This window comes from Aythya fuligula, chromosome 19, assembly GCF_009819795.1.
Source record: "Aythya fuligula isolate bAytFul2 chromosome 19, bAytFul2.pri, whole genome shotgun sequence".
In the NCBI taxonomy this organism is placed as follows: Eukaryota; Metazoa; Chordata; class Aves; order Anseriformes; family Anatidae; genus Aythya; species Aythya fuligula.
The window spans coordinates 62,003-350,360 of record NC_045577.1 but is presented as its reverse complement, the minus strand read 5'-3'; the positions used below and the strand labels follow the sequence as shown (position 1 = coordinate 350,360).

Sequence of the window (288,358 nt, the reverse complement as noted above, 5' to 3'; positions counted from 1 at the left end):
GTGCACTGAGGGAATTTTAGAGTAACTCAGAGTTCCCAGCCTGGAGAACAAGGGCTCACAGCAGCTGGGAAGAAAAGAGCTGTTAAAACGTTAAGGCTATCCTCTTAAGAAGGGATCTGACTTGGACTGTATGTTTCAGGAGTACGCTGTATAGGTTTGAAGTAAGCACTTTACTTTGTGACCAGTTATTATAAGCTATTAGTACACAGATAATTAGATGTACAGGATTTGAATACTACATCTATCCTTTGCAGTCATCTCCAAAAGAAATTGTCTCTGTTTATGAGTTACAGAAATGGAAAGCAAAGGATGTCAAAGAACAAGCTGTAAAATCTAAATCTAGATCTATGCTGTTTCAAAAAGTAGTAGGAACTTTTTATAGTGTATTCCTCTTTTGTTAGGCAATCAACTGGCAATATTACATATTACATGGCAATATTACATGGAATATTAATAATATCATAATATTATTAATAATTGTCAATAGTTCTGTAATGCAATTTCCTTATAGGACAGCTTTCAGCTATTGGAGTAACATAGGCTTCTTCTTCTAGGTTCAAAATCGAGTGTTTTAAATGCAGAACTGGCAATGGTTGTGGGGTACGAACTGTACTTTAAACTGGTTTAACCGCTTACTGGTTGTGTACAGCAAAGTGACATTTAACAGAGAATGGAAAGGTGTAACTTGAAAGAAGGTGAAGATTTTACATTTGACTGCAGTCATGACTGCCTGCATGAGGTGCACAGAAATGCAGTTGCTTCTCTGGATGAACAGAACTAGGTCATGTACAGCACTGTACATCATCTCTAATGTACAGTTTTAAATAGCAAGAATGAAATACTTTAGGTATTTCAGTAATACTTCAGGTAAGAATGCTTTTCACTAGCTGGCAGACAACCCTGCTGGTGCTACATGCACGTAAGAAGGGCAGCAGGGCATCCTGTGTCTGTATGACCATGCTTGTCAGGCGTCATAAACACTCACTCACCTGCATTTGCAGAGAAGGGGAGCCCTGCAGCCAGAATGCTCTCAGGGGGCTAAACATTTCTCCTGCATACCTTGAATTCACCTTTTTCTAAGATGTGCCCCAGCCCCTCCTCCTCATGAGTGCATCCTTTAATATTATTTATTAGGCAAAATAGCGGGGATAGGTTTAATCAGTGGAGAAGTGGGATGCTGATAGCCCCAGGGCTGACCCAGCTGTGTGATGGTATCTGTACTGCAGGACGATAGCATGGCTGATGAGTTTTTCAGCTTGAATCTCCATAGGCTTCATGTTCATGTGGGGAAGCCCATCTTAGTTCTTAGAGATTTGCTCAGCACAGACCTGCTAGGCGGCTCTGTTGCTTGCACAATGCTTGTTATTTGATTAATTTCTTGGAACATAACATAGTCATGAATACTTCAGAAATCTCCCCAGATGTCCTCCTCTGTGTCTCTTCTACATTAATGTGAACAAAATAGATGGAGTCTGAAGTAAGATATTCCTTATAAATAAAAGATACGGCATGTCAAAGAAGGCAGTGACTTAGCACTTCTATTTGAAAGCAGAGCCACTTTTAAATATAGCAAAGCAGTAATATGTGTATGTGTGTACTGTTAGAGAGAAAAATTGGGGAATGTTGGTCTATGTTACTAAAAACTAGTGCAAAGCACATACAGTATACTGCAACATATTTTTAAATGTATTTGTTTGGGGATGGGCAAGTTCAAAACAACTATTAGTAGAAACCAATAATCCTGCTTATTCCTGTATAAAACAGAGGGAGTAACTTGAAATTTGATCCTTTTTTAAAAATGCACTTTAACTCTAATAAAGCAACATTTCTAAAGTAATGTTTCTTATGTCTGTCACTATGGCAACCTGCTAGGTGCCAGTATGACAGGAAACCTACATTATGAATGCTGCATCCCAAGTGGTTGTATCAGAAGGCTAAGGCAGTATCATATATGCCAAAGAAACAAACACAGTTAAAAAGCTTCTTTTATTGTTTTTAGGCAGTTTGCAAAGATGCTGAGCAGGATTTCTCAGCAAACCAAGAAAACAAACTGAAGACTGTCAACCAGCTAACTCTACACTTAACATTCAGAAAGCCTTTCAGACTATATTGCTTCCTCTAGCTATTCATTACTGTGACACAGAAATGATGGCTATCATTTGTGCTTTGATTACAAATTCTAAGAATTGCTTCTTTCATGTTTGTTCATCAAGCCAGTAAGAAGTTATTAATATAACTTATTAATATTGAAATACTTAATATTAAATAGCAAATAAAGCCAAAACAAATTTTATCTGAGAAGTTCTCTCTTAAATAGTCTTTAATGATTATTAGAGGCACAGCACTGTGATACCACATTCTGCTTTTCCAACATATCTTAAGGGGATACAGCAGAACGAGGAGGTAGTCTCAGGACAGACGTTAGTACACTTTTGTGTAAGCAATCCTAATTTATTGAGAAAGAACCAGTTTTGTTTTGATACTTCTGACCAAAACATGTTTTTCTTTAGAACAGCTACATTAGAAAGTATGATAGTTTATTTCAAGTTGGGAGAGGGAAAGAAAAAAATATTTTCAAAAGAAATGCTTTTTTCTCATGTGATCTTTAAGAATATTTACAAATTAATAAGCGCTTTGCTTTTGTGTTACAGAACTTAAAATCCTTTAAGAAACAAGTTCAGACATTTTGCTGGAAACAAGTGCCCTGACCTGCAAACTAATGCCAGTTCTGTAGTCAGAGTTCTCAGAAGGATAAACATTTCTTGCATACTTATTGACAAGGACCTGCCACTCATACAAGACCTGCTTGGGAACCCACCGAAGCAGATAATGGTCTTTCCATTAACGCCCACAAGGTGAAGATCTGTCTCTTATGCAGGTAACCTTAAATACTCGTCCTGCAATTGCTAACATCACTGCTAAAACTTTTATCAACTTCCACCAGGATTAGGAACAGAGCTGTACCACCCTGCATGCAGAAAGGTCTGCATGTGAGCAGAATAGTGCTTTGGGACCCTGACCCTCTATTCTGTACTAAACCAAGGGTCCCAACCAAAGTTGAATGAATATGAATAGGGTCTGAAGATCCTAAAAAAAGATCTAATCTTTCCTGTAAAAACAACTACCTCTTCCTGGTATAGCTGACTTTTGGAAATAAAATGATTTTTATTTCCCCACCAAGTATCAAAGTATAGTATGTGAAGATATACCATCATGGTTAGAACATGGACTCACCACTTTTTTTTCCTCCAGGAAAATGGAAATATTAAACTGTCTACAGTAAAACAAAACAAAACAAAACCAAAACCAAACAAACATAAAAACATTGTTGGTACTCACCCATGAACTGCCTTCCTGTGAATCAGAGACAGGAAGCATTCCATATCTTTGGTGCAACATCTACCATACATGGATTTCTCCAGTTTCCCAGAGCAGAAAGTGCCATATAATAAATGCATCGTGGAAAAATAGAATGCAATGGTACTAGTACAGACAGGCAAAAAAAAAGGGGGGGGGGGGGCAGCAAAAAAAAAGTCCTAATTCCAAAAGAGTGAACATCATACTTTTTAAATTTCTTCATTACCCAGGAACAGGAGAATTGTTTTGGGTCAGTTTTTTTTCCTTTTCATTTCTTTTTTTTTTTTTTTCTAGTTGTTTGAATCATACTGGACAAGGCTTCTAAACACTGCATCACTTTATTACAAGGACCCATTTAGCTTTCTATCCACTTTGCAATTAGAGAGTAAATGCAATATAATTCGAGAAGAATTACATATTACTTGAGACAGCCTGGTAATTATGCTCAGGATCATTAAATAATTCAAGAGCACCATGAGCATTGCATTTTTCCCCTTGTCATAATGCATACTGCATTAAGCAGGCATTTAATATTTTTTTTTGTTGGCTTGAACTCTAATCAAGAAATCTCCTAAACTTCACCTGAACAAAGAGCTATCATAAGTCTCTTACTCTTCTGCATCACAAAACATCATACTCTTTAGCCAAGCAATCACTTTTTCCACCTGGAAATCCTTGGTCCAATTATCACCTTAAGATGCCTTGTAAGGTTCTCATTACCTCCAAGATGAAAGGCTTGCGAGGGCTACACAGACTGAAAATGCCAGACTGTGAGTTATTTATTTCACCTTAACTCTCCTTATCTACTAGGATCTACAGAAACTATTTTGGCTTTTTCTTCATTTGCTAGTTGGGATCCAAATATGATCTTATTTATAATCATTGTAATACCAAAGTATAAACTATAGTGTCAGCAAAGGTCTGAATCAAGCTCAGCAATGTTATCTTGATCTGACAATGGTGCAAGATCAAACATAGTGTTTTCTCTGCTGAGACTATCAATGGCTATCCAAAGACAACTGAAGGCTTTTTTTTTTTTTTTTTTTTTCCTGTTCAAAGTAAAATTATATCCAGCTAAAATCTGGAATTTGTTAATGAGTTTCAAGTTAAGGAAAAGACTGAATCTCCAACATCTCAGAACTTGTTTCTAGTCTTTGACTTTTACAGGTTATCCATGAAGGGAAATGGCCAACAATATTAATGCTGACTCTCCTAGGTACTGCAACAAACCTCATTGTGCAAAATAATATACATCAACACTCCTCTCAGGTTTTTCAGTGATTTGTGTGTACTTAAGGCTCAAAAGATACAAAGAAAAAGCAAGGGGAAACCTGACATCACTATTTCTACAATGCTGATTGCAAACAGCAATGTTTTTTAAAGTAAGTGTTAGGTGAATCAGGGGAGTTCCAAATTGAATGAGGTGTTGATTGGACTGGCAAATCAGTTTGGTCACCTTTGTGAGTGGCCCAAGCTACCTAAGGCAGAATACTCTTATCAGTTCACATTAAAACAAGATTCCCAATTATAACAACATTTTATGAAGTTTGTGTTTTCAGTTATAAATGAAAGCATATTTGTATCAGTAAGACAACCCTGTAACTACTAAACTTGCAGTTACTTTTTGCTTACAGGAGCTCATCTGAACTTCCCCAACTCATCTAAGTATCCCAATGGTAGCAGCCAGCAGGGAGGATATTTCTGTGACTACCCTATGCTTTGCTTGTCAAAGTAACTGGGGTGCAGTCTACAAGCATGACATAATGAAGAAAAGACAGGTTACTCAAGAACTGCCAGTGAAGCATGTATCTCTGCTATACATAGTCTCTAAGAAGTAGGATATCCAGAAATTTCCATGAATTTACTCACCACGATCATCTTTTCAGCAAAAATGGTGTAGAAGTGTGGACGTACAGGGATATGACCAGGGTAATTACAAGGCAAAACTTCTGGAAGAGAAACACACAGGTTTCCATTTTTGCTTGAATGTAGTTGACTTGGTAGCAATGAAGAAGCAAATTACTTTGCAAAAAATAAACTTCTATCAACAAATAAATTGAAAAGCCTATAAAGAGATAAACAGAAGGAAAGAAAGGCAGGAAAGCTGCTAAAGAATACTTTGTTTCTCCTGAAATAGTGACAATAAAGGCTCTAATTCTATGCTGTATTTCTTGCACCTGAGTTCCTAAACTGATATTCCTGAAAAGTCATAGTAGATCTTTATTTCTTTTCCATACCAAAACTGCAAACCTGTGACGCAAAATAGATCTGCTGCACGTATCTTATTGATCTGGTCTCGAAAGCTTAATTCCTGAAAACAATATTCTATAGAACTCTGATTTCATTATGCATGCTAGTCCTCAGTGATGTCAGGAACAGTGCCTAATAATCACGATGGTGATAGTGTTACTAAGTTTCTTAGTACAGACTTTTTAGGTGATATGTTTATAAAGATTTTGGAACCAGTCAATATGTTACTAAGATCACTAATCTTAATCTTAAATATCCTCACAAGATGGAGCTTGTGAGGAACCCAGACATAGCTTCAGCTGAAGCTGCAAATGTGTTGGAGGGTTCCTCTCCCACACTTAATAGAGTTTACTTTTTTTCTCCAGTCATTAGACACCTGCATAAATAAGACTGCTGTCCAAACCCCAGCCACTATGGAAAGTTAAAAAATGCACCAGTGCAACACAATACTTGAATTTCCAAACTGCTTAAGGCTGATATACATACAGATATATATATATATACGTAAGGCTGACATCAAGCTGCAACAGGGGAGGTTCAGGCTGGATACCAGGAAGAGGTTCTTCACTAAGAGGGTTGCTGCGCACTGGGAAAGGCTCCCCAGGGACATAGTCACAGCACCAAGCCTGTTGGAGTTAAAGAAGTGTTTGGACTGTGCACTTAGTCACATGGTCTGAATTTCTGGGTAGACCTGTGTGGAGCTAGGAGTTGGACTCGATGATCCTGATGGGTCCCTTCCAACTCGGGATATTCTACAATTCTATATAAGGTGGTATCTCCAACTCAAGATACTCAACCCAAACTTGAGCCTTCATTTAACCTTCTTGTTTTAACTATCTCAGAGAAGTCTCCATTGATTTTTTTAATGACAATTTTGGTTAACATAATTTCCTAGGAAGAGGGAGTCTGTGTCTGCATAAGCAGCAGATTTAGCAAACCACTTAGAGATCTTAAACATTTTGGGCTTCATACGGTAACTTCTAGGTTCTTCCAGATATTCAAAGATGTAAAATAAATAAATAAATGAAAATTAAAAATATTTTTTTTTTTTTAATTACAGATTCATAAAAAATGCTGTACAGTTGGATACCTATGTGAAAGGAATAACTCAGGGAATTTGCCATAACCTATCAAAGAAGCAGAAATAAGGAAGACAAAGACATCCTTTTTTTCTCATTCAAGCACTCTTCAGAAATTGAGAAAGAAACATACTTAATATTAATAACTATATATTGTTTTAAGGTTCAGTTACTTGTTTTTATGGCTCTGAGAAACTAACTATGTGAATGCTGGGACTTCAGTCATGCAATTTTCTTTCTGTCATTGCTGAATCAAATGAACCAGTACCCATAAGCTTTATTAACAGCCATCTGTTTGTCACAAGGTTCAAAACCAGAGGGTAGTGCCTGTCCTGTTACCCAGAATAAAAGGCCATGTTGCAGATTCATGTGTTGATTGTATCACTATCTTTACTCCTGGTGGAAACAAAGGAGAAAATGGTTTTGTAGAACAAAACAAGTCCCTGAGCCACTGTACCTACCACTGACACCAGACCCAGCCCTAATCCTTATCTCCTTTCTCCAGAAATGAGGTTAAGCGTAGTAGGTTTTAAGTTTAAGGCTGATACACAGCAAATGTTGAAGTATTATTCACAGCTTCTACTGAAACCCACTTTTAAATTTATACTTGGAGAAAATTTACAGCAATGTTGTTTGGAAATCTTATTCCTATTTTCTGATCAGAGAATACTGTGACTAACACTTCATTGTGCAATGGAGGAGGACAGGAGAGCTGGTCAATTACATTTTAAAGTTTTGAAAGCTCACAAAAGGAAAAAAAAATGGTTTCTAAAAACTGGAATATCATCTTTCGTTTGTGGGTATTCTACAAATATGAGACACCTAATTAAATTAATAAATGATTCAGCATGAATTACACATCCTGTATAGAAAAAAATAAAGTTCATTCACTCAGCCATGACCCTGCCTGATGGTTTTAGCTGTTGTTTTCTCTGTGAAGTGGTATTTCATTAGCCAAAATCAATGAGAAGATATTAGGTGAATTCTTATTATCTGTATGACTAGAGCAATACCATCTGCTTAGATCAAGGAGCAGAAGGTAAGCAAGAAGAACCTCAAAGGTAGGCTAGGAAATTTCAGTGCACAAAGGTAAGGTAGAGATGCAAATAAAACAGAAAAAATAAAATAATTCTCGTACTGAAATTGTATCTAATAATAACAGTGGAGAAATACTGTCCTTTTGCCAATACTACAGAATGGGTAACAAGCTTAGTATAGAATTATTGGACTTTTAATGGATTGCTTTGTGCCCAGGATGCTCATTCTCCTGGATGCAGATTATTAATATTCTAGTTTATTACATAATAGTCACACCTTCTTTACAAGCAGGTCATACTAACCTCACTTTGCTGATCGCTTTTTAAGCCCAGTTGTGGACTTAAACAGATTTTCAGTAAGTTGAATTGATGATGTAAATTACTTTGGAAAGAGCACTGTGAAATAATTGAAGGAGGAGGATATTAGAGTCTGACGGGGGGTTGTCTAAAATTCTTTCACACCTGATGGACATTACCTTACACAATTAAGGGTACAAGATCAGTTCCTAAAGCATATCTGCACTCTGGATTTACAGAGGATGTGTTTTCATTAAAGATGGCTGAGTATTATGATGAAGACAAAGACAGTGAAGGTAAACAAAAAGAAAATACAACCAGTGACTGCTGACTGTATATTTGTCAAAAGGTTTGGCATAAATATGGTGTTCGTGGAGGGTTTCAGCTGTTTTATGTTTCAGCAACAGTTTAAACAATAACATTCATATCGCAGAATTGTGTAGATAATATCTGCAATAAAACTGGGTCTTTTATGTTCAGAAGCAGACAAAGCCAGGAAAGCACATTATAAATGAAGCCAAACCTTTGTATTTCGTTGTGGTGGAGCTCCCTCTAGCTTATGGCATTAACCCTGTATCTGTAAATCATATTTACTTAAACTCACCCCTTCATTTTCTGGATTGGAAAAGCTTCCAATTCTACATTCTTGGAAACATTTATAGCATTTATAATCCATCTGAAATAAATAAATAAATCCTAAACCCTGGCTGCTAGTTGAATGATATTAACGGGTCTGATGCCAATAAATTTCATACTTCTAAAAATAGCAGTATAGGGAAAAATTTTCTGACATCTAGGGATGTTAGTGTCGTCAGCAGCACTCTCTGTCTCTAAAAACTTTACTCTCTTACATTAATATTCAAAAAAATAATGATATGTATTTACCCCATTTGTTTAGAGAATTAGCCATTCCAAAATGGCAATGAGCTAGTTAGGTTGATTCTGCAAGGTAAAATTATTTGCTAAATGAATAATACTGCATCAAATAAGTTAGTCTGAATAATATCATGCTCTCCAAAAATTTTATAAACACCTTAATTTATTGAGAGAAAACAAATAATAAAAAGTTGTAAAGAAGGATCTTAGTCTAATTAAAGATGGAAAAGTAATTACTATGACTTCTCTTGTTCAGAATAAGAATATTAATTTGTTTTGGTTGCAGAATTCATGCAAGTTCCCTCTTTAAGATTCCTGCAATTTTCAAGTCTGTGTTAATGGTTGTCAATGCTAACTGTACCTTTTAAAAAAAAAAAAGAAAAAAAGAAAAGTGGAATGAGTGGTGCACTATGGAAACACTACTTTGCTGAAATGCTAATTTGGGGAGGCTAAAAAGACATTTCTGAAGAACAATATCCAAAATCTGATGTGAAGCTTAAATAACTACTGAAATGATAAGCAGACACAGCTATAGGAGAAGAGTTAATTAAAAATCTCCAAGGCAACTTATATTCCTTTGTCACAAAATAAATGCTATGCTACTGATACTGTACCTGTAAACTGAAGAATCACCAGCTGCTGTAGCTAATCAGAGAATAGAAAAGGATTTACTGGTTATCAATGCCCTAAGTATTCTGCATTTTAAATCCTTTTGGCCACATTTCTTCATAAATTTTACTCCCTAGATTTTCTATTAAACTTAATAACTACTTACCATAAGCTCCTCTGTACACTGAAAAATTAAGTTCACCCATGTTAAAATTAACAAAGAATTAGCTTATTACAGACTTTGAGGAATCTGATTCAATAGGAACAAATATTCAATTCAGGTTGAAGAATGAGAGACAAAAAGAAATACTTTATATATCTTGTTTGAGAAACTAAGCAAGACAAAAAATGAAGCTGTAAACATCTTTAAAGCTGAAATAGTGGCTATTTTATTGCTTTTTTCACCCAGTAAATTAACAAAATTAATTCATTTTTAGAAATTAAATCTACTATTTAGATGTTTTAGAATACAGAAATATCAGAAATTAAGTTTTCTGAAAATTGTCTAATCAGAATGCTAGTTTACCTGCTGTTAGAAGCTAAACTGCACATTGATAAAGAGATAAGGATTTAAAAATGCATTATCTGCTGAAGTTCACTTTATTATTAGATAATTGTAAAGTAATCAGCCACAATTCAAATTACATTTGAATGTATCTTAAAGAGATGAGTGAGTATTGAAGAAGAAAATTTGAATGTAAAAAAGCATATTTAGTTCCCTTGTTTTTCTTTTTAACTGCTACTGCTCTTCTCACAGTGTTTTTGGTTTATGCACTATTTTAGAAAACATATAGTTTAATTAAATTATTTTCCTTAGAGCTTACAATCTTTTCTGGGTAAATGCAGTGTACTTTAAGGTGAGTCATATAGATAGAAGCACAGAATCACAGCTTTGTATTGATGAAAAATTAAAAGAAAGAAGAGCTGTTTAAAATGCCATATATTGCAATATTCAGAACTCAGTTCTTCTGTACTATATGGAGTGAGTGTTCCTGTTTGGAGTAGTAGCATGATAAGAAACTGTGACAAAGCCCCTTGATTTATTGCTCTAATTCTATATTAAGAATTTTTGCTCTTGAATGACTACGTGGCAACATTACACATCTAGTTTCATAGGTTTTTGAAATTAATTTTCCCAGATGCATTTCTATTACATACTGAAATCAAATTCTATTATCTAAGGGGGGGGGGGGGAGGGGGCAAAGCAATGATGACAAGAGAGGAAGAATCTGAACATTTGCTATCACTAATAATTTAGGGGAATTATCTAATTTAGGAGTATTTAGTCTGCATTTGATCTAACAAGATTCGTATTTCTTTCTTGCTTTAAACCTTGCTTTAGCTTTACAAGCTAAACTTAAATCTGAGTGCAGCTATGAAGAGCAGTAAACATAATTATTTTGAAATGTTTGGTATTAAAATAGATATTTTTCTAATGATTTAAAGAATGAAAATTAGTTATTTTAAGGCTTAACATTTTTCATAAAATGTAAGTATCATTATATGCTGAAGTATTTCAAGGAGTCAAAAACAGAATACTAAGTCCAACAAAGATACATGAAATCACACTGGCAACACTATATAGTATGATACTTTGCTTCTACAGAAATACACGACTTTTATATTATCACTAAAATAAGAATGCTTTGCAGTTGATCTGATTAGGGAAAACAAAAAAAAAAAAAACAAAACGACAACAATAACAAAAAAACTGTTTCCTTTGCAGCTTATGCAGAAACAAAACTTTTCTACATATGCTCACATTCAGTTTCAGTTTACTAAACTAGTAATACTAATAAGTTCAGTGAACTAACAGTGGTATGTACATCAGTAAATTAACAAAAATCATGAAAATGACAAATGGAATGTTGCAGCTTAACAGTGGCTTTCATTGGAACAATTTGACACCATTCAAGTGTTTTTTGATTTTTTTTTTCCACTGAATATTCTCAGACTCCATACAACCATTTTTATTTTTTATTTAAAGATTTATCTGTATTTAGGTGTGCAAGTGACTGTATGTACAAAACTGTGAAACATAACTGTGAAAGTCTTCCAAAATTTAAATTTTAAAAGACAAATGTTCTAACATAAACTAACAATACCATTTTAATAATATTTTATGATTGGTAATGATAAGGATTTCTTTTTCGTTTCTATATCCTATTAACACTAAATCTGCAACTTTATGCTTCTTGCTGTGTATTTCATTACTAGAATTATGATGTTCCTGTGACTGAGAAACTTATAGAGAAATGCTCATTTTCTCTTACTTGTTGTATTTATTTCCTATAATTTTTTTGTAACATCTGCAATTAATTTCTGAGCTGTCCATAACACTGAGATATATTCCCAGGAGATGACACAAATCAGGGCAGGATATGGCCTCCGAGGAAAGAGAATGTACATACATACATTCTATCAAGAATATTACTCATGCATCTAATCATATGCAGTAAAACTGTGTATAAACAAGAATGTGGAAACTTGGGTGGAGGGTAGAAAGAAAGAAGTAGCAGAAAAGACAGTCCCAGAGCTCCCTGGGCAAGGTAGGTCTCTGGATTATTAATCACAAATCCTTTTTATATTGTCTGTTGCAAATAAGGGTGCATTGTAACCGGAGAAGGTAATTAGCATGATATTTTCATTAGCACCACAAGTAATTTACCTTAGTATTGAGTTTTTAGATGTTTTGAATTGTTTGCAATAGACAGATAAAGGTAAAGACGTAATGTTTGTAATAGACAGATAAAGCTAGGTAAAGTGGGGTCAGAGGCTGCTTCCTTCAACCCTGGACAACACAGCCAGTAAGAAGACCCTCCTGATCACTGTCCCACAGTGAAGCCTCCTTCCATCTCCTAGCATGGTATCTGGCCTGAGGGTGGAGGACTGTATCTTTTTCTTCTATTCTGGATGCTGTGGTTATCCACACACCCTTTAAATCTCCCTCTGACTCTTGAAATATTCCAAGCCCCTGTTCCCTCCAGCAACACTGAGTTCATGGGTTATTAATATACCTGCTTGAAAGACTTAAAAAAAAAAAAAAAAAAAAAAAGTCTCACCTTTAATTCCACTTGAGTTTAACTTGCTCTTCTGAGAAGAGTAAAATTAGATCTCCCCAAAGAACACAAAGTGAACAGCCCCACTGGTCCCTACCTCTTCTCTTGCCTTCTGCTGCCTCCTCACATCTGCTTAGTCAGGATGAGTAGAAAAGACTTCTATAAGCAAAGCAAAGGATCCTTTTTGGACCTCCACAAATTCACTCCTACAGCTGATACATGCATCTGGAAAAGACAAAATGAGAAGACTCATGCTAACATTTAACTGTGAAGTTCTCATGAATTTTTCTACAGGTCAGAAACAGTGATCGTTATTTAGACCCTACCAGTATCCTGGACCAAACCAAATGGAAACCCTCGGCCTCTGATAGTGTTAAGGCAGGTCCTGTGACAGCTGTCAGACTACTCTACACTCTGCTGGTGGGTTTCTTCATGCTCATTCGTGGTACTTTTTGCATTCCCCTGTTACCTTTGTACCTGAAGATGAGATTCTTTAGAGCAGGGATTTGTCCAGAAAAAATGGATGAAAACAGCAAAAAACACTGTAGGGTGATAGAGCCGATGAGTCTTCCTGTGAATTCCACAGTGAGAAAGACTTGGTATCATGATGCATTACTTGTGGATTGAAGGACAATTCACATTGCAGACTGACAGGAAATATTGGCAGAAACTACTGAGTATTACCTGAAATGCATGACTTACAGGGAAATGCCATCAGTACAGCACAGCACTGCACAGGCACACTGCTGCTGAGTTTGTTTTTTTAAAGTCTAGAACCCATTTGTTTGGTAAATCAGTTCAAGAGTTGTAACAGATCTGTTGGGGAAAACTTGTTCTGCTTTTAAACTGAAAGCATCCTATATGACACAGAGTAACAGGTCTTGTGCTTTAGTCTCAAATATTTTGCTGTGTGTTTTGGAAGTAAGAGATAATTTAATCCTGTGAAGGATTGACCCTTCTGGGTGCAATACATGTAAGCCTACATTTTTTTGTACAGGGAAAAGAATAGTTTTTCATTCTGTGGGGAATTAGAAAAAAAAACTGCCCTGAAAAACAGAAAAACAGACTCAATATCTCATTTTTTTCAGGTATTCCCATCAACTGGATGAAAATCAATTATTGATCCACACTGTTTTGCAACAGGAATAATTTTATTTCTTTGGCTTCTCTAACTCTAGTATACAGTGGGAGTTAAATTGTATGAACAACTGACGTATGATTATTAAGGCTACAGCCTCCTTTATTGTACCTATAGAGAGCAATAAGGTCGCCCCTGAGCCTCCTTTTCTCCAGTCTGAACAAGCCCAGCTCCCTCAGCCACTCCTCATAAGACTTATTCTCCAGACCCCTCACCAGCTTCGTTGCCCTTCTCTGGACTCTCTCAAGCACCTCCATGTCCTTCTTGTAGTGAGGGGCCCAAAACTGAACACAGTACTCAAGGTGCAGCCTCACCAGAGCCAAGTACAGTGGGACAATCACTTCCCTAGACCTGCTGGCCACACTGCTTCTTATACAAGCCAGGATGCTGTTGGCCATCTTGGCCACCTGAGCACACTGCTGGCTCATATTCAGCTGACCATCAAACCAATGCTTCCATGTCCTTCTCTGCCAGGCAGATTTCCAACCACTCATCTCCCAGCCTGTAGCTCTGCTTGGGGTTATTGCGCCCCAGGTGCAGGAGCCGGCACTTGGCCTTTTTGAAGTACTATTTGTACGTGTTTTCAGTTTGCATTAACATGGGTAATAAGATTCTGATTCTTATTCTGATTTTTTTTTTTTTATTCAGACTTTCAGCTGCTGTATTTTAACTTTCAACAGCATTTTGAGTGTTATAATATTCAGGAGAGTATTCCTGAAAGGTAAGTGTCAAAACCACATCCCATGCCTTAACTAAGAGACCTGCTTTTCTGCTACAACCTGCATGAAGATTCATGGAGAAGTTCAGAGTTTAATATATCTTTATATAATCTGCATGCAGCATTAATTCAGCTTTTCTGTGAAAAAGCATTACTATGCCATATGTAGATGTCACACATTTGGCAAAACTAGCAGAACTGTCGCAGATTACATAGTTGATGTCAGTCATAGGTAATGCTTCTGGGACCTCGGGGGAATCTTTGTTCTTGGCTGGGCTCTTGCCCCACTTCATTCTCAGCTGTTTTGCTAACTGAAATATCTTGTATATCAGTTGTCTAAGATGGCTAGACACAAGTTAAATCCTGTTCCCTTCATATACTCAGTGGCCCATCCCATTGTTTCTAAAAGTATGTTGGTCCATTTGTCAAACTATGGTTTGTCACTCCATTTATCCATAAAATTTAGAAAAGTTTATGGTATGACACCAGGTGACAAGACCATAATGCAAGCTGTCAGGCACATCTGGGGCCAGCACAGATGAAACCAGTGAGAAGTTGTCAGGATGAGTAGGGAAGGTAGTCTCAAAAGATTCCTTATTTTCAAGCTCACTTACACCCCAGTCTTAACGGATTGAAGCAGTAATAGGCAGTTCATAGCTGAGCAAGACACTTCTTTAAAAACAATTGCCATAAGGGAAGCAGACTGATTTTTTTTGCATCTTCTGAAATGGGATCTGTTGTCACAAAAAACTGTACTTGAATAAATGAGGAAAAAAAAAAAAAGGTTTAAAATAGGATTGTTCATAGGCGAATGTAACTTTTGAAAATAATTGTTTTACTATATGATTATTATAGGATGTAAAAAAAAAAAAAAAAAAAAAAAAAAAAAGAGATGCAAGATATTCCGTCCTGTAGTCCCATGGGGGCTGAAAATCCCAGCAGATGAAGGCCAATTCCTGAAGTCGACCAGCACAAAGTAACTTGTTTCAACTGTTCCTGGATAATTCTTTTTGAGGGCACAAAAGCAACTTTTCCCTAAGCAGTTAAGAGGCATTTCAGAATGGATTTATGGGGGAATAAGACTGTCTTGTTAAAGGAAATTTGTGTCCATAGGACTATACATTATGTTGTGAATATAAAGTGCATTCTTATACACATTGTTTTTTCCCATATAGTTCAGCAAAATGAAGAGCTAAAGATTGTCCTCAAACTTTGTATGACAGCTCTTCTTTCCCAGAACATCAACAGGCTGGAGAAAGCTATATTCCTTGCTGTTCTCTCTGGTGCTGCCCCAAGTGTAGCAAGCTTACATCAAGGAGTAGCCACCTTATACTAGCTTACCCCAGGAAAGCCCCTGGTGTACCAGTCTGCTGTACACCAAGCAGAGTCACATCACAGCTGCACCCTAGCATTTTCTGTAAAAATGCAACATGATAAGCTGGAATTTACCTGTGACCTAGGAGGGCTATGACAAGCTTCACAACTGTAAACCATTTCACAGAATCACAGAATCACAGAATTTCCTAGGTTGGAAGAGACCTCAAGGTCATCGAGTCCAACCTCCAACCTAACGCTAACAGCCCTCCACTAAACCATATCCCTAAGCTCTACATCTAAACGTCTTTTGAAGACTTCCAGGGATGGTGACTCCACCACTTCCCTGGGCAGCCTGTTCCAGTTTCACAGCAGTACACCCCTAGTGATTCTCTGGACGACTGAAAGGGCAGCACTGGGTAAGTGGAAGCATCTCTCCTTTCATTCCATAAACTCACATGCAATTCTTCATCTGTGGCTTAGGTATGTATGTGATAATTGCTTAACTGAAAGATTACTGCTGGAAATAAGATAGGGACTGTCGTTTTTCTAATGCCATTGATTTTTTTTTTTTTAAATAAATGTGTAGTATCATCTCCTGGATTATTTTTATTTTGTTATTAAATTTGTTATTAAATAACTGAAACACAAATTTATGCTGAAAATTTGGCTTTGGCTTTAGCAGGCCATTTTCTACTCAGTATCAAGGAGGTCACTAACATTTTACTCAGCAAGAATGAACTTTCTAGCATGTGTGCTAATCAAAGTTATTGGTCCATTTTATGCAAACTTATGTTTTGCTTAATAAATTTCCTCATTGCTGTGTGTCAAAGTCTGCTCTATGCCTATGACGTGTCTAAGGTGACAAGGAGTTGAAGTTCTGCTGTATGAGGTTCTATACTGAGCCCTATCATTATATTTTTAACAATATGAATACAAGTGGGGATTTCAGAAATCTAATATTGGGGAAAAAGTGCATGGAAAGTGTTTTTCCCAGTTATATGCAGATTGACTCAAACCTACTGCAAAACAGTGTGATGGTGGAGCCAACCAGAACAGCAGGAAAATTGGCCCTTTGGAAAATGGTGAATTTTAACAAGGGGCCAAGGGGCATAAGGGAGAATGTTCTAGTTTTCATGCAAAATATTCACTATTCAACTGCCTTCAGAGAAATACAGAGAATTTTGAGTGATTTTACATGCAGAAGGACACAAAGCCACAGGGTGCCCAGTCCCACCACTAGCTTGGGGCCACAACACCAGTGACCCAGCACCACTACACATGGCATCTGAGCAGTGGGGAAGGAGTGTCTGCAAAGCATCCCAAGAAACAAAGCCAATGATTGATCCCTAGTCAGCAGTGCCACTGAGAGAACATTTCCATAGGACTGGGGCAGCAAGCTGGGGTATTGTTGGTGCCCAGGTCTCCATTGCAACAGGCTGTGGGCATGTCCTGGGGATAGGACTAACCTGTCCAAAGGGGTTGTGTTTGCTTCAGTGCACCTGTTAGACCAACCTAAAACCTTCTAGGCAGATGTCTTGCTAGTGGGTAGAGTGGTCTAGGGCACATGCAGACAGGTTTCCTGTTGAGATCATATCTTTGGAGGAGTAGCAAGTGGCAAATTAAGACATATACAATGTGCAATCATTTAATGTGGTGTAGTGTAACATGATAGAAGTCTAGGGTAATTGTATATCACATCATGTCAGCCACTTCCAAAATACATCCACAGCTCATATACCTCTTACCAGTTCTTTACCATCTGCAACATTATGGCAGATTTCTCTACTTTCTGAAGCCATACTAGGAAAATTACAGATGCTGTATCTCTTACATATCTGTCAGGAAAAAATAATAATAATAAAGAGCTTTTAAAAATAAAAAACAACTTCTCAAAATGTAATTAAAAATTAATCACTTCAACTTCAAAATTTTGTTTCAAATTGGGGTGAAAGTTTAATACTAGTCACAATATATCCTGGCTGACTATGACATTTTTCTATTAAAAATATCCTTCAGTATAAAGTTAAAAATGACTGTATTGTTATTATAAATAGTATGGTGCTTATTAATGTGTTAATTAATTAGTTTTGATATGTCTTTAAATAATAAATAAGCTGTCACCACACTCTGGATTAAATCACCTAAAAACAAACAAACAAGCAAACAAAAACCAAAACAGTGAAACCCAAGTCAAAAACACAAACACTGAACTGGAAAGATTAGGAAGTTGAGTTCACCTCTCTTTTCCCTAGCAATTCTGTTTAAGCAGGGTGATGAACAGGAAAAGAGACCTTTTAAAGACTCCCATGACCTCTCCGTGCTTTACTGGGAGTTTAACACACTGGAAAAGACAGCTGACCTGAGCTGCAAAGTGTTATAGATTTACAGAAGGATCAGAATTTTCTGAGACATCCTTAAAGTCATACCTCAATGTTAATTTTTAAAGAACAAAGTCAAGAAGAATCAGTACAAATTCAGAGACAGTTTAGTGCAACTGAAGCTGAGATATTGTGATGTGTGATTTAAAGAGCTCATAAAAGCAGACAGTTGGCTTTAGAATCTATGGAAAGCAATAAAACAGTTGAAAATTCTCCCAGTTGCAAGGCCTTTAGATTTCCTTATCTTAAATTCTCTGGTTAAATCCCTGGAGCAAATTGCAAAACACATTATGGGAGTTTTGTCTTTCAGCCTAGGAGCTCCAGGGGCATTTTCCTGGCCCCTCTCTCTGACCCCCTCCGTGCATGGTGACTCCACCATAGGGGAGCTTGTCTTGGCTGCAGTGTCTAGACATTCCCAGCTACTACCCCTCCTGACAGTCTCATGCCAGTGGTAATTTAAAAATTGTTTGGGATAGGCTGTGCCTCATAGACACAGGGAGCCAATAATAACCCCCAGTTCAGTGACCCTGGTCGGAGCATCAAAAAGACAGTAGAGGCAGCCTCAGTTCAGCACTGGGTCAGGAATTGTAACCTCCTCTGACCTTTCTTGTAGATTTAAAATTGTTTTGAGAAAGAGAAGAATAAAAAAGATACGACTCCAGGCAGTTCTGAAAAGTACTGCAGCTTCCTGTACTGTACACACATATATAAGTAACATGTTTAAACAGATGTACCTCTGGCTGACCTGAAAAATTAGGATTTAGATACTTTGTACATTTTTAATGGAGTGCACATTGCTTCTACTTACTTTGAAAACTTTGAAGTGAAAAGGCCATGTATGAAAACATCATGTTCACTGTATTTAATAGCAAAGAGGAAAAAGAAGGGAAGCTAAGATTTTTTTAAAAATGGACAATGACCTAAGTAAAATCAATTAAAATAAATAAACATATCAATCCAAACCAAAACAAACAAAAAAGCAACAACCCACTGCTTTATGTGGATTTTTCAGGTGTATTACAGAAGACACTGTCCGTTGGATAAGCTGTGTATACCACATGAAAAAACTTAATGCCAATATCACTAGACAAATTGCCTCGTAAGAGAAAATGCATGCAATTGGATGCTGGTTGGTGTTCAAAGATTTCCTTTGTGTACACAGTATTTGCAGTCACAACTAATAAAACCAAGTATACTAACACTTTATTTGTGGCTTTGGTTTTTGAATTGCATAATGGTGACTAACATTTTCTTAAAACCTACTTTATAGTGTTTACTTAGCAGAATTTTCATGCACTGTACCTGGAAAGTATGAAATGTACTTTGTGTGTTTCCAAAGGGTTATGAAGTCTCAGGAAGAGTTTTACCAATTTATAGAAGGAGAGTGGAGAGTGTTTCTCCTTTCTGGGTTTTTATATAGGCTGGTATAGATCAGAAACACATTAGCTAGGAGAGGGAAGGGAAGAGTATAAAGTGTCAGGAATTCTCAATGAAACTTAAAAGTACAGTGCAGGCAGATGAACTGCAAACTCCAGAAGAACTATGTACATATTTTAGAGGGCCAAGCTCTGTTTAACAAGACCAAGAAAGTTAATGTTATTGCTGCTTACAAAAGATAAAATAAGTCTCTGTCACACAGCAGTGCTCAACACCGACATGACATGGTAGCACCCTGAGATCTGTGCCATTCCCAGACACAGCATTCCCACTAAGGAGGATTCATGATTGATTAGTTTCTGTAACTCTTCATTGGCCAAGAACAGCTCCATCCTAGAGAGGCACTGGAAACCTCTGTGAGCTGTTGGCCTTGAACTAAACATTTATTGGTAATATATCAGGTGTTGTTGCTATGTCAAAGTTATTACTTAAGACTCTCCTCAAACACAGGCAGCTGTCTCTATACTTTCAGACAGTTGATTCTTTTCCATTTATATTCTAAAACCATCTCCGAAATCTTTAGAGATACACATTTTTTAATTATTAATTAATTAATTAATTAATTTTTATTGAAAGGCTACAGCCTGATCTAATCATAGTGCAGTAGACAGGGGCCATACAGTCACATCTATAATTTCCTAATCCAGTTCTGGCAAGGCTATGCTTTTTCCATCTAAAGTATTATTAGAAGGATATTCCTCCCTGAACAGATTTTATTTAACTAGAGGTATGTTTGTCAGTGTTCTCACTGTGCAAACTACTGGTTTGGAGTTAAGTTCTTTAAAAGACAACTCTTAGGTACATTTCCTGACGACTTCCTATTCCCATAGACTAGGACAAGAGAGGGATTGCAACATTTAATGTCATCTCTGAGTGAGCTGTCACCATCTTTGCTTGCCAGAAGCCACCCATATTGCAAATGCTTCATTATTTTTATTTTTCTTCAGCCTTCTCAGGCAGCAGTATTTATTGTAGAAAAGGAATTGAAAGAAGCAGGCAATTCTGATGTCCTACCTTTCTCAGACTGCAGTCCATGGCATGGCCAGCACTTGCCCAGAAAAGGAACAAGAATCTGAAAAACATCAGTAAAAAGAGGAAAAACAGATTCATAAGACTCCAAATACGAGGGCATAGCACTGTGTGCTCAACCAAGGTTGCAGGGGGCTGGGAAGCAATCATGACTAGCATCTGCAAATGCAAGAAATGTGATTCAGTGTAACAGAGCCAAGCAGGCACTGCTACGCTGGGCCCCTGGCTGAGAGGCACATTCCTGCACAGGATTCATGAGCCTCACTCGTCACTGAAGGTCCCACTCAGGTTTCTCTGGGTTCATATCTCCCATATTATACTGCAAGTTTCCCTCCATGGCTACATACGTAAAAGACTGAAATGAGAATCCAATTAGTCTTTCAAGTTAATAATAATAATAATAATAATAATAATAATAATAATAATAATAGGGGTAGTACTAAGACTAATGATGTCTCTGGTAACTACTGCACTACTGGTGCTAATAATTAGTTGCTGTAATTCTAATATTGTATTAGCAGTGTAAATAACTAAATCAGCATGAGAATATCCCGTAGGAAACCCAGGCAACCAAAACAAAATCACTTCTAAAAGTTAACATCAAATTGATTAATTTTTAAGGCCTGAATTTCTTCTTCCCATGGGGGCTAAAATGGGAGAGAGAGAGGTTAGACCCAACTAGATGCTATTGTGTTTCTATGGCAACATTGTGTTTCAAGTAGCCTCTGCCATTACCAATGACTTGTAAAAATACTAGTCAATGATCGCCAAGAGAAGTAGCAACACATAAATGCAGAAAATCCTCAAATCAAAGAAACACACAGAAATAAGAGATGGAAACAACCTGTTAGATCAACTTGTTCCTTCCCCGAGGCCCTGTGCAGTATTATTAACATTCTCAAGAACCTTGAAAAATCTTAAAAATTCTATCCAGGACACTTGTGAAAACTTATGAAGGGGCGAGCAATTTCTCAAGACGTTATAAAAAAAATCTTCCAAATCCACTTTCAGTAAGTACTGTACTTTTCAGAAAGTACATGCACTGTACTGCATACACTTAAGCATCATGTATTCCAGCATTTGGAAAATGGGATGCATGAGAGAGGTTTCAGGTTATTACTAACCCTAGCACTAGTACCAAAGATAAGACCTCCTTCAGTGTCAGCTATATTCCACTGAATTCTCTCCCCAGGAACAGCTTTCTGTAAAAAGTATTTTGAAGATCCTACATTTGTTGCTGGCTATCCATTTAACCTGGTAGGTTTCCAGATGTCACACTGATGAACTGCAGAATAAACTTTAAAGAGAAAGAAGACATTTTAGATAAGTATTTGTTTTAAAATTATAATTCCATGTCTGTTTTATTATTATTATTATTATTATTATTTATTAAATGTGAAGAAAAGGATTAGGCTATCTCAGAACTTGTAAGTCATGTACTTGTCCTTTGTTTAGCTAGGGTGTAGCACATTCTTAGAGGAAATGAAAGCCATGTCTCATAGCTTCTAACTACCACAGAAGTATTGATGGAAAGTAGAGAAACTATATTAATTTGTAACAGGAAGCATAAGGTGCAAGGTATCAGTTTGAATCTTTATTTTTCAGTACCATTTTACACAAAGATAGGACTGGGGAAAAAGCAAACAAAACAAAACAAAACAAAAACAAACAACCAAACCAAACCAAACCAAACCAACTAACCAAACAAAAAACGGGGTCATGATCTCCACAAGCAGAGATAAACATGAAATTTTATTGCCATAAATCCCATGATAGCACATGGTCTCTGTCACTATGTAACTCACATCCCATATCATAGAATTATAGAATGGCTCACATTGGAAGGTACCCTAAAGATCACTAACTCCAACCTTCCTGCCATAGACAACTAGATCAGGCTGGCCAAGGCCCCATCCAGCCTGGGCTTGAACACCTCCAGGGATGAGGCATCCATAACCTCTCTGAGCAACCTGTTCCAGTGCCTCACTATCCTTACAGTGAAGAATTTCCTCCTAATGTCTGTCTAGTCTAAATCTATCCTCTTTTAGTTTAAGTCCATTCCCCCTTGTCCTATCATTATCTACCCAAGTAAAGAGTCCTTCTCCATCTTTTTTATAAAACTCCTTTAAGTATTGAAAGGCTGCAATGAGGTCACATAGGAGCCTTCCCTTCTCCAGGCTGAACAGCCCCAGCTCTCTCAGCCTTTCTTCATAGTAGAGGTGCTCCAGCCCTCTAATCACCTTTTTAGCCCTCCTCTGGACTCGCTCTAACAGGTCCACATCTTTCTTGTGCTGGGGGCCCCAAACCTGGACATAGTACTCCAGGTGGGGCCTCACAGGGGCATGCATATCCCAGGCCATCAGAATATAACACAGAAGATACAGTTGGTTTCAGAACCCATACAATTTTGTCTCACTCTTGGTACAAGATTCAGGCTTCCCAGCATCTGAGAGAATTCAGCAATGGTAATTAATGGGCTGTTTCTAAGCAACACAGTGTTTAAGTTGGAGGAGATCTCCATAGTTGGACTGCTTTTACAAGAGGTCAAATGTATCTGATGAAATTAAAATTTCCCACTTCATAAGGGGGATGCTTTCTCTGTTCAAAGGTGGTTCTTTCCTCTCCATCTCAACCTACTTTCTTTCTGAGGATGTTTTTTGGCATGGTTCCTCCATGATGTGTGTTTGATGAATAACACCCCAGGTAAACATGAAAACCTTGTGTGATTCTGGAGACTTTTGGTAAACCTGAGAGCTTGCTTGGGTATGTCACAATACTCCAAATCTCTCCCATAGTCATATGAAAAAATTCAAAGTAAAACATGCAAAATGTTCACAATCAACCATGTCTAACAAAGAAAGATAACTTCAGCCATTAAAGTGACTTGTATGTTTTGACCTTCTGGGGCAAATATGAAAATCTGACAAGCTCTTTGCATTGCCTACCATTGCTCTGTATTTCAGGTTCTGTCTGCCATGTATTTGAACAAGATCCAATACGTCCATTGATTACCTTAAAAAGAGAAAGAGAGAGAGTGTGTGTGTGAGAGAGAGAGAAGGATAGGGAGATCAGGGCACTATTTGAAAAGCCAATCAATTATTAAATAATACTGAATAAGAACCAGACCATCGTAGTCAGTGATTTGAAACAGCTGGCAAGAAAAGGATTTCCTTGAATCTACCACAGAGGATTATAATAGGGATTGTATCTGTATAAGAGATCACTGCACTGATTCCATGACAGACTTATATTTTGTCCCATGACCCACAAGCTGCAAGAAAAGAGACAAGAGAAGATGACAAATAGGAAATAAGGGGAAAAAAAAAAAAAAAGAATTAAAAAAACAGCAGCATTTTTTGCTTCTCTTTCAGCTTTATTGTTTTTGCTAGTTGTGACTGTTGTTATAAAAATGCAGTCATCAAATAGCTTTGGTTAGGTAACATGCTGATACGAACTTGGAATTTTATAACAGTATCTGGTGGAGATTACTCTGATAATTTCAGTTTTCTATATTCAGAATTGCCTTGTTACACAGGAAGCCATAGGAAATGCCCTCATCTTGTGGGTGCCAAAGTATCTTAATGTACCGGACTGTGCAAAAGCACACACATTCCAATCTAAGGAAAATTAAAAATAATAAAATAAAATAAAAAATCATTCAAGCAGTATAAGACTGGAGAAATTTACCTATTTTTGTTCTCACTAAGGCAAAGCATTTGAAGGCATGGTGATGGAAGCCTGTGCCCTTTTACCATGAGTGATTTAGACCTAGCAGGCCAAATCCTGCTCTTAGATAAAACTGTGTTGCTCCAGAGTAATTTACTAAAGCCTATGGGATTAATGTATGTTTGCTTAGGTTAAGGGAAGATATGTCTCCTCCATAGGTATTATATGCTGTCTTAATACAGAGCTATGACCCTAAGCACGATTTCATCATTGGCACGTACATATCCTAAATGAGGACTACCTTTACCGTGGCATCAAGTTATTACTGTGCTACACAGTTACCCAGGTAGCCACACTTGCAATGTCTGTAGCTCTATATCTACAGCAGTTGATGTCACTGAACACTTGTGAACTGGCTGCATATTGGCAATATGAGGTAGAAGGAAAACAATGTCTCCTTGCCCCGCTTATCTGCTTCTCCCAGATGCTCTCTGTCTGTGAGAGCTCAGTGACGTGCCAGGACAGTGCAATACTCACTTCTGTTTCCAGTGATCTGCCCCTCATCTGTCACAGTTATACTGTGGTATACGAGGTGCATCCCAATCCCTTCCAGCCCTAGTGGGGCTGGCAAGAGGCCACTCCTACACAGAAAACTGCCAGGAGAATAGCTCTTCTTTAAATATTAATCCAAGCTATTAATTCCATCAACAACTCCTACCTGGAATAATGCTCCAGGAATAATACTCAGCCTCTGACACAGAAGTGCTGGGATCTCTGCAGTTTGCTTTTCTTGAAAACATCTATTGATCACCCTTGGCCTCTCAAGAAAAGAAAATAAGATACCTCATCCCATATTTTTATTTCCATATTTTATCCCATCTTCTGGTCTTTCCAAGTGTAGGACACTGATCAGGTTTATATTCAGGACTGACTCCTCTTCTGGTAAACAAACACGAACTTTGAAGCCAGACCAGACTGGGATCTCATTACCAGGCCAGTTGCATTCCTAGTGGAAACAAGTCTTATTTTATTTATAGATAAGAAATAAAAAAGTAGTATTGCCTATTATCCCAAGGGCATTGTTTACATTAATTTAGCAACTGCTTCCAAGGAGCTACAGAGTTCAAGAGCATTGCTAAACAGTGACAGCCCACCCTGGATTGAGTTACTGACAGAATTACAGCTGACACTAAGAACTGCTTGAAATGTCTTGAGGGGAACTGCAGACAATGGGCTGCATTATTAAGCAGAATAAAGGTGAAGTTACAGGGGATACTTGAGACCAAGAAAGGCAGAGTCAGTGAGTCTGCCACAATCATTGGCTATGGCTATATTATCAGCTAGCAGAGACCCCAGACCCAGACCAAGGAAAGGAGGAGTTAAAAATGAAATTCTAGTAAGCCAATTTGCTGAAACGTCAGCAATTTTTATTCTTTTTTCTCCCAAGATGGAGCCTCACATTGGATCATCAGATATATTCTTTGCATAATTTTTTGTGTTTTTTTTTTTTTTTTTTTTTTTTTTTTTTTCTATCAATACCTTCCTTTTGCATAAAGAAGTTTCCATTGCAAAGAAATTTCCATTCTGAAGCTGAACATCTTTCCCCAAAGCCTGAGTCACTGTAATCTCAAAAATCTTATAGTAGTCCTGTCAAGAGTGAGCTAGCAGAGGGTATAAATTAATGGTCTACTCATTCAAAAATGTAGAAGCTCAAACTTTCTCCTAAGAGTCCTGGAAAGTACATCTGGCTACATGAAGACTTGATCAGTCAGAGTCATGCCCACATAATCTCCATCTCAGCACAGATTCACAGCTGTAAGAACACAAGTCCAAGAACATGTGTGTTATTACGTGTGTGTTCGTACACATGTATGTTATTTCACGTGTGAAATTAAAGCAGAAGCTTTCTAATGAGCAGATAGCCCTATCGAAGTCCGCAGATCTGAAATGATATCATAACAGTTTTACAAATTTCTACTCTTGGAGAAACTTCCATTAGAGTGACAGAGATGACATAGTGGACCAGGTCTAGTAAATATCTATAAATTCGTAGTTAAATGAGTTCAAAGGGTCAAGTTTTTATATGGAAATTCTGCCTGTAATTGATTCTCATTTTGGCTAGTAACTTATTGTCAGTATCTAATTATCAACCTATAGTTAACCCCCACCCACCAATTTAAGCTAACACCAAGCCTTCATGTGTGGCTTGAAACTGGTCTACAGCTTTTTCCATTTGCTGACCATTCTTATGTTCACTTATGTGAGGCATTGAAAAAAGAAATGTTATCAGAAGTGAATAAAGGGATTTATCTTACATGTCCTCTAGGCTTTTGCTCAAGGAGGGAAAAAAAAGACGGAGGAAGACAGGACAGAGAGAATTTCAGGGTACCCAATTATTTAGAAGAAAGATCTGTTAACCAGGATATTAACAGCCTGGCTATCATTAGAAGTGCTGCCATAGGAATTACCTTGTCATATGGACTGCATTTGTAGAAGTAAACATATGAACTATATAATGCATAGTTCTTGGTTCAATTTTCAGTGTAGTCAATGGGTTAGATACGGTTTAAATGTATCTCTGCCCAAATATTTTAACACACATGGACAGTCACAAGAGGCATAGACTTCAAATCACAAAAAGATTGTTTGGACAAGCTTTGGAGCAGCAACACTGTTTTATCAAAATATAAACAAAAAAAGAACTTCTTATACTGCATTTTCAGTTCTGTTTTCAAGAAGCCTCCTTCACACAGAATGAGAATTTGCCTCAGACTACACTATGAGCAGAGACCTCCCCACCATAATCAGGAAGTAGTTAGGGAATGCCTAGCCTTATAGTGATTAAATCACACCCAAGCATCCTCCCTGGGTAGGCACATGAGGAATGTTACCTGGACATTCCCAAAGCATGTCAGAGTTAAAAAGCAGAGGGTGTGAGTATCACAACAGCAGGATGGCAGGCCCATCATGCGGGGGCAGTACCTGGGGTTGGTTGGCAGCTAACAAGGTCTGAGCACTCCTAGGTCAGACAGCATTGAAGCAGGTTTCACTAGTAGGAGTTGATTGTAAGCTTCTTAGATAGGTCTGAGTTCATCGCTGCTCCCACAAACCTGACATGCTTCATTGTGGAGAAGTGCAGGACTGGAGGGCTGCTGACACTTCTTGTACTGAGAAAGGTGGAGGAGCCATTCCAAAGCCATACTTCTGTCTTTCAAGTCCATCTGCCATAAGCACATTCATTCTCCTTTTGAGTTCATGTGCAATGAACAGTTAAACAGCAAAAGCATTTCTAGTAAGGGAGCTCCAAAATACATGGAAGTGAACTTCCATGATCATATGTTATAAGCTTTTGCACCAGATTTCTTAACTTGATCTCTATAAGAAAGAAAATATTAAAGTACCACAGAAACTGTCTGACCACTCCCTGGTAAGCAGCATAGCTTGAATTCCAAGTACTAGTAACCATTAGTGCAAAAGATGGAAAAGCATTTCAGTTATTCTTTAAAAAAAAAAAAAGCACAATACCTTCATGGTATTTCACAGGCAGAAAATTAGAATAAATTTGTCAAATAGCTATTTGCTGCAAATTCTCTAGAGTTTTCATATTAACTAAATTAACTAAACTAAAAAAAATCAGGCACATAATGAAAAAAATAAAAAAGAAGAAGAAATGAAAATGTTTAGTTCAGATTCTGATATCAAAGTTTATTTATCATGGGGATACTTCACAATTTGCGCATTTCAGTGGGTGTGGTGAAATTCCTTTCCAAGACAGGTGTGATATTTTCTTGGCAAGTATTAAGTGAAGGCAGCAATATGTTATCAATAGTGTTGAATGAATCTCTTGTCAGTAATTAGCTATTAAAGCATAAAAGTCTTGTGCTGTGCTAGTGGTAGAGGTTTATTGCATTGTGGGTAGGGACAGTGGTCAGATTTTTCCCATTTCACACATACATGTAGCTCTTCACTAGATATACCAGCACTTGACCATTTTGTGGAGCTCTATATGAAATGTAGTCAGATGAGTTTCTTTTACTGCCCCCATGTCAGGACAGTTCTCAGCCTCCTGAGTAAATCTACAGAGAGCAATAAAGCCCAATTGTCCAACCAAGCTCAGCAATTGTGTCAAAGCACTATCAGGGGGTTCAAAATCATTTTTCACTCAGTGTTCATTATGAGTAGCTATGCTCTACTTTAAAATTCTTCTCTACCGCAAATATACATCAATACTATTCTAGAATTATGAGCAGAAGGCAAAAAATGCCTAAATGATAATTCTGCTGCATACTTCAGCTGGGGCTTGAGATGCAAACATGTGCAAGAATTAGCAACCTGTCAGAAATAAGCACATGTCCTACAGCACCTCTCAGCAGAGAGAGAGAGCAATAGCAGGTAATGTGATCACATTACAAATTACTTCATTTTTTGCTTAACTGACCTCAGAAGGAAGACATTAAAAAGTCTTAAAAGTGCAACTTTTTTCTTTTGCATTAGAGAACATCGCCAAAATAAAATGCAGAGATAGAGCTAAAGATTGAATTCCAGAGGTCAAAATCAGCCTCAGAATCAAATAACAAGCTGAAGGAGGAAACAGCCATTGATGTTGAAGGGCAGCCACCAATGATCTCTCCCCTTCTCTCCTTGTTGCTGGAAGGTAGCAAGTCCTGGTCTATCTGTTATAGCACAGACAACAGCTGCTGAAATGCATAACTCCTGTGCTGCCCCACTACCCCAACCACCAGCCCTCTCTGGAAAAGCTTTTTATTTTCATGTGAGGGGGGTGAAGGAGGGAGGTTAGATGAGAAGGTATATTCTTCTATCTATTTATTTATATACAATTATGTGACAACTTGCTGAGATCAATTTCTCATTTACTGGGATGACCTACCTACTAATTTCATAAGTCTCACTGAAGCGAGTGGAGCTGGCCACTGCAAACCCATGCTGCTATTGTGGGGTAGACTACCCCCTACCATATCAGGGGAAAATCTTCCCAATTTAGCACACATGTTCTGGCAGGACATCTGATCTAAATTAGAATAGGGCTTTGCGGGGTTCCCTTGCTCAGCACTGAATTCCAGTTGTGGTAAGCCACTAACAATGTTACACCTAGTTTCTAATTTGGACGTATTTTACATTTCAATATATTACGTCTGAATGTTGAAAATTGCTACAAGAAGTGAATTTGTTCCTATTCCATCAGTCCACCTGCAGTGCAGTCAGCCTACAGAAAGACAAGATTTGATATAAACTGCCTCTTCTACTGCCAAGGCATATAGAAACAGAAGACATGCTAAGTGGAGGGAAGACATACAGAGGAGAGCTGGCCACAGACACTGGGCCTGTCTCTCCCAACAGTCAGACAAGACCCTTCAATGATGCTTCTTAAAAATAGTTGTTTTTGTTGTTGTTGTTTTTGTCAAAAAGTATCAAAAATTTCTATTTGTTGAGCCTTGTTTTTTCTCTCAAGTTTTTCAACTGCAAGGGAAACTCACCTCGAGTACTGTGTGCAGTTCTGGGCACCACAGTATAAAAAGGACATGAAACTGTAGGAGAGTGTCCAGAGGAGGACTACGAAGATGGTGAAAGGCCTTGAGGGGAAGACGTACAAAGAACGGCTGAAGTCACTGGGCCTGTTCAGCCTGGAGAAGAGGAGGCTGAGGGGAGACCTCATCACAGTCTACAACTTCCTCGTAAGGGGGTGTCGAGAGGCAGGAGACCTTTTCTCCATTAACACCAGTGACAGGACCCACGGGAACGGGGTTAAGCTGAGGCAGGGGAAATTTAGGCTTGACGTCAGGAGGGGGTTCTTCACAGAGAGGGTGGTTGCACACTGGAACAGGCTCCCCAGGGAAGTGGTCACTGTACCGAGCCTGTCTGAATTTAAGAAGAGATTGGACTGTGCACTTAGTCACATGGTCTGAACTTTTGGGTAGACCTGTGCGGTGTCAAGAGTTGGACTTGATGATCCTTAAGGGTCCCTTCCAACTCAGGATATTCTATGACCTTCTATGACCTTCTATAGAAAATATTTAATTTTTAAATATTATTTTCAATGTTTTATAGCACCTGCTTCATTTTTATTTTATTTGCAATTTTTATCATATTTCAGGGCATGGTCTCACTGCCCACCAACACTCCTGAGAACACTGCTGATGTAGGCAGGCAGGTCTTTCCTGCAACCCTAAGGACACAATCAACAGAAACTCTTCTCACTTCCTGCACCTCCAGTCCACCAAGTTCTTAAGTCAAAATCTCTGCAGCTTGTGCTAACCCTTTGAATTGTGAAAGGCTGAAAGCACTGAGGAAGTGCATGGCTTGGCTGATTTATGGTGCAAACTGATTGCTCATATGACTTTGGAAGCATATTCTATGTACCTAGTACATACACTTGGTCTGACAGTCACAGATTAGGTTTTAATAATCAAATACTCATTTACTGCTCCACACAAAGCTCTAGACACAAAGTCTAGGTGAGATACTCAGAGCTTAACTAACATGCACACTCTCAAATTTATCTGCAGGCTGTATGGTCAAAGTGGTACCATCAGCATTCTTCTTTGCAAGCCTCTCCTTCCTGTCCAGGGCACAACAGCAATGTTTCAAGAGATGAAATGAAAGAGAGAATATTTAAATAATAAAACCTTAGCTGCTGAGATTTTACTTGAAAACCATAATGAAATCTGTGTGATCAGTAGCTTTTTTGTATGTCTGCCAATTATTTATGTTGACCTACTAGTAATGGGATATAGAATGCTTTTCATCATCAGAGAACCTGAAGTTATTGGTCAAACTTGAGGCTGTTGGTTCTGTTCATTATTCTCAATTATGCTAATGGAAAAACTGAAATGAAGAAAAGAGGCTGTTGAGTTTGCTGGGATTGCTGGAACCCAGGAGTACCAGTTACCTCCTGGGGAGGGCCCCACTGCTAAAGGTCAGACTGGCACTCCTGGAGTCCAGCTGCTGTCACTGAGCTAGCCAGGGTGTCCCAGATCCACAGATGAAAAGAGGGGGATGCTTCTTTTCTCAAAAAGGTTAAATGCTTAAAAACATTATTGCCCAAATGAAGTCAGTCCTGCAGGAACTTGACACAGCCCACCCCACCTGCCATTTTTCTAAGCTATACAGTGTAGTTTGTTAGGTGAAACAAAAATGGCTAAGTCAGGAAACATTTGCCTTGTTAAAACTTACTGGTTGTAGCCAAAATTATTTCAACTGAGCCAGCTATTTGAGTGCCTTCGTGGAACAGGGACTAAAAGAGTGACCAGGGGGTCAGCAGTTCTGAATTTCATTCCATTGCTCATTGCTAGCAAAGTTTCAGTAGCTGGCCCATTTACCTCATCCCATGAGCTGAGTGTCATGACAAAGCAAACAATGCCAGCCATCTACAGGTGATGTTCAAAAAGGCATCATGTTGAACTTTGTGGGTTGCTTGCAACTACAGAGGTTACATCATAAGCTTGGTTTGGTCTACTGAATAATGTGCATATCCTGTGACCACTGGACAGGGCAGCGGACAATGACATAATGAAAATTAATCAATAGGAAATACAGGTAAAAAAAGACACTATAATGTGTGTCATTCCCATCAGCTGGTTACAAGGCAAGTCATTTTAATAGGATTTAAAAGGCAGTAGGTAAATTGGAAGTACACATAATGATAAATACAAGTACTTAAGCTTAGATGCTGATGCAGAAGAACTTCAGAGTGTAAGATGACTGTCTGGGTCAGAGGAACACCCTCTTGGACTTCAGTTTCTGCAGCTGGCAGAAATTGCAGTGCAAGAGGTTAGTCATGAGACATACATGCTGGACAAGGGCCCTGGTGGGGACAGGCAGCAAACTTAACAGGGTAATGCTTCTTCCAGGTCTGGCAGACAGCACCATAACTGAGTCAAGAAGCTACTCTTCTCTACCAACCCTTTCAACAGCCAAAATCTCATTCATTAGAAGTATGTATATTTAATTTCTTTCCACACTAAAACTTAATTTTCCTCTACAGATACTTAGAGCTGTACTTATTTGCATAAAGACAATTAGGACAGTAGATTCTTTTGTGCATTTTTTTGTTTGTTTTTAAATGAAAGGCAGGGGCACCACCTAATGGTGAATTAGAACCCTTGGCTTTTTCTTTTTGCAGTTGGCTAGGTATTATACCAACTACATGTAGCATATACAAACTACATATAGCATAGACTATCTGATAAAATAGGAAGTAGAGAAAGTTTTACTGTTCAATTGAGATTGAAATGTCAATTATTAACCCTGAACATCAGCAGGTTTGGTTAGGATACTTCATATTACACATAGGCATGCACACCTATGCCCCAACCCCTGCGTATAACTATCTTAAGAAAGAAAATAAGGCAAAGGTGTTTATATGCCTATTGTATGTTACATTAAACTTAATTTCTTGCACTAAACTTAATTTCTAAGTTGCTCTAGTGAAGAAGGAAAAAAAAGGCCCTAATTATAGACCAGGATTTGAAGTGCTACTCCAGCCTCTCTCTCTGCTGAGCAGTATTTCAGCTGGAAACTTGTAAAGGGAACAAATGCAGGTCCTCAGTTAAGTCACGTTAAGAATTTTAAATTAACCTTGAAGTGGGCATTTATCTTGACGAATTTTGTTTTGTTTTGTTGTTGCTTGTTTTGTTTTGTTTTGCACGGGATTTCATGTTCAGCCCAAGGATTTTGCTTTCCAATGGCACTTTGAAAACAAAGAGAAAGGAAACATTAAAGGAAACCTTGCTCAATTAGTTAAATCAGTGCATCTCATCTCCTCTTCAAATGCATAAAACTGAATAAAAGACCATTGGGAAATCAAAAATACACATTCATAAGTCCTGAAGACCCTAAAGGTGTGGAGATTGCATTAGAATGGTGCATTGGGGAACTATAGTATATAGCATATAGTATATTTGGACAGTTGATTACAGTTCACAGTAAGACTGAAGTAACTTTTAGCTGAATATTTGTCACACTGATAAATTCAGCAGGTGAAAACCCTTAACAGCTAAACAGTTTCATTTTTGTACATATACTGGGTTCTGGAATGAGCATGTATCTATCATACAGGGAAAGGAGCAGCCAGCAGAATCCTCACTATAGCACATTCTGGTTAGGCTGTGCAAAAAGGGCAAAGGAATGGCAAATTCAGAAATTTTCTAGCCTGCACATATAATATATGGATCTGGAAAGGAACACAGGTGACTTCATATCTGGGGGAACAGCATGCTAAGGAAAATCTGCACAGTCTGGGCAACATCCACACACTTTCACTGACAGGGCTCACACAGGCAGTGTTGTGCTGAACACACCACAGTGTTATTGTCTGTGCTACAATCCTGTTTAAAATTGCAAAATCCACTGTTAGCTCCACAGTGGAAAGAATGAGAAATTGAGGACAGGAACAAAAATTTAAAAAATAATAATAAAAAAGTACCCTTAACATCCTTAGAAGTTGGCCAAACAAGAAACACCACTGTTGTTACTAATTAGCCAAAGATAAAAAGTAAAAATAAAAATCCATTAATATTGTACTTACCTGAAGGCTGGTACATGTAAAAAAGAACTATAAGAAGTTAAAAAAATAAAAATAAAATCAAACTGCCATGGGGTTGGACAAAAGCAATACTTTAAAAATAAAATTTGGATTTGTTATTTAAATAATACTTTACTTGAAAGCTATTTGTCAGTGAATCAGGCAACTGTTTAATATTTTAATTCAAGTGTAACTATGTTGTTTATATTCTGTCCTATGTTTGTATTACATTATATGTTTTTTAGAATCTACTATAACCATATACTTGAAAAAAAACACAATATCCCAACAATACATGACAGCCATGACAATTTTAATCAGATAAAAAGCTGGTGGAAGGTAGCAGAAGATTTATACTTGCTGTGTTTACCTAAGATTAAAAAAATCATGACAGCTGCATTTCAAACAATGGGTGAACCACATATGTGCATGCAAGCATCTATGATATTTACATTTAGGCTAAGTGAAAATCCAATGTGGAACATCAAGGGAAAATAATCATTTCATTTCAGACAGTGTAATGGCATCAGACACCCCAAAAGAGAGGGAAATACTAGCTTTCAGCCCAGGTTTTGGTAGTTCATAGCAGAGCACCCGTATATGAAGTCACTGAATATCAATGGACAGCATGTCTCTATTACATTACGACAGATTTACATTCTTGCATATTAACTGTATGAATCTCAGAGACAGAAGAAGAGCATTCATCTTAAAGAATGCCTAAGGACTTGTGCACTTTCAAACTCAGTTCAGAACAATTAAGGATGTATGTTTCATTTCATGTTTTCACAGAAAAAAAATAATAAATAAAATTCCTTTTCTAGAGCTGTGAGACTGTCAGATGATGTGGCCAGAATACCTCAAATGCATCATGGAAGGCACCTTAAGTTCAAGCCCAGGTTCTGTTCTGCACTCCCCATGGAGGACAATTAGAGTCTATGAATGAGGTGTCATGAGCCTTGCTGCTTCATAAAACAATTCTGAAAGTCTCTGCCCTTGCAAGGTTTACCCAGGACAGATCCATAATGTTTTACATGTGTTTGACTACTGTTTCACCACTCTATTCTCTCAGCGTTTGCTATGGATTTTTTGTTTTTGTATTTCTTTTCTTGTTGAAATCCAAATTCCCAGATATTACACAAGCCCTGCCATTGAGAAGGGTTTTAAATACATCACCATGGAGAACAGGGTCTTATATCCACATCTTGCTGTCCCGACATACATGTACCTCTCTGCTCCAGAGCAAACATGGCCTTTCTCTCTCCCAAGACTATTCTCAAATTTATAATTCTGTTGCATTCCTCATTTACTCCCAGTTTTCCACCCCCATGCCAGAATGTTTCCAAGACTTTGACAAGAAGCTATCATACATCAGAGGAAGTCTTGTCTGTACATGCGCCTTGATAAATTCATCCTTTGGTTCACTCTGAGCTTATCACTGATACCACTTGTCAGCAGAGACAGACTCTGTAGCCCACTTGCTCTTCTGCTTTTCATCAGCTTGAGGATTCAGGAGTCATATCTGTTACCCAAAAGAAAAGGAATCAGCACAAGAGCTGCTTGTTAGAATTACATGTGTCTGCTTAGTGCCTCATGTTGTGTGTTTCCCAAGCATGCTTGCATCCTCCCTAATTCCAGTTGCTCAGGAAATTGGAAGACAAAAATAGCTGATGATTGAAGTAACCTTCACTCCAAGAGGAGAGGGCATAATATTGTCACATTACCAAGCATTTGTAGCTTTGAAACATTATGCAATGCTTCTGTAATGAGGACAGAGAGACTGGGCAGTCTCCCTAGAGCCAAACACTTACCTGCCCTCTTATAACCTGATGCAGCTAAGTGCAGAGAGAGACCTTTAGAACTTTGTTTCTCCCTCTCTTAGAACAGTAAAGCAGCTATCCTATACACATGCTGAATCACAAGACTCCAGGCTTTAAGACAAAAAATGAAAGTCTCAGTAGCTTCCTTAGAGCTTTATACCAGGCACTGCTTATCCCAGTCCATCATTTTGAGGTAGGAATTAGAATGATGCAGTACACACGCTGCTGGCTGTTAGCATGGCAACATTCTGGGAGCTCTACAAGACAGACTGTCTCAGGCACAAGTAACAGACAGATTAATGTTGTCACCACTGAATTCACTGGCCTGTCATGGAAACCAGAACACACAGTTCTATGGGAACATTGGTTGGGAGTTAAAACGTTCCATTCTGCACTCTATGGACACTTAATTTGGCCCCAAAACACTGAAGCTATAGCTTGTAAAACCATAACCTGTAGCATTAGGGTGATTTTTTTTCTCTTAGTAATTGGCAATTATTATTATTAGTCATAAATACGTATGTGAAATATCTTTGAAGGGATGCAGAATTAAAGATTTAAGGCATATGTAATCTTGATGCTGCCATTACTCTTCAAGGGTATTTTTAATACAGATGTGTGAACATGGGCACACATGCTTACATTGTACTGGTTAGTGGGTGGAACTCCAGCACAAGATGATTAACGGTCTGTAAAAGCCACATGTTTAGGAGAAACATCATTGCTTTGTGTCTAAACAATACTGTGAGGCCACTGGTTCTTGTTTCTTCTTGTTCCTTCAATTAGAACTAGTCAGGCACTGCAGAACTGTGTGTTTCATCATCTTTCTCAATGCATGGCTTACAACAGAATAAACCAGTTAAAAATCTTGCTTTTAGCAAGGTGCAGTCCTCACAGGTGTCAAAGCCCATTTACATTCATAGAGAACTATGTTTTACTTGTGGTTAAGTAGCTGTTCCAGGTCTTAGACAGGATCAGGCAAGCTTCTCTTTCTAAATGCTGTACGAATGCATAGTGAGATCCTGTTCTTGCCCCAAGGAACTTTAAATTGAAAGCAAACTTCTAGACTCCTAAAACTCTTTTAACTACTTTCATATGGAAACTAAACTTGCTTGCACCTTACCATTTTTCAATGCAAACTTACTGATTAGGGTGACATCTCACAGGAACTGTAGTATATCCTGTGTCTCTCTATATCTGAAATGTTAAACTACTAGCATCTTCACTGTATCATCATTTATGCAGGTAAGGGAAGTGCAGGAGCTAATCCAGCCTAATGCCATACACCTCCTCACCTCCCTGGGTAAAGCTGATTTTTTCTGTCACAAACCAGGAGACTTCTTTGTCTCTCTGGCCTGAGCTAACAGCATCCTGAGAAACTCTAGAAGAAGCTGCCTGCCATCACCTGTCTGTGAATAGAAAGTACTTTGTGCTTTGCTTTTGTGGTAGGGCTGACTTGTAATACGCCAAACAGCACAGATCTCCCTGGTCCTTACCAGTCATTCTGTCAGGATCATCAGCTTCTGCACAAATCTCTCTAAACATTTGATCATTTTCTAACAATTTCAGTGGCTCTCTGAAAAGCAATCCCCCCATAAACATCACTTATTTAGCAGGATGTGCTAAGGAAGTGCTTTCATTTTAACTTAGCCTGAAATTCATTACAAATTAATTGTTTTTACTATTAACAGGGTGTAAAATCTGCATGTGACCTGCCTGCACTGCAGCAGCAGGCAACAATCTTCACTGCTGCAATAGTCACTTGAAGTTAGGTCACAACAGGTCAGCAAATAATCTCAAAACCATTGAATAATTTAAAGGGTAATTCAGTGGTCAACAAATGTCAGACCTTTATAATTCTGTAAATCATCTCTCCTAATGATCATTAAATTGCATTAAGCAATGAATTTTACACAGCTTCCCTATTGACTGCCTGTCCTACATATGTATGAATTTGAGGTGGGTAATTGCATATGCTCCAAACATTGTCATGATTTATATGGCAAGGAAGCCAAGATGACTGTTGTCACTTACATTCAAAACAACACGTAACGCTGTTCTACTAAAAGGTAATTCAGTAGGTCACCATCTCATGCACACAGAACCTGACAGTTTGGGGCTGCTCTGTCATTAGGGTTTGTTGGAAAAAAATTGTGTTTCCAAGAGCTTCATTTTTGTTTCTTAATTTGCTTTGAAAAAATGAAGCACCATATAAGCATTAAAATCATATGCTGTGTAAATTACCTAGACTGCACTATCGGTTCTGTTAACTGGTCATTTAATTATGAGCAGAATCTGGTTTTTAGAAGTATATTCATCAAGATACGCTGACACTGCTCTAACTTCTTAACAAGTCTTTAGTGACCATACACAATAGCATGTAGAAGTTTCATTCTTCTTTACATTGCCAATTTAAACATCTGAAGTGATCATGTTCTTTTTCTGTGCATTCTCCCATGTAAAGTCAAGTCTACAACAAGTTATAGCTCAAAGTGAGGGACATTGGGATACAAACAATGAATGGGAAAACCCTGAAAACAGAAAGTCAGTGATACTATTTCCACCTCAAGCACAGAAAAGGTGCTAGCCTTGGTGTCTCCTGTGGCCCTAGGCTAAGCACATTATTTCAGTTTAACAGTCAACAGTTCTGATAGCAAGTTATATCTGATCAAAGTAGACATAACCATCCTATAGTAGATTTCCTCAACCTAGAAATGCCTACTATCTCACTGGGAAACAGCATCACCTTCTGAGTTCCTTTTTTCAACGGCTCATTATAGACTCCACAAAGCATAGCAGACAGTTCTCTATTATTTTTGTAGTGCTAATCTTATGTTCCCATTGCTACTATAGAACAATCTAGAGGAAACTAATATATCCACTTATTTAACCTACAAAACTGATGAGCAGATTATCCAAGGTTACGGTACCTGTTTCAGAGACTAAACATCATTTGGAAATCAAAGGGCAACTATTTATCAGCTGCAATGTGTTTGATTCAAAGCTTTGAGCAGGATTGTATTTCTCATGGATATTTGTGCTAATTTCAAAGGCTAGGCTGACAGACAGTGTCCAAAAAGTATAGAGGGATGAATTTAAAAAGGATACTTTTCTTTCCAGAATTGAAAGTTGTCTTAGTTGTCAGTTGATGGACTGAAAAATACTTCCACATCCTTGAAGGATCAAGGGCTATCAAAACAGACAAAAAGAAGTTCTGCGGTTTAGTGGCATCACAGTTCACGTGGTTCATATTTCTACTAAGCTCACTGTGCTGTTTCACAGACCATGTAGCTTGGGATTGCTTTCAGACACAAAACTATGCACGGAAGTACAGATTTAGATACAACCCAAGATACATCCACAGATCTTTGGTGCTTCTGAACAATGTGTATTGAATCAAACCCACTTATATTAAAGTATTTAGTACATGTTGTCTTTAGAAATTTTCAAAGGCATCTTTGGGAAGTTGTTATCTGGAAAATTTAAGTAATAACTTTAGACCAGAAGGACAGTGTACCATCTGAACAAATAAAGTCTGAATACCATCTTGTAAGGTGAAGGACTATTTCTCTTGTTTCTGCCATAACAGTATCACTGGATTCTGTTATTCTAGCACATGCTGTAAATGAAACATTATTCAGTTTCTTCTTCATTAAAACAATATTTTTGCATTAATGCAGTGTTGGGGAAAAAAGTCTGAGATGACTTTGTGAGTAGCAGAAAGTGTCTTAAATCCTGAAAGAAAACTGCAATTCTTACTTGACAAATTATACCAGCTGAGTTGAAAGTCTTGGTCACTATAGCATACAAAGTAGTTGTAAAATTTGTAGGCCAATCATATGCAGTCACAGGGGGTGTTAGGAACCAGTAAGCATTCATTGTGCTAAAGCACATCAAAGATCCATATCTTTGAATCTGTTATGTGCACAGAACATACTAATGAGCGGTGCTATAACCCTTCAGGCAAACCTTTTGTTCAGACTTTTGTATAACAGATTGAACAGTACTGAGACCTTACAGGGTGCCCTTACCCCTTGTAGTTATGCATTCCCCTGCCTTCTGCTCCTGTGTATTTTTACTGTTTTTTGTTTGTTTGTCATGTAAGAACACAACAGAGGTTTGCAACTTCTTCCTATATGAAACCTCTTCCTATATGCAACCTCTTCCTAGCAGTGCTAGATTCCTGGGAGCAGGGCAGTATGGAAAAGCCTCTCTACCTGCTCCTACACACTGCATCTAGAACTCACAGGGAGACACCACGTAGGCAGTGTCACTATCTGCAAGGTATTCCAGTCTGGTGGAAGCTGAATCCCAGACTCAGCCTGAAACAGTGGAGAAAATAATTGTTCCAAATCAGGACACTCTGACCTTTCTTTCTGTCGCTATGCAGACTAACATCAAGCATGTGCTTCCTGTTCACACATGCTTTACCTCTGCATAGGGACCATGAGAAACACAGAGGAGATCACAGACCAGGCAGGAATAGTCCTATTCCTTTGAGGCCAATTCCCACTGCAGATGAACCTGGGAAGGCAGTGCCTGGAGTGGGCTAAGGGAAAATTCCAAATGCAAGGTGAAGCAGAGACAAATGGTTAAAAGTAACAACACCAATGTCAGTAAGGAGGGTTGCAAAGAGAACTGCTGTCCCACTGCAGCAGTTATGGAAGACTATAGCATGTGCCCTGGGGAGAACTGCAGGTGGGCTAGTACATGTCTACTTGTGGTTCTCACTTTAGGAGATGACTTTTGGACAATGCAATTGTCATACTTTAGATCTGCACTTTGTTCTCCACAGTGGACTGTTGTGCCAGGTAGAGCCACACATGTGCCCTGTACAATGTAAGGACAAAGCAACTGAGAATTGAATTATTCAATATAGAACAAGGAACAGCACTCTTCAAGAAAAAGGTTCTAGAGTTTCTTCACATTACCTGCAGGGTCCCCACTCCATGTTTCCCTGACGATAGTGTCACCCATTCTGACAGAATCCACTGCAATGAATTCTCCCTAGCACTTCTGAAGTGACATCTCTGGAGAACGGCAAAATTGTTCAGATCACTCTAAACCCCCCTTAGTGGTTAGTGCTGTGGGACATTAGTTCTGGATGACTAATTATTTGGTTTAAAAACAGGTGTTTTTTTTTTCTTGGGCTATAAAGACAACATGACCACTTTCTGTACTTTTGACCCCGGGGAAAGAAAAGCCACAGATAATAGAATTAAACCCTCATTCACTTGAGATAATATTTGTGTAAGCTCCCTTAGTAAAATGTCGTGTACACTGCCAAGTCTGCAGGTTATCACTTCCACAGTTTGAGTATTTGGAGACAGGGCTTGGAACTAGGGGGTATTTTGGGGAAAGCACTGAGAATTATAAGGGCTGTAACCATAGAACATTTTTTTTTACTCAGCCCAATGTTTCCTTCAAGACTCAAGCTCAGACAAAATAACAGCTAGGATATTTTTTATTGGCCCAACACAGAAATATTATATAAGGTTTCAAGGCCACACAGAAGATTTGCCCCCTTTTTAGTAAGGTTCTCTATAGACCTTGCAGGGAGAAAAATCAACACTTTCAATTGTGATTCCAGTTGTGCTCCTTTTTCCAGGAATTATTTTAAAATTCTAAGCACCAAGAAGCAAGAGTGCAAGTCCTCCCTATCAACACTCAGAACTTTCTCCTTATAACACTGAAATCTCACCAACAATAATAAATCTTCTTGGCTAAGTGTTAGTTGGAGACGTCATTCCATTCCAGAGAAGAAATGAGCTCTCCCTCCCTTTTCCTGCTGCAGTCCTGTTGTGTTTGGATGCCCATACAGTTTTAGGTAACCAAGATCAGATTCTTCTGTAACTTGGGAGCCAATCCTTCCAATGACTTCTCCCTTCTGCATTATGCATTGTTCTTTAAAACAGCATTGCTATGTAAATTGCAGTATATATTCTGTAAAAAAACACCAGTAAGAGAGAATTTCAAACTCTTTTTGACATAGGTAATACTTTGAGCAAGTTGTGCAGTTTGGTAATACACAGCTTTTTGGTTTGACTTCTCCATAAGGAAATGGGGGTTCAGAAATGTAGCTTTAAAAAGTACAAGCCCATTCTTGAAAAATTCACAACATCATTGGTACTTCTTAACTGCAGAACACGGCTTTAACCTTTTCTATAAAGGCGTTTAAACTGCCAGTTATTATTACACCCACCCTCTATCAAACCTGAACACACTTTTGTTGGATGTACTTGTTCATTTGGTAGATATATCACAGTATAAAGTTGTCTTCCTTAATTCACAGCTCGCCACTTTTTCTGCCCCCTCATACCTTCCCCCGCCTTCCTTTTTTTTTTTTTTTTTTTTTTTTTTGATACCATGTAGGAATTATACAGGCAAACCACACTGTGTCTCCGCATACAAAGCTGGCTTTTGTGTGTAAGGTGTCTTTGGTGTCTTGTTACAAAACAGTCAACAGTGGAAATCAGAATCCCCACATGATGCCACAACTGAGACACAATACATATGCAGGTGGAATTTTAGTAGATATATGAATATATGGATTCTCCTTCATTTGGCATCCCTCTCATGAATCAGTGTCTGACTTGAGCAGTTCCAGGATGTTTGCCTGAAATACTTGTCTAGAACCAGTGAGAAAGTGGAACTGTAAATAAACTCTGGGAATGAAATGGACAACGGCGTGATAAAGAACATTTGGAGAAGGCAAATAAAGAACTTATATTGTTATGACTAAGCTGCAGAATTCTGGGAGTAGAACAACATGAGAAATATTTGAAGTAGTAAGATCCTGAACTAATTCTTCTTAGGCATTTCTGGAGTTTATTATGTTTCTGGTGGTGGTCATTTCACAGACAAAAAGCAGTATGACCTCATAAACAGGACACTGGCTTTGCTGCTCATAGTCAAGTTAAGATCAGAAGCACAACCAATTCAAAAGTGACCTGGAACTAACTTTTATTCATTTCCATGGGCAGCAGGTATTTGTCAGCTAAGATATGCATAGTTAAAGTTCTGGGGCAGTGGTAGCTGGAGCCTTTACTTTCCATTGGTCTACTTGCCATTGTTTCTACCCATTATGGGGACTGTGTACTCTAAAACATTTTTGCAGTGACTTTTTAATATACATGTATGTATAGGTGAACATAACACAGAGATATTTGTTTGGCTTTATCTCAGGAGTCTGGGTAGGTGTTAAGTGGAATTATAGGTTCTGCATCACTTCTATTAATCCAATTTATACTTTGCACATAGCCTAGCAGTGCACCCCAAAATAAACAGTAGGTAAAAGAGTCTCTATAATCTGAAAGGACAGATATACAGTAAATAGACCACAGCAAAGGACATAAGAATGCACCTGTGGTTACTTAGTGTATATTATGCTATACTTATTGTAGTATCAAGAAATACAATAATTCCTCTCTAAGATGAAGACTAAAGATTGTTTGAACAGCAATCTTTATATATATATATATATATATATATATATATAATTCCAACAGCAATTTTAGCATATTATTTTTTAAATTATGTGGTTAGTAAATCCTTTAAAATTCCACATGAAGAGGAATACTCAGCCAAAATCCCAGAGAACAGTTGTAGATAATTTCTAGTTGTTTTACTGCATGATCAGATTTCCAATAATTTCCACTACATGTCTTCTGTTCTCCCCCAAACCCCAACCCAGAAAAGTAAAGGAACGATGGGTCTTCAGTTTTTCTGATATTCTAGATATCTAATATTGAGCAATATGCAGGATCCAGAAAATAATAATAATAATAATAAATCCTACAAGTCTTTTTTCAGCTGTAAAAATGCTACAGAGGATACAAACACTATTTCTTCTCTTTTGCAGGTCACTTATAATAGACAAGCTGCTTGTGATGCATCCCATGCTGGGACCAGCTATAAGCCATGCGTCTGCTGATTTTAGGAATAAAAGAGCTAGTCCATAAAATGTGGAATCAGAGGAGTGGCCTCAGGGGCATATTGGTGCATTACATCTGTGAGATCAGAGTGTTTCACCAAAAGATATATATTGTTACAGGAAAAGGGGCTTCCATTCTTTTTGATTCTGTCATTATTTATTGTTTGCGTTGTTCGTTCTATTATGCTAGATCACACAGCAGGGGTAACTTGAGAGAAGGCCCTGCATCTTGCTCTGGAGCTTACATTGTTTGTCACTGCAAAGGAAACTTTTGCTATTAGAGTAACTCGTGTGCAAAAACATTTAAGCTGTTGCTCATCTAAGATCCTTTGGCCTCCTGTCAAGTGTAAAAAACATTCAGTTTGGGAATAACCTTACACACAGTAATATTTCCCCTGTGTCCCTTTCTCTTTTCCTTCCCATTAGAGAGACATTCAGGAAACAAGGTCTCTGCAAGTAGCACTGTTGTTAACTACTTTAGAAAGTCCTTTTTTACAAAGAAAGAGGATTTCAAATAGTTTTTCTCATAGTAGTTATTATGACCATAATCTGTAATTCATTATTTATACAATTACTTTCCTAACTGGAGAATTATTTAAAGCAAGGTTTAGTCAGCATGAAATAGAAAGACTAAATTGATTTCTTTCTTAATAAGGATCCTTTACAAATGAAAATCACTATTTTTTCAGTGCCAGAAGTGCCACGAGCACATACTTTGCATGGTCAGTATAACTATGATTACAGGAGATGATAACTGCAAGAGACAAAGGAAGATAGGGAATACCAGGATAAGTCCCATTTTAACTCTATATAAGTACTATGTTCAATTGCAAAACATCAGGGAAATCCTGTGTTTACAAAAGAATTGTCCTGCAGTAGGACTCCACTGCTGTGGAGCAAATCAGATGGAGGACTTGGCCCTGTGGCTGTGCACCTGAGGGTCTGTCAGACATGAGATGAACCCACTGGGCAGCTAAGGCAGCAAGAGGATTGTACTTGTGTTTTGATAAAAGTTCAAAAAAATTAATTCAGAATACTTCCATACTTTCCATTCCTTAGTGATTTTCTCTGATGCTCTTTCACCATCTTTGAACTTTGAACCCACTCTTTGAACTTAGATACTGGAATAAAGAATCCAGCCTCAGCTGCAACACCAAACACAGAGAAAATAAAAATTAGCCATTTCCACTCCAGAATTCAGGTTTAATATCTGTCATGTTTGGCATGCTTATGATATTCTGGTTTCCTGAACAAAATTTCAGATGGTACCAAACCAAATGACGTATGAGTATTCTGCCCACATTGGTACTCTACCAACACAGAGCACAGTAACTGCCATGGCAGAGCAGCTAATGCTCCAAATGTATCCTGCTCCAAATGTATCCTGCCCAGCTACAGTCACTACAAATGCTAAGGGGAAATACATATACCAGCCTTCCCCAGAATAAATTCCCATTTCACTTCAACCATCAATTAGGGATTTCCATGTTTTCTCATCAAATAAATAAATAAAATTCTGAGATGGTTGACATTGTTTTTCATAAACAAGGAAATAAGCATTAACAACAACTTTGCCCTTTACCTTCTTATTGACTGCATCTCACCTCAGTTGATGTAGCTATGTAGTCCTGTGACTGATGCCAGGCTCAAGGGTCTGTAAATTATCTGGCATATCCCACTTACTTATCTTTTTCCATGTTAGTATAGTGCTTCCTTGCTTCCACCTTCAGGTACTTCCCTACAGGGCTTATCACAGCTATTCAATCAGTGCTGGGTGCTTCGTCCTTGCTTAGCATTTGAATCAAGTATTTGACATGTAAACTTCCAGGCAAATCTTTGCTAAACTGTTTGATGGAGCAAGACAGGAAGTAGAGGGAGGAATGATGACTAGGACACTGAGTGAGGTTGCCATACACACAACCTAATTTAACCTTAGACCCAAACACAGTTCTAGCTCTCATCCCACTTAATATCAACAAAGCGCAAATAACCATTCCACTCTGCTCAGATATTAATTACTGGAAGTCCACAGACCCTGGGAGGAACTACTAACTAGCTGACATTTATCAGGCTTAATTATTTACTAGATACAATTGAAAACTTTGACATTTATACAGCAAGAGCCAGTGACTACCTGCCTTTCCCATATGATTAGCAGTGAATGGATTTCCTAAGCTTTTTCTTCTGTACAGTTTTCTCCATTGCATAAGCTCATAAGCATCTTGTTCATTAGTTTTGTCGGTTTAAAAATAAATAAATAAATAAATAAGAAACAGCTTGTGTTAATTATTTATTAAACCATCTCATGGGATTTATATCCAGGAGTAGAAATATGTTTCTTTAGATTGAGGTGCCTGTACACATTCCTGTAGTCTGATTTGCAGCTTGCTGCTAAGTGCCATTTAGTCTTCTGCTTGCTCTGTGAATTGGTCTGATACCTACCTTTTCTGAAGCTGGCTCTAATCATCAGGCTGGGCAATATGTTTCTGCTTAATACCTTCACACATACAAGCGGCCTTGTCCAAAAGGCAGAGCAGCACTGAGTGGCAAGCAGAGATGGATTCCGCATGTTGAGGGGTGTCACTTTTACTAGCCAAATCAATGCCACATTTCCCTCCTTATCTTGAAAGCTATGGGAGGACAAATTACATTAGCATGGATCTCTGCTTTGGCTCCTGCCATGCTCCTGCAGAACAGCAGGCTATAGTTTTATGAACCTTTGCCCTTATATGCTGTCAGTCAGCTATTGGAAAGGATATGGCTGGCTTGAACATGCTTAGCTAGAACATGTTTTGGGTGTTTTTTGTGGCTAAAATGTGGAGGTAGTAGCTGCTTGCACATTGTGGAAGCAACTGTGAATCTTACTGCTGGAGTGTAGTCCCTGTTGGTTTCAGGTGGCTGACAGATGAGACCAGTCTCACCTGAAGCTGATAGGACTAGAAATATTAACTCTGTTCTACCTCTTCTATTTTTGGCTCCTCAAAAAATCTACCTATAGTTCAAGTTTGGATTTCTGAATAGGAATTCATAGTTTTTCTCAAAATCAGCAGAAAATACACAGAATAAAGTTACTATAAAACAGCTAAATCTAATATACTGGTTTCTTTTGTTGCAGGAAGACATACTATACAAATTTGTTAGCATTATCTAGAACGTGCATGGACAAGATGATCCTGAGAGTGAACTTGGATTTTCACCATAAGAAACAAAGCAGACAAAGATTGCTCTTGGGGGTTAAATCAGTCAAATAGAGGATATGAAACAAATGGCCTAAACAGTCGGCTATCATAAAGATATGGGGAAGGAAAGTGCTGTTGAATATACTTGCAATTGATCAGTAAAATGAAATGAGAGGTGACCAAATCTGCTAAGGGCACTGAATTTTCCATAACAATAATCTGGAAAGGTTCTTGGTATCACTATAGATATTGTTTTAAAAAAGCCATCCTGATGTTTCTCACAGGTGAAAAAAAAAGCAAGTGGAATATTGGGAAAGGCATAGCAAACAAATGGAATATAATTAATTATACATTCTTGTCTGCAATGGTGTCTGCAGGTTCAGCTTCCCTACCTCAAAAACTTAACACTGAGAGTGAGAGAAAGATGCTGTCCTGAATAAATAACAGATGGGAAGAGCCTTGGTGCAGCTGCAAAGTAGGTTTGCATAGGTGGGAAATAATGGTTACATCTGAGATGAGGCTACTTCTGTCCCTGATAACTTTGTTTAGATCTGTTTTTGAGGCACATAACATGTAATAGTTATGGCTATTCAAACAACAGTTTGCTAGTGGTTCCACTCATTGACTAGTTATTGAGGACATGGTTGGATAGGTAGATGGAATGAAAAAACTAACCAAGACCAGTTGTGAGTTTGACAAATATCTAACAGAATCAACAAGTAAGCAATGACACAGAGCACTCACCCTTTGCTGTGCCAAAGGCATGTCTTGGAGCAGCTGTGTTCCTCCTGTCCTTCCTGCAGAACACCACTGCTCCAGGTATCAGCAAGACATCCTGTCTCACACCCCACCTGCATTCGTTCATTTAAGGGAAGGATGTATACACATTTCATAAGACTATGCAGTCCTGTACGTATGTGCTGCACTACTTAAAGGGTTAACAGTGCAATGTTCTTTTGTAAATGCCTCCTATAGGATAGGGAGGAAACCAAAAATTGGAAGGGATTAGACATTAGAGACTGACCAAATTGTTGCATTTATTAACAGTAATGGGGACTTTATAGCAAAATGTTTATGTGGTCAGAGCTGCACAACTTTGCTAGGGAACAAGTTGCCAGGGAGACAGAACTGATGAGAATGACCAGTACAGCGCAGTACATCCTGTAGCCTACAGTTTTCTGAGGAATAAAAACCTGAAATCACTAGGCATGTGAAACAAAATAGCTGTGAATATGAGATACTTTGTGTGGACTAGTTGTCCTATAAAAATGGAAAAGGAACCATATTTTTTTCTGTTTTATTTCAGTTAATAACTACTTGTGTTTTGTTTATTTTTTTCAGGGGGACAGTGTGCATGACCTATAGATTGGAACCTTTTAAGATTCTCCTGCTCATCTTTGACCATGAGCCAGCAGTGTGCCCTGGTGGCCAAGAAGGCCAATGGGATCCTGGTGTGCATTAAAAGGAGAGTGGCCAGCAGGTCAAGGGAGGTGATCCTCCCCCTCTACTCTGTCCTGGTCAGGCCTCACCTGGAATACTTTGTCCAGTTCTGGGCTCCCTGGTACAAAAAAAGACAGGGATCTCCTGGAAAGAGTCCAGCAGAGGGCAACAAAGATGATACGTGCCTGGAGCATCTTCTCTATGAGGAAAGGCTGAGAGACCTGGGTCTGTTCAGCCTCGAGAAAAGAAGACTGAGAGGGAATCTTATTAATGTTTACAAGTATCTTAGGTGTGGGAGACGGAGGGATTTGGCCAACCTCTTTTCAGTGGTTTGTGGGGACAGGACAAGGGACAATGGCCACAAAATGGATCACAGGAAGTTCCGCACCAACATGCGAAAGAACTTCTTCATGGTAAGGGTGATGGAGCACTGGAACAGGCTGCCCAGGGAGGTTGTGGAGTCTCCTTCTCTGGAGATATTCAAGGACCTTCTGGATGCCTACCTGGGCAAGCTGCTCTAGGGAACTTTCTTTGGCAGTGGAGTCAGACCCAATGATCTCTTGAGGTCCCTTCCAACCCCTACAATTCTGTGATTCTGTGATCTTTCGTGAAAAGCTTTAGGTTGTCCCATTCAGCACTGGCTGGATTATACCATACTAAACGTTTCAACCCAGATAAACCCTGTCCCTTCTACTCCACATTCAAAGTCCTTAGAAGACTGAGGTGTCAGTACAGTTTGTTCCCAAACAAAGAGAGAAAAGAAAGACGTTAGACTGGATTCAGTTATGCCTCTTAAAGCACAGCAAAGCCAGCAATTGTCATTGAAAAAGTAGGTGCCTTACCAAGCTGGTGGTTCTGGAGGCACTGAGCCTGTGGAGTATGGCATCAGGGGAAGCATGATCACCAGCTGTCATTAGTGCACACCTGAAACTGCTGCCCAGAATGCAAACAAGTTGGTGTATACCTTATACCTTCACTGAGTACAGTACAGAAAAAGCATCACATATGCAAGTGGATATGGAGACTATGTAAAATGCCCATTACAGTGCAAATTAGGTAGTTCTGTGCTATGGATCTATTTGGTAAGTACGATGGTTTCTATATAGTAAGTATTGTCAGTGTTACCTACTTTAATTCTTTTGAGCAGTTCTTGGCATCTAAAAATGGAGCTTGTAAATAAGATGCCAAAACAAGCTTCATCTCTGTAAACCCAGATCAAGTGAGTGTATTCAGAAGATTAACAAAGAAAAGTTCTCTGTAGGGATATACTTGGAGAGACCCAAAACACACACTAATTCTGTTTTATTTGTTTGTTCTGACCTTTGTTAAGGTCACACATTTTTACGATGGAGAAGACTGTGAGTAGCAGGTAAAGAGCATAAGTGACCACCATGTTGGACTGACAGTAGTGTCTCTCAGGTCAGGGAACTTTTCACAGGTAAGATCTGTTGATCAAGGGCTTCTTAGCGGTGCCGGACATGAAACCAAACAAAGGCCTATTTGAGTTGGAACAATCAACTAGACACTATACAAGAAGGCCACATGTGCATTAGTAAAATGCTACTGGCACTGAGGACAGCTGGAACAGAGCTATTAATGTCTACATTATTCATCTCAGTCTGCAGAAAGGTTGGCCACATGGCAAGTGTATACTGGGAAAGGTTTCAAACTTGGATTAACTTCCAAACCACGTCTGGGAATTACCTGGAGAATGCTAACCAGCCTAAGTAAAAATTTGACCAAGGATGGATGATGCTAGCACTTGGACATCAGATAAGAATGAATTCCAGCACCCTGAAGTGTTTAAATACTAGTATAAATGTAGCTTGTATAGGGACTTTACATGGCCTGTCATTTCTCTTGGAAACTGGGACTCCACTGCATCAGGCTGCTAAGCACTATCCACCCTCCAGAGGCAGCTGTGCGTACCTCCTGAAAGCATGTACTTACATCATTGACTTTGTTCTCAGCCACAGTGCAGCTGACTATAGTTGTGCTCAGTAATATCTTCCAGGAAGAATCTTTGCCTTCAGTGAGTATGAAAGATGAGTGTGATTCTTGAAGACTATGGGTGTGTTGGGGGGTGGAACTGTTTCAGGTTGAAAACTGATGTTGGAGACTGTGTGTAGAGTTAAAGGTTAAATATAAACTTACATTTTGCAGAACAGCTTCTCCTGCACTAAATTGTCAAATATTGACTTTGGGGTCTTGTGTTTCCCATATTCAATTGATGATCTCATATATTCTACAAAATTAAGATTTTAAAAGCTGGTTTAGGTGGCTGTGATGTCACCAGAAAAATTATAGAAAATCCTAACCCCAAGTCTTGACTGAAATAGCAAGCAGGAAATGGTATCTATTTTTTTCTTTTAAGATGCATTTACCTTAAATGCCAGACAGATAAGAAACATCTGGGATCTTATACTGGATTGGGACTTTTTGTGTTTATTGTATAAGTTTGTAAGCCACATTTGAAGGTACTAGTTTTTCCAAAACAAATATGGATGCCTGAGTATACCACTATAGATTTCACTGAAGCAATTCATTAATAGTCTGAAAAGAAAACACATCAGTCAATGCCTCCTTTAACACAAATGCTACCTAAGACTTGAAGAGTGCATATATATGCTGGATATTAAGTTGGACAGCCAGCAAACTAGTCTGAGAATACAACAATTGCAGCAGGGTAAAATATGGAAAAATAGTCTGTACACCACAGCCTCATTACCTGTAGGGACATATCACATCTTCCAGCCCTGATCCATTCCAAAAATCACTGCTGAAAATGATAAATCCCTTCTGGGATTTAAGTAAAGAAATTAGATGCAGAAAGAGAACTACATCCATTTTGTAATGATGAGTACCAGGTCATTGGTCCTTATATCTTTGTAAAGAAAACCTTCCTGAGATGGTTATTCTCATGAACAGCCAAAACAGACATCCTTTTGACAATATAATTTGAAACTCCAGAAACATAGTTCAGAATCAATCCCCTGTTCACATCACATACAATCTTTATTTACTTGGTTTGTGGGTTGGGAGGGGGGGGGGGGGGCTGTTTTTGCTGTTGTGTTTTTTTCTTAGCTCGAATTTTACAGCACTACAAGAAAAAAACTAACTCAGTATTGATCCTTGAAGGTTAAGAACTTGGTGCACTTAAATTATTCTAACCCAGAGAATTTGAAATTTATAGTCCCTCTTGAACCTTCCTGCCTCACCAGCTTCCTTGGGAGGACCCTGCTGCAGGCTGCACGCCAACTGCAGTAAAATTTAAAGAGGTGAGAGAGAAACTTCCCAGAAAATATAAACATTTCATGGAAATGAAATAAGTCTTCCCTTATAAGAACTCACCTCAGCAAGCTTTAGATAAATGGAAAGGTATTCAGAATTGTAAGTAGATATAAAGTGTGGTGTTTCAGATACATTTGTTTATGAGCAATGCAGAAAAAAGCATTGTCTTAAGACGACAGAGTCACACAACAAAGGGCTGTCAGTCCCCTTCCCCCTCCCTGTCCCAAGGTCAGCCGTGAGCACTTAAAGCACACACTGTAGAGTCAACTGGCTCTGTTTTATGTGTCCCTCTAGAATGGATGGCAGCCACACACACCTTTGCAGGAACAAATCCACTGCTCACTGCAGTCACAACACTTGAACTTATAACATCAATACACCCTGTAAGGGATCTGAAATATTCCCCAAGTTCAGAGATAGGAAATTCAGAATAATAGCAATGAACAAGGCACTGGAAAGTACTTTCCTTCTGTGTCCAAGGTCTCTAGCTGACACAACACAGAAGGCTCACATGACGGAAAAATAACAACAACAGCAGAGAGAAATAAAGTGTGAGCATTAGAAGGGCTGTAAATTCCTCAGCCCCACTAGCTGGGCACTGGCTTTGGAGGTCTACTTGTCTTTCAGCTTCCCGTGACCTACATTTCCTCAGAAATCTCGCTGTATTTGTGGAGGGTCTGGGAAGCTTCTAGGAAAACAACTTGCTGGAAGCAAGAATGGGATTTCAGATGGTACTTTTTGCTTGGGAAGATACTAGAAAATTCAAGGCCAACTGCAGTTCAGAAAACCAAAGGGGTTGATGTACATCTAGTGCTGCTCTTTCTGATCTCTGTCATAAGCTCAGAATCGGCCTTTTAAATGGATGTAAACATGTCTCTTTTGGCTATCCTTCCCACATGGCCAATTGTTCATGCAGCAGTGACTTATGCAAAGATGATGGGAACAGGTGCTAGGCATGTTTCTAACAAATAAAGCAAGGCAATTGTTGTCCTTCAAATGCCAGACAGGAACATCAAATCAGGAAGAAAGAGGGCAGAAGCTCTGAACTGGGAAGACAACCACGAGTTCTGCTGTGGGGCCATTATCACATTCTCCATAGTACTGGGATAATTTCTTAGTGTCTCATCCAAATTCGAATGAAATTATCTGAATTGACTTTGTTTTCAGTTTACTTTGGCTCAAGCCCTTTTTCTCTGTGATCTTTGATTCCTGTTCAGTCAAGCAACACCAGTTTCCCTCTAACTTGTTGTCTCCTCTATTTAGCTGTGCACCACAGGATAAGGGACTGCCTATTATTCCCATGTTTCAACCATCCACGGTCCCTTCATCTCAGCCAGGCCATGAATTCTGCCTTTAGTATGATTGGCTCTAGTACCTTATGACAACTGATTAGACCATGAAACGTACATAAAATGTAACTACATAAAATGCAAAGAAGCAAAAAGTTACAAAACCCAGCATTTCCTCAGGTTATAACTGGCTGGAATGGTTTCTGAGGTTGGATTTTCCTTTCTTAGTTGCTTCTACTGAAATGTAAAAACATGATTTATTTAGAAACATAAATCCATGCATCATTCGTGCATAGGAAATACACTCTCTGATTATTCAGCTCATATTTTTTTCTAGAGGTTCATTTTGTTTCCTTTTTGAATGTTTGTTTCTTACATGCCAGCCAGCCTCAGACAAGTTCTTGCTCAGCCATTGAAAGCTGGACTCGTGTTTACTGATATCAGCAAGAATTTTGAGAAATTTACTTTTAAAGGAGTTTTAAAAGACAATAAGCAGCAAGCTTAAAGAAAAAATGTCAAATCATACATATGGAAAGGAGATAGTGTTACCCCACTCCTCCTGCATGAATGACCCTACGGAAAAACACCACAGACCATAAATCTCCATTTTAGTCTTTTAGCCAAAAGCTATATCTTTCTAGTCAGTTAATAGCATTTTGACGGGGTACAGAGCTGAAAGTGAGGTAAAGGATAATGCAGAAAGATTCAGTAGTTTAGAGACAAAATTCTTCACACCATTGCCTTTGAAATGGGAGTACTGGCAGTGTATGTCTGTACTCTCAGAAGCTCTCTATTGTCCACAATTCTTTTTAGAAGTTTTATGAGTGAAGTTACAGACAAACAAGGATGTCAATGCTTTAGCAAAAAGCAGACCGGGTATGGACAGAGGGTTTTGCAATGCCCCCATGCCCTCCCCTCAGTATCTATTACTATAAAAATTCAGCCTGCAGTCTTTTTGCACTCACACTGATGCCTCTCACCTCCTCCAGCTTTTTTTTTACAGCCCTACCATCAGTCCTCACTATGCCATTAGTTTGCATCCTGGGCCACCTTCAGTTCTGCTACTCCCTGCATGGTGGTGGCACAGCCTACTTCCCTGTGGTGGCACAGACCACACATGCAGGTCTCCAGAAGAGAAAGGCATCCTATTTTCTTACTTTCTTGCCTTGAATAACCTGTGCCAGTGTTGGCACAGTCCAGCCTGAGACCTGTGTTAGATGTCTCACACTCCTCCACCCTGCCAGTGGGACCTTCCCTAAACTAAGGTGCTCTTCACCTCCAGCAGCAGCACAGACAGGTGAGGACACTAGTGTAGGCAGATTAGTACAGGGACACCCAAGCTGCATATCAGGGGTCTGTTAAAGAACAGCATTCTTAGTGCCTGAGCTACCCACACATTCATGGCTGGAGCAGTACTTTCACCCAAAGATACAGTCAGCCTGGTAAAACACACTGTTTCTCTAGGCTTTTAGTCCATGCTCATCAACAACCTTGTGCTTGTTCATTTTCCTCACCTTTCTGCTAATGAGATGGAATAACTAGCTACTTTTGTGGGCCTTGTTGTATACCTAGAGGGGCTTCCTGTGAGCAAAGTGGACCAGACATGTTTGAGTCTCTGACAACATGTTTTAGAGTTTCTGAGAAATCATCACTTACAGATTCTACTGTGAAGGCACTGACAACCCCTGAATCTGAGCACTGAATAAAAGGTGAAAGAAGCCAGGGCTTGCTGTCACTGCCTAATGTATCTGTAGTATCCTGAAGGCATGCATGGAGGAGGCAGAGGGATAGCAGCAATGCTGCAGCTTAACTCTTGTTTGTGACATATTACATCGAGGAGAGAAAGAATTGCCTTGTAGGGAGTATAAATCAGTGAGTGCTTTCAGCTGTTAAAATAAGGTAAAGTTTGCATGAACATAATTATACCCTATGATGCAAATAAAACAAGATATGACAGACAGAGATAGCTGCCACTACTAAACTAATGTTGCAAAATTTAAGTGACTAGCAGTTGGCAGGAAGCTCAAAGGAGATTTTACTCTCTCTGACACTGATATTGTGTCTAAGATATCTCTTTTTAAAACTTTTTGCTGAATTTTATATACTTAAAAAAATAATTATGATTGCCTTGAACAGCATCATTTAAGCCAAATTTATTGATGTGGTACTGTGCAAATTTCATACAGTTCAACAAGGCCAGGTGCAAGGCCCTGCACCTGGGTCAGGGCAACCCCAAACATGAATACAGTCTTGGTGATGAGTAGACAGAGAGCCCTACAGAGAAGGATGTGGATGAAACAGCTTGACACGAGCCAGCAATGCACAGTTGCAGCCCAGGAAGCTGTCTGTATCCTGAGCTACATCAAAAGAAGGGTAGCTAACAGGTCAAAGGAGGTGACCCTCCCTCCCTCTCTATTCTGCTGGAGTACCTGGAGTGCTGCATTCAGCTCTGGGGCGCACAGCATAAGGAAGACATAGACCTGTTAGACTGAGTCCAGAGGAGGGCCACAAAAATGATCAAAGGGCTGGAGCACCTCTCTTACAAAGACGTGCTGAGAGAGTTGGAGTTATTTAGCCTAGAGAAAAGAAGCCTCTGGGAAGACCTTATAGCAGCCTTCCAGTACTTAAAGGGGGGCCTACAGAAAAGATAGGGACGGACTCTGTATCAGGGAGTGCAGTGATAGGACAAGAAATAACAATTTTAACCAAAAGAGGTTTAGATTAGAAATTAGAAAGCAGTTCTTCATGATGAGGTTGGTAAGGCACTCAAACAGGCTGCCCAGAAAAGTCATGGATACCTCCTCCCTGAAAGTGTTTAAGGCCAGGTTGGAGAGGGCATTGAGCAACCTGTTCTACTGGAACGTGTCCCTGCCCATGGCGGGCGTTTTGGAACTAGATGGTCTTTCAACCCCAACCATTCTATGATTCTATAATTTTATGATTCTATGATGATTTTATGGTTTTATGATTGATTTCAAAGTCCCAAATAACTTTCTTCAGTCACCAGAAAATAATGCCATGTTCTTTGTGGTATTTGTTTCTTGGCAGTGATATAACATTTTCATACTACATACATGTATGTATGTATGTTACTCTAAAGTAAGTCTTACCACATATCTCCAACAGCCTACCTCTACATGTCCCATAGACAAATAAATGGAGTTTTTAACATATATACAAACATATACATTCACTCAGTAGCAATGAAGCGTTAAGTTCCCCCTTGTGCTGCAAATGGCTCCACAGTGGCTGTGGTAACCCTGGAATGAGAGGAGCTGTCCTGACTCCCCCCAGCTTTGGATATCCCCAAACCACTATCTTGGGAGATATCTCTGAGAATGTATTCCTTGATTAAAACAGATATTTGCATGTTCTGGTCTTTACAGTCTTTGTCAGCATACATTGCAGCTAACACCAGAAGTAGGACCACACACTTTCAGTGTGATCCAGTAAGGCTGGATGCCCCAGTGGTTGTTAGTGCCTGGTTTCCAGGCAACTCTTTCATTAGTGAGAAACAGTTACATATATATTTTCATGGGGATAACAATAAAATAAAATATAAAATAAAATAAAATAAAATAAAATAAAATAAAATAAAATAAAATAAAATAAAATAAAATAAAATAAAATAAAATAAAATAAAATAAAATAAAATAAAATAAAATAAAATAATTAAAAAGTTCTAAAATAAGGCATTTCAAAATCTGCAGTTTTAAATTCCAAGGTGTCATATAACCTATTTTTTTTCTTTTTTTTTTTTCTTTTTTTTTTCTTTTTTTTTTCTGAATAAACTCCTTTCTTTGTGTGTGTAGAAAAGTAGTGTTCAAATACATGGGCAATTTTCTGTATAAGGTTTACATGCATCATTAACTGATATTCCAACACTATTATTTTTAACGTTAATACAATTTTCCATCTAAATATCAGAAAGCACTTCTTCATTGTTCAGTTGCTGGAGCAATGGCACAGGTTGCCCAGAGTGTTTGTGGAATCTCCCTCCCTGGAGATCTTCAAAAGACACCTGGACATGATCTTGGACAACATCATCTAGGCAGCCCTGCTTAAGGAGTGGGTTGGACCAGATGAGCTCCAGAGGTCCCTTCCAACTTCAACCATTATGTGATTATGTGATTTTATATGCTAGGTAAAGTAGTTGGATTGGCTATATAATACCTAGAATATCTTGTGATGAATTTGCAGGATTTAGATATTCTGCTCCCTTCTTTCTTAGAAGTTATCCAAGTGTTCCCAATTTGACTGCTAAGTTACTCAACAAGTAATCAATCACCATGACTCTTCACAGAGATAACATTCTGAGCAAGCGTAAATTATAATGATGAAGTCTCCAAAGGAGTGTTTAAGCAAAGTAGAATTAGAAGAGGTTACTATCTATGACACTTTCAACTATGTATCCCGTATCACCAGGTCTCTTATAATTTGTTATTTAAATTTATAGCCTCCTGGGGCTACATTTGTCTTATAAGTTGCCAAATTTCTCTTGCCTGACCCCTAAGAATGCTCAGAAATTAGGTTGCCTGATACACATTCTATATTTTTTAACACCAGCTGCTATAATTCTGATAATCACCACTGCCATAGTGGTGGTTTAGTAATCATAATTCAAATAAAAGTTTGCAGTCAAGGCTTGCATTGCTTGTAAACACAGATATTCCATGCCCAGGCCATGCCATCTGCATGCTCAGAGCAACAGAGAAAAAAAAAAAAGAGTATTTTTTGTTCCTGAAGTGCAATCATGGAATCATATAATGGGTCGGAAGGAACCTCAAGGATCTAGTTCCAACACCCATGCCACAGGCAGGGACACCAACCGCTAGATCATGTTGATCAGGGCCTTGTCCAACCTGGTCTCGAAGATCTCCAGGGACGGGGCATCCACAACTTCTCTTGGCAACCTGTTCCAGTGCCTCTCCACCCAATTCTGCATGAAAATTTTCCTTCTACCTTCTAATCTAAATCTCTCCTCTTTTAGTTTAAAACTATCTCCCCTTGTCCTATCATTATCTACCCGAATAAAGAGTACTTCTCCATCTTTTTTATAAGACCTCTTTAAGTGTTGAAAGGCTTCAATGAGGTCACCATGGAGCCTTCTCTTCTGTAGGCTGAACAGCCCCAGCTCTCTCAGCCTTTCTTCACAGGAAAGATGCTCCAACATCATCTTTGTGGCTATCCTCTGGACCCACTCTAATAGCTCCACATACTTCTTATGCTGGGGACTCCACACCTGGACACAGTAGTCCAGGTGGGGTCTCACAATGGCAGAGTAGAGGGGGACAATCACCTCCCTCGACCTGCTGGCCACTCCTCTGTTGACGCAATCCAGGATGCTGTTGGCTCTCTGGCCTGCAAGTGTGCACTGCTGGCTCATGTCAAGCTTTTGTTCACTAGAACCACCAAGTCCTTCTCTACAGGGTTTCTCCCAATGAGTGCTCCTAGTCTGTACTCACGTCTGAGATTGGCCTGGCCCAGGTGCAGCACCCCGCATTTAGACTTGTTGAACCTCATTAGGTTCACGTGGGCCCACTTCTCAAGCTGTCCTGTTCTCTTTGGATGGCATCCTTTCCTTCTATCGTATCAACCACACCACTCAGCTTGGTGTCATCAAGTAGTGGAGTTCTTACTCTTCATCCTGTGACAATGTGTTGTTCTGTGGTGAGTTAATTCATGAAAGCAAATTTCCTTTTGTCACCTGGATGCAGCAGTTCCCCATGGCACTACCATAGATATTTCTGTACAATGTCATGGGCATACTTCTGTTTCAGGTTCTGCTCTAGCAAATTTCTCTGACCAGTCAGAATGGGTCCACAGGGCTACATATGTAATAATGCCTGCACCAAGCTATTCAGATGAGTCACCTCCCAGAGGGGAATTAGACTTGATGCCACTCACAGAAGCAATGTCAGTTTTTGTGCTGACAGGCTACAAAAGCAGGTGGCTATAAATCTCCAATCAGAGACAGACAGAACCACAAATTGGAAAATCCTTCAGAAATCCATTCAAGAAACCACAAGTTTGAAGATCGTGCTCTGTTGCCCTTTGCAGTGTTTAACCCTAAAGCCAAACCACATAAAAATGGTGGCTCAGCCCAAGCTGACCAGTATAGTGGATACAGAGAAGGGCAGGAAGGCTGTCAGCTTGCTTAGGCCAACACACTTGTTTTAAATCTCAGATAAATTAGGGGCTGTGTTATTATTATTTACCTTCCTTATGCTGTCACAGCAAAAGCAAGGGGAGCATTACTATTTGCAAAATAAGGTACATAACGTAAGAGATTGTCATACTTGTCCCTACCATTCTCCTTTATCTCTCACTCACTATTGTAGACCATTTAGTCTTTACCTCCATTGCAATTGTGACAGCCATCTAAATCAGAGCTGCTTCCAGTTTGTCTGAGAAATATTAAGTTTCACCAAGTCATTTGCTGTTCTGAGCATACTGAAGTTTTGCAAACTCTCCACGTTTTCAACCTCACTGAAAGGCTGAATCCAGGAACTTAATATTGGTCAGTGCCAAAGAGCAGGCAGTCTTCAGCATTGTCTGCTAAATGTCCCTCCCCACGCACCAGCACCTATTCTATCCTGTGTGTATATCACAGATCTTCTGAAGGCATTATAAATAAAGTCAGGGTAACAATGACAACAAATAACAGCCTTGGTCAAAGGAAAACAAGACCCAACAGAAGGTACCTACACCATGACAACTGTCAGCTACTTGAACCATTGCTGCTGCCATGGCAAAAGCCGGGCCATTTCTGGGAAGGCCATGTAGCAGCTGTGGTTCACACTGTTCAGTAAAACAATTAATGCAATCAATTAATTTTCCAAGAATATCTTGTCTAATGAATCACTAGACCATTAACCTGAACAATCATAATGTGTATCAGTATCGCTTGAATAATCCCCAAGGGAATAATTAAGAGTGTACCACATAGAGGAATGTGTAATGCATTACTGGATCCTAATACAAGACCACAACTCTCTAGCACATTGTCAGTGATTTAGAAATGAGTCAATAGATGGAAGACAAGGAGGAGGAGAGCATGGCAAGATATGTGGTAACTGATGTTAATACATGCTGTGACTTTAGAGAATTTGTGTGCCTCTTTAAGACAGAAGCAGGAAGAAAGTTAGTTATATTCAATGGTCATCTTCTTTCTGGATATGGGTTTTAGACATCCCTATGTCTAGCCTACTTATTCTTTGTCTGTTGCAGATCCTGGTGTCTAGATATTCCATACTTCAGTCATATTTCATATTTAAATTCCTTTCTAGTTAGCCAGTTAAGTTCCTTCTTTCAACCCAAGCAAAGTTGGGTGAATAACTCACATAAGGGATACTCCAGACAGAAATTATACATCAAAATAGAGGCAAATTTCCCTTCTTCTGTGCAGCACAGATTTCTGACGCTACTCCAGAAGCTTACAATCACCTTTGTACCATTCCCCAAGGCACAAAATACTCATCCTCAATGCAATGTTTTAAAAATTACCTAATATCCTACACTCTCCAGTGCCACAGAAGCTGCAATTAATGGTTTTGGTTGTATAGGGTATCCAGAAGAAACATCACTGACTTCTCCAGAATATGGATATCCATGCATTCCTCCAAAGCATGCTAGCCATGTACAGCACAGACATAAGCCAGTTCACATCATTTGGGCTGGATGCCAGGGTTCTCTTTCCAGCATGGTCCAGCAAATAGAGAGATGGACGTAATATTGTAATAGATATAACAGAATGGTGCCTTTGTCTGGCTCAGTTTCCCATCTTTATGGGATTCATTATTATGAGTATTGATATCCATATAGATCAATGTTAGAGATTAAGCTAAGCACTGTTACACTCCTTATGCCCCCCATGATAAGAGCTGGCAAGCACAATGGGACAGAGATAGTTGCAGTGTGGGAGAAAAGGTTATTTGAAAATTGGAAAGTGTGGATAGTGACTAGCAAAACTGACTGACTAGAGGCAGGTTCCCAATCTAAATAGCAAGTGAGAATTGACAGCAAGGCACTATAAACTGTGATGGACCATATAAAAGAGACAAGTAGAACACATTTAAGACAGTAAAGAGAGACAGTAGAAGGATAAATAGAGAGGACGAATATTTTTTTTCAGATGAAAATTATCTTTGTAATTTGGGCAGGGTAAGGAAGTCTGAAAAAGCAGGCTGCAGTATTGGAGCAGAAAATTATGAGAGCTTTAGAGGCAATTTTTAAACAATGCATCAGGCTGAAACTTATTCAAATGACAAGTGAATTCCTACTATCTTTCCAGATACCTAGAAGTGTGACTGTTAGGGCAGCATCTTGTAACTGCTTTTTACAATACAAGGTAAATGATTTTCTGTTATATTCTTTATATTAATTATGAACCATACGTGAATTGTGCTGATATCACGCCTGTCAAATTCACCAAAACATTCAGCAAACTCAGGGCTACAGCTTGTGTGCAGGGAGAAAACAAACTCAGTACTTGGGGACTGTTCCTGTCTCTCAAATATTCCACGAACTGTACACATCTGCTGTGTTTTCAAATGGTGATAGCAAAGTTCATTGCTGATGAATTTTGATTGGATAACCAGGAACCTGTTAAATAAGCCTTGTTCCACTTCTTTTTCTCTCAATCTCTTCTCAAGATATTTAATTTCAGATCAAATAGATCATCTTGATGCTTGATCTAAAGCTTTAGGGAATCCACCTGTCTCTGATCCTCCTGATCCCCTATAACAAGCAAGATCTTAGAAGTTGCTGTATGTTGATATAAAGCTAAATCTCAGAATGAGTTCAGATCTTAAAGGGCATTTGCCAGTGAATTCATAGAAAGAAGAGCAAGTACTAGTTAAATGCTGAAGGTACATGAAAGGCTCTCCTATCAATGTTAACACCACCCCTCCAAACAAACAAACAAAAAACAGGGAAAGAGAAGAAAATAGTCATTTGTCACCTGCTGAATTTTTATCATAATGTCTGCAGGAAAAGAAATATCCTGCCCTGCTCCATCAGACTTGATCTGCAATTTCTTGACTGCTTATCTCAAGGTCATTAGAAATGTGGAGAAATGCTGCCCTGGAACAAATGAACGCAGCTTTTCCAGCTCCTTGGATTAGAAACCTATGTCTGCTGAAGATGCCTCACTGATGGAGCATTAGAAATCCCAAGGGGAAAAATGTCAACAGTTTTGTACCAGGCAGAAGTCTTGTCAACACTCTAATGAACTATGATTGCAAATGTGAGGGAGGGACAGGGACTGGCAGACCTGCATGCCCATGATACTACTCCTCATAAAAGCCCTTTGGTGGAAAAGCTCCCTTTACACACCTAACACTGTGAAAAGAGATAAATAATCCACAGTTCTATGTCTTTCTTACTGCAGAAAATATTTCAGGTAATGCTGACATTGTAGGAACTTAAAAACAGAGATATATATCCACTGTGAATAACATATTTTTCTTCATAAGGATGAAGGGTACATTAAGTGACCTTTCTTTCCAATAGGATAAGAAATCTAATGTTGGCTTAAGAAACTTAGAAGTTGTTAGTAGTTATATATTACTGGCAACATATTTTACACTAGGCAGCTATGAAGAAAAGTCATAAAAAATGCAATTAAGTGTCTGAACTGTTGTTATTTTGGAAATTAAACCAACACACAGCATCCTTACTGCAGCTTATATTACGTGCTTAATGACTTGTGCACAGTTATTTTCACCAGTTTAACCACGCTTCTTTTCCATAAAAGTCTGCTGTTAATAGATCCTTTGGGAACCTTGAAAATAACAAGATCTGTAATAAAAAAATTAATAACACTGGGAGAAAACTCAAGTTAGGACGGCTTTTTAGAGCACATTAAAGGATCTATTAAAAAAAAATAATAATAAAAAATCAGAGAAAACCCCCAGTGCCCTGTAGCAGTGTAGCAGGTAAATGTGAATGACCATTGTTGAGATTTAAAAGAGGGGAAGGCCAGTCTTCAAGAGAGTATGCATTACTTTACTATGTGCATGATTTTGTGGTTGTTGAGAATATTACTAGACTCTCTGATGTTGTATTAAATAATTTTATTCTCTTGATAAAATTAACCACAATAATAGAGATTGTGGTTAATTAATCAACTTTCAGGATGTCCCATGTCTTGTGTTACATGGGAAAATGGGAGCAGTTAATCACTGTGGTCCCCTATAAACATTATAAATCAGTGACCAAGACAGACTACTCACCTAGCCAGAAGCACTGCTAGCTGTGTTTCCTTTGTATTGCTGTGTATGTTTTAAGACAGACGTTTGCTTGTATAGTGGTCCTTCTGCACTGCAGTGCAAACATCAAGGGCATATTCACACCCAGGATTCATGTCACAGGAGTTCAAAACATTACCACAATGATCTTGTCAAATTACTAGCATCTAAGGATAAACTTGCAAACTGCAGCTTCCCTGCCATGGAATTTGCTTGAGAACTGTCTCACATACTCTCTTACTCATGCTCCACCTTTGTTGCATCCTCATTTGTTCCAATGCAATTGTCTATAAGATTGCATTGTAAAGTGAATCTTTAGAGTGACCTGGGTTGAAAATAACTATCTTTAAAAAATCATCTATAAAACAAACTCACTGTCAGTAAATAGATCTAAATTAAGACTGCAACTGAACTGAGTAATCCCAACCTGTTTCTCAACAGCTATCTAAAAGCTGCAGTGCTGCTTCCACCCTTTTTACCCTGACTCAAGAGCACTGGGGTTATAATAAGGACTAGCAATTTAAGAACTGTAGTATTCAAGAAAAAAAAATAAAAATAACAATAAAGTGAACAGCTTTCTATTTCACATTACTAACAAGCTAAGCTGGCATTTCTTTGGGAGACTATGGTAGCTCTGGAATATTCATAATGCCTTTCTCACAGACTAATAATGCTTAATTCATCTACCTATTTGCTGCTGATTCTAACCTAAGATTTTTGGCTCTTCCTGATAGTGATGGCAGGGTTTGATGTGAGCAAGCTGAATTATTTTGGCTGCAAATAAAAATTCTAATATTTATACAAGGCTGCAATGATCAAATATCCCCAGATGCAGGAGAAAATATAGCCAAAATCCTTGATGGGTCTTCTAGTGTTGGAACTTATGGCTATTCCTGCTGCAGATACTATTGCTGCCATTCTGAAGATTGAAAATGTGAGAGTGTTACAAGAGAGGAGCAAAGTTGGGAAGTATGAGACAATAGGTCTTTCAGTATGCCCAGAGGAAACAGATAAGGAATGGGATGCACTTAGGGAAGTGTTGGAAGCAAAATCCATTGCAGAAATAAATTAGTGGCCACTACAGAACTAGTAATACCATAACTACTTTCCCATCTCTCAACTGTTGTGGGAAACATGAGGAGGCTGTGGAAGTATTATATATAATTCTTATGTTTGAAGAGTGTGAGGATTGTTACCACATCCTCCAATAGCGCTGAAGCTAAACTGTGCTGAAAGCACACGGGATAACCCATGCTGTTGATGGAGCAATGAAGCTGAAGCACCACAAAAATACTCCTGCCTAATACAATGGTGAGAAAGCCCACTTTTCCTAGTGAAAAAGATCCCTCAGTCCCTTCAAAAACATGAAGAAAACTTTATGCAAAGGATGTGTGGCAAGAGAAGCACTTGAGGGCATGCGTGTCTTCCTCTTCCCCAAAACATCAAGTGCCCATCCTGTCTTTCGTTGAATGCTCTGGAATTAAACCGAGGAAAAATCATATTTATGATGGATTTTCTGGCAGCTGTCTGTGGTCAGAGTTTTGAAGCCTTGACAGTCACTGTTTGATCCTTCCCTTAGTATTTTTTTCAGTCCTAGCTTTTTTTTTTTTTTTTCAGTCCAGCATAATTGCCCAAGTGATTTAAAATATTTTTGTGAATTGATCACACCCAAAAAAGGACACAGTCAGAAGTCAGTTTTGTTTGTTCTTGTGTCATACAGACTTTGTCATGTACCACAATCATAAAGGAGCACTTTTGTAAAAGCACGCATGAATTACTTGATATGATGGAAATTACTCTGAAGACAAGTTGTAAAAGCCCATATGTGTGAGAATTCTTTGTATCCTTCTAAACTGCAGGCTTTGGTGTGAAATATATTTTAATAACATATCCTTTGGACAGATGAACAAAGGTTAGTAGACTACAGTATACAATATTTCCATTAGAGTTGCTGTTTTTATTATTTGTTATCCCAGCACCCAAAATATGTCAGGCAAAAAACATGAAACAATGTATTAGCATACAGATTATCTGAGGGATTAAAATTAATGATCACCATACTGATTCTGTTATGCAGGAAACTTTATATGTTCTCAACTTTATGAGAGTAGGCAATCAAAACTGCTTACTAAATACTAGTTGCACATGAGGTGGCCAGAAAAGCATCAGTTTTATAACCATACAGTTCTGGCAAATATTTATATATTTCTGCAGCAGCAGCATCTAAGACCTAAGTCTCTGACATCTGACATCATTTCCCATGGATTCAAAGCAGAATGTTGGTACAAAATTAAAAGATTCAGTTATCATAATTTATTGAAACATTATGTTCCTCACTGTCTCTAAAGAACAATTTGTATGTTTGAGAACTGTCTTACCACATGGAGAAGCTAAATGGTTAACTAGTGAACTGACATCTAGTGCTCTGACAGAGCCAAGAATGTTATTGCAAAGGTCACAGGGTGAGTTGCACAGTCCCCAAATAAAATGAACCAGAAGATTCCATGTACAGAATATTACATTTCTGAGCATACTCTTGACATTTTGTTGTATACATATCATCAATGTTATAAACATCATAACAGTAGTTCCCTTTGAATGCAGTGTTTAAACATATAATGTTCTTATAACTCCCCATTTTCCTTTATATATTCCCTTATAATTCCCCATTTTTTCATGGATTTGAAAACCATACATTTTCAAAGCAATTTGCTCAATAAGAATGAGTAATGAGTCCCTGTAATGTGTAGACAATTACTAACCAACAGAGACAAAGATATCTATACATCTCACATATTTTTATTTAATTCTTCTATCCATCTACACATCTACCTGGCAAAACTGGCAGCAAGAGAAAAGCATTACCTGTGGAAACTACTTTTTAATGATTAGGATGTAAAATGTTTTTTGACCTCTTAATCATATGTAAATAGGAGGAATATCTCTTTATGCTGCAAAGCAAACCCAGCAGGTTGAACCAAGCCAATAGAGAACAGACACAGCTTGGTCTCAAGACCTTGGCTGAGAAGAATGTCTGGCAATGATGGTCACAATCTGCTGCCCCTTTGCCTGCCCTGCACCCTGCTATGTTCCAGAGGTGTCTCAGTCTGTCTAAGAGCAACAGCTGTGCACCCATTAGTAGCCCAGGTACTGAAGTAAAACCAGTGCTTACAGCACAAATACATGGTGACGTGCATTATGTTTTTCCCATGGGTGAAATTAAAATTAATATATTTGTTCCTCCATTTGCAATGCATTGAGTACAGAGTTAATTGTGCGTGTTCTGCTGATATAAGTAATTACCTAAACTATGATAACATAATGACATGACTTAGCAGTTTGTCTTATTTAATACAGATATATAAATACCAGGCTGTCTATAATTTAGCTGCTGAAGACAAGCCTCAAAAATAATCTAATTTCACCCTTATTTTGTGACTTATTCCTGTGCAGTCACAGCCAGCATTCATGACAAAATACATGCACTCCATACGCACTCCATGCATCCAAACTGACCTCTTGCAATGCCAGTTTCTTGCTTAGTGCTTGTAATACCAGAAGCAACATTTTTTAAATAATTCTAAAGATGTAAAAGAAACTGTGAATACTATTTCTTTCAGGTCTTTCAATCCACTAAGCACCTGTTTCAGTGATATCCCGTGACTCTGAATTCCACAAGATAACCAATTGGATAAAAGTGTTTCATGTCCTCAGCTGTATTTGTTCTTACATTATTTTAAAGGGTAAATGTGAAAGCATGATTTTCTGTGCTTTTTTTTGAGTTGTCATTATTATGTTCTCTCTTTTCCATGTCTTCATTTAACAATACAACGTTATTTACAATAAAATCAAACCCTTTTTGTCTTCTGCCTCTGGTCTCGCTGATCTTTGTATTGCTTCACTTTAAGAACAAGCAAAGCTAAGTTTTCTCAAAAAATACATCAGTAGAATACTTGAAAGCCAAATTCATTATAAAATTCATACTTTATCCCAAATAGTGTCCCTTAGGAAGTTCATGTGTATATTTTTTCCAAACTGCCTTTTTAGTTCAGTTGCTCTGCAACAGTTTTTCCAGCAATCTGAAAACATCTTCTGACCAGCAGTGACACTAAAAATCCAACAAGTTATTGGTGGTTTTATGAGTTGCAGTTGAGACATCAATTCAGCTAAGGTGTAAATAAGCCTTCACAGGCTTCATAAAGTCACCTCTAACATCTGCTCTTCTTAATGCAAAATAGTAAGGGGAAGCATCACAGTTATGAGCCTCTGTCACAGAGGTAGGATTGGGGTACTGGCTGGCAATGACTGTCATATGACAAATCCTCTTTTGTTTATGGCAGAGACTACCTTGTCTGAAGAATAAATGCAGCAAGACATGACAGGTCCATTTTCAGTAGAATGCCAAGTGTCAGCTTTAGATTATAACATGACTACTTTTCAGTCTTTTGATAAGGGAGACTAGCTAGAACTAGTTTTTTTACTTTGCTCTGCTGATTTGCTCTGCTAATTTACTCTGCTAATCCTGCCTTTCTTCCCTGGGATACCAAAAATGAATCACTTTAGTTAAACTACATAGGGCAGTCTCCATACAACAGGTATGAGGAAAAAGTGACCAAAATGCCACGTTTTGTCAGAAAGCAATGAGGATTATAGATCTGACTCTTTCACAGTGCAGCCATTTGTTACTGGCATAACCAATTTTTAGCAAAACCATTGTTTTCAAGCTTACTTGTGGTTTCATTATTGCAAAAACATTTCCTACTCAGTAACAGTCTATACAGAAAATTTCTGTTATATAATTAGAACAAGAGCCATTCAGTAGAAAACTGTTTTTCTTACTGCAATGTAGCAGAAATCCTGTTGTTTGTATCTGTAGTTTTGGCCAAGGTGAAATGATGGGTTAAGGAGGATGTATGCCTGTTTCTTCACCACAGTATAACTCATTTTCAATCCACCCTGTGCTAAAATCTGAGGGTGCAGATCCCTTCCAGTGTTTGTACTGGGATCTAGTTCTTCATCATCACTACCTTTTGAATATCTATTGTCAATGCTGACAAATGCACATTTGCCTTCAAACAAGAACTGGAAATATTTCTAGGATTATCCTGAATGTCAGTGTCACTACCCACTCACTTAACAATCACTCAAAGAAATGATATAAAATATCACTTTTTTACATAGATGAATAATAGAGTGTTTGTCAATCACTTCTAGGCTGACTGAGCCCCTTTAACTCTCTGAAACTAGAGTCCTTTTTTTTTTTTTTCCCTAAACCTCCCGAGAAAATGTTGACAAAACAGGCAATTTTCTGTAATTTCTCTGTGAGCTTCTGTCAGCATGAGAGGCAGTCAGAGCCCTCTCATTTCAGATAACACCATTGGGTAACCTTTGACATCCACCCCCTTGCTGACTTCGGAGGCTCCTCTAAGTGTAACAGTTGTGTCTTTCAGGTTGCAGGATGCAGAACCACAATTTGGGCTCTTGTTCACTGAAGGCAGCCTTTGTTTCCCAGCTGACTAAGAAGCTCTTATAAAAGGGATAAGAAATGTAGTTAATAGCTCAAGAGTGGCCTAATCATCGGCTGCTATTACCCCTCCAATATTAGGGAGGATGACAGACCTATCAATAACAGAGCCCCAGGTGAGGTATGGGAGATGATAATGTGATCTTTGGCTTGGTCTTTGCTCTGCAAAGCACAGCACTTATTTGAAAGAGAAGCCAGCATCTGTTTTTTTTCTTCATATTGTGCCAAATATCATTCAGCTGAGCGGCTTTTGTGTTTTTCTGTCTTAAGCCACAGCAATTTGACCAATTTCATTTATAAGCAGAGATGAAAACTTAAGAACTTTCCTATCAGACCATGTAAACTGGAAATACACAGCTTTGTGCTTATGTCCACTCACATGATAGTAAAATGTGGCAAAAATGAAAAAACAGGTGTCCAACTCATCTTGATATATGTGAATGCAGTCACATCTGTACACAGATATGTGCACATCTGTGTCACATACTGTTTTCCAAGTAGTTAGTGTTTCCCTGAATAAACAACATACAAAAGCTAAACATTGAGCAAATGTATCATAGTACCATCTTATGGCTACAACAGACTAAAACATACGCAAAAACTACAGGCTAGGACAACTAGATGTACTCATTACTCCTCACCTCTGGGAAGAAGGCTAAGTTTCACAGTATGAGAGTCTTTTTGTACCATATAATTTCAGAAATTATTATTTGGATCCAGTCTTCATAGAGCCCAGTGGCCAGCATCATCTTGTTTCAGAGGAAGTATTGGAGCTCTACCTTAAGAGATGTCAGAGACATCATTTCTTTCTTATTAAATCACAAGATCTTCGGTACTTAAAAGTATGACTTCCACAAATATTTTTATCAACAATATACATAGAAATATTGCTAAAATACTGATATGAAAATGTTCCCGTGTCACTGAGCTCCATACCCTTGTGTGTTCATAGTGAGTCTTCCTGTTCTACTGTTATGAGGCAAGAAAGCCACGTTCCCATACATATATTTACCTCAATTCTATGCTCCCATCTCATTCTTGGAAAGCCTAGATCACAATGCTGGACTGTCAGTAAGCAAACCTCAAAACAGAGCTCTTACTAATGTTCAGGGTACACTGCACTAAGGCTGAAAATAGGACTGCAGTCTCCACAGTCAGAGTAGGGAAGGCATATTTCAGAATACATTTTCAGGGCTTCCTGGAGAAAGCAGCTTTTATTATGCCGCTTTTCCACTAACTGTTTTTCTCTGGGAGGCTGACAGTCAAAGATCTGCCCTCCTTTCCAGAGGCCATATCCACAAACACTAGCTGTTACAAAGTGCTGTCAGTTAGGGGAGCTCAACTTCTCCTTGACAGGAGGAAAAGGAAGAACATCTTTGTTCCCTCCTTCCAACCCAGGTTATGAGGAGAGGGAGGAAATGTGATTTTAATCCTGGCTGGGACACCCTGTTAAGAAAGACCTGAGAGAAGGATGGGAACAGTGGGAAGGGGGAGGCAAAAGCTAAGTGCTGGTAACAGAATAACCTGATGATTTACCCATCACTCTCCTGGGTGCATTCTCTGCTCTCAGTCTAGAGGGGAAATTAGGACAGGTCCTCATCGCCATAGGCTTAGGTCAAACCCTGAGAAAATCACTGAGTTTTCAGAATGATTGCAACATGCCCGGGGTCTGGAGCGCTAAGCAACTGCTGCTCAAGTAGCTGGTACAGGGACTAATTCATCTTTCTTGATGGCACTGAGAAACCCAGAATGCTAACCACAGAGTCCTTAGCAGGCAGCTGTATGCATCCATTAAGCTACACTGAATGAAGCCTAGTATTTAGAAGAGATCAGGGCTAAAGAGATTTTCTTTATTGTCAAACTATGTTTAGTTTGTTTGTTTTTAATAGGTTTCCATTTAATACTTTTAGTTTGAAATACTAACCTTTAATACAGCCAAAGTGTATGCTGTTTTGAAACAGATCTAGTCTTTTGAGAATGTCTTTGTTTTCTTCAGGTATTTAACTGGGGTTTCATTACTAATGCTAGACTTACAGTAGCTAATGCCAATATAATACTTTCCTGAAATATTACTCAGAACTGCTTAAGCTAATATTTCCAAAGACAGAATTCTTTAAAAAACTAATGGCACAATCTCAAATGGCTTGGAGCCACATACCACAAAGTCTGACACTAAAACTTTTTTCACCCTAGGCAAGTTCTGTATTCATAAACTATTGTAGCAGTTCTTGGATTTACTTCTGCTATAGCAGCTTTTTTCTTAAACATGGCAGTCTGAAAAGCGTAAGAATATGTAATCCTAAAACTCATAAGAGCATGCAGTTACCAGACTGGAATTTAAACCCAAGGAAACGTGAGCCCAGGAAGAAGTAATCCTTTTGACTGCCAGTAGCATGCAAAGGTGAAAGAACAATCTGACTCGAGGCTCTGTGTAGTTTCCTGATTCAGACAATTCAGCAGTTCTCTACAGAGAGACCACTTCATCTAGCTACTGCTGCTTTTGTCCAAAAGCACAGAGAAGAGCAGATTTGATTCAAAAGAAGCAGCCATTGTAGATGTTTAAGCATGCTAACAGGCAGGCTCCTTGCCTGGAGTGTGCAATCACCATGCTCAGTGGGTACTGGAGTACTGTCAGCTGAACATGCTCCGCCTCTAGTTGTCTACACCAGCACTGAAGCAGGGTGTCAAGTGCTGACATTCTTCCTGCTTTAAATCAGGCTGAAATCCTGACAACTCCAGAAAAGCCTGAAGAATGTTCCTGCAGCAACATCTGCTGAACTGCAGCAGCCTGGCTGTCCCAGTCCATTAATGTTGCCCTTGTGAATGACAAGGGGGCTTGCAGTCTTGCCATGTACACAGCATAGGAATATGTAAATAAGGTCTGGAAGAAAGTGCTGGTTTTCCTGAACCAAGGAGAAGCAAGATCGAACCAACTTGTCTGTGCTTTTCACATACTGTCCAATCAACTTGCAACATGACAGCTGCCAGTTTTTGTCTAGCCTAGAATATATGATTGGACCGTTCTTTGTTTGCTAAACTCAATCTGTTTTCCAGGAGTGAGAGAGGTATAATGTTTCTATTGTGCTGTAGTGATGCCGTTAGTTACATTAACTACCTTCCACCCAGAAATGACAATCCAGCCTACCTCCAAATTAGCCTTTTTATTGAACTCAATAAAGGATAAAACACATGACACTAAACTATTTGGTGGCAGCTTTGTTATAAACTCATTACTGGAAAAACAGCAATTGGACAGACCTTTAACCACTGTCATTGATTCCAGCACAGGGAGAGTGATCTATTGAGTTAATCAGTGAAGTTACTGCGGTTAACAGTGTCTGTAAGCTACCTTGCTTAGGACTCAGTCAGACGTCTAGAAAAACCCCATACGTGTAGGCTAGTTATAGTCTAAGTACAAGTGCCCTCACAAAAGCAAAACTACCCCCCACCCCAAACAGAACAGATTTAGAGGCAGTACTTGATATTGCAGGGGAAAAAAAAAAGAAAAAAGAAAAAAAAAAAAAAAAAAGCAGCTATTCCCTGAATGGCTGACCACACTCACCTTGGTCTTCTGCAGCTGTTCAGCCTTACAGATGATTTGCTTGTATCTTGGTCCAGCACCACCAGGAGCCAGACCCATTCTCTTCACTCTTGGGCATACAGCTGATGCCACATTACAGCCCATGAGGCCCAAGAAAACAGCAGATCAATGTAAAGAGGAGGCCCTGTATAAGCAGTTCCCAGCATACACTGCTGTTTATGCAACTCTGTTGAGATGTGGTTTTACAAATAGAGCAGAGGTTTCAGAGGATGCATTTGCATAGATGATTCTTGCAAGACTGACCCTTTTGACCCTTACTGCTTACTAGCATCATGACAAAAGTTTCAGTCCCTGGAACAGTGGTAACTCTCAGGGCTATGTATCTAATGAAAGGTTAACATCACACTTCTCCCCACAATGGCTGGACTTTAAGTTCCATTTGTGTTCCTCTGAATTCCTTTTTCATCAAACTTGCTGAAAGAAAAGAGACAGCATCAGCATTAATACAATGCTCTATTCTAATTCCTGGCCTCATGTCAGAACTTAAGACAGTGAAACACTTAAAATACGGTTTGTTTCACAAGTAAGAATTAATTGAATTTTTGCATGTATCAAGTATCAAGAGACTTAAAGACCCAGCAGCTGATAACAAATTGTTCCTGTAGGAACCTAGTATCAGTTTATCCGTAAATACGTACTACTTGCAGGCCTTTTGCATCAAGCTTTGTGTTGATAATACCAGGATGCCACATGTGATGCCAAATCATTTTTTTAACATTCTTTTTGGCCATGGTATTCCCAGACAAGTGTCTCATCATACATGACAGTGCCGTTTGGAAAACACAACAAAAGAAATTCAGACAGAAAGCTTCTTTTTGTGTAAAGAAGAAATGTCTAAAGCACATTTTTGATATGAGACAGAATTTTCTTTTTTTTCCTCCTCAAAAAATTGCTATAACAACTACCATAACTTAGAACTGAATTTCAGAGGGGTTCCAGGCACACTGACACCCAAGTGCCTTGCATTTGCTACAAGAACAGAGTGGGACAGAAAAGCGTATCTACTCCCAGCTTCTCAGCACAGCCTTTGCTATTCCACAGGTTTGTGTGCCAGTTCCCTCTGCTGCCTGCCAAGAACACAAGTTCTGTCTGTCCTTGCTGACAGAAAGGGAGAGATATATCTTGCCAAAGACACCATCTTTACAACAAAAATGCATAGTTGCCCCAACTGCTGTATTAAAGCTGAGCTAAAATGCTTTTCAATAGAGTTTTTCTTTATGGATTTTCCCTAGGATTTTCCCAGAATTTTGTGAGAATACTCAAATTCCCCCTAGTGAAAATGTTTTGTATGCTATTTACTCAAATGAAAAACTACTATTTCCTGTTAGAACTTTCTGCAGGTTTCTCCCTAGGACAAAATTCACTGTTTTTACATGAAAAGACAGTTAACTTGATCACCAGAGTTACTAGGTTTGTGTTTTACAGAATAACAGTTATTTTGTAAAAGTTTACAGTAATAAATAGCGTTTTTCACAATAATAGTTTTAAAAAGCAAGCAGACAGAAGCAAATGTGAGAACATGTGCATCATCTGTAAAATTTTCTGTAGACCAAAAGCACGTTAACTTTCCTGTAGAGAAATAAATATAACCACAGAATGTTCCTCTAAGAGGCTCTTTGCAAAAGTATGGAAACTAAAGCAAGACAATGAACTAGACCAAAAATTTCCAGGAAGATTTTATCTGATTCATGGCCTAACAAGACAAAATCCAACAATACCATTTTTCTTCCTCTCTGTAGATAAAAATATGTGTGTCAATAGTCTCCTAAATAAGACTAAAAGTTTTCACAGAATTTTTATCACTGTACTGAAATTTCTTAACTATTTGACTCCAAAAGCCACTAATATTGATGCAGGTAGAATAGCAAAAACATACAAGTCTAGAAGCGGTAGCATAGCAGCATTTAATCTCAGCCAAATGAGAAAGTAGAAGTGCATGTGCAAGAGCCCAGCTGTTGAACATGAGCTTCCCCAGTTTATCAAGCTGCACTGCCACACTTGGAGAAACCTGATAAGCACAGCCATACCACAGCCAGCTTGCACAACTGTGGAAGGTCAGCAGTAATTTCATCTCCACAAAGGCAACATTCAAGAGACTGCTACGTTTTTTTTCCAGTACTTTTTTCTGGTTAGATACCAAGAAGCTTATTCAGAATAGCCAGCATTTATGAGAGGGCTTTGTAGACTCGTTCTCTTGTGAGTATCTGAGCTGCCTCAGCTTCCCTGTGGCAGCAGGAGCCCATCACACAAAATGAACCAGTTTTCTGCTTTTCTAAACTTTTCTGGAACCAAACTTTCAGCATCAAAAATTTAGTACAAAAAAGGGAATGCTGGACTCCAAGTACTCCACTAAAAACTATTGATGTTTTCTTCATAACCACTTAATGTGAAATTAAAGGAAGTTGCTGCTCTTGAGCTGCATTTTAGCACTCTTGTTCATCTGCTCTATTTTAATAAGATCATGTGCCAGTTGCCAGGAGAGCGCCTTGAACCACTGAGAGAGAACTGTCTAGCTGCCCTGGCCCCATGCATCTTCTGTGGCTCTAACTGGTTCCTGGGGAAGATAAAAAGTCTGTTGGACCACATTCCAAAATACCAAACAATTGCTGACTTGGTAGTATCTTACAGATGTTTCACTGGTTAAATCAATCTGTTTTGTTGCTATTGTTTTGTTTCAGATTATAGACAACTGATTTGCAAGGCTTCTGTTTATCATATGGAGTAACATCTTCTGCCATGTAAGATCTGTATGATATTTTTTCACCGCAAAATTCAAACTTTAACAGCCTTTACAAACATAATCTGAATAAAAAGATGTCAAGATTATTTTCAGCAACAACATAGTTAGCAACAAATCTATGACTCACAGACAGGTTTTATTGTGACTGAAGGGCTTTTCAGTTTATGGTAGTGAGAAAATCTCACTCCAGTGATATGCCATACTTCATTGGAACTGAGGGACAGATGCTGTCATTTTCTGGTAGTGACAGTAAAAGATAGTCTCTTATTTATATGTCCTGTACTAAGCAGATTTTTTTTTTCCCTTAGCTATCTGTGCCTAATACTGTTTTCTTTGTCTTTAATTTCTTGTATGAATGGTGGCCATCTTCAAACTTACTCCTTTTATGTGCACTGAATTCAAAACCTTCAGTGGAACTATTTTCCTTCTTCACTCCCTGCCCTGAAAATTTGATAATTTAACAGTTTGATTCTGTACATCCTCAGTTACCCAATGATCAAAGTTGCTAGAACTTAGGCCTGATCTGCATCAGGCTTTTAAACTATGAAAAGCATTGGGAACCTCCAGAATGAGAGCAGATAGACTCCCAAATGTTTTTTTCTGATTCTAAACTAAAAAATACACAATGGAAAAATAACTTTTTATTTGTAGGTTTTCCTCAAACTGTTAAACTAGACTTGTCAATGAATGTTGCAGTATTTGGAGGATAGAAGGTCAAATAATTTTTTCATAGAGTTTTATTTCATTCATGAAAGTATGTGACAAGAAACTAATCATGTATTGGTTCGTCATTCTCATGGATATTCAGGAAATGCTGGGAAGACTCAGAGGGCTCCTAAGGTTAGGAACACTGCCAACAGCAGCACTCTATACATCTTGTCAAAAGATTCCTAAGCTTATATGTTTTACTTTTAAATTATATCCTGGTTTTCACGTTTCAGGTTAGTGGCTTTGCTAGAGAAAGTTTGGGGATTTCATGCTTTGATCCTTCATTTATTCTGAAGGAAAGGGGGGAAAAAAAAAAAAAGGAAAAATAAAAAAGGATCTTGTTAAGTGGCCAAGCCTCACTTATTCCCATCATATTAATAGGCCAAGTACCTCCCATTTCAAAGTTAAAGAAAGGAGATACTGATATAAAGTGCACAGAATGAAACCCTGATTTAATATTGGAACAGGCTATAATGTACTTATGAGAAATAATATAAATAGAAAGCTTAAAATACTCACTGTTTAATGCACTGAAATGTGAAATGCATTCAAATATTTATAACCCTCAAACTGCTTTGAAAATACAAATGAGGAGAAAACATACAGACACTGTGTATTCCAAAACTTCTAAATTTTGGTCATTGTATGATTTCAATCATTGATCCCATATCCAGCAAAATTAGATTTACTGTCCTCGCCTCTTATGAAATTACACAGAAGCTGCTGCTTTATTCCTCTCCAGGACAGTAAAAAGCAATAAAATTCTTGCAGATTTCGACAGCAGGCAATTCAATAAAAGGCTATGTATATTTTATAAGTACAATAAAGACAAGTCTATAGCTGAATCATAAATGGGATTTTTGTTTGTTTGTTTGTTTTTTTCTGCAAGTGTCTTTTTTTGAGTCTGTTTTCATCACATTGGTCATCTCAGCATAAAGCTTTCCCTTTTTGGGAAAAAGCAGAATGAAATTTGTACTTTTATAATGTATAATTTAAGTTTTGCTCAAGGGATTTTGCAACATGCATCTATTTAAAATTTAAAGGTGTTGTGTAACTCAATACTTTCTTGCTCTTGGTTAGTGCCATAAAATGGTACGTATAATTTTTTGTTACACTGTAAAGCATACCTGTCTTATCATTGTAGAATTCCCTTTCTTACGAGCAAACAATAAATATTTGATACATACATAATTATTTCTTAGACTTAGATTAATGCTCATATTTTTTAACTCTGCAATAATGTAAGATAACATAGAGATGAATGGATTGGTGCATTTTGAACAATAGTACTATAGTGGATTTAGTGACAGTGCCTGTCTGTTAAAATATATAGTTCTATACTAACATAAAACATAAGCTTAGCAACATGTAAATGAACTGTCCTTTACAATTACAAAGGTATAATTTTTTTCCTCTCATTTGGAGAAAGAAATTTAAAAACTAGGAAGGGGCAGGAATCAGATTAAAGAAAAAATATGCTCCATTTCCAGTCTCTGAGACAATTTCTGCAGCACTGAAAATAAGTTGGAGGTTTATCTGAGCAGGGAGTGTGGCATCAAAACTCAAGTTTCCTGATACACAAAATTTTCTATGCATGTATGTAGTGTCCACAAGTATCAGAGGTTGTTCTTCTGAGTAGTTTCCTAGGTAAGACCTGACTGTACATCAAGGTACTATTGGCATCATATTAGATCAAATGAGGACACAAACTTTCAGGATACCTGATAGAAGATAATCCAAAGTATCTCTGTCACAAAATCAAAATAAGTATGCTTTTGAAAGACACCTCTGTCAGACCATCAAATGTCAAGGAAGAATTCCCTTTCATTTAACTTATTCAAACATTAACTTTCTCTTTATAACCGAAAAAGCATGAAACCCACCACTTTATGAACAAATCATTTAAATGAATCACAGCAGGGACTATAGAAGAGGGAAAAAAGCACTGCTATAAAAACAAAGCACTAAAGACAAGTGAGAAAAAAATATGATCTCTAAGCTCAGAATGATTGATACGAGCAGAAAACAAACAAAAAATAGATCTATGGATTCATCTCAGATTTATGATTCCAAATTGTTGCTGAGTTGAAGCCTGCTCTAAGATATTATCCATATCAGATCTACTTGTTTTTGAGCTCAGCATGTAAGTGCTGAAAGCTTCCTAAAATAATTACAACTTTCCACAAATCTTAATGAGATTTTCTTCTTCTGGCATTGCCATTTTGCTACTTGAAGATGTGTAATATGATGAGAATATACTTCTATAAATTTGTGACTTGGTGGTTAAATGTTTGGTGATGTAAATGTTTTTTATAATGGACATATTAATGAATCTCGCTGGATCTGGATACAGATGTACTGGCAATGACATGATGTACAGGACAGCAGTGATCAAGGCCCAGATCAATACTCTAACTAACTCTAGCTCTAAGTAAAACAGCAACAGTACATGCCCTTTTTATTTTCTATCCTATGACACGAAGAACTGTTGATAATGTCGGACACCTGCACCAAAGGACACAGCTTCAGAGAAGCATAAGATTTTTCCCCATTTGGAATTCAGCCATGGTTCTAAATTCCGTTAGAGAAAGATAGAGGTAACAGGGATTTTTAACTCTAGTACTCTGTCTCAGCAGTGTAAAATAACATCAGTGCAACTGCATGCCAGGACACAATGCCCTAGCTCATAACTCATAGAGTCCAGCTTAGCTCAGCAATTTATGCCAATCAACTAGGAGTTTTAATTCAGATTGCCCTTCTGGGAAAATTATTGGAGGGGCAGGGTGTATTTTTTATTATTAGTTTTAAGAAACACATATAAAGGATTTGATTCTGCAGTGAGAGAATTTAATGAGTATTTCCTTTAAAGAGGTAAGCAGTTGGCAGCAATATTACATAAAAAGAATATTTCAAGCTTTAGAGATCACAAGTATCACTCTACAAAATAATTCCTTTCAAACAGATATAACATTTCCATTTTCCAGTAGCAAAAGGAAATGCCTCACATAATTTTGGGGTATTTTAAAAGAGGGCAAAAGCAAAACTTTCCAACTGTTCAACTCAATGACAAGAGTGGCCAGGTGGTGCCATGTAGTCAAATCTCTGGGAACAACACCAGATATGTTTTCCTGCTGACCTCAGCAGATCATCAGGGGTCCACAAGTGTGACCATTGTGACCATCAGGGTCAGCACATGAGCAGCAACGAGGCAACATCTCCGGAGACTTCCAACAGAAGGAGCAGCCAGCAGCCAAACATACTTTTAAATTAAGTTCATTCTTCTTTAAAAAATAAAAAATAAAAAATAAGAGAGAGAAGCTAATGAGTTAATGAATTACCTGAAGCCTCCATGCAATTGGTATCCAAGGAATAATCAGTCTATAAGTTGAGCCAGATAATTCATATCTTTGTAAGAGAAAGAGGCCAGCTGAGTTGCCAACCAGTATTTTAGTCAGTGTTCTGTGCGTTCATTTAGTAGGCTCTAAAGAAAACAAAGCTATCTACCAAAATCTGCCATAACAAAACCAACCTGGATGGGAAGCTGATATATTGATAAAGCACCCAACTTCTGAAAGAAATGAACAATATTAACACCTCATCCACCAAATATCTAGCAAAATCAGGAGAATGAAAGGAGGCTGAATATGTGCTGTCAAATATGCAAACTACAGTGCCCTTATCTATGAGAAAAGCTCTACTGGGCCTTTTAACACAATTACCTCATAAAATGAAGCTGCATTTTTATGTAATAATTTACAATTCTATTATTCCCATTTTAATGCTGGTTACAACAACTGCTAGGGCCCTTGTCTCTGCTACAAGTAAAATGCAAAGTAAATTTGGACATGATAACAATAGTTAATAAAATTATAGCATTTGATGTGGCATCCACTAAGCTTTTATATTTTTGTCATGGCCACAACAAGATCCCAAACTGAAGCTTCACTATTCACAGGTGTTGGGAAACATGAGGGAGCACCAAAAATGATAATATACTTGCTTATATTCATGAATTTGATCTAAATATTTATAAGCTCAGGAAGAAGTAAAACAGACAAATAATAGTTAATGTTGTTTCTATTTGATTCCTTTGCAAAACAGAAATTTTGATCTAAGATAACTACCTTGGCCCTGCATGTCTGTTCCAGGAGTTGTGTGTTTCATATACATAGACAACCGTGAGAGCAGAACAAGCCACGTAAAGGAAGTCTGAAATCTTTTTTCAGGCCACACTCATGGTTAATCATAACTGGCATTGCAGGTAGAATGCAATTATTTGTCTGAAGAAAATGCAGCAACAGAAGATCAGGAGAAGATAGCAAAAATAGCCGATTGGCAAAGAATCAGGTGGGACATAAGAGAATGCTTTTTTTGTTAATCATATTTAAGATTTTGTATCACATAGGTTTAGAAATAGAGATTAAAAATAAAAAAAAATCCATCCAAAGAAAGTTTAGTATTTTCCAAAGATTAAGAGGGAGAAAAGGAGGGTATGATTTTATATTCTTCACTATGATCTCAGAATTAGATTTCTTTGTTCAGGGCTAGATCACACATGTATCCCATTCTAGCTGACTTCACATAGACAGTGCATAGTCAGAGTTAGTTTCAATGAAAGGATGGGAGAACAGTCTGGCAGATGAATAATCATCAGCACCTGACTAATTTAGTAGAGAAAGTAGTAGGAGCTGTTAAGAATGTCAGTGATGCCCCAGTATGAACCTGGCATTAGGTTCACAGTTCTCCTGAACCGTGTGTTTTGTTGGTGTGGGCTTTCTGCTGCAGAATTATGATGTTATTTTAACCAGAGGATGGAGTTTGTTGAGTCAGATATCCATTGCATTTGTGTTGCTGACTCTTTACAGGAACCTGCTATTTAAAAAATGGTTTATTTTTTCCCTATCAAATGCTTAGCAACGTTACCTAGCTGGCCAAGCAAGGTACAAAGTTCATGGGGCCCCTGGAACTGGCCTACGGCAGTCTAGAGAAACCTTACAAAAGTGTTTTTTGCAGTCAGTTACAGTGGAAAATAGATTACTCTTGTGATAACACTCTGAGGCTGTACCTGAATAGCTTGCTTGCTAGTAAGGAGGAGTTGACTCCTTTACCAGGAGCAAACTGAATACTCCCTCATCTTTTCTGGGGGGGAGGAGAGACACATGACTATATATATTTATGATCTATTTGGGACATCAGCTGAATGAACATACTGTATAAACTTGAAGGTTTTTAAGATTTCTTTATATTTACTTTTTGATTTTAGAGATACCATAAATCCCACATAAATTGGAAGGAGACTGTAAGATTCTCCATGGACCAACCTTCTGTTAGACAAATCCAATGATAATAAAACTTTACATATAATGATAGGATCATGGTGCCTTAGTATTGTTTCTTTAGTGGCTTAAGTACCAAGTTAGGAAAAACATTCATTTAGCTGGTAATGTATATGAACCACTCTTCAGAATTAATGGGATTTAACACTGTATTGGGTTTACGTGACAAGGTTTAGGTAGTGGCAGGGCTGCAAGCATGGCCTCTGAGAGGAGTCCAGCAACTGCCCCAAGTTAGAGAAGGGCCAGTTCCGGACAGATCTGAAAGGGACCTGCTGCTGGCCAGAGCTGAGCCATGAGTGAGATGGGTTGCACCTCTGGGACAGCAGATTCAAGAAAGGGAAAAAACTGCTGTGCAACAGCAGCTGGAAGAGAGGATAGAGCAACTGAGAGAAAGAGAATCCTGCAGACACTGAGGTCAGTGAAGAAGGATGGGAAGAGTGTCACTAGGTGCTGGGACAGAAATTTCCCTGCAGCCCATGGAGAGCTCCATGATGGAGCACGCTGTCTCCCTGCAGCCCCTGGGGTACCACGGTGAAGGAGAGTTCCATGCTGCAGCCGGTGGAGGAGCCCATGGTTGAGCACGCAGATGAGACCTGAGGGAGGCTGTGCTCCATAGAGAGCCCCCATAGGAGTAGACTACAGGCCAGGGCTGCAGCCTGTGGAGAGGAGCCCACACAGGAGCAGGAGATTTGGTGGTAGCTGCTGCCAACGAGAAACAGTGCTGGATCCCACAGTATGGACCCAGTTCTTGAAGAGCTGTAGTCTGTAGGAAGCCCATGGAGGATCAGTTTGGGAAGGACTGCATCCTGTGGGGCAGACCCTACACAGGAGCAGGGGAAGACAGGAGGAAGAAGCAGCGAACTGTTCTGTACTGACCAGAGTCATACCCCATTCCCCTGCACTGCTCAGGGGGAGAAAGTAGGAAAAGGTGGATAAGGGGAAGATGGTTTTAGTTTGATTTTATTTTCTCACTGCTCTAGCCTATTATCAATAGGTAATAAGTTACAGTAATCTCTCCATTCTGGGTCTGCTTTGTCCTTGATAGTAATTGGTGAGTGATCTCACTGTCTTTATCTCAATCCATGAGGTCTTTTCATCATATTTTCTCTCCCTGACCTTTTGAGGAAGGGGAGTGAGAGAGTGGCATGGTGGAGCTGAGCTACCCACCAGTGTTAAACCACCACAAACTCTGATCCAATAACTCCTTTTAAAGCAATTTCTATCACATTAAATTAGACAAGGCTAACTATGAAAGTCTGAAGTATTAAAGATCTTGTATTCACCTGCTGTCTACCTGTGTCTACAATGCAAATTGGAGTGCTAGAAATTTTTCTTCTGCAGCAGCTGCTATACTATGTAATTTTTACTTTTTCAAATTCCATCTGAAAATCTCTTTCCCCAATCAAAATTTTCTTGCACTACTGCTGATCTTGCTCATATATTGTTGAAATTGCTAATGTATTCTGACAATGGCTACAAAAGATAACTTAATAATTATGTGGTATCAAATATTGTCTATTTCCTCATATTTGTAGTAGATTTCTTATTAATGTATGGAGGCAATGGACTGAAAATCCGTGAGTGTGCTGTTTGACTTGAAAATATATGCATAGACCAAATTTTGCTAAATGGATATGATTACCATCTCAAATAACTTTTTTAGGCCCTGTGTAATGGCATGCTCCATCTCTTCCCTTCTGTGTTTTAACATGTTTTCTTGCTCAGCTAAATCAAAGAAAATCTCTATTGTTTTAGCCTGGGTGAAATTTTAAAGAGACATGGGATAAGAATTCCATGGCCTGTGTGTGATCCAAATCTATATGATGCTACTGAAAACTGATCACAGTGGACTGCAGACCTCTAGACCCTAGCTATGCTTCTCTGCTGCTTCATTCAGTCTTAACAATCATTTCAGTAGCAAAAGTTTTGATTTCAGTAGTGTGTGTTTAGTCCATATGAAATATTTCACCAGATTGCTGTATTAAGTTGAAACTAGTTGAAGAAGTCTTTATGACAAATTTAAAAATCTATATATTACCATGTTTTGACTATTAAATAAATATTACAGATTAAAGGATTAAGCATAAATATTGTTTTTAGAAGTTTTATTTGGAGGAAACATCAGTGCTTGCTATATTTACTCTAAGTACTAATATCTATCCTGTTTTAGAGAAATAGAGTAAAAGCAAGCCAAACATAAAAGGTAATTTTGGAATATGGTACTAGAAGCCCTTGTCTCATATAAGTGAGACACACAGATGGACATACAGGAACACCAACAGATGATGAAATACAGTTGATTCTTCTAACAACAAGAAGAAGCAATAAAGTACTACACAAATTATGTCATTATATTATCACAAAACAAGAAATTACATGGAACCTGATATCCAGGCCTGATCTTAGAAGTTAACTTGTACATGCTTAATTTCGGTAATAATAATGTGAAATTAAACAAGCTATAAGCTACTTCAAATTATAGGCTTTATGTGAAGTTACCTGAGATCAGAGGCTTTTTGTTAAAATGTTATGTATTTTCACAGGAAAAACTACAACATATGTTGATACTTCTTTGTAACTATGCTACCTAATTTTAGTTACTTTGAGCATAATGGTCAAATAAGTATTTAATTGTACCTAGTTTATCAATGCTAATCACTAAAAGTTTATACTTGACGATTAATATTCTTAAGACCAAATAAATTTATAGGAAGAAAAATGTTTCACAGTTTGAAGTGTATTTCCCATAGGCAATAAAATAAGTTAACATCACTTTTCTGAAAAAAAATAAATAAATCTACCTTTCTATTGGTAAAGCCAACCTTAACTTCCTCACACAAACATTTCCCTGCAAGTTGCTCTTTTCCTGTAGTGTAGGTATGCTGCATTGAAATGAAACTGAAGACGTACTTTTGATCAACAAGTTTTCCCCAAATAATCTTTTTGTTTGTGTTAGTTGCAGTACTTGCTGTAACTGTGACTTAAATCTTGCCAAACTATCAGACCTATCTTTCCTTCTATGCTTATTAGGGGAAAAGCTTCTTGCAATAGAATAATACATGTAATACCAAAGAAAAATGCTGGATGAAATTAGCCTTTTTCAAATGAAAACTAACCCCAGTAAACAGTAACTATAAAATTAAATGAAATTACATTTTCTGTCATTAAAATTGAAGACTTTTTTGTTCTGCAAAATCATGATGGCTTGCAATTCAACAATATCTCCAGATTCTGGAAAATTACCAGAAACTATGCCTAGCTGCGCTACCTCTGTGAAAGACTCCCTTTACAGTTTGGATACAGAACAGTATGGGTGTGCTGCTGCCCTGGCCTTCAGCACCATCTGCTGGGTAACAAAAAATGGACAAATTCTTCAGCCTTGCTAAGGTCTTTTCTATCTTCTGTGCAGGGAAGCTTCACCTGCCCCACTCAGTCTGAGACCTTTAGATAAAGCATGTGATATCACTTAAACAGCAATGAAAAATGTTGAGATTTATTTATGCCAGAATTAACAGTAAGAGTCTAGAAATAAAACCTCCTGCAAAACCGAACCAATAGAGGTTATATCCTAAATTCCCAGCCTTTCCATCTTTAAGCTACAAAAATGTTACATTCTAAAAGGTACTGAGTAATTGGCAATAAAAATGTCAACAAAGTAAGTTCACGGACACATAGCTTTAAAGATACATATAATCACGATTTTTTTTTTCCTTGAAGACCATTTCATAGAACTGTCAAGTGCTATGTGAGCAGCTAAAAATTAAACTCGACGTTATTTCCAGGTAAACTCAGAAAATCTAAGAAGGACAAAACTAAATATATATATATATATATATATGTATATATATATATATATATATATATATATATATATATACACACACACACACAGTCACTACTTACGCCAGTTATCTCAAAGACTGTGAATTATTTTGCTGGATTTTCACACATAAAGAAGTCTTAGTCATGTTTTCTTTCTAACAAAGTTGAACTGAATGAGAAACTTCTGAAAGAAAAAAAATGGCAATACCTTGCTTAGATCAGCAGTGTCTTGCAGAGAAGAAACAGGTAATTTACTGTTTCCTTAACAACTATAGGAAAAAATGCCATAGCATCTAGCAGTAACAGAGATAACACTTGAACTCCTTTTCTTTTTCTTAGAGCAAGAGCTACAAAGCTTCAGTAGTTTATCTTCCCCAGAAATGCCTAGTAAATAGTTGCCTCTGTGAATTGAGATACTTCCAAAAACTGCATTAAGTTTTTGTTTGCAGGCCTGATGCCTTACAAAAATAGAACTAGCTGTAATTATGAGCTCCCTTAGTATGCTGGCACAGTAACACTATCAAGAACACCACAGGCTTGTTTGGAGAGTTCAAAGTAAGTCTTTGATCTATTTTCAGCCTATGAATTGTTCTTGTGGAATCTCAACTTATTCTGGAAAGTTCATGTATATGCTTGTTGCATGACCAGTTTGACTGTAGACTAATTCTTGTTATGCAGCAGATAAGGTATCTGTCCACAGCATGTGTAAAGCATGAGAGAGCCTTCTAGGACAGCGAAATCAAGTACTGTTCGGCAGGGTACGCTGCCTACTTCCAGATCTTTTTCTGCAGGGCAACCAAGTGGATCACCTCCTGTGTTAAAAGAGCAGCTGAAGACATGATAAACAGTAAATACATCTTATTTTCTCCCCCAAAGGACTCCAAGAATACCCAGTTCCTCCTGGTTTTCTCAGCAGCACTTACATTTCAAGAGACCAGCACTATTTCTCTATTTTTTATTGTTATTTATAGTACTGCCCCCGTCCCTCCCTCCCCCTTTTTTTTGGCCACTGGATTCGAGGCAAACTCAAATTTCAGTAGAAGTTGCAAATCAATTCAGATATCTATCACTACAGTCTTCCTGAGACGTCTCTCACGTTGAGGAGCACAATGACCATCCTCCACTTTCGAAGACAAAATAAATAAATAAATAAATAAATAATCCTCGAAATACACTAAATTGCTGACAGAGCCACCGAGGAAATTCTCGGAGTGCGGGGCCCTTTTCTCAGGCATCGTCATGGCTCTGCTGCCCGCGGGAGGCTCGGGAACGCCGGCGGGCCGAGCACCGGGCACGGCCTAGGAAAAAACGGGGGCGCCCCCGGCCTACTCCAGCGCGGGGGTCAGACCGAGAGGGCTCGCAGCCGTCGCGGCAGCCGCAACCCCGGTCCCGGTCCCGGTCCGAGAGCTCGGCTGCTACCAGCACAGCCTCCAGGGAACCTCAGCGGCACCTCACGGCACCGCTACCGGGACGGCCTCGAGGCGTGGGGGGCGCCGCCCGCCGGCAAAAGTCGCAACCGGCCGCGGCCACGCCCCCCCGCACTCCCTCCCCCGGCAGGAAGCGGAAGGGCCTCCCCGGGCCGCCAGGTGACCGGGATGCGGAAGCTCTTCCCGGGGGAGCGGCGTTTCCGGCGCTGGCTGGGCCGCGGAAGCCGCGTCGGCCGCACCGAGCGCTGCAGCCGGGGCCGGGGCCCGCTATGCGAGAGACGCCGAGGCCCGCAGGTGAGCAGCTGCCCGGGCGCGGAGCGTGGGAAGCCGCGCCGCTGCCGGGCCTGGCTCCGTTGGCCCGCTCTGGGGCCGGGGGGCGGCCGAGGCCTGCGCTCCGCCGCCGTCCCCGCTCCCTTTCCCCGCCGAAAGCTTCCGCGGCCCTTCCCCGCCGGGCGGCGCTCCCCGGAGGACCTCCGAGCCGCGGGAGGCGGTCGGGAGGCGGGTGCTGGGCACTGCCCGGCCCGGCCCCTTTTCTTTCCTAGGCAGAGCCGACTGGCGGGTGGGCCGCCGGCGGTGGCCGTAACGCGTCTGGCGTGGGCTCGCCGGCACGTCTGCCCCTGCTGATATGGCAGCGTTTTGAGGTGCTGTCGTGGCAGAAGTAATAAATTAATTTACTCAGAGCTGTCTTTCTTCTGAAACAGCTATGTACTGGCAATTGTTAAAGTAACTATTTATAAGGAACTAATATGGCCCTGGTGTGTTTTAGTGTTCTGGAGGGACTAGACATGTGCTATTAACTTCAATTAAAATACTTTTTTTTTTTTTTTTTTTTTTTTTGAGTGGAGATAAAGACAATGCAGTAACAGAATGGGTTGTAAAAGGGGGAGTTGAAACCTCTTCGGAGGGAAAGGCCAAAAACATTCTTTAAGGGTATGGCCTCAGTAGCAGAAAATACTTTACTTACACTTTGAAAAGAAAGTTTGCTCCCACCTGCAGTTGTGTATGTGAACAACCATACATTGCTGAAAGACGATAGCTTAGGGTTCTTCCTGATTTTTAAACAGAAATTTTTCTAGGTGTATAGGTATTTCTCCTTTTAAGTTTTGGTTGAGCATATCCCAAAAGCTTATCCATTTTTTGGTATGCGAGTATTGAAAAGCAGACTCTTAAATCTTAGAATGTTATGAAAGAGCTAACATGTCTGCATTTAAAAAAAAAAGTTTTTTTAAAAAAGTAAATATTTATTAATGTTTACTGTGTATCAAATATTGACATATTTTTTCTTTCCACTTTACCAAAAAGAACTTGACATTAACAGTTGAACTGACAGCATAATTTGCAAGTTTTATGCTATTTCTTCACTTAGTACAACTTGGTGACTGTCTCAGCAGGATGTAACTGACCACCCCTGATTTAAATGAGGCAGTGGTTGCAGGAAAGTAGCTCTCTAAACTAATTTCTTGCCTTAAAGCTGAGGATCTCAAGGTAGTTGGTAAACACCTCTTATATTGAACAATTGTTTCAACCAACAAGTAATCTATGAAGATATGAGTATGACTGTATACAGATAGTTACAGTGCTCAGTTACAGAATTTTAGTCACTTAGTTATTTTTAGTCATTTGTCTGCCCTTCTCCTTAGTGGGAGCTTTTTTTTTTTTTTTTTTTTTTTTTTTTTTTTTTTTTTCTTCAATCCTTTCGGTTCCTCCCACTATCCAGTGGGGAGGGATTACTGTAAGGTTTCAAGAAAGGACACTGTGGTAAAAAAAAAAAAAAGTACCTTTTTTATTTTGACTATTTTGCTGTGATTACTTAAGGTTATAAATGGGTTTTGTAAATGAAGAAAGCAGACCAGGAAGAATGACCTATTACAGACGTACATATGAGAGTCATACTGATGCCATATTTCTAATAATAAAACAAACAAAAAAAGCATGATCTTCACCATTCTGTAGAGGATGCTCATTTCAAAATTTGCAAGGAGTTTGGGCCGGTATCTCTTGAAAGGTATTGATGGTTGTCTGACTCTAATGCTCTCTTTTCTATGGCAACCGTGTTCACCTTGATCTAAGATAACAGCGAATGACTGGTTTTAACCTCCGTATGTTGTCATCCTTTTCTATCTTTGAAACTTTAAAGAAGGAATACTGAGGCTTGGGGGGAATGGGATAAAGGTGTCAACTATATGAGCTGGAAAAGATCTGAATGGTCAGGAAAGGATTATGTAATGATGAGCTATTGACTAAATGTTGTTTTACGTAATACATAATCATTCCTGTGTAGTCAGTGTTTTATAAGCATATGCTGTTGTTTTTTCTGCACTTATAAATTTATGCCAATATATCAGCATATAAACACAGTGCGTCTAATGAACAGTTTTCTGTAGGTGGTTATATAACTGCATAGAAAGTACTAAAGAGAGTCTGTACAATAGTACAATAACTATAGAAGTGATTCATAATCGTATCTTCTCAATTCCTTATTTTCATTACACATGAATGTCAGAGTACAATTTGCAATGCAAATTCTGTTTCAATGTTATATTCAGAAAGTGTCTTAAATCCTGTATGTGTGCTATCTGCTAATTTACTAAGTATTCTTTCTCAGGTGTGCAGCTCCATCTGTTAAGTAGCAAAGTGAGAGTTTTATGAGAAACAACTTGACAGAGGAAAACCACTTGCTACTCCACAGCTCTGTTGGAGTTCCATTATGTTCAATTTACACATTGAAAAGTTGCATAAATATAGTTTATTCAGGCTGTTAATGTTGGTCTTTCATTTTTACATTTAATTTTCTGTTATTCCTGATAATAACATGCAAATGCATCTTAAATTCAAATTTCAAATGTAAAGCAGACATTTTAAAGAATTCTAGCACAAAGTTGACATAGTTATTTAAACAGTAATAAGATGTCTGGGTTATGTGGGAATGCAAAAAAAAAACCTGAACTGTTAGCTGAGCTTCTAGTGTATGATTGTTGCATTGTTACATATATACAAGGTGCATACAGTCAAAACTGTACAGCTGAGGTACAGTCAGTCTTTAATGGGGAGATCAATTAGATGATGTTGCCTGTTGAAATGCAATATTTTTCATATGCGGTTTTAAGCATGAACATTCTGGAGTTAATTCTGTTGCTATAATTTCATGAAATACCTGTTCTTGTTATCCTAAATCCATGCTTGAAATGATTAACCTATGTCTACTGGGTGACTCTCTGTAGCTCCTGCTATAGTTGATGAGCCCTTTGGGATGGAAGAACAGCAAAACATGCTGGCATAGTAACGTGTGGCCTCAGTATCTCTTTGAGAAAAGAGAAGGATGAGGTGGAGGGGAACAATAGAAATAAAGCAGTGACATAGGTTCCAGAAAATGTTGGACTGAGTTCCATATAAGTCCGCTTAAGTTATTGCTTTCAATTTCCTTATACACCTTTTTAGAAAGATCAATACCTTACTAAGCAGAATTTATGATCTTTTTTTTTTTTTTCTTTCAGCACAACACTAAATTTGTGATGAAATGGAGTCTGGGTCAAGCTCTTTTCGAGTGGAATTTCCAGATTTTTCTAGCACCATTTTGCAGAAGTTAAATCAGCAGCGCCAGCAAGGACAATTATGTGATGTGTCCATTGTAGTTCAGGGCCATCTCTTCAGAGCCCATAAAGCTGTTCTTGCAGCTAGTTCACCTTACTTTTGTGATCAGGTTCTCCTAAAAAATAGCAGGCGAATTGTGCTGCCTGATGTGATGAATCCAAGAGTATTTGAAAACATTCTTCTGTCTACCTATACAGGTCGACTGGTAATGCCTGCTCCAGAAATTGTTAGTTACTTGACAGCAGCAAGTTTCCTTCAGATGTGGCATGTAGTGGATAAATGCACTGAAGTGCTAGAGGGCAATCCAACAGTTCTCTGTCAGAAGATGAATCATGGCAGTGACCATCAGTCCCCAAGCAGTAGTAGTTACAATGGCCTTACTGAGACCTTTGAGCTCGGCTCCGGAGGACAGACAGAATTCCACAAAGTGCAGGAACTGAGGGATGGTGAAAATGAAGAAGAGAGCTCTAAAGATGAACTGTCGTGTCAGCTGACAGAACATGAGTATCTTCCCAGTAATTCTTCAACAGAACATGATAGACTTAGCACAGGAATGACAAGTCAGGATGGTGAAGAAGGAACTAGTGATAGTGCGGAGTATCAGTATACCAGACCAATGTATAGCAAACCCAGCATCATGTCTCACAAGCGATGGATCCATGTGAAACCAGAAAGATTTGAACAAGACTGTGAGGGTGTTGATAATCCTTATGATGAACACCAAGTTTCTGAATCCGTGAATGCCATTCAGGCAGATCATTCAATCCAGTCTTCAGGTGTTGAAGACTTTCATATAGCTGACAAAAAGATGGAAGCAGAATTTGATGAACAGGCAGATGAAAGTAATTATGATGAACAAGTTGATTTCTACGGCTCTTCTATGGAAGAATTTTCTGGTGAAAGGGCAGATGGAAATTTAAGTGCTCACAGACAGGATCTTATGATAGCAGCAGGCTATGGTGAAGGAATTGAAATGGCTGCAGGAATTAAAGAAGAAACATCCCTCACTGGATTCTCACATGCTGATAAGCTATATCCTTGTCAGTGTGGTAAAAGCTTTACACACAAGAGTCAGAGAGATCGGCATATGAGTATGCACCTTGGTCTTCGACCTTATGGCTGTGGTGTCTGTGGTAAGAAATTCAAAATGAAACACCATCTTGTAGGCCATATGAAAATTCATACGGGCATAAAACCATATGAGTGTAACATCTGTGGGAAAAGATTTATGTGGCGGGACAGTTTTCACCGGCATGTGACCTCTTGTACCAAATCATATCAAGCTTCTAAAGCTGAGCAGAGTACTACTGAGATGAACTGAGACATTAGTGCTTACATTTGTTTAGAAGAGTAATCAAAATAAACTAATTATGCAAATAGTGTCTGGTACTTGCTATTGTGAAATCTAATTTAAAAAAACAAACAAGTTTCAATAATTATGCTGGTATGAGCAGACCAAAGTTTTTATTTTCCACAATATTATTCTAGATGTTCAGCGTGTGATGTAGAAATGGTTAATCACAAAGGTGGTTGCACAATGAGGTCAATAAGGTCTTTAAGATATTGATTATCATCACAGCCGTATTTAGAAGTCCTGTTGTTTTAATAAGTCTTCCAAATGCACAGTAAAACCTAGCCCTAAATTGACCCAAATTCTGCAAATATTTACACGAAGCAGGAATTGAAGTAGCCTTACTGAAAAAGAGAATTACGTAACCATACCAGGCTATGTGGGCTACCTGTTAATAAAACTCCTGTGATTCACATTTTAATTAAAAAATAAAAATGACCTCAAACTGGAGATTGCCAACATACTTAACATGCATCATTAATAGCCTGCATCATTAAATATCACTTATTGTTTTGCTTAATGAAAGGCTGTGTTAAGTGATTTGGCTTTCCTTTATCTGTCTTCCATTCTTTTTCCATCTTCAGTGAAACAAATGATTGTTTAATTTTGTACTAGTTTCTATTTAAAGAGTCTGCAAAGCACTTAAATATAGTTGTGCACCATGTAAACTTAAATCTGTGTTAAATATAATTTAGTTGCCTCCCATAGGGCCTAGTGCTGTATGATGCTTGGCTTGATTTTGGTTGCTACATAATGAGAGCTTTTAAAGCGTGTGTAATAAATATGCCTTGTCAAAACAAACAAAAATAGGTGTAACATTTGGAACTCTCCCTGCGTACTCAAAATGCTAAACCCTAGCTTTATATTCAGATTTTTTGTCTTAACTACAGTAGCAAGTACCAAACTGCATAGCTTCATGAATTGAATTTTTTTTATTGGTACAAAATCTTGTTTGAGAACTTCTATCTAGTTTTAGAACATGCTTTAGGAAAATGATTTAGACATTGATAGGTGTTTTTACTCTTAATTCTTTACTCTTTGAATAGTAAGAACTATAATACAGATTCTTGGTACAGAACTACTGTGACTGGTTACGTGTGATCATAAGCAGCCAGAGCTGTTTACCTCTTCAAATGAAGTTGCTTGTGGGGAAAAATGTAGAAAGTATGGCATTTGGATCTATTAATGGTACTGCAAAACATGGTACCATGCTCATGTCCGAAGTCTGGATTTTCGCTGGGAAAGTGGCACCTCTCATTCATTAGGATGAGGATTTATATCCTGTGCTCTCATTCCTGGAGCTATATAGAGGAGTTTTCGTAGTTTTGAGAGATGCTGCCAGCTCTGCAGGTAGAGTGAATGCATCAATTTTAAATGTGACAGGATTTGGGGTTTGAAAGCTTAGTGCATTTCTATGCAAAAGCAATTAACCCTTCTCTGTAGTTTACTGAAATATAAAAAGGAAAGAGCCTTTAGAGTATATGTAGGCTATAATAGGAAGGAGTGATGTCCAAGTACAGTGCTGGGGGAAATAAATTAACCAGCATCAAAAGCCTTCTAAGTCTGTCTGGCCCCGGTTTATGTATTAGATACTGCAATAGGCAGGATCATGTACTTAAACAGATGACCCTGTAGCAAAAGCACACTAAGGTAATTCTAATTTGGATGCTTTATTGAACTCCCAATTACAAATTGTCTTAAGATACAATCAAACTGTATCCTGAACGTGAATATCTAGTGGCAAGCTGGGGTTTTTACTCAGTGGGCTATAATTACTGTAACTTCTTTTCTGGCATTCTACTTACAAACTTTAATTGTTTAAGAGGCTTCTTAATTCTTAATCTTCTAATGCTTCAGATATTTTTTTCATATGGAATTTTGTTAAAACAGATATTCCCCCAAATATGATGAAACCTTGCTGGCAATGGGCATGAATGGTCAGCACCAAGGAGTTCATATTCTTAGCACTTGATTGAGCTCTATAACATACCATGGTGACCATATATATAACCCTTGTACTCAAGGTAACTAAACAGGGATTTGCTCACTAACACTGTAACCTGCTTAATGTATAGAAGCACTTTGTATTTAAGAAAAAAAAAAAACTTTATAAGTATCTTTTTTAAACTTAGAAACTATATTCCCTTTATGGTTTGTTTCCACACTGCTAACACTGTCTTTTTAATATTAAGAAAATTACAATGCTTGCCTGTTTACATGAGTGTAGAGGAAAAAATTCTTGCACTCACTGGCCCTATTTGTCCATTCTCCAAGGCCTTATTACATACAGGGTGTCATTTCTTCAAGTACTATCATCACATTTGAGGAAGGTATTCTCATACTCATTTTATGAATGATCTTGTATATTACATTGTTCTCAGACCCCTTTCAAATTGTCACTTTAGTATTGCATAAAAAGGTTAAGGGTGCCTCTTCCCATTTAACCATTAAAAAGGCTGTTATGAAGCACCAGGCTGTGAAACATGGTCAAGCAAAAAATCCTATCTGTTAAACCTGGACCATCCTACAGAGCTGCCAGCAAAACCGTTACTTTTACCAGCTTGGAATGACTTTTATACATGACATTTCAAAATTGAAAGTAGCTCCTTTTAGCAGTTAGATTACTTTGAAATAATGCTTTAAAATAAAATGTACTGAGAGAGACACTTTAAAGGTTTTATAACAGGTCCAGTAGATCATATTATAGAACCATATTCCTTTTAGTGATTTAGTATGAATAGTAACTTTTAAATGTTTGCCTGTTACTGTTTTACCCCATATTATGACATCAGCTTGGAATTCCAGCAATTGTTGCTACACTGATTTTTGTAACACTTGGCTTTCTGATGTTGATTTACATGAAACCAACTTATTGAAGGGAAGTACTGATTTATTATGAATCTAATTGAGAGGATTGAGGATTTAAGTGAAACTTGAGTTATTTCTCAAAAAAAAACAAAACCACAACACTTTCTTTTGCTTATCACAGGCAAAACAGTTGACTTTTAATGTTTTTACTGAATTTAATTTATTGCTTTTTCAACAGATTTCTAATCGATTCAGGTATTGAGAAAAAGAAAAATTAACACATTAAAGAAATGCCCTTTCCCCCTTCCTCCTACTTAGCTTCTCTCGAATACCTCTTCTCCCCACAGCTTCCTAGTCTTTCTCTTGTCACTGGGAGTTGCACTAGGTCAGTCTGTTTCAATTCTCTTGCTGAGGTGACAGTTTGCCCAGGAGTTTGGGGGTCATTATACATATGGGCTTGTCTGGCTCTTTTCATTTCTTAGTGAATGTTCTCTGCTGCACTGGGCTTGTCAGTGTCACTGCCCCTGGCATGGTTCCTGCATAGACTGTAGCCTCTTCTGGGATGTGCCTGTTCCAGCTTGGGTCTCCCCCAGTTGTCAGTTTCTTCAGTGGTGTACCTGCTCTGGCCTAGGCCAAAGTCTTTCAGAAGTTCAGAAGTTTATCTCCTCTGGCACGGAGCATGTCCTTCTGAGAGTGGGTCACAATACACGTTCTCAGCATCTCCTCTGTGTGTGTTTCCAAGAGTATCTCCTCAGTTTCTCCTCATGTGTTTTCAGTTGTGTTTCCCCCGAGTGTCTCCTTCCATGTCTCCCCACACCTCTTGATAGAAGCTGCCACTCTTTCTTAGATTTCAGCAGAAGTGGTCCAATGATTGAAGTTTTGGCATGTAACGGGTTGTTTACATCAGTTTCAGTGCTGGCTAGAACCTGTTTTGATGGACGCAGGGCAGTTTGTGACTCTTGCTGTGTGTGTGTCACCCTTGCAGCCCACTGCCACCGAAACTCTGCAATTTACACCCAATACAGCTGTAGACAGTAAACAGAAATGCAGATGCAGCTTCTGCCAAATGCTTAATCATTGCTTGTGGGGTGGATTTGTTCAAGGCAGGAGATGGTTTCTTGTCTATGGGGAGGAGGGAAGCGATCAATGTGTAATATGAATGCATATATATACGGTGAATTTCATTCATTTTCCCTTAAGATTCATCACCATAATGATACCACAACTTTTGTGCATTTTTATGTTGCTCATGTCTTCTGTTGCCTGTAGTAAAGTGAGTATCTTCTGAAAACCAGAATCATTGTATGTACAGGAGACTATTGATATTTTTGGTTACTGTGAAGCCATTCATTATCCTATTGGTGGTAAGAACATTTACTGATAATTCAGTTCACTTTCATTCCATTCCATAACAAAGACGTTGATTACCATGAAATCTATGGCTTAAGATGTCAGTTTAGGTGTATATCTGACATCTTTCTGAGGGAGAAGGTTCTGTTGTGGTTTTGTTGTTGTTCTTTTAAACATTACCTTCACTGTTGCATGCAGCAACTGTCTTTTGTTTTATAAGTGAGCAGGTAGGTTCTAAAGGAAGCTGTTGGTAAAATATTTGGTCTTAGCTTTTTTTTTAAATCTGAGATACTTTTGCAGTTAAGAAACTGTCCCGTATCGAAAGCAAGGAAGGTGATCACAGATTGATATATTGGTTTTCTTATTAAAAAATGAATATTTGACATCTCTGTGCTATTGAATCTGAAAGAATGGAGGCACTTCAGATCTTGTAATTTCACCACTTTTGCGCTGATGCTAGTGAGGTGTCCTGTTTCTGCATTCTGAGAACCTATAGCAGTATATTAAGTATTTTGGTTTAATAGAACCTTTCTCAAAACAACAAATGAAAATGTTTTTTTTGTGTGTGTGTGTTTTGTTTTGTCATTTAAATGCTTAATTAGGTAGCTAGAGTTATTTAGCTATAAGCTGTAAACTGTCAGTGCCCTAGGGGAAGATGCTGGAAACAAAATGGTATATTTTTAATGTGATTAAACTGTAAATTCTAATTTGCTTGAAGCCTGTGTCTGTCGATTGCTGCTCCTTTTTTGTTATTCATGGGATTCCATATTTCTTCCAGAAATGTAACTGTTTATGCAAGTCAAGTGAATCTTCCTTAATGAGCTATAAGTTTTTATTCAAAACAAGTCATTTATAATAGTAAAACTGCATATCTTGATATTTTGTGAGATGTTATGCTTGTATTGCAGAGGTTGGATAGTTTTGTCTATAAATATTGCTGTCTTAATTGTACAGCATGGTTTTAATTTAATTTTACTGTTCAATATTTTCTTCTTATAGAAGAGTCCCATGCCCCTTTTTTGTATAACATGTTTTAATAAATGTTATCTGTCAACTTTGTAAATGTTTTCTTAAGCTTGAATGAAAGGAATGCATGTCTAGTACAGTATTTAATATTTCACTTTTGCCAAAATAAGTGCTCAAACAAAACTTCAATCCAAAATTGTTGATATATAATATAACTTATTAAATATATAAGAAATTTTTTCTAGTAATGTGTCTTCTTGAAATACTGAGAACATGCAGCCTAGCCTTAAGAAAAACCTAAACTAAAGACCAAGATTTAAAATACAAGTGGATGATGATAACGGGGAGTTGGGTCCTGTTCCTTTGGTGCTTAGGTAATTAGTTGTCCATGTGAGTCCCAATTTATCAAACAGGTTTTCTTATAGCTGTGGTTTGTTGTTTCTTTTGCAAAACAGTGATTCCTTAAGTTATAATACATAATGTACAGGCCAATATGAAAATTTTGGAACCACACTTAATAGTAACCAGCAACTGCAAAAACCCTCAAGTAAAACTAGAAGTAGCAACAGATAATGTGTCAGTCTTTTCTTGTCAAAGTATCAAAGAAATTTCACGCTGTGAAAAATGCATTAAAGATTGAATTTATCTTCCTGCGAGGATTCCTCCTCTACCTGTCTAAATATGATTATTCTAACTGATAACTTGCATTTGCCCATCCTCCATCTATTAATTCCTCAGGGAACTGTCAAAGCTGATGCTTCTTACTCAGCAACATAACGCTTGTAATCTAAACAACAGATGAATTCACTTTCTTGTAAAACATTGAGCTGATTCCTGGAGAACTCATTGTTTGTATACCACAGTCCTTCATCTTCAGCAGTTTTACATGGAATATGACACAAGCAAATTCACTCACTATTGCCATTAGTTACTCTTACTGCATGCATATAAGAAGCTGCAAGTATTCCATCTGTTCAGAGTTAGATCATTTGATTTTCTTTAAGTGTATCTGTTAGTTAACTGCTATTTATGCACTGGTCCAGATACTTAGGGTACCTTATCCTATTACCATTCAGCACCTAATTTCTGAAGACTGCCCTCCCCATCTTTTTATAGGGAGAGAAAGACACATCTTGAGGATAAAATGCAATGTCTGACGTTACATAATGTGGATATTGTAGCAGTAGTTACTAGCTTCAGCCCTTCTGTCTTTTAAAAAGTGGTACAGTTCAACAGTGTATCGTTGCCCTATTATATATGCTGCAAGCATGTGCAGGATAGGCTCTGAAAACATCTGCATGCTCTCTAAAGCAATTGGTGTAAATTAAAAGGGTGGTGTAACACAGGTGACCTTAATCCCTAATTTACTGTGCACAGTAAGGGCGGTAGTTCGCAGCTGGGAGGGAGCTCCTCTCATAGAAGCTTGCCTTCAGCCAGGTGCAGGTAGAACGGCCGTGTCATCTGCAATGGGCCCGGCACCCAGTGTTTACAAGAAAAAAGGGGGAGAGGGGAAGAGGAGGAAGAAAAGTTGGTCTCTAAATATGTCGGACCATACGTTTCCGGAAATTACTACGTGTGCTGTAACGCTGTTCGTGGGAATCTGGCGTCTTGTTTTCTCTTCCACGTTCCTCGCTCCTGCTACGTCTCGGAACGCGTGCTCCGAGGCAGGATTTCGGAGGACCGTTCCTTCCCGCTGCTGTCCGCAGGTTGCAGCTGCACCTTAAACTCTTTCATTTCCTCGTGCGGCAGCTCCACGGCGAGGGAGACGCCGAGCTCCGCGGGCGCGCCGCGGCGCCGGGCCCAGCAGCGCAGGGAGGTGCCGAGATGGGGCCCGGCCCCGCCCCGCCCGCGCCCCCCGGCGGCCTCGGGAGGGCTCCGCGCCCGCTGCCGGCGCGCGTCACCAGGAAGCGGAAGCGCCGCCAGCGGAATCGTTTCCGGTGCGAAGAGCTGCGGGAGCGGGCGGGAAGCGGCGGTGGGAGCGGGCAGGGGACGGGCCGGGCACCCGCCATGCGAGACACCCCGACAGTCCCAGGTGAGCCGCGGGCGGGCCGGCCGCCGCAGGGGGGCGTCGGGGCGGCTCGGGGTAGGGGGTCCCGGCGCCCTGACAGGCCCCGCAGGGGCGGCGGCCCGGCGGGGCGGGCGGCCGCGGCGCCGCGAGGGGCTCGGCTCGAGCCTCGGCTCGGGCATGTGCCGCGGGAACCGTCTCGGCCCTGCGGCCGCGGGGCTCCCGGGCGCGAGCCGAGGCGAGCCGAGCCCAGCGGCGGACCGCCCGGGAGCCGCGGCGACGTCTTCGCTGCTGGCGCGGCCGATCCCGGCTCCGTCGGGGTCGCTCCGCTTTCAGCCTCGTCTCGCCGACAGCTGCCCTCGCGTACCCTGAGTCTGTGGCTCTGGCGTGAGTTTGGTTTGCGAGCGGAGAGGCAGGACGCGCGTGTCCTGGCCTTTCGTTAGTGCGAAGGTGGTAGGGTGCAACTGGCGCGGTCAGCTTGGCTGGCTGAAGTTGTTTGAGACCCCAGTACGTTTTAGTGTTGTCCCCAGAAGTTGGTGGACCTTTCAGTTGTTGCTGTTCTGTTTGAGGAACTGGAAGTTCTAGATAAGACTTAGCCTTCGTGAAGGCCCTTCAAATGCTGTGCAGGTGCACAGGGCATACGCAATTAGTTTTCTTTAAAAATAAGTCAGTGGTGAGTTTATTTATTGGAATAAATCTGAACTGCCTCATAAAAGCTGATGTGGGAGTGCCCAGTCACTGGCGGGGAAAAAAATGAAAGTGGTTTAGGTATGTACATGTTACGGAATTATCCGCGTCTAGACTAGGAGGAGCCTGTGCTTCTTTGCCTCGTTAGTGAGAGTTACAAAATGTGTGGTGTATCAGAAGTAATGGAATCAAAGACTGGGAGAATACTATGGGGAAAAAAAAAAGGAGGAAAGTGTACTCTTGAGGGCTACCTTAATCCTACTATAAAAATATCTAGAGAATATAGCTGCTTCATTGCTTAAAATAAATCTTGAAGTCAAATAGTTATAATTTGATAAAGAGTGAGTAGCTTAAAAAAAAAAAAAAAAAGAAAAGAAAAAGGTTGAAAAAAAGTAGGTAGGTTAAAATGCATAATGTTAGCCAATAATTTATGTGATAATACATAACTTCTTATTATAATAGCAGAATGAAAGCTTGCTCTCCCCTCCCACTTATTAAAGGCCTTGCTATGTTCTCAGTTGTTTCCCTGATTATGATAGTGACTTCTCTAAACACATATCTCAAAGTTGTCAGAAATTTAGGAAATAAAATATGTGGGGTATAAATATTCAGGATTAAATAAACAGTACTCTGACGCTTGCATATTATGAAGTTGGTGCACAGAACAAAACTGACCACTACTTGTAAGGTCTTACAGCTTTAAAGCATATGTGTCATAAATGTGCCTTTATTTCACTTAATTGACGCAATAATTCTGCTGGTCTTGGCTATCTGTGTTTTGCCTTCTAATATCTTTTTTTTTTTTTTTTTTTTCCCATCTTTAGAAATACATGCATACCTGCAATTGCTTTTAGAGTAACTTGATTTCTAGGGCCAACATTTGGAGCTTATTTGTGTTCTGGTTTCTTATGGTTGGGTGAACCTTTGTTTATCCATCTCTGGTTTCATATTTGCTATTTTAATCACTTACACACAGGCAAGCAATTTTGAGAGGACAATTTGAGAATAAGGGAGGAAAGTGGTCCTTGGAATTCTGTTTCACAACTGCTCTGGATATTTGCTCAAATAAAATGCTCTTTTTTGTTGTTTGTTTTACTGTGAAATGCAAAATATGCAGTTCTGATAATTGCCTGGCTGCACCATACTGAGAGTTGTGAATAGCGATGTAGTCTTTACAGTGTTAGCATTTGTGTGTTTTATGTGTGTATGTGTATTTATATAAATGAATTGGTTTTAATGTTGATATTAAAATCATCCACTCCTTCAAGTGGTTTCCTCAGGATGGCAAATGTAATTTTCCATTTTTTGTATAAATACCTGTTGCTATGTCTGTGAAGAGCTTCCCAGGAGGATACTCATCCTGTTGTTTTAGTGAGGTCAAAAATAAATCCTTTTCAATTCATGTTAGACAGAAGTCAGATTTAATAAGAATTTTTTTACAAAAAACATTATGGGTCTAAAATATTGCTTATCTATGAAAATGATGGGATTGTGTTCTGTGTCGCTTTAGGATAGGACGTAGGAGTGCTTGCCTGAGGGATGTGAATTTTGTTCCTGTAAATTATTCTGTATTTTAATCCAAAATATGAGTGAAGCAGTCATTTGTCAAAGCTGTTTTACCATAGACTGTTAAAAACTGTGCTGAGCTTAACAAAAGTTTGGGCAAGAAGCTCATGTAAACATAAGCTTGTGTTAGCTGTCATATTGGCAAATTTTTACCTGTTAGAGGCAAATCCAACAGGGTAATCTGTTGAATCGAACTGAAAAGAGTTTGGAGATCATTGTAAATGTAAAAGATGCCATAAATAAAAGCCATTTTATTCTATTGGAGAAGCTACAAACAAAATGGAACAATGCTCCAACAGAAATATTACAGAACTTTCTCTTGTGCTGGATCATCTTTTAGGAACTGCATATCAACTCTTTGTTAAACTTCCATCTGAGTCAGAGAGTCACTCATATATTGTGAGAAAGCAATATTCCATGTTTATGCATAGTGATCTATTTGTGCTCTCCAGTACGTTTTAAGTTTAAATATGTTCAAGTGAGTTTAAAAACAAATATTACAAGTCAAACCGAGCAGAAGTTGTTGTTTCTAGGTGTAGTAACACTTCTAGAATTCAGCTTTGTAATTCTCTTGAAATCAAGAGTTCACAGAGTATAAGTAAAAGTGATTTAGGAAGTGACCTAGTTTAGCATGAGAAGTGCTTGAGAAGTCAGTCCATACTTGTTTAATATTCCATTCAAGGGATGCTTTAAAAGAATATGGATGAAATTTTCACTTTATTTACTCAAGTAGACACTTGCTATTTCACCTCTATTAACAGCATGTAAGTGTTCCACAAAAGACACATTCACTTGAATTCAGTTTAATAGATTCCAAACTGACATTCCTGTAATCTAAGCAATGAAGGAATACAGTATGGCTTTGAAATAAGTTGTTGTTGTAAGTGCATCTTATATTACTGCCTTTGTGCCATAAATTTTTAACAAGGTTTTTAAGACATTACATTTTTGCCACAGTACAATTTCTTTCATCATAGTACTTCTTCCTTCAGTCTTAAAGCCTGTTGCTCATGAAATTCTTTTGGTTTTAGGCAACTTTTGCACAGTAACATCTTGATATATTCCTTCTACCAATCTTCAAGTGGTTCTTTTTCTGCAGTATCAAGTGTAAGCATTCCTTCTAATCATTCTTTTAATTGCTTAAAGGAGTTGTTTGATACTTGTATGACTTAACATATAAGCTGGATGGAGAGCAGTGTCACATCAGATATATTTTCAGTCACCAGGAGGATGTTTCTGACAGCATGTTGTGTAGACCTGGAAATAGCTTGTGTGGATGAGCTGAAAATACACAAGAGCCTATTTTTACTATTTGCCGTGTTTCTGGAAAACCCTTTAATGCAATTGATTTTAAAATCTATATTTAAAAAAATATATATGTTTAATTATCTCACTTGAAAGAAGTATAAAATAACTTAGTCTCCTTCATGATCTTCAAATGCTGCAGAGTTCTCAAGAAAATGGCTGCTTAAATTTAGGAAGAGTTGATATATTAACCCAATATTAACTATTTCCATAATTCTGCTTACGTTGCTGTAAGTATTTTATGGTTCTGCAAGAAAAAGTCTCAGCTGGGAATGAAGCTTTTTTGTATTATTCATTTTTAAATGATGGTTTCTTCCCTGTTTTCAAAGACTGTTTAAAGCAGACTGTCCTAAGGCAATGTTCTAAGAAATGCACTTACACTGACATACCTGATTGCAGTTTTTCTTTGGTACAGCTAGCTTTAATTGTTGTGTCTAGCCTAATCTGAAGACTGTCTAAGGCAAGTGAAAGAAGCAAGAGTAATGAAGATGTTGTCATAAAACTTCCACAGTCACAGATGATTGGGTTACATTCATAGATTAAAAATATTTCTGAATGATGTTTTTGCAAGAAAGTCTTAAGTTCTCAAAGATGGAGTAGTAAATAATACAACAAAATGCAAGGGAGGTATACGCTGATTAATAGAAATAACCATTTCTTTTCTTGCTTGGTCTGTGTTCTGAGCAGTAGTGTATGGTGTATCCATTCTTGGTGTCGCAGGAGCACTTTATTTTTTTAGTCTTAATTTTCCTTATGACCTTCCTAACTTTTATTGCTTTTATACATTTCTGTTTTTCAAGCGCTTCCACAATAGTAATTTTTGTTTGTTTGCTAAGGAACTCATGTTGCTGAGCTAAAGAAAATGCAAAGGATGCTTTGACTTGCACCTTTGCTTGAGTTAAAATGAGCCATAACGTGTATCGTTCACCTGTCTATGAGAACAGCGAAACCATACATCAGCAAGTGAATGAGTTAAACAGGTGCAGATTTAGAAGCAGAACTAATATGATGCTGCAAAACACACAGCTTCATGTTATAGTTATAGATGCTTTCCTGCTGCTACTATATGATGTCAGTAAAATGAAATACCAAATTAGCTTTGTCATCATCTATTCTTGTTTTGTTTTTTTGTTTTTTTCAAGTGTAATGAGAACTTTCATAGAGAAACAGGTATTTTAAGTAAGTTTTTTTTGAAATCTAACAAGAAAGGTTAAATGCATGTCATTCTCATGTTCAGAGGTTACTTCATGAACACTTTTGTTTTTGAAGATAAAGGGCTGGCAATCCACTGCTAGTAATTCATACTATATGTTGGTATAGAGACCCTGATGAATGTAATGCAAACTCAAAGAGAAGTTTATGTAACTGTTTTGAATGTGACTGGATGGATGATCGCCCACAGAAATAGACAGGAGACTCAACATAGCACTGCTGGAACTTAACGTGCAGTTCTGTCCTATGCTTCAAAAATTAGAATCGTAATGTTGGAAAAGACCTCCAAGATCATCTGGTCCAACTGTCCCCCCACCAACAACATTACCTACTAAACCTTGTTCTAAGTATCGCATCCAGCCATTTCTTAAACACCCCCAGGGAGAGTAATTCCATCACCTCTCTGGGCAACCCATTCCAATGCCTAAGTACTTCTTTCTGAGAAGAAATTTCTCCTAACTTCCAACCTGAGAAATTAGAAAGCCTTCATCAAATTTCTTGTACACATATGTATGAAAACTTTAACCTTCTTGAATAAGTGGCTCAAATGGATTAACAGAAGACCTAGTTATAGGCAGGTGCCCAGAGGTGGACTCTAAATTTATAGCACGTTAACCTAACATGGAACTATCCAACAACAGGGTTTGAAAACCTAAAGCAAGACAAAATGCATAACTTCGTAACAATGAGGTTCCCTAACATTACTGTGAGTTGTCTTGGCTCTCACCAGTCCGCCAAATGCTAGGGCTTGTATAATACACATTTTCATTCTGTAGTGGTCTTAACATAGATTGACTCAATTTGTGCTGAAATGTCATGGAAGGTATTGGGCATAACTTCTGACTACTTATTAATTTTTTATTCTTCTCTGCTAATTCTCTAAATATTTGTTATGTGAGTTAAAGTTGTTAATGTCCTGTTGTTTTAAGAAGCAAAGACTGGGTGGTTAAGTGTAGAGAGAATGTTTGTGATTTATTTTTCAGTTTTTGTTTTTATTTATAGCTTGTAGTGGATGTGTCCATAGCTAATTTGCCTCTTAGAGTACTTTTCTGCTTCAGTTTAATGTGAATTTCCTCACCTTAAAACAAAAGAGATTAGTAAGACACTTCAACTTGGAAGAAATCGAGGATTTCTTCTTTGCCAGGCTCATCAGAAATACTTCAAGCATAAATCACATTGTCTCGAGAGAGCTACTGGCTTGCCAGTATTGGTGAATAATCAAGTACTATTATGGTACAGTACCCTGCTGAACAGTAATCTGCTTAACTCTACTGGAATTGGATTCTGGGTCTGCAAGCTTTATTCTGCGTGCAAACATAATAAAACCTTTTTGTGTGGGGGGAATATATTTCAAAGATGATTTTATAGATAATGATATTGGAGATTTATATGAATAACTAAGATCATTCTTCCTCTAATCATTATTCATCAGTAAAACATTGCCAGTGGTGCCTGCCTCTCTGACTTGTAATACCCAGATTTTTCCTCAGGTCTTATCTCCCCAAATCTGTGCAGGAAAGTTGGTGTGCCCTGGTACTAACCCTAGCAAAATTACTACAGTCCTGTTACGGTCCTGCTACTCGCTAACATGGTGTTCATTGTCAAATTCCTTCATCTAGAAATGTTTGAGAGTTTTGCCAAAAGCAAAACAAGGGTTCCCTCCTGTCAGAGACTGCTGCTGTGTAAAATTCATGTTACTTTACACTTTCTACATAAGTTTTCAGGATCCCAGGAAGTATGTGTTTTCAGAGGAAGAAACTGACATTGCAACAAGAGTGTGCTGTATATTCTTTGTTTTTAAGAACAGCAGGATGTCTGCTGCTTTTTGGGCTATACTTGATATTGCTTCCAAAAGGCAATACTGTATATTCCTATGTTTACTACACTGACAAGCAACCTCACAAACCTTTAAATCCGTCATCCTTTCCCTTCCCTACCAGGATTTGTGCTGTTTATTCTTCTGAAAATGGTAATAGTAAAATTCTGTTTCCTAAGAGGAAGTTGAAATGGTTCTCAGAACAAGGCTGTAGAATTGGTTATAGATATACATGCCCATGGGTTTGGGAAGGAGTCCTTGGGGGGTCCCTTCCAACTTGGGAGATTCTATGATTCCATGGAGAGAGTTAGGATTTCTAACAGTTATGATATTAGAGAGTTAGAATTTCTAACAGTTTATGATGTGCAAGTACTGCCGAGTATCCCTTTTCTCTCAGGGACCCCGTCTTCCTGTCTCATGTTTTCCCTAGTATGTGTTTACTGTACCTTTGCAATGTGTGGCCATCTCTTAGGGGGTGTGAATTCATCTGGACATGCCAAGATGCTTTGATCAAAAGAATTAAATTGTGGGCTTAATTCAAAAGAATTAAACAATAAGACATAAAATGCCCATCATCTTTCTACTTAAGGGCTCCTATCCCTAGCCCGTACCTTCTGTCTGTACCAGTGCTTGTGGTGACTGTTTTCCATTTCACTGCATAAAGAGCCCTTAGAGGAGTACAGGGCAAGGAGAAAAGGCCACTGGCTAAATATGACAAACTGTTTCTGTACATTCTAGACATAAAAAGAGGAATAACTTCTGATGGAATTTGGGTGAGGCTTGATCGGGATCTGGTTCCTGAGATCAGAGATCTGTAAAGATGTAGGAATGACAACTTATCACTGCTGGGGACTGGTCTTACAGTTTGTACATAGCCCTCAAAAACCCTTCAAATGAGCAAAGAAAAGTCAGGAATGTTGCAACCTGGTATAGTGCATAAATCCCACAAATCAAAGGTAGTGACCTGTGTGGGGTTAGTAAAGAAACCTCATGCCCTGTCAAACAAAAGTGATTTTGTGAAAAGTGACAAATATGTATCCTTATTGCCGAGAATGCAGTCTTCCCAATGGAGTGGATGCAAGCTAGGAATTTGGACAGTGGTTCTCTGTGCAGCATAGAGGGATGCTTAGAATACCAAGGTTAATCTTCCAGTTTAATTGCTCCACCATTCCCTTGAGGTTTGTTTGTTACGTTTGATTTCTGGTTTATGCCTGACTTGTTTCAGCTTACAAGCACTGAATCATTCTGTAGGTTTATTTGCTGACTGAAAGAACGATCCTGCCAAAGCTATCTTTGTATGGATGGCTCTGATCATATCAATTTTGTTAACCATTTTAATCTTTATTTCCATCATCAGTCAAGTGAAGTACAATTACTGAAGTTTTCTCAGTAATGCTAGTAGAGTCAGGAAGCTGCTGTCTTGTTTCTCTGCTGAAAGGAACTTCCTTTTGTGAAGACACGAACCTTAGTTTTAGGTGACAGCTCCGTTCTTCCTTGTAAATCATTTGTCATATCCCACCTGTTGATTTTGTTTTTAGAGTGCCTAAGTTTTCATAATTGATTTAAAACTGTTCATATGTCCCTATTACAGCATGTAACATAAGACACAATAGAAAAAACATCTGCTAGTATTTGTGATACATTGGACATGCTTCCTGGCATCAGAAGTCAATGGATGATGTTGAGATCTGTTTGTCCATTGGAAAAGCAGGTACGATGGCTATATTATGACTTCTGCATTAATAAGAACAAGAATAACAATGAAATATGAAGAATTCTTGGGTACTTGATTACAGGCCTAGTCTTAGAAGTATAAGATACAGTCTGCTACAGGTACTCTAGGGGGACCAAGTGTGTATTTGCTTTTTAATGATAATATAGGGTGTACCTTCTTTAGATCTTATTTTGAAATGTATACATTTCTCTAAAGCTCTTGGAACATCTTTTCACATTGTATCAAGAAAGTTTTAGTACTAATGGCTTTGGAGTTATGTTGAACTTAATTGGCAAATCATCTTAGTTAAGAAGTCAGTGCAATGTCAGATGAGCTTCAAAGCTGGGGTGGGTTAAGGGGGGGGACAGAAGGCAATAGATGAAAACCACAAAAAGAAACTAAAAAAAATGAAAGTCAATGGTTGGCTCCCACACTTTTCCTTGAAGGAAATGCTACCTTGCATATTGACACTTTCATTGTTATCTCGAAACCTCTGGCACACTGGGTAAACAGTTCAGAATTGAGTCTGCACTTTGATATTTCCTTCAATTAGGATTCCTTGTTTTTTGATGTAAATACTGAATGATTGATTTATTTCTTTAATAAGTATTGAGATTATTTTCTCAAATGGTAAACGTTTGTCTAAACAGAAATGCCATTGATGTCAAATTTATTTCAGAGTTGAATATACTACATATGTAGACCTAAAAAATAAATTTTAAAAATATTTTTTATGTTTGTGTTTGTATGCATATGCATACATGCACAGGCCTGTGGTTTTTCTTCATCACATTTTTCAAACTTCATGAAATACCTTTCAAAAATTATTCTTGGACAATTTAAACATGCAGTTCCCTGCAAGTATCAGTGTAGTCTCTTAAGACCTTTTTTGACCTGCTTAATATTAGGATTCTGTTGGGAGGGTGAGGACTGCAAAGTTTCTTTTAGGATAGATGTAGACTGTCCCAGGGACCCTGTGATGTGTTATAAGCAATTGAATTGTGAATGTTGCAGAGGGATAATTTGATAGCAATGCAAGAGATCAGTAGATCAAGACTCTACCTTTTCTTTTACATAAGTATTTATACCGTTTTGTTGACGCTCACCTTAAACAGATCAATGTGGTAATTTAACTTCAACATGTGTAAGCATTTATTTTTGAAATGGAAAACTCTGTATTCATTCTCAGTTGTAAATCTTCTCACTTTTCTTTCAGATTCCATTTTACATCAGTAGAAATGGACAGCAGCAGTTTCATTCAGTTTGATGTGCCTGAGTACAGCAACACTGTTCTGAGCCAGTTAAACGAACTCCGCTTGCAAGGAAAGCTCTGTGACATAATTGTGCATATTCAGGGTCAGCCATTTCGAGCCCATAAAGCTGTCTTAGCTGCCAGTTCTCCATATTTCCGTGACCATTCAGCATTAAGCACCATGAGTGGCTTATCTATATCAGTTATTAAAAAAGTCCCAATGTTTTTGAACATTGCTTTCATTTGTTACACTGGAAGGATGTCCTTACAACTGAAGGGATGTTGTTAGTTTTCTAACTGCAGCTAGGCTTTCTACAGATGCATGCGTCATTGATAATGCACACAGATACTGGAGAGTATTCATTCAAAGATCAGTGTTGGTGATGTTGACTCTGTCACTGTTGGTGCTGAAGAAAATTCAGAAAATCGCAATGGAGTTAAAGATGGCAGCTATTTTGCCAACCCCATTGAAATATCTCCCCCCTACTGCTCTCAGGTGCGACAGTCAACAGCAAGCAGCGATCTTAGATGGAAACTACTTCAGCAAAACTCTGCGTAGTCGACTGCAAGAAGAAGGGCATTCAGATCGAGGAAGCAGCGGGAGTATTTCTGAATATGAGATTCAGATTGAAGGTGATCATGAGCAAGGAGACCTGATAGTAAGGGAGAGTCAGATTGCAGAGGTGAAAGTTAAAATGGAGAAGTCTGACAGGCCAAGTTGCTCTGATAGCTCTTCCCTTGGTGATGATGGATATCATACTGAAATGGTGGATGGAGAGCAAGTGGTGGCAGTAAACGTTGGCTCCTATGGGTCTGTCTTACAACACGTTTATTCATTTACCCATGCCTCATCACAGGCTGCAGGTATGTCTGAAACTTTTGGAAGCCTGAGCAATTCAAGTCCCTCAAGGTCAATGCTGAGCTGTTTCAGAGGGGGGGCGTGCACGCCAAAAACGGGTATCCACTGGTCATTTACATAGTGATGTTCAGGGCTTGGTGCAAGGGGCTGACAGTGATTCTATGGTGAGTAACGCAGGATATGAAAATAGTCCACGGGAAAGAAATACAAGAGGTCATTGGTATCCATACAATGAGAGGCTGATTTGTATTTACTGTGGGAAGTCTTTCAACCAGAAAGGGAGCCTCGATCGGCACATGCGGTTGCACATGGGAATAACTCCTTTTGTGTGCAAGTTTTGTGGAAAGAAATATACCCGCAAGGACCAACTTGAGTATCATATTCGCGGTCATACAGATGATAAGCCCTTCCGCTGTGAGGTCTGTGGAAAATGTTTTCCTTTCCAGGGTACACTAAACCAGCATTTGCGAAAGAATCACCCTGGAGTAACAGAAGTAAGAAACAGGGTAGAGTCTCCAGACAGAACAGAAGCTTTTGTGGAACAGAAAATAGATAATGATGCTTCGGTTTCTGAAGCTATGGATTCTAGTATGGAAATTCATGCATGTCTAGCACATCCTGATTAAAATATTACATTCTAAGTGCAACACAAACAAGCACATTAATAATGTATTTTTAAAATCGTTTATTCTTTAGTAATCTTCATTACAAGTTAACAGCCTTTAATTTCCTGATCTTCTGGATATCAGTGTGAAATGGTTTCTGGAAAAAGACTACAAAAGTATTATTTCCTTCTGTAGGAGGTTGGGCTGTTTTTTGTTTGTTGTTTGTTTTTCCACTTTTGAAGATTGCTCAAAATATAAAAAAACAGTGTGCTGGGGAATGGATGGGGAGAGTCTGCTAAGGTGTCCCTACTGGTTGATCTGGTAAGACACAAATTCCAATGGAGAAAGATATTAAAATAAGATTGGCAGCTCTGCTGGATACACGTAGAAGCTGTCTCCCTTATTTTATTTCTTAAATCCTGTTGCTGATAAAGAGGGTTACACAGCAGTGGGGAGAGAGAATATTATATATTTGATTCCTTTCATGTGTTCCAATGAATTGTGCTTGTTTTTCCAACTGTTTTTGGTAGTTAGTCTGTTTATATATATAAATTTGCTTTATATTATAGTGAAATGCTTTCACTTTCACTATTCTGGTTGAGTTGAATGTGAAAGTATGTCAAAGGTTTATACCGACGTACTAGTTCTTTTCAACATAGTGTCCTCCTCTCTGCCTAGGATTTAGGACTTCAGACTTGGAGGATGCTTTTGTTTTTGGGATTGGTTTCATCTTATTAACTATTACTTTGTGTGTAAAAATGAGCAAAGTGAATTACCTTGTTTTAATTGCTTTGCTTTATAACATTTGTAAACCACATGCCATAAATCTATTAATTATGGGTTAAGTTGTTAAGGGGTTTTGTATAGTTGTCTAGAACGTAAAAACTGGACAACTTGTGGTGCTGACCTTTATATATATAGATATAGATATATATCTATATATAATCAAAAAAACAAAAGAAAAAAAAACGGAAAACTAATAGCAAACCCAGAAGTAGCATTGTGGTTTAAATGGTTTTTACTACTGGCCTCAGAATCTACCTTCATTTCGTACTGTAGAAGTATACCAGGTAACTAAATTTAACTTTATCACTCTTCACGGTTGGTTGATACTAGCCTGAGAGGTATCTTGTAGTTTGAACTACAGTGTTTCCAAGCAGTGTTTTAACAGGTCTCTTCACAGAGAACTGTTTTCAGGTGCACATTGACTTCCTACTTACAGCTCCAAGTGATATGTCAGCACTTGGAATTTGTACTTTTTTGTATTAAAAAAAAAAAACAAAAAACAAAACACAAATACTCTATGGGAACTTCAAGCAATATGTCTGTTATTTCATGTGCAAGTATTACAGAGTTGCTGTGGCTTCCCTGTTATCTCCAGTGGTTGTTTTCTATATAAAGGAACTACCAACAACTTTAAAAATACTCTAAATATTGTTGTTTCACCAAATGTTTTTTTTTTTTTTACTATGGTGCTAACTTCATCATTTAGGTCAGTATAATATATTAAAATGTGAAACCTAATGGTAACAGTTAAGCAAAATAGAAAAAATAAATATAAATTAAAAAAAAATAAATAAATAAATAAATAAAAAAAACACAAGCAAACAATAGTTTCAGACCTCAAAAACATGAGCTGGCAAACACTACTGTGTAAATTCTACCTGAAGATAAGCAAAATTAAATTAAATCACAAATGCATCTTTAACATACATGCTTTATATAATTGGGCCTTATGCTTTAATTTAGCAATATTGAAAATCCATCTGTGAATATGTTGTCTGAGTCCTGGAATTTAGAAAATATAGTCTCATTTTTAAGTTACAGGAAAGCAAAAAGATAGGTTTGTGCTATCTTGTAATGCTTTTTGGGCTCCTGTGAAGTTGGGGCATATTTGTGTAGTAGCTTTATTGATACACTAGTTCTTAATATTGTGACAGTCTGCAATAGATTTTTATTAATACCAACTTACAGTATAAACCCACCAGACTCCTCTGGAGCAGCTTCAGTTGAATTGAGTACATAATGTGCCTCTTTGTCCTAAAAACTGCCTAAATAAAGAGGTGCAGGGAGGGTGAGATGATTTTCTCTCCTTGAACCTACAGAACTGTTATTTTCAGTAGGGAAATTGTATGTCTGTTTCTATGGGAGGTAGTCTGTATGTTTACCCACTTAAAAACAGGTTGGTGTTTCTGATACTGTTTTTTCTCATGTTTGCTTTAAGTAATTAAATTTTTAAAAAATGTGTTTTGACAAATTAAGTTTGAGACATGTAAAATCCAAGAAATGTACAGTTATTCTTAACCCTTTATCTTGGACCTGTGCTGTGGTGCCTTTGGTGTGACTTTTTTATGGAAGTATGAGTTGAAGATAGCAGGATATGGGTACTAATTTTTATTTCTTGAATTTCTGTGTCACAATCTTAACATTATTTAAATCTTGTTCTTTGGTATTTGTAAATTTAATTGAACTGGTTTGAGTTACCAAAGGAGTGACTTATCCAAAATTGTCTCTGACAAAAGAAGAAAAAAAGAAAAATCACACAAAAACAACAACAAAAATTACTTTGATTGTACAGGTTCAGGTTCAGAACATTGTAACAGGACTGTTAAGGGGCAGGAAGTGATCACTTTTTCTACAAAACCATGGTTCATCAGTTTGCAAGTTTTACTTGCTCCTATTCATGTTGATATGCCATTTACCTTTTCCACTGCTAGCAGTGTTAAGAATTATCAAGCCATAACACAGTACTGTAAAGTTCAGCAGTGCTTCAAAGGATACGTAAAACATCATTTACACTTTCAAAGTGTGTGACTCTGGTAGAAAGCGAACTTCAAACCTGGCAACAGCAAATAAATTGTGCCTTGTCGCATAGTGGTATGCCAGGTTTAACATTGTCATGACACATGAAGCATTATCTAACTGAAGTTCATTTCACAAGTCCACCAAAACAGAGTATGGTGTGTTATTTTAAGCAGATTATGGAAGTACTGTACAGCATCTTGTTTCTGTACAGTTTTAAGTTAGCACAGAATTGTTACACATTTCATTTACAATAAATGCAGAAGTCAATAAAATATGTGAAAAATATTTGACAGCAAAATAAATCATGAAATTATATAGGCTGGTTCATAATTGAGTCTCTTAATCTACCTTTTTATTATAGACAAATGTGAAAACAGTGACAGTGTCCTTTTCTCTAGATGTTTAACCAATTATGACAAACTGTGAAAATAAAGGATTTTATATCTTTGCTAATGTTTGTGGTTTTAAACAGTTAGTTTACTTAATCAGTTATCTTCCATATTATTTTTAAACCTGTAAATACAGTTAGAAAATAGCTTTGTAAATACAGTATATTAGCAGTTCAGTTTGGTCAATAATTCTTCAGGATTGGCTCTGCTTTTTTTAGTGTGAACTCTTTCAATAGCATAAAGGATACTGTCGATTTACTGTTCAGCAGAATATAATGTAGGCCTAAATTGATAGTTTTTAATGCAGTCTTCCCAAGCATAAATTAACATTTTATGCTGAAGCCTTTGGTTTACTTTTAGATAAAACAGTGAGGCCTCATAATATATTTAGTCTGAACTTTAGGAAGAACAGCAGGAATAAAATCAAGGGCTGGGAAAAGATTGAATGAGCTTTACCTTTAAAAATATCTTTGACTTTTTGTATTATTTGACTGTGATTCTTTTAATGACATTTTTCTAAACAGGTTTCAGATGAAACCATTGAAAGGGACTCAAATATGCAACACCTAATCTATTTTCCAAGGGAGTTTTACCCTTGAATGGTGCTTTTTGACTGGTCAGGGTTATTTATTAAATTTTATATTTGAAAGTATTTGGGGAATTGTGTAAATTCTTTATATGAATCTGTTTAGTTCATTAATTGTAAATTTCATAATACTCAGTGATTGAAACGGAAGTTTAGTAAAGTCATTCAAAATGTTCAAAGTTTATAATCTGTATTTTACATATCTTTTAAGAAGTGCCAGAATAGTTGTATTTAATATTTTAGATTTAATGCTCCTTGCACATCCCTGTGGCAGCATTACGTTAGTTATGCAAGTTTACATTAAAAACAAAACAAAAAACAACAACAAACAAACAAAAAAAAAACAGCCCTGGGACATGTTCCTGTATTTATTTCTTCAGGGGATGTGAAGCTAATTATCAGTAACTGAGCAGGTTTGCTTCTAGTTTACCTAAGTAACTCCTGCTATGGCAAATAAAACTAACTGCTGTCTCTCCAATTTACATATGCTATGAATGCAGCCTTTGGACTTGTATTGCAAGCCTCTGGTTGTATATCTGATTAGAGGTAGAGCTCTTGCACGATTTAAAGTGTGTGTTTCTGACTGAAAATTTGTATTTTTAAATAACTTTTATTTGTATGGTTGTTTATCATGATAAATATTTGAACAGTTTGAATGACTTGACGTGGTGTTATTATCTTGCAATATAAACCGGTAACCTCACAACTCCACACTTCATAACCATATGAAGTAAATGAAGCTAGCTAAGCTGATGCTGTAACAATTAACTTGCCATTAAGGATTATTTTGTAGCATGAATTTTAAAATATTTATTCAAATGATATTTTACTCTTGTATTCACTTTGTTTTTAGATTTGTGACATGAATATTTCAGTGCTGCTTTATTTTGTTCTGATGAATTTGTTTCTTGCTTGTAAATTGCTTTTTTTATGGTATAAAGTCAATGGGAATTGCTGTTTGTAAATTAAAATGCTTCTAGAGCAAACCTATGGTGTCAGTGTGTGCAATTAGATATTTAATTAGCAGTGGACTTCAGGAAACGCAGCTACAAAATGTTGTGGTTTAATACTTATATACCTACTAGAAATCAAAAAGCATTTCTACTCTTTAAGTTTCTCTTTTTCACCAGCATCACGTTTAGTTCTGAACAAATGATCATTTCAGTATTGTGCTCCAAAACTGTCCAACCCTCAAAGCAGAACAAGAACAACAGGGGAAAAAAAATGGACTGGCAATCTGCCCAACACCAAGACAGAGGTAAGTCAGTTGGGCAGGGAGGTATATTTCATTTCCAGAGCAGCATTTTGTTATGCCGTATGTAACAGTAGAACTAATACTATTCTCACCAAATGTAGGATACATATCCTAGCCCACGAGCTTGAATTTAACATGAGTATCCAGCAAATACTTAGCTATTTTCAGCTTGCAGGGCCCTAGCTTGTTTCATGGCAGCTGGCTCTTTAAGTGCCTTTGTGACAAGCAACTTCTAGGAGGAGTTAATGCATCCTAAACAAAGTGTATACTGTCACTGATTTGCTGAGATAGACTCATCCTCTATGGGACAAGTAGGATCTTGCAGAAAGGCAGATGATACTATTAAGTTGGTTTAAATTTTACTAGTGTTGTTCACAACTTTCATTGTGTTGAGATGTATGCTAGCAAAGATTTTGTTCTATAATAAACCTGAATGAAATTAAGCAATTTAAACAATCTGGCAGCAAAGGATGTGTTTATATTGTCTTAATGCAGCTGAGGAATCTTGACTGGCTCTGAATTTTGGGGGGGATGTTTTTTTTGGTCTTGTATGTTACAGGCACACCCAGAATGAATAACTATTCTAAAAAAAAAAAAAATATGTTTCATTACTGAAACTCAAGTAATGCAGAGTAGGGTACACAAGACATGACTTCAGAATAGAAGAAACGTAGCATTGCTTTTATGTGAGGGAGGAGAGGAGAGAAACCGAACCTAACGTACTTACTAGCTTTAGTAAAGTCTTACACCCACTTTTTTTTTTTTTTTTAAGATGGTGAATTGTTTCATCTTGTCAAGTAGCCATAGGGAGTTAGAAATAAGTCATGGCAAAGCTGTGTCCACAGAACTTAATGCACCTAACTTATGGAAATGTGATTTTCAGTAAGAATGTGATGTATGTCTTTGCACAATCAGTAACATACATGCATAATGTGTGCAACAGCATCTGGATAGCATGCCCTATAGCACACGTAATACTGTGAATTATAAAAGTAACAATGTAATAAAACCTTTAAATGGCTTTTTTACTTTTTTTTTTTTTTAATGTATTACTTTGAACAGCACCAAATAGTATCATTAGTGAAATGCAAATATGCCAGTATGGGTAGTGATAAGCTACTAGTCCTGATCATTTGTCTCTGAATGTAGTGGAGTTTGGTCAAGGGCATTAGAGAAAGGTGGTGCTTTTATGGAGGTTCATACCTGTAAGTTCACTGTGCAAACAGCTTTTTTTCTAGTTACATAAGAACTATATCTGTAGGAGCTAATAATGCTGAGTGGTCAAAAGAGAGCTCACTTTCTGCCAAACACCATTAAGTTCTGGCATTATGCGTAAAAATAGCATTGGGGAAGATCTTCCATTTAGAGTAACAGAAGACTTACGAGGACGGTATGGAGCTTTGAAACACCATATGCACTGCCATGGCACGATAAATCAGATGGCATAGGTCAGTTTTCTGTGTAAACTAGCTACAGACAAAGGAACCCTTATTTGTTAGCAACACACACAGATGTGGAAATAAGAGAAATTATCATGGTGTATCAGATGACTTTAAGATTTAAAATATCTGTTGGTTTAATAGAATGGTTCTGATAATTTGGGACTTTTAACACTTGGACATTATTCTGTTTTTTCTCTAACTCTCTGTTTTCTAGATAACCTTATGCTGTGTTTTTGTTACATAGGATTTCACCTTCATCTAGTTTTATCTAGGGATACACCATTGACCTTGGGTACTTCAGATTTGTTTGAAGTTGCAAGCCATGACAATAATTACAGTGCCATAGTACAGTATGTATGGTTAAATTTCAACTTAACCTGCTCATTTAGAGTTTGCCCCTAATAACTGGGAGAGTACATTAGGCTACTTAAGCAGAGAGATCAAAAAAAAAAAAAAAAAAGCATAAGACAAAGTAACATGTTTCCAAAGCACTAATTTTGTATAGCTTGAAAAAGGTATGCTCTAAATCAATTTCAACCAATGCTGACAGACAAATGCACACAAAAAAGTACAGTTATTGAAACTACTTAATGCTTCATCGCTTAAATAGCAAACAACTTCTTGATCCAAAATAACCCTGAACCTGCACTATTCAGAACTACTTTGTGCATAGTGTATCATGCTTCCCTAAACTGCCTGCAGTTTCAATAGAATAAATACTGTAATCAGGGACTCGTATTTTGTTTTGTGGGTACCCACCATCTTTTACTCCAAGTTTTATATAAAGATGTTCTTGTAATATAAAGAAGTACAGAATGTTGATTGGCACTGTTGATTAGCACTGCTATGCAACTCTTGCTGGAAGTTACCACTTGTGTAGCAGAGTCACCAGAAGTAAAGATGTGGCCATTCCCATACAAAGCCTTATATGAGGATGGGATAAATAGAAGGTGGTAATATTAAAAATCAACAGTAGAAATTCTGACAGATTCTCTGAAAACCCTCTAAGAGAGAGACAGTTCTGTTACCCTGAATGGAACGTTAACTCTGAAATTAATTATTGACAATTTCAGTGTCAATTCATACTTCTTTGCCCAGTGCAAGTGTTTGATGCATTTTGATGGTTATCAATATTATAATGTTCTGAAATAAGTAAACTTTCCTTGTATTGGCTTGCACATCTGAATTCTGTAACAAGGAAAAAAAGACTCTGAGACTGAATACTTGTTTAAGAGGTCCTGTAAAACCACTTTGAGCAAATCAAGAGAGAGAAGACAAAAATTGCATGAAGAAGTTACATTAAAAAGGCTAAGTAGAAAAATTGGCTTAGTTTTTTTGTTTGTTTGTTTGTTTGTTTTTAAATAAGAATCTGTTCAACTGATCTTTGTTTACATGCAGACACACTCCATTTAAACTTTCATCAATGCAAACTTCCTGAAGAGAGCTTGAGGGAAAGCCAGAATAAGCTATGACCGTGACATTTTAAAGAATTTATTTTCTCGCAGCAATAGTCATGCAGGAAAAATAGATGCCACAGACACTACATTTTGCTACATATATGAAATAGTATATTCCAATTGTATTGTGCATGGATTTAGGAAAAGTTTAAATTAGATATTCAATGCATTAAATTATAGACAAACTTTTCACTAAAACTTTGGGAAATGATATGACTAATGGCAGTCTTTAAAGTGACATTATGCTTCCATGCAGTTTGTTAGCCTTTTCAAAGAACTCAGTACAGTACAGCTCTAAATCTTGTCTATGCATTTTTTCCCACCAGAGGGTGCTGGCTATTTTTTTTAAATACACATGGTATGGAAGAATAATGTAGGGTGCAGTACATAGCAGCAACCTGAAACAGGAACTAAAAAAGTTTTCAGTCTTCACTTATGTTGTCCTCAACACAGGCAGTTGCTGAGTAATTCCATTCTTAGCAGGGCAGCGTTTGTATTCAGGATTTCAGAGAGTGTATTGTAATGCAAAAGACTATTTAGGTAGTGGACTATCACTTTGCAGTAGTTTAAGCACCAGATTGGAAACACTGATGTAATTATTAGGCTAAGAACTAACTACCTTGCAGTTTGTTTTGGTTTGTTTGTTTTCTGAACTCTTGCAGAAATACAAGAAGGAGATTTACTTTTTTTTTTTTTTTTTTTTTTTTTCCTCTTCCTCTCTCTCTCTTCTGTAGAGGACTGTAGCTCACAAACGTTTTGGGAAGTACTTCTTTACTGTGTGGGTGACAGAGCATTGGCACAGGTTGCCTGAAGTGGTTGTGGAATCTCCCTCCTTAGAAATTTTCAAAAGCTGGCCAGAAATTTTAGAGGAAAGTATATGTAGCTTAGTAGTACCTATAGGACAAACTAAGTGAAGAATAGTCAATGCCTATGAAATGACTGGAGATTCATATGAAATAACTCTCCAGCAATTCAAAGGGAGGCAAAAAAAAAAAAAAAGGATAAAAAAAAAAAAAGTAATAAAATAACTTTCTATGAAGTGAATTTGGCTTTGGTTTGCATGTTGGAGTTGTGAGCATCAGTATTCCCAGGGAGATACCAAATTTATGTTTAAAGTTTTTATTATTATTATTATTAGCTTATTCTCAAAATGAATCCATCTGCTTCAGAAATAAAGTTCTTGCATGTGTAACTGGGATGTTTGAAGATCTCTAATGTGTTCTGGATTTAATAGTCTTACACTAGTTGTTCACCTCCTGATAAACAATTATTGAAGACCTTTAGTAACTAGGAGATTGGAAAGACAACAACTTTGCACTATATTCTTCACATAATGCAGTGTCAAAACTTTATCCTAAGTAACCTCATTTAGTTTGCGTTCTCTCATGCTCTGTGAGATGAACTTCAGTCTGATGAACTAGAAACCAATCCTGCATGAACACAACAAGATAGTGAGTTTGAAGGGACATGCAAAGATCAGTCCAAATCCTGGCTCCATTCAGGAGTAACTAAAAATCAGACCCTATGTCTGAGCGTGTTGTCCAAACCCTTGACCTCCACCAGGCTCAGTGCAGTAACCACTTTCCTGAGGATCCTGTTTCAATGCCCAACCACCTCCTTGATGAAGAGTCTTGCCATAATACCCAACCTGAACCTCCCCTGTCCCAGCTTCACGCTGTTTCCTTGAGTCCTGTTGCTGTCACCAGAGAAGAGCTCAGTGCCTGCCCCTCCACTCCCCTCATGAAGAAGCTGCAGGATGCCTTGAGGACTCCCCTCAGGCTCCTCTTCTCTCAGCTGAACAAATCAAGTGACTTCAGCTGCTTCTCATACATCTTGCCCTACAGGCATTTCAGAATCTTTAGTGCCCTCCTTTGGATATTCTTTAACAGTTTTAAGTCCTTATACTGTGATGCCCAAAACTGAACACAGTGCTCAAAGAGCAGAGCAGGGCGATCACTCCCCTCAACTATGTAGTGATGCTGTGCTTGATGCACCCCAGGATGTGTTTGGCCCTTTCGGTTGCCAGGGCACACTGCTGGCTCATGTTAATTGCTGTCAATCAGAAGCCCCAGATTCCTCTCTGCAAGGCTGCTCTCCAGCCTCTCATCCACCAGTCTGTATGTACAGCCAGGGTTGCCCTGTCCCAGGTGCAGAATCCAGCACTTTGTCTTGTTAAATCTTGGTGATTGCCCAGCAATCAAGGTATTTCTGCAAGGCCTGCCTACTCACAAGGGAGTCAACAGTTCCTCAATTTAGTATCATCTGCACACTTAGCATACGTTCAACTCATGTGTCCAGATCGTTTATAAAAATGTTGCAAAGAACCAGACCCAAAATGGAGCCCTGCAGAGCCCCACTTGTGACTGACGTTAACCTCGTTTACTAGAGCCCTTTGAGCCCAACCCCCCAGCCACCTATTGTATCATGTGCTTGTCTAATTGTGTGCTGGACACTTTGTCCAGAAGGATACTGAGAGACGGTGTTAAAAGCTTTGCTAAAACCCTAAAAAATCATACCTACTGGCCTACCTTGGTCAACAAGATGGGTAACCACATTAGAAAAGGAAATTAAGCTTATCAAACAGGACTTTCCCATTGCGAACCCATGTTGGCTCTGACCAATGACTGTGTTGTCTTTCAGGTGTTTTTCAATAACTCTCACAGTAATCTCCATAAATTTACCAGGCACTGAAATGAGACTGTCAGGCCTATAATTGCTAGAGTATTCTTTCTTCTTGAAAACCACGACAACATTTGACAGATTCCATTTTACTGGGACCTCTCCAGATTCTCTGGAGCATTTAAAAATAATTGAGAGAGGTCTCAGGATGACATCAGCCAGCTCTTTGAGAACTCTGAGATGAATCTCATTTGGCCCTGAGCACTTACATGCATCCAACTGGAGCAGCAAATCCTACACAAGTTCCCCATTAGCAGGGAGTTTATAAATTGGTATATAGCTACCAGTCCAAAGAGCAATTTTTTATTTTTTTTTTTACCCACTTAAATACATAATTTGGTAGAAAAGTTCTCTTTCAAACATACCCCGGGAAGCATAAAAAGCCCTATTTGTTTGCCTTGGAAGAACACATTACTGTCCTTTTTCAGGTGTTTCCAGTACTATTTTGCATATGTGCACTCAACGTCTGGCTTGTGACTTCTGAGGTATTCTTTGCTATATTGGGAAAGTTGAGCGCAACAGGTGATGAGTGGATAAAGGTGACAAATTCCTCTTCTCTGAGCAGCGACTGCGCTGTTCTGCCCCCGTGAGCACGGGAAGAGAGGCGAGCCCAGGAACTGAGGGCGCGCAGGCAGCCTTCAGCGGGGACAGCGCGGGCCTTGCAAAGAGCACGGGCTGCGGCACGCTGGGTCCGTGCCGCCGACGGGAGGCCCAGGCACCCTGCCACCCTGACCGCGACCCCGCAGCCCGAGTCGTCCCGGGGCGCTGCGGACCACGCAAAGACCCCGCCGCGGGGGACCAGGCCGGGCCTGGCGGCGCTCCGTACCGCCAGGACCACGGCCCCAGCTGGACGCACCCCGCGGCCGCCAAGGGCAGCGCGGTACCGCGCACCTGCAGCCGGCGGTGGCTCCTGCGCACTGGCTGCTTGCTCGCGCGCGCCCGCCCCACGCAGCGCCGATTGGCTGAGCGCTCCCGTGCGGAGCAGCGGTTGGCCGGCGGGTCTGTCAGTCCGGCGCGCCCCGTCCCCTCCGCTCGGTCCCCCCCCTTGGCCGGCCTGGGCCTCGTCCTCGGCGGCTGAGGCGGGCGGGGGGATCGGTCCGGGGGCGGTGCTGCGGGAGCCTCCCTGTCGGCGGGGTCTCCGTCGCCGCGAAGGCTCTTGGGCGACGCCCGGGGCAGCCGTATTCGGGACAGGTGAGCCGCCGCCGGGCCCCGCGTCCCTTTCCGGGGCAGGTGAGGCGCTGCCGGGCCCTTCTCGCTGGCGCGGGGCAGCCGCACTCTCCCTGCCCCGCCGCCCCCCGCCCGCTGCTGCCAACCCCGCCTCAGGCGCGTGCAGCGGGCGGAGCTCTGCGGAGCCGGGCCGGGCCGGGCGCCCACCCTCCCGGGGCTCGCCGCCTGCGGGAGGCCGCTGCTGCCCAGGGCTCCGAAGGGGCGGCGCGGGGCGCGGGCAGGTGTGCGAGCGGGGGGGCAGCGCGCCGCTACCTCGCCCCCTGCTGCGGGACCCTTCCTCGCGGGCGCCTCCCCGGTTCGGGGCTCGAGCTTCGCCGGACCCTCAGAGCCTCCGAGTGCCGTAGCCCCGCGCTCTCAGGCGGTGCCCAGGGGCCCTCGTACCGTTGCGGTGCTGGGGCGGTGTAGCCCGCAGCGGTGCTTATGCTGTCACGTCTGCTGTACGTCGCCTGTCCCGGTTCCCCCCCCTCCGCTTCCATGCAGCGGGCACAGCTGGCCTACCGCATGCCTCGTACATCTTGGCCGTGGGAGCAGTCGTTGTCTTTGTGCCGTATCTGCGCAGATAGCCTACGAATTAGTTGGGTTTCCAAGGCTTGCTTACAAGCCTAGATGAGATGAGGTAGGTAGTTACTTCTGGGTCTGGGGATCCGGAGGGTACCGTGCTTTTCAAGACTGGGTAGAGGATGCGAGTGGACTTCTCAGCTGTATATTTATCTTGAAGAGGATAATGGGGGTGCAGACGTAAACCTTGTTAGCTCATCATCCAATGGACTTCAGGAATAAACTTGAAAGCTATTTTCAATGTTGCATGTGTGATGTTGTTCAATACTTTTAAGGAACCTTGAATGGCTGAGATCTCTTTTCAGATCAGATAAATATTTTTTTAGTCTGGCTTCAGCAGGCTTGAAAGTGTCTAAGGTTCTGGCATGTGGTGGAGAAAACTTGTTGAAATTCTCATCTGTAGAACTGTAGCATGTCTTTTGTCTGTAGTTCTAAATGTACATAGAAATGGAACACAGTTGTGAAAAATAAAGTCTATTGGTACATCTTTCTGCATGGAAAGATATTCCTTGCTTTAAAGACTTTATAGTTGAACTAGAAATCTGTGTCCAACAAAAGCTTTTAAATTCCGGTTTGTTTTCATACTGAATGCTCATGTAGTACCTAGCAATTATCCTTTGCGTTTAAGGATTGAAAGTGTGTGTAGTAAGGACAGAATGGTGTGCACTTTTTTGTTCACTGCCTGTGTGTTTTCCATCCCACATGCTAGCACCACTTTAGAAGAACAGATATTAGGAAACTTTTATTTTAATGAAGCTATCTTATTTGGTTTCCTGTTTATTTACCTTAGGTGTAGTAAAGCGGAGATATATAGAAATCACGTGGGTGGTAGTTATGAGCTTTGCTTTCTGTCCATGTAAACTTAATTTTCAGGTTCTTAGTGTTCTTTATAATCAAAATGTATATGTGGATATGAAAATGTATTTAAAACTGTTACTAATGAGGGCCTTGAAAAGTGGAAGATATTATTTCTATTTTTCATTGTCCTTTATCTTCCATTCAAATTTAAATACCTTTAGACAAACTTGCATAGGAAGCACAGCCTTTGTCAGACTAAGAGACTACAGAACTTACTCTTTAAAAATCTGTTACTGACTACACTTGTTATATTTTCTATCTTATCTAGTGTTTTCTGCAGCTACCAATGCTGAAGTTGAACTGCGTTGTTTTGTTTTTTTCTGGTCTCTTTGGCTAAAGAGACTTTTCCTAAAGAGTAGCTAAAGGTCCTCTTTTTCAACTGCCAAAAAAAGTTTTGTTTTTAATTAAACATCATTTTTCAACAACATTTCTACATTGAAAGCTTTTATTGCACAGCATTTTGCTCCAATTTGTCATCAAAATTAGAAAGCTAGCCTATTTGGAATGGGGAAAAAAAGTTCAACAGGGAGTGTCAGATTTAAAAATTATGTATTCAGTTCATATGAAACTGTCAAAAAAAATGACACTTCTCATCAGCAGCTCATCCTGACTTAGTTACAAAATGACGGCATCATTTAGAAGTGAAAAGGAAAGTATAAAAATGGGACTAGGGGAACTACATAGCAATCTGTATAAATGGAATTTATGAAGTACCATAGATCAAAATGTAAAGAAAATATTCTGGAGTCTGTTGTACTTATTAGAGCTGAGGACAGCAAGGAAGAATTGGTACTGATTCTGTAGGAAGGAGGGAGGAAGCCTAGTAATGTGTTGGTTGATAGGTGAATTTGGGAAAATCATTAACGTCTGTATGTTTAAAAATATATACTTTACAGGTAATAAACAAGGTGCTGTATCAGATCAGACTGGTAAAATATTTTGCAGTCTAATAAATGTTGGACAGTGTCTCCTGAGGATGCTATTTAAAAGTCTTTGAGAACAATGTTTCAAAGTTCTTCTGAAATTGCTGGCTACAGTTGAGATTTCTGGCCTGCTGGTCCTGATTTCGAAGACTGAGAGTTCCAGTGTTGAGCTAATAAAAGACAAGTGCTCTCTCAGGCTCATTCTTTTAATATTATCTTTGTTACCAATATCAAACAAAATAATGGGAAAAATAGGCTGGGGTTTATTTAATAATAGATTGAAGGACGGTATTGGGGTAGTCAGGCAACAAAGTTCTGTGAAAAAATTGTCTTGCTAACCAAGGCTTTGTTCTTGTATGCAATTGTAGGTTGACTTGACTGGGGTAACTAGGTAGCTATAAATGTTCAGGTAATCAGTCAAGCGGTCTAGTACTGCATGATACTCCAACTTTCTTAAAAAAGAAAAGTATTCTTTTAGCAAGAAATGCAATAAACGGATGGTTTACTATATGGAAGATACATTTCTACTAGCTGCTGATGGAAAAAGTACTTAATAACACATCTATAGGGCACAGTGCATAATTTCATCAGTAATCTGACAATAAATTTGTGAATGCTATGGTTAACACTTGTAAATGACTTTGTAAAATGGTGAGCAGTTATGACAGAACAGAGGGAAGTGGCCTATGCTGTAGTATGCTAGGTATTCAAATAAAGTTTGTGTTAAGGACAAATGTTTTTATATCAAAGAAGAGGAAGTGTAGGCTTCATTTAGACACAAGGGAATATATTTTGAGGAACAGTCATTCAGTGAAAGATGCAGGCAGTCAAAATAGGTAAGCAACTCAATATGAACTCTAGGTCCAATGTTAGAGGAAAAAAAGGATTAATACTGTGTCTAAATAAACAGATAAGGATGAAGTAAGCAGAAGAAGATTTCAAGCTCTAAAACGTATTGGTGAAATCGGTGCTGAATTATAATGTACAATTCTGAGATTCTTGTTTTGAAAAGGGAGGTAAAAGTTTTGAATGCCCCAAAATTAGCAGTAAAAATATTTTAGGAGTTTGTGATGAGAGCCTTTAAGAGCAAGATCCTCCAAATTGATTAAGTGGAGGACAAGAAATGTCTGGAACAAAAGAGAAATGTTTGCTGCAATCGGCCTCTTCAAGGTGAGCAAAAGAGATCTGTGAGAACATCTAAGTGATCCAAAGAAGTGTTAGTACTGGGAGAATGTTAGAGAACAAGTATTAGGTAGGTACATATCTTGAAGGGTGTGTGTTGTTCTTCTATCCCAGTCCTGGAAATGGTGTTACGAAATTAGCAAAGCTACAGAATGGGGCAGTGGGGATGAAGTGAAGGATGTGATCTACTTACGACTAAACTGTAAGCTGCCTGGGAGGCCTCAGCCTGCAAGATTTGTCTGCGAAGAGAGTATAGTATCTTTATAACATTACGAATTGTGAAGGTGAACAGGCAAGATTGTTTTTTTGTCTGTTTTTGAATTATCTTTAATGCAAGAACCAGAGGACATAAAATAAGACTAAAAAAAGCCAGCTTCAAGAGCAAAGTTTTTTCACAAAAACATTAATATTCTCGCAAATTAAGCTGCAGGGCTTCTCATCAGAGGATGTTGTAGGTGCTCCAACTTGATGTAGATTTGTGAGGCAACTAGATAAATTTATAAGAGAGAAGTCTAGAGAAATCATAAAGTGAAAAAATTTTTATCTGTGACTTGAAGTCCCTGAACTGCAAACAATGATTGACAGGAAAAATATTTTGGGAAAGTAATGCTACATGTTTTCATTCTTCTGCTTTTCCGTACCTTCTACCTATGAACCCATGTGAAGTTTGGAAGCTGTGCTGCAAAGATGGTTGGTTTTTCATGTTACAGATGCTATTATGTTCAGGAAATAAACAAATGATACTGAAGACAAAAGACTTTAAATAAGAAATTAGGATGTATTTATGGAGCAAGAAGACTGGGGACTTCAGATCTATCTGTTCCCTGCTAGTAAAAACATCCTGTGTTCATTCGTAGATAAATTATTAAGGTTAATTCACAAACAACTGAATGAAACTTAAAGACCTGTCATTAAAATCTACAGATCAGTTTAAGTGATTGTAGTGATCTCTTATGGCTTAAATTCCTGTGAAAAGGGAGGTTAGGCATGTCAGTGATATGTAATACCCATGCAAACTTTAAGTGGGATATAGAACAGTATGCTTAGGTATTCACAGTCTCTAGCTTGGGCATCTCTTAGAATAAGGAATTAGTGCAGTTGTAGAATAATGCAAGTTGGGAGGGACCTCCAGAAATAATCTGGTCCAGATCCATGCTCAAAGCAGGGTTGGGTTACCGGTTGCTTTGAATTTTGTGTTTCTGTAACCTCTCCAGGTAACCTTGCTTGTTCCAGTGCATAAGCGTTTTCATTGTGAATATATTTTATCCTTATGTGTAATTGGAATTCACTTTGCTCTGACTTCTCTGTTGCCTCTTATCATTTCATCACTTGCTTTGGAGAAGTCTGGTTCCATCTCCCCAATAATTTCTCTTTAGCCAGTTAAAGCCAGCAATGAGGTTAGTCCTTAACTTTGTCCTCTTAGGCTGACAGAAATAGGTTTGTTAACCTTGTCCTCTTGCATCTGAACTGTCATATTTTCTTATTTTTTGTCATTGAAAGCCTAACTTTCAGTTGACCTTTATGTCTGTCATACATATTCAGTTTCCTGAACAATTATGCTAGGTAGTCTTCTATTGAACTTTTTCTGAAACTGCTTCAGGATGGCTTTCCAGAAAATTCACTTACTTCAATAGACTAATGATTGGTTTAGAATTACTGTAGTATCTTTATCTTATAAAATATCATCTTCAAGTGATGGAAAATGAATAGCATAAAGGCTTAGGTATTTTGTATACCAATGTTTTCAGATTTTAAATGTTGAGTAGAAAAACCTGCAACTGTTATGTGAATGTAGACTTTGTTTTTGTTTTAGCAAAGCATAGCTGATCCTTTGCCAAAGAAAAGACTGCTTAGGTAGTTTAGTTAAAATATGCTACTTTCAGTGACTTTCTTTTATGACTGCATCTATTTATAAGCAGTCAGAAATAGATATGCATTAGTATCTCCTCTCTTAAGTAAGTACAAGTATTTTTAATTAAGAAAATAAACTAAGTATTAAAAATGTGTATTTTTCTCATGTTTGGATAAGAAGGCATTTTCCTGTCTTATGTAAGTTTCCCTAAAATACTTAGATACCCTCTTAAGGGTATCATGTGACATCAAAAGAATTGAGAATATGGAAGCTTTAATACTTCCTTTAGAAAGTAATACGAAATGTAAGGAATCTGGAGTATTCTACAGTTGTCTAAGACATGGTTTGGGTTTATTATTGTTTTTTAATTTCTGTCATTCTTTCATATAATTAGTGCTAAATGTTTTCTTTGTCTACATACTTTTTATCAAGTACAGTGAATATCCAGATTATTTTCAAAATGAATTTTATTGGTTTGGTTGTGTGAGACATGCTTCAGCTTGAACTAGCATTGGCCTCAAAATTAAAAGAAGGTGCAGAGGTCTCCTTTAAATGCAAGATTCTGATGATTGATTCTGATGATATTGATGCTTTTTTTTTTTTTTCCAAGATTTTCTTCTTCCTTGTTCATCCATAATGCTTTCATAGACATCTGTTTGCTGATATAAAGTGTCATGTGTATCAATAAGTGATAAATTCTTTCAGTCTGCCTGTTTTCTGTACTTTCAATAGCAAATGACCTTTGACTATTAACAATATGGTGAAGGTTGGAGAAACAGGAACAATTAATGCTCTGTAGTTAAAAAGTTCAAGCACACTGGAGGCTGAGTTTGCAGAGAGTTTTTTCAGATATATAGAAATTTTACTGGGAAAGTTAGTCTTCAACGACATTCAGAGTGAAAGAAGCAGACAGAATAGGGTGTGCCCCCCAAAAACAAGCAAAGAAAACCACCTTAACTGCCAGGAGTTGAGTTTGATTGACGAAGTTGAGTTGGGATGTGAATGTATGTTACATCTACAATTTTACCTGAAATACTTAAACGGAGACTGAAAATGACAAGGTGCAAATGAGTCACTCTTGTGTGAACCAGGATCTTTTGATCTGGCAGGGAGCCCCTACTGTATGTGTATTTGCAGTATGGATGATTTTTGAGTGTATGAAGGGAACTTCTTAAGCAGAGAATAGCTTTCTTCGATACCAGCAGGAATTTAAATGCTAGAAGATAAACATTTTTGTAAATGGAGGCTCCTTAACAGTAGGAAGAGTGTAGAGACTTTAGTAGAGGCACAGTGTTACTAACACTATCTGATTTTCAATGGCTTTTGTTAATATTAGCAATGCCACATGGGCTTTAGTGGAATTTTCAGTTTCCCGTTGAAAATGGCCTATCTTTGAGATGATTTTGTTCTAATTTGATGTTTAGTTGTCTTAAAGACATTTAGATATAGAGCTTAGGGATATGGTTTAGTGGGGACTGTTAGTGTTAGGTCAGAGGTTGGACTTGATGATCTTGAGGTCTCTTCCAACCTAAGAAATACTGTGATTCTGTGAAATACTACCTATTATAAAAGTTAGTATAAGGCAAAAGAGGAGAAAAGGAAAGGGTGACATGGTCTAAATGTCACTAAGGCAAGCCACCTAAACAGCATTTTCTCAGGTTTGGTGGTGGACTTGTTCTAATGGAAGAGCTGAGCTTAATTTGCCGATATAAAGAAATATTGTATTTGGGTTTGTGTCCATTCTGCTATGTTTAGTTAAGTCTTGAGGAATCCAAAGTGAGAATGAGTAGCATTTACCAATAACTGCACCGATATCAACTCAAAAGTTGTACTGACTGACCATGTGAGAAAGAGTTACAGGTAATCTTTGGAGTATACAGTAATACTACAGGTACTATTTGGAGAATAGTTATAAAATTCTTCATATGTTGCTCTTTCCTAAGTGATGTATTATTTGTTGAATACTTTTTTTTTTTTTTTTTTTTTTAAGTTTTGGAAGTTGTCACATACTAGTCAAGGTGGAATGGGAAATTAGCAATCAAAGCAATTTACAACTGGGAGGGAGAGCCAAGAATAAAAATACCCAAGCGCGTGTTACAGGTAAGAAATGCAGAGTTTGGGAAGAACTGAGTTATATAATAAATGTCACCATAATTCTGTTTCTGGTTATTTGTAGGAATGTCATGCTTTTAAACAAGAGATAAATCATCTCAATAGCAAGAGCCAGTCTGAACAATGGTTTGATGGAGATGTGCAGCAAAATGGGTTGAGTGGGTGCAGCGCTAACTTACTCTGCTGTAAGTATGCAACTGTGATTAAAGTAGGTATTTTCCTATTTTCATCTCTGATACCAGAGTTTATGGAAGTGTCTATCAGCTCTCTTCTGTTGAGAAAAGAACCTAGAGTCATGATAGTATTATACAGTAATACTGCAGATATGTACTTTTTCTTTGACAGCTTTATTGAGACTTACATGAAGTATAACTCTCTCAAGTGTATATCTTGTCGTAAGTTAGCAGATGTGTTTGAAGGATAATAGCTTTTGAGAGAGGACTGACTTCTGCTAGAGATAAAATTGCAGCTCTGTTTTGATATGGATCAAGATGATATCAGATTCTTAAATTGGTATTTATTATTTATTCCTTGTGAAGTACAGCTATTGCTTTTTTAGTTACTGTTGTTAACCTGAGAAATATTTTTTACTTTGTTCCCTTCCACATTAAGCAGCAGTGCTTGCTCCATTTTTTCCTCATTTTATTTAGTAATCTTTCAGTTTCTTAGCAAATACTAAGACACTGTTTGTGGTCATATTTCATTTAACTTAAGTAATTAATAGTTAACATAGCGTTGCTATGTTTGTATGGTTATAAATGTTAATTTTGTTTTTTTCAGGTACCAAAATGCAGCCTGCATGAGCTGCTTTTGTGAGGGTGACTCCTGCAGAATATGAACTGCATGTAATCTGGATTAAGATAAAGTAATTTAACGTCACACAGCAAGTGGTTATAACACCCCAACTATGTTTTTGGAAAAGGCCACTGAAATAGCAATATAGTGTTCTTCCATTGTTCCATGAAAGTTCAGTCCTTCTTTCCAGAGTGTCAATAGGAGACTGGACTGGAGGCTGTTGTCCAATAGCTTGTTTGAACTGATACATGTATTTCAGTAAATTGTCTTCATACAATCGTCTGTTGGAATGAGGATTGCTTGCAGACCAATGAATTTTAAACCAATCTTTTGAGATGTGTGGGATAGATCTCTATGCTAGAGTTATTGTCAAAGTGTAGAGGAAGCCTGAGATGACTGATGCTGATAGATGGATGCTCTTGGGAAGTATCTTGGGTGACTGAATTATCAGCCTTGAGACCTGTACCTGTAAAGTATTTGGAAACCTGCACCCATTACTTTAGATTTCCATGATATACATTTCTGTATTTTATCTGCATTGCATTAGTTTTCAATTTAGTGCAATAGTTGATACCTTAATCTTGCATTCAAATTTAATAGTATGACATAAAGTTGTTAAAGGATTTCTTTAACCAAAAGCTTGAGATATGCTTTCTTTTAACCTCATTGGGGTCCAAGGCTTGTCTCTATTGTGCCACTGTTCTCTCCTTCCCACAAACGCACACCTTCATATCTTCGTAGCTCTAGGGAGATGGCAGCTTTTTTTTTCCCCCTCCGTTATCTACTACTGCCTTGTGAGCTACTATTGCTAATACATACCTGCTACTGTACCGGAAAGACAGTTTGGAGAGGGTGGAGCTCTTATCAAGTTCATGCACATTCTCTGGATAGTGTATGTACTTACGTGGCCTGTAAATGCTATATCACGTTCAGTGAATAATAGGATTCTATCATATGGAATATAAAAGTTCCACTAAAATAGTTTCCAGATAGTACTGTATTCTGCCTGACTTCACATTAACCATTTGTGACACTTTCTCTCAATTTATTTAAATTTTTCTAAATTACAATGTAAAATAGGTTTTCAGAGTAATTGCATATAAAAGTAGAACCATTTCGGTTTTATTTTTTAAGAACATGTGGATGTCTTTCATAGATTTTCTGAGTTATGATTATATGCTAAAACAGAAGATTTAAGATATGTTGAAAACAGGCCTTTAATAAGTTAAGAATCACTGCCGCCTAGTGGAACATTGCAAACCTTGAAGTGTTCTAAAACAAATTAAATTTGGAGAGACTAAGTCTAGAGGTTTTTACGGTTGACACAGAATGAGGCATTCTAAGTAGTAGCAAATCATACTAGATTATTTTTTTTGTGGGGTGTGGTGGTGGAGGATAGTTTACATTTAAGTTCTTAATTTAAGAAATGCAACTTTTTTTTTCCATTGAGAGTAGAAGACGTGAGATACCCCTGCTGACTTCTAGTATTTGAACACAAAAACCACCTTATAATTAATAGAACATTTACAAACTGCAAAGGCTGTTCTTTTGAGGCAAATATTGCAACTAGTCCTTGCAAGTCCCTCACAGTAATATTGTGTTTATATACTGCTTCAAAATACGTTAATGATGTTAGTGTGACTGCCCCAGGTGTCTTCTAATCTTGAGACTGGTACTAAGTATGATAATTCAACTAGTTTTTCTGAGAAATTTAAACACAATTTAATGTTTGACTAGATGTTATTGCTTTAGTTGAGAGACATTATTTTAAATTTTTGAATGAAAACAAAAAGCTGGGTTTTACAGAAGCAGAAAATATGTTCCAAATGCCAGTAACTGACCATAATTGTTTCCTTCCTGCTGAGAGTGGAGGCATCATTTTTTTTTGTTCTTGTTTGTGGTTGGATTTTTTTTTTTTTTTTTTTTTTAACAATGAAGCATTCTTTTGTCCTGAGCAAACAGATTTATTTTTCCTTAATGTGCTGTATTGATACAATGAGAGCAGATGCAGCACTTAACTCGGAGAGGAGAATCTGCAACACTGTGGTGTGGGAGTGTCAAGTCAGTGAAGCTAAGGGTGAACTTAAGATACCTTGTAATTTTCCAGTAAATCTATTTTTGTACTATGACTAATTTAAAAATTCATTTTGTTAATTTATTACTTGTTCTCACTTTTCATACAGGTGTTTACTGCAGATTCTGGGTTTTGCACTGATTTTCAGTATTAAAACTTTAATTAATATGTTTCTGGATTGAATTAATGATGATGAAAACAAGGGAAGACGCTAGTGACAATCACTTAAGTCTTCTATACTGTACGTGTGCAATAACATTTCCTTGAATTCTTCATCAATTTTAAGGGATGGCTGTGGATTTTTGTTGTTGTTTTGGTTGTGTTTTTTTTTTTTTTGTTGTTGTTGTGTTTTTTTTAAAGTCCAAGCTTGATGTGAAGACTTCAGGAATTGTTTATGAATTATTAGAAACCTCCACTATATTTCTTGTCTTAATTGCTTTAGGTATTCAGATGCTATCTCTACTTAGTTAAATGTCACTTGACCATGCCTTTTTTGTGTGTTTATACAGATAGCATTGATCATATAATTACATTACTTCTTGAGGCGGCAGAATGGCAGAAATGGTGGCAGAAATAGCTAAATAGAGATAGGAGAAGAGAAAATGGAATAATGAATTTGTAAAAATAATAAACAGGCATTTGAGTGAACTCAGTTATTTGTGGGTATAATAAAATATGGGATATAATCAGGATGGAAATAGCATTTCATATTCAAACCTGCTTTTCCAGCCTCCTGCTCTTTCATGGTTTTACCAGCTAAGGATTCTGTGAGATAGTTAATATTTTTTAAATTTAATTTAGACAGTTTAGGAGCGTTTATGAAGTGCATTTTAATGAGGAGATTGTACGTACAGATCTTGAATGAAAAATGTATCTTGTAGTTATTTCAAAAACCTGTAAGACCATATTTTTATTCACTTTGCAGAGTGTCTGCTCTACCTTTTTGGTGTAGTGGTCGCCACAGATTCCTTTTATTTATTTATTTATTTTTGTGTTCAGGTTGCTATGATGGTGAGTTCTTTTGGAAAGCCAGGATTTGGACTGTTGCAGGACAACTAAATTACTGGGTTAACATACAGTTAATCCATAGAACCTTAATGTTTATATGTTTTTGGTTAAAATCCTCTTTCAATCTGTTGAACACTGACAGGACTGATGACCCTAAGTATGGGATGCACTTTGTTAAAACTGCTCAATTTTTGTTTTACTTGTGCTGATAGTATAACAGCGAATGGTGTAAATCACTGCAAATAAACTTTGGAGTACTGTTTCCCTTCAAAAGATGTATCTTCATTGGATCTTGTCACAGCCCAGCACAGGATCTTATATGCTGAATTAAAAACATAATTTCCATTAGCTTTTCATTATTCACTATTAACTGTAGTAAGAAGTTTATCAGAAAAGAATGTGCTTGAAACTAGTAACTTGTTTGTGACATTTTATCTATAGGTGGTACTGTTGCATAAATAATAATGAAATATATTTGAACTTCCTGATAAAATGGATACTAAAAACATGTAGACAAGACAGTTGTCACTTAGGATGATTTTATTCATAAGATTAAGAAGTGTTAACGTTCATATATTGCCTATTTACTTTTCTTCCTTAAACTGTTAGTAGGCAATTATTTGTATCCAAGAATTTGAATATTTTATAACTTTTTGTGTTGTACAAAATCATAGAATGGATCTAGATGGCTCGGGTTGGAAGGGACCTCAAAGATCATCTAGTTCCAACCGCCCTGCCATAGGCAAGGATGCCTCCCACTGGATCAGGTTTCTCAGGGCCTCATCTAACCTGGTCTTAAACACCTCCAGGGATATGGGGCATCCACATCCTCTGTGGGCAACCTGTTCCAGTGCTTCTCCAACCTCTGAGTAAAGAATTTATTCCTAGTATCTAATCTAAAAAAAGGGGAGATTTAGTTTAAAGCCATTACTTGTTCTGTCACTATACTCCCTGACAAAGTCCCTCCACAGCTTTCCTATAGGCCCCCTTTAGGTACTGGAAGGACGCTGTGAGGTCTCCCTGGAGCCTTCTCTTCTCCAGTCTTAACAACTCCAACCCTCTCAGCCTGTCTTTGCAGGAGAGGTGCTCCAGCCCCTTGATCATCTTCTTGGTCCTCCTCTGGACCTGATGTAATACATCCATGTCCTTCTTGTGCAGCTGGTACCAGAGCTACAAAAATGGCCAAAAGCATTGTGTTGAATCATTTCAAAAGAACAAAAGCTTTTGCATATAAAGCATTGTGGCTATTAGACCACTCAGCTCTCCCAAGTCTTATGCACATGTTTATGCATGCATTTTATGCCATGAAAGGGCTTCAGAATGGCACATAAAAGATTTCTGTTTTCTGAAGGAAATGGGTCATTTCTGCCTTTACAATAGGAAATGCAGTCTTTTTCCTTTCCACTTTGCAGACGTCATATGTGAGGGAATGAGAAGTGATATTTGAAAGTTGATATTTGGCTGGACAGGGCACTCAGGAAAGTAAAGATAGGACATACTGTTTCAAAGTATATTTCAAAAAAAGGAAAAAAAATGCTACAAAAATACCTAGGTCTGGAGCATAAGCAGAACATAGTTCTAGATTAACTTAATGCTAATTCCCTTTTTATTTATCAATAGCACAAAAAGGTGGGGCTTTTTTTTTTTTTGCCTATTTCAAGCCTCTGGTCTGAAACTAGATGTGACATAAATGGTGATGTATGGTTCACATCAGTGGTTGAAAGCAAGCAGAGGGGTGCAAGTGTAACCACGTTACTGTTTCATCCTGTTTTCGTAATGCAGTCCCACTTTCATCTTCCAATATGTTAACTGTAGCATATTCTCATTTGTACTCTACGCCCACAGCATCTGAATATGACTTTTGTTCATTGTTCATCACGGAAAGCAGTGTTCTAACGTTGAACATCTGGAGGAATAGTTTTGCGATGAAGAAAGAGGAAAATGAGTGCAGAGATCATAAATCAGAAGTGAACATAGAGCTCTGTGTAGTATGTTGTAAAGGTGTCCATAGGTTATGGCAACTGCCAGTAAAGTGGAATAGTATATTGAAAGGATCTTGCTTTTTACATCCAGCAAGATCAGCAGTTTTCTTCATTCCCTTATCGTGGTCAATGACAGCTAACCTTTCTGATGTTTGGCATAGGTGTTTGAATGTTTTTCTTTTTTTTTAAATAAACCAAAACTGTTAACTCTTGTTGGTTCCAGCCAAGTTTATCAGTGCTCAAATGGGGCCCTACTGCTTTTTGTCTTCACTGAACAGCTGAGCGGTTAATTGGAACTTAAGAAAAAAGTCATCTTTTGGTAAAATACCAATGCATATTGTCTTAAAAGCATGCTACAGCTGTCAGTTCATGATTCAGTGATATTGGGAAAACCACAATGACTTAATGAAGTTATTAAGTAGGTAGGGTTTGAAATTGGTGAAGACATTTATAGTTTGGAGCTCAGAATGGCCGTACCAAGTCTTATCAGAAGTTTGTCTAAACCAGTATTTTTTCTCGAACAAGAAAATCAGTAAGATTAATGGTCATCGATGGTTTCAATGGTTGCTTACATAGTTATTCTCATACTTCTTGAGAACAGTGTGGTTAGTTACTTCCCCTGAATAGTCTGCTGGCATTTAGAATTTATAGCACGGTGACCTTATTGGCCAAAAGTGCTATCTGTGCTTAAGATTCCATAAGGACTGTCTCGTGTAATAAGGATGAACTTGTGGTCTTTGTACGTAGAATACATGCATATCACTAAAAACAATGTAAAATTAGCCTTTCTGCTTTCAGAGAGCATCGCTCCTGTACCATACATGACAAAATTTGGCATATTCTGTTAAAGTAATGGTTATAGGGATTATTGTGTTTTGTTTTGATTATTTTTTTTTTCAATTTAGTTGATCTTGCCCTGTCTCCACTTCTGCTTCAAAGAGAAGAAATCCATGTGTAAATGGGTTTAAGTTGGCAGCAAAGAGCGGACACCCTCTGTTGGTATGTACATTTGCATCCTGACTTGTCCATTTTGCTACTATCTCTGAATGAGATCTACTGTAGCATACACGTGAACCTTCCCTACAAACACAAAAGGGCTTTTTCATTTTGTTTTAGAACTGTTGATATAATAAATCATTTTAATGATTAACTAGTCAAGAATATTTTTAAGAAGCAAAGGCTATGGAGTGAAATTATGTTATTTTAGGGACTTTTCATTGCCAACCTGTTGGACCTTTTATAATTTTCAGAATTTTGAGTGTTTCTTTTTAATCTCACTGGAGTGAAATATTGCAAGTGTGGGAGAGTATCTTTTGTATTAGTTGTTCTTACTATCTGTTTGCATGTAGTCTGACAGTCCTTTGTTACAGGAGACTTAGTAGTAGCTCCACTGTTAATTTGCAGAGTAATACCATTTGTGGTAGCGGGTGTGGAAATGCTTTGTATCACCAGATGATTTCATAAGAATAAAATCCCCACCTTTTACTATATTTGCAAAGACAATTGTTCTCTATGACTTTCCTCCAGCAAAAGACAAAGGCTGTGGGAGTTGTTTTTCATACAAGATGCGAATCTTGGAGAAACCTGCACACACACACACAAAAGTAGCGTAATTTTAAAGCTTATGTTATATTTGAAATATTTGTGGAAAAATCAATTTTGTTCCTTTTTAAAATGTAAGTATCTAACCCAGTAGGCTTTCTGTGTGCTGAATTTTGAAAGCAAAAGTATGCTAGTGCTTTTGGTTTCAGATGTTACAGCGCTTCTGTCTCTTGTTTAGTAAATGTAAAAACTTGCAGTAAAACAGAGCTTGGACAGGATACAAGATCACATATGGGATTTTTCTTTTCCCCTTTCAGAGCATTTTTGAGCCCCCGCACACTGGAAAGCCTAGTCAGGAAGGCGGAGAAGGAGGAGACAAAAGTATTTTTGTGGCCATGATATAAATACTACATTTTAAAGAAATTACATCATAAAAATTGCTTGCCACCTCAGTATCTCTAAGGGCTATTAACAGAAGCAACTCCAGACGTAGAAATGCTTTGCAGTCTGCTAGTGCTCAAAATACAAGTTTATTTTATCAGGACACAAGATAAAGGAATTTTTTTCTTGATTAGTTTAACTGAAGAGATTCTGGTGTTATCTGAAACACAGTTATTGATTGATTTCACACGTGTCCATGCAATGGTGTGAGAAATTGCTGCTGTTTGTTCTGTAAGGCCTTTCAGGGTGATAAGTGCAGCAAAGACCTTGCTTTTCTCAATGAAGTAAAATAAGGGGTTACTTTTATTCTCGTCTGCACTTTTTTTTTTTCCCCAGCATTTTCCTGTTTGTGTGATTGAAGTATATTAGGAAAGGATAAGGATATGAAGGGAGATGTGGTGATAGCCCTAGTTGTATATTTGAGTACCTGCAGACTGTAATTTGTATGCATTTTGCTAAAAGGGTACATATACAGGAGCCTGTGGCAGTGGTTACCATGGGGTATGCTGTGTGGAATGACTGTTTTCTCATTGTGAAGTGAATCAGTGTTTGAGCTGACTTGGTAATTCTGTGAGCAGTTCCTTTTTTTTTTTGTGCATACTTAAACATACATGAATAATACTGCTCATAGTATGTGTGTGCATGCTGTGTATGAAACATTCGCAGCAGCTGTCTGCTAGCAGTATGTTTGAAGTATGTGTAAACTCTATGCAACACTACCAGTTCTTCATGTAGTTAAACAGGACTACAGAGTTATCTGTATTTTAATCTGTCCCTAATATTTTAATCAGTCCCTAACAGCTGATTTAGATGTTATAGTAAAATAGTCCATTTTGCTTTCACCTCGCGGTATCATACTGATTTAAATTGGGGGAAAAGTTCTTTCTTTTGATGGGACAGGTGCTGGAATTCAGCAGTCTCTTCTGCACAGTCCTGTGAGTGTTAGCTTTTAATATATATATATATATATATATATATATAATATATATATATATATATACACACACACACACATCTTAACAAGTTTTCACTTAAGGTTCCATTAGGTGCTCAGATCTGAATGATGCAAGGCATCCATCACCTACATAACAAAACGAGGGGCAGATCCTCTGCTGAGACCTCCTCTATATAATGAGGAATGGATCATGTTGAACACTAACTTCGGGAAGGCTTCTAAACATCTACTGCTGTCCCTTTATTCAATTAATCATCCATTTCATTGTAGTCCCAAGAATCTGTTAATGTATACCTATAAAATTGTTTACAAGGTAAAAGTAGTTTTAGATTTGAGAATGTATAAACTCTCATTCATGATGCAATGTACATAAACTTCAAATGTATCATTATGATATATCTGACAAAATTTTCAGGATAAGAGTGCAATGTGGTATTGAATTTTTTACTGAATGTCTTTGGCAAGTACTGTGCCATTGTGCTGTCACTAGGACAATAATGTAAGGGTAGCTTTAGCTTATTAAGCTAGTAACAAGTATGAATGTGTGCAAAATGCACTAAACATAGTGTCTATATTTTGACTGTGATTAAGAGTAGAATTTAAATTTGGTGCTGACTTTTACTTCATGTCATATAAATATAAAGAATGCACGTCTTGAAACAGCATCTTCTGTTTCAGGAGGAACCAGTGAATTAATTGCAAAGTTTTATTGTGATAAGAGGCCCACTGTGAGGGAGGGGCCTGATTTATCCATTGGTGACAGTTCTCTGAGTGACATAAGAAAGCTGCCTAAGGGAATTTCTGAATTAGTCAACATTATGGTCACATTCTATGTGTTGTTTTTTTTTTGCTACATAGATCTGGAAATAAAGTTGCTTGTGATTCCTTTCGCTTCCCCTTACATAAAATTTTGAACAAAGGGAATGTTGTGCATGGAAGTATCCGTTTTTGTTATCAGATAAGAGATTTTTATTTAAAAGTGTTCGTGTGTAATTCTTTTGAGTACACTTTTAATCTGAATTCAAAGTCTGTAGTCACATCAGTTGCTATCATTTTAGTTGTGCCTGTTTATATATATACCAGTTGTGTTTTTTCTGATGGAGATGCAACTTAATTAAATTAATGAACTCATACATCCACCTCTGTCTACATGGCAAGTATCCTTTAAAGCACAGTAGTTAAAATATATCAAAAAAATGAAGTTGGATTTCCTGGTATCAGGGAGATGATTCTTTGCTGAATACTCAGGACTATCATGTCCTGTAATTATTTGTGCTTTATTTGAAGATTGGTTGGTTCTTTTATTTAATAATGTTACTATTATGACCAAAAGGCTGTTAATTCAGAACTGAATATGGTTTTGTTTTAAATGTTCATTAAACACTTTGTATTTCTGCAGCAACTTAGCTGGAACAGATTGTTTATTTCAAGTAGATAGAGGTAGCTTCTTTGTGATACTGCGTACTTGTTTTTTCCATCCAGTCTTTGGTTTCTGAAGGAAGCTTAAGGCGATATATATGAAGTCATAAGCTAATTGGGAAATGTACCTGTCTGCTTAAGACAGTTTGAAAAAGTCTCATTTCAGACAATGTTGTTGCTGGATTAGCCAAGATATTTGAGATTCATCCTTCCAACTACAGACGATGATGTTGGTGTGTTCTGTTCTTTGGGACTTGACTAAGATGCTTTCAGGCACACCTGTCTGTAAATATTAGTGGAGGTCTGAGCAGCTGCAAATATAATTTCTGTATTACTCTCATACAGTACACTGTATCACCAATTATGAGAATATTTCATACATTTATAAAAAAAAAAAGTGATGAGCAGAGAATTGTGAGGAAGCATCATTTCTTCAGTCAGTTAATAGCTTCAGTTTCTCATCTAAAGGTATATTGTGGTATCCTGCAGTTTCTGGATGAATACTTACAGTCCTTTACGTTTGCTACCTGAAACAGAAAAGACAATCTATTTATATTATAAATTAAGTTTATTAATAAACTTAAGTTTATATTGTTTCTAAGGAATCTTTTCATTTAGAAATAAGTGTGTTTGCTTTACAGGAATTCTGCTTTTATCATGTTGTCTTACCGGTGCTGGCTGAGCTGAAACTTCTGGCTTCCTGGGGAGAGCATGTATAAAAGGAATGACTTCATGGCCAATGTGATGGTCACCTCTGCAACTCCAGAGGTAAAATTCACTGGTGTTTTTTTTTTGTTTTGTTTTGGTGTTTGTTTGTTTTTGTTTTTTTTTGCCTTCAGTCAAAATTGGAAGTGTTGTTTTGTTTCAGGTTTCAGAGAAACCATTTCCTCTGTCAGTCATTTCAGTCATGTTTCTTACGAACAGCATAGTAACAGTGACAACAAAGTAATTTGAGTGTCCCCCCTAAAAAAAAAAAAAAAAAAAGTGTTCCATGTGATGTGCTGTGTACAGCTAACAGCCTGTGTTTGTAGGTCCAGGAGAGCCAACTGAAAACTGCTTGGTAATTAGCTACCCTACCGAATTTTTCTTTTTTACCCTGTAAAGCACATGTTTTAAATGTATGAAACTTGTTCTGAAACATTTCCTGTTTCTACACTTTTTAAGCTAGACACTAATACTACATATGTGTTAAAGGTTTGGGTGCACCGTAGATTTATAAAGGATCATATTCATACACCTTTATATATTTTCTCTTTTCCTTTTTCAGATTTATCAAACTTGTGAAGCCCCTTTTTTAGTTTTTCATTACCAGTTTATGTTTTTGTTTTACCATCTTGAGTAAACAAAGTGAAGATAAACAGTCATCAACAAATTGTCACCTCATTGTTTGTTATCTTTTCAAGGCTGCTGAATATATAATAATCCTTGCTTACCTAGATGTACTTCTCTGCTGATTTACATATTATTAACACTTCTACCTCTAATCAGCTACTCTGCCTCCTGTCTTGTAAATAATTATTTATCATTGCAAGGATAGTCTCTGTTGTAAGGTTGCATGGTTTCTTTAAAGACTTTGGAATCAGGAACCATGGAAGTTCTTTTGGAAGTTCAACATGATTGTATTAACCATTTTCTTTGCCATTTCCATTTCTCTCAGTATCACCGCGTCTGTTGATACCGAGGTAGTGCTGCTCATTCTAAATGTTATCTTGACAGTTTACTAATACAGCATACATAACTGTGTTTCTACTAATTTCCCTTTATACACTACTTAGATTTACCCAGTACCAATGTCGGGCTTCCTAATCAGTAGTTCTCCAGATACTTTGGAGGAGAAAGGGAAGAAAACAAATGAAAAACAGCATCACATTTACCAGTTTCTAGTTCTTTGTTACCAAGTCAGTTTTAAGTGAGATTTACATGCCACAATTAGTCGTTCATCTTTGTTTGACAGCTGTGTTCTTCTAACAAACAAATAACTTAAGTGAGGTAAGGACTTAAGATTTTACATGCACGTATGTGTTTAATATGTAGTTTTAAGAAATAGGGAAAAAAAAAAAAAAGATAGTATTACTATTATTAAATGAGATTGTTTCTGAAGAAAGGAATTGCTATTTTTTCGTCCTTATTGTTATGGAGAACAGTAATAAGGAACATGATTTGAATCTGCCTAATCTTTACCTGGCGGATTTAATTTAAACACTTCATTTGAGTATGAATCTTCAAAATCCCAATAAGATTCCTTTCATGAGACAACTCTTTTATCTAGTCTGTAATTTAAAAAACAGCTTTCTAAAATGTGGAATTTCAGAGCTAAAATTGTACGTCACCATAGTTCTTGTAGAACAAAGTTTTCTGAAATGCGTTAGAAATATTCACAAACTGTGCAAAACTAAGCTTAATAACGTAGAAGTATGCAGCTTTTTTGAAGGTTCACAGTTTTTCTTATTTCTTAATCAGATATGAGTTTCATCAATCTGCAGATGTGTACTTTTTTTTGTTGTTGTAGGGTAGTAGCAGCTCAGATTCCCTGGAAGGGCGAAGTTCAGATTATGCCAATAAAAGCTATGACGCAGTTGTATTTGATGTATTGAAAGTAACTCCTGAGGAGTTTGCTGTAAGTAGAAATATTAATTTTGCATTTATGCTTGTATTCTATTCATGACTTGCGGAATATAAAAAAAAAATAATAATCTGATTATATAAACTATAACAAAATAAACATCTCAGGACTTAATCATTTAGTGCTGAGCTGACATAGCATATTTGGTTTTCCGCTTAAAGCCATTTGATTTTTTTTTTCCCCAGTATTTTAGAAAACAATGTATTAGGTAATAATACATAATATTAGGTATGTGCAATTCTATTGATTTTTTTTTTTCATTGAAATCACAGGATAACAGCTGTTGAACCTAGTTCAGTGTTTCATTAACATTCTGGTTTTCAAAGTGATGTTTCATTTGTTTCAAATGAGATCCTACCTATAATATTGTATTCACAAAAAAGGTCTGCAGATGTGGCTATGTTATTCTTTTAATTTTGTCACTTTGGAAAAAATTCTGATGAGTCTGTTCTTTAACAATAAAGCAGAATACACAGATAAGAGCTGCTGTTAGGTAGAAATAATGACGTTGCCACTCAGGATGGTGACATTTTTGTGTGTGGTATGTCCCTATGTGGAAGATCCCTTCCAATCCCTAACATTCTGTGATATCAGCTTGGACAGGGGTGGCCTGATTCTGGACTGATTGGTTGTGTTCTGTGGAGGAAATACTACAGTTTGGTTTGAAGTTACTGTAGTGTCACATCAAGCAGATGTAAATACATGATTGTTAGCTCTTTATATTACATTATTTAAAATTTGCTCTTTATTGCAGAGCCAGATTACATTAATGGATATGCCAGTATTTAAAGCTATACAGCCTGAGGTAGGTTTTTTTTTGTTTTTTTTTTTAAACTGTTTGCATCTTTGGAATTTCAGTACCTGTGGTTATGTAACCATGTAATTAAGGGTGTTTCATTCTAAAATGCTCAACTTCTTGCAGTTCACTAATACTCTTCTAGGCTTGTTCCTTGTTAGCACTGTGAGTCTATAACTGAGCCTGATTTACTTGGATTTGCCAGATGCTTTAAAAGGAGATGACTGTGCTTTTCTGCAAGTCTTTGTCCTGCTTTGTGCAAGAGTTTATTCTGGATAAATATATAACGTGTGAAAAGTGACTGCTCTCTTTTCTGCTCCCATCAGTTCACATTAGATTTCAGTGCTTGACTTACGCCTCTAGTTATAACCTGTATTTTAGGCTGCATCAGCCATTCATTTTCATTGAACTGGTGCCTTGGATTGGTTTTAGTAAAATGTGATAGACGCTTTTATCAATTCTTTTATATTTTTATTGTTTTTTAAACGTTACTGACTTTGGATGCAATTTTTGATGTTTTTCCTAGGAGTTAGCCAGCTGTGGGTGGAATAAGAAAGAAAAACATATCCTCGCTCCAAATATTGTTGCCTTCACTAGGAGGTTTAACCAGGTAAATGATTTGATGAATGTGTTGAACAGGTACTGTTGTTTTTAAGTGAAATAGAACTACTACTATGAATGTATTTATAAATTAGAATTAAGATTTTTAAATGACAGTTCTTCTCAGTTGCTTTGTCTGCATTTTTTTCTGTTGTACCACTACACTGTAAGTTCCTAACAATTTTTGCTGGCGTCATTGTAGAAAATTAGCAATTCTTTTCCTTCTTTTTCTGCGTTCCATCTGTTTCTACAGTTATTTTAGTGTCAGCTCACTTCTGTACTTACTACTTATGTCAGTGCTAATGCTTTGGGGTAATATTCAAATGAAAACTTAGGGGATCAGACCTCTTTTATTTTCCTACTGTTTTTTCCATTGAACATCATGAAACTACTTAATCATGGTTTTTTTGGTAAATAAATTCAGTTGCATCTCTTTACTTTATAGGTCAGTTTTTGGGTTGTACGAGAAATATTAACAACACAGACCTTAAAAATAAGGGCAGAAATACTGAGCCATTTTGTGAAAATTGCTAAAGTAAGTGCATATTTATTGTACTGTCATTTAAAATGTTATTTCCTTTTATTTGCTTCTACGCTACTCCTATGAACCATCTTTGGATTACATAGGGTAACATTCTGGGTATTTTTAGCACATCTGCTATGTTGAACGACATGAATAAGACAAAGCTATGGTATCAATTGTTTATTTTGTTTAAAACAAACAAACAAACAAAAAAACATACCCAGTTCATTGTGAATTATCTTGCATTTTTGCATAACAAAGTTAAAAACAGTTTCTTGTTGCTGGCCAACTACATGTAGCCAATGCTGAACGTGGTTGTAAACTGTTCTGTTTTCTCTCCCCCCATTCAAATGTATGTTTTTATGAAAAGAAATCTTGCTTCCAAAACAGCTATTGTGTGACCTCATTACTATTTGTAAAATAGAGTTGTTCAGAGTTATAAATCATAGAATCATAGAAAAACATATAATCATAGAAAAAAATTCACAGTTTGAGAACTATTTTTGTCATTCTTAACATTTAAAAATAAATATATTTATTTTAAGAAGTATTTTTCTGTTTTGTGACCTATGCTTATTCTGTTGTGTATGAATACTGTGAGACTTTCTGATATTAGTAAGAAGATGGCGGATAGATCAAAGACCTGAGTACTAATCTTGTATATGTAAAATAGCTTGTGAGTGGTGGTGGTGGGATATGTAGATTAGAATAATATTTTCCATTTAATTAATACAAAACCAATTTTTCTTGTATTATGAGTATTTTCAGTGAGTTTACATAGCATTTTTGTGCTTATGTAGAAGAGAATGTACCTAAACAAGTTCCTGGCACAAATTCATAGTCCAAGTACTAGGAGATTGGTCAACTTGGAGACACTGGGTTATTCTTAGAGGAGTTTTCATATCCTTTGCAAAATGAAAAGCACTGCCCTCTTATTTTTCTTTCTTCTCCCTCGGTAGAATCACGAATCTTCCTCAGATGCTCCTGAGCAATGAATCCATCCATCATTCAAGGATGAATTTTACATCCAGCCTCTTTCTAAAATTTACAAACTGCATGGGCAGTGGTTTTCATTTTACTATATTCTGGACCTATAGGAAAATTTAACTAAGCCAACTTTTTTTTTTTTTTTTTCTAGAAGCTTCTAGACCTCAATAACCTTCATTCTCTTATGTCTGTGGTGTCAGCACTGCAAAGTGCACCTATCTTCAGACTGACCAAAACCTGGGCTGTAAGTTATCCCTTGACCATTGTCTCTTCTTTCTTGTTTGAATTCTGAGGCTTTCTTAATTTTCAGTATTGACGAATTATGTGCCCTGGGAGATGATTCTTTACATTCTTGCTGTTGAGGCACTGTCACAGCAGCAGTAGTAATTTGGTATGTGGCCTTTGAAAGCAGAGATTAAATGACTGCATATCTTTTACACAATCTGTTTTCCTGAAGAAGTTTCCTGTTTTCCTGTCTGTTTGAGAAGCTACTAATTATACACTTGAGAGGACTTCAGTTGATAAATAATCTCAGCAGGCCCTTGCATGAGAGTGTGTCTCAGTATCCCATTATCCAAATCATTGTGTCATTAATATATTAGGTAATAGGAGAGGGAAAAAAAGATATTACTAGTTTAGAAACATTAATTCTGTGATTATTGTACAGTGTGTTTCAATTTTTCATTTATATTGGAAATGCAAAGCATTATTAATTTCATCTTCAGAAATTCAATCCCTTGATGGCAGAACTTATCACTTAAATTTACCACATTTTTACTGTTTCTAGAAAGTAGAAAACACAATTACAATGTAGTCGTACTGTATGTAATACTTAAATATACAGAGGCTTAGGTAATTCTCAGTTTCAAATTTCACTCAACATGGACCACATGAACTGTTTGGAACTTATTCATAAAGATGGCTATACTTAACTTTCACCCAAGTTCATTATAATGCCTTAAAATGCCAAACTTTTTATGGTTTGAATGCTCAGAATTAGGATCTAGTCTAATAAAAATTATGTGCCTGCTGTTCTGAGCAGCTTGATGAAGTTGGAACTTAAACAGGAAAAATCACTCATCAAATCAAGCGTGTGAATAATTAATTTCAGGACTAAGACCTAAATAAATTTTAAGAAGTTATGTAACAAAATGTAGTGTATTGCACTTACTACAATGATAGTTGAGAGCAACTACTAATGTATTTAAGGAACTTAATTTGACATTAAAAAAGCAATACTAAAATACGACGTGCAGAGTTTAATTTAGGATTCTAAACATTACTCTGTAACTTTAAATGTGTAGAACATTTCCATACAAAATGAGAAACGTTTTTCTAAATATTATTACTGATCCTTTAAAAAGCTACTGCCTTTTAAGTGATTTTTGCTGCAGCTCTCAAAATGTTTATTTCACTACCATAAAAATGTTGTTTTCCAAGATTTAGAAACAAAATAACCTTTGCTCAATTCTTTTCTAAAGTTTTGGTGATATAGAACCCACAGGAATTATTTTTATTTCAGCTACAAAAGGTAAAATTATAAAATGACACAGTTCATCAGCTTGAAAATTATATTTGCTTTTTATTAAACTGTTCATTAAATTGTTTTAAATGCAAACTCACGTGATACCCACTTGGACCAATATCATCCATTTGGAGGCAGCCCCTGTCCCAAATGTACTGGTGACTTTATAGTCACCAGTAGTTATGAAGTACTTTATAGTCACCAGTAGTTATGAAGTACAATACAATGCAGAGTTAGAACCTCAAAAGAAATTCCAGTGCTGTTTAGAAAGAAAACAGAAACTTAAGTCTTTTCACTCTTTTTTTTTTTTTTTTTTTTGTACTTTTAATGTTGGTTTGTTGACAGCTGTTACTTAACTATCTGTGGTATGTGCTGTTCCAATGTTGCAGAAGGCCTCAAGGCTTCTGTCAGCAATGCTGGTTTACTGATGACTCTTGTTAACTCCATCCTGTTCAGAATGAGACAGGCTGAAGCCATTAACTCATACATATCCATTGCAGTATTTTTGGTGAGAATGGGCAAAGTCAAAATTCTGTAGAAATAGAACAGCTAGATTTGTGAGCCTTGCACTATGACAGTTGCTATTCTAGAGAGGAAGAGATCCAATAGAACAGCTGCCTCTTGTCAAAAAGTACAACCACAAGAAGCCAGCGTACAGTGCAATAATTCTCCATTCACTGTAACATGGTTGGCTTTTAAAATCATCTTAAAAACATTACTGATGTATCTAAAAACAGCTGAAACTGCGAATGTGTTTTTTATGCATGTACCTACCTAAACGTTTTATGTTTGTTCTCATCTTTTGTTTCTCTGGTATATTTTGCGTTATGTTTTTTCTGATTTGCTATAGTAACTCCAGTAATATAAAACAGAAGCGTAAATATCATAGCAGTTTACTTTTCTTAGACTTTTTGAAAAAAAGCTGTGTGATTTTAATAAGACACTGTTGAAATGGCACTATTTGTTGTTATTTGTACTCAAATTCAATAAGATTTTTAGCAATTCTGGTAAACTATGAAGACACTAGTGACTTCAGAGGAAAAAATGTATGTTATAAATTTAGTATTGCAGAGGTTATTCAAAACTGTGATGTAGTGATATGTGGATCCTTGATGGTAATCAAAAATAATAACCATATTTGTTCATAATTCAAGGTTTAAGATTTTTTTTTTAATTAACAGGTAGCACTTTTTCAAACATTATGCTGCTTTGGGTGGTAATGAATTGAATTTTAATTTGACTATGCTTTCCTTTACTGTGAGTGATTTGAATAAATTAGTATTTGTTGTTGTCTTTATATGGATTCTTCATTTGAAATTTGTATGATATTCTTTTTTTTTCTGCGTAGCTTTTGAATCGCAAAGACAAGGCCACCTTTGAGAAGTTAGACTATTTACTGTCTAAAGAAGATAATTATAAAAGAACACGAGAGTACATCAGAAGCCTAAAAATGGTTCCTACTATTCCATACTTAGGTGAGTGGAAACATTTAGATTATTTATGTGTTGCTCTTTTTGACTGATAACCGCTAATATACGATGTTTTGATACTGTGTTTATAAAAAATAGATCTGATGGAGATTTTTAAACTCTGTACTGACTAAGATCTGTCTGGCTTGTAGAAGTTTTATGCAATACTAACATCTGGAACTTTGAAGTATGTCTCTGTTTACTGTGCGCTTGAGGTAATCAGAATTTGCAAGAGTGTTGTGTTTGAGAAATGTCTTAGTACAGCATGATTTAGGTCCTCATTCCTGTAGCTGTCTTTTTTTTCGCTGCACTGTTTTTTAAGATACATAATTTTATCTCTAAGTGGTGGTACTTTTGTGTCAGTTTCGCATAAATATGTTGAAAAGAGAAACGAACTGCAAAGTCATTTTACTTGACTGATTTGTCTTTTCAGTAATTCCCTTTTATTCTTCATGTGGACACTCTATCATTATTTCCCTAACACTCTTTCAACTTGCAGTTCCTGCCCGTTATTGAACTGTGCTAGCTTTCCTTAAGAGCACTCTAAAAACACAGATTACTGTTAAACAGAGATGTGCATTGTACTGGAATGTCTTCCCATTGATGTTTTTTTAAAGTAAGAAGTTAATGTAACTTATTTACTTTAAATTAATCTAACTTACCATTTAATCTTATATATTAACTTATAACACATATTCAACTATGTGTTTTGAATGCAATTATATATTATAACTGAAACAATCAGGTAATTTACTGTAATTTTTTCTAGTACCCAAGAAAGACAAATATAATTCTTTTTGTACAGCTGTCTATGTACACAAAGCATGGTCCTGGTGAAGTTCTAAACATTCAATAAATATAACTTCCAGAAAAAAAAATGTATTTAAAAAAATCATACTACATCTGAAATTGCCATGCATTAATGATTTGTGCTGGATATCTGTGGTGGTAAAAATTTTATGATCAACAAAATGCACCATAAAGAAATGTCTTAAATATTTTTAAATTATTGGTATAACCATGAACTCCACTTCTAATGCAAATTTTTCCTCATCTAACATCATTCTGCCTTTGTGCTTTAGCCTCACAAACTCCACAGAATCAAATTTAAAGTAGGTCTTTCCCTAGAGTATTATTTTTCCATTACTGTTATTCATGACACGGGAATTTCGGTTAATGATCTACAGTTACAGATACGTGTGAAAAAGAAAACTTAAGTATTCTAATAATGATACATGATAGTTCTTAGAGAGCCATGTTGTATTCAGACAAGGCTTGTCATGATTCTAGTGCTTCTTAATCAGCATGAGCAAACAAATACAGCCCTCTGAAGTGCTGTGAGTATAAGGACAGTTGTATTACTTTTCCATACGCTTTATTTATAGTCTCAAAGTATTCAAGGGACTACAAAAAATAAACTTGTGGATGATATGTAAGAACTCAAAATAGCTTGCAGTAGGATTTTTTTGTTGTTGTTGTTTGGTGGTTTGTTTGTGGTTGTTTTTTTTTTTTTTTTTGAATCTTCATTCCTTCATTTTTTTTCTGTGTTGGTTTAGTATATATGCTTTGGAATAAATCCATTATGCCTGATATTGTGTTTATTTTAAATTAAAAAAAAAACAAGGGGGGTATTGATTTCCACCCAAAAGCAAGAGGTATAGATCCACAAAGAAAAGATCCTTTCCAAATTGCCATTTGCAGTGGTACTTTCGTTCTTACCAACAGACTGTTGGAGAAGAAAACATGCACCAAGCATGTTTTTATTTAATAAATATGTGGTCATGGACAGCCTGACTTAAAAGCTGAAAGGACAGTTATTTAGGTTAGGACTTAGAGGAGATGAACAATTGCTAGGAATATTTTGGTGTATTGTATTTATAAAGAAGACTTGTATAAGTTCAGGTCTTTAAAATATTAATGCTTTCATGTAATATTTCTATTTAGCCATCCTGATGGTCTATCAAGCTATCTTCATCTTTCTTTGATGACGGAAAGAACTTTGAATTCATATGTGGTTTCATCTTAGTTCAAGTTATAATCATAAAATGCTGCCTGTTTGTACAAGCCTTCTCTTCCAGATCTGTTTGTGTATTCCTTTTTTTTCTAAGCTTTTTTTTTTTTCTTCATAGATCCAAAAAGTTTATGTATTTGGTATTTGACTACAACAAACCAGAACTCTGTAAAGACGTAGTATCTTCTTCAGGCATATAGTTTAACAGCCTTCTGTCTCAAAATAGGATGACTAAGTATTTTTGAGAACCTGCCTAAATAATGCTTTTACTCATAATTTTTGTGCTCTACTATCCAGAAGTGTTACATTATCTATTAGCTCAAGAAAGAGTGCAAATAGTATTTAAAAGTAAGACCTTCAAATACAAATGACAGAACCTTGTTTCGCCTAATTTACAGGTTTTGAAAAATCTGTTCAATTTGCATTACCAAACAGAACTTTTAGAAAAATTAATACCTCGAGAGCAATACTTTGATCACTTCTGTACTCAAGAAAAGAGAAGCCATACACATACATGCTTTCAGAATGAGAATTGGGTGCTAAATATATCCATGTGCAGTTGAACTAGAAAACTTGTTAAAAAGGAGGCCTCCAGTTAAAATGCTGTCCAGTGTTGATCACTTCCTTTTCTTTTGTGACATGCAAAGCAGCCATTTGACCAACTGGTTGCTTATCAGTATTTCATCTGGTAATCCTTCTGAGTACACAGGTTGTTGTTAATGAATGTAGTCCAAGTAGCTTTGAGACTTCATGTGCTATCTGGCTTGCTGAGTCTCAACAGGAAGCACCAGGCCTACTCTCCTGTAAGTAAGGCATTTGTGACTTTAAGGCTTACCAATGAAAAAAGTGAGGCTTTGTTTCTGTTAAATACTTTCACTTTGGTACTAATACGGTAAACAAAGAACTACAGAAATAGTGAAATGTTTTCAAATAGGACACCCAAAAGTGTATCCACAGATTATGTAAGCTTGTTACACTGTGTTTTTCGTAGAAAAACGTTCTGATTCAGATTCAATTAAATTCAAAAAAGTAATCAGAATTCAGAAACAATTCAGAAAATGCTGAGTTGCGCAGGAACTTTGTGTGCTATATTTTATGAAGAAACTATGTTACATTAAAACAGATAATAGTTCATTATATGATTATAGGTAATTTAGGATGATACTAAGCTGGAGCTTAAAAGGGTTTATATTTATAAATCATTGCACATGGATAACTAGAGCACAAGAATTCTTTATAGACCTCCTGTGCCAGTATTAATGTATTTGTATTAGTTACCCTCAATGGGTTTATCTGCCATAAAGTTATCTGCTCTATTTAGAAATCTGTAAACTCTTTGCATCCACAGCACTCAGGTAGGAAGGATTTCCTCAGATTTGTCCTGTACCATGTGGTTTTGCTTGATTTGAACATGGCCTTTACCTTCAATAGATAAACCTTTCTTTATGCCCTTGCTTCAGGCTACTCATGACATTATAGGCTTTGGTTGTTACCTCTGTTGTCAGTTGATGTATCTGAGCATCCATCACAACCTTCTCTGGCAGTGTTTCAGTTCTGTATCACTTCTGAGGGGGAGATGGTGCACATTGGCTGCACACAGTGTTAAGATAAAGTGCACCTTAGGTTTATACAGTGACTTCAGAAAGTTTTTGGTGTTCTACTTAATTCCTAACAATGTTAGCTCAATGTTTAGTAGCAATTAGAATGGCAAGTTGTTTTCAGGAACTATTTACTGTTATCCCAAGATCTTTCCTTTTATTGGCAATTACATGCTCTTTTCATTTCATATGGAAAGTCAGGAGTTTTCTCCCCTGTATCCGTCTTGTATATTTTTGTCTGCTGTCTCTTAAATCCTCGTGCAGTTCCTCACAGTTGGCCTTTCTGTTGCTAACCTCAATTAGTTAATATCATCAACAGATTTCTGTTTCATTGTTCACCCCCTTTTTCAGGTCATTTATGACTATGTTGAACAGCATGAATACTAGCACAAATTCCTGAGGATAATAGTCAACACTGTTCATGAAGAATATTTTTATTAAATGCATTTGACAGTTGCTCCTTATGGCTATGCTTACAAAATGTGTAGAAAAAATGATATTATTGCAATCTCCGTTAAATAATTTGAGGTTTGAAGGAGCATTTAGCTTATCAAAAGAAAGTATTCAAAGGGGAGTGGTTTCAGTGATTATGTATCTTCTGGGGGAGGGAGACTGTATTAGGTATGGAAAAGCTTCTCTACTCTGTCTGCTTAAATAAACAAGGCCAAGTAGATGTAGGTTAGAAATAAATAGTGAATTTATAACAGTGAAGGAGAGTGACAAAGTCTGAAAATTTTTAGAGTTCACAACCTCAGGCTACAATATAAGATTAATATATTCCTTACTGTAGTAAGGAATAGTGTATAGTAAATAGGTATATAGTAACAAGAAATATAGTTTAAAACAACTATGTTAAAATTCCCAACACTTGTTTTTCTTTTCAGACAAATTTTCTAAATTTAAAATAATAATGAAAGAATAACTTGTGGAATCAGCAATGCTGTGGTCTAGAACATTGGAACTTTTTAGTCACAGGTTACTGTAAGAAATAACAGCGGTCACATTGTTTTGAAAATTCCTGGGTGCAGTGGCTATTTACAGCTTGTTCCTGACATTGTATTTTCTATAACATACAGGTAACAATGTAAAAGATCAAATAAAACAAAGATATGTAAGTTGTGTTGCAACTTAAATTTTTTTCTGATTTTCTTTTTTTTTTTTTTTTAATCTCTTGGAATATGACAATGGGGATAGAGCTAAAAACTTTGATAATAGAAGAGTTTCAGGGAAGAACTTGTATGAAACTTGTGTATAACAGAGTTGTCTTCTGAAGTAACTTAACTCTTGTGAGCTTTTTCTCTAAATGCTGGAAGGGGAGCCCCACTGTTTAGTATCTGATACAGTGATAAAGTATTAGTTACGGCATTTTCCTTATTGCTCAGAAAAAGGTAAAGATATTTCAAAAAGTTTGAAGAGCAACATTTTTAGGAGGTTTGTAGTTGCAGGAATATTTCTACAGTACTTTTTGAAATGAGTGAGGAATAGAAAAGAATTGAAGCTGTCAAAACTCTATTGTACTGCAGTTCTGTCTTTCTGTCTAAAGTCAACTGTTGCGCTTTTGCTAATGACAGGAAAAAGTTTTGTATGTGACTACTAGAAAATGTAGTGTAATCAGAGACGTACTTTGGGGAGTGATGAAACAAGAATGCAGTTGAAAGAGTTAGAAGTAATTACAGAAATATGAGGAAAAACGACCTTTCATGGTGGTGAGATTGTAGATCCTAGTGCAAAGCAATTTCTACTATGTGAACTTGAAGAAAAAAAAGTTCATTGTGAAATTTTGCAAATCTGTGATTCAGACAGTATACTTGCAAATAACTTGTTTCACTAAATCTGTAAATTCGTTATGTATAATTATTTTTGATGTGCCAGCTTTTATCTTAAAAAAAAAAAAAAAAAAAAAAGCATGTTAAATGTTGTGTATTTTTCTACTGGTGGCTTATCTGATCAAGTCTTAGATAAATTATGAAATAATGATATGATCCTTATTGTTGTCTTACTGTGATGGTCCACATTGAGCCAAGCAAAGCTTGAATTTCATGAATAGTGTCTATATAATAACATACACAACTTTTTCCAATGTGTTTAGTTTCTGTAATTCTGTGTCTTTAAAAGATTGCCTACAACATTTGTGGAAAGTATTTCATTATGATGACAATAGGCTTTTTTAATACATGACAGGATCTAACTTATTAGGTACAACCAGACATACTGTTTTTCATTCATTATTCTGCTCCTTTCCTTACCTCCTCTTCCCATCCCCAGTTGGTTTGAATGTGTCAGATACTCTGTGAAATTGATTATGCTTTTCTGTAAGTAACCTAAACTAAAACAGGATGAAATCTGAATATTTCAAAATAACGTTTGTTGCTTTATTAAAAGAGTACAATATTACAGGGGTGATCTAATATATTAAAAACCCTACTTTGTTATATACAACACATGCTGCTTCACACACCAGTTTAATGCACATCATACCTTTGTAAAGAATTCATGAGGTAATAAGGGAAAAAGTGTGCAAACAGATGTCCAAACACATTAAGTGTCTTGCAGGCTTACTGAGAAATATATTGAAATTCCAGGGGTTTTTGCTTTCCCTCCTTCTTACATGCATTCTTTAACTTACATTTTTCATGGTAATTTCCATTTTGAAAGGTGTGTTAATAACAGTCTGTTCTAGAAACCTACCATGGAAGAATATTAGAATTATGCCAGTCAGTATGTCATAGTTGTGACTAAACTCTAATTATAGATGAGTAAAATGTTATAATAATTTGACAATAATATAATTGTGAAATATGGCAAATAATAACTGTTCTTGGCTATAGGTAGCTTCTTCATATAATTTTCGCCTATTGGCTAAGAATATTTAATAGCTTATATAGTGGTATCCATCATTTGCCTGCAAAGTTGGATAGTCCCTTTAATTTATATCCAGCCATTTCTGACTAGAGAGCCTACACAGCAGGTAATGACTGAAGTCTGGTACAAAATATAGTATAGTATGACACGTTGGCTATACGGTATCCATAGTAAATCTGGGTTTATTTCCCTGTGCAGGTAGCTAGTTCATTCTGATTAGAAAAATCATTAAAGTTTTCCATCTAAAACGTTTTAATCAAATGCCAATTCTAACTTGTAGGAACTGATTACTAAAATGCTCAAAGTAAATAGGAAAGACTGAATTTATTATGACAGTAATGGTTTGCGCATCTGTTCACAAACTCAAGTTATATAGTATTAATTTTATTCATGTCAGTTAACAAAGATTAAATTAAAATAACCATACTAATATACCAGCTACCTAGTTCAAAGGATGATTTCCTGTGTCTAGTGATTGCTTATAATAATAATAGAACTCTTGCTGTACAGTTTGTAATATTTCCTGTATTTGAGAATATTTATATATAATATAACATCCAAAAATATTTAAATGTTGTGGCAGTATTTTTACCATCCAAACTTAATTTACAGGGAATAAAAAACAGAAAATGTATCTACAATCCATTTCAATTGTCAGTTGTAAATGGCTTAATATAACTACTTCTAGTACAGAGAGGCGTTCTGAATGTTATGTTGTTTCAGTGTTGTTGTTGTTTTTTACTTCAGCTTTTCTTTCCCTGGAATGATTCTTTGAAAATAAAATATACAAGCCCTCACATCTTAGCAATAAATTTACAGTATCTTACATTCCTCATTTCTGAAATAATTCCAGGTGCTAACAGTATAGTTATACATCCTTTTTTAGATCAAGAAAGGGGGAAAAAAAAAAGAGAGAGAGAAAAATTATTTCAGTGGAATGTGTTGGGATTAGGTCTTATCATCATAACAACTTTCTTTAGTGAATATGATCCCCCCCGGAATTCAGCCCAGTAAACACCATCCTGATACCGACTGCGGTAATGTCCTCCACGATACCAAACTCCATTGAGATTTGAATGAGCACATGCGTTGTACCACCATCCTCCCTTTTGGTAATGAGCACAATTACCTGTAAAAGAAAGCTATGATTCAGTCTTAGGAAAAAATTAAAAATCTTAAAGCAAGCAAACAAGCCTAGCACAAAATATACTTTTAACTGTGTATTTGTAGGTACTGTGCAGTGCAAGGTGCTGCTTCTTCAAGAACCAAGTCTTAAGTTCTACAAATGGACTCATTTAATGCTACTATGCTTTGATGGAAAATCTGGTTGCATTATTGTCTCAAATAACCTTAATAATATATGTTACAGAGCTGCGTTTAATGTAACTAATAAATATTTCAGTGAGAGTGAGAATTTTTAATTCAGTTAGTTCATATAAGGGTTCACACATCAGTTTGCATTTCATAAGTTACTAATTGACAACTCTCTAAAATACAATTCTATTTTTATTTTTTTGTCTACAGCTGTATTTTTTCCTTTTATTTAAGAAAACAAAACAAACAAGCAAAAAAAAAAAACCAACAAAGTCAAGGAAACCAAAAGGGGGCCTTTTGTACCTGTGTATACATCGTGGTCCCGGTCCAGTGTGGTGAACTGTTTACCATTGTGCCAAGTGAAAGAATCTCCTGCATTTCCGTTGTAGCGTCCCAATCTCAACTTGTAATACTCACTTTCTGGCTCTAGTCTGAAACTAGCATACTCAGCAAATACTTTGCGACCTGACCAGTCTTCCATTGTTATGAGCAGTTTGTAGTTGCCTTGATTTGTTAGCCAATAAATATTTTCTAAACCAAGCCAGTATTCTCCATCTATATTACCAAATCCTTGCTGCAAAGGAAGCAAGAGAAGGGCATTAATACTGTGCATATGTTTTAATGGTAAATCTGAGTGTATTCTTAAGTGAAAAACAAGTTCCTTTTTAAGAAATCTATTGTCAAAACTCTAAAATCATCTTTTAAATTAACTTTACCAATAATTTTTATAGGGTAGAAAACAAACTGCTCACTTGTCCTAACCTTGTATGTCTCCCAGTTCCTGAAAAAGTTGACAGACCCATCCAGTCTTCTCTGAATGACTGTCCAGCCACCAGGGTCATGCCGTTGATCACACCAGACCTGCATAAGTCGGTTTGTGTTTTCTGGTTTTACAAGATAGATAGAGCTTGTATCATGGCCATCTTCTAATGCTTGTAGGCAATCTCTCCAGGGCCCTGTGTCAAAACAGAAGGACTCTGCAGTCAAAATGCAACTGAGTATAACTTTAATGCAGAGCAGTGTTTGAATGGGTAGCATGTTTTCACACTTTTCACAGTATGTTTGCTTCAGCTGAACAGTGCATTTCTTTTTTCTCTTATTGAAGCTTTAGTGTCTACTCAGTGTTTGCAAACAGATTACTTCGCTGTAACTTTTTTTTTCTGGAACACTTCACAATGAAATAATGATATGGGTAGATTTTTGTTTAAGGCAACTGAAGTCTAATAACATTGGTCATATTTTCAAAGAAACTAAATAGGAATTACTCTGTAGATATATATTATTATCATTCTGTTTTCTAAAGGAAAATAAGTTTGACTTTATTTCTGTCTTGGAGATTTTGAGCTTTTTAGATCGCCAAAAATGTAATGAAAATAAACAGTGGAATCAGCAACATAAAACATGAATGTAGGTTACTGCTGTCACTCTAATAAATGATAATACACTAAACAAAATAAAAAATCAGATTCATAAGATGGAATGTGCACTTATACAATGAGAGATTTTTAGATAAATGAGATGATTTAAAATACTTTAAAATACTTTGCATTCATGGAAGTTAAGATAGTGCTCTTTCCCATTTTCAGGAGAATGGATTTTTTGTTTCCCTGAATTTAGTAGACTCTTTATAGAGCATAGTCGTTTTGAAAGTGTTTTTCGTTCATTATTTTATTCCTGTGGGGAGACAGATTCCATGTTAACAAATATGAGAAATTTAGATATGAACAATTCATTAATCCATGATGATAACTGCACTTAGAAACTTCTAGATGCTTTGCTACTATGCTCATATCTGACAAGCAGTCAACAAAGAATCCTCAGGGTTAGAGACCCTTGTTTTCCATGCTGAAGGAGGAAGGCTTGTCAGATCTTCTGTCAACAGTCATACTGAAGCATGTATTGCTATTAAGAGTAACCTCTTTTAAATTAATTCAGTTCCTTTACCCTTTTTCATAATCCAGTGTCCAACAATGGAAGTAGTAGAGCTAGCCTTATATTTAGTAAATGAAGTAGTAATAAATGTTTCATAGGAAAAATTTTGCTGTTTGGGGAGCTGGTTTGTTGGTTTGTTGTTTGGTTGGTTGTTTTTTGTTTGTTGGTTTGTTTTTGTCTTTTTAAGTGGCTAATAAAACATCAGTGCACCAGGAGGCAATCCATTTCTTTGGTGTGTGGTATTGCTGTGTTCTTGTTTCCTCAGTCATATTCACAGAATGCAATTAGGGTGCTGCTGCTAAGCCCATTTTCTAATTCTGTTGTGCCTAACTGTTCAGATTTCTGGAAGTGCAGGTGTAGGTAGAGTATTCTGTGACACAGTTGGATGGTTTTATTGTGAGTGGTGGAAAGAGGTAGAGGTAATGAATGATGGTAATTTAAATTGCTCTTGTTTATTTTATCACAACGTGTATGTAGTGGCCCATATTAAAAAGAGCAACTGTAGTAGTATTTTTGAATTCTGTAGCTGTATAATTACTTACATACTTTTTTTTTCCGGGGGCTTCTTGTGGCCCATCTCTTCCAGTGGCTTCTTTTACAGGATCTTAAATTTTTTTCCCTATATTTTTAAGAACATGTGACATGAATGTGTGTTCAAATGATTGTTATCTAAAAGAGACTGGAATACTTAAAATACTCTACAATTGGAAATCACAATACTTTGATAAATAGTTTTGTCACTTATTAAACTGAGATATCTACAGTATTTGGACCCTCATTTCATGCATCTTGATGGAAGAACATCTTCAGCATGCTTTTCTTTTTTCCAAGTTGTGATATAATCACAACTAAAATGAGAAGAAATGTAGTATGTGCCACTATCCAACTATCCATCTCTTTATTCTTCTATCTGTACTGTATAGTTTGCGTCTATGCATACTGACATTCCACATGCAAAATTACACTTATGTCCTCTAGCTTCATTGCATTTGTTATTTTATAAGTATTTTCTGCATATTCTGTATGTTTTTACCAAATACTTGCACTTGCTTTTCCTTCTAATTAACCTTTCTACCTTATTTTTAACTTATCGTAGTAATGAAAGCAATTCAGTTAAACCAAAATAATGAATATTAGCAGATTTATTATGAGAATGATTAACAAAAACATTACAGTACATAGCTGTCTATAGGAATTCTCAGATCTTATGTTCCACTTGCCAGTTCTAGCCTCGAAAATAAATGCCACGTTGTCTGTAGATTTTTATTGTATGGTAATGTAAGGTTCTTGCTAACTATTTTGAATTACCTACTTCTACCTATCTCTTTATCTGTTGGGAATAGAATGTATCAGATAATATAACAAGGTTTTGGAATTTGTTGGTAACAGCTTTTTGATAAATGCATGAAATGGAGAAACAGACAAAATAGAGTGCAAGCCATATTAAATTTGAACCTAGCAAGTAGGGACGAACTGGCAGAAAATCTGAAATAGAAAGCACTGTGAGCAATCTTTTGAGTGTGAAATAATGGAATCTGCAATTCTTAAGAAAGAAAAGAAAGCAAAACAAAGAAAATGAGCTCAAATATAACAGACTTAAGCAAATTCAGAGAGCGAGAAAATCCTTTAGAAAAATTAGTCCAACAAAAGAGTTTAGAAGTTCATTAAAGAGTGTCTCTTGAGAACACTACAGTAGATTTTGCTACTGTATAAGGCTAGGAAAAATAGTAAGAAATTGACCTGGCTAGATCATGAACTTTCCAGTAGCTTTAAAAATCTGAAGAAAGCTCAGACAAAATAGTTGCTAGGTCAAAGTACTAGGAATGACCGTTTGTTGCTTTTGTTCTTAAATAATTAAAGACTACAACAGTACTAAGTCCAAGATAACAGAAAACATTGACTTACTATTTTATGATGAAGACTATCTGTCAACAGATTAAAATAAGATGCTATGTAATACTGTTCTTCTATTTTGCTTCAATTTTTATTTTTGAATAGGTCAGGTGTGGTTAGATGGTTAGTACAATTAGGAGCTTTGGCAAATTTTAGAACTTTAGGCATGGTATAGAAAGGATTGGATACAATGTACATGGATTTTCTTTCAGTGGCTGGACAGTTGTGGTGGTAGGCAGGTTGTTTGTTTCGTGGGTTGTTGTCCACAGTTGTATTTTTTTTCCTTTTTTTTCCTTAATTCATTCTAGACATCAGTAGAGCCCCGCAGGGCGTAAGAGAGGGTGGTGAGGGCTGGCTGCAAGGCTGCCAGGGCAGCAGTTGGACTTGATGATCCTTATCGGTCCTTTCCAATTCAGGATGTTCTATGATTCTACTTGTGGGGAGAGGCTTTGAGATATGTTTGGAGAACAGAGAACATCCTGGATGATGAGGAAGAGGTATTTTATGTTCCTTGCCTACTGAAAAGGTGAGAGAGGAAGGGAGTAGAGAAGGATATCCTGGAAATGAAAGACTGAGTAGCTTAACTTCAGTAGTTGGGCATTTCCTCGAACAAATCAAACTGTTGTAAACTAAAAAATGAGAGAAATGTTTGTGTGGATTTGTACAGAACAAACATGAAATTTCTTTTTCTGATAAGTTACATAGACAAGGGGAAAATAGCATATGTCATAGATAAGGGAAAAAAAAATAGCATATGTCAAATCAAATTGGGAATGGACCTCTGGAGACCAAAATGAAAGATGGCTAGAAAAGCAGTACTGCCTCAGGTGAGGATCATGGGGTTCTATAGTACTGCAAGTTGATTGTGAGTCAGTAGCATTTCACTTTGCAAAAAAGGAAAATGCTATATGAAGATAGAACAACAAAGGTACTATGCATATGAAGTAACTCTTCTGTTCTTCTATGTGATAGTAAAACCAGTTTGGGTACTTAAAAGCACAAGCAGAATGTGGGCCAGTGAATGAGTTTTCAACAGATTTTAACAGGTCAGGTAAAGTCTGAAAAGAATGTTTGAAGGATAGATATTCCACTTACAGAAAGTTAGAAAAAATATAATACTGTTCTTCCATATATTAAAAAGAAATAGATGCTTTTCTACGTCTGCTGTCCATAGGATGAATAGTTGTAGACTTAAGATACAGCAAGGGAATTTGTTTTTCCCTGATGAATTGTCTAATCTGGCAGTAAACTCAGCTGGGATTGGAAATATACCATGTAGCAAGGTTGTAAATCTCCATCATTAAGGTTATACAAGAATGGATTGGAGATGCATCTGTCAGAAATGAAAACTTTCTGCTTTGTGGGAAGAGCCAAATATCATCTTCAGATTCATTTCAGCCAGATTTTATTTTAATAATCTTCTGTACTTCTCCCTTCATATTTCTGTCACTGATTCAAAGATGGACTTCTGTTAAATTTGTAGATAATAGATCCAGAAAAGCAAATAATAAAATTTTGGAAAATAATGAGGAAATCAATGAGAATGTTACATGAAAGAGAATTACATAGCAACTCTCACCAGCCACAGAACACCTTACCACAAAATACTGGGCTAAGTCGACATATAATAGAATCATAGAATCATTAAGGTTGGAAAAGACCTTCGAGATCATCTGATCCAACCAGACCCCTATCACCAGTATCACCCACTAGAACACCTCCCTAAACACCATGTCCAACTTTTCCTTAAGTACCCCCAGGGGCAGTGACACCTCCCTGCCAGCCTGTTCCAATGTCTGACTACTCTTTCTGGAAATTAGAACATGTTTCTTTTCAACCTAAACCTCCCCTGGTACAACTTGAGGCCGTTCCCTCTTTTCCTAATCATTAAAGTGACTATCCAATCATAGAATGGCTTGGGTTGGAAGGAACCTTTAAGATCATCTAGTTCCAACAACCTGCTATAGACAGGGATGCCACCCACTAGATCAGGTTGCCCAGGGCCTTGTCCAACTTGCTCGTGGAAACCTCTGGCATGGGACGTCTGCAGATTCTCTGGGCAACCTGTTCCAGTACCTCACCAGCCTCCAAGTGAAGAATTTCCTCCTAACCTCTGATCTAAATCTCCCCTCTTTCAGTTTCAAAGCATTCCCCCCTGTCCTGTCATTGCCTGAGCAAAAAGTTGCTCTCCAACTTTTTCATAAGCCCCCTTAAAGAATTGAAAAGCTGCAGTAAGGTCGCTCCGGAGCCTTCTCTTCTTTCAGCTGAACAGCCCCAGCTCTCTCAGCCTTTCTTCATAGGAGAGGTGCTCCAGCCCTCTGCTCAACTTTGTGGCCCTCCTCTGGACTCGCTCTAACAGCTCCACATCCTTCCCATGCTGCAGGCCCCAGACCTGGATGCAGTACTCCAAGTGGGGCCGTAGAAGGGCAGAGTAGAGGGGGGACAATCCCCTCCCTTAACCTGCTGGCCATCCCTCTGTTGATGCAGCCCAGGATGCAGTTGGCCGCCTGGCCTGCAAGTGCGCGCTGCTGGCTCATGTCAAGCTTTTTGGCCACCAGAACCCTCAAGTCCTTCTCTGCAGGGCTGCTCTCAATGAGTTCTCCCAGTCTGTCCTCATGTCAGGGGTTGGCCCCACTCAGGTGCAGCACCTTGCACTTAGACTTGTTGAACTTCATTTAGGTTAATGTGGGCCCACTTTTCTAGCTTGTTCAGGTCCCTTTGGATGGCATCCCTTCCTTCTGTTGTATCAACTGCACCACTCAGCTTAGTGTCATCTGCAAACTTGCCAAATGTGCAATTGATCCAGTTGTCTATATCATTGATAAATATATTAAAAGTACCAGTCACAAGGGCAGTACTCTCCTGATATATCCTCTACTGTATCAATTCAAATAAATTATAATAGATGTGTTTTTCTCCTTTTTTTTTTTTTACATAGTGAAAATACCATGATTCATGATTCTAATGTTCTGTGGTTCTGTACTGGGTCTGGCTGCGATCAATTTAACTTCACCCATGGCAGCCCACACAGTGCTGTGCTCTCCACATGTTGCTGGAACTGACTTGGTATCACACCACACACACCCTCCAAAATCCAGTAGACTGAGGGTGGGCAAGAGATGGGGAGGGGCCATCACCAGGGCAACTGACCTAAACTGTCCAAAGGGATATTCAATGCTATATAATGTCACACTTAGCAATAAAAGCTGAGGAAGCAGGAGAAAGGGAGGCTCTTGTTATGGAAATGTCTGTCTTCTCAAACAACTGCTATGTGTATTGAGGCCCTGCTTCCCCAGGCTGTGGCTGAACATTGTTTGCTGGTGGGAAGAAGAGAATAATTGTTTCTCCTTTTGGTTCTGTGTGGCCTTTGCTTTTGTTTCATTAAACAGCACCTATATCAAACCTAAGCTTTTCTTTCCTCCATCTCATGTTCTTCACCTAGCCCTGCTGATGAGGGGGAGTGAGAGCAGTTGAGTGGTAACTAGCTGCCTATCGGAGTTAAACAACAATAGGTTTTGCATGGCACAGTGCAAGCTATGGCCAGTTCATCTTTGGCAGTGTTGTAAACTGACTACTTTGTAGGAAAGTCAGGTAGAGATTTTCTGTGGACTGAAACACCTCCTCAAGTTTCTTTCATTGGGAAAATTTCCACGGAGAAATAAGTCGTGTATTTGTGTTTTTATTTTATTTTTATTTTATTTATTTATTTAACGGCAATTACTATATTTGATAAATCTAGAGTTTGATAGGTTATTTGAAGTAAGTTGCAAATAGTCTTGAAGTATATGCTATGTGCATCTCACATGCCTTACTTCATGCCTTAGTCTGTGGTATGCCTTTTTTTTCTGAAGCAAGTGCATGTTGCTCCAATGCTAAAAACAAACAAACAAACAAACAAACAAAAACTTCTCTTGTATTCCCAATTCAGGACACATAAAACATGAACTATGTTCTTGAAATATGTGGAACCATAGGTGCAAATGGATTCTTTACCTGTGATTTACCAATCATCTAGATTAATTGAACTCTGATTTCCAATGCTTGCATTCTGGCTTATGGCAGAACTCTTAAGAGAGTAATAACAGCTATATAATGTTCCATATTATTGTACCACTTGCTTCCCTTTCCTCCTGTCTTAGAGTGCAAGTGCCCTTTGTAAGTACAACACAGATGTATTCCGTTCTGGATTTATACAAGCACAGAAATTATCACCTGCTAGATTTAAAAACTTACAATAGCTTCATAAATGTTTACACAAAGTGTCAAACCCCTTCAGATGTCATGAATTATAGCAGTTCAATCTTGGGCACAAGTAAGTGATATTTAAATCATTGACTGTCACTTACTAAGAATTTTCTGCAGCTCCTTCGTCTCAAACATTTGGTATAAACTGATTTGTCTTGGTAAAGTAACACAGGAAAAATCCATGGGACTAATGTGTTTAAATCTCTTAGGTATTCAAAATGCATTTTTTTAGCTTTTTTTTTGTTTGTTCTACAACGGGTATATTAAAATTATGTTGACCTCCTCCTCTGAACATGCTATAAGACTTGATTCAGATTGTTGATGTGGGGAGTCTTGTATGGAAGGCTGTTGGGGATTACTGTAGCATTCTTTGACTAATTAATCTTAGCCTGATTACCTTTTTTCCCTGGCCTTGACAAGGCTACTGAAATTTCTTTATATTAAAAACAGTAATAAAAATATAATATCCAGGACTTTAACTATTCTCCTTTTTATTTGCTATTCATGTAAAGCAAACTGACTCCATAACCAACATGATAAAAATATGTCTGTAAAATCACAGAATCTCAAAACAGCTGTGACTAGAAGTTAAGGACCTAAAACCTTGAGAGCAAGAGTGAACATAACCTCTTCCTATTTTAAGAAAGAATTAAGAGCCAAAGGTTCAGGGACTGTGAGGCTATCTGCATTAAGAACAGGTAAAATATTGTTTTCAAATTCTGCTGTTGTCAGTTTTATTCATTCCTGGCCTAAGAAGGTTTTTTAGCTGGAGGTAAAGTTTGAGATAGTTCTAAATTCTGCAAAGACTCAATAACAAGAACTGAAACAACCATAAAATCAGTGTTTGATACAAAGTAGCTTATTACCATTTCCTGTTCTTAAGGAGAAGGCACAATAAGGTATAAAGGTAAAGATTGTGTTAGAATATAAATTCATTTCATGAGTGGTTCATCCAAAAGTCCCATTTGCTTCACTGGGAGTGTCTCCATTGATTTTGATTAACTTATTAACTCCAATACAATACCATATATAGATCCAATGGCAACTATTCACAAGAATTCGAATACCAAACGTGACTTGAATTTGGACAAAAGTCTAAAAATAATGTTTAACACTCCAAATTCAGTGCAATCTCTCAAACTATTCCAACATCTCACCCAGCTACTCGTATTTTCCATTTTCTATCTCCTAATAAAAGCTTTGGAAATGAATCAAACTAGTAATATTCCCATAATGTAAGGAAAGTCAGGCTTTAACAAGCTGAAATTTGAAGCCTAATCTATCATGTAGATAGAACTCTGTCCAAAAAATCAGGTGATCAGGTGCTAAAATAAACAGTAGTTTAAATATTCTAGATAGTCAGCAGTTATATTTACCTTTTCATACAATGTCAGTTTTTGAGGTATCCTGTCATACATTAGCATGTATTTTTAGATCATGTTTAATAATTTGTACCAATAACAAATCTGGAAGCAGTATAACTGTTTTTCAGAGATGGGCTTAAGATCGACTACTGTAGTATAACCTTTCTATAACCTTAATTGATAATACGGTAGTAAAACAATGACTGAAGAAGTTCCAAATGATTGTAGTGAACTTTTTTATACTCTAAGGAAGAGGAGTAGGACTTTGTGGCAAACGGTGTTAAAGTACTTTTGTATCTACTAGCAGCCACAAGTCCAGTGCTCCACTGAAGTCCAGTCCAGTCATGCTACTACATTTTGGCTTTATGATCTCCCAAAGGGCTTTTGCCGTTTGTACAGTTGGTTCAGTCAGCTCAATATACGCAGACTGTGTCAGATCTAAGAATCTCAATCAGTTAAAAATCATTTATTTTGCTGGATAAATTATTTGCATTTTCTTATATTACGATGTTTCCTAGTACTTATTATTATTTTGACATATCAATAATATTACTTACCAGATGGTTTGTCAGTTGAAGTTGGAATACTAGTTACTGCAGGCATGGTTGGTAAGGTAGGTGGCAGAACCTTCAGATTCTGATCGCTCTGAATTTCATTAGTAGATATCTGGTTAATCAGGCGATTGTAAGTAGGAGGGTGGTACGCTTTGTTTGGTGGCTGTGGAGTTTGTGGAAGAGGCTTTATGGATGGCATTCTCTGACAGTGTTCTTCTAGTTGGGCAATTATTATTGACTGATTATTTGCAATTGACATCAAATGTTGGTACTTGTACTCTAAGTCTTTGTATTTGTTTGCAAGCTGCAACATGTCTGCAGTTTGGTTCAAAATCTTATTCTCAAGTTGGGAAAGTTCTAAGGCATTGTCCCGTTTCCGGATAATTTCATGTAGTAACTGCATATAGAGTTGTGTGACACGAGAGTTCATATTTCTGCTCTCTTTTCTTAAGAGCTTGACCTCATTAACAATCCCACCATCTACCTCCACCAATTGCTGGAGAGTTTCTATTTGTCTCTTTTGTTTAAGAAGTTCATTGTTAAGTAACTGTAATTCCTGTTTATTTACCCGGTTTTCAAGTAGAACCTCAGGTTCTTTAGAATTAACACAAATGGCACCTGTTACTCTCTGCTGAGGTACAATAAAGGTGTAAGTGCATTTGTCCTGTGTGTCACTGGAACGTTTATATCTGTTCATATAAATGAATTCTTGTTCTTTTTCTTCATCATTGCCTTCAAATTCCTGTGTTTTGCTTGCAGCAGTTCCCACAACAGCTATAAGCATTAAACAGATGAATCTTCTTGTCATCATGATCCTCTATTTATGGTTAAATATTCTTCTGCAAAGAACTTCGTAAAATCTGTTTTAAAATAAATTTAACAGTAAGTAACATATTGGAAATCTGTGCAAGCTTTTTAAATAAATAAATAAACAAAAGATAATCTGTTCTAAAACTGACGATAGAGTATTACATAGTATTTAGAATCACAGAATCATAGAAACACAAGGTTGGAAAGGACTTACAAGATCATCTGGTCCAACCGTCATCCTATCACCAATATTACCCACTAAGCTACTAAATCATATCTCATAGTACCTTGTCCAGGCGCTTCTTGAACACTGCAAGGGACAGTGACTCCACCACCTCCCTGGGCAGGCTGTTCCAGTGCCTGACCACTCTTTGAGAGAGAGTTTTTCCTGATGTCTAATCTAAATTTCCCTAGGTGCAACCTATGGCCATTTAAATTAGCTTGTCTGTGAATAAAAGAGATAATTTTCTTGTCCCATATGAGCTCATGTCAGCTAAAGAGGGCATCATCGGGAATAACTGTGCTATACCGTGGTCAAAACTGTAGTTAGTAGTTGCCAGATTATCTAAAGCGTGTCAAGAATCCCAAGAAACCATGTAATAAATACCAGTATTTGAAGAGCCCTTTCTACCAGGCAAGTGCCACAAGTTTCCAAAATTTATGATTTTATTTAAACATATATTTGCATTTTGTATAGGTACAAATATAATCCTTAAAAATTAATATCTTCAAAAACAAACAAAATAATACGACGAGCTTATAGGCAAGAGTTCTCTAGGAAACATGAACTTAGCATTGGCAATACTGGCATGAATGCCCTTGTCAGGGAACATTCTTGTATCAGTTGCATAAATACAACCTTGATGTCACGTATTTCTAATAGATTTGTTGGTTAATTTTAACATGCATGTGTACATCTATCCTAGTTTTCGTAATTTAAAAAAAAAAAAAACAATATAGAGCTTCTTCAGTGTATAAAGCCTGCTTGATACTTTTTAAAACCAAGGTGGTGTTATCAACATTTTTTTTCTTTGCTTATAAAACTTTTCACATGGAATAACCATTCAGTGTTTAAACAACTGTCACCTTACTTCTTGGTCATCTTTAGTACAATGTAATTTTATAAATGACATGACCTGTGATAGTAACAGCTATGAGAAACTCAAATGAGTCCAGCTGAGCACCACCAACATGGATAGACAGGGGCTAGCAGAGATGATGTATGAAGAGCATCAGAGCAAGTTAGGTTTGTTTAGCCTAGGAGAGGAGGTAAGAGACATACTCCTGCTGTTTTAAGCTGCTTAATGGGTGTTAGTAGAGAAGATGGATTCTTTTCAGAAGGGCACAGTGAAAGTACAAGGGTCAATGGATCCAAATTGCCTCAGGAAAAATTTATTTTGGATTTCAGAAAAGAGTTCCACAATGACAGCAGCCAAGGACTGAAGCAGTGTCCTGGTTTCAGCAGAGATAGTTTTCTTCCTAGTAGCTAGTATGGTGTGCATTTTGGGTTTAGGATGAGAATAATGCTGGTAGCACACCAGTGTTTTAGCTGTTACAGAGCAGTGCTTACACAGAGCAGAAAGGACTTTTCAGCTTCTCATACTGCCTTGCCAGCAAGAAGGTCGGGGGTGCACAAGGAGCTGGGAGGTAACACGGCCAGGACAGCTCATCCAAACTGGCCAAAGGGCTGTCCCATACTCTATGGTATCATGCAGAATGATAAAACTCAGGGGGAGTTAGGTGGGAGGGAGGCCACTGCTCAGGGGCATTAGTTGTCAAGTGATAAGCAGTTGTATTGGGCACCACTTGTTCTGTATATTCTTTTGTCATCTTTTTTTTTCCTCTTCCTTTTCTATCCTCTTAAACTGTCATTATCTCAATGCACGAGGTTGTGGGTTTTTTTGCCCTCCCCACCCTTTTCTTTTTTACGCCCTTTCCCCTCCCCCTTTTTCTCATTCTCTCCCCCATCCCGCTGTGGGAAGCAGGATGCTTAAATGAACAGCTGTGTGGCGCTGAGCTAAATCACAAGCAGTCACACAAAGAGATGGTGGAATTTCCATTCCTGGAAATATATAAGGTTTTGATTTAGGCAAGACACTGAGTGACGTGATCTAATGTTGAAGTTAGTTTTACTTTGTGAAAAGGTGGTGAGGTCCCATCCAATGTGATTTTTTTTATGGATCTAGGCAGCTACTGACTTTTAAGTAATTTTTCTTTGTTCCAAAATAATGATGGATATGCAGGCTTTAATTATTTATACTGAGAAGAGATATGGTTATTAGTCATGGTTATTAGTCATTCACATTTTTCTGTTTTGAAATAAACCAAATAAATTTCTGTAAATGCTTTTGTAAATGGTTCAAACAAACGTAAGCATTTGACCATTCATTAAATAAGATCATTCTCAGAGTTTTTGGAAATGTATTTTTGCCTCAGTTTCTTATGCAGTTTGGAATAAGCTTTTTCATTTTGCAAACAGAAGAGTACTTTACAGAACTTGTCAAGAATTTTGAAAACTTGACAGATAAATGTTTGGGATTTTATATGGTTTCTCTGAGTAAAGGAATGTTATTTGGAACCCTGGAAAATGGGGAACATAAATTCACCCCAGACAGCAGTAACTTGCATAATCAAGATTTGCATAGCAAGTCACATTTAGAAATCATGGGAGTTTCCAGGCCTTGTATTACAGTATAGATGGACTGTTCTTGCAAATGTCTCTGACACAGTAGGTGTGAAATGGGTTTTATTTCAGTGTTTGAATTGAAATACCTTTCTTCCCCTCAAAAAAATGTAACTATTTTGACCCACTGAAAGGAAACTAATTTTTTTCTCTGAGTTCACTTTTGTCTGTTTACAGCATCTCATGTCCTTATTCAAGCATAGGATTTGGGGTGCACATTCTTTTCCAGGCTGAAGAAATACAGAAGAACTTATAACAGTTTGTTTTTCTCCTTTTTTTTTTTTTTTTGTTAAAGAATTGTATAAGAAACCTTGGAACAGAGTTCATCAACCTCACCTTAACATATCTGTTCAAACATTATTTCAAAATTCAGAAGGTAAGCCATCAGTGAATGACATCAGCATGATTAGACCATGCTGAAATGCTTCTCTCTTATAAACTTGTCTGCATGTCACCTTTTCTAAGGTGTTCTTATAAGAAAAAACATAGGAAATAAAAGTATGTTGATAAAAGAATGCACCTTCACAATTTGAAGCAAGAAATGTGCTGTCTTCAGATGTCTTCCTTCCTGCAGTCTGTTTGTGAAACAATCTCTTAGTTTTATTGCCTGTACTTGTTCATTTTTATAGAAGAAGAAAATACAGAATGAAGACTATTTGTTACGTATTGTGATTGGCTACATCAAATACATTGCATTTTTTCTGTAGCTGGATTCAAGTGAGCTTCATAACCAACATGCTTGTTTGCACAACTCTGAATGATGATTCCTTCAGGGAGAAAAAAAAAAAGCCTGCTAGAACTGGGGCAAGAAGCCAGAGAAGCAGTTTTAAAGAAAGCTTTAATACTTTTGATTTGCTTCCTCATCATTTTTGATTAGGAGACCATAAAATTTTGAGGACATCAGGATTCCTTACCATGAGAGAGGAAGATCATACTTATTAGATGTATAGCACACTAGCTTTCTGTTTTCTTCTGTTGTACTTATGCCAAGTAATTGCTTGTACTCTTTGTCCTTAATTAGTGCTGCTTCTTGCTGATGACGTTTCTTCCTGTTTCTCTGGTTCAGCCTCCCTCTTCCTCCTTTCCCCCTCCCTAACTCTTCTGGGAGGGAGCTGTATTGCTGAGGCCATGTTCGTCACCGATGCAAAATTCCACTTAAGTATCTGTAGACTTTACAACCTTGCTGTTGCATGGAACAGCATCGTATAAAGACATGTTTGTAGGTTTGGTGTAAATTTTATTTGCTGGAAATACACCATGTCTTTCTCTTATCCTCGTACACACAAAATTTCGCTAACAAACAAGCATACAAACAAAAGCAGAAGTGAAAAAATCATGCTTAGGAAAAAGAAATGGCATTTTAATTACAAATGAAGTAGAACTTCTAATTAGAAAAAAAGCATGGGAATTTGAAGTAATTTCATTTTTAAGATTCTTGCTGTTCAATATTTGTGTACTCCTATAAGCATTTTACATGGAAGTTGGTACAGTTATATTGCCAAACTTATCCTAGTACAGACCCAGCTAAAATCAAATTTGTGCATGCTTACCCTTCTTGGTACAATATATTATTCTATTCTTTTCTTTTTTTCTTTGCCAATACAACTGCATCTGTATGAAAACTGTTGGCAGCATTGTTGTTATAACCATATCATTTTTCATACTCCTAGCTGGAGTAAGTGCTTTGGTAACAAATAAATAAATCAGGTTGTAGATCAAATGTTGGCCTATTTATGTATATAACTGAAAGTAGGTAATAACAATTTGGTTTGTTTGGTCATTCATTGTTTGCTTAACTGAGGATGTTCCCATGATCTGGTGAAAAAGAGGTAATAAACTTTCTGAAACGGATATTGTATGTTTCAGCTTTTGATTGCTTTTTCCTGTCATTTAAACGGAAAAAGTTAATAAAATCTTTCTTTAATTTTCCTTGGAATCATTTCTGTTTTGTACTCTATCATATTTATATAGGATTTTTGGTTAGTCAAAATGTTTTACCTTTGGATTGTTATGAGTATCTTGAAACTTACAGGTGATACTTCAACAGGAGTTGGAGTATTTTACCATCTGAAATTATATAGCTGTTTCACAGTCTGTAATTTATTACTGTCATGAATCTGAAATAGTGAATTTAAAAATATTTCTACGTGCAAAGTATTACTGTTTGACATATGTTCAGAGTTGTGTTTTTTTAATCAGCTGACCTTAAGAGAAGGTGGCAATGCCAGCAATATGCTTTTTTCTTTTTTATTACACTATTTGTATAAAAAATGCACATTTAATTGTGGATGTTCCAACATGTGTACTTTTTCCATTATTTGTTCTGGTACCATCCTTCATAGGACCTCATTTTTACAAAACAGACATGCATGTATTTGTATTTAACCATTTCTTTAAGGTTTTATGAAATGTTTTACCTATCCTTGGGACTTCTGTGTACAAATGAGAATGAGGTCATATCTCCATCAGATGAAAGTATGACATGTAATAATGTAATTAAGTATTGAGTTTCCTTGAAAATGCAACCAGTAACCTTTCAATGCTATGGCTGGTTTTTGTTGGATTATTTTTTTTTTTTTTTTTAATAAAATAGATGTTTGCAGTATTACTCTGGAAATAAAGGTTTTTATAAAAGCCTCAGAATATGTTATGAACACTTTTGCATGTAGAACTCAAGTGGTTTGTAATGTTGAGTCTTTCTACCATTGAGAGACTAATCTCTTATCTCTGAGTGGCTGTACTGTGTTTTTTACACCCACACTTCCAGTGTTCTGCAAAGAGGAGCTGTGAGAACATTTTGGAAAAATACAAAAGTAAAATAATCAGCTCTGTAAATCTTGTGTGAAAGACCTTAACTAAGATAAGCATGGAAAATAATTGTCTAGATTCTGTACCAAAATATAAATTGTATTGTTATGGCTTTTTTTGACAGATAAGGTTCATGAAACAACCCAGTAGGTAAAAGCTCTGTAACTGCTAATAGCTGCTCCTCTTGTTTTTCTATAGTAAGCAGTTATTAATCTAGAGGACTGAAGGTATGCAAATGTCACGTACTGAGGTATATAAATGCAGCTTTTGTGTAAATGATATGTGACACTGTATCCACGCTTGGAGACTGCGTTACAGGGAAGACATTTTTCTGTACTAAACCAAGATGTTACATGAGGGGAATTATAGGGACTTCAGAAATAAAGTTATTCAGTACTGTGTAGTATAGTTACCTTTACTGCAAAGATAATCTAATTAAGAAGAAACACTTCACCATTGTGGTTTGAGGAGCAACTAATTAAGATCCTATATGATGATGGTAGCAATTCTCACTTACAAACCATGAAAAAACTGTTGTGGTTTTAGTTTTTTTTTCTTTAGTGTTGCAACTCAGGAGCCAAGTAGGCATTTTCAGTCCATCAGGCGTCAGTTATAATAGTCATAAAGAAGGTGAAGGCGGATGTTTCCTACCTGACTTTTTACATTTAAGCAAGAGTGCTCCATCAACCGTTAAAGTAAAATAGGATTCCTTTTTTTTTAACTTATGGTATCTTTTGGGATAGTAACTATTGTTAAAGCAAAAATGATTTACAGTCATTGTCATTCTTTTCCCTTTAAAAGGCACCCAGAGTATTACATACTTAGAAAAATAATTCCAGTTTGGAATTTTATTATTTCACTCTATTTTGTGTCTATGTTTTTTTACGTCATGTTTTCTTTCTTTTGAGGGGGAGAGAGGAGGGCAGGGGGCATATCAAGTGACTTTCATCTCATTAAAGAGTGAATAGACAAGGTCTAACACTCAGAATTTATTTGCGTCATTGTATGTTGCTCATCCCGTTCTGACTGAAAGCGCTTATAGTCTAGACTAAATTGTTAAGCGTATGCCCAAGTTGAATGCACATATTTAAACTGATACTTCATGGCTCTTTAGAAATACCCAGATAGATGGAAAAACATGTATGTGAAACATACAAGATACTCACTTTTTGCATAACACTAGTTGCATAACACATTTCCCTGTATGGTTGCTTTGACTTAGTAGAAAAAAGCAGCAGTGTTACCCTACCTACAAATGAGTTTGTGTTGCTACATTAAACCACTCTAACAAAATTCAGTTCTGTGGATTAATTAGTTGTTTTTTTTTTTTGTGTGTGTATGTTGGTCATACTTAATGTAATGAGGCTAGCAGTCATTTGATGGTCTGGCTTTTCCTACATAACCCTGCATGCTGTGGTACCATGCATTCAGCTTACTCAAGTATTTAGATACATAAATAAAAGCATATTTACAAAAGGCATAGTGTTAGATTGTATAACATTTTTGCTTGAAAAGATCAACTATTTTATTTGATTGTGTACTCACGTGTAGTTTGATATTTGTTCATTCTAAAGAAGAAACATGAAAAGCTAACAACAAATCACTGTTTCTTTAACAATATTGTCTAAAAGGATTTTTAGCGTAGGTAGTCCAGTTGTACATTTTAATGGAATTGTAAAAGCAAATGGTGCAAGGTTGTCAAAAGATGTGAATTCCTACTATACAGAGATCAGAGGTGTTTTTTGTTGTTGTTGTTTTGTTGTGATGTCTCCCTTCTCCCCCCCACCCCCCCCCAACATTAGTGTTTGCTTCTGTAGAGTCCTTTGATAGTCAGTGTTTGTGGATGTACAGTTAGCTAGCATGTTCCAGGCACCAAGCCAGTACCGTTACCTGGATTTTACAACATTATTGTAAAAAGATATATAAGCATGACTTTACTGAAGTTGCTTTCTTTCTTATTCCCTGCCACTTTTTTCAAAGCACGCACCCATGCACTGTTCATATTCTCTCACCCAAATATTCTTTTAATTGGAATTATATTAATCAATCGATTTTTCATGTAGCCTTTTTATTTAATTTGAATTATTCATTTTTATCTCAATTTAAAGGGGAAGGGACTTCCATTGATACAGATGGAATTTGTATTATTTTTTTCTTTTAGAATTAACTCCTGTAGCTTGATTTTAGGTAAAAATTATTGCTGTGAAAAAGCTGAACATTAAATTTTTTCAGTTTGGTAAAAGGAAGTTCACAGTGAAAGTACTGCACAGTGGTCTGAATGCCACGTGTATTAGGCCAAGTTTTAAAGTTTTGCTTGAACTATAATAGAGGATAGGAAAAGGCTGACACATAGTAAGTAGCATGCAATTTCAATTTTGAAAAGGTGATGTAAAAGGAAGTTTAATTCCAAGTTCATTGGGTGGAGTTATATATATATATTTTTTGTCACTAGTTCTTGGTTCCATTGTGAGCCATGCCACGCTTTTGACAGAAACTAATTAATTGCTTCAGAAGCTTTTATTATAATGCATTCTATACTTAGCTTTGCCCATTTAAATTTGTGTTAAAATATTGATTCAAAAACTAGCTCATACTTCTTTAAGGGAAAAAGATATTTTATTTATTTTTTCTTCACTCTGGGGAATGGATGACTAATGAAACACTTCAGAATGAGGATATCTTAGTTCCTGGAGAACTTTTGTTTTGAAATAGTACTGACTGCTTCAGGAAACTTCAAAGGATTATGTATCCTTTGCTGCCATGTAATATTTTGAAGGTTTTGGCAAAAGTATACAGCCTTTTTAGTTACAAGAAGTACATATTTCCATTCTTGATTACCAAGAGTTTTAGTAATACTGTTTGTGGGTTGTTCTTTTTGCTTTTTTTTTTTTTTTTTTTCCGTTCTAGACATGGAATGTAATTATTGAGAGAGTATTGTTATTGTTATTATTTCCCTTAACAGTGGCCTCACTTTATTTTTCACTTAATCCAGTCACTACCAAAAAAAATGTTTATGCTGCATGTGTACACGCGTACATGCACTTAGTACATAAGAGCCCTTAAACACATTCACATTTTAATAAATGTGATTCATTTTGCTCATGAAGAATAGTAGCTGGATCATAAAGTAAATATCTAATGTCTACACAAAGATACTCATACATGCTATGTTCTGTTCTTAAGTGAAATTTATTTTGTAGACTGTTCTAAAGTTCCAGGAACTATTGTGTCTCTTTGATCAGACATGAGTGTAAGAAAGAATAGAGATTTCATCATTTTTAATACAGGTAGCCCTTTAGAAAGGTTATCATTAGAAATTAGTATGTTCTAGAAAGTTTGTTGAAAGGTATGCAGTATTCATATGCATTTGCAGCCTGTTTGAGGAAACATGAAGCCCAAAGTTACATGCAGAATTAAATAAGATAAATTTCATATTCGAGAAAATAATGGCAAGAAGGCTCTTCAGTGCGTGACATCATAAAATATCTCAACTATTTTCACACCTAAATTTGCTTTAAATTTGTGTAAAGTTTTGCTGTTTGTATTAGGGAGCAGTAATGTCTTTGAAAAGCTTACTCATATGCAAACCAATCCGTCTTTGGACCATCAACATACAAAAACATATGCATATTTTAAATTTAACCCATTCGTACTATGTATTCTTACCCTGTCTCCTTCGTCTTCTTTCTTCCGTCCTTAGCGTGCTTTCATCAAAGGTTATCAGAACAACTTGTCCGCACGAGTTGTGGCATCTCACTTACCAGTTTGCGTATCGGAAGTGCAACTCTTTAGTGAACGTAGCCTGGAGTCTACAGCTGAATAGCTTTGTGAACTATACTGAAGTTAGAAAAGCAAATGTCTGGATGATCTATAAAGTTATTTCCTTTCTTTTTCTTTCTTTCTTTCTTTTTTTTTTTTTTTTTTTTTTTTTTTTAAGATTTTTCTCAGCTTGGCTGTTCAGTCTAAGCCATGCATCTGTACGGTGTTACCGTTGAGGTACAGTAAGACTTTGTCTTGGTGAGAGAGAACTCAGCATTCCGGTTTTAAAATCGTGAGTCCATCATTTCTTGCAAGGCTAAAGCAGCCTTATTTGAACTTCAGCTCCTTTGTGGTAGACCTACATCTGGTGTGGGGGGGGGAAATAGGCAGGCGTGCAGCAAGCTGACAGGTTTTGGTTGGGCAGGCTTTTTTTCCTCCTCCCACGAGTTCAGGGGGCTCCGCCGGTAACAAACGCGCAGGCCCCACCGCCAGCGGCCGTGGCTGCTCGGAGCCCCGGGGCGGGGCCTCGGCCTCAGCTCGGCTGCAGCAAGGGCCGGGCCGAGTGGGGCGCCTCGCTCGGGGCAGACCTGGGTTTCGCTGTTAGTTGTATTTGCGTGCGGTTTTTAAAATCTGTTTCTGTAACTGAAACTCCTTAACCGTGAGTCACGAGTTCTTGTTCACAGTGCTAAAAACGTGCAAAAGTTAGACCCGGCTAAACTGTTGTGTTGTTGCCGTTGTTTGAATAATCAGTGACAGTTTGAAATGGAAGTTATTCTTCTGGTGTGTAAAACGGTTAATCTTTAGAGTTAAGAAGAAATTCTAGAGACCGTGTTTGAGTGCGGTTTCGTTTTCAGGTCAAATGAGATGTTAGAATGTGTAACTGTATAGGATTCGTCCCCAAAATGTCGGAATGGGGGGTGGCTACTTCCTGCTCGTAAGGCTTTTTACAATGCGCTCTCTGATGGGAGAAGGAGTATTTTTCATCCAGGCATTGAAGGAGCCTCTACTAGTTTTTTACTGACGGGTCCTCTTTGATGCTGACAAATACAGCAAAGCTGCTTTATTGAGAGTACCACTAACTTTATTTATTTATTAGCACTTCCTAGGTCATTTCTATCAGGAAGCAGCATGTTCTCAAACAAAAAGGAATGCAAAATTGTCTGAATTCAAACTAACTCTTATAATAATCTAATGCAGATTGAGAATCCATAATTTGGGTGAACCCCAGTGCATTGTTTAATGCTTGCCTGATACTTCTAGTAGTCTAAAGCATGTTTCTCATTTGATTGCTATGAAGTCTTATTCCCCTGAATCTCTCTAAAAATTTGCTGTCACAGAACTTTCTATGTGCAGAATATTTCTGGTCATTAGGTATTACCTCTGTTTTTAAAAAGAATTTTTAGAATTAATGTAAAATTCATCTTTACAACATACTTAAAACTTGCTAGGAATCTTGCAAATAAATTAGCAAAATTAAAAGTGAAACTTCACAGAGCAAAGGGTACAAGAAACAATTACAAGAAAGGGGGAAAAGTGTAAAAGCATATGGAATTTCTAGTGTAATACATTTTAATCTGCTTATTTGTCCTTTGACTAATTTCAGTGTTCTTATATTGTTTTCCTCAGTTTCTTCAAAGCCCAAAGATCCTTAAAAGTGCTGGAAAAACTATGAGCAAATAAATTACTGGACCGCATTATAGGTTTCTAAAGGTTACTGACACAATTACAGTGAACTGTCTAATTGTTAAGCAGTTGGTAAAAAGGTAGTTTAAAGGTTGGTAAAAAGGTAGTTTAAAGTCTAAAAGGTAGTTTAAAATGAACTTCTTTGCTCTGTGAAGTTTATAGAATATCTGAATTATTTGGTATAGCACTTGGTGCTTGCCCTTTGGGAAGCTTACAAGAGGAATGCCCTTTCCTTGGTTTTGTAATAATTATGAATTAGAGTTTGTTGCTTTTGTCGAAGGCTTTGGGCTTCATGAAATAATTCTCAACACACTTCATAGTTGTTCCATGTGCTTTTCCTACTGATAATCTCAGAGATAATTTCCAATCAAATCCGAGATCACAGAATAGCACATTCTGCTAATACTGGCAGGTCCCAGTTATTTCTGGCTGTGAAATCTGAATTTTTTCTTCATTATCAGAGTAATTCGGCAAGGAGTGGTCTAATGTTAGACTTGGCTTTGAGAACTTGAGAAAATACTGTGAAGCAGCTGGTCATAGGAAATTAACTTTAGGTCAGCAATTACTAGCTCAAGGTAAGCAAAATAGATAAGAATATTGCAATCTTAAGGCAAACTTTGGAAAATCAGTCAAATTAACTACTTTTTCAAACAGTGTGCAGTTCAATTGCTGAATTCATTTGCCACACGATCTTTCAAAACCAAAAAATGAAGAGAGAAAAAAAGCACACAGGGACGAATAGAAGGAAAAGGTGAACAGACAGATTCAGAGAAGAAATGCCAGCCAGACTTTAACACATAAATGTTTATACAAGATCTGTCTCAGGAAGTCCCTAAACCACAGCTTAACTGGTGAGAGGAACCTGAATCTCAAAAACAGCTACTGTACCATTGCCTTTTCCTATGCTCTTTTTCCTTAGCATTCTCTGACATGGGGTAACGTGTTTTAAAATGCTGAAAAGAATCACTATTACAATATTAATTTTTTATACTATGTTTTTCATGATTCATGGGAAGACCATAAGGAAATGAATGGGGGAGAGGGAGAAATGAGAAAATTTTGTAGTACTCTTAAGAAAATCTGATTGTGCTCTGAAGGAAAGCTTTGTTGGGAATTTCTGCCAGTTTCAGCATTTTTAGGCTGTTTCAGAGGGTACAGGAATTATTCACACCAGTCAGAGGCTATTTTGGACATAAATTCTTGAACAAAACTCCACCTGAACTACTGGTAACATTTTGTTTCACATACTTATTTGAAAGTTGCTTGATTTCCAGTGTGCTTATTTGTCTGGTTTTCTGTATTAGGCTGTGTTGCTACAGTAACAAATGTGGAATGTTTAACTTCAGTGATCCAGTAGGATGAGGTTATTCAGGAAGCACTATGGCCTTATGTCCTTCTTTTAGTTTTGGGGTTGCTAAGTACGAAGTAATGATAATATTTCTTTAAATGCAGAAAGTGAGCTCATTGAGGTGGTGGGGTTTTTGTTTGTTTTTGTGTTTTTTAGTGTTTCATGTAATATTGACTTTCTGAGAAGTCTCAAATATTTACAGACACTTTTGAGTGGCCTTTTGGATTAGCAGCCCTGATTCTAAAAGATTTTTTTCTGAGGTCATCAGTGTGCTTGAGTAGAGAATGGCAAAACTTTATATAGGTCAGCAACAATTTTTGTTTGCATGAGATGCAACATGATGTTATACTGCTTAGTTGAGAATCTGGTACATCAGAAAGAGTGAATGTCTTTCAGGAATTTTCAGTTTTCTCTGAAGCACTTTAAATCAGCTGTCAAACTGAAAAACTCATTGACATCATGTTACTTTAATTTCCTTTAAAACCTGTGTATTTTTAACTACATTGCAATGTTGTATCACTTACTGCAAGAGCTCTAATATTTCCATCTGTCTCTGCCAGACTTTAGTAGAAAATGCTTGTCATATTGAGTCACTGTTATTTTCTTTGTATTCCTAAAAGGATTGATGCAGCCCATTTGTTTAAAATCTCTGCAGTAAAGGTCTCTATACAAATAAATGCTTCCATAGTAGATCTCAGAAACCACTGTTGTGGGAAAGTTAATGAAGTTTGAAAAGGCTAGTCTATATTTGTAACACTCACAGAAGTAATACCATCGCAATTAAATGCATTGGCAATTTTGTTAGTGATGTATATTCTTCCATAAAAAGCCTCTTCCTTTTTTTCTGAAAAACAAACAAACAAAAAAACCTCTAAACCGTATAGAACAATGTTAAACATGAAAAATGAACTGCAGGTTAGTGGTTTAAGTATTCAGAGTACTCAGTCTGAAGCAAATGTTTCAGTGTTGAGCTTTTTGATAAAAGAAGCAAATGACTCTTACTCTTCTGATTAGCAAATTAAGCTCAGGCCAAAAAAAAATCATCCCAAACTATTCAGTGACCAGACTTTTTTTTTTTTTTTTTTTTTTTTTTAATAAGTTGTTATTTGGTGGGGAAAATAGCTCCAAGCTTATTCTTTCTCCTAAATATTAACTACTATTAAATAACAATTGCAGCGTTACCTTGAACAACTTGAGATGCTTGCACTTATGTTGTGCTTTGCATATGTTCTCAATCCTGTTTTTATGACTCAGAGGACACAAAATAGACATGACTGAGAAAGAAAAACGTAAACATTATACAATTACATTTGTGGATAGAGCTATAACAAGGAACAGACCATTGGCACACTCTTGGACCAGAGGAAGGACTGATTCTTTCTAAACTCATCCAGGAACTAGAATGTTTTCAACTTCCAGTTTACCACCTTTCTCAGTTAAGTCCAGTTAAAAAAGGTCGATTTTCTTCTGTTTTGTAACTTCAGTGACTCTTCAGTCATCTGCCTTGTATTTCTTTTTGCTTCAATTTGTTTATTGTAATCGTTTATTGTAATCTTTTTTTTTTTTTTTTTTTTTTTTTTTTTACGTATCATGATGATGCAGTATAGCATCTAGCACAAAATCATAGAATTATAGAATATCAGAGTTAGGAGGGGCCCACAAGGATCATTGATACTTTTGAAAATCTCAAAGGAATTGTAAATGTGCAGTTCAGAATGTACAAATGCAGGCAGGTTGTTACAGGTGCAAAAGTGCTTGGTAGAAGGGAAGCAAGCTGTTATATGTCCAGGAAAGATTCTTGTGTTTAAATCTTTTCTTAACAGAATTTTACTAAGACTGTAATTTACTTACTAAAAATACATAAACTATAGAGTTAATCAAAGGCAAGGCAAACAGATCTTCTCATGCTAATGGCTGTGTGAAACAAATGTGGCCTAGAGGCTTAACTATCAGATGGCTTTATGAATATTTCCTCATTTCCTATAGCTGTCATTTATGAGAGAATTCTAAATAAGGAACTAAGTAAGGTCTAGATGCATTGTGTGTGACTATGGTAAGACTAGAAAAAAGTTCATTTGATGAACCACCTAAGTGAGTAGCTCAAGATAGCTGTCTAGGAAAAATGTATTAATCTCTTTTTTCTTTATGCAAGTCTGTTAAATGTTGTTTTTTATTGATACTGATCACTGCTTTTCTGTAACAATACTAATGCAGTTTATTACAAGATTTCTTATTCTTTGATACAGAAAATTGAGGGGGAAGTTTTTTTTGTGAGGCTGCATTTTGACTGACTAATGTAGATTTCTAGGGCAGACAAGGTAGACTACTATTTCCTTTCCAACTTAGATTCATTTTAGTGCTGTTTCCATAATTTTTGTGAAAAAGGTTTAATTCATTTTTGATGTGCATATCAAAAATAAAATTAATTTAACTGTTAAGAGATTTTTTTTTCTTGTACTGTGTATCTGTTTTGCATGCATATGCTAAAATGATTTCCCACACCATACCTGCAGTTTTGGCTAAATGTACATTTTACAGATAGCATTTTTCAACTTATTACTGAAAAAAGTATAGCAAGTACCGAAGCTGACGAAGAATTCTCTACTTTCTAGATAATATTATTTCTAGATAATATATTGAAACCTATCTAGCTATTTTTAACTAAAAGAAATTCTGCCATGTGTCATTCTTTTCTGTAGCACAGTTAAATTCCAAGTTCAGAAGAACAATAGAAAGAAGAAATTGTCTTAAATCCTAAGAGCTATTACTGATTTAGTTATTAACTCTTAAGTTATTATTAAGTTAATCCTTGTGTTTAGCAATGATGACACTTAGGATCTGCTAGTGAAATACTCTATTCTTCATCAAATGAGCAAATAGCAACACTCCATATCAAAATGAGTAGATTATTGGTTAGAATCCTCTTGTTTCCTTTCTGTTCTATATATAATGGTTATGACTATAAAATAAATTATATCTGTAACTTTATGTTGTATTTATGAGGAACACCTAGAGTTTATTCCATTTTGTCTCTTTAAGATTCCCACTCATCTCTCTGTCTTGCTTATAAGATTCTTAGTACTGTTTTGCATTGGATTGATTAAATCACTGAAGAGGGTTACAGCTGTTCTTCCTGACAAATCTTTACTCTTAACAAAATGTGTGTACAGAATAAGGGAAAATCAATCAGAGCAGACATTAACTTATTAGGTGTTTTTGTTCCTTCCAGAACATCTTCTAAGTAGATACCAGAAACACCTAAAAAGAGGAAAAATATGTACAGCGTTATCACTCACCTGGTCAGAGAGCAGGAGCAAAGAGATTATTCATGGTGTGCATGTACACAGGACAAAGGACAGAAAAAAGACATACTGAGGAAAGTTTATTTAGCCTGACTTCATGCTGTATTGGGTTTACATGGCAAGGTTTTGGTAGCAGGGGGCTGCAGGGGTGGTCTCTGTGAAAAGAATCCAGAAGCTGCTGGTCTTGTTTCAGTTTGCTCCTGACAGATGGACCCTGTGGTAAGAACCCATATTGGAACAGTTCTTGAAGAGCTGCTGCCTGTGGGAAGGCCCACATAGGATCAGCTCAGGAAAGACTGTATCCCATGGGAGTGACCCCATGCTGGAACAGGGGAAGAAAGTTACTGTGAAGGAGGTGTAGAGATGAAAGTGCTATAGACTGACTGCAACCCCTGTTCCCCTGCGCCACTTGGAGGGGAGTAGGTGGAAGAGGGTGGATAGGGGGAAGGTGTTTTTAGTTTTGTTTGTTGTTTGTTTGTTTGTTTGTTTTGTTTTGTTTTTCCCTCACTGCTCAAGCTTGTTAGTAATAGGTAATAAATTACATTAATCTCCCTATGCTGAGTCTGTTTTGCCCATGAGGATAATTGTTTTGTTATCTCCCTGTCCTTATCTCAAGTGTTGAGCCCTTTTAATTATATTCTCTTCCCCTTTTCCTTTGAGGAGGGGAAGTGAGAGAGCAGTTGTAGTGGAGCTCAGATGCCCAGCTGAGTAAAACCATCATACGTGCCTTCTTGTGTATTTCATTAACACAAACTTCAAAGTTTCTAAAATAGGGATAGAATGAGCAGCACCTTTAAGTGTGTTTTATCCATAGCCAGCTCTGCTTTTTATACTTAGAATACTTCTGAAATTATCTGGAGTTGCCTAAACCAAATAATGTATCAACATGCCTGGGTAAATTTTGGAATCTACACATTTCCAGTTGTGCACACACAAATTTTCTGGAAACAGTTTAACCTGGCTATTAACATCTAAGAAAACAAATAACCCATCATTTCATTTTATGTTTTGTGAGTGATAGTTTTCTCTGCAGCCAAAACAAAGCATTCCTTCTAGTCATATCAATGTATTTTTTAAACTGAAGTTTGTATTTGCACCTAAAGTTTTCCCTGTATCTTGTACTAAAATGTGCAGTATGGGGGAATACTGAGATGGAACCGTTATCTGTATGTCGTAGTCCATGTCTTCACAATGCTGCCATGGTCACCTCAGCCACATTGTGATGAGAGGGTATCATAGTGATATACGTGCTGTTGTTCTGTAGAGTGTGGTTCAGAAAGATATATACAGATACTACCCCCCCCCCCCCAACTATGTTATGAGTTGTCAAGTAAATAACAATTATTGGAAGAGCAGCTGCATCCTTTTCTGCAAAGGTATATTATATCACAGTATCGTGGAATGGTTAAAGTTGGAAGATATTTCTGGAAGTCATCTGTCTCAATCCCCTGTTCAGGCAGGATGACCTAGAGCAGGTTGCCCCAGACCACATCCAGACAGCTTTTAAAGATCTCCAAGGAAGGATGCTCCACAACCTCTCTGGACAACCTGTTCTAGTACTCCATCACCCACACAGTAAAGCAGTGCTTTCTGATGTTCGGACAGACCCTCCTGTGTTCCAGTTTGTACCCATCGCCTCTTGTCCTGGCTCTGGGTACCTCTGGAAAGAGCCTGGCTCTATTCCTCTTTTGCACCTTCCCTTCAGGTATTTATGGGCATTGTTAAGATCCCTCCTGAGCCTCCTCTTCTCTAGGCTGAACAGTCCCAACTCTCCCTGCCTCTCCTCATAGCGGAGATTCTCCAGTCGCTTCATCAATTTTGTGGCCCTTTGCTGGACTCCGTGCAATATGTCCATGTCTCTGTTGTACTGGGGCACCCAGAACTGCCCACTGTGCTCCAGGTGTGGCCCCACCAGTGCTGAACAGAGGAGAAGGATCACCTACCTCTCTTGATGTGATGGTGATACTTAGTTCAATGTAGCTGAGAATACCATTAACCTTCTCAGCAGCAAAGGCACATTGCCAACTTAGCTTCTTGTTGAACTTTATGAGATCTTGTCAGGCCATTTCTCCATCCTGTTGAGGTCCCTCTGGATGACTGTGTGGCCCTTTGGTGAGTCAGACACTTCCCCCAGATTCATGTGATCTGCAAATTTACTGAGGGTTCACTATGCCCTGTCATCCAGATCAATAATGAACATTTTAAATATGACTGGACCCAGTACTGACCCCTGGGCTTCTCGTTACTGGTCTCCAACTGGACTCATGACTGTGAGCATATGTGTGCAATGCTTGATGATCGGTGATCTCAAAATCTGTTAATGAATTTAAAATAATAAGCACAGATATTTTATCTTAGAAAGGGCATAGTCTGCTGCATTCTCTAGCTAGGTTTCTGTCATCATGCATAGAGGTACCATTTGCAGGGCAGTTCCATAGCCACATCACCAGGTTATTACAGAATGGGGAAAAATGCACATAGAAAAAGGACCGTCTGGAGGTTATCTGGTTCAACCTCCTACTCAATGTTGGGCTTCCTTAAAATTAGGTTAGGATACAGAGGACCTTGTCCAGCTGTTTTGAAAATATCCAGAAATGGAAGTTCACAACCTTTCTGTGCAGTGTTGTAGTGCTTGACCCCTCTAACAGTGATTAATTTTTCTTACACACACACACTGCCCCAGCTGGGATTTCCACTGTTGCAATTTATTGCAGTTGCTTCTTGTCCTCTCACTGTGCATCTCTGAGAGGAGGGTCAAATCTTTCAATATTTTGTGGAAGTATTGTCTTTTTAAAATATGGTTATAAAGTGATTTTAGCTTGTGTTCCAACAGAGGTAACAAAGGTGACAACTATTTATACTTCCTTGTTTTCCTAAGAGTGTATAACAACATTATTTTTCATGAAGTAAAATAATTTTCAGAATGTTCACTAAAGCTATTGAATTATTTTTATTCTTGGTTTTCATTGTTTTGGTTTTAAGTTAGAATTGTATATTAGAGTTAATGCTATGTATATGCATTATATCAACACTGTTTCTGAACCTGTAAAGTGCATTTGCTGGAACAATCCCTAAGTTTTATCCTGATGAATGGTGTCTCCACTGAAAACTTACTTAAGTATTTTGGATGTCATAATTTTTGAGGAATTCTGGGCCTGTAACACAGTACCTATTTCTGTACCTATATCTGTACCTATTTCAGAGTTAAGATTCCAAAATAGTTTTTCTATGCTTTCCAGGTGTAAAAAAGCCCAGAGTCATAATCATAGAATAGAATCCTTCAGGTTAGAGAAGACTTCTAAGATTATCTAGTGCAAACTTTAACCTAGTACTAAAGTCCACCACTAAACCATGCTACAGAGTTCTAAATCTACACATTTCTTGAAGACGTGTAGAAAAATAATCTACGGCTATTTAACACTTCTTTGTTTTCTAGCACAGTCATAAAGATGTTCCCCAGTCTTCGGAATGAATGTTGCATTAGTGGGCTTGTAAATATTGGTATTAAGGTTTTTCTGGAGTACTGGGTATGCTCAGGCCTGTTCTGTACTTCTTTATCCAAGAGAATGTCAGTATCATCCAAAACTTTATTTGTTAATTTTGCTTGCGTACTTTTGCAGTGACATGGGAATTATAACAAATACTTACAGTACATTTTGATCCTTCATCTCATGTATTTTGTGTTTGTTTTTTTTTTCTTTATATCATTTAAGTTAAATCTATTTTTTTATATAATTTAATCTAATATCTGTGTGATGTTTTTAGATGTTTTGGTAGTCTTTCTGTGTGTTAATTTTTAGTTAAAGTTTCTATGAACTCTACTGGAGGCAGTGAATTTTTTTTAAGAACCTGTGGTTTTGCTTGTTGAATTCTACTTAGTACCTATCCTGAAGCTTGAGTGGTTCGGAGAAGAGGTTTAATAATAACCTAAAGTATTTGAAATGCTTCTTTAAGGTCCTAAATTTAGGTAATAAGTCACAATAACATAGAGAGAATCTACAAGGACAATGTCTCAGAATGATTTATGTATTTATTTATTTATTTGTCACAGATGACTGTGTTTCACAGATGTTTATTCTTAAATTACCCTTGTAATATTCAATACTTTGGCCATGTACTAACAAGCTCTTTAAATCTGCTTTACAAATGAGAAAAAGAATCTGACAATTTCTGGAATGCTTGTGGTCAGTAGTTTTGAATGAGGCAGGTAATTTTAAACATAATTCATCAGTGATCAATAACAGTTTCTCTAACTGATTTAAATATGATAGTATGCTTTCTATTTCCAAAATCTACATTAGAAGTTTCTAGTGACTTCTCAAGGCATTTTCTTGTATCTGTGGGATTTAATATGTGGACTCTTTCCAGGACCACTGAAGATTGAAGAAACTGCCAAATTTAATTTAAGCAGTTTTGTTTGTTGATTCAAAATTGTGTTAGTGAGTGGACACAAGTAATGTGTTTCTACTGTATGAATGCAATTAAAGTAGGTGGTAGAAATCAGTAAAAAAAAAAAAAAAAAAAAAAAAGTTTAAATACTCATGTAATATTTTAAGTTGATCAAGTATTGTATTTTTTTTTTCCTGTTGCACTTATGACAGAAATGGACTGTTTGATTTTTGTGTGTTTGATATTAAGATGATTACCACCAACTTCTCTGATGTGATCTCCAGACTCGTAAACACATACATTTCTTTAATATTAATGAAAATTGCTTCTGAAAGATGAAGCATGGATTGAAATCTATGGTGTGGAGTTCTCTACCCTTTTTGACATTGAACAAAGCTGTGTTGTTGCCACAGCAGTAAGTATCTGCATTTTTACTGTGTTAGAGTAGCATATCTTGTGGATTGTTCCTGATTTTTCACATTATTTGAATATAATTCTCCACAAGTTAAATAGGGCTGTGTGATGAGGAAATGGGGGGGAAAAAAGCTAAGACAAATGTAGTGATTACTTTTTGATAACTTTTGACTGCTTCATTAGAGGATTCTTTCTGTAACTTCTGTTGAAAGTATGGGCATATTTCAGAGATGATATTACTGTCTCTGGAAGAGACTTACATAGGGTACACTATCTTAAAAAATTTTTTTAACCTTTTCTTAGATTGAAACAAACCAATTCAATCTTTAACTGTTTTTAACCATAAATCCTACAACTCATGGTTGTAGGTACATTATTCATTAAATGGATGAGAAGAAAAATTACAGGATTGGGTAATTTTCTCTTGGTCCTTGGCACAGTGCTGTTTAATATAGTACTGGATAAACAGAGCAAGGAAGCTTTGGGAACTTAACTGGGAACTGTTGAAATTCCCAGTTAACTCACACTGTAATGACTTCAGAAGTTCTGAAGATATTAATTCATAGTTTTGTTATAGGATACTAATTTTCATTCGTTGCTCCCATGAGCGTTATAATGCATGCTGTTTCTCTATTTAATAATTGAAGTATTTGTCACTTAAAGAAAATTGCTATTTACGTGTGATATAATAAGTCTATACAGGAGAAGAGATAGGGACCTTCTGTTTTTAAAATTTTTTAAGTGTCTTTTAATGTAGCTAAAATTCTTTTGTGAATACAGTGTGAGACTCCATGGAACATAATGTGGCAGGGCAAAGGTTATGATAGCAGCCCAGAGATGCATAATCACCAGAAGGTTAGGCATGCATAATTACCTGAACTGTCTCACTGTAGTTGCAGAGAATGACAGGGGAGTACTAAAGATGGCAAAAAAAATGGAATAGTGAAATATATTTTCTAAGCAGAAATCTAAAATGAACTTAAATTAGGAAGAGATTGTTTTTGTTTTAATTAAGGACTTTAAGTTTCTGCTAATTATTTCTTAGACACATGAAAAAGTCATCTGTTTTCTGCATAGTTGCAACAAACAGGCTTTTGAGGAAGACACCAAAAGTTAAGGTGAGCCATCCTAAAAATATTGTTTGGAGAAGTTGAAAGTGATTTGTTGAAAAAAGTCTTCGCTGTCTGCGTAGAATGGAAGTGTAAATACAGCAGAGACACGTGTAAAGAATGTATACAGTGACAAGGAGAGATTAGATTTTCATCAGTGTATGAAAAATGAAAAGCTTAAGTAACAAAGCAAATGTACTAGGGGTCAAAGGTGATGATATATGTCATAGATGAGCCAAGTGTGCAGTGTTGCTGTATGTGAATCTGAACCTACTTTGGGTTAGTTTTAACATAGTAGAAATTTTTCTAACATGAGATCTAAAATGGAAAATCTGGGCAGGGTGAGTGAATTGTAGTAAAAGCATGTGATACATTGTAAGGAGTAGTTATATATAAACATCAAAGTCAGTGTTTCTTGGGAACATTTTGAAATTTGGAACTGTGTAATTAAAAATCATAAAATCATTTTATTGAAAAAATATTTTGTCCTTTTGACTTGGTCTCATAATCTTCAATGGTATATGTGAGTGGTACTGATGCTATGTTCTGGCTAGCTGTCATCAGATAGAAGTGATCCCATTCATTTGGCCTCTGGCCTGGCAATATCTATTACAATCACATGTTGTTGCCTTGGCAAAGATTCATGTTTAGTTGTTCTTAAAGTATTCTAAGTCCTACCAAGGCTAACTAGCATATACCTTTGGTTCAGTGGAAAAAATATTCCAGCCCTTAGTCCGTGGAAAAGATCCAAATTTTGTGAAACCAACAAAACCACAAAACTGTAGTATTTTCTCTGTCTATGAGCAAATCTCCTAAGAATGATGTCTTTTGCTTTTACAGACTGCTGACTGTAGTGATTTCAGCTTTCTACCAGTCAGTTAATTGATAAGTAGCTTTCTGTCTGTCCTCTGCTTTGTTTAGTATAGTAAAAGCTCACTACTGTGTGTGGGAAAAGGCTTGCTTAAATATGACTGACTAGATATTGGAAAAACATTTTTGTCTCGTCTGGTTTTCCTATCAAATCAGTGTTGTTATGCAACTTTTGTGGAGAGAAAAGTAAAATAATGGCATTCCATGGGTTTCCTGTTATGTGTGCTGGTTAACTATGTGTCTTGTAGACATTGCTTCCTACACTACAACTAACACTATACCTAGATGTACATGTCAAACCACAGCATATGTGCATTCAGGGGGTTCTAGATTGTGGATATCTTTAGAAAGTGTATGTGATGATATGTAGAGAGCTACATTTGTCTGTTAAAACATTTAGCTTTTGTTCTCCTTTTATAGCATGTGTTTGTAGTTATCACAGTAATGGTATAATGTAAAATGCTGAAGATTATTATAGCATTTGATCAAAATGCTAAGTAGATACAACAAATTGAAGTCTCCAGGCTAATCCGAAATACTTCATCAGCTAGTTGTTGAAACACAACTAGTGTTGAAACACTGTGTTTAAACACACAGTGTTTAAAACTTAATGTTCATGCAAGTTTTGAAGCTTATATTCTTGTTCTGAGCTTCAGAATTGGGTGAAGCTGAATAACCACTCATTTCAGGAGGTTTTGGATTGTGTTTCTTAAGAGCATGTTGTTAGTATCCTTTGGACTTCGATGCATCTCCAAAGTATCCATCTTATTGTTCACCTCAGTGTTATTTTCATTTTCTCTTTCTTGGAAGCCATGAGTAAAAAAAATAATAGGAGAAGCTTACGGGTGAATCAAAAACAAAAACAAAAACCATGAATATATAGGCATGGGTTCTGTATCCTGCTGAATACTGCAGTTCCCTTAAATACTTTTTTAATAAAACTTGGAAAGTTGTAGTCTAGTGGATGAAGGACTCAAAATGCATGATCTGGCTGGCACTGGCTACTACATTTCAAATTGACTTTTCGGTTGTACTTCAGCTTCCCTGTTGGTAATCTTACTGCTTCTTTTTAGTTCTACAGTAAAAATTAAGAGCTAGGTACTACAGCTCTTTTTGTCAATTTAAAAAAAAAAAAATCACTCTCCTTTACACAATGTAATTTCCAATGAGTAATGTAATAATGGATTACTGGGCCATGCTTTTCTTAACCAGAGTTGTTATTTCCATGATATCATAAACTAATGAATACTGTATTGTCCACATACAACAACCAGCTGCAAAATTGGTTTTAGTGACAATGGAGAAAAGACAGCATCACTGGAAAATGTTTTGCCTGTGGAAGCAGCTGCCCATGAGCTCACCCTCTGGAAAATATCCTGATGGCTTCACATCTTAGAGAGCTTTTTCTGTGCACAGTAGCACAAATATAAGCCAAGGTTTGGAAAGCTAGCGCTGTGTGTTTTCTTTGGCATATGGCACATCTAAGCCTTTCCTTTGAGAGGCAAGTCTTGAAGTCTTTTGCTGAGTGGAAATTTGTGTTTCCTCTGAGCAAAGTAAATTGATTCTCATCAATTCATCTATTCCAGTCATCACATCATATATATATAGAACAGTTCACATTGCCATTGCACAGATGAAGGCTGGCAATGCTTCAAAAATTAAAATAAAAAACTAGTCCTTTTTATTTTAAAAGGGGGGAGAGGGACACCATTGAACAGGTGTAGCTTAATGTATATTTTAAAAAATAATGTGAATATTACATTCTAGCATACTACATTCAGTTTAATTTATTATTGGCATCCATCAGTTTAATTTCTGACATCCTGCACCTCACTACCCACAGAAAGCCCATTTTCCTGACACTTTTCTTTGCAACATAAAGGACCTTTGCTGACACCCCCACACACACACAGTTCTTTCTGTTGTTCTTGTATCTCATCAGTCCTCATCTATATATTGTCTTGCAAAAATACTGTTTGTCCTCAAGAAATGCTTATTAGTGATGGTAGAGATCTAGAAGGTGTTTGTACCCTTTATATGAATGAAAATAGCAACAGACTTGGTCAAAACAACTAGACATGAACCAAGCTGCCATAAGCCATGGCACAACACAGAGGCCCTGGGCAAATAGGATCTTCACAGTCTTCCATACTTTTTTGCATCCGAGGCTTGCTTACTACTAGGAGATGACATTAAAATAATTTGTTTTGACTGAATAGACTTAAAACACTTCCAAAGATCTGACTTCTATCACTAACTAATGCAAGCGTATTAAATTTCTCTCAGGGAGAAGTGTGTTGCTTAGACATGCTCCATGCAAATCGTTATAATGGCCTTCATTCCCTTTGAGAAAATTCTGCTTGACTAGCATAGTCACATTTTCTGTTGTTTTAATAGCTGGAATTTATTGAGAAAATTTAATGTGCTGAGGCTGTAAGAGTGTAACTGAGCCAGTTAACTATTTTTCTGAAACTGTAAGAGTGTTCTTTTCAAGGCAGGGCAAGAAAACATGGAGAAAAGAAGTCATTAATTATATACATGCTTAAAAAAGATTTTCCATAATCTGATATAGAAATAAGGCAGATTTTTATGCTGCATAAGTTATTTTCCTACTCTAAAGGAGCGTTTCTTTCATCGTTATGCAACAAAGAAACAATAGCTTTGCTATGCAGCTCGTAAAATAGTTTAGGAATAGCTTAGGTTAAATTCTGCCTTTTAGCTGACCCTAAATGTTTAAGCAATCCTTTAAAGAAAAAACAGGCTGAAATAATGTTTTTGAAACCCTGTTGTAATAGCTGCAGTTATCCGTGAATGAAGCACATGCAGTGATTTCTGTTCAGTCTATTTGAATGCCACGTTAACAGCAGGCTCAGTACATTTTGTACAGCATTTTCTCACTGCATTCTTAAAGGGTTTCCCTTCCAGCATCACTGAGGTCAGTGAGAGTTTTGTTAATGACATCTGAGACTAGGAGACTATGCTGTTTATCTTTTTAGCTAAATTATAGGGCCAAAAAATAGCAGCAAGGCAGGCAAAGACTTCTGTGATGCTTGGTTTTCTAACCAAGCATCTGTGTCTTCTTACAGTGAGTATTCTGAATACTGACTTATGAAAAATATTTAATCTGTAAAAAATTATTGCTTTCAAAACATATTTACTATCCCTTCCTCTCAATCTTTGGAAATAAGAATTAGCTCTTTCAAAGAAAGAATCTGTGATTTTAGGTATTAGGAGTTTCAGGCAAGCTTCAACAGAGGTGGAAGAACAAACCACACCTGAATAGGAAGTGTCTGGGACCTCTTGGAAATCAAGTACAGGGAATTTGAGTCCCAAGACTTGAGCCGTCAGTAGTAACTTGTAACATGAGTGTAATAAGCTTACACAGAAATCTTTAATAGGTATTTTTTGATGGGTTGTTTGTTAACTTAGAAGGAACTAAAGCTATATTTTGTATGTTTTTTCTGGTCTGGAGTAACAGCTATAAACTTGCAGTGCTTTTATACTCAGAACTTATATAAACAATGAGCAGATATTCCTGAAAAGCTGTTTGTTTTTGAAAAGGATTAAATGCTTCACGTCCAACCCTCCGTGCAAAGCTGCACAGGCAGATTTTGTGTCAAGACTGTCCTGCACATAGCTATGAGATGCAGTGAACTTCTGTGCTGTTATTACAGTTTGCAACACAGTTCTCCCACAGAGCCAAAATTTTATCATAAATTCCAGAGGAAGTTCTCAGCTGAATTTGAAAGATGGAATGGAAACCTACTGTAAACAATCAAGAGGATACCAGTAGTGCTCTTATTTAAGTGAGAGAACGTTGGTAGAATAGGTTGCTTACATGTGATAATGGATCAGCTGAAAAGCCAGAAATGTTAGGGTATATTTAGTTCTCAGGTTGACTTACCTCTTGCTTCTTGAAAAGGTTTTCTGAAGCTAATTTAATTTTCTGATTGTTGTTGTTCATAATATTTTTACATGTAATATTTCTGTTCTTACTTACTTTAAGCGGGTAATTCTAATGCTTTAAAAGAATCTGTAGACTTATGTAAATGGTTGTAGATTTCACCCATTAATCATATGGTGAATTTCTGCTTTGTACATGAGAGTGTAATAGTGCATTTGCTTCTTTGCAATAGCATTTCCTGTTTATTAGGTCTCCTATTTTTGTTTGGTAGCAAAATGAGGGACTGTTCTCTTGTTCTGTGGGTACGATTCATTATTTTACAATGCATTTTGCTGTCTTGTGTGTGTATGATGTTGGGGGGGAGGATTATAGAGAAAACAGTCCAGATTCTTCTCAGAGTAGCACAGCAAAAGGGCAAGAGGCAGCAGTCACAAGTTTCCAGTCACATGTGGGAAATTACAGCTGCATATAAGCAAAAAGAAAAATTACTATTAGAATGGTTTGGGAGCACTGGATTAAGTTAATCAGTCTCCATCCCTAAGCTTGACTTGGTAAGGCTGATAGTGTTTTCAGCTTTGATTTACTGATGCTTTGAGCATAAGATTGGACTAGATGAGCTCTGGAGGCAGGTCACTTTTGACCTAAATTATCCTATTATTTGTGCCAGTACAAAGCATGCATAAAATGTAACCAGATTGGAATGGTGAGATTCTAATTCTTCTCTGAAAAAATCTCATTGCACTGCTATAAAAAGATTTTAGAGAATCTATAAATGTGACATACTTTTACACATATTTATCTCATCATTATTCTTTTCTGCCTTTTAACCTCACCCACCTTCTTTGTAAACTGAGGTTAGAAAAGGAATTATGTATGTGAATTAGTAATAGTATGAAGAAAAAAGTAAATATTTTTGAGGTAGAACTTCAGTTTTGGAAATTCTGGGAGTGTTTTCAAAAATAGAGATATCTAGTTCAGAAAGAATGAAGTTATCATTCAGTGGAAGTACTGATTTTGATTTGAAACAAGTAATAGTTGTTTAATATTTAGTTAGTAATACAACTGTCTTCTACAGATCACTTGGTAATTCCTCATATAAGAGGCAGTTTGCACACACATAGCACACTTCTTTGCCCAGTCCCTAGCAAATACATACAGAATTCATGTAGACTTTTCTCTCTGTAATCTACTTTTTTCTTCTACCAGTTGAATTTGAACCCAAAAAAGTCTGTACAACCAAGGCTTATATCAGGTTAAGTTTCTGGGTCTGCAATATTGTTTGGGCTTTTAGAGCTTTTTAGTTTTGTTTTGATTTCTTCTGTAGTTTGGGGGAAGGTGTTTCTGGGAGATGTTTTAGAAGGATGTTGGGTCAGACCTCCATGACACTATTTTTAGCTGTCCTTCTAACATTTTAGTTAATGTTTATCTTCTGTAATGTTTTAAGAAGTTTTTCTGTCATTGGTAGGAATTGAATACTATGTCTTTTTGTAGCAAGTGTCAGAAAGTATATGCTGACAGCGCTGTTACTGAACCATGAGAATATGTGAATTGAATGTTAAGTTGCAATGTTGTAAAAAGCTGCAGGTTCACAAAAAGGTGTCTCAAGGGCTCATGCATTACAATTGCTATGTGCTGTTGTTTCCATGGATTCTGCCTCAGTAGAGAGGACCTCATCTCGATCTACAGCTTCCTTGCGAGGGGAAATGGAGAGGCAGGTGACCTATTCTCCATAATCACCAGTGATAGGACCCACAGGAACGGTATTAAGCTGAGGCAGGGGAAGTTTAGCCTGGACATCAGGAAGAGGTTCTTCACTGAGAGGATGGTCGCACACTGGAACAGGCTCTGCAGGGAAGTAGTCACTGCACCAAGCCTGTCGGAATTTAAGAAGCAATTGGACTGTGAACTTAGTCACGTGGTCTAAACTTTTGGGTAGACCTGTGTGGTGCCAGGAGTTGGACTTGATGATCCTTATGGGTCCCTTTCAACTCGGGATATTCTATGATTCTGTGATTCTTTTTAGAGTGCAATTTTAGAATGATTCTATTTCAGATATAACAGAAGATTCAAGTATTTCTACTTAGCTTGCTTTGGCTTTTAAATGATTTTTTTTTTATGAGGAAATGTGATCTGTTGCTAACTGAAGTTTGAAATCAATAGCCAAGAGATTTTGAGATAGCCAGAGAAAGGAGCTGATATGATTCGGTTTTATTAGAGCCGTGTCTCAAAGCAGGTAAATTAATATGTGGCTACAAAATATGTTTTGACCATGTTTGTATCAACTAAAAAAAAAAACTAGGTAATATGTACCCACCTTTAGATGACAGCTCCCTGTACACGATATACAAAAATCACTTTAAGGACTGCTGCTTTGAGATGCCTCCATTGGTCTACACCTTAATACAATCTGGAATGCTTAACAGAGTCTTAGCAAATTATATACACTGTTTTGCACAAATATTTTTTTCTTATTTTTAATTCATACAGAGTCATTAAGTTTTGGTATGCAAAAAGATTGATTTAGTCAATGTGCTAGAACTTACTTATATTTTGCTTTAAGTTCATGGTGTAAACTGTGCTTTCCCCTTTGGAATACACAGCTTCCTGCAGAATCTGATCTGCACTGTGTTCTTTCAGTAGAAATGAGAATACTGAAGACTATATAAAAAGACTTCCACTGGAAATTGGTATGACGGTATTTAGGTTGTATCCACTTCGTTATTATTTATCACTACCGGCAGTGGCTGTGTGTTTGTGTAAATTTTGTATGAATTGCTTGCAAACACTTCTTTTCAAAGTTACAGGATTACAAATTTAAGCACTTCGTACTTCCTGCAGATTAAGCATGCAGTTATGTATTTTTTTAGGAAAAAAAAAAGTAAAACTTATTTTTTAAGAGTGAATGAAGTTACACTTCCTTGTATTATCTAGTTTGGGTATGTCTGGCATATGGCTCCATGAAGAGTCAGAAGAGCACCAAGTCTCCTTTATGTATACAGCGATTGCTCTCACTAATCTCAGATCTTAGTCTCAGAGAGCTGTTTTAACCAAGGACATGTCAAAGATGACAGTGTGTTGTTACAACTCTGTTTTAGCAGACTATATATTCTGCTTCCCTGAAAGGTGAAGTACTGTGGATTAGGATTTTGTTCCTTCCTATGAATTGTGGTTTAACCCCAGCAGGCAGCTAAGTACCTCACACCCACTTGCTCATTCTCCCCAGGTGGGATGGGGGAGAGAATCAGAGAGGTAAAAGTGCAAGAACTCATGGCTTGAGAGAGACAGTTTATCAGGTAAAGCAAAAGCTACGTGTTCAAGCAAAGCAAGAAATTCACTCAGTACTTCCAATCAACAGGCAGACACTCAGCCACTTCCAGGAAAGCAGGGCTCATCACACGTAAAGATTTCTTGGGAAGACAAATGCCATCACTCCAAGTGCCCCCCCTTCCTCCTATAGCCCAGCTTTTATTGCTGAGTATGACACTATATGGTATGGAATATCCCTTTGGTCAGCTGGGGACACCCCCAGACTCCTCACTGGCAGAGCAGTATGACGAGCTGAAAAGTCCTTGACTCAAGGTAAGCACTGCTCTGCAGCAATAACAAACATTGGTGTGCCACTATTTTCCTCAAAAATCCAAAATAGCCTCTACAAAGAAAATGAACTATATCCCACCCAAAGTCATGAGAATGTCCATGCCTTATGCCATACCATTTATGTCATGCTCAGGACCCAAACTTTCCAATACATCCTCATTAATCACCACCCTTTGATTAATACACAAATTTAATTCCCTTAATCTGTGTACCACTATGGGCACTATGATCTGCATCAGAGACCTGATCGACAAAAAGCGTAGCTAGAAGTACTCGAAGTAATTTCACACACACCACAGAGAGCTTCTCTACTACTTCCCAGCCTTCACTCAGCTGAAGTACTAAAACAAATTAGATTTAAGTATCCTCAGAGAAGGCAAGTGTTTCTTCCTCCTCTTCATTTAAGTGCATTCAGAAAGTTACTGAAGTAAACAGATAAGCCTTGCATTGTGTTTTCATACTACCTTTTGTGAGTTTTCTCACAGAATTACCATTCAATTATTGAGTTCAAAACTAAAACTTTCCATGCTATTGCAGTGATTTTTCAGTTTTCTCAAACTTGATGATTTTATGTTGAATATACTTCCCAATTGGTGTTTGTCCTTTGTTTGCAATGACTTTCTAACTGTCTACAGCTGTAAATGAAGTTTATAAACCATAGTGATACGAGTGAAACTGAAAGGTGTGTGTTGATAAAGTGCAGTTGGGTACCATGCAAGAACTGTTACGAATTCATTTTGGTCTTACTCCAGACTTTTTTTTTTTTTCCTTGCCTACTAGATAAAGGTAAAAGTACTGTACAGTCGAGACCAACTCTGCAAAATACTTGCCTACAAAATAGTTAATGAGAGGTATATTTCTGATGATGAAGATAGTTGACATCTTGCCACACTTTACTCCTACATATAACATGCTTCTTTATCAACCAAGAACAACATTTTGTCTAGTTAGCCAGTGCTCTGGAGAAGAATCTCCAAAGAGAAAAATCCTGATTTTTCCTGATTAGCAACTACAATAATCGCCATCTTCCTGTATTTGCAGAGAAATCCAAGGCCTTGGCAAGTAACCACACCATTTTTTCAACAAAGAAATTAATAAATCAAACCCTTTTTCTTACACCTTTTTAAATTATAATCAAAGCCAAAAGGTAATTTCCCTTTGTGTTTTACCAAATACAGCTTGAAGTCTCAGCAAATGCATGTAATAATGTCTGAATGTAGTAAATGGTGGCAGACCTAGAAGGCAGTACAGTGCAGTGCTAAACTGTTCATTGTTCCCAGAGGCTGTTGTACTTGCTGTCAGTTACACCCAGACTCCCTTCACTCTCATCAGTAGTTTGTGGCAGATGACCGTCTGGTTTTTTAGTGTCGTTGTTATGGTTCTGCAAATTGCTCATAGTAGACATCAGGTTATGTATAAGTCCAAATGAACAAAACTTTTTCTGTCCTTTTTTTTTTTTTTAAGATAAGGAGTTAAAACACTAATGACATTTTTGAACATGTTAATTTCAAGCTCTCCTTTATTTAATGCACCCAGTATATAATAGTGGTCAAGAGTTGCTGGCTGTTCTGTTCATTAATAATTATGCAACTCTTTCTGTATGAAACACTAGATCAATTGATCAATTGATTTGTTTGTTTTAGGAATTTATCTCTTGGACTTAATCTACATTGATTCTGCATATCCTGCTTCAGGCAGCATTATGGAGAATGAACAAAGGTCCAATCAAATGAACAATATTCTCCGAATAATAGCTGATCTGCAAGTCTCCTGTAACTATGGTTGGTAACTTTTTTTACACCTAATAGTCTTAACTAAAACTTATATAATACAAAAACGTGATAACAGGTTTCACCCGTGTAAAGGCAACACAGGATGCTAACATTAGTGGAGTTGGACAATAAGTGCTATAGCTTCCCTTTCCATGTAGTTTCAATCCTACTGGTAAATCAGGCAAATGAGCATGTATTCTAAATTCTAAATTTTGAGAGCTGTGGCGGAAGTTGTGCAGAGTATACTGGTATGCGTATGGACTAGAAGTGGCATATTTTCAAACACAGCTGAAAGTACAGACAGAAATATCTCAATATCTTTCCTTTTATTTGCAGTAGATTGGATGTTTTTGGAGTGTACAGTATGTTAATTTCATCCTCGTTGTTAGTATCCTGACATTTACAAAATGAAATACACATATTCTAATCTATACAACAGTTGTTAAATTCCGTGTTAAATTTTTCACATATCTCATTTGGAGAGGAAGATGAGGGCTGCTTCTGTTTGTTAAAAAGATTTTGCTCTAAGATTGATTTCTGCAATTTTAGCCTGTTATGTGAAGCTGTACATGTATGTCAAGAGACATGGTTCTTTCAGGGTCTTGATGAATACAGAGCATACCATTGATGACTTAATATGAATTTCCATTGCTTGAACATGGAACTATCTGGAAAACCTTGACAGCAGCTGTACCATTTAATTGAATAAATTCAGAACATATAAATGGTACAGTTTTGGAGCGTTTTGAATCAAAAAAAAAACTTATATTATGAAAGATATTACTCTTAAATATATACTTATATATTTATATGTAAGTATATATATATATATACTTATTACTCTTAAAGATATACTTATATTATGAGAGATATTACTCACGTATGCTTAAGTATCCCTTGTCCTTTGTTGTAGATTTTGATATTACAAATTATTTAAAGCTAGGAATTAGGCATAATAATGTATGAGTCTGAAGAGCTAGATTATTATTCATCTGTCGTGTTCTTATTGTGACTTTGATTTTGTCTGAATATTTCGACAAAGAAACCTCCTTACTTCACTGACCCTATCTTTTGGGAGTTATGACAGTTTCTTTCATTGCTATTTATTAATTTTGAATGCTTTTGTTAAAATCAGAATGAAAATTAAAATGTGTCCTTGAAGAAACAATCTTCTGTAATAACATGTGCTTTTAAAACATTTGTTGTTATGAAACCATAAAAAATCACATAGTACAAGAACCATGTGTTGCTGTCCATACACCATACCCTCAAAAGATTTTTCTTTCTGAATTTAGTATCTTTGTATCTTAAGCATTGTAATTTTTGAAGTCTTCTCACCTTGTGCATATGAGAATCAGTAATAGCCATTGTTGCAGGCTTTAATTTTCCCCCACAAAAGTTAGTACAAACTCCACGCAGGGCTTGCATCAAAGTAACTCTTTTCTGCTTTTGACGTAGCATATAATATCATCCTGTAATCTTCCTGATGATGAAATATATCTGTGTTTTCTTTAACAACTGAGCATCACTTTCACTTAATCAAATATTTAACATCCTTTTAGAGACCAAGCAATAATTCTGCCTGATTTATTCTTTAGGAAATATCACATTCTATGTTTACATTGAGATAACCATGAGAACTGGGGGGAGGGAAGGATTTATTTTAGATGATCGAATATTCATCTTGTTTTGTTTTAACACTACAGATCATCTCACAACACTGCCCCATGTGCAAAAATATTTGAAGTCTGTCCGTTACATAGAAGAACTTCAGAAATTTGTAGAAGATGACAATTATAAGTAAGTACTATTCTTTCCTTCAGGTTTGGGGAATTTAAAGGAAAGATCACATGGATGTTAGTTTGATTCATAGTTGAACAAAAAGCTGTTGACAGAAGATGCTGTGTGGGGTTTGTCTGGAGTTCTTCATATTTTATTAATAGAGTTGGTAATACCAAGATGCCTGAATAAAATCCAGAATGACTGTTGTTCTTTATGACTCTAACCAGATTTCCAAAATACCTTTGTACGAGTTAAAAGCAGATGAAAATCTAATCTTCACTACATTATACCATGTTTGCATTCTGGAAATTTTGTTCAGAAACACTAGAGCCATATCTAGGATGTCCAGAATTGACTCTGTGCTATTGTAAACTGTACATAAAAGACATCTCCCAAGCAACAAGCCATAGGACAAGAGAAAATGGCCTCAAGTTGCAGCAGGGAAGGTTTAGGTTGAATATTTGGAAAAACTTCTTCGCTGAAAGGGTTGTGAAGCACTGGAACAGTCTTTTCCAACCTAAATGATTCTGTGTTTCTATCTTCCAAATTCAAATTTGTATTTGAATTACTATTAAGCTACTACTTCAGTTATAAACCTGACAATTTGGGGGAGTTGAGAAAGAGCCAACCCTCACAGTGGTGTGAAGTAGACACCATAGAGCGCATTGATTTTAAATCTTGCAGCCGAAGTTTTATATAACTCAACCAAGGTAGATGCAGTGCTATTTAATTAGCTATTGACAAATGCAGTACATCTATTTAGATGAGCAGAATTAGAAGTGTTCAAGGCAACTGGATGTTCAGTAATAGGAGGATGGTATGAAATATTTCAGAATATATTTAGGAGAAAAATGTTGAGTTCTTTAAAACCAGTCTTAAAACCAGTCTTGTTACCAGTTTTATTAAATACTTAAGTTAGTGCCTTGTCTCAAGAGTTCTGTGTATCTAGACCATATGCTAATAAAAGTGTTGGAAGGGTTCGTCAAAGTAATAGGTGATTGGCATATCACAGAAGAAGAGTCAGAGTCCATCTGAAGTAACAGTGACATAAAAAATCAAAATAATTTAATATTTATTCTAACAAGTATTTATGGTGTTGATCGGTAGATGTCCCTCAGAAGTGAGATACAGCCATGCAAAAGACAAATACATGCATACTCTCTATCAAATATAATATTTCTAGGAAAAATTAAATTGTTAATACTGCTTCACAAGAAGCTGGTGAGACCTTGAATGGAGTGCTCTATGCGGTTTTGGTCATCTGTGCTTAGAATGGATTTGAAAAAATAAAAAAAGATGATGTGTTGAGGAGAATAAAGTCTGTTTTGTAACACCAGATTAAAGGAAAGCCTGGGAAAGCAAAAGTTGAGGTAACAGAATCGCTATATGTAAATACTATTAGGTAAAAGTAGGAAGGGTAAAGAGCAATTTAAACTGCTTTGTAATGGTAGCACAAGAATAAATGAATACAAAAACTATGAGCTCAACATTGAAATGTGGTTTTTAACGATCAGTAATGGAATTCTGGAATAGTTTCTTAATCAGAGTAGAGACACAAATAATTAGATAAGTTTGGGTTGAAACATGATAGTTAATGAAATGAAGACTTGGCTGGTATCTGTGAAAGCAGAACAGATTCAGTGAGTCAGAAGATTGTATATTCCCAATGTGGGAATACCTGCTTAGTTTATATGGTATATCAGCATAAAGAATGGCCCACTCTAACCATTCTGTATTTCTCTGTAATTATACCTGACACTGCTGTCATACAAATGCAAAATCATGCTTAGATTGTTCAAGGAAATAAAATGTGTTGCCATAAGACACACCCCCACTGTCCCCCCTTAAAATAAATAAATAAATAAATAAATAAAATAATTAAAAAATAATTAAAAAACGCTATTGAGCATAGGTTGAGACAAATGTGTTTTCTTTTTTTTTCTTTGTTTTTGAACATAACTGTAGTTGTTAACTCCAGTTACCAAAGTTCATAGAGTGGCCTCAGTTGAAAAGCACCTTGAAGATCATTTAGTTTCAACCCCGCTGCTCTGGGCAGGGTTGTCAGCCACTGGAGCAGGCTGCCCAGAGCCGCATCTAGCCTGGCCTTGAATGCCTCCAGGGATGGGGCATCCACAACCTCTCTGGGCAACCTGTTCCAGTGCCTCACCACCCTCTGAGTAAATAACTTCCTCCTTATATCTAACCTAAATCTCCCGCCTTAGTTTAAAACCATTCCCTCTTGTCCTATTGCTACCAACACACACAAACAGGCGTTCCCCCTCCTGTTTATACCCTCCCTTCAAGTACTGGAAGGCCACAATGAGGTCTCCTCAGAGCCTTCTGTACTCCAATCCTCCCCACCACCTCCCTCTCAGTGTATATTAATGTAGATATTCTACAAGGCAGGAAAATGGTAGCGTTCACAGATTTTGACTGGGAAAATGAGAAACTAAATGACCTGTTAATCATCACATGCTGTCCCTCAGAGAACCCCCAGATTCTTCTATTTAACTCTGGTTCAAACCGTTGCACATACAGAGCTATTCCTCATCCGGTTCAGTTGATGTAAATTCTTGGGATAAGTGTTTGTGGAACTTTGCTTTTCCTGAGAGAATGATTCTAAAAGTGAAATAACACAGACAAAGCATTCTTTTTGAACTGATACAAGAACTGCTCTGTATATTATCAGGACATACATCAAATAGAGAGAAAGTCTTCCAAAACGTGACCACTTGTTTGGGGTAAACTCCAGCAGAAGTTAAGCAAAAGAATCTGAACTAGCACTGGGTAGATCACTTCAAAATATACTTGGCAGGTTTGTGCTTTTGTGTCCAGCTGATCACAGATACTAAGAATAGTGATGTTTCTGCAGGAAAATGACTTGGCACAAAATAATTTATCCGTGTGATGTTTTCATTGCCAATTATACTTGCTTTGTGGAATTAGAATTCCTACCAGAGTACTGATGATAGAATGCATATGTCCACCCTTTTTTTCAGTCTTGTGATACTGTATATTTTTCACAAATATAGACGCATTGTGCAATAGAGGCACATTGAACATCTACACTGTGCAAAGATTTGTGTTAAGTATAGTCTGCAATTTAAATCTCAATGTTAAAATTTAATAAGTGGCCATTATTTACTAATTTCTGACGTGTCATTAAAGTCACATAAAGAGCAAAATTAAACTGAGCAACAATTTATAAAAGTGAAGAATTCTTGTTTCTATAGGTTTTGCAGCTCCTGGGCCAGAAGCAAAAAAGTGGTTATGGTGCTTTATTTGATTTTTTAGAGAGACTTGCCTCAAGGCTTTCATTAACTCTCATATCTTAGTAAAAATAGATGAAACAATTGATCTATATAAGTTTATCACACCATGACTTAATATTTAGAGAAACTACAAGTCATGAGTAACTCCAGTTTAAATTTGAAAATCATTTTAACCTTAGCAGTGACCTTGCTGATAATGCTTTAAGGTATTTGATGTATCTTACAGATAATTAAGTACTTCTATTTGTACATTCTTAAGTACAGTTGTTTGTGAGAAAGAGTATCTCAGTCATATTTCACAGTTTTTTTTCTAGGCTTCACTATGGCTGGGAAAAACTGGACTGAATTCACAAGAGGCATTAAAAAGAGGGAAAGATTTGGTTCTTAGCATAAGAAATGGTACTGCAGTTTGTATACGTTGGTCTGTGTTGGAGAATCTTGACCTTATTCTACCAAGTTTGTTTCATCAGAATAAAGCTTTAAGTTCAAGCCTGTATTTGTCAAAACTTAACACATCTGCCTTTAAAGAAATCTATTCCTTTTCTGCTTGTGTATTTTGTTTTGGGTATTTGATTTCACATTTTCCTCTTGGTTGTCCCTAATAGCATTTTTCCCTTCACAGCATTTTCTGGTCCCCTGCCAAAAGAAACTTTAAGCTTTAAAAAAGCTAAGTGTGCTAAGATTTTTATAGTGGGAAGGAATCTTCTACCTCTTTCTTTTTTCAGTGGCTGCTCTTTTTGAGCCAGGGAAAGTATTAGTGTACTCTGAAGAGGCTGCTTGACTTGTGGGAGGAAGAACAGAACTACCTCGGTACCAGGATGTCGGAGAGAAGCTTAGATAGTTGCCCTACAATGTATTGGCAGGATCCCAACACACATTTCACCAAATTAGAACTTCAATTACACTGAAAAGGAAAATTTGGCAGCCACTTTGTATAAACAAAGCTTTTCTCTTCAATTTTTTTTTTTGCCAGTCTAATTGCTTGCTTTTGGTTTGTGCTTGTCAGCAAGTAGGAATACTCCAGAAAACCCCTGACAATGATGTCATATCTTATAAATAATAGATTTTCCTTGCTCAGCCCATGTACTGTTCTCTGCAGAAGATGAGAAATTAAATATGCTGGTTACAAGACTGAAGGAGAAAAATAGGAACCAAAACATCGGGATTCCTTCCAATTATATTCAAAATATATTGCTAATCATCATTTTCTCAGGGAATCACCAACAACGAACAGGTTTCAGAGATACCATGATGCAACTACTGCAGAATCTTTTTCCTCCCCCAGGAGTATAAGTGATCTGAGGAGAGTGCTTGTCCCCAGGTATGCAGTTTTTCCCTGAGCTAGACAACAGTATCCAAACACTGTGGCATCATGCCACATCATTTTGTAACCTGCCATGCCTTGCAGTCGTTCCAAAACAATTTTTTTTGCTGAACTCTCAGAATGATTAGGTCAGACCCAGTATTCTCCACACCTTATTCTTGGTCCTTGCTAGGATAAATAGGCATGTTTTCTCCATTAATCTTCTTACTCAATCCTTCACCTCTGTCTTTCCTTCAGAGTTACTTTACTGTAATCAAGAAAGACAGTCTGGGGAAAGGAGGCTGTGCCTTACTGACAGCCATAGAGAAGTCTTGGCTGAGAATCCAAATTAAGAAGTTTTAAGGGGTGTTTTTAAAGCTGTAAGTTTAAAGAAGCAATTCTGTAAAATAGGCAACATCAGAGTACAGCAAATCCAAGACAAGGTATTTTTGAGGTTTTCTTTAAAAAGGTTGACACCAGTTTGCCTAAATGTCTTAAAATTCTATTTAAATAAAATTAGTTGGAGAAGTAAAGAACCAATTAATTCTTCTTTGACTTTTTATCAGTGTAACAATGCTTGTATTCAATCAGTAGACAACAAAATGCTTCCAACAGCTGCTTTGAAACTGGGTTTATTTGCTTTGTAAAATAATTTCTCAGAACAACTTGTAAACATATTAGCTATCAGAAGTTGCTGCCAAAAATCATGTTAATAAGTTTTTTTAGACAGTTATTTCCTACCAGTTAAGATGAAGGCCTTCTGCATAAGTCTTTTCCTTAACTTGTACTTTTAACAGAAAATTCACATGATAGGACCCTAAAAAAAATTAAAAAATAATAAAAAAAAAAAAAATTCACATGATAGGACCGTACTTACAAGAAGAGACCTCAGTAGCTTCTTTTTCTGTTTTTCCATAATGAAGTGAATTCCCATGTGATTAACATCTGTATCATGTTTTGAGTTTTCTAACTTCCTCACTACTGTTTTCCTGGAGAGGCATGTTGTCACTTAGTCATTGAAATCATGTTAATGGGGAGGAGAGGAGAGGAGAGTCTGGGCAAGAATAATTCGTTACCTACTTGAAGTGCATAACTTTGAGCAGTTAATCTAGCAATATCAGAAGAATATAAATTCTAAAATGTGAAAAAGGACTGTGGGTTTGTTTAAATAATTTCACAGTAAAACATAATTGATGATATTTGAACATGGTGAAAAATGAGCTGGGAGGTAGTTCCAATAAAAATCTGTATACATGAAGGACAAGGTAGGAAGGAAAAAGATAGTGCCTACATGATATTTTGAAATGCTGTCATAGGGTCCTTTCCTCACCCCCTCTTTATGGTTTTATTTAAAGTTAAGTGCGTTAAGTGGGTGTTTAATGCTGTGCAGTGACATCAGTTATTTCCTTTGGTTCTCTTCCTATTACATTAAACTTTACTTAACAGTGTCATCTTCTGTACTTTTGCTGTCAAACTGGTACAGAACACAGAGAGAACTGTCAAGTTAAGAGTGCATAAACTTTAGAGGTGGCAGAAGTCATATGCATTAGAAGATCAAGACATGCAGAGGGGATGTATAGCATTATAACTTTGTTCTAATAATCTTTGAGTATTAAGTGCTTCCTATTAAGCTTTGGTCATCTCTCCCCTCTTATGCTTCTTTTCTATAGGTTATAGTAACTAATATTTTTAAATCTCTTTTCCTGATTCCACATTTCCACAGGATAACAATAATTTCCCTCTTCATGCATGGGGAATAAAATGTTTGCTATTTGGTTTCTCTAAATTTACTGACTTTTTAAATTTTGTTTTGTTTTGTTTTGTTTTTTAAAGCGAAAGTCTATGAAATTATATTTATACATTAATGGGGAGTATACAATATCAATTTCCATTTCTGCTTTCATAGGCTTTCCTCCCAGTTTCTTTCTTGGATCTAACAGGTAGTGATTTACTTTTAAAATGTATTGCTTTGTTACATAATGAAATAAATGACATATCCAGCAAAGTAAAATTGCTGCTTACCACTGCCAAAATAATTGCTTTAATCAGATTCTTTCAACTTTTATTGAGAAATTGTACTATTAATTTGTCTAAACATTTGTTTTTTTCCAGATTATCATTAAAAATTGAGCCAGGTAACAGCTCTCCTCGACTGGTTTCCTCTAAAGAAGATCTTGCAGGTATAAAAGTTTATTTGAAAGTTTGAGTAAGAAAGTAACGTTAATTACAGAAATTTACTGAAGTATACAGGAGAGCCCATTAATCGATTTCAAATATGGTCTTTTGTTGCAATTAAAAAATTATCTTTTAAAGGCTGTTAGAAATTTGATCCCTTTCTGTGCATATGGCCATTTTCAGAACACCATTGGTCAAAAATACCACTCTTGTTAAAATCTGATTTTTACTACAAATTTTTACAGGGCCCACTTGTGCTTGGGTTATCATTTTCCTTTGTCTTATAAATTGTCCTCCTTTTGTGATATTCACCCTTGAATGTTCTTAGAGTGACAAATTATATCCCACATAACAGGACTGATTTTGCACATATCAGCATTCATTTGGCTAAGCAAAACAAATCCGTTGATCTTGAATGAATGAAAGCAATTTTTTGTTTTCATTCTGATCAAACAGTACCACCTCAGCTTATTATGGTTTACTCCATAGTCATAGCTCTTTCTTTTTTTCTTAAGAATAAATAAAAATAAATTTGATTTCAGAAGTAAGACTTAATTTGTGGAGATTGCAGATGAGGGGTATACTGAGTAATTTGCCTTTCGGGGTGGCAAAGAAGCAGCATTTTTTATATGATTTATAAGTAAGTATTGTATCTTTAATAAGAAGCAGAAAACCTGTTGGATTTTTCTCTGCTCTTTTAAAAACCCAGTTACCCCACAGTGCATCTAGAATTAATCCCTGGAATTGACCAGTGCAAATCGCCAAGTGGCCCAAATAGATTCCCACAAAGATTTTCCACTAACCTTATTATTGTGTAAGAGTCTACTGCAGGACCGTCATTCCCAGTAGTATTGCTATGAACTTCTAAGTCCACCAGCAGTTCACATGTATTTCAGTAACATGAGTCATCAATAGGGTATTCCTGATTTGTGTATAAACAACTGGGGTTTGAGGAGAACTCAGAATGTTTGTTAGCATTGGAACAGAAAATAGATTCGTTGTATGGTTGTGGGGATTTTTCATTTTGTTTTGTTTTTACAAATGTTTGCATTTTTGTTAGCATTTTATAAGTGAGGCAGGAAGAATTCTTTCAGTATAAACAAATCAGTGCAGTGAGTAATACAGGAAATTCTCTTTTCAGGTTTCTGTGTAAACTGAAGCACAAATTTGAGACAATTTCATTGTGTAAAGGGGAAAGACACACGAGAAAGATTCATGTGAATGATCTGTTCCATTGAATAGGTTACTTTACCTCTTAACTGTGAAAATAGAGCATGATGAGAAATATTTTTTTAAGAAATGCCTACAAAGATCACTTGTAGGGTATGCATGTACAATTCTTGTGTCTTTTTAAAATCTTTTAGATAGCAGTTGATAATGTTTTGGCTCTGGACATCCTCTGTCATCAGGATATATTGAAATATATAAAATTATATACTTATACATATAAAACTATTTTTTTCATAATCTCACTCTTCTTCCACCTAAACAAAGACTCCTCTTCATACTGATTACTGCTATGGACATGCATCAATGAGCAACGCTTCTTAGAATTTCCAATTGGACTGAACATTGAATGTGTTATATTGGCACTGGTTTTCTAAAAACCATCTGAGAAAAGGAACTAAGCATGTGTAACATTTTTATTTAAATGTTAAAAATTAAAATGAAAAAATAATAAAAATTAATGTAAAATTAAATTAATTTTAAAATTAATGTAAAAATTTAATTTAATTTACAGATGAAGAGAAATGTAAACATTTCTATGAACAGACTAAACAAACATCAGAGTATATAAAATATACTTAGAAGCCATTGTCACAAAATCTCTTCTATTTTAATCTGTTAAGCTGAACAGCCTGTTTTTATCACCATGATAAATCATATGTAAGTTTAAAAAAGTGTTTAAAAACAAAAGAGTACATTTCTCATCTGACAAGTAATTTAATTTTGCATTCAAAATGACTTTTTTCATACCAAAAGACAGACAGTTTAAATGAGAAAGAAGGAGGGAAAAAACAACAAAAAAAAAAGAAGATGCTCATAATGAAAGGAGAAAAGTAAATATGGGTGTTCTTCCTCCACCTCCTGACTGTCTATATTGGCTGCTGTGAGTCCGTTCGTCCCTTCCTAAGTGTCCAATGGGCAGTATAGGAAAAGTACGGCTTGTCTCAGGTTGTGAATTCCATTCCTGGAGTCAGATACGTTTAATCTGATCTTCAGTCTATACTGTTTAAAGGAAAAAGAAATACAATCTGCAGAAATAATAACTTGGAAGAAAACATTTCTGTGGTAAGGTGCTCTCCATTCCTCTTCAATGCTCAGTTCTATTAATTGCTGGGTAAAATATAAGGAAGTTAGTTCATATGAGGAATTTTTCGTAACTATTAAGTTCATAAGGTGTTCTTGGTTAACACTTTGTACAGACAAATCAAGCTTGATATTGTTTTTGTGAAGATATTTTTTTTCATACTTGAAACTTTAAGTAATTGGTTCTCTTCATGGAATTTTATGCATTAAAGGCAGACATACAAGTGGGTTTTTTGTTTTGATGGCTTTTACTTTGTATTGCTCACTTTTAAATGCTTTATACCAGGGTTATGAAGTTAACATTTCATTAGGATGATTTTGGAAGTTCAAACTTCAGTCATAGCAACATAATATCATCACCAATACTGTGTAATTGTTAACTGAGGGCTTAGACTTCATTACAGCTGTAATGGAAGGCAAATAAAAATACAGTTCTAAAGCAAGAAACAAGAGATTTGAACTGTCCTGAGCCAGGCAAGTAATGTGGCTTTATACTACAGTGAGTTTAGCTGGAGTACACAAATACTGACTGGGTCAATGTTGAGGTGAATAGGAAATTGTAGGTTATCTAGCAGTATTAGGAGGGAATGAACTTTCACCTCTGAATCTTCAGCGCCCCTACGTGCTCTGTAAGGTTGCTTTATTCAGAATGGTGAATAGAAACCAATTCTTGAGTCATTTCTGTTGCTTGCTTTTTCTGTTAGTATTTCCTTCAACAGATTGACGTGCTTGTAGACTGCTGTTTCTTGCTCAGCTGGAGAGTTCTCATTTACTGCCAGTTAGACAATGAATGCCACCAGCATTTTGTAAAATCCAGTTGGATTTTTTCACCTATGTGACTGCAAAAATGCTACTAAAGGCATTTATTAGGCTTCAATGGCTACTTAGGCTTCAATGTACTTTACTGAAGAAAAAAAAAATAAAATTAATTCTCGAGGAAGGTTAGTTAAGTAAGTTACTATGAATTCACATCAAAATTTAATTAAGCATGAAGGCAGTAACTTATTATTTATTTCACAACATTAATAAATATAGTCATCCACATTAGTCTTGAATAATTCCAATGTAAGATATACAAATACCAGTAATGAGTTATTTGACCATTGAGAATTAAAATAGCACATTCTAAGTTATTCAAATGAACATTATTTTGATTGAAAATTCATTCAAGTCATATTTTGAGATTATTTCCACTTCAACCTTTGTGCATCAGGAGTAAACCCTTTGTAGTCAGCAAGCTATGATCCTGAGATGGTTTGAAAATAGTTTAGGCTGCAGTTCAATGTTCCAGTCAAAAGCATAGAAGTCCTATGTATAGTCCATTAAAATGGACTATAAATAAAGGCTCTTGTCCCCAAAAGGCAGTCATCAGTTCAGTTCTCCTGATAGTTAGAAAGTTAACATGTTATTAATAGCTCTAATTCTGTTTGATTCTGTGGTTAAGTTCTGCATGTGACATATTTGCTTCTTATAGGCTGCCATATGTTTCCAAGTATAAAGAAAAGTTCAATATGGTCGTAATGATTCCAAAGTTTATGGCAGACATAAGTGCAGGAAATGATATCTTCTTCATGTCCTAAAGCATATATACTTGTGTTGATGATAGAAACTGATTTTTCTTTTTCAGCATTGTGACTTCATATTCTACCCCACTTCAGCATTCTCTCTTTCAAAAGAAGAGTAACAGTTTACACTAGCCAGGGATGTTTTTTTTGTTTTGTTTTGTTTTGTTTTGTTTTCCCTTGAAGTATCTTTAGGAGTGTGAAGCCCAATAAAAACAGCTATATCCTCCAATAGTCCTGTTTGCTGGACTGGAGAAAACCATGTGTCCATTTTCCACTGTGGTTGCCAACTGGTTTTTCAGTAAATTTTGAACAGGAGGCAGACATCTGATTAAAGTGAATTTCTTACAACCAGCCGTGATTTGTATATTATTAGTGGCTATGATGGTCTTATTTAATTACCAAACTCATATATAACTGTGAATAGTGCATTCACAGAAAGTTTTCATGCTTTCCAAAACATTGTAGAGATTCTTGTTGCTTGCAAGTAGCATTTAAAAAGGAGCTTTAAACTGTTTAATTGTATGTGTTTGAGGAACTGTGTCATTCACACAACTTCCCTGGCAGCAACTTAAGTCAGTTCGTTCTGCCTTGCTATGGTGAGAGGGAGAAGGAGGGAGGAAGGGAGAGAGTGAGGGGGGCTGGGGAGAATATGTAACTGGAGAGCTTATAGTATGCTAACTGTTCACAGTTTCCAGTTGAATTAGCTGTAAAAGACATCTGTGTTCCTGCAGCGTTGGCTAGGAGGTGCCAAGCATTTATGGTACAGCTATTAAACAGATTATTTTGGAAGGTATAACTTAATGTATTTTTCCAGAACAAAAGAAAAGTTCTAATGTAATATATAGCAAATAAGTTAGCTTTCTAAGCAACTTAAGTTCCTTAGAATTTGCACACTAAGTGTAACTCAGTATAGAAACCTTTATGCATGTTCTTTATCATCATAATGCTGAAAAGTTCAGGACTCATGTGCTAATCAGAATATAGAAAATGGTTGCTTGCTGTCTGAAACATGTCTATCCTGTCCTGGAAGACAAATATAAAAAGATAAAATAATATTAATATAATAACTATGCCCAGGAAATCATCTCTCTGTTATGAAGTGAGTGACTCAATGACCAGTCTTCAAGTTTTTGTGTGCTTTAACTAACCCTTTCGTGAAATTAGGAGGGGTTTCTAGCATTTAGAAAGCCTTTCTAGCAACATCTAGGCCTCAGCAATGGGCCCTTTATTTGGGGATTTTTGTTATGCAGTGCTCAGGGACAGTTCCTCAACCTTCCTTTGTTTTAGTTTAGTTTATTTTCATTTTGTTTTCTATGTTTTGTTTTGTTCTGTTTCTTCTAAGTGGGCCTCAGTATAATTCTTGACAGGACAATAAGTAGACCAGAGGTTTTACCTTACTGCCCTAGAAGGAACATGGAGCAATTAATCTGAAACCAATGTATTTTCCTTTTTGTTACTGGGATAGATTCCAGCTCATTGTGTTGAATCCATTCAGTTTTGAGAGCTGCTGAAGAGCTTTTAATATGTATTTTAATTATTAGAAGTGATAGATTCATCAGATGTGAACTATGTGATATGCAGGACTTTAAAATGTACAAAGAAGAAGAAAGAGATAGTGGAATGTTAGCACATTTGTAACTCTCTGGAAGTAGGTACGCTACACTAGTGACATCTCTAAAGTACTCTCAGAGTTTTAGAATTTAAAAAAAATTCCATGTAAACACCAAGTCTGACATTTAGTTTTGCCATTTGTTTTACTGGTTGCTTTGGCAACTAATAAATAGTTTGTGTTAAGTGCTTTAGCAGCCAGTCTTTCTGTAGAAATGCGGTTTGTCTAATCCTCTCGCAAGTGCTCGATTATTGCTTCATGTGCATAATGTCTGCTTTTGCTATGCTGTACTTAAACTAGAAATGGCAGAACTTTGATTTCTTCACAAAAAGTTTACAGACCATTCAGAAAACATTGCTCTTTAGTTTCAAACTTATGCTCGCTTCTCATCTCTCCCTTTATGATACTTTCCCTAAAAATTTTTAAAACTCACTTGAGTATTTTCAAAATAAATTAATACCAAATAAATGTGTGGGATTCACATGTTATCATCAACCACTAAACCCAGCCAGAATTAGTGTACTCTGTTTTTTTTCTTAATAGACCAAAGCTTCCTAAAAATTGTAGGATATTCTGTAAAAATCATCAGAGAAGACAATCATGATGAGTTTTTAACTTTTTAAAATCACTTTCTAGTACTTTCTATGACTTCCTTAGCAAATGAGTCTCTTTACTATCCTAGTTTAACTTATACTTATTTTAACTACCAAGCTATTAACTAGGAATGCTAAAAATACATAAAACAGCCAAAAGACAAGGGATTTTATCTACTCTGTGTCTCTTTCTTAATTTTTGCAAGTTTTTTGTTGATGGATTGATTAAAGTTGTGTGGTTTTTTGAGCTCAGACTTCAGAGTCTGAGTTTCCTTGCAGCTATGCTGTCATAATGGATATGTCTTCACTGTCACTATAGATGTTGTCCAAACTCACACATTACTCTGCAGATCCAGCTGCAAGAAAATCAGCATTTTTACTGAAGTGTAAGTAAGGGTTTTGTACATCAGTGAATTTATAAAAGTAACACCTGAAATTGAAAATGTCATCTCTATTCAGGGAGCACCTGAAGGAAATACACTTAAGCATGTTAGTGTAGTCAGAAGTGCATTTGAAATATGGTTAGTTGTACCTGGTCTTAATAGACTGGCACAGACAAAAGTGTCCTAGGTTTCTGATGGGCTTGTCCAGTTTGCTGACTATATTAAACTAGAACAGTGATCTTACCTGTACTGTAACTTTATCTTTTACTATCATTAACCTATTTCCATGATTCTACTCTTGGAGATACTGGATTGAGAATTACTGAGCAGACTCTTCTACGGTTCATTTTGTATTTTATTTGATACTTCATATATTAGCATCAACAAACTCCCCTCAGTGTCCACATCACTTAATTTGTAACAGCTGGTCTCCTTTTTTTTTTTTTTGGCAATTTTAGTAAAGGAAATAGGCCAGAATTGAATAGTCCAAGAAGACTGAACTATCACACATGCACACAGGTTTTTCCTAATACCAATGGAGACAGGTGAATGGAGCCACGCTTGCTTAAACTGTACGTGGCCATTAAGGGACATCTTTATCCTGAGATACCATCCCAGCATGATTCACTGTTACACTTAAATTTATGGGAAGGAAAAATATAACTTAATTTGCTCATTGAATGTTCTATTTTTCTGTTAATTGTGTTTAGACATTAGAAAACACTGATGCATCCGTCAGTGTTTATTCACTCGTTGCAAACCATGCTCTTGGAATTATTCTTTAAATTAGTGGATGTGTTCAAATACAAATTTGAACATAAAGACTACATCAAAAGAGGGCCACACTATATTCATTCCAAGCATTCTTGGCAACAGTAGGGGGTAGCATTTGGAAAAATAAAAATTTAAAAAATTGGTCAAACTATTGTTGTTACAGATTTGAGGGGGCTATGGAGAAACACCTTATAATAAATTGCCTAATAAATGTATTCTGGAGCTCTGTAAATGTAAAGTAGGTTCTAAAAAATAGAACCTGTAAGTGAAGGGAATCAAAAGAACACCAGGTCCCTCTCTCTTAATATCTCATTTTGTTTGTTTGTTATGAATTTGGGGGTGGCATTAGTTGACCAAAGCAAGTCAGTTAAGTTTGAGGAAAAAAGGAAATAACTCCTTTTAAATAAATGTGAATGTTTAAAAACACAAAGTCTATAATGAAACAGTGAATTAAAGTTTTTCTTTCTGTGAAATTTTTAGAATTAGAAAATCTTGATTGCCAAAGTAGACAAATATTCTATACTAGTTATTGTCCTTAGGATAAAAAAATTACTTTACTTTTAGTAATGTTGCCAAACTACTTTTTGTAAATTTATCTTTACCTTAGAATAGAACACTAATTACAGCAACAGGGATCATGTGACAGAAATGTTTGTGTTCCCTGTATTCCCAGGGTGCATGGTATTAGAAATGGTTTGTTAGTTTTTTTTGTTTTCAAGTGAGATTTGTTGTGGGGGACAGCAGAAAAGTGCAGCCAGAGTCCTATTCTTACCATGTTCTTGTCTGAGAAGCTGGTGCAACACTGCATGTCATATGCATTGACAGGATCTAGTTGCAATACTTTGAAAATGAAATCTGTGCTTTGACAACAGCCATCATTCTAGATTTAATAATTTTTATGTCTTTCTTGATTGCATACACAACATTCTTCTTCATTTCCTTATGGTGTGTTTTGCAAGTAGGTCTTTGTGTTTGACAGTTTTACTCACTGAGTTTGGTTACAATGGCAACAGAAAAGTCAAAATTCACAGCAAAGATTTAAGTAGAGAATCTGTGTCTTAGAATGTCCTTATTTAGTTTTAGAAACAGAGCTGGTAAACATCAATTTTGCTTCTTAGCTACTCATGAAAAAATAGTAACTAGTTGAAGCTGTTTTTACCTTCTACAAAAAAATCCTGTCACTCAAATTTTTCATCATATAATATGCAACTCATTGCAGATTTTTTTTGTTTGGATGCCTAGTATTGGTTTATTGATAGACTAAGCAAATAAAAATTGTGAACCATTACTTCTTCACCCTGTTGCTCTATTTAAAAGCTCTGGAGACTGTAAATGTTCGCATGTTCTACTGAAGGATTGCAAAAGTAACATTCATTTATAACATTCGAAGGATTATTCATGGAAAAATTATGCAAAGGAAAAAAACCAGTGAGATCCTTTGGGACATGTGTAAACTTTTCCAAATGTTCTTGCCACAGACCGCTAAACAGTACTCAGTTCATTCTGATGAAGTTGTCTTACATTCCCTACTGCAAACAATTTTTAATAACGTTTTAATATTTTTATACGTTATTTTTTCTACATGTCAGCATAGACTTGAAAATGATGTTGAGAAATAATGAAAACCAAACTAACCCTTGTTACTGCCAGCTGACTGGAAAATCCTACTAAGAGTGCTTTGTCTCCATGAAAGGCAAAAAAAAAAACAGAATAGCAATCATGGTAACAGTATGCACTAGGAGTGGAGCCAGGAGAGTTAAGAGAGTTAGTAGTAGCAGATGACTTCAGTTGTTGGAGGGAAAAAAAAAAAAAAAGAAGAAAAGGGAGGGGGGGAGGGCAAAATAACTCATTCTCAAATGAATTTAAGTTTTGGAATTTTGTTATCAGCGGTCTCAGGCATTGTTCCCCCAGCTAATTGCTCAGCAGTCTGGTATGACCATAAACATCCCTTGGTCTGTGCAGGTTTCATCAGCATCTCACCACTTACCCTCCTTGGCATACTTCTTGGCACAGGCTTTCTTATATTTTACCCCTTTACAGAAACGAGGTCATCTCCCCTGTGCTCCATAACTCATGCTGACACCCTCTGCGCCCCCTGTCTTCTTACTGAATTGACTGTACCCTGCAGCAGAGTTCCAGTCTGAGTTCTGAACTTCTCAGTTCTTCTGCATAGACGTTTGACAGCCAAGCAGATGTAAAGACTTCATAAAGGTTTATAGGCTCAGATTCTTTTTGTCTTAACCCAGAGTTAACAGAGACAAACAGTATATATTTTCTTCTCTTGCCTTGGAGATGAGGAAGATACAGAACTATGTAGAAAATGGCCACTCCAGAGAGTATCATCAGCATATCTGATACTGGTCTTTACCTTCTCCCACCAAACATTCTGTTTTCATTGGGATCTTCCCTGAAGACACCTAACTAGGAATTAGAATAAGTCCATTATCTCCTTTCACAGGACTGATCAAAGCAATTGTAATGTCTAATGGTAAAGAAGCCAGGTTGGAACTGTTGGCTTAAATTGTAAGGCTCCTACACCTATTCCAACAAATTGTGTCACCACTGGGACATCTCACCTTACTTGGGCAGTATTTTAACCTGTACTGAAGTCTGATACAACAGGTTTTATATCAGTCCTCAGTATGAGATGCACAGTCCTCTTAGTCATATTACATCATTTGTTTCGCTTCTTTTTAACAAACTTTTTCTTTTCTCTGTCCAGGTAATAAAAGCTCTTGCTATAATTAACTTATAATGATTGCAAATATTTTTGTTTCTGTTATATTCATAGTGTAAATTTCACCCCATGCTTCCGAAGTGGGGATTTCATTTCCTAAACTAAAGTGCACTGTAGATTCTCAAAGATCTATTATTGTTGATAGACATCATCTCTATTTTTTATTTAGAGGCTTTTGTTACGGATAATGTTTGAACCTATATACTACCTGGAGATAAAGCCAACTGACTTTGATTTTGTTATGGTTTGATTGTGTCAGCACAAAGCTTGCTATTTTGCTTGTTTTTTTCTCTAGATAGATGTTTTGATGTAGTCTCCTTGCTTTGTGTCAATGAACATTGTCTTAGAATCAAACTAATTGAACAGTCTTACTGCTTTGAGTTTAGTGACTTTCCACAGTAAGAAACTTAATCCTTTAAACTGTTATGTATTACATCTAAATAACTTTGTTAAATTTTCTGTGGCATAGTGGCTGTGTGAAAAAGCACTGCAATATACTAGTACTCATTTAAGGCTGTGCTTTGCGATTGCTATTCTTTAACGGGCTGTAGTTTCAACAATTTATTAAACATTGTTTCAGTAGCTCTCAGTGAACTGTAATGTCATCCACTTAAAAGGATTTAATGTAAATCATGATTTAGAACTGGCAATAGCACCAGAGAGAAAGAACTGAACAACACAACAGGTAGCCATAGAAAACTGAAACAATCCTGTAGCCACATTAAGGGGCATCACACTTTCTGTTTATACTCTAACTGGTGCTCAGCCTCCATGGCAGAAGAGGAGAGTGAACCTTCTTCATCTTGGGGAAAAAGCTTCTAAGGTTTTCATAGAAATGCAACATCTTAATTGAAAATGTAGCAGAACATTGTACTCAGCCTTTTTCTTCTGACCTCCCAGGCATATGGTTCTGGTTGAATCTCTGGATCAAGAAATGATTAAAAGTGCATTTTTTTAGAATTGCATGTGACCTTTAAACATAAGACCTAGTCTGAAGCCACATGCCAGTGACTCATGCTACTAGTGTCATGTTTCACAAATTCTCAGTTGTGATAAACAAATGGTAGCAAAGCCAAGCAGGCAAAAATCCCCTCCTATATATGATGGTGTACAGGAAGAAGGCAGAAAACAGGATTCAGTGTGTTTTGTCTTTTTCTTCTTTTCTCCTCCCACTAAAGGATGATCTGATGAACAGTGTTCATTAGAAGAATTTTCAGTAACTTAATTTCCTCTCTCTTGGCTGCTGGAAAGTTTCCTATTTCTTCTTGTTGTGAAGCTCTTTTTTGTTTGTTTGTTTGTTTGTTTGTCTGTTTGTTTGTTTGTTTTTTTATCTGTTTTGCTGCTACCTAATCTATATCAAGGCTGGAAATAAGCAGGTGCGGGGCAGACAGCCACTTCCATGACCACCATTCCCACTTCTGTCATGAGTAGCAACATCACAACCAAATATTTATCAGTGAAATCTTAACTGTTTATTGTGAAGCCAAGAATAGCCTTGCATTCACTGAGTATGATGATAGGCCTTGTTGTTCACTGCTGTATTGCAGAGTTCGTTGCTGATCTTTTGCAAACTGCATCAAGGAACTGGAATAAGAATATCTTGTCCACATTTTCCATGGGGCCTCATAAAATGTGTGAAATGAGAGGAAAAATAATTGCAATGAGACATTGCTAAAGCTCATAGATGAGTGAGAAATAATACATCTGTCTGGGCATAGATACGTGAAAAGTCCCTGCTTTCTCTTACATGCTTAAACAGTGAGTCAGTATAAGCAGATTGTTTACAATTTATTCACAACATAGAGTTGTGAGTAAAACACTCCCTGCTCACACTCGAGGTACAAACGGACTGTATGGTTCTGCGTGTTACACTTCAGCACATCCAGCTCTTTTAAGGGTGCCAAGATTTTTTTTGTAGGAGTTCATTGTTGAAAGTATGTGCAAAGCTGTTTTAAAAATTGCTTCCAGGCAGTTCAAGTATATAGAGATGAATTCATAGTAGAACTGGATGTTATAACCCCAATGTGGAAGAAATACTTACTCAGAAATGATGTGTTCAGTATATCTGTAGCAATTAATTTTAATCAGCAGCTAAACACACAAGCCCATGACATTTCTGGGTTTTGCATCACTTCAATGTTAAATTATGTGTGTCTTTTAGGTCCATCTGAAGTGTCAGCAATTATGAAATTCAGCAGGAGACCAACATGTCCTGATGCCTCAGTAGCAGCAAGTCTTCCTACACCTCCAGTACCAAGGCACAGGAAGAGTCACAGCCTGGGAAACAAGTGGGTGTACACCAGGCTGTGTCACCATCAGGCAATTTTGCACATCACAAAGGTTTAATCTGGCAGCAGAACGCTCTTTGCTTTTGCCTCTTCCCTTTCCTGTATTGCAGGAGAGTTTCAGGCTTTAATGTCTATTTTGTAGGTTTTCTCTTTATAGTTTGTTTACACTGTTCTCTGCTAGTGCTAGAAATTGTCAGTACTCCAAAGTTGTATAGCTACTTTGGCCTGTGGACACCTGCTGTGCAGAACCGTATTTTATTTATTTATTTATTTATTTATTAACATCTCGACTAATAAATCTAAGGAAACATACTGGCTTCTTGGCACTCATTATCATTCAGGAAAGTTGTGACCTTTTGGACTGTTCTATAGGTTAGAAACATTTTTCTCTGTACCTCTTACCAGCTAAGTAAGAGCTCCCCAGTTAAGGGTAGCATATACCAAATTTCACATTTAATGGGTTAACAAAAAAGTAGTTCGCATAATTGATGTGTTAGTTCAGCTTAGTGCAGGATCACTGAGAAGTGCCTTAGATGGAGCCTGCTTGTTTTTTCTACCTTTGCATCTACCCGTGATGTTCACATACTGTACAGAGAGGAATAAAAAACTTACATAGTTTCCCATTTGCAGAGAAGTAATCCTTGTTACTTAAAAAGGCTGCTAAAATTTGAAACTCGTTCAGGTAGTCAAGGAACATATATAGAAGCAGCGTGAAAACGAGCAGTGCCATTTATCTGCTTGCTACTTAATAACCCATAGATATTTATGATCATTGTATAAGGCAAAGTCTAAGCAGAAAAATCAGACAGGGTTGTTATCAGATGGCATAAGAAGATTCTTGCATTTTCCTCTCTATATTTTTCCAGCATGATGTGTCAATTCAGCATAGTGGAGAGCAAAAGTGCCACCTTCCCGACGGAGAAGCCACGCCACCTTCTGGATGACAGTGTCCTGGAGTCGCACAGCCCAGCCCGCAGCCACGCACTGAACTCAGTTTTCACCAATGGCATTTCAATAGGTAGGGTCTGGGGGGGAATTGCTATACCTGTTTTTGGGTCCCAGTTCTTTGGAAACTCTGAGAGATCCCCAAAAGCAGGAAATCATGAAGGTTATTAGCTCCTGGGCAAAAATTGATTCCTTTTATAGAAGAAATTAAATTAGAGCTACTGCTCAGATATTTAGTCAACTTTATCTCAACTTTCCAGAATTACCTAGTGATGGTTTTGGTAAAAGTGGCATGAAGGAGCACTTTCTTCCTATATGTTCTGTACATAACACGGAGTGTTTGTTAGCCTTCACAGGTTAAAAAAAAAAAAAAAAAAAAAAAAGTGCTACTGCCAAGACAGTATATATTCACAAAGAATATATTTCTTTCACAAAGAAAACTAATTTTAACGATGTATTTTAGAAGGTGAGAGAATAATTTAGCTGCGCTCGCTGAGACATGAAAGAAGCTTAAAATAAACTTGTGAAAAAGGTTGATGGCAATAAAATTATGGTATTATAATTAACTAACTATAATGATAAAAACATCAATAATTGTATTCTAAGCAAAAGAAGGCAACCTTTTATGTGACTTAGGCTATTTCTAGAATAAGAAATAGACTGCAAAGGCTAGCAGAATACTTAATCAAGGAGAGCTTGACATTAAGATGATCTTTGGTCTTCTGAAAATACAGCCACAGTTCACTTCAGTGTTATACTTAGCATTAGAGCATCACTCTTGGACATATTAAAACTGAGTTAAATAGTTATGCAAGGGAAGGAGGGACAAATTGGTCATAAGCTTCAAAGAGAAAAAGGGATTATCATTGTGAATTCCATCACATTGATTTGTTATGGCTCCTAGCAGCAGCTGGCATTCCGTCTGTTACGGGTGTGCTTGCTTGTTGAAAACAAATAATGCTATCTTGTCTAATAACTTTGAATTACAGATGTTGAGGTAGAAATACTGCTTTACAAAGTGATTGTATTTTGTGTTCTTGAAGTATTCAGCTTTTTAAGGAAAGGCAACATAATTAAAAGAAAAGTAACATGCAGATTTCTGGTATTTAAGCACAGCAGCAATGATGACTTCATCAGTGAGAAATTATAAATAGGCTGATGTAAGCCTCTTCCAATTTTAGATGTTACCATGGTCTCTAAAGACCAACTTGGAAACATGATTTCAATGAGCAATTTCCATGATAGTATATAAAAATTATTCTGGTGAGCCATATACAATGGCTTTTTATTGGTGGTTTTCTTACTCCTTCTCTGTACTCCTCTTTTTCTAGATAGCAGTGAAAGCTCAGAATTTAGTGAGGAGCTGTCATCAGGGCTTGAAAGGTGAGTTAGTTTTTGTTTACAGTCACTGAGCACTATACAGATTTAGGTGATAAATTCCTGAATGATCCCTAGCATAGATAAGCACTAAATAGTTATTTTTATCAAATTATTGATCAGCTAATAAAAAATTGAAGACATTTTTGATGTAAAGTACTGTCAGGTTGTTGTGTTTTTTTTCCCACGGACCTGAAAAAATTGGGAAATACCTCTTTTATGTTTACCAAACCCTAATTGTTGAAGTCTCAAACTAGACTTTAATTATCAGATATTTACATTCACAAACAGGGGTCGTTTGTACGCCACACTTGGGCCTAACTGGAGGGTACCAATCCGGAATTCTCCCAGGAGTCGAAGCTGTGTCTACAGGTACAGTTCAGGCCTACTTTGCTCAGTGTATGGTGCTAAACTTTCATCTGGGTCTCTGCTCTTTCCTAGATCAAAAAGGTATTTTGTGTCTTAAAGTATTCTTGTGTGACTGTATCAGCTTATGTGACTCTTTCTGTCCCACTTGTAAAAATTCATGTTAATGCTAAAACAGTGTCAGGGCCAATTCAAATGAAATTCAGTTCAGGTGCTGATTGAACTGGTAATTACATCTGGCTTCCATATTGCAGAAAGCTGTTGTTTACTTTTGAGTTCTGTCGACATTTATCAACAGTCCCAGCAATCAGGGAAGGTCCCAGTCAACTGGCGGCTAGCAAACGTGACGCCCACATACAAGAAGGGCTGGAGGGTAGACCCGGGGAACTATAGGCCTGTCAGTTTGACCTCAGTGCCAGGGAAGCTCACGGAACAGATTATCTTGAGTGTCATCACACGGCACTTACAGGGCAACCAGGTGATCAGGCCCAGTCAGCATGGGTTTATGAAAGGCAAGTCCTGCTTGACGAACCTGATCTCCTTCTATGACAAAGTGACGCACTTGGTGGATGAGGGAAAGGCTGTGGATGTGGTCTACCTTGACTTCAGTAAGGCTTTTGACACCATTTCCCACAGCATTCTCCTCAAGAAACTGGCTGCTCATGGCTTGGACTGGCATGCACTTCGTTGGGTTAAAAACTGGCTGGATAGCTGGGCCCAAAGAGTTGTAGTGAATTGAGTCAAATTCAGTTGGAGGCCAGTCACTAGTGGCATTCCCCAGGGCTCGGTACTGGGGCCAGTCCTCTTTAATATCCGTATCGATGATGGGGATGGATGAGGGGATTGAGTGCACCCTCAGTAAGTTCGCAGATGACACTAAACTAGGTGCATGTGTCGATCTGCTCAAGGGTAGGAAGGCTCTGCAGGAGGATCTGGATAGGCTGGACCGATGGGCTGAGGTCAACTGCGTGAAGTTCAACAAGGCCAAGTGCCGGGTCCTGCACCTGGGGCGCAATAACCCCAAGCAGAGCTACAGGCTGGGAGATGAGTGGTTGGAAAGCTGCCTGGTGGAGAAGGACCTGGGGAGTATTGGTTGATAGTCGGCTGAATATGAGCCAGCAGTATGCTCAGGTGGCCAAGAAGGCCAACAGCATCCTGGCTTGTATAAGAAGCAGTGTGGCCAGCAGGTCTAGGGAAGTGATTGTCCCCCTGTACTCAGCTCTGGTGAGGCCACACCTCGAGTACTGTGTTCAGTTTTGGGCCCCTTGCTACAAGAAGGACATGGAGGTGCTCGAGCGAGTCCAGAGAAGGGCGACAAAGCTGGTGAGGGGTCTGGAGAACAAGTCAAGGAGCAGCTGAGCCTGGAGAAAAGGAGGCTCGGTGGCAACCTTATCACTCTTTATAAGTGCATTAAAGGAGGCTGTAGTGAGGTGGGGGTTGGTCTATTCTCCCATGTGCCTGGTGACAGGACGAAGGGGAACTGGCTAAAGTTGCGCCAGGGGTGTTTTATGTTGGATATTAAGAAGAACTTTACTGAGAGGGTTGTTAGGCATTGGAATGGGCTGCCCAGGGAAGTGGTGGAGTCACCATCCCTGGAAGTCTTTAGAAGACGTTTAGATGTTGAACTTAGCAATATGGTTTAGTGGAGGACTTGTTAGTGTTAGGTCAGAGGTTGGACTCGATGATCTTGAGGTCTCTTCCAACCTAGACAATTCTGTGATTCTGTCAGTTTTATGACATTACAGAAGCAGGTTTGTCATGAAGGCTATATTAGCATTTAGATTGACTTGTTTTTAATAAAATTATTTGTGATGAATAATGAGGTTAGAGGGATGCTTTCTCTACCCTTTCTCAAAATTTCCTTCTTGACTTGTAGGACAGCTACCCATAACATCCATTTGTGTCAGAGAGCGTTAGTAGGATGTGTTGGTTTTGTGCAGTATAGAGGTGTGACCTTGGACCCAGAGTAGGCGAGGGAACAACTGCAATGCATATGTAGCAGGTACTCACAATGCTGCTAGTCACTAAGCCATGGACTTTTCAGAAACAGGTAATCCATTTACAACTCAAAGAGATGTGATGTGGAAAATAGCGTGTAGTTAGTCATAAAATAATTTTTAAAAAAATAATAAAATGATTGCATTCATACCTGTTGGAACTTGATAAATTCCATGATAGTTGGAAGTGAAGAAGTATATATAAGCAGTAGAGAAAATAGGGCCCAGGTACAGTATTCTGCAAATACTGAGACATAGTTTGAGTTAAAATCCAGTCAGTTTTTATTTTGTCTAAATTATTTTACTATGGCTTTTGTAGAAATGTTGATACAATACATAAATGTAAGTGCAGCCATTTTACCTGAGCTAGTAACATCTGACAGCAGCACAGGTCAGAAGTTGTACAGGATTGTAAATACATGTATATACATTATAAATAAATAAAGGAGTAACATTTAAACAATATTTCAGTTACACCTGCTTCTGAAAAATACTCCCTTATGCATGTCTGTATAATAATACTGGGAAGAATACACATAGCACAGACAGGGCAGTTCCATTTGATCAAAGTAGTTGTACCTGCCAGTTTGAAGTGCAGGTCTTGTATAGGTAGGTGCTGCTGTGTATATCACATTCACTAGCCTGTGTTTTTATGATACCATCTGACTTGTTCATATACAGAATGATGTTTCTTTTGCAACTGACTGTGAGATTGTGTGCATGTCCTTTTCCTTGTATTCATTATCAGACATGATTTAGTTGTCTCTGGTAAACTTCATTGGAACTTATATTTACAAAATATCAGGCTTGGGATTACATGACAATGAAGAGAGGTTAGCAGCAGATAATTCTAGTAGATCATCACTCACTAATCAATCTTTGGTTGTTATTAGCAACTGTTTATATTTCCAACTTAGCCTGTACTTGGGTTCTTTCAGTTGCAGCACTTTTTACTGTAGCATGTGGGAAGCTCTATCAGGAAGCCTCTGTCAAGGCTATATGGACTCTTTACCAGGGATTTGACTCTTTATTTGGGAGTGTAGTGATAGGACAAGCTTTAAAGTAAAAGACGGTGGATTAGATATAAGGAAGAAACTCTCTGCTATGAGGGTGATGAGGCAATGAAACAGGTTGCCTAGAAAACTCAGGGATGTCCCATCCTTGGAAGTGTTTAAGGCTAGGTTGGATGGGGCTTTGAGCAACCTAGTATAGTGGTAGGTGTCCCTGCCAGTGGCAGGTGGATTGGAACTAGATGGTCTTTAAGGTTCCTTGCAACCCAAACCATTCCATGATTCTGTGTTTGTACGGGGTATGAAAATAATATTTTAATCACTGTACAATAACAATTTGTTACTGTTACTTAGTTACCTCAACTTTTTTTCCAATTAGCCAAGGTAACGTCATATATTTGTTTTTGGTAGCTAAAGCTTCTTTTAAGGTAAAATTATATTTGTGGGAGCTCTTATTGCTGAAATTTTAAGCTATTAATTTTCAGAAATCCAGATAATTTAATTTACCAGAATAAAAACTGAAACTTGCTGAATTTCCCTTTGGCTTCAGGCCTTAGTATTTATTTTGCTTCATTTTTGTTTTATTTTTTATGTCTAAGCCCTGAGAATAGAATCTTTTGTTAACCTCCGATTTTTAAAGATTCTGCTTCCCTTTAGATGTCTAGGTCTGGAAAATACATATTTATAGGGTCAAATGTCTAGTGATAAAGTAGATTCAAGGCAATACAGGAAAAGTATTAGAGTTAATATTTAGAATTACATTATTTACCTCTTGTCCTTCTTTAGCTCAAAACATATGGTAATGTTACGTCTCTCTAGCCCAACAGGGTCCGGCAGCTACACGTTAGGTAGTTCTACAGGAGTCATTTCCATGGAAGGGCCATTAAGGAGAAAAACACTGCTCAAAGAAGGCAAGAAACCTACTGTAAGTGATTCTGTTCTCCCTGTGATTCTAATTCAGTTGTGATTGTTTTAATTTCTAGGATTACATTCAACTTGCAGACTAATAGTACACAAAATAATGTGTACTATTGTGTTCCTTGTTATTACCTGTAATGTGTTCCTTGTTATTACCAACTGTAAAATCATGTGGAAAGTTTTAACTAGGATATAACAAGGTTGTAATTCTTGCATGTCATTTGATTTACAGCAGCTTTATTTCTCCCTTCATTTGCACAAAATGTCTCTTGTGGCAGCAAAGCAAGTCCCAGACAACATTTTAAATCAGCATGCATTTCTGTGGGGGCAGAAATTTAGTATCATGGTGAAATGGGAAGGCTGCTTCCCTTAGCATCCACCCTTAGCATCAAAGTCATGGTCATTCATACTTACCCTAAATTCACAGGTCTCCAATGGTTCTGGTCTTACGCACTTGATAATTTTTTGTTTTCCTTAGAGTTAATTGAAAGTTTGTATGTGGAACCCTACTGTTCAATACCGAAAGATTTGAAGCATTGCAGAAATGTCATCTCAATAAATGTTAGTGATCAAATGAAGATGTCTAAGTTTTGTCCAGTAGAAGGCAGCATGCTACTTTGCAAGAACTTCTTTAAAGAACTTTACTGAGAGGGTTGTTAGGCATTGGAATGGGCTGCCCAGGGAAGTGGTGGAGTCACCATCACTGGAGGTCTTTAAAAGACATTTAGATGTTGAACTTAGCGACATGGTTTAGCGGAGCACTTGTTAGTGTTAGGTCAGAGGTTGGACTCGATGATCTTGAGGTCTCTTCCAACCTAGACAATTATGTGATTCTGTGATTTGCTGTGAAGCAATCAGTCCTGATACTTTTAGGAGATACCCAAGTAAGATAAGGCAGGGGTGTTGTAATTAGATGATCTTTAAGGTCCCTTCCAATCCAAACCATTCTGTGATTTTATGAAGATGGATTGCATTCACAGCCAGACACCTAAATTTAGGTATTTGGTTTGATTTACACCAGAAGACACTCTTTATCTAACTTTCCATTCCTGGCTTCTAAACTTACCTTTAGTAGCACTTGGACTTGCTGTTGAATATATTTTTAAATGTCTGAGATATGCTAAGTTTCTGTTATTGTTTTCCTTTCTGATTCAGCTCTCTTCATGGACTAGATATTGGGTTATGCTTTCAGGATCAACTCTTCTGTACTTTGGAGCAAAATCTTTACGAGGCACTGAAAGAAAACATGTAAGCTTTAAATTTGTTCTAAAAGCAAAAATTGCATATTCATAAGCAGATCTGAAATGGTATTTGAAGAGTACTTGCTTTTCTAGGGTAAGCAATATGTCTGCACAACTTTTGCAATGAGAAATTAATTCCTAGTACAGACTCAGCTCTGACTTATTTGTCTGTCTCTTCCAGTATAAATCTACACCTGGTAAAAAGGTTTCCATTGTGGGCTGGATGGTTGCACTGCCTGATGACCCTGAACATCCTGATATTTTCCAGCTAAATAACCCTGATAAAGGTAGGTATTGCAGGGTGGGCATTCTCTGCATTATATTCCTATGATGGGGAGTAATAGCTATTGCTGAGTTTGTAGATGACAATACTTACAGTGACACTAACTTAAAAGAATGAAGAGAGATTTTCAGGGAAGGATACAAATGAAGTTGATCATACTTCTATAATACCCTGAGGTACTTCTGTGGTGTCTACAGAGGTACTGCTGCACAGACAGTTACTGTAAGTTTTGCAAAAATTGCCAGACCAGTATTAGATTTCAGTAAGTATATGTACCTGCATACCCTAATCCCTGAGTTCTGAATAGCTTTCTTTAAATTCACCTGTATCAAATCTTGACTTACAGAAAGGAAAGCTAAAATATTATGAAAGTTCTCCAAACATCAAACCATTTACCAAAAAAAAAAAAAAAAAGACATTTTTAATAATTATTTTTGAAGGGGTGTAACTCTTCCACTTTGATCCAACTTCAAAGAAAGTTCAGAAAGACTCTGGGATTATTTTGTACTTTTGAGTGGTTGCATAAAGATTTCTGAGGCTTCCTTCAGTTCTCGTGTGGTCAATTTCTGTACTGGACATGGATTCACATCTTTGATAAGTGCATCTCTTGGTTATTGAATAAAATGCATAATGTGTTTGATAGCAAAAAATAAAAATTACAAAAAAACTAATCATGGAGGAAATGTGCAGTAGGACACTGAAGAAAACTAAGTTTCCAAATATCAGAAACATTCTTATAAGTTTGGCAGTAACTGCAAAAGTCTTAGTGAAAAGAAAGCCAGGAGTAAATTGAATCACCACACTGTCCTATCCAGACTTTTCTGTAGCTGTAATTTTGCCTCTCTCCCTACACACTCTCCTTAGCTTTGCAGAGCACTTATGTTCTCATGCTGCCTTCACCCAAGGATTGTTGGATAACATGCCTCACATGGGCTCTATTGTATGAGCACTGTGCTGTGTTAATTTTGTACTTCAAATGCTCATTAACAGTTTACTTAACAAATTCATTGTCTGCACAGGATTTAGAATTCACTGAAGCAGTATGTCTGCAAGTTTAGAGCCCTCAATTCTCTTATTTTTATAGGCAATGTTTACAAATTCCAGACTGGTTCAAGGTTTCATGCAATATTATGGCATAAGCATTTGGATGATGCATGCAAAAGCAACAAGCCTCAGGTAAGGCTGTGAAACTATTTCTACCCACTTTTTCCTATTTTTCAGAAAACCCTTACTACCTCTTTTAAATGTGTGCACACAGTCCTCTGGGGACAGATATAACTCCTTATTTTGTACATTCTTCCAATTTTTCAATAGGAGGAATGAAAGCTTTTTAGAACTGTAGATTTTCCACACCAAATCAGGATTTGTCACGGTTTACCTGTAGGTTTGGTGACCCTAACAGTGTTATATTAATAGGATGATGATCCATATGGAGATATACACATACATACACACACATATAGGATATATAACAAGATGCAGCTCAAGAATCCTTTTTACATGCACAGCCTCCCAACTTCCCCCCCCCCCAATGACTTCTTAGGATACTTTGTCTGGATTTGGTCCACAAGTAGAAAAATCATTTGAGTCTATATCTTTCCTTTCAGTTACAGGGTTAGCCCTCTTTTGGGCATTTGTGACTGATGATACTTTTTGCATTAGATAATAAAGTATCAGTACACTGTATTTTGCTGCTTCCCAATGCTGTAATATGCTCAGGAGCAATACACTGTTGAATAATTTACGTTTTCTTCCAGGTACCTGCTAATCTAATGTCATTTGAATAATTTGCTCTCTTACCTGCTGTGACTTCAAGTGCCAAACTGAAGAAACAAATTATTGTTCTCTAAGGAGGAAGAGGAGAAAACAATGGTTTCCCTGATGTGAGCCAGCCACAGCTGTTTCAGCACTTTCCTACGTAACTTGAAAGTGATTCTGAAACATATTTTAAAAGCAGAAAATGAATGTTGTCCTTAGGACCAGACATAGTCTCATGCACTGAGTGAAAGAAAAGTTAGATGGACAGAAAATTAATCCTGACTCCTGCAGGATTATAGAGCACTCAACTTTTTGTGGTCACAGACTGTCCCTGAACTGATGTTTGACCACAAACTGAGCATCACATCTTCTGCCTATCCTTTTTTAAACGGTTATTTTTATTGTTAAGCTGCTTTGTGTGACTGAAGAACATTTGGCCCATGTTGGGTTTCAATTCTTTCTAATGCACAGAATGATTGACAGTGTTAACTTGCTGCAGAGTGTCAATTAGAATAGAAAATTGTGGAACAACGTTTTTATAACCTAAGTGCACTGAGTTGCTTGGCAATGTGGCTGCCTCAGATTTTGTATCAAATCTCTGGACAATTCTGCTGTTCACATTTGAGCTATTTGGAAAAAAGGTATTTTGGCACAGGGCATTTTCTTTTCATTCAGTTATGACACTCAGAAACGCCATGACTATGTATTTAAGGTGTATGTTTTTAAATTTATGTTGTGTTAAAGGTCGTCTTTCATTCTCTTACTAGTGGTATAGCTGCTTACATTTTTTTTTTTTTGAATCTGGATGCTGTTCATCGTAAATTCCTTGATATGTGGAAGGAGGTGATCAGGTCCTATGATTCACGTGACCCTGGCTCTTCAGAATGATTCCATATCATTATTTTCTGTTCTGTCTTTCTGTTGATGACCCAGCCCCATTCAATTCCTGTATATGATGCACCTTAATGGCATATAGTCATGGTACTGCTAAATCATGATGTCAATGAAAGCTAGGCAACACTGTCTGATAATGGAAAGGGTACAAAGAAACCTCCATGCCAGTGTCCACACAAAAATAAATAAATAAATAAATACAGAGAGCCTTATTTTTAACTGAGTCTTATCCTGTAAAGGAACTCTTCAAACCCTTCCTACTTCCATAGCTATATCCCTGCTGTGCCCTAGCACACCTGTGGCCAGAGTTGTTAGAATTTTATTCCTCTGATAAGTTCAGTGCTTTTTCAATTTGAAACTCTCTTGCTATAAGGCATCACTCCTTAATCACAGAAAGACGAAAATCTCTTTTTAATTTCCTAAGATTGCATGGCTCTAACAGCAGCAACAACAATCTGTACTGTTAAAGGTAGGTTGACCGTAATTTTTATGTTATTTTAATTGTCCATATTACAGTCCTGAGAATTAAGCCTAATTCATACCAGCTTTTCAAGAAAACCATTTCCTAACAACTCCTGCATTTAGGTCCTGGGACGTGAAAATTTATGTAAAGTTGACAGAGACTCTTCAATAGATCAAGAGTTGTGTGAAGAGTAGTATTGCAAAATATATTTATATTTTTTTTCGCTTTGTATGTTAAATTAAGACAACAATGAACCAAGAAAAATACAAGCGAAGTCAGAGCATCCAGTGCTATTAGAGACAGTGTAAAAGCTTTTGAATGCTAAAAACCTATCATCAGTAAATTAATTCAGACTGTTAGAATATATCATCTGAATTATTCTCCACCTGTGGACTTGTGTAATTAGTTACCAATGAGATTATTCATGAGAATACAGGTGTTACATGGACTGCCATCTTAATGAGTATGCTACCTATAGCCACATGTATCATGTATTATTAGAATTCATAGGGTTTGAATGATGTCCAGTTTCTTCAGTATTTTAGGTTACACTTACACCCTTAAAGCTAAAGATGGAGTCTTATTTCTCAGTACATACTATGTGCAGATACATGTATTGCCAAAATACTATCCACTATACAGTAGCTACATTTTAGGTGGGCCAACAAATAAATACCTAGGAAGATAAGGTATTATATACAGGAATTAAATCTGTCGTGGTTTAACCCAGCCAGCAGCTAAACACCACACAGCCATTCGCTCACCCTCCCCTCTCCCTGTCTGGGATGGGGAAGAGAAATGGGAAAGTGAAGCCTGTGAGTTGAGATAAAGACAGTTTATTAAGACAGGAAAATAATAATAACAATAATAATAATAACAATAATGATGATAATAGTACTACTAATAATAATTTGTACAAAACAAGTGATGCACAGTGCAATTGCTCACCACCCACTGATGCCCAGCCTAACCCCGAGCAGTCCGGCCCTCCTCCCCCAGCTAGCCACCCCTATATATTGTTTAGCATGACATCAGATGGTATGGAATATCTCTTTGGCTAGTTTGGGTCAGCTGTTCTGGGTCTGTCCCCTCCCAGTTCTTGCTGCACCCCCAGCCTGCCCGTTGGCAGGACAGAGCAAGAAGCTGAAATGTCCTTGGCTTAGTATAAGCACTGCTCTGCAACAATTAAAACAGCGGCGTGTTATCAGCACTCTTCTCATCCTAAACCAAAACATAGCATTCTACCAACTACTAGGAAGAAAACTAACTGTTCTAACTGAAAACAGGACAAATCTTAACTGCAAGCATCAAGAATGGTGACCAATGATGGCACACTAACCAAAGAACAACTGTGCATGTAAAGAAGTGATTTTTGGGTGGGTGGTTGTGTGTGGTTTTGTTTGTGTGTGTGGTGTTTTGTTTTGTTGTTGTTGTTTTTTACTTTATTAGTAGCCCTTTCCCCTTAAAAGGGAATAAACTGATCAGTCTTAAATGTAAGCTAAATTTAAAATTGAATGCTCATTGGCATAATGTGCATATATATTAGAACACCAATAACATATTTTCCAGCATATTGTAATTGAGATAAACTAATGAATGTCATGACAAATTTCAGTTATGTCTAACAAGCTTCACATGGAAAGAAGAATGATATGCCTGTACACACTCAGAACTTAATAGCTTTTAGAATTTAAGGGTATTTAAAGCATATTTGTTACTGTATTTGCAAGGGGCATATTTTTATTTTCTTTAAAGATACACTTTTACTCAAAATTATGAAATTATGAGCCATAGAGCTTGTTGGAGTAGTTACAAAAGGGTCCATTTTCACTTCTTTTAAAAAAGATTTCCAACTAAAAAGGAAACATCTTTACCAGAAAAGATCCAAAATAGTGTAGCATGAATGAATTAAAACGTTTATGAATGATTCCTACATCTAGTCATTTGTCACTGCAATATGTATTTGAAGAGAATTAAAACCTTTCAAATAATCCTACTGAAAACCTTGGAATTTGGAAGTGTGTCAGAAGAACTTGAAATCATTCACATTATTATAATTTTAATATTAAAAATATATGTATATATAAGGTAGATGAAAGTAGCAGATAATAGACTTACACAATAGTCAGGTAAAGTCTTTTCAGTATAGCAAAATTGTGAAATTACTGTACAATATAAAAAAAAGATTCAGAATGATGGAGCAGTTTAAGAATATTATTAAAAATAGCTTGAACCAATTTTAAATTAATTTATAAATATTAAACAGTTTGTGGCTACTGGTTTGGGATTTTTTGCTGTCATCTGACAGCATTTGCTGTCATCAGGTACTTTTAATGTGAATTGAAAGCTGCTATTGACATACAACACATTGCAAACAGGTACTGGTTAATACACCATTTTCACAAAAAAAAAAGTCATAAACCATGCAAGTTTAGTCTATCAAAGGGAATAACTGCAATAGTTGTGTAGGAGCAAACATTACCTTAGAATGACTCCAGAATTGTGAAGGTATACAATGTATTCAGGCAATATTAACTACTTAATCTGCAATTTTAATGTTACTCAGTGCCAAAATGCATGTTTTTCCAAATAGCACTACAATGAGGCAAAGATAGTCCTTTTCAAATTGCAATTTACTTGTCATATTATAATCTAAACCAATTTCAACACTTTGGTTTGTTTTGTGTGAAAACTGTTGCACTATTTTTGGCCGTATTTTTCAGCAGTCCACTGCATGCCATTTGTGTAAGGATTCTTTCTCTAATTCTTGTGAAGTGTCTCACCTGTAATAACCACTAAACCCTAGCATTGGAATCTAGGTTTTTGGCAAAGTATTTTGTTACCTCAGTCTTGTATCAATTTGCTGTATTTTTCAGCTTGTTACATTGATAATGATTGTTTCACTAATTAAATACTTAAAGGTTAAAAAAAAAAAAAGTTTGTTTACTTTGACAGCAATTACATTTGGTTGTAAATTTAAAAATGTGTGAAGTATGTTTGCTGTTAACAATAAAATATTTTAAAAAGGAATAGTAGAGGTACAGAACGAATTTTTCAGCTCAAACACAGCCAACGTTTTATTTGTGAATGAATGATAATACAATCGAACAGATTTTATAGTGCCCACCATGATATGATTGATAGCTTAAATACAACAGAATCATAATTTCTAACATAAAATTGAAAATTCCTCCAGATTTTCAGTTCTGGGTTTGGAAAGTCCAAAGTAGAGACATTTATCTTACTGTTTTCCAAATGAAAGTATTTAATCACAGCCAAACACTCATATTGACTTGGACAGCAAAGTAGATTTATTTGCACTTATCATTAAACAGTATTTAGACACCTGGGTTCCCATTTCCTGTCTGCTGAAATCAATAGGACGTTATATTTCATCCAGTAATAAAACTATCTGCCCTACATTACACAGTATATCAGTTTTGACATTTGTAATAATACCTTCTGGTTTGAGATCTGAAATATTCTTTCTTATTTCAGTGATGAAATCAGGGTTCGCTCAGAACCTTGAAACACTGAGCACTGATAGGGAAATCATAATAATCAAGTATTCAGTAGAAAATTCTCTTGGAGAAGACCAACATGGAAGTGTTGGCTAGGGTCTGTCCTTTTCTGATAATTTCTTGTGTTATAAGCACCATTGGAAGCAGGCTCCATATTGTGACTGGTAAGTAGGGTGTTTTAGCTGTAGAATAGTAATTTTATAAGAAATTGCCTGAGAGATGAGACATTACCTAATGTGAATGTAAGAGCAAAGCAAGATAGCAAAATAAATAAATAAATAATAGCTGGTTTCAGGGCTGAAAATGAAAGCACATATTCCTTTCCTGAAATTGACTCATTTTCCTGTTTTCCCCCAGAAACAGGAAGACTTGTTCAAGACGTTAGTACTTTGTAGTCTTGGAAATCACTTGGATCTGTACAGTTTTCTTCCAGGGCTATATCCAATGTTTGATTATAAATATTTTATAAATTAAGCATCAGTGAATCTCTTACATCTACCAAATGGTTCTTTTCACTGATAGCATTAATAGAAATGGAAGAAGGAAATTGGAATTCTTCTCCCAGTGGGCAAAAGGATAGAAATTACACTAAAAAACACATTAGGAAGGAAGAACAATTATACTCATTATACTCCAGAATGTCATTGTATTATACAGAGGCAAATTTCATGGAGAGAGAGAACTACTTTCTACATTGCAGTATTTCACTGTAATGCAACATGTTTCTGTCATAGTACACCTGAGTACTGAAGAGCTCATTAAATGTTTGTTATTTCCAAGTTTCTTGTTTTGTAGTCTGAGACGAAAAAAGAAAAAAGTTGATTGTTCCTACTTCAGATGTCAGGCATCAGCAGGTGGTATGCAAGTGAGGTAATGAGGTCACTGGTAAATTATGTTCATTTTTTTTCTGAACTCATAAAGATTGTTGTGATATTTCTATAGTTGTGATCTATTAATAGCAACATTTATTTATCACATCCTAAAAATACGCCAGACCTTTCCTTAGGGTGCAAAGAGAAAAGAAAGTTAGTCAAAGTTTGTGTGTCTCTGTAGACCTCAGATGTGAAAGCAAGTCAGATAAGCATATTGGAAAGGATGAAAACTCCCATTTTATGTCAGCTCAGCATAGTTGTTCATGAGGAAAGTGCAGATAGTAATGAATTGGAGGAAGTAACCTTTATACTTCTGGACTTTGTAGACTTGCTCTTACTGCCAGAAATCAGCTTTTCAGCTTTAAGGAAGAGTAGATCTAGTTCCAAGTGATTATTTGGTTTATGTGATCCATGGTTTGGGTTTGAAAGTGTGCAGTAGCTGGAAAATCAGAAAACAAATTCATTCATTCTGGCATCTGTACAGAGAAAAGTCTATGCAATTTTGCAGAATAAAAACATAGACAAACAGATAATTGATTTTACATGATTTTTTAATTGATACTACTACCTTAATAAAGTAAATATAACTTTTGAATATATGAGAACACTTTAGACCTCTAGAAACGCTGGCAATTATTTGTAGCCAAATGGTTAACATTTCCTGAAGTAATACAAAATATTGATGTGAACTTGTTTGACACAAATGTATAAAATGGATGTATGCCTTGTCTGTTAGAGGGTGATGTCATGGTCTTTCACAGGGCACAGAAGACTGAAAGTAGAAAGCAAGGGAAGAGGCTATATAGAAATGAATGGATGAAGATTCAAAAAGATTTTTTTTTCTTTTAGGTTGCAAAGTGTCCTTTGCTGCTTTCAAGTACTGCAGTAAATTTAAGCCTAACCGCTCCTGTCTGCATTGTTTAGTAGTGCAATTGTGCAATTACTTTATTTCAACAAATATGTATCATTTGGAGAATGGGAGGGAATACAGTTTTATTTCATAGACCATGTGAAGATAAGACCTAGCATTTCCTGAGCAGTGAACGTGCTGATTTACCGTTAGGGGAAGCATCTGTGGCTATGCAGTTCGTTAGACATCTTAGAGTTCAAGCTACCTTTGTCTTGCTGCCTACTCTGTGCTTTGAGGAGGCAAAGAAAGAGGGAAAATCATTTAATGTCATAGCTAGCCAATGTCTGAACCAGCCCTTAATTTATTGCTATTCCATGGCAAGGGCACATTGGCTTCAATCAAATGTCTCACTTTGGAGAAGGACAACAGGATGCTGTGACATTGTAAAAGGTAGGAAGCAAAAAAAGGCTAGATGCTAAGGTGGAGTATGTATGACGCAGGGGAAACTCAGATGATGGCTGATTAAGGCTCTCAGCATTCCGATGGTGATTGAAACCAGCATGTTTATATCTTGCAGTTTTTTCACAGCTTTGTAAGGTTGCTAAGATTCTGTCTCAGTGGTGAATTGGTTTAGGACAAATGTCTTCACTGTAATCCCTTAGCACTATGACATACAGGCAGTCTAGATTAAGTTGTTTGCTAACTTTTTTTTTCTTTGCTAATTCTGTGTGTGAAATTTTGCTTCAGTATTTAGAGAAGATTGGGTCTGGGCTTCTGTGATTTTATTCTATTAAATGCTTGTGGGTTTTATTCATGTTACTACTGCTGTTACTTAATTTTCTAATGGTGACTGGTTCCTTAGATAGTTTTGTTTCTGTTTAGTCTTTACAACATATAGAGGCTGGCATTTGTACTTTTTTTTCTTTTTAAACTCATTTTGTTTCTTTATAGATCTGATAGTCATAAAAAATTATTTGCTTGTCTCTATTTCTTTTACCATGCCATTCAGTGAGTGAGATGCTGCATAGATTTAGCTTTGTAATTGAACGAGGATTTTTTTTTACCCAAGATTCTGGTGCCAAAGTAAGAAAAAGTGGTAGTGCAATTCTTCACTTACTAAGTGTAGGGAACCTGTTATGTTTTCAGCTGGTGGTAACTATATGTGGAGTATCACTGAAATCCTGTTCTGGTTCTTTTCTTTATTCAAAGGAGAAAAAAAAAATCCTGCAGATGTTGTATGAATATGGACATAACAGTGTTTGAGTGAAAAGCAAGCTTAGTGTAGTCTGATAGCCTGTCTTCATTAGTGACTGGTCTCAGCTGCCTTCTAAGAAGCACCAAGAAATCCCATAACTGCCATTAGGGGTTATTCAGATTGTAAGATAATTCTTTCCTGTCTTGTTATTTGGTAGGTACCCAACTGAAGTGTTGCAGTAAATTGAAGAGAATTTTTTTGTTGTTTGTCTTTTTTACATAAATTATTAATGGAAGTCTAATTCTTAATCTCAAAGGTATTTTGTGGTCAAGAGTTCTGTAAGATTTTGTAATGGCCTCAGGAGTTGTAGGTAATGTATAGCAGTGTTCCAGGGTGGTTCAGATGTTGTATCAAAAAGCTATCGGGCAAAACTAAACCAGAAACAGGAAGGCAAGGCCAGAAAAGAGACAAGAATGTACTATGTAAGCAAAGTATTTGTGGGTATGAGCATATTTTCTGGTCAGGTTTCTTTGCTTTTCGTTTTAGCACACATATAGCCATTTGTATTTTAAAGTATGAGGAAATTATTGACACTGAGAAACAAGAATGTGTGGTCTGTGTGTCCTCACGCACTATAGGTTAGGGTTATTTTGCCATGTCTTGTATATTTGTGGTTTGTAGCAGGACTTTAAACTGGTTGCATTTTTTTTTTTTTAAATCTCTAGCATGCTAAAGTCTCTAGGCCTGCTAAAGCAAAATTATATTTTATTCTGTGTATATTCTTTGAAAGGGAGAGGTGATGGGCGCACACAGACAGTGAACACAATTTATATGCAGTCTATGCCCAACTGCCAACGTGTGCATGTGCTGTGAGGACATACGGGTCTGTCAGCCATGAGGAGATTGCCATGTGATGATAAAAAAAAATAAAAATCTGAATTTGCTGAATTTTGAACTGAGAAAAGGGAAAATGAGAGAAGAAAGGGCTTGAAAGTTTGTTTTTGTTGATGATATTTTTAGTTTTCTCCTACCTTTGTTTTGTAAATCTCATTTATAAGCTAATTTCATTCCTATCCTTTAAGATAAATGGGCCAGGTGATTCCTTTTTGTCTTTACATGAAAGTATCTCTGGTCCTTTAGTCTTCCTTGTTACCTGTCTCTGAACTTCATTGTTTATCTCTTACCTTTATTAAGTAGAATAAACAGAAATGTTCAGTGAATTTTCTGTTTCCTTAGAAACACTGGAAACTTGTCAGTGTATTTCAGGATGTTTTTAACATGTTCAAACATTCCTCTCTCTCTAGTTAATGTAGCCACCAAGGGAAGCTGTGCCAGGGAAGGACACATCAGTGCCAGTCCAATTCACAAGGGGATGGTTCCTTCTGTCATTTACACAAAGCCACAACTGATCAGATAGAGACACCTCTCTTGCTGACCCTCACTCTTCCGTCAGTTTAGTAATGTACTGTCACCAGGATAGGGGCCAGGAGAAGAGACCCTCTAGAATGGAGATTTTACTGAAGAAACTAGAAGACAAAGGTATATATAGGAGCATGGAATCACTTCTGTTTATGACGTGACCCCTGAAAAGGAGAAAAGGATTCTAGGTGCAAGCACAAGCCTGGAAAAATCCATGGTAACCTGGGCAAATTCACGCAGCACCGTTTTAGTACATTTTTATGAAAGTAAATGGGATGTCTTAAAGGCAAAAGACATTTTTTTCATATCATTTTGTTTTCTAAGTAGAAAAAAGCTGCAGATATCTAATTAAAATGAGCTTAGTGCAGATTTTCCTAGTTCTCATGCTAAAGTCAAGAGACCTGTTGAGATGTTAAGATTTCCAGTCAGGTGGCTACAGTGTTTGCCTGATCATTCTACAGAAGTGACTGTGTGTGCACACTGCAGCCCTTGGTGATCAAGTGCTTCACAACCTGAGTTTACTCTAGAAGAAGAAAAAAAAAATAATAAAAAAAAAAGACTATAGTGCTTTTAGTGCTTTTTTTCCTGCCTGACATTAATCTACTAAAGTTTATAATTAATATTACAGATAGCTGTAGTTTGAGTCACTCTAAACCTAAAAAAGAAAAAGGGGGAGAGGGGCAGGAAAGGACCCTAAAATAACCCTTACGTAAAACTCTTACCTGAAAATTCAGTGACAGGAAAAAAAGATGGAAGGAAGGAAAAGAAAGTATTTCTTGGTCTGATTTGGAAAGTGTCTTTTTTGTATATGAGAAATTCACAGATTATGGCGGTTTATCAGTAACATGTTTCTGAGCAGCAGGGTAACTATATAACTTGATAACTATACAAGACCACTCCTATTCTAGTTTATATATCTGGTGTTTGTACAGGCTCTGGGACCAGAAAGACAGCCTGCTAAGTATTGAGTAGTGTGTACTGCAGCTACTTTACTATCTTCTCACTCAAAAACATTAAATAGGCAAGTCACATACTACTTTCATAACAATACCTGTAAGTATAGCAAGAGCATTAAAATAATAATAATAAAAAATATTACTCCCCCTTCCATCCAGATTACTTCTTTTGAAGTGATAAGTAACTGCAAATTCAGGGACTCCTTTTGGAAATATCTCCCATAACAACTCAATAAATAAGATTAATTATCTGTTTTAGAATTCAGGGAACTTTAACAACATACAAGTTTGAAAATGTTGGCCTAGAAGTTCATCTGACAAAGTGTGTTGTTGAAGGGCATCAAAATTTCTAATATTGAACTGAACTCATTCAGTGTGTGGCAAAGGGAAATGGACATTAATTGTGTAATAATCAAACTTACTGATGGAGGTCTGGGGCTACCTTAGATCTTGTTGATGCTATCTTGTTTTACTTGAAAAAAAAATTGTGTATAAAGATATATTACTTGTTAATATTACTGGTTCATGGAGACTAGTTATCAACTGCGCACAACCACATTACGCAACCTGCCTCAGTTCAAGAAGGAGCAGCAGTGGACATTTATTTCTGTTTGTTTTACTCTTACATAGTGAAAGAAACAAAGAAATTCTCGAGCAGGTGAAAATTGCATAGGTCTCCTGTTGATTTATTTTTTTTGGTGCTGGTGCATGAGGGTAGAGAAACAAATATGTGTAAATAGTATAATTCAACTGAAATCAAGCCTCTTCTGCAATTTCAGTTTTTCCCACTGTAAAAATGCTTGTATTTCCATGGAAATAAAATTTACTTAAAATGGAAATCGCAAGCACTGCATTCCTATTAAGAGAAAGATTTTATTTTTTCTCTCTCTAAATAGATAACAAAGAAAGCTAATCCACTTTGCCCCAAAAGAATATTTTTTTTTCATGTTTCCCCATCCAGAGGACTCCTCCCACTGAAGATAACGTTTATGTTAGCTACTAGCATAGCTCCAACAGCCAATCAAGTGTTGACTGAAGTTATATCCACCTACAATTTCAGACAGTTATGATACATTAAGATATGGTATGATTAAATACTGAGCTTTATTTTCTGGTCTAACAACCGGGCATATAATTGTTGTGCTTGATTTTTATGTCATTATAAAGTGCAAAAGACCATTCTTAACTAAGTTTACATGAAAGTTTTCTGAAAAATACAATGGATTATTTAAGATTGATCATTGAAACACACTAGGTTACATTTAATCTAATGGAAAATATCATGATCTAGATAAGAAGATCTACAAGAACAGATACGCAGGCACCATTATAGAGGAAAATGGTCATCTATCATTTTCCCAGTTAATGCAACTGTTTGAGAGCCTGAGGTAGTATAAGCATCACCTGAAGAAAATGTCATTCAATCAAAGCAAAGTTGTTAATCTGAAAAAAAAAAAAAAAAAAAAAAAAAAAAAAAAAAAAAAACAAGAAAAAAAAAAAACCAGCAGAACAGAAAGCAAACTGATCTTCAGTACAGGAAGCTAACCAAGTCACGTGATTTCCCACAGATGGCCAGAAGTACTAGCGTAATTGCAGAGGAAGCAGATGTTGGGGGGACAAGCGGGTTTGCAAGGTCTCTCATTTCAATGCGCAAATCAGGCTGGGCTGAAGTACTGGAAAGCATGAAGTGCTAGACAAGGAGGCTAGAAACTGTGAGTAAGTACATTATCATTTGATTCCTCATATGTTCAGGAGGGCATAATTTTGCACATTCTGGTGAAGTGCCAAGACTGCACCTAACGACCATGGATTCCATTACAAATTATTTTCTCCTTAGGTAACAAATGAAAAATATCGAGGTTTTGTCTAACTATTCCAGGCAAAATGGGTTACAGTGTTTTAGAAAGCTCATCTAAAGCATCTATACCAGCAAGGCTCTTACTGTTTTGATGGAATAAGTTGCTTTTACTTTGTTGATACATCTTGCTGTAAAACATCATCTTCTGGTTTCTGCTCTGTAACACAAGTAGTATTAATCTAAACAGGCAGAGATGGTCTAGATATGCTAATGTATTTTAAAATTTCTCTTTTAGACAGGAGGGATATTTTTCATTTTCAGAGCACACAAATAATTTTTTTCAGTAACTAAAACAGACTGTAGTGATATCAGACAGTAAAATAGTGGTCATTTTCTTGACATCAGAATGTCATCTGATATGAAGTGAGGCTTTGCCAACATATGCTCATTAAAAAAAAAAAAGGGGGGGGGGGGGGGACGACAATACCAAGCACAACAGTAAGTATCTCTTAAGAAGCCTGCATGTAGAGTCTTTTTTCAGAATGACAGTGGCTACACTTGTTCAAATATATTTGCTCTGACAACAGCTGAGAAGAATGTTTTTTTAATGATACTGTCCCAGCTAGAAAAAGAGAAACTACATTTTTAGCCACCTTGTTCAGTGGACACCAGGTAATGGTTTTAGCCTGTGGATTCCAAAAGAACTGGCACACACTTGAACACAAAATCATATTTCATATTTAGGAATTGATGCCATGTCTTTCTCAGAAAATTGTACCAACTAGTCTTCCTGAGAACAGGTCAAAATTAGACCAATATGATCAGGGTCAGGCATCACTAGAAGTTCCAGAAGCTAAACAAGTCTTTGATGGGAAAACAGTATGTTATTTAAATAAATTTTATATATATTTGTATGTGTCTCTATAGCTATTATAGATAACATGTAAGAAAAGGGGCTTACTTGTTTATTTAGATTCCCTATATATATACTTCTGGCATTGTAAAACTACTAATTTGAGGTAGCAGACCAGCTGCTTCTGTTCCTCGTAGGCCCGTTGTTTGTCTAAAAGTACACTACAGGGATGAATTTTAGTTTGCACTAATTTGGTAATATATGCATACAACATTTGTGAAAAAAAACTGTATCAAGTTTGTTTGCACATAGTTAAGAACAGACAAAAAATTGCTGTGCTTAGATGTGAGGTACAAGGTAACGTGTAAGTGAACTTCCTGCTTTGTGTAATGTGCATGTAAAACTAAAATGGCGACTTCTGTGGCGGGGGGGTATGGGGGGGATGTGCAGGAATTGCTCTTTTACATTGGCTAGAAAGGAAGCACAGGTAAACAAGTGTTTGCCCGTAGTGGATTTTAACATTGGGGCTCTGTTGCAGGAAGAGACTATTAATATGTCTTCAATTTAAAAACAATGCCTTTTCCATGTAAATTTCCCAAGCCTGATTTAACAGGAAATTTTTAAGGCATAGACCCGCCTGGTGTAACACTAATGCAGTAAATCATCCCTCCAGAAGAGTAATTAAATTTATATCATGGTCCTGTGATCTCTACCTTTCTCAATCACATTATTGTTCTCCTGGATGGAAAGAAAAGATTGTACCCATAAACTATTCTACTTTTAGAAATTAATTGAGGTTACTGTAGTAGTTACATATATTAAAGTTGCTGTTAAATGCATCTTGGTCCCATCTGTTGATTACAAGAGAACACTGACAGCTAAATCTTCCAGAGTGTTAAAAAAATAGTAATTTTTTTTAAAGTTTATTTAAAAAACAAACAAACAAGCAAACAAACACCAAGAACGAGAACTTGGACTGACTTTTTCTGTGCTGTTGTCAACTTCTTTTTCTTTATTTATTTTCATGAATTTTTCTGTAACTATTTTTCAATTCCACTTCTCAATTATGAAAAAGCTTCAATCTAAAATATTACCTCTTAGTTTTCTAAGACAACATATTAGTAATTGTAAATGGTGTATAATCCAAAAATAAAAATAACAATAATTATCTGAAGAACTTTGGTGCAAGTTAATTAACAGCTGATTATGCTGATACAGATAGATCTCTTGGTCTGAATTATATGACAGCAGATGAGATATTTTCTGTAGAATCATGTGTTACCATAAATGTCAGTCAGTGAAACTGTCTAAGACTCAATTTGGAGCTTTAGAAAGCAGGCATTCTTTAATTGAGGAGACAGACGCACAGGGGATCACTCTACCTAGTGTGCATGCCGAATTTTTCAGGTTACAGGGGTTATATGCAATCAGAATATATATATTCATTAGGTTTCCAATAAATAATTAACATATTCATGATATTTCCTGTAAGCCACTAAAATACGTAAGTATCCCTGACACATGCACATTTTTATCTACTGGTGGTCTTTCAGGGTCCTCTGGTCATCAGTAGTCTTCCTCACTATGTTTGCTGTTTGAACCCAGTTCTTCAGCATGCTTAGGCCATCTCCTTCTTTCTTATCGTTTTGTTTCAACTTAGGCATGCATACTAAGCGACATTATTTACACATCCAAGGACACATGCCTAACATGAGTTCCCCACCTATTCTTTTCAGACACCTCCTTCAGACCCAAGCTATCTTACTCCCCTCCCCTGTCCTTAGATACAATTCTGTATGGTCTTAAAAATAAGACTGACTAACTAGTAAGTAAGGTAGCATTGGGGATATAAAGTTTCTAGACTTCTTTCTATCTAACTAAACATAGTAAAGGTTTGGCCTATCTGTTCATAAAACATTTCAGTTTTGGTTCTATCAGGGAGACAACCATACGTCCTGACTGTGTATCAATCCACTCTTTTCTTTTGAGGGTTTGTAGTGAGCAAGCTGCAACTCTTAGCTAACTCTCTAACTAAACTCTCATATTAGTTTACTGTAAGCTCCGACAGAGGTTGGAGCAACAATTATAACATTGTATCATTATACAAGCTATTATATACAGCCATAACAAAAATGATTAACAAATAATTCCCATTTCCAAAATTATTGTCTTTTCCAGACCCTTAATTTTGAACAGCAGTTGAAGATAAATTGAACTAATACATATATAAAACTAAAAAAATAAAAATAAATAGTGTAATTACTACAGCTAAAATTTTCTTCATCCATAACTTTAAATCAGGCAACCAGGATGTCATATAATTCCACATTTCAAAAACTCCTAGAATCATAGAATCATAGAGTTGGAAGGGACCCAACAGGATCATCAAATCCAACTTCTGGGTCCTCAAAGGACCACCCAAAAAATCAGACCATGTGTCTGAGAGTGTTGTCCAAATGCTTCTTAAACTCCAGCAGGCTCAATGCCGTGACCATTTCCTGGGGAACCTGTTCCAGTGCTTGACCACCCTCTCAGTGAAGAACTTTTTCCTGATATCCAGTCTGAACCTGCACACAGCACTCAAAGTGAGGCCCCACTAGTGCCTAGCAGAGTGGGACAATCATTTCCCTTACAAGCTAGCAAAGCCACTTCTGATACACCCCAAGATACAGTTGGCCCTCCTGGCCACGAAGGCACACTGCTGACTCGTGTTCAGCTTGTTGTTGATCAAAACCCGCAGATTCCTTTCTTCGGGGCTGCTCTCCAGCATCTTGTCCCCAAGTCTGTACTAGGGTTGCCCCTTTCCAGGTTCAGAATTCTGACACTTGCTTTCATTAATCTTCATATTATTGGTAACTGCCCAGCTCTAATTTGTCCAGATCGCTCTGCAAAGAACTCACCACCCTCAATGGAGTCTACAGCTCCACCCAGTTTGGTATCATCCATGAAGCTGCTCGAAAAACCTTCAAGGCCTTCATCCAAATCATTTATAAAAACATTGAAGAGGACTGGTCTTAAAACGAAGCTCTGGGGAACCCCACTAGTGAGAGGTCTCCAGCCTGATGTAACCCTCAGTTACAAGAACCCTCTGGTCCTGACCCATCAGCCAATTGTTCACCCATCTTATTATGCTTTTTTCTAACTGTGTTCTTGTCATTTTTGTCCAGAAAGATACTGTGAGAGACAGTATTGAAAGCTTTATGGAAATCCATAATCAACTCCATATAATGTATCATCCCAGTGAACCTTGTGTAAAATTTTGATCTGCTTCTAGATTTCATTCAAGTCTGTCGTCATTCTTCCAGTCTGATCCACATACACACAGCTGGCCTAACTGAGTCTTAAGAGTAAATTTCATTTTTTCTTCTCTGCTACTAGACTAGGGCAGATCCCATCTAATATCTAACAGTCTGCTTATTTCAGTTGTTATCTTGGCTATAAAATGTGGAATTCTACCTGATGACATTCCCAAAGGTATCCCAAATCTTGGAATTATTTCTTCTAACAAAGCTTTTACTACTTCTCTTGCCTTATTCAGGCCAACCTGTATGTATGTCCACGAGGACTAACAAATACTTTAGGTGCCTCTCTCCCTTCCCCCCCCTTTTCTTGTCAATTTGGTAAAGTCTATTTGTCAATACTCTCCAGGTGCCTGCCCTCAGTAGTGTGGAGACTTTTTTTTTTTTTTTTTTTTTTTTTTTTTCCTGGTATCCTTCCAAATTGAATTTTATTCTGTGTTTGGATTATTCCTACAACATATTTCACACCTCTTGGTGACTGGCCTCAATAGTCTCTACCATATTCCTGCTAATAGCTGATATCTGTAAATGCTTTAACAAATTTTCTGTTCCCCAGTGCAAAGAATTATGCTCTTTCTTCACTAGATTATTCATAAGGGAAATAAGGGGATAGGGTACTACTACTAGACGTGAGGGTGTAACTGCACATCCATTCTCCCATTTTTCCACTTTTAATGTTTCAGTTAATCTTAAATCTTGCTTATTGTAAATAGGGTTCTTTTGAAGAGTTTTTCCTCTGGCACTATAGCTAGTACTTCTTTTTCCATGCCTTTTTCTGCAGCCCATTCTGTGGCTAAATCAGACAGCTTATTTCCTCTTTCTTGGGTGGTTCACCCCAATTGGTGAGCTTTACAATGCATAATAGCTACAGCAAGAGGAATTTGTATACTTGCAAGCAAACTAAAAATCTCTTCCTTATGCTTTATCTCTGTCCCTTTTGTAGACAGTGGTCCTCTCCCTTTCTAAATGGCTCCATGTACATGGACTATTCCAAAGGCATATTTTGAGTTAGTCCAGATGTTTATGCATTTGCCTTTGCTTAACTGCAAAGCTAGAGTGAGGGCAATGAATTTGGACTTCTGGCCTGATGTGCTGGTAGGTAGTGTTTGAGCTTCCACTACCATCTCAACAGTAGTGACTGCATATCCAGGCTTCATAAAACTGATACAATTCCCAATCTGTGTCTTGCAAAAGAGTATACTTCAGGTTGGGTCTACTTGAATAGACCTCCTCCTGTAAGCAATCATGCTCAGGTTTACTTTCTTCATGCTGAGGTGAGAGAAACGTAGCAGGGTTGACCACAGCTGTTGTCTTTAGGGTCACATAATCTGGTTCTATCAGTGCCACCTGAAACTTTAACGTTCTGCTAGGGGAGAACCAACGTCTACCCTTCTGATCCAATACTGTAGTTACCATGTGTGGAACATAAACAGGCATTTTCTGTCACATGGTGAGCTTCCAGGCCTCTTATATTAACAATACTATAACAGCCACTGCTTTTAAGCATTCAGGCCATCACTGACATACTAGGACCAATTGCTTGGAAAAGTATGCCAGAGCTTGCTTATATTCCCCCAAGTGCTGAGTAAAGACACTGAGAGCTACAGCCTGCCTTTCATAGGTGAAGAGTTTGAAGGTTTTTTCTAAAATTAGGTAGTCCTGAAGCTGGGGCTTTCATCCAGGCTCTTTTAAGCTTATTCGGTGTTTCATTGGTCCAATGAAGGGAGCCCTCGGATAACTTCAACAATTCATTCCACTATTCCCACTATTCATTTCTATTCCCAAGAAAGCTTCTAATTCATGAACATTTTGAGGTTCTGAGCATTGGCAAATAGCTTCCTTCCTGGCATTACTTAACTGTCTCTGTCCCTTTAAGATTTCAAAACCTAAATATGTTACAATTTCTTGTGCAATTTGAGCCTCCTCCTCTGACACTGGATACCCACTGAGTGCAAAGAAATTTAATAGGCTAATTGTCAGTTCCAGACATTCTTCCTGGAAGTTGCCAGCTAGCAGTATATTGTTAATATATTGTGGTATCATTATATGTGTTTTGAAATAATTCTTACTTTTTTTTTTTTTATTATTTTATTTTTTTTACCAATAAATAAATAAATAAACAAAAAGAACAGTTGAACAATATCTTGATTTGCAAATTACACCAGGCAGCAGTGCTTTCATTAAGTTCTTCAAAGCTAGAACTCTGAAGTCAGAATAGAGATGTAACTAAAGTGACAATTTTGTAAGCAATTTGAAAACTGTTCAACTGTAGAGTTAAATAAAATGAAGCTTGCTTCATTATTCTAAATGCCAAGTCTATATGAAAGGTTTTAAAATTAAGTTTAAAGTATCAGAAGTATAGCTACTGTCTGTAAGAGAATACAGCTCAGTGCAAAACGTATCTTGTTTATTTTATTTTATTCTGGCAAGTCACTGAAAGTTTGTTTGTTTGGTTTTTTTTTCTTTTTTCTTTTTTACAGAAAGTAAATAGAACACTGTGTGTAAAGTTGTGTTAATTTCCAAACTGTGAAGTTCAGCAATGATACACAGTGGAAAAAAACATATTAGTACTATTGTGTGTGTTCTTATTTTTGGAATTATTTTCATCTACTCCTGGAAAAGTCATCAGCTACAAAATAATATATCCAGGAAAATCTTCCCACCAGCAAAAGCTGTCACTCCAGGAGGTCAGCTCTGTAGGGGAAAACCTGCCCAAAATACAATAACGCCATTAAAGGATAACAGAACTTTTATAATATCCCCATACTTTGATGACAGAGAAGGCAAAGTCACTCGTGTGATTGGGATTGTTCACCATGAAGATGTAAAAGAACTTTACTGCTGGTTTTGCTGCCAGCCCCATAATGAAATACAAGTGACCAGCTCAGAGATTGATGTTCATTCAGATAGATTTGGATTCCCTTATGGTGCGGCAGATATAGTTTGTGTGGAACCTGAAAACTGCGATCCAACACATGTATCAATTCATCAGTCTCCACATGGAAATATTGACCAGCTACCAAGGTTTGAAATTAAGAACCGCAAGGCTGAGACCTTCTCTGTTGACTTCACTGTATGCATCTCTGCCATGTTTGGAAATTACAACAATGTCTTACAGTTTATACAAAGTATGGAAATGTACAAGATTCTTGGGGTACAGAAAGTTGTAGTCTATAAGAACAGCTGCAGCCAGCTGATGGAGAAAGTCTTGAAGTTTTATATGAAAGAAGGAACTGTGGAGATCATTCCTTGGCCAATAAACTCATACCTCAAGGTGTCCTCTAAATGGCACTTTTCTATGGATGCAAAAGACATCGGCTACTATGGACAAATCACAGCTCTAAATGACTGTATATACCGTAACATGCAGAGGAGTAAGTTTGTGGTTCTTAATGATGCTGATGAAATAATTCTTCCCCTTAAGCACCCAGACTGGAAAACAATGATGAGCAGTCTTCAGGAGCAAAATCCAGGGACTGGCATTTTTCTCTTTGAGAACCATATCTTCCCAGAAACCATATCGACTCCTGTGTTCAACATTTCGTCTTGGAATACCGTGCCAGGTGTTAACATACTACAGCATGTGCACAGAGAACCTGACAGAAAGGAGGTTTTTAATCCCAAGAAAATGATAATTGATCCAAGAAGGGTGATTCAGACTTCCGTCCACTCTGTCCTACGCGCTTATGGGACCAGTGTGAATGTTCCAATGGATGTGGCCCTCATTTATCACTGTCGGGTACCCCTTCAAGGGAATCTTCCTAAAGAATCCCTCATTAGGGATACGTCACTGTGGAAATATAACTCATCATTAATCATGAATGTTAACAAAGTGCTACGTCAAGCAGTACTGTAAGCTCAAAAGCGAAACTTTGTCTATAAGGAGGAAAAGTGGAGAGTTGTCTATGTGTCAGGGAGGCACTGGATATCATTCAGAGATCACATTAAAAATCTCTTGCACCTGAAGATTACATCCTGTAATCTTTGTACAATCTTTGGGAGAACAGCCCTTTTATGTACCATCCAAACGTAAATGCATTTTAGCTGTGAAATGAAGCAAGGTATCCAGGGAAGCAATTTTCAAAACTGCTTAAAATGTTTTTGATTCAAGAAGGGTGATTTTTTTAATTGTTTGGCTTTTTGAAAGTACAATGACTTGCTTGTGTTTCTATTTCATGCATGTTAATTACATGATCTGTCAGTTAAATTTGAAGTAGAGCTCTGATCCCACTCCAACAAGGTATAGCACTGTTGTGGTCTCTCGTTTGCAGTTGCGCTCTCTTTGCTGTTCATTCCCGGGATGCTGGTGTGGGAACATGTCCCCGTGCACGGCACCTGGACCAGGGCAGACTGAGCTGCGGGGACGGGCCTGGCGCGGGATGGGCAAGCCCTGTTCGGCCCGGCACTTCTCCAGACGATTGGGCAGACCGGCGGCCCCGTTTTGCTCCCGGGACCGGTGCTGGCCGAGACACGGCCCCGCCCGTGTCAGCGTCCTGGGACTGGCCTCCGCGTAACCCAGCCTTGCAGGGAGCCACCCCGATGAATGCCTCGGCGAACCTCCGGAGGTGAGGGGAACGAAGGCATTTCGCCAGGACCGGCCAGAGGCACAAGCGGTGCGGCGCTCGCCGCAGTGATCTGGCCGGCTGCCTGGAGCCCCGCTCCGCTGGAGCGGCTGCCCGGTGGCCCTCGCGGCCCGCCGATACCGGCGCCGTGCGCGGCGCCCTGCGTGTGGCGGCGCCAGAGCGGGCCGGCGCCCCGCGACCCCAGCCCCGCGCGAGCGGTGCTGTGGAGTGCGGGGTCTGCTCCACGCGGGTCGACGGGGGTGGGGGCGCAATAACGGGAGCGAGCGCGGCAGCGGCCCTGCCGGTGGCTCGTCTAGTGCCGCAGCCGCTCACGGGGCGTCCCGCGGGGCGGGGGCTAGCCGCGCCGCTCGCTGCCCCGCCCGCAGCTGCCGCACCTTCCCAGCCAGCCGACCCCGCCTTTCCTGGGGCTGCGGAGACGGAGGCTCTGGCGTAGCCGCCACGGAGGTAATCGCTGCTGGTTTCGGTGACGCGAGTTTGGGGGGAAGAAGGGGGACAGAGCTCTGCTAGCGCCGGCGCTCCGCCGTGGTTCAGCTTCGCACCGTGCTGCGTTTACAGTCGTGCCGGCAGCGACGCTCCGGCGTCAGCCTGCGCTAGGAAAGGCGAACCTACGGGACGAGGACCGGAGGCAGCAGGGAGAGGGGCGTGTTGCTGTCGGATATTTGGTAAACTGCTGGGCACGGTGAGGGTGTCAGGCTGCAGCGCCCGCTTGGGATCCTGTAACTGGCATCACTTGCAAAAGAGACTCGCCATGCTCAGGATTTTTATTTCCACCCACGAAAGAGCAAGTAAGATATCGGTCAGCTATAACATTATTTTGGGGTACTGATGTTGGCCCCTGGATGGTAAGTTTGAGGTGTTTATTAATTGTAAAACACAATTTTTGAAGTCTCTATCTGAATGCGCTACAAGCGTGGGAGTTTAATTTTAGATTTAAAAAATGCATAACTTCTTGAAGGAATGGTTTCAGTGTGTGTTGTGGGTTAACCCTGTGTATTGGGTTTACATGGCAGGGGCTTTGGGGGTGGTGGTGGTGGAGAGGTCTACAAGGGTGGCCTCTCTGAGCAGAGTCCAGAAGCTGCCCCATGTCAGATAAGAGCCAGCTCTAGTTGGCATCAAAAGAGACCCATCGCTGGCCTGAGCTGAGCCAGTGAGCAATGCTGGTTGTGCCTCTGTGAGAGTGTATTTAAGAAAGGGAAAAACAAACAACAAAAAAACTGCCACACAACAGCAGCTGTCAGAGAGGAGTGAGAAACAGCCCTGCAGACACCAACATCAGTGAAAAAGGAGGGCAGGAGCTACTCCAGGCTCCAGAGCAGAACTTCCCCTGCAGCCTGTGGAGAGGACCATGGTGGAGCAGATTGTCCCCCTGCAACCCATGGGTATCACAGTGGAGCAGATCTCCACACTGCAGCCCATGGAGGAGCCCAAGGTGGAGTTGGTGAATATGTCCTGAAGGAGGCTGTGGCCCACAGAGAGCACCCACCGAAGCAGATTCCAGGCTGGACCTGTAGCCTGTGGAGAGGAGTCGACGCAGTAGCAGGTGATCTGGCAGGAGCTGCCACTCCTGCAGAATCCATGTTGCAGCAGTTTGCTCCTGAAAAATGGATCCTATGGTACAGACCCATATAGGGCAGTTCTTGAAGCTGCTGTCTGTGGGAATCCCATGTAGGATTAGTTCAGGAAGGATGGCATCCTATGGCAGGGACCCCATGCTGGAGCAGAGGGGCCATGTTGTGGACTGACTGTAGCCCCAGTTCCCTGGTCCCCTGCACCACTTGAGGGGAGGACATAGAAGAGGGTGGATGGGGGGGGGGGGGGGGAATGGTTTTAGTTTGCTTTTAGTTTCTCACTGTTCTAGTCTGGTAGTGATAGGCAATAAATTATATTAATCTCCCTATGCCAAGTTTATTTTGCCTGTGACAATAATTGGTGAGGGACCTTCCTGTCCTTATCTAAACCCTTGAGCCTCTTCCATCATATTTTTTCACCCTTTTTCTTTGAGGAGGGGGAGTGAGAGAGTGGCTGTGGTGGAGTTCAGCTGCCCAACAGGGTAAAACCACCACAACCTGGTAGGCAGCAGAGCCCCATACAGCCACTTCTTACTCATCCCACCACCCCCAGTAGGATGGGGAAATGAACCAGAAGGGCAAAAATGAGAAAACACGTGGGTTGCATTAAAGACAGTTTAATGGATAATGCAAAGCTGCATGAACAAGCAAAACAAAACAAGGAATTCATTCACTACTTCCCATCAGCAGACAGGTGTTCAGCCATTTCTGGAAAAGCAGGGCCTCTTTACACCTAACGGTTGAGAAGATGAACACCATAACCCTAAGTGTTCTCCCCCTCCTTTCCTCTAGCTTCTTCCTTTTGTTGGTTTGGTTCAGCTCTCTCATCTGTGTCCACTCCAAGCTTCTTGTGTACCCTCAGACTACTCACAGGGACCCAATGCATGAAGCAGAAAAAGCCTTGACCCTGTGTAAGCACTGTTCAGCAGTAGCTAAAACATTGTGTGTTATTAACACTGTTTTGGTCACAAATCCAAAACATAGCACCATATGAGATGCAAATAAGAAAATTAACTCCCTCCCAGCCAAAACCAATACAGTGATAAAAACAATAAGTTGAAATAACACTCTTTAAATACTGTCATGCAACTTTTATTTTACCTGACCTATTTCTGTTCAAAGGATACAAAGTCTAATTGTTTACAATGGGTTTATGGGTGTATGGCAGATTTTTTGTGTGTGTACAGGGATATGTGTGCTTGACAAGTCTCATGGCTCAAACTAAGTTAATGGAATTACTCTCTGGTTTACCTTCATTGCTTTTAAAATAGAAATTGCCAGTTTAATTCTTCAAGAGCAGTATTCTGTCAACAGTGAAATAATACTGTCCTCAGTTTAACCCTTCAAAAATTATTCTTCTGACTTTGGATCATGTAAGATCATGGAATGCCAGAACTCTGGCATTTCAAAGAGAAGAAGCTGAACTATCAAAAGTTTAGTGACAGAATCCAGATTAAGATGGCAAAATTATTGTTAGTCTTTGGAATTTTTATTTAAGCACTGTTGGTATGTGTGGTTGCTTTTGGCAAAGCCATAAAGCAAAGAAGAAGGAATAAATTTTATGAAAAACAATATATTAATAAAGCTATCCATTAATAGTAGCTTGCTTTCAGTTAAACCCCAAAGAAGCCAAGTTTTAGGCTGTATAGTGTTCCTCTACTTCTGATGCTAATACTGTTTATTAGTGACTGAAATTTTGTAATTACATCTGTCAGCTGACCCCTGAAATAAATTTATTTTGCCACCCTCCACCTCTGCCCCACCCCATTTTGAGAGGTAGAAGAGTAAGGTGAGAATTATAAAAAAAAAAAAAACAAAAAACAAACAAAAAAAAACAACCACCCTTAATGTAGATGTCTTTGTGAAGATACTGAAATGAGCAGGATAAAAGATCTTCACCTGTCTCAATACAAAGAAAATAAATTAAGGAGGAAAGACACAACACAGGGAAGATGTGGGTGAGATTAATAATGATCTGTGAAGGGCTGTTGAACTAAATTAGCTCTTTGTTCCACATTTTAGTAAGGATAATGCTAATTGTGGAGAGTTCAGGAAAAGAAGGTCTGAAAATAGGAGTTGTACTGCAAAGGTAAAAACAACACTCCATTTAGAGGCCAGTATTGAATAATTTCCATTACAAAATTCTAAGATAGACAAGTTACTGAAGAACCAGTGACAGGTGTTTAATAAATATGTCATGATCATATTGGTACAATGTGGCAAAGAAAGCACAAGTAGTTCCCTTTTGTAGGAAGGAAAAAAGAAAGACTATTTAAGTGTGTGGAAGTTTCTAAGTGCAATCTTATCACGCACAGGGTTTTTGAGCATTTTTATTTTTATTTTATTTTTTTATTTTTATCTTTATTTTTTTTGAGGACTGTAAGTAAAGAGATAAAGAGAAATGTAATTAATTTAGTCAGCTGGGATAGACGCTCTTTATTACAACTTTGCAGCAGAAGAAAGCATGTTGTGTAACTGCAGTTGGCTGGAAAACTGAGTCAGTGTATTAATATTGGTCTCATGACAAGCTCAGATGTATCACTCCAATGTGATGTGTGTGCAAAAAAAAAAAGTAGTCTTAGCACATGTTAAGAAAGAATATGTCCAGTATGTGAGGGCTTGCAACTCTCATTTACAAATGTATTTCTGATCACCTGTGCTAGAGAGGAACTGAAACTGGACCAACTGTGCAAAAGCAACTGATCAGGGAAGAATGCTTCTTATAAGAAGAAACTAGAACATCCTGCCTTATTTAATGAAAAAAGTATTAAAAGTGAAGATTAGGAGGGGATATGACTGCAGTCCGTAAATGCAGGGAGGAAGAAAGGCTTTTTGCTCTTAATGGGAATACTGAAAAAGAACAATATAGTGTGAAGTAGTCATTGATACCATTAGCTTAATTTAGTATTAAAGCAAATCTGTATGATTTGTATCATATTCTACTTTAATACTAATTGGAATGAAAGTAAAAAAAAATGAATTAATTATTATTATTAAAAGAAAATAAGCTCTTTAAAATACTCTGGATACGTATTTTTGAAGTTAAAATTTGCCATGTACTCTCAGTAGTGAGAGAATATAAAAAATGCACATTTCCTCATTAATCTGACTTCATGTATTTCCTGACTAGATTTCTGTTCTATTGATCTCAGGAGGTAAAAATTCATGAGTCACATGTCAGGAAAACTGTGAATTTAACTCCTAAATATTTATTTTCTTTAAGATGCAGTTCTCTGGTGTGTCTTGACTGTTATATTTTGCTCTTTGTGTCTGCTTCTAGAAACTGCTGTTGTTTTGGATCTCTCTCACACTTTGTCATCTGAATCTGTTTTTGCCTATCTTAATTAAGCCTATAGTACTTTACTGAAAAAAATGTACATTACTGAAAAAAAAACAAACAAAACCAATTATAGAGTATATTTTTAAAGCTCTCTTTAAGTATGCATGCGAACCACAGATATATCAACATGCATGATTAATTTCCAGAAGGAAACCAATTGGCTTTACCTATGTGCCTAGGTTTGATTTGCTTGGACAACTCCATATTCAAGTTTGTAATGTAAATTAAGTTCTTGGGAAGCAACTGTATGCTTTGCTCAAGAGAAGGAAAACTTGTTTTTCTGGTAGGTGTGGCCAGTATTATGCACATTAAAGAACACTAGTCATTTGAAGCAGAGTGTGTTGGCATGTGTCTTAGGTATTGTACCAACTTTTTCTTCTCCTCAGTATTGTTCTGTATAGAACATTTCTTGCAGATTATCTTTAAAAAAAAAAAAAAAAGTGCTTTTATCTGATTAGAATAAACAATTAGTAGATACATTTTAGCAAAAAAAAAAAAATCAGTTGTTGAGCAGAACAAAACTTCACTCAGGTGTCTGCTTTAAAAGGTACTTTTTCTTTCAGATGTTCACTATTCAAAACAAAATTGAAATGATAACTTTTTGTCATCCATTTATAGCCAGCAAAAGAAGAAGAAATAACAGGTAATAAACGGCTTCTATACTTTTAATGATGATATGTTGGGATATTTCTTTATTAAAAACTAATTAGCCTATAAGACTGAACAATATTTTAAGAAATAAGTGATTGACAGAAAGACAAACTGTGTTGTAAGACTGCTAAAATATATAACAGTTTGGGAATAAGAACACTAAATGTTTCAGGGAAATTTCTTGGCTGTTTTCAAAATGTTTGATAAAGAGACACATCAAATTTGAGTTTTTCTCAGTCACAAATCTTCATCACTGAATTGCATAACTGTAGCAGGCTCTTAACCATGTATTTAATTGCAGTTCTGCTCTAAATTATAAGGACTTCCATGGGGGATTCTCCACCTCATATTCAGAACAGAGTCAGTATTGTCAGTATTGTCAGTATGGTCTGCTGCTGCTGTTCTGCTTTCTGAGTAGTGAAAGGCAGTGAGCTTTTTGATGCCTTGTGACAGTTCTGCTCTGCAAAGAAATTTCTTGATAGCTATAAAAGTGTAATATAAAAAACACCAGCCTTGGCAAATTGGGCACTTTAAGGTTTTTATTGTGAATACATCTCTCCTGTGCTTTTTGAGGAAAGGACAATTGGGAAAATTCTGCACACAATTCTGAAGGCTTGGGCAATTATTTTTTTCCTTGGAGACACAGAAGCTAGATTGGTATATTAAGAAGCTAGATTTTTATTATTATTATTATTTATTTTTTTCCCCTCTGGCTAGAAAGCACTGTCTTTAAGCAGAAAAACAGACCATAGGGGAATTTTTCAAGCCAAACAGTAAAGCTGCTAGAGCATTTAGGGACTTCCAAAGCTGTGAAGTTGCTGAGTATGGTAACTGGATCAAAACTATGAATTTATGTGTTTAGGTACTTTCTAGTTCTCTTTTTTGCATTTCTTTAAACATGCTAGTATTTTGTTCCATCATAAAACAATATTGAGCTAGATGCTCTCAAAATAGATCTAGGCAATATGTGAAATATGAAAAAAAAAGTGTGAAATAATAGGTGTAATTATTATTTTACAATAGACTGAGTAATATGCTATGGAAAAAGTATTGTTAGAGATCTAGCACTTTCAGAAGATGCCAGATCCCTCCAAAAATGCAAGTGATTTTTATTAAGATCCTTGAGAAGAAAATGGAAGGATAAGAAGTAGGAGAGTCTTCCAATATCTACTAAACCTATGGCATTGGTACTTATTTTTTCTATAAATAATACACATGGAAATCTGGCTCTTTTATTTATTTGTTTGTTTATGAGCAGCTAGCTTTTTGCAGTAATAACTGGGTCTGTAGATACATTTTTTTCATCTTATGCAATAGGATTGGTTTATTCTATCTTGGCATTTTACCCCACTCTTCTTGCTGGAATTCAGGGATATTTTTTTTCTACCAGTCTAGTTTTCTGGCGTAACATTAATATGATTAATCTGTGTCATGCTTCTTCCAAGAATCATTGCAGCACAAGCAGGCCTTTGAAGAGACTTGCTGTCACCTTACTATTTGTGGATCACATCTGGATGGCTAAAGGTAAATTTATAAGGAAAAATGTAATTTTAGCTCAATTTGCAGAAATTACTGATTGAGAGTGCCATAGGCTGCCAGTCGTATGTTAACACTTGCTCACAGTAGAGTGCTGCAAGAGACTTTGGCCAGCTAGATGCTCAGAGATGCATCTGTCCCTGTAGCAGCAGAAAATCAAGAGCTGACCCCTCCCCAGCCATGCTAGGAGCAGTACCAGCATTAATGCAGTGTCAGAAGACACAGATCTCTGGTAATAGTAATAATAGGAGGCAGCCTTCCCTGCAAGCTCTGCCTTGTGCAGTGCTAAGTAGTGTAGAGCTGGTAACTGAGAAGCTAAGATTTTTATCACCCCCCAGCTATACATTCGCTTGTCTTCTGATGAATTGTACAAACTGACCTTCCTCTGTATGTATTGCCTCATTTGTGGTGAAACACTAATTAGGGAATTTAAACATTATATGTGTAAATATGACTATATATGGACCATCATGTGTAATAATCCCTGATTGATATATTTCTTCTCTGATCAATTCTGCATATATTTCATTGATATGTCTGCCCCTTACTTTGTGAGAAGGCCAACTGAGTTCAGTTTGTGTGTCATCTGCATGTATACTACATAGATTTTTTTTTTTTGCTTTAAAAATTAGGTACTATTTAATGTTCTAAAATATTCTTTATGAAAAAATAATGCATAATGGCTCCCTGTTCTCCTGTATATACACCTCTGTCATATTTTTTCACATCTGGTACCCAAAGAACCCTGCATTAACAAAAATTATTCCAAACATCTGAAATATAGGTGCATTCAGAGTGTCACAGACAGTACCAGCCATTCATTTAAAGTTTTTTTTCTTTTTTCTTCTGCACAGTGACAGAGATTTGTCCCCCTCCCCAATATTGTTTCCGAAATTTTTCAGCAATGAACATGAGTCAATATTATCTTATACTAAATATTTTCTTTCCTGCAGATACAGCAGCATAAACTGCAAGGACGAAGAAGTTTGCATCTACATTTAGATATTTTCAAAATGTTTTGTGGTGGGAAAAAATCATACTTTGCTGCCACTGTGTGCATTATTACTCTAACTTCAATGGTCACATTTTCATATATTAGATTACAGAGACTTGCTCACCTGCCAAAAATAATACAGGAAGGTAGAAGATGTAGAAGGGAAATTACAAATAAAACAATAACGCCATTAAAGGATAACAGAACTTTTATTATATCCCCATACTTTGATGACAGAGAAGGCAAAGTCACTCGTGTGATTGGGATTGTTCACCATGAAGATGTAAAAGAACTTTACTGTTGGTTTTGCTGCCAGCCCCATGGAAAGATATATGTATCAAAAGCAAAAATTGATGTTCACTCAGATAGATTTGGATTCCCTTATGGTGCGGCAGATATAGTTTGTGTGGAACCTGAAAACTGCGATCCAACACATGTATCAATTCATCAGTCTCCACATGGAAATATTGACCAGCTACCAAGGTTTGAAATTAAGAACCGCAAGGCTGAGACCTTCTCTGTTGACTTCACTGTATGCATCTCTGCCATGTTTGGAAATTACAACAATGTCTTACAGTTTATACAAAGTATGGAAATGTACAAGATTCTTGGGGTACAGAAAGTTGTAGTCTATAAGAACAGCTGCAGCCAGCTGATGGAGAAAGTCTTGAAGTTTTATATGAAAGAAGGAACTGTGGAGATCATTCCTTGGCCAATAAACTCATACCTCAAGGTGTCCTCTAAATGGCATTTTTCTATGGATGGAACACACATCGGCTACTATGGACAAATCACAGCTCTAAATGACTGTATATACCGTAACATGCAGAGGAGCAAGTTTGTGGTTCTTAATGATGCTGATGAAATAATTCTTCCCCTTAAGCACCCAGACTGGAAAACAATGATGAGCAGTCTTCAGGAGCAAAATCCAGGGACTGGCATTTTTCTCTTTGAGAACCATATCTTCCCAGAAACCATATCGACTCCTGTGTTCAACATTTCGTCTTGGAATACCGTGCCAGGTGTTAACATACTACAGCATGTGCACAGAGAACCTGACAGGAGGGAGGTGATCAATCCCAAGAAAATGATAATTGATCCAAGAAGGGTGATTCAGACTTCTGTCCACTCTGTCCTACGCGCTTATGGGACCAGTGTGAATGTTCCAATGGATGTGGCCCTCATTTATCACTGTCGGGTACCCCTTCAAGGGAATCTTCCTAAAGAATCCCTCATCAGGGATACGTCACTGTGGAAATATAACTCATCATTAATCATGAATGTTAACAAAGTGCTACGTCAAGCAGTACTGTAAGCTCAAAAGCGAAACTTTGTCTATAAGGAGGAAAAGTGGAGAGTTGTCTATGTGTCAGGGAGGCACTGGGTATCATTCAGAGATCACATTAAAAATCTCTTGCACCTGAAGATTACATCCTGTAATCTTTGTACAATCTTTGGGAGAACAGCCCTTTTATGTACCATCCAAACATAAATGCATTTTAGCTGTGAAATGAGATATGGTACCTTGTAAAAATTGGCTGAGTGCTGATGAAGAGTTGGGTTCCTCAGATGAAGTCTTTGCTGCAACCTTTTTAGATGGAAGAGCTGAGGCGTAGTGAGATGAGTGCTTTTACCTGTCCCTAACTATGAAAGGATATTATTAAATGCATTGGAAATGAACATGCAGAAATTAGAATAAATACTGATTTCCAGCTTTCTTTTTCTTTTGTCACTTTCCTATATGTGTTACCATGTACAAGAAACCTGCCTGAAGAATGAATGGATGTTTGGCTCTTTGTATCTCTGAAGAACTGGGTGGATTAAAAAAATACATCTGTGTTTAGCAATGCTTATTAAGCAGTAGCATGGGACAACATCTGCCAGATGAATAGCTACATTGAAATTAACACTGCAGTTCATTAAAAATATCAGAGACAGGATGAGAAAACATACCAGCTACAGCACTAGAATTGTCACTTATTAAATGAGTCGCTTTTTAAGGGAAACAGGAACTTTTAGCAAAGCCATAAGCCATTTAATGATTGCAAGGATCAATACAGATGGTATTACCTCTTCTGGAAAAAAATATGAGTTTGCTTTAAACTAAAAAGAATAAAATAGTCTCTCTCAACTGATTTAAATAATGTTATGATCCATTTGCATTTTTTTTTACCTATGTACAAAAAAAGTAACTACAGTGTTTAGCAGTAAAACTAACTTAATTCTTGCAGTTCCTATGTCATGATTTGGGTACCAAATTTTTATGCACCACGTTATATAAGAAAATGCATTGTGAAAAATAACCAAGCAGAAATTACCTGTTTCATCAATGGGGGGGGGGGGGGGAATGGAGAAGGGAGGTTTTAATAATAATTTCAAAAAGTATTATTGGAAATAGGTTTTGTTAAAGTGTTAATATATTGCAACACTAAACATAGTTGTTGGAGTTATGCTAAGTCAAAAAGCTCTTTGACTGTTTTTTTTTTTTTTGTGACCTGTAACTTTAAGAAGTCCTTTTTTGCTACCCAGAGCTTTTATGAGTTAGTAAGAATGTGCTGTGTCTCGTTGGAAAGCTTTAAAACAGAGGGAAGGTATATAGCCTGATGTTGATGAAAAAAATAGGTGTCTGTGAACTGAAGACCAATTCGTCAGAATAATTGAAGGGAAAAAGGACCGCTTATGATACATGATAACTTTGGTATGTGATAGTTTTTTTCTTTTCCCAGCACCTTAAAGCCTCTTAACAAACTGTTTCTTTGTTCAGCAAAATTAGCAGATGATTTTGCTATTTTATGTGGTGGGGTGTTTTTTTGTGTTCCTGCCTTATGTGGGTATAAAGGTACAGAAGACACTTTTTTTTTTTCCCCCAATCCCTATCTAAAAAGGAAAAAAAAAAGTAAAATGTATCATTCATTTCTATTGAATGGTCAGATAGGAAGGAGAAAAAAAAATATGCTCACTGTACTTTTACAATTTCAGTCATTTTTCATTTTTGCTAAACCCCAGTAAGTGCATTGTACTGCATCTACTGATCTGGCAATATACTGTAACTTTCCTGTGAAGGGGCAGAAGTATTAGTCTGATGTGAGAGAGAGAGCAGGAGATATGTGTGGGAGTAGGCTTTCATTTATCTTCTATGCCAAAATCATATTTTCATTCTATCATCAGTTTTATGGTTGCACATACCTCTGAAGGAGCTCTGTCATGAGTTGCTTAGGTTCGGGTGGAACTTTTACTTGGAAGCCTTCAAGAGTCAGAGTGTAAGTAAATGCCTGCTTGCTAATTGTGTTTAAAATAAACATCAGCTGCCTTGTATAGGCTAAAAGTTTTTTTTTTTTTTTTTTTTTTTTCTCCTTTCTAGTAAAACTAAAAGGGTAGAACAGCAGTATACTCTGTACTGGATGCTGCCTGTCATACATTTCTGCTTGCACACTCTGGCACAATGCTGAAAAGAATTTAGTGCTTGGCAAGAGGTCCATTGAGAATTACGGATTCATAATTTAGAAGGGTCAGCTGGAAGTCTCCATTCCAACTCCCTGCTCAAAGGAGGGTAAGGAAGCAGGTGTTCTTCGGGTTTTTGTTTAGGTTAGCTAGACACACAACCTCTCTGGGCTACCCATTGTAGTGTTAAACTGCCCTCACAGTGGAGAGCATATTTTCATTAAAGCTCGCCAGAACTCTTATTGCACAGTTTGTGACCATTGGCCCTTATCTTGCTGCAAGATGCTGGTATGTCTGATTTTGTCTTCTCTACACCATGTTAATAGATAGCTGGTGACTGTAATAGTTCATACCAACTTTTCCACCCCCAGCCCTCCCTTCTCACGTATTCTGTCTGGAAGGTTGAATTCAGTTTTCACAGGTTTTCAGACATCTGGTGCTTCAGCTCGCTGTCCATCTCTGCAGCCTCTCACTGGACCTGTTCCAGTACATAATTGTCTATTTTGTACTGGAGAACTCAACACTGAATGTGGTTGCAGATGCTCTCTTGAATGTTGAACGTAAGTTAAGAATCTCTTCCCTTGAACTACCAGCTATGTACTTGGTAGAACGTTAGTGTACAGTTGGCCTTCTGTGTCATAAGGGCATACTAGTGATTAATGTTCAATTTGCTGTACAATAGCACCCCCGGGTCCATTCCTGTAAAGCCATTGAGGTGTCTCCAGCTATCCCTTTGTGTAGGATGATTCTCAGATGCAGAATAGTGCATTTGCTTTGGTTAAACTCAAGACTTCTGCAAGCCCATTTGTCCAGTCAGTTAGTCCCTCAGAACAGCATTCCCCGTTCCCTTGCATATTGACTCTTCCCCTTCCTCTGGGTTCCCACCTTGCACCTCCGATTTAGAATTGTTAAACATGCTGAGAAGGCACTCTGCATCATCAGGGCCACTAATACAAAAATAACCAATTCTGGCCCTTGAAGAATACTATTAACTGGACAGCAGTTGGATTTCATATCACTAATGACCACTCTTCAAGCTTTTCATTCATCTTGCAGTCCAAATATTCAATCCACATTTCATCAACTTGAGTTGAATGGCATTTTTGGCATGTTCCTGCCTAAACTCCTGTGAAGGAATCTTATTAAGCTTTCAAGGTTAATGCAATGTTTTATACATGTCCCATCTTCACACAGCTTGTTTAACATGAGTTACTGCACACATCAAGCACAGCATAGTTACGCTCCCCTTAGGAATAATGAGACCTGCATTTACAGACAGGTTATTGCAAGCTCTCTCTTTGATGCTGGTTTTGTTTTTCACTTTTGAGTGAGATAGCAAAAGCTGTAAGAGATCATCACATGTGCCCCACTTGGCATTGTTTAAATAAAGTGCTGTGAATTTGGCTTCTACCTGATAAAATCCTTAACTACAAGCATAATTTCAAAGTAAATTGGCATGAATAAAGGTGGAAAACTGGGTAAAGACTCCAGCCTTGTATTCAAGAGATGCTGCTCCACCATGAATTCATGCAATTCCTACCACGTCATTCCAGTATTGATTCTTGCCTATAAAAATTCTCCTTCCGTTGCTGCAATTCATACTATATACCTTTGTTCATTACTACACAAGGAACTAGGTCTCCACAGGTAAATACTGGAAAGAAAAAACATCACACTTAAAATACAAATTCATCTTTTCAGGGACCTGAGCCAATCTTCATGAAAACACCTGTTTTCAGCTTGTGTAAAAATAGACACTAAGGGGAGATTTTATTGTAAGGAAAACAAAAACAAAATAAAGAAACCACCTCAAAGTACTTCTAAAGCACGGGAGTTGAGATGTCATTGATACAGCTTTTAAGTACACGTCATACACCACAAAAATATGTAGAGTATTGCTACTCGATAGTTAACTCATCTGTTTATCTGGTCTCTTACAGCTGATCAAAGTAGATGTTTTTCCACTCCTATGCTTGTTTTTTGTTTTTTTTTTTTTTTTCCAAATTTTCATTTTTTTTCTTTTCAGAGATGTACCGTTCACATATGCCCCTGCTTTCTAAATCTAGATGCAACAACTACTTTAAGTGTGTAATTATATTAACTTCAACTTTCTGGGAAAAGTGTATGGCTGCTAGACATCAATTGATATAAGTGTGATTCTTGGTGTACGCATTGAACACCATCCTCTGATTCATTTAATTTCTAACTATCTGCAAACTAAATTACATTCTCACACAAGCCATAGGAAACGTGAACTATAAAATACTGATCAAATCATTCTGAGTGAGAAAACCACCAGTAAATATGATAATACTGTCAGATGTTCTCTAAGGTTAATTGCTGTGGCAATCAGATAGATGAAAAGTTGATTCATTCTGTCTGAGGAAAGCTCATATCGACATATTCCTGAGCTTAAATTATTATTGTTAGCATCTGACCCTAGTTAAAGGACTGTGTTGATTCCCAATTTCAAAGATAGGTGCTTAAAGCTATCTCAAGGAAAAAAACATTTTGACAAAAATCAGTACCAGGGAGAGAAAAGGTCTATGTTCGCATTCAAGTTAAAAAAGCAGCCATGCACTGTAACCAGTATTTGCTGATACATATATAAAAACAAACAAACAAACAAACAAACACAAAAGTCTACTCTAAAATAGTAGCTTCATCCACCTTCTGTTCCAACAGCCAAAAAAAAAAAAAAAAACCAAAAAAAACAGGGCAGAAGTCAGGTACAAGCATTATTTCATTTTAGACTTAATGGTGGATTTGAATAGTTTAAACATTACAAGCTATGCTTCAGAGCCCATAAAGGTATGCTTAAACATGAGTAAAAGACAAATTTAGTGGCGAATACTGTTAGCATGCTGTGTTGCATTATGTCAAAAACAACTCATTCCCAAATGCCCAAATAAAAGTAAATGATTGTGCACTGCATGGTGATACCACTAGGTGTGCAACTTTGGTTCATGCAAAGTTTCATTTTATGGACACACTGCTGATAGTCCTGAAGAATCTGCATACGTGATCTTTTCAGCCGTGTTCTTTCCATAACACCAAATGGATACTGTGGTCTGGCATACTGGTGGCAAAAACCAAGCCCATATCATTTTGGCCATTTAGTCCATTTAACCAAGACATTTCACCAGCTAAAAAACTTGAACCTCTCTTTGATTTTCTGTACTCTGGTAGAGGCCAGCGGCTTATCAATTTTTCTGTCCTCAAGTCCATTATATACAGGTATCTGTTATCAAATAGTAGAGCAAATATCTCTCCAAAGCCCAGCAAGGACACATTTGAGAAGTCAGGAGGCTTGATAACCCTGGAAGATAAAAGTGTTGTTAGAAACTCTGTCACTACACAGTCATGAACCGGCATTATTAAAACAAATTCTTATGTGTCTATAGAGAGGAAGTATCTAAACTCATCTTTTCTAAATTATTCAAGAAGAACTAGATGAAAATTTTTCAAATCAAGGAAGTGAGCACTCAAGTCAGGCCTGTGGTTTCAGCATAGGCTTTCTGCATTCAGGACAGACACTTCTAAAGATAAATAAATGTTAAGGTTTGAAAGGGATTCTGCACAGCAGCAGCAGAAAAAAGAAGTCAATTTCCAGATATACACACAAGAGCAGATGTACTTGTATTTTACAGAAAAATTTCATAGGGATTTCACACCTAAATGTCTATAAAAAGGTACAAGGTCTCATACTAGTTCTTTTGACCACTCTTTCAAAAGTTGGAAATAAAGCACAGAAATGTATTTTTGTGACAATACAATAAATCATTCAGCACTGGTCCTTACAAGAATGTTGCTTTACTGACCCTTAGCGTAAGTTAAATATTTTTACTTTAAGGAGAAATAACTGAATATATTAGTTCCACTAAACCTTTGGGATTTTGTTGCCTTAATAAACAAAACTTGAACAAAAATTGAAGAGAATGTTTTCCACAGCTGACTGAGTGTTTGATCATAGCATTACATAAAGCACAGAACTAAGGCACAAAAACATATGGAGATGAAAAACTGTTCTCAGCAGTGAGAGAAAATCTTTCTCTTTTGAAGAAGCAATTCTCCTTAAGTAGATCTTCCTACAGTAGGTACTCTTCCAATATTCATGACATTTCAATTAAGAGTCTGCTAACAGTTTTAGAATGCACTTTTTTTGATAAGTTACAATTTTTGATGACACCATTTCCAACAGACAGAACCTCATTCTGTTTTTTGAAACAGAATACTTGATCCTTTTTTGCAGTCCCATTGATTTTACTGTCATTCCACACTGTTTATTGAGAATATCAGATTTCAGTTCAATAGTGCTATATAAGGGAAAAGTGTCTTTTTAATACCTTGTACTGTCAAATGACCTGCAGAAATGGCCTTCTGGTTTGCTGCAGAGCAATTTGGGTAGCAACATTAGCTTCCAGTCACTAGTTTTATGTTCACAACTACAGCACTAAAGTCTGATTTAAGTCTATTTTGAAAATCTGTAGCTCATGTATTGAAAATAGAGGAGTAGTTAGTGGCCTGAAAGCAAAACAGCAATCAAATGGTTGGTATTAACAGGTGATAAATTACAATAAAATCTCGTCAATACAAACAGAATGAAACCAAGCCAAACCAAGCCTCCCTCCATCGTATTTGAAGTCCTGGAAGTTAGGTGAAGTCCCTGGTGACTGGAAAAAGGAAACATCACTCCCATTTTTAGAAAGGGTAGAAAAGAGGACTCGGGGAACTGCAGACCAGTGAGCCTCACTTCTGTGCCTGGGAGGATCATGGAAAAGATCCTCCTGGAAGCAATGTCAAGGCACATGCAAGACAAAGAGTTGATCCGAGAGAGCCAGCATGGCTTCACCAAGCATAAATCATGCCTGACCAATCTGGTGGCCTCCTACGATGGAGTGACTGCATCAGTTGACAAAGGAAAACCAACTGATGTCATCTGCCTGGACTTCTGTAAGGCCTTTGACACGGTCCCACATGACATCCTGATCTTCAGCTTGGAGAGCTATAGATTTGAAAGGTGGACCATTCAGTGGATAAGGAATTGGCTTGAGGGTCGCACCCAGAGAGTGGTGGTCAATGGCTCCATGTCTGGGTGGAGTCTGTTGATGAGTGATGTCCCTCAAGAGTTTATCCTGGGACTGGTACTGTTTAATATCTTTATCAACAACATAGACAGAAGGATCAAGTACACCCTTTGCAAATTGCAATGACACCAAGTTGAGTGGTGCAGTTGATACCAAAGAGGGAACGGATGCCATCCAAAGGGACCTGGACAAGCTAGAAAAGTGGGCCCATTTGAGCCGCATGAGGTTCAACAAGTCCAAGTGCAAGGCGCTGCACCTGGGTTGGGGAAATCCCAGACACGAGACTGGGAAAACTCATTGAGAGCAGCCTTGCAGAGGACTTGGGAGTTCTAGCGGACAAAAAGCTTGACATGAGCCAGCAATGTGCGCTTGCAGCCCAGAAGGCCAACTGCATCCTGGGCTGCATCAACAGAGGGGTGGCCAGCCAGTTAAGGGAGGGGATTGTCCCCCTCTACTCTGTCCCACTTGTAGTGCTACATCCAGGTCTGGGGCCCCAAGTACAAGGATGTGGATCTGTTAGAATGAGTCCAGTGGAAGGCCACAAAGCTGATCAGAGGGCTGGAGCACCCCTCCTGTGAAGAAAGGCTGAGAGAGCTGGGGCTGTTCAGCCTAAAGAAGAGAAGGCTCCAGGGTGACCTTACTGCAACCTTTAAGTACTTAAAGGGGACTTAAAAAGATGGAGAACAACTTTCCGCTTTGTTTGGTAATGATAGGACAAGGGGGAATGGCTTTAAATTAAAAGAGGGGAGATTTAGATTAAAGGTTAGGAGGAAATTCTTCACTCAGAGGGTGGTGAGGCACTGGAACAGGTTGCCCAGAGAAGTTGTGGATGCCCCATCCCTGGAGGTGTTCCAGACTAGGCTGGATGAGGCCCTGGGCAACTTGATCTAGTGGGTGGCATCCCTGCCCATGGCATGGGGGTTGGAACTAGATGATCTTAAAGGTCCCTTCCAACCCAAGCCATTTGATGATTCTATGAATATGTGTGAAGAAAGATGTAATTCAAAAGGATCTTGATAAAAAAATCTTTACACATCTAAAGAAAGTTATTAAAACCACTACGTTTCATATAATACTTCCACAGAATACTTTATATTTTCTTCAAAGTACACCACTGGAATAAGTTCTACACATTTTAAGATGAAAGATTTACCTGAGAATATCATAGCTGGCAAAGTCCCACTGTATAATCCTAGTGCTGAACTTGCACACTATGTATTACCATCGAAGTGCAGCCTGGGCTGCAGGGATATGCTGCGATCTTCAGAAACAGACAGTGTTTTCAAACATTTGCAGTTTATTTCCCTTCCAATAGGCCAAATCTAGAATTAAAAAACAAAAAACATGTCAAGACCACAAAACATTCAAGTGATAAACCATTACTCAATAGGCTCAGTCTCTTGTTAAACAGCAGGTGAATGTATGAATGTTTTCAGAAATACTTTCTTCTTTATTTTCTTTAAACAGCGCTATTTGCTCCAAGTGTTTCACTGTCACATTAGCACATTAGGCATGAAAAAAAAATACTTTTTTTTTTTTAAATTACCATTCACGTCAAGCTACCATTTGATTCTAAACATGATGGAAAGCATTGAAAAGTTAGCTTCCAAACAGTTTCTTGTCTTGAACACAACTTTACAAGTAAGGACTATGAGAGAAAAAGTCCTATATTAGTTGTAAATCAGCAGAGCACTCAAGTATTCTGTTTCCCTAGGAAGAACAATGATGTGTTCATGACATACGGTACATACCTTGATTTCATACTTATCTGCACTTAGAAGAATATAATCCCCAGGACTATGCATAAGAGATTTGACTTTGCACTTCTGCAAAACTACCTGTAATTGAAGGATGTAATGACTTATTCTGATGCTGTTAACCAAGCATTCATTTGTATTTTCCATTTCATTATAGGGGAGTATGCTACACAGATTGTTAAAGGCAATACAGGTACTTTTAGCAACTGAAGGGAAACTGCTGTTCACACTTTTTTTGCTCCTACTAGTGAGAACTTACTGTACTAATACGTTAAGATAATTCTCACCCTAGCACACATTCCAAATTCTGAAATGCTCACAAGGAAAATACTGTTTCTCAACTTCAGAACACTTGTCATGCTTAGACTTTGGTTATCAAGATCATTACTTTTTCTACATAATTTTTAGAGTAACTTTCTTTCAGAACCACTGTATTCATTTGGTCTTTGAATTGAACACCAATTCCTAGTAGTACTCCAGCTTCTTTGGAACAGAAATCTCTTCAATGTTCTGAAAGGTTTAGTTACAGTTTAAGTATTTTTTTCTTTTAAAATGTTGTTTTGCACTATCTACATTTCTTGATATTTTTCAGGTTCTGCACTTAGGGACAAGGTTGCGATTAAGATACAGAAATTCAGAACATGCTAAAAACTTCATGCAAGGCAGTTTTTTGCAAGTGTTTTTATTTAAAAAATCAATATTCCCACCTTAGTGACCCATTCTGTGTGTCCAGTAAGGGTATTCAGGCATGTTCCTGTTGATAAGGCCCACACTTTCACAGTGAAGTCTGCAGAGCCACTGACCAAAACGTCAAGTTCATCATTGTAATCCACACTAAAAACTACAAACAGAGAGGGTTTTAAATAAGGAATACCAGTCTCTGTGCATGTGTTTTTCTGAGACACTAACTGGGTGAAAATGCATCAGCTACTACAGTTTTAACTGTTGTTCTTGAACTGTATACATGAATTATCAGTGCATCTCCAAACGTACACTACAAAACTACTATTTGCTCAAATTAAAAGCATGTAGATCAGTGGTTCTATTATGACCGGATTACAGTGAAGTGTAACATCACCGTAGTTCCTAAGATAATAGTTCTAAGAAGTCAATTTCAGCAGGATTAGTACAACTGGTATGTCATAGAAGAACAGACCTACAGCTGAGTTGAGGATATTTTGTGGTAGAGGACAGATAATTAAGACAGAAATGCAAATAGAGATTCCCAGGATCTATTGTGCTCTCTCCTGTAAGACCATCTCCAGTTTGGGGGTATAAAGATCTCCTATTGACACGTGCTCCCTGTTATATATGGCTTGCCTCTTTTATTCAGAACTCCAGAGCACTACATCACCACTGCACTTAGTATTATTTTCCTGCAAAAAACTATATTACTATGCCTTGGCATTATCCAAGAACAGACAGATCTAGATCTGTTCTGGCCACTTCCCTCACAAAAAGTGATTAGGGACAGAGCTTTAAAACAATACACTATTGTACAGAAAGCTAACTTAAATTATAATGTGTTCTATTATATGTGATGTACATTACTTGACTGGTGAAATTAAAAACTGAGAAGTTCAACATACCTGCACCAGTGTGTCCTCTGAAATGCTGTGTCCTTTGCCCCAGAGCTCCACTCCCAAACAGGCTACTGTGTTATCAAAAGGATCCTGTTACAAGCTTTTGTTCATCAAACTTCACTGTAGCACAAGTGTGTGTCTGGATCCCATAGATGCACTGACCTGTGCTTACATCCCACAGTTTTGCAGACAAGTCATCTGATCCTAGAATATAAAGTATCAGGATAATTGCAAGCGAATAATATATACAATTTTCAAGCCTTTACTAGTATTTCATTTCTGTCTTAAACATAGTATTTTCACAGAATCACAGAACAGTTGAGGCTGGAATGGACCTCTGGAGATCAACCCCCCTGACTCAAGCAGGGCCATGTAGAGCCAGTTGCCCAGGACAGATGGCTTTTGAGTATCTCCAAGGAGGCAGACTCTACAACCATTCTGGGCAACCTGTGTCAGTGCTCCATCACCTGCACAGTAAAATCAAACTAAAACAAAACAAACAAAAACACACAAAAAACACAAGGGTTTCCTGACGTTCAGATGACACCTCTGGTGTTTCAGTTTCTGCTGACTGCCTCTTGTCCTGTCACTGGGCACCTTTGATGAAACTGGTTCTACCCTCCATTTAGGTATTTATGCATATTGTTAGGATTCTCCCAGGCCTTCTTTTCTCCAGAGAAAGTAGTCCCAGCTCTCTCATCTTTTCCTCACAGGAAAGAATTAACCATCTTAATTATGCTGCTAGATGTCTGCCTTCCATTTTCCCTTCCATAGATGCCAGCACTCACACCTGGAAGCTTTATAAGATAGATCACGCTCAGGTTTGGGGAGCCACTGATTATATTGTGTTTTAGTTTGTTTCAGGTAGGAAGGAGTCCATCAAATCTCTCCATAGAGAAAGATGGAAAGACAGCAGATGAATACCAGATCCCCTCATCTGCCATTTTTCTTTCTTTCTCTGTATGTTTTGTTTTTTTTTGTTTTGTTTTTTTTTTTTTTTAAAAAAGCAAATAAACTTATAACAATAACTCAAGTCTGCTGGTTTTAGAGAGCAGGAAAAAGAGCCCAGACCATTCTCTCTCTTTTATTCTCCTGTAGTTTCAGCACATAAATGTGCCACTTTTCAGTAACAGTTGACAATGCTGCTTCGTGTGGATTTTCCTTCCCTGCTGACTAGGAAAGTGAAAGACTGGCCAGCATCTAGTTGCTAGTTTTCTAGTAACACCTAAGGTACCAACTGATGTGAGGGTACTTAGCCACTATTTCTAACTTATTCTATAACACTGTGATCTCAAGTCATTGGGAAATCCTTGGAATACACTCTGACAGTAGTTACCATTCTTTCGTACTTAATGTTTCGTATTTGTTCTGGCTGTATTTCTGAGTTCAAACTGAAATCTTGAAGTCTGCACTCTTCAGGAACGAAGCTGAAACCACCAATACAATATGCAAGTCAGATTAGTAGCAAGGTTAAATCTACTTTATGGTTCTTTACACAAGAGCTTAGATTATGTTAAGAACTGAAAGTGCTTATGAATATATCAGAGAAATTGTCACAAGGAAGACACTTTGCCTCATACAGCTTGAGAGACTGCAGTGACCATACAGTCAGCCCAATCAAGGCCCCTTTAACCTAATATATCTTCTAAAGGATAACTAACATAGCTGTACTTCTCAAATGTGCTTGCTAATGCAAAGAATGATATGCAACAACGATGCCATCTTTTTTTTGACTGGTAAAGAAATTGGTGTCCTTGAGTGTGTGTTTTTTTTTGTTTTTGTTTTTTTTTTTTAATATTAAAACGACTAGTGAGCTTACTAGATCCAGAAGCTTCAGAAACTGCAAAATAAATTTATTTTTGAATCACATTGAACTGAGTTAGCACTATGAAAAATAACCTGTCCTGGTCAAGGAAAAATCAACTTGTAATTAATCAAATGAGGCTGTGTAGAAGATAACAAGGACTACAAGTTTTCTGAACTTCCTACCTGTGCACAGAAGACCATCTTTATAGTAAAGTGCATATACTCTGGCACTGTGTCCAATTAAAGATGATGTCTCAAAGGCTTCATGGTCCTTCAGCTGCTTCATCCTTGAAATAGCCTTTAGGTAAACCTTCTTCCAGTGTAGAGGATCCTGAACAGAGTCATCTATTTGCCAACCCAAATTCTTACATGCAGTCTGCCAGACCTCTGTACAGGCACTTATAACCTTATTCCATTGCTTAGAGACGAGGCAACATGTGAGTAAGGTCTGAGGATCAAGCCATTTTAACAGATAAAAACTCAGTTCCAATGGAAGGAGTTTGAGGAAGTCCCTCTTGAGAAGAATCTCTAGATTATTGGAGAGGTGCCTGAGCTGGACTGCTCCACTCAAGCTAATCAGGTGATCCAGAGTTTCATTTTTCTGCAAGTCCGTCAGAGAAAGAAATGTAATAGAAATGTTATCAAGCCATGCTTCAAAGTCCTTTTTCTCCATAAGGTTATGGAAAAATTACCTGTGATACATCAAAATACTGTATTAGTTCTATTCAGAAAACAAGGTAAGCATCACATCTTTATTATTGGTACATCAGTATTCCATTGGTTAAAGCATAGACTGAAGTAACCAAACAAAACATAAAATATTCATGAGGCTAGTAAAGAGCATTTGCACAAATTTTGAACTATTGTCTGACCTGTATAAGACTTAGAAGCGAGTTGTACAGAGCAAATGCATGTTAGTGTTCATTATGAATATTTACATCTTTCTTGTTACAGGTTAACATTTTTAAGTTCTGAATCCAGTAAGGGTTGATTCAAGTTTTAAACCTACTACAGCAAATAAACACTGTCTTACAGTTTACTCATGGTTTAACTCAAAAAGGGAAGAGAACAAAACATACAGAGGGATAAGAAGCTAGTTACTGACAGAATTTATTCAGACTTTTGTCCTGAACTACTTTATGGGAAAGAAAAAAAAAAAGTTAGCTGCTTTATTTTTAAAAAAGATACAAAGATATGTCTGGAGAATTGTATTGAAGAATGTTAGTCATCTTTTGTATCTCTCTGACCTCTTTAATTTTTTCCCTATTTTCCAGTTTATTTCCAATGAACAAAATTAACCATGAAACTGAAGGCTTCAAATGCTACTTCTTAAACTCTGTGATCTGTATGCATTTATACTATGCTGTAGCATTCTCAGGTTTCTACAATATGTTTGAAACATCGGGCAAACAGTTAAAAAGCTTTATTTATATGTATTTTCTTTGGAAGAACTCACTCCACTCATTAGATAACTAACCAAATTTAATTAATAGAAGCTCCCAAATCCAAACAACTGAGGAATCTGAATGGGAGCCAAATATGTGTATTTCCGTACAGAAATGAATTTCTGTTTACCTTCACAGAATAAAACCTTAAAGAACACCTCTTAACGTGACATAGTAGCACTGAAAAGTAGAGTCTTCACTATGAGAAGCTGCACGTGGCCTGCAGAGAAGTATCAATTCTTGATAAAAACACAGGAAGGCACTGGGCATTAAATGCACAAAATCAGCTGCTTCTGTCGAGTCACAAGTTCATGCAGTCACTGTTACTCTTGACAGCACGTAAGGGCTTTCCTCAGCAAGTATGGCAGAAAGCATATCTGCTGCTCTATAACAGGCACACGTTCTCTTTAGAACAAACACAGTTTTCTAACAGTCTCCCTAACGATAAAAAATACGTGAGCTCTAAGGTGTGTGTTGCATTCAGCACATGCCGCTACTGCTGAAACCAACAGCAGCTGTGAGGGCCTGGAACCGGCGCTGCGTGCACAGCGCTCTTTCCTAGGCGTTATCCGACAACCGCGCCGCTCCCCCACCCGTTCCCATTTCCCTCCACACGCAAAGCACGGCGAGGACCGGAGACATATAGCGCAGCTGTAGCCACCAGCAGCTGCCCCAACAACTCCCGCTCACCTCAGGTAGCGGCCAGGCGCGGAGCGTCCTTCGGCAGGCAGCCGCCACGGCTCGCGCGGTCCCCCGGGGCCCGCCAGAGACTGGGGCTTCCCCGCAGCCATCGCTCCCGCAGCAAAGGACAGGCTCCCGCCACTTCCGCAGCCCACACCACAACCTGCGGGCACCCGCGGGAGCGGCCGCCCTCGGATACTGCTCTGCGCCTCAGCCACGCCCGACGCGGGAGGGGGGCCGGGAGGGGGGAGAGGGCGCGGAGAGAAGGCGAGCCCCGCGCCGTGGCAGCTGCGCCGGGCGAACCGGCCGGCACCCGGAGGGAAGGCACTCGGCCGGAGCCCACGGCTCTCCGTAGTCGGGCAGCTTCCGGCGCATCCTCCAAACGTCATCGCGCCCCGCTGCCGCGCTCCCGCCGCTTCCGTCTGAACTAGGGCTCGCAAGAGGCGCGGTGTCCCTCTGGGGTCGGCGTTGTCCTGAGGGCCGGTGCCTGCCCAGTAGCGCGGCCGGCTGTTCGTGCAGAAGTGCTTAGGGCTGGCCGCGCCGAGGCGCACCCCGCGGTAGGGGCATGGCGGCAGAGGAGTCGCGGTACCTGCTGGGTTACCCGGCTTCGGACGCTTACCAGAGGTGAGCGCGGGCGCTGCGGCCGTGCCGTCTTGGCTGGCTCGGGGGCAGCGCTCACTGCCCTGGAGATCGTCTGCGGCCGGTATCGGGGCGGGGGGGGGGGAGGGGGGGGAACGTGACGGATGCGAGCTCGGGGTCGGGACCTCTGTCAGGCCCGTCTGGGTATTAGCGGCCCTTGTGAGAGGGGCTGGAGGCGGCGCGATCCTTCTCATTCGTCTCTTTTGCCTCAGAGTGCAAAACAAGAAGCTGTACCTGGCCACGTTTGCTGCTGTCTTAGGACCACTTAGCTTTGGCTTCGTGCTAGGCTATAGCTCACCTGTTATACCAGAGCTGAGGGAAATCAATGATCCTACATTAAGATTAGACAGCAGTCAAGCATCGTGGTTTGGGGTAAGTTTCTGTATGATGAAGTGTTACTGTTATGTGATTTCAATTTAAAGTGTAGGTAAAGAAGACACTGTTTACATGAGGGGGTTTTACTCCTCTTAAGAACAAGGATAAATGTGGATCTTGTTAATGATTTTTTTTTTTTTTTTTTTTTTTTTGTGAGATCAGTGATTGATTCAGATTTTTCCTGAATGACGGTGATGTTGTGCTGTGATGACCCTCAATTAGCATATATTAGTAAATGCCCATGTTATTTGAACTTACTTTTGATGATAAAAAATCTTGTGAGAATTCTCAGCTTTCTCAGTTAGCCTGTCAGGGGACCACAGAAAATCGACTCTTTAGTAGATTAGGTGTAATCTGTCAACATAGGGAATATTTGCTTTTGGTACAGGTTGGACTTCAGGTTATTCAAGATAATATTCTTCAGGGCTTTAAAACAGTTTGAAGGCCCGTTTGTGAATGAATGGCTTTGTAGACAGATTAAAAAGGTTACTGCTGTTTTATTTTCTTCATTGAAAGAGCTTTGTGCATGTATGTGATCTGAAAATTACTTGCTGCTCAGTTGTGGTGAGTAGTGCTTCTTGGCTATGGTTTGATTAGGAATTTAGTGTTTATTTTGGTTTTCAAAACACCTGCATGCTCTTGTACAATTTTCTTTTTCAGAAGCTGCTATTTACTTTAAAAACAAAAACAACAACAAAAATGTTTTTATTTATATGCATATATGTATAAATATATGCATACGTATTTTTAAACTTCTTTTTTTGAAGTCTGTAGTAACATTAGGAGCTGCTGCTGGAGGAATACTGGGAGGCTATCTTGTGGATAGAGTTGGGAGAAAGCTGAGTCTAATGCTGTGCTCAATACCGTATGTCTCTGGATATGTAGTTATTATTTCAGCTCAGAATGTCTGGATGCTTTATTTTGGACGAATACTGACTGGCTTAGCCAGCGGAATTACTTCACTTGTTGTTCCGGTAAGTAAGGCATTATTTCTGTTGGTGAGTGGTTTGTTTATTTTATTTGTTTTTAAAGCTTTTCTAGGAGAATGGTTGTTATTTCATAATGTTATCATAAGTTGCTTGGATGCAGTAACTAACTCTAGCCAAGGCAGTCTGTGGATTTAAAATAAACTGATTTTTACAGGATCATATTTTTGCATGTTTTTAGTCATGAAAAAAATACAGAAATGTTTTATTTATTCTAATAGCACTTCTGCATTATGCATTCTTAGTACAGTCATTTGATCCTTCAGATTTTTAGTCTGTCCTTACTATCTGATTGCTTCTGTTTGTTTTAATATTGTGTAGCTATATCTCTTGAAGTTGGATTTTTGTTTGCTTGTTTTTGCTATTACCATCTACTTCTAATAGTCTTGTATTTCACCAAACTTAGGTTTTCAATCTATGCTCACTCACTCATTCTAGCGCAATACCAAGCAGTGACTACTCCTTCCATTTAACTGCTGTCTTTGGAACATTAACTTTTCACATGCATTCAGAAATATCTGTGCACTAGGTTAATGGAAAGAATTCATTCTCTTGTTGTCTTTTTTATTTCTGTATAATTTGCCTATTGGATCTAGTGGCAGTATGAAATAAACTATCTAGAATTTCAGAATTCAAGCTTGTTTCTTTTCTGGTGGTTCCAGCATTTCTTGCTTTTGAAGTAAAAAAGCAAACTGAAAATAAAAGGGAAAGAAGTCATGGTGAAGTGCAGAATAAATGTTCAGTTACCAATCTGGATAGTTATAAAAAACAAACAAACAAAATATTTCATCAGTGGGATCTAAATTATAATCTTGTACAACGTTCTCCATTGCTGAATGCAATCTGCTGTGCTAATGCGTATGAAGGAACTGTTTTCTTTATGAACAACTGCTTTCTCTTTGTTTCCTGGAGCCAAGCTTTAAGTTCCCGTTTGCAAAGGCATTCATCCACAGCCAACAGTAAAAGATCTATATGACTGCAGTGATGAGGGAGGAAAATGTTACCTGTAATACCATGGTTTTGTAGCTGTAAACTATTCCTGACCTAAGGATTACTTATTTTTCTTCTTGAAAAACTTAAAATTGTAACTTTGGAAAAAAAAATGCATCTGTAAACATGAGGGATTTCTCTTCTATGTTTCTGTGTATACTGGTGAGCTGTAGCTGTTGACTTAGGATCAGCGTATTTTTTTTTTTTTTAACGAACTAAAAAAATTAAGTTGTTCCCTAATTTTGGAGCAGATATGTTTGCTGTTCATGTATGTTAAGATGAGCGACTGTCAGTTGAGGACTTCATGGAGAATGCCATAATACGCAGTCTTTACTTTGAATGAAAAATTTTCAACTTTCATTTGCAAAGAGTTTTATAGGTGATGTGGGCCATGTGTTCATGCAAGACTGTCCCAAGCACCAGAATGCTTTTGTTGTTGATATGGCTAACAAAAGAAGCCCTTACTAATGCCAGTTTGGTCATATGTGGGATGCTGATACATCAGCATTTTTCTGTTTTAGGGCCTCCCCTTTCTCCATGTTTTTTCCATAATGCCAATGTGCATTTCTGTGATGGTACTTTTCTACTCACGCCATTTTACTTAAGGCTTTTTTTTTTTAAAGAGGGGAGTCACTAGAAAGTATATCTGTATTTCAGAAATGAATTACTTCTCAAATTCTTGATCCAAAACTGGGTAGAAATAATTAGATTTTTCTCCTTATGTTTTAGGTGTATATATCTGAAATATCTCATACAAAAGTCCGTGGTATGCTTGGCTCTTGTGTTCAGCTGATGGTGGTAACTGGCATACTTGGAGCCTACATTGCAGGTATTGGGGTTAGGGGTCTAAAATGACGATAAAGAGTTAGTACATGTAATGAAAGAACTACACTAAGGAATCAAAACTAGCTAATGTTCACAGTCTCTTTTTTTTTTTTTTTTCTTTTTTTCTTTTTTTTCACCAGGAATAACACTGAAATGGCACTGGCTGGCAGTGTTGTGTTCTTTTCCACCCTGCATAATGCTTTTGTTGATGTCCTTCATGCCTGAAACACCAAGATTTCTGCTGAATCAGAACAAACACGCAGAAGCCATAGCTTCTTTACAGTTTCTGCGGGGACCATATATGGACCATGAATGGGAATGTAGGCAGATCAAAGCTAATGTTGAGGAGGAGGTGATGAGAATCTGATTACATTAAATTTTTTTTGAATACTATCTGAAAGCAAACAGTGTAATTAAAAGTTTTTTTTTTTTACTGTTGCTTGCCTAGTAGCCTTTTCTAAAAACATCAGTCCAAACCTGTTTCCTCATACAAACAAAATTTAAGAATCAGTGAGATTTAGAGCCTTTTTTTCCACTACCTTTCAGCTGAAACTATCACTGTTGGTTGCCATTGGTATGCCTGAGTAGCAGTCAAGCTCATGATCTTGGTAATTATCTATTCTGATTGATATCTAGTTTTTCTTTATCTAGCAGTTTTGTAGGATTATTCAACATCTCTAACACTGATTTCCTATTGTTTGTATTATATAAAAGCACTTCCTCTTGCCCCTGTCCAAATGCATCATTTGTTGGTGATCTCTAATTTAAAATACTGAACTTTTCATGGAATCATTACTTCATCTTTTTAACAGGGACTAAACCTCTATGAATTTAAGAATCCTTCAATCTACAGGCCACTTCTTATTGGTATGGCTCTGATGTTCCTTCAGCAAGTAACAGGCATTAATGCAGTTATGTTTTATGCAGAAATTATCTTTGAAGATGCAAACTTCAAGGTAATCAGTTTGTGTTGCCAGATTGGTAAATGTCTGTTGTTTGAGTTTAGTAGGTACTGAGTAAGTCTAAAATGTAGCAAACTGACTTGATGCCGATCCTGCCTGCATCATAGATAACAGTTTGGGTTTTGGGTTATAGATACCCTCTTGACTATGTTACTCTGGCATATCTGAATGTGACTTTTTTGGGGGGAAGTATGTTGTGTGTGAAACTTTGCTACTGATAGAAATTCTTGTTATAGTCATATTAATTCATAACTTTTTTAGTACAGTTACAAATCCAATGCTTCAGAGAAAGTCAAACTCTTGTGAGAAGCTGTGACGTGTTTTAAAGTTTATTAAGAGACCAGTATGTTATGTTAATTAATCTTGACATTGTCATTTATTTTTATTTATTTATTTAAGATTCTCTCTCTCCCCCCCTCCCCTCCCCATTGATTTCTGTGGGATAGCTTTTCTTCCTCCAGAGTCGAGAAACAAATGCATCTTTAACGCTTAATAAGTGAACGTGTTATCAGCCTGAAAAAGCAAATTCTTCTCCCGGCCTCTTACTTTATTTCAGGACAGCAGAATGGCTTCTGTTGTTGTGGGTGCTGTACAAGTATGTTTCACTGCTGTGGCTGCACTTATCATAGATAAAACTGGACGGAAAGTGCTGCTTTACATGTCTGGTAAAACATACTACTGACTTCAGTTAGAAAAAGAACTATATAGAGTACCAGAAAGTCTTGTAACTGTTGGGGGAATTAAGTATTACAATTTATGTATCTTAAGTGGTTTGCTTTATAATTTAACTATGGACTTAAACTCTAAAGTCGTAAGAGGAAATTGTCACATTATACGTACACAATTTGATTGTTTGACTTTGATTGGCCATAGCCATATCACAGTATCATCTGGGTTGGAAGAGACCTCCAGGATCATCTAGTCCAACCTCTAACCTAACACTAACAAGTCCTCCACTAAACCATATCACTAAGTTCTAAATCTAAATATCTTCTAAAGACCTCAGCAGGCTATTCCAATGCCTAACAACCCCTTCAGTAAAGAAGTTCTTCCTAATATCTAACTACAACCTAATACTAGTGTTTATAGTGTATGGTATTTAACCTAATGTATTCTTTGGACACAATTTCTGATTGTATGTCAGAACTCATTGTAAGCGGTGCCCCTTAAACCTGTGTATGGCTATCCTTTTTGTCATTTTACCAGGCCAGTTCATACTTTGGAGTAGCTAGGTCATGAAGACACAATACATTCTGCTACCTAAGGTGTCCAGAAGTGGACATTTCAAGTAGCTTCTCCATAGCTGTAGCTACATTCATGGAGTGTTGTGCTGCTTACACAAGGCCGCATGTAGTTTAAAGAAATTTAACTTTACAAATAAATATGCCACCCCCCCCAGTTGTTTGATATAGTTGTTGCATTGCACACTCAATAGCAATGACTGCTTTAAGGACTTCTGTTTGTCTAATGCATGGAATGATTTTCTGGTATCTTTCACTCTTGTCTAAGCCAATGTTTGTTTCCAAGAACACTATCTTTTTAGAAACACTTCGCTAGGACCAGCATATTTTGTATTTGGCTGAGCACCTGTGTTTTGGCTCTCAGAAAGAAGAGTACTTATGCAGTGATCAGTGACAACATGGTTATTGCTTACTTTTCAGGGATCATCATGGCTGTCAGTACTGCATTGTTTGGGCTTTACTTTAAAATGGTCCTTCCACATGGGAACAACTCATCAAATGCTAATCTGTGTTTCACTCTAAACTCAGTATCCCCAGGAACAGAAAACAACCTATCCTGGCTTGCAGTAGTAAGCCTAGGGCTCTTTGTTGCTGGTGAGTGGAACAAGCTTCTAAGCAGACATTACATGACACTCATAATTGCTGTTGAATGTGACAAATTTGTGCCATAATGTCATATTATTGATAAATGGAGTTCTGTTCGACAGAGCTTTTTAGTGTATGAGACAAAGTTAGGCTGGGAATTCATAACCCTACTGCTCAAGCCAGCAGTAAAGTAATTAAGCTGATGTCATGGAAAATCAATTTATACCTCCTTCTTGTAATACTAAGTAGTAATCGCTCAGTTTGAATTACTCTGTAGTCATTAATGGAACGAAGAGTCTTTGGTAGTATCTGAGCCATACTGAATTCTGTGACAGTACAAGGAAGCAGCAGTAAGAAACAAGGTTAATTTTTAAGTAGCTTCAGAAGCTTCTCAATAAGAAATTTTGCTTGTTAAGACTATTGTTGTAAGAAATTTGACATAAAGTGCAATAACATATAGTAGGTCACCCTCAAGTCAGTAACTGCAGGCTTTTGCTAGAGGCACTTTTTTGCAGAATCAGCCTAGAATGTGGAGTTACTTGCCTAACTTGACCATCATTCACTTTTCCCTTTGAAATATACTTAACTTGCATTTAATCTCTTCTGTTTGTAATTTCAGGTTTTGCTGTTGGCTGGGGTCCTGTTCCATGGCTGGTGATGTCTGAAATTTTCCCACTTAAAGCTAGGGGCATATCTAGTGGCGCCTGTGTGTTAACAAACTGGGTTATGGCATTCTTGGTAACTAAGGAATTTCATGATTTGATAGTAAGCATCATAAAATACAATCCAGTATTTCTTTTCATAAGAAAATTTATTTAAGATGATTCTGAGAGAGCACTGGGCCAGTCTTCTCTGGTGGCCCAGATTGTAGTTGCACAGTAACAATTTATCATAATATTTTGCTGTTGTTTCCCTTCCCTCAGGCTTTAATATCCTATGGCACATTCTGGCTCTTCTCTGCCTTCTGCTGCCTCAGTGTGATTTTTACAGCCTTTTATGTACCTGAAACAAAAGGACAGACCCTGGAACAGATTGAAGCCCACTTCAGAAGATCTTAAGTCTGAGATTGTTATTGATATGAAAGCTTTATATCATGAACTATGGTGCTGTTGCTAAAACTGACTCACATGGCAGATAGTTACACAACTTCCTATCAAATTGTTTTAATGAATTTTTGTAAAATGTTTTTTTCCTTCTCCTCCCATGTTGCATGTTGGTATGTACATGCAACTTGATTATCTCTGTATGTTCACTGTAGTATATCTTCCTTGTGTAAGTCTTAAACATACTCTTTCTTAAATTGCCGTGTTTTTTTGTTTATTTTCCCCTACCTTGTGCAGACTGACTGTAATGGAAAAGAAAGCATGTTTAATCTTTTTCTCTAATAACTAAATTAAGATCTAATTTTATAAATAATAATAAAAACAATTCCTTCTTCTGTACCTTTTCCTGATGGCATATGAAGAAACTAATGATAGTCTGGATAATTTTTATTTCAGACTGTGAGTTCTCCCTTTTGTGTGGTACTACTTCAGTATCTGGGATACCTGACCAAGGAAATAAGTCTAGATCTCAAAGGGAGATGAAGGCATTATCTGTCCTAGTGCTGTCAGGTTGGCTAGGAATGCATTTAAATCACAAGATGGGTTGTAACTCTCAGCAGAATGTATTTTGGAGTCTCTTTTTCAAAAAGAATCAATAGATCTTGTAGACTAAGACAATACACCTATATAAAGCCAGAAAAATGGAGGAAATCCATCTTTTGTAGCCTTAAGTTAAGGGGTAAAGATCTACAACTGGAGAGTCCTGAAAGACTTAAAAGCCCAGAAACACAAACCAATGCTGAATTATAGCTCTCGTCAAAGATGGATAATGCTTAAGATACAAGCACCAATCTCAGCAGCTGTGACAGTACTTAAGTGAATGGCATGTTTGAAACACTTTCTACAGAACTCAACTAGAAGTAGTAATCCATCACTGTTGGCAGCCATTCTACCCCTTTTCTTTTTAATTTCTCTTGACTGATGAACCAAATTTAGAGAAGCCATTAGTCCTGCAACTGCGAAAGAAAGAATAGATGTAAAGTTTATTACATATGTAGGAATAAGTCTTCTCTTCCTCCTTCACAAAAACAATAAATTGCACTTAAAACAGTTCCAGCTGTGATAGGAATGTTTCTATTTGGATGCTACATCTAAAACACAAACCATACGCACTATCACATGACATTAAAAACAATGATAATACATCAGTATTTAAGACAGGTGGTATTAAAGAGGTTTTGATCACAAACTCAGCAACTTAGCAATATCAGTCATTAAATTACAAAAACAGTCTGCCAACATTCAAAGACTTTGTTAAAATTGACACTGCAGGTTGGTAATACTGTCTGCATAAACCTTTAGAGAATTTTCCATCCAACTGTATATATATCTAGTAGAGTTATAAATACACACAAAAATAACCTCTTATTTTTTTTCCTGAAATCATAGGCTAATATGGTTTCACTAGCAAACAGGGTGTCAGTCAGTTGCAGGTCAGCAACAACAAAGTGAAACAGCTAGGTATTAAACAGCCTGGTGAAGTGGCTGTGCTCAACTGTAATAATATGCATACTTTCTACCCTGCATGCTAGTACAGATGTTTACTGTCTATTGGCATAAGAGCTCCTTGTATTATTTATTAGTATTATTTAGTTCTCAGGGTATAATTTATTTCTCCACAAATTCAGACTATGCCTAAGTATCTGAGAAAACTGCTTTAACAGAATTAGCAAGCACTGGGCAAATGAACCATGACATCAAAATTGTTAATAATGACACTAGTCAGTATCACACACACACACACGTATATATATATATATATATATACACACACACACACACATATATATACACACACACAAACACAAAAAAATCCAAATCCAAGGACTAGGTTTCAAATGCAGACTAAGCCACAGCTCTGGGGACACTCCTGCATCTGCAAGCGCAAGCCATAAATACAAATCAGGAAAGCCTGCAAGAGCTTGAAACTGGCTTGTCCAAGTACACCTAGAACAGCAGAGAAGAAATGGCAGGCGCAGCAGCCTTGGCCATGTATAACGATGCTACAATTCCTATGGGTGCAACCTAACCTATTACCTGCCCTACTAGGAACTGTTTAAATATATATGTAGTTGACCAGCCCAGTACTCCAAAAAAGTTTTAATTTTAATCTACCCATCAGTTACAAATGCTTGCACATGTATAGGGACAGATACATGAATGCAGACAACAAAACTGCTACTCATTCTGAGTGACACTTCACATCCTGTCACGGACTGAAAAAAAGAAAAAGGCCAGAAAAAATGAAAAATCCTCATTCCCCAGTCTAGGAAACAACTGTAATCAGAAGAGGCCCCACTTGTTCCTGGCAAACGAAGCAACTGGAGTTATTATTCACATGTCCATTAAACCTAGAGTCTGCATTTTTTGCCATCATGAGAGCACCCAGCCCTTCCAAAGTTGCTGGGGTCTTTATCTCCTCAGAATGAAACATTCCATTGCTTTCAGTTTCAAACATTTTTAAAATTTATTTGTACTCCATTGCCACTTGAGGAAAGCATTAGGAAGAAATGACTGTTAGTCTGGAACACAAGTAGGTTTATCTCTCTTCAAAGTTCTTACATGTCAAACTGGTATAGTTCATAACTGGCCTTCAGTTTAGCTTAGCTTGATAGCAACTGTTCAAAAGCTGGTAACAATTATTCCTTTGTGGAAGGAATTTTTTAACCCTTCTGTTGATGGTGGTAGCAAGCTTTATTCAGTAATCTTCTTCATTAGAAAAAGCATCTACCCATCATAGCTGTAGTTTTAAAGATTTTCTTTTTTCTCATGCATATGATGATCAGCCAACACTAAGAACACAGGCTACTAGTAGCAGTTTTAACACAAGATGTGAAAGTGGGAAAGGCTGTGCTTAGGGTGGACACGGCTGCTATTTGTGTCCAAGGCTAATTTCTAAGGTTTAATGAGTAGACGCATGTTACAAAGAAGAGAAAAAACATGATTCTAAGGGGCCAGAGTAAAGAATGGTATACCTGTCCATCTCAGTAGCCTTCCAATAAGCCATTTCATGTTTCCTGGTCACCTGACACTGGTTTGAAGACAGATTACACAGATGTATGAAAAATGTGGCCTTTAGAAATGACAAACAAGAACCTATCCATCAATACCAACAGTTGGCTTTTGTTTTGATCAAGAGCCTGAATAGGATGGATCTAAGACACTACTTTGAGACAGTCAATGTCTAGAAGCTAGTTCAGAGAACAACGTCTCATCACACTAAGATGCATGTAAGTCATGCCACAGTCTGACAAAGACTACTTGTATACTGGCTATTTGTCCAGTTTTCCCAGCAGTTTCATATTATTGTATGGTACTTTGTCTTTTAGATAAGACAAATGTGAAAAAGAACTTCACACACTTTAGTTCTTGTGGCTTGTGTCAAACAAAATTCAAGCATAACTACCATGTTCCCTGCCTTCTACCTACACTCCAGGCTGCTCTTGTACGGTAAGTAGAGAGTAAACTACACATACATGATCCTAAAGCCTCAGTTACCATACCTAGGAGTCATAAAACAAAATAATTTTGCATGATCCCTCCTTCACCTCCTTCTGCTAGGTCTAATATTATTCCTCCATGCCTGCATGACATGCTGGTTGACCGCAGAAGTAAATACTCAAGAAGTGACAGCACTGTTAAGGCACTTACTGCATACCTAAGAAATGAAGACAGGTCATTTTCTCCAGTGTTCAGATCCTGCCTGTCCTGTATGAGTAATATTATTTTAGGTCTGGTAGTTCCCAATATGACTTGCGTAACAGTTTGCATCAGACACATTAAACTATACCATAAAATTCAGACTGGAGGCGAGAGACAAGCCAATTGATATGGGATCTATGCTTCCTCCCTCCTCAAACTCTTCCAACATCCTGTTCCAGATAAAATAAATACCATGAAGCTAGTCTGATCCTTTTTTTTTTTTCTTTTTCATCTAGCTTAAGCAGTCAGACTTTTGCTGTATTCCTTACAGTACTTTTGCTGCTTGTCAGTATTTGCTAGATGTCATCAATGCTGCTATTACAGGCAGAACTCCACACACACACTTCATAGCAATACTTTATTGCCACTGCTGTGGTTTTTCATCCTGACTATCACCCTAGGTCAGTTATAGTCAAACTTTCTCCATTCTTCTTGATCTCTCTACTGCTCCATCTAAAAGGTCTTTCTATGTCTTTCAGGATACCTAAATATGTGTTTGTTCAGGTTCTTCAAACAAGTTTTCTAATCAACATATGTATACACGTGTATTCAACTACTATCAAACTATCATTTAATCATGTGAAATCATGCTAGAATAGCAGAAGTGAACCTCTGCAATACATTTAAAATCTGATATTCTAAAAGTTCAAGGCAAACTTTCCAGTTCAAATTTTATTAAATTGAAATCAAAGTCTGGGTTTTGCAGCACACTAGTAGTCTTCAAAAACACCCACACAACAGAAATAAAAATACTGCACTGAGAAACCTGTTTACGGAAAAAGGTGATGCTTCTGCTTTCTAAAAATACCCAAGCCCAAACAGTGCTTCCCCTAAAATTGATTCGACGAGTCCACACAAGTGGTTACAACTTGCAGCAGAATAAGGACTACACAATACTTTGAGAGTGATTTTTTTTTAAACCATAGCTAACCAGGTAAGTAGAACAGAGAAAATGGATACTGTTCCCCCCTCCCCCCCCCCTCCCCGCCCCGAGACATTCTCAAAAAGAATTACAAGTTCTTGCAAAGACTCTGAGGTGGCACTTCCAGGTGTTTACGAAGGTTCATTCCATACATATTTAGGTGCAAAAATACTAAAGTACAAGTAGCCACTGGTTAATACTTCTTCTGTTCCTGTACTAATTAATGTTTAAAATATTGCTTCTTTTCTTGATCAGCCGCTCTGACTGAGAATAAGAAGTAATCCTTTCAGTTAAGGCCTTGCATATTTTCTTAGATGGAGAAATAAAGTCATCATATACCATGAAACTTTGCAAAAAAAAAAAAAAAAGTTTTACATTCAGACAGACTGAAGCAAAAGGCACAAATCACCAGATGTCATGCTTGGACAGGGGAAATCATGACACATAAATGGTGTTACAAAATAAATCAAGGATACAGAAATATTTCTACATAAAGAGCAAGAAATACCCTAATAAAGCCCATAAATAGGGCTTTAATAAAGCTCCTTCATATATAAAAAGCCTGGAAGCATCACTTTTCCATGAAAAACAGCAAACCCGTTCAAAATATTGTAGAAAATTGATTTTTGGCATGGAGGAAAGGGTTAAAAAAAATCAAGCTTTAATGATGAAATACTGTCCTTTAACAAAACAAAAGATCTAATATGACTACTTCATCATAGAAAACTAGCTTCTTGGCAGTAAAACTTCAGCCCGGTCCATTTAGAAAAATATGTTTACTTGGAGCAATGAATTCTATTGTTGGTGTAAAAGCAGACAACAATTAATTCTGATGCCAGCACAGGAATCTTTGTGTAGTCAGAAACGAAATCAGGGCATGGGCTTCTGCCTGTAATGAGGAAATCTGCAGGTGCACTACAGAAACAGCATTCCCTTTGTGGAGAAATACAATGAATTTTTTACTTCCAATTTTATGGAAGATTTGAAAGCTTGTATTTTCTTATAAAAAGTCCTTCTACTCAAAGATTCTTAATGCCAAAACAGTTTTCAAGTTTCTCTTAAAAAAAAAAAAAAAATGTGCAAGGACAGGTCAGAGAAAAGAAAACAGCACGTTCGTGTTACCTGATCTTTATAGAGTAACCATCATTCCTCAGTGAATAAAACACAGCTCCATCATTTCAAGGACAGACTGCACTTGCGTTGTCTGGAAAGACCTTGTCTAAAAGCTTTTTTTTTTTTTTTTTTCTTTTAAGAAAAAACAAAATGAGTGATTTACATCATCAAATTCTTCTTTCTACATGGTGGTGCACACTTGTAAAACAGCTCAAGATATTAGTAACAGCAATTAACTGAATGCCACTTTCATTCAGGTACTTCAATTATAAGAAGCTCAGAATAAATAATACTTTTTACTTCGTTTTCAGCCTGAAGCTCTCATTGATTACCTACCTTTAGAATGCCACAAAAAGTAATGTTTCATGAACTGAGATAAGAAAACATACATATGTCAAAGATGTAAGCATCACCAAATCAGGCTAAGCAAGCCAGAACAACATGGGATCTATAAAGATTAATCACCAATACTTCCAGCCACATTTTACCACTAGAAGCAGTGTTTGTGACATTCCTACAGAGCTCACAGATCTGTAAGAAAAGGTGAAGTAAGGAACAGTCTGTCTGTCTTCACTTCAAGTCAATGATGTCCTCATCGTATAAAGAAGTCAGATGGAACGGATAGCTAGATGGTGAGCTCTCCTCTCTGTTTGCTACAGTATCAGGATCTGAACTAGTGGAAAGATGACGACTCTCAGAAAAGCTTTCAAAAGAGGCTGAGATTATTCTGCAAAGATGAAGACAAAAGTTACTGAGAAACAATACACAGGTAAGGGCAAGCAGGGTCAGTGGCTATTTCTGCATACAATCAAGTTATCCTAAAGGCAGAGACAAACCATTAAAACTGAATTTCTCTCTGTTTTACTCTGCTTCCACACCAGGCTAGCACTGAACCAGAGCCTTGATAACAACTCATATTAAAACAGAGATTACATACATCAGATTATTGCCCAAAGGTAATGTTAATGAATGCTCCCCTCCATATAATTTTCAAGTAGTGGAATAAATATAATAAAGTTTTACATTGCAGTGGATTGAAAAAAAATAATCTCAATCTACTGTATCTTGGCTGAATTCTGCTGCTACTTATCACAAATGCAGGTTATAAAAACAATGAAAAAAACACAATGGCAGGGGGTCTGGTAAGCAGATACAAACAGACATATGCAATAGTGTTTCTTTACAAAATTTATTTTGGAGATAATGAGACACAAGGATATGAAGAAAATAGCAAGTGAGTCTGCACAGTGCAGATGCTGTAGGCCTGAAGACTGTCTCAACTGCACCAGGTCCCCACAAAGTCCCATTTAGTCTTGCTTTGCTCATAACATATCTTTAGCAAGAGGTATAACCATTTCAGTACTGATAATATTTAGATACTCTAATACACAGTAGGATGAAATTCACAGTAATACACAAGGGCCTCAGTCAGTCTATACTGAACTAAGATTAGAATAAAAAGGTTGAGAGACAATCAATTCCCAAAATACTTACAGCCTAACTTAGGTTATTTTCTAAAGCCCATATATTTACCTGTCACTACTAGTTGATCTTACCGCTCCCTGCTTGGGATCTGACTGTCTTCGAGGAGCCTTTTTTTGCTTCTGTGCACCTTCTGTCTTGGGAATAGGTTCATCCAAAAGGCCTCAATAAAGGAATAAAAGTCTTAATACTCTCAAAAGGAAATAAAACATTCATAAAAAACATTGTGATCTCTCTTGATGGTTTTCATTACTAACTAAAAAGTTTCTAGCTGGCTTAGAATATGGCTACCTTATAATGGAATCATCACAGAATGGCTTGTGTTACAAGGGATCTTAAAGATCATCTAACTCCAACCCCCCTGCCATAGATAGGGATGCCACCCACTAGATCAGGTTGGCCAAAGCCCCATCCAGCCTTGCCTTGAACACCTCCAGGTATGAGGCATCGACTTCTCTTGGCAACATGTTCCAGTGCCTCACTACCCTTAGAGTGAAGCATTTCCTCCTAGTCTAGTCTAAACCTATCTTCTTTTAGTTTAAGACCACTTCCCACATCCTATCATTATCTACCCGAGTAAAGAGTCCATCTGTTTTACAAGACTCCTTTAATTATTGAAAGGTCACGGTGAGGTC

The 288,358-nt window shown here is 37.4% G+C and overlaps 8 protein-coding genes across 28 annotated transcripts in view; 5 read left to right on the top strand and 3 right to left on the bottom strand.

Annotated features, from left to right (window-relative positions):
- Positions 1-86,347: 86,347 nt before the first annotated feature.
- On the top strand, positions 86,348-94,081 carry ZBTB43 (zinc finger and BTB domain containing 43). Its single transcript, XM_032200290.1, has 2 exons — positions 86,348-86,442; positions 89,643-94,081. Exon 2 carries the CDS (start codon positions 89,666-89,668, stop codon positions 91,058-91,060), a length of 1,395 nt encoding a protein of 464 aa, XP_032056181.1. The 5' UTR covers positions 86,348-86,442; positions 89,643-89,665; the 3' UTR covers positions 91,061-94,081.
- A 4,107-nt stretch (positions 94,082-98,188) lies between these two features.
- RALGPS1 (Ral GEF with PH domain and SH3 binding motif 1) lies at positions 98,189-230,323 on the top strand. Of its 7 annotated transcripts, none has more exons than XM_032200132.1 (23): positions 110,805-114,273; positions 128,439-128,548; positions 128,625-128,745; positions 135,325-135,418; positions 139,418-139,544; positions 141,286-141,393; positions 142,154-142,204; positions 142,722-142,805; positions 143,241-143,330; positions 144,457-144,549; positions 147,179-147,305; positions 197,392-197,529; positions 199,227-199,320; positions 205,990-206,057; positions 218,185-218,311; positions 219,178-219,329; positions 220,588-220,639; positions 220,925-221,005; positions 224,826-224,931; positions 226,080-226,172; positions 226,347-226,452; positions 227,533-227,624; positions 228,206-230,323. In XM_032200132.1, exons 5-23 carry the CDS (start codon positions 139,488-139,490, stop codon positions 228,233-228,235), a joined length of 1,749 nt encoding a protein of 582 aa, XP_032056023.1. In that variant the 5' UTR covers positions 110,805-114,273; positions 128,439-128,548; positions 128,625-128,745; positions 135,325-135,418; positions 139,418-139,487; the 3' UTR covers positions 228,236-230,323. The 7 variants fall into 7 exon arrangements, with proteins under 7 accessions (XP_032056025.1, XP_032056023.1, XP_032056021.1 ...); XM_032200130.1 differs by lacking the exon at positions 110,805-114,273 and adding an exon at positions 120,930-121,039; XM_032200131.1 differs by lacking the exon at positions 110,805-114,273 and adding an exon at positions 121,632-121,691.
- On the top strand, positions 98,213-110,747 carry ZBTB34 (zinc finger and BTB domain containing 34). Its single transcript, XM_032200137.1, is given in 6 exon segments — positions 98,213-98,246; positions 107,736-108,048; positions 108,050-108,104; positions 108,107-108,311; positions 108,313-108,703; positions 108,705-110,747. Coding segments are annotated over 5 exon segments (1,494 nt in total). The 5' UTR covers positions 98,213-98,246; positions 107,736-107,757; the 3' UTR covers positions 109,257-110,747.
- ANGPTL2 (angiopoietin like 2) lies at positions 152,989-175,614 on the bottom strand. 2 transcript variants are annotated; one of them, XM_032200139.1, is made up of 5 exons: positions 175,040-175,614; positions 165,076-165,932; positions 155,847-156,040; positions 155,388-155,658; positions 152,989-154,899 (listed from the first exon to the last, which is right to left on the bottom strand). In XM_032200139.1, exons 2-5 carry the CDS (start codon positions 165,881-165,883, stop codon positions 154,700-154,702), a joined length of 1,473 nt encoding a protein of 490 aa, XP_032056030.1. In that variant the 5' UTR covers positions 165,884-165,932; positions 175,040-175,614; the 3' UTR covers positions 152,989-154,699. The 2 variants fall into 2 exon arrangements, with proteins under 2 accessions (XP_032056030.1, XP_032056031.1); XM_032200140.1 differs by having other exon boundaries at positions 175,135-175,614.
- A 9,567-nt stretch (positions 230,324-239,890) lies between the features above and the next one.
- Positions 239,891-258,376, top strand: LOC116497061 (beta-1,4-galactosyltransferase galt-1-like). 6 transcript variants are annotated; one of them, XM_032200578.1, is made up of 5 exons: positions 239,891-240,088; positions 246,807-248,891; positions 254,436-254,460; positions 255,914-255,992; positions 256,958-257,152. In XM_032200578.1, the coding sequence occupies exon 2, from the start codon at positions 246,866-246,868 to the stop codon at positions 248,180-248,182; it is 1,317 nt and encodes a 438-aa protein (XP_032056469.1). In that variant the 5' UTR covers positions 239,891-240,088; positions 246,807-246,865; the 3' UTR covers positions 248,183-248,891; positions 254,436-254,460; positions 255,914-255,992; positions 256,958-257,152. The 6 variants fall into 6 exon arrangements, with proteins under 6 accessions (XP_032056469.1, XP_032056468.1, XP_032056470.1 ...); XM_032200577.1 differs by having other exon boundaries at positions 239,891-240,092; XM_032200579.1 differs by lacking the exons at positions 239,891-240,088; positions 246,807-248,891 and adding an exon at positions 249,289-249,353 and having other exon boundaries at positions 256,958-258,376.
- Positions 258,377-263,164: 4,788 nt separating this feature from the next.
- On the bottom strand, positions 263,165-273,144 carry FBXW2 (F-box and WD repeat domain containing 2). Its single transcript, XM_032200575.1, is given in 11 exon segments — positions 263,165-263,758; positions 266,680-266,746; positions 266,749-266,848; positions 267,278-267,364; positions 267,991-268,124; positions 268,873-268,906; positions 268,908-268,928; positions 268,930-268,950; positions 268,952-269,070; positions 270,856-271,364; positions 272,808-273,144. Coding segments are annotated over 10 exon segments (1,362 nt in total). The 5' UTR covers positions 271,346-271,364; positions 272,808-273,144; the 3' UTR covers positions 263,165-263,469.
- Positions 273,145-273,224: 80 nt separating this feature from the next.
- Positions 273,225-280,873, top strand: SLC2A8 (solute carrier family 2 member 8). The gene is made up of 10 exons (XM_032200338.1): positions 273,225-273,422; positions 273,650-273,809; positions 274,580-274,786; positions 276,518-276,617; positions 276,754-276,965; positions 277,426-277,569; positions 278,132-278,240; positions 279,237-279,410; positions 280,021-280,166; positions 280,325-280,873. The coding sequence occupies exons 1-10, from the start codon at positions 273,364-273,366 to the stop codon at positions 280,457-280,459; spliced, it is 1,446 nt and encodes a 481-aa protein (XP_032056229.1). The 5' UTR covers positions 273,225-273,363; the 3' UTR covers positions 280,460-280,873.
- Positions 280,874-285,767: 4,894 nt separating this feature from the next.
- The window catches only part of GARNL3 (GTPase activating Rap/RanGAP domain like 3), a 52,760-nt gene continuing 50,169 nt past the window's right edge, over positions 285,768-288,358 (bottom strand). For all 9 annotated transcript variants that reach the window (XM_032200327.1, XM_032200330.1, XM_032200335.1 and 6 more), the window contains 2 exons: positions 287,775-287,886; positions 285,768-286,968 (listed from right to left, as the gene is read on the bottom strand). In XM_032200327.1, coding sequence (XP_032056218.1) covers positions 286,812-286,968; positions 287,775-287,886 — 269 coding nt within the window. In that variant the 3' untranslated portion in view covers positions 285,768-286,811. The remainder of the gene's footprint in view (positions 286,969-287,774; positions 287,887-288,358) is intronic.

Excerpts from the sequence above, each read along its gene's own strand:
- ANGPTL2 (XM_032200139.1), bottom strand. The coding sequence starts at position 165,883 with ATGATGACAAGAAGATTCATCTGTTTAATGCTTATAGCTGTTGTGGGA. Across the intron at positions 156,041-165,075 it reads TTCAACTGACAAACCATCTG|GGCCCTGGAGAGATTGCCTA; the intron begins GTAAGTAATATT and ends GTTTTGACACAG. Across the intron at positions 155,659-155,846 it reads GGAACTGGGAGACATACAAG|CAAGGATTTGGTAATATAGA; the intron begins GTTAGGACAAGT and ends CTTCCTTTGCAG.
- RALGPS1 (XM_032200134.1), top strand. The coding sequence starts at position 139,488 with ATGTATAAAAGGAATGACTTCATGGCCAATGTGATGGTCACCTCTGCA. Across the intron at positions 220,640-220,924 it reads CTGTCATCAGGGCTTGAAAG|GGGTCGTTTGTACGCCACAC; the intron begins GTGAGTTAGTTT and ends ATTCACAAACAG. Across the intron at positions 227,625-228,205 it reads GCAAAAGCAACAAGCCTCAG|GTACCTGCTAATCTAATGTC; the intron begins GTAAGGCTGTGA and ends GTTTTCTTCCAG.
- LOC116497061 (XM_032200578.1), top strand. The coding sequence starts at position 246,866 with ATGATACACAGTGGAAAAAAACATATTAGTACTATTGTGTGTGTTCTT.
- ZBTB43 (XM_032200290.1), top strand. The coding sequence starts at position 89,666 with ATGGAGTCTGGGTCAAGCTCTTTTCGAGTGGAATTTCCAGATTTTTCT.
- SLC2A8 (XM_032200338.1), top strand. The coding sequence starts at position 273,364 with ATGGCGGCAGAGGAGTCGCGGTACCTGCTGGGTTACCCGGCTTCGGAC. Across the intron at positions 276,618-276,753 it reads ACTTGGAGCCTACATTGCAG|GAATAACACTGAAATGGCAC; the intron begins GTATTGGGGTTA and ends TTTTTTCACCAG. Across the intron at positions 280,167-280,324 it reads AGGAATTTCATGATTTGATA|GCTTTAATATCCTATGGCAC; the intron begins GTAAGCATCATA and ends CCCTTCCCTCAG.